At 41.7% G+C, this 288358-nt stretch overlaps 1 protein-coding gene across 1 annotated transcript; it reads right to left on the bottom strand.

Annotated features, from left to right (window-relative positions):
- Positions 1–83666: 83666 nt before the first annotated feature.
- On the bottom strand, positions 83667–87414 carry LOC147426286 (protein DETOXIFICATION 16-like). Its single transcript, XM_086498065.1, has 8 exons — positions 87030–87414; positions 86262–86806; positions 85925–86011; positions 85767–85823; positions 85414–85652; positions 85203–85321; positions 85012–85098; positions 83667–83944 (listed from the first exon to the last, which is right to left on the bottom strand). The coding sequence occupies exons 1-8, from the start codon at positions 87306–87308 to the stop codon at positions 83882–83884; spliced, it is 1476 nt and encodes a 491-aa protein (XP_086354191.1). The 5' UTR covers positions 87309–87414; the 3' UTR covers positions 83667–83881.
- Between the last annotated feature and the right edge of the window lie 200944 nt (positions 87415–288358).

The raw sequence follows: 288358 nt of genomic DNA, 5'->3' as shown, positions 1-288358 counted from the left end.
TTGTTGATAATGCTTTCTCTACTTCTACAGATCTCATAAAAGCAATGATAAAATAAAATGAATATTTTAACAAGTTCAAGGCATGTTTAGTTGCAAAAGGTTACTCCCGAGTTGCTGGTGTTGATTATCAAGAGACCTTTTCACCAGTTGTTCACATTACAAGTATTCGAGTTTTATTGGCATTTGCTATTCAATTTGATTTAGAATATCATCAAATGGATGTGAAAATTGCTTTTTTGAATGGTGTTTTGAAAGAGAAAATTTATATGGAACAACCATAAGGGTCTGTTATTTCAGGTAAAGAAGACGTCGTTGCTCAACTCCATAAGACACTATATGGTCTCAATCAAGCTTCGCAGGCCTGGTATACAAATTTTGATCTTTTTCTCACCTCAAAAGGATTCATCTCTTGCTCTTCAGACCCCAAACTATATGTAAAGAACCAAGGTAGTAGTTTTGTGATTCTTGCTCCTTATGTGGATGATACCATCCTTGTTTCCAATGATTTCGGATTTCTTCAACAAGTGAAAAAGTTTTGTCTTCTACATTTGATATGGTGGATGCTGGAGAGATTCGCTCGTGTCTTGGCATTCAGATTCAAAGGAACCGCACACAGAAGATATATTTTATTTCTTCGACAGTCAAAGTTTATTGCAGATACTATTCAAAAATTTGGTCTGAATCGGCACATTTGGCCAACACACCTTGTCTTGCAAGCTCTACGAAGAACACTTCTAATAGTGGTGGTCAACTTGTCACAATTCAACCTTATGCTAACTTAATTGGATGTCTTTAGTTTGTTTGCATGAACACTCGGCATAATGTTTTGTTTGTTGCTAATTATCTTGGACAACATCTTGCACGTCCTTCTCTTAAGCATTGGACTGCAGCAAAGCGTGTATTGAAATACTTAAAAGGCACTATAAATTTTTGTTTGGTCTATCGATGACAATTGACATCAGATTATATGAAATCTCTTTCTTTTTTGGGTTACAAAGATGTAGACTGGGCAAGCTCACATTTATCTATGCGATCTACTAGTGGCAATTTCTTCTTTATGAATAGGTGTCTTGTTTCTTGGAGCAACAACAAAAAACTCTAAGTTGCAATTTCTACGACTGCGTCTGAATATGTTGCGGCATTACTTGTAGCTCGTGAGCTGATCTAGCTTCGACAAATGATGGTTAATATTGTTCATTCTCCTCTTTCTAGCACACTCTTGTAGTGTGACAACCAGAGTGCTATTAGTCTTGCAAAAAATTATGTTCAACATGATAAGTCAAAGTACATTGCTGTACATTATCATCATGTCCAGTATGAATTATGCAAAGGTACTATAATGCTTGAACACTATCCAAGTGACCAGATAATTTCATACATTCTTACCTAAGGCCCTAACGAGTCACGCTTCATCCTCTTGTGCTTGGAGCTTAGAGTTTCTTCGGTCGTACTCTTTCTAGATTAGCTTCTCTTCTATTATGATAGTTTTGTACATATGACATTGTAATAATGTAGGTATCATGCACTATGCACACTCTACACTTGCACATTGTGATCTCTGAGTCACTTGTATATTCGCACATAGATACACAATTCACTTTCACATCATCATCGTTGGTTCATATTTTCACATTTGTATAGGGGCTTGGGTTTTTCTCTTGAACTCCCCAAGGGATTTTTCATCCAAATCTAGAGACCTTTGTTTAAGTGGGGTTGTTGGAGCTATATATGGCTCACTCTACTCATTTGGTCTCACCTATATATTTGTATATTTTCCTTACTATAAATCAGTCTTTGGGAGCATACATGGTGTGTCTCTTGTCTCGTCTCTCTCTCTCTTTCTCTCTACCTCTCGACAACAAGATGTGTTTTTTTAATGATTACAAGTCTTTCATATCGATTGTTTTAATAGTGAGATGGTTATTACTCCATGGAGTTGTTCCATGATATAATGATGTATTTCCATGATGATTAATTACAAATCATTTGTACTGATCATTTTTTATTGAAATAGTTTTTTGTTAGATAGAGTCATTTTAATACGATGATATTGTTCCATGATGATTCATTATGATCAAAGTAATTTCCATATAGTTATTTTGTAATGATTTCTTACCATTTAAATGATTCTTTTACCATGGTGATATACCAAGATGATTTGTTATGATCGAAAGAATCATTGCTTTATAGAGTTTTTTCATTATTCCATGATACTATTTCACATTGACTCACAATGATCTAGATACTCATTGCATGATGTCATGGCACAATTTTATGATGTATATTTGTTATGATTTATAGAGTGATTCCGTGGTGCTTTTCATGATAATTTGTTATGATTGAAATAGTTATTATTCTATGTCTTTGCTTTATTATTTCATGTTTATTTGTAACGATTGAAATGATCGTTCCATGAGATCATGATATTGTTCTACTATCTTGTTGATTTACAATGATTGAGATGATCGTTTCATAATTTCTTGATTATTGTTTCATAATACTTTTCTATATTTGAGATATTTATTTCTTCATAGATTTTTTCCATGAGGGCATTCCACGGTGGTTAATTTATGATCAAGAAAACTTGTATTTCATGGTGTTTTTCCATAATGCTATAGTGCTATTTATGATGATTTTTTATTTATAATGATGTCACGGATTTTGTTCTATCCAACTATTTTATGATGCCATGATATTGTTTAATGATAATTTGTTATGATTAAAAGAATTATTCCTCTATGAAGTTTCTTCATTATATCCTGATACTATTCACAATGATTTAAATGTTTGTTGCATGATATCATGTCATTGTTTCATGATATATTATGTTTGAGCTATTTATTATCTCATGACCGATTCCTTGTGTTGGAGCTATATAGAGAGCCCACATTTATTCTATATATAGCTAGGAGTCCCCACTATATATACGTACTCATTGTGATCTATCCACACACTTTGGGGCTTGCAGTGTGGACTATGCATGACTTTCGGGTCTTGGAGAGGTCTCAGGTAACCATACATGTAGCCCTAAATTATGGGTTATTGTTAACTAAGAGTTTTTACTAATTATGAATATAATGTAGTACCAAAAGGTTTGTCTACATTCGTACCTACAATGTGCCCTATTTGTGGTCCCTGTCTTGTCATAGAGCGTCCATCAAACCTCAAAAAGGTCATTTTTCCTTATAGTCATCGTTTTCTACCACCAACACATGAAAAATACAAAGAACCTTTGAATGGAAAGGCCCCATAAAGATGGACATAAGAGTTTGGAAAAGAGCATGGGATAGACATTGCTCAATGAAGCCCCCTCCCCGACAACCACCCAAGGGTATGAGATGATATGCTGTTTTTTTTAATTGCCTTACTAGACTTTACATTTTATCTTACTTGTTGCTACTCTAATGTTATTAATTTTGAAAACACTATGCATTTTATCTTACCACTGAGCATCAGTGGATGCGGAAGCAAGAAAGTATGTGATGCTATATATAAGATGGGAGAGATTGTCATGTGGGTGAGCTCTAAGGAGATTGAAGTCGCATCCATACTAGCCGCCAACTTGTTAGCCAAATAAGCACTTGTTCTCATTGAAGAGACGTTTTCGAGGTCCATACTAGTGATCCAACTCCATTTTATATTGCATCTTGTGGATGAGATAGAGATTTGTGGAGTGGTCCATTCCCGTTGGATAGTCTTCCTTGAGTGCTTGCTTAGCCACTCAAGGACTTTGTGAGGCTGCACTCACAGCCAGAGGCTAGCATGGCCGAAGTATGGATTGTTTAAGAGTCATTTGTGTACATCTCTGAGTACCTCGCTATAGTGGATAACACAATACCACGTTTATGGATTGATAAAGAAGGTCCAAAGATGTAGTCTCATATGTCGAATGGGAAGGGAAAGATAAATCTCATGGAAAGACACATACGTGATGCAACAATTACCTTATCCTTAATGCACTAGTGAGTCAAAAGTGGGTAGATTGATATAAAGAATTAAAAAGAAAGCGTGAAGAAGATCGAGAAGTGTATAGGGAAATACGCTCTCGCAGAAGAAATCGCAATATGGTTTACCATCGTACCTTGCCATGTTTCCAAAACTCATAAGGCCCGATTGGTTGCATGAACAAATGACTAAAGCTAAAGCTGATGGTGAGCATGTTAGAGATGAGGAGTGGGAGTATGTGTGAGGTTGTCTATCAAAGGTAATTGTATTCGTATATATCTGCCTATACTCAAACTTGTTGTACTTTCAACATGCCACAATTTTCAACTCTATGTGGCATGAAGGAAGTCACTTTCAAACCGGTAATGTAGACAAAAAGACAAACAACAAATGATAGTGGAGTGATGGGCAATTTTGATGCGCAAACTCTACATGATATGGAAAATAGATATTGTGGAGCTATCCAAAGAATCTACCGAGTATACTTTTAAACTTTTCAAAAGTATATGTTCGATGGGAAGTGGTTTGCAAGTGTCTCACTTAGACATGCAAGTGGTATCTATATGGTGGACTCTACAAGATTCCATACGCGCACAAGTGATATCTATATCTCTCCATAAAGTTGTGAGCAAGTGATCTATCTTCCAACTATTTATGAACAAAGGTATTGGGTTGTCATACAAGTCACGCCAAGAGCAAGATGTTTTCTAGATGATGCAGTGAACATAGGAACCACTATGGACGAACACAACGATGATGATGATGCAAAAATTAAAGGTGAAGAACTTCCAGCATGGCCGCATGATGAAGCAAATTAGAATGATTTCGATGATGAAGAAGAGCAAACCTACATGGAAGATGAAGAAGAGGATGAAGAGCTACAGAGAAGAGAATGATGATGAGGATGATCGTTTTGATCCCTATGCTGATTTTGATGAGTTGGGATCCCACATACACCACGTCATGGCTATGGAACTAGCAGATGATGATGTAGTGGACGATTAATTGAGGCCATGTTTTAATGCATTGTAATGAGGATGTTGTAACTAATGTCAATCACTTGCTTTTGTGAATGCTTTTTTAATGATCTTCTGCTAGAATACATTGTAACACATTTGTTTGATCTCTCTCTCTCTCTCTCTCTCTCTCTCTCTCTCTCTCTCTCTCTCTCTCTCTCTCTCTCTCTCTCTCTCTCTCTCTCTCTCTCTCTCTCTCTCGTGACAAGATCTCATACCAATCTTTTGAATTCCCTCTGACCACTAGATTGATCCCTGCAAGATTTTGTGCCTCACTTGGAACTGCACGGCATAAACATGTCAAATCAAACTCATAAGAAGCAAGCCAATCCTCTGTGAAAGTTGATGGTTGGAATGGCACCATCATTATGAAACTCCCTTCAACCTCCAAATTTTGCATACATCACTACTCAAAATCCAAATTCTGGGTGCACAATTCCCCAGCAGGATTGTCAAAGAATGATGGAGCAAGAGATGCCGTGCGCACACTCACACACCCAGAAAACTGAACACCACACCAGGAATTTACTTAAACTCCAGCCCACACACACCACCACTCAAGATCTCCCTAAAAATTCTACCCACAAGCTCATTTCAAACTCTAAACACCTCGACCTAAAAGCCCTTGCCTACCCGCATACACTACAAGGTGAGTCAGTTGATGAACACTTGAAATCACACTCGATGGTGACCAAAATATACAAGAAAAACCATCAAAACCTCAAAAATTCCAGCCACAAAAGGCTTCTCTCAAAACATTTCAAAGCCTTCACCAAACTCCACTTTGTTGGACTCTTTCGAGTAGCGCCAACCCTAATGGCACCGATACAGGGATCACATAGTCTTGCAGAAAGCCAAACCTTCTTCCCTCAATTCCTTGCACACACATCCATGGAAACCTCAAAACTTCCATAGACTCTCCCAAGTGAAAAATTGAGGAGAGAAAGCTCTCATTCACTCCTCCTCCACACACTCGAAAATAGGAGGCGAACACGACGGACTACACTAGACCACCTGCTTCCTCCCACACATAGAGGGGTGAAAGTGATGATATTATAGTTCAAAAGTTATCCCTTGGCCTCAGCACTCATGACACTGTGAGTGATGTGTCAATTTCCAGCCTTTCACATAGTTTTGACCATTTTTTGACTTTTTTGGGCCTAGTTTTGGCCAATTTTGACCCCGGGTGGGCATCTTTTGTAGGAAAAACTCCAAAATTCACCAAATTTTGTACGATTAATCCTTGATACCCAAATAAATTTTCCACATCCCCACATTCCATTTTTGACCACTTCTAGGACAGTGCACACATCACCGCAGATCAAGCACTAAAAATAGATAGTTACCACATGTGCGAAACTTCTCACACTGGATGAGGGTACTCACACCTCTCACTTGCATTATTCACATTATAAAAATCTCAACCACATTCCCTAGAGCCAAAAGAAGCCACCAAGAACCATATCCAAGGATTGGATACTCTATCCAAGCATGTACGTATGCTCGACTGCCGACACACAAGCACGAATATTTACAATGTGCACACGTTGCACCACATGTACGTATGCTCGATTGCCGACACACAAGCACGAATATTTACAATGTGCAGACTTTGCACCACATTTGAAACTAAAAACCACTTTCCAAATCTCTCAAATGCATGTATTTACATCATTTGTACATATGACCATGCATATACGCACTACTTTGTACAGAGAAAAAATGGTTTATCAACATGAAGCACGAAGCGGACGACGTCATTGCCCATGACAATGTGACAGGGCTGATCGTGGTTGGGTGCATTGATGGGGCAGACTACATCAAGGGAGGACAACCAAGGGGTTATCCATGAAAGTCTTCGATGACAGGATGGATCGGGCCGACAAGGGTGGATAGATGAACAGGTGCTTAAAGCACGGAGCGGATGACACCACCGTCAACTGCACCATGATGTAGTCAATCAAGGCCGGTAGGATTGATAGAGCCGATGATCCATGCACGTCATGGGTGATGGGGCCGTGTGGGTCTACGTGTGAGCCGGGGATCAATGAGTAAATAAAGGACGAAGCAAATGATGCCACCACCAACTTCATTGTGATGGGGCCAATAGCATAGACGAGGCCGATGGGCCACGCGTAGATTCGACAATTGGATGGGTGAGCCAACACAAGGGTTTGTTGATGAGGGATGATGGGTGCACAAAGAACAAAGCGGACAACACCATGGCCGATGACACCATGATGGGGTGGGTAGCATCGACGGGGCCAACTGTGTTATAACTAGAAGGATCACCACGAGAATTTTCAAGGATGGAGAAATGGAGTTGAAACCCACCTGTGTAAAGTCACGTGGCCGTCCAATATGGTTTGGTTGGTTCTGAACCATACTATACGCTAAAATGGACCATACAAGCCATACGATCCATTTTATCGCATAGTATGCGTATTGACTACCCATACTAGTTTGGATGGCTATGGAACTTTGCACGAGTTGGAAAATAGTGCTCACTACATCTGAAAAGTTTTGTGGCCATCCAATATCGTTTGGGAGGTCCTCATACATAATATACTTTAAAATTGGCCATATGAGCCATACAAAGCATTTTAGCACATAGTATGGGTCTTCATCGCCCAAACCATACTTGATCCATGTGAAACTTTGCAAGGATGGAAAAAATATTCTCACCGCCACACGTGAAATTCTCACAGCCATCCGATATGGTTTTGGTGGTCTCGACTCATACTATGCCCTAAAATGGGTCGTATGAGCCATACACCCCATTTTAATGCATAGTTTGGGCCTTGACGGCCTATACCATACTGGATGGATGTGCCACTTTTCACGAATTTATAAGTACTCAATCCCACCCATGAAAAATTTTAGGGCCATCCAATATGGTTTGGACAATCTCGACCCATACTATGCACTAAAATGGGCCATATGTCTCATACAGCCCATTTTAGCGCATAGTAAGGGCCTTGACCGCGTACACCATATGAGATGACTGTGAGATTGTATGAGTAGATTAATGTCACTCATCCCCACCCGTAAAAATTATTTTATTCATCTGATATAGTTTGTGTGGTCCAGAACCATACTATGTGCTAAAATTAGCCACATGCCTCATACAACCCATTTTAGCACATAGTATGAGTCTTGACCACTCATACCATGTCGGATGGTTGTGAAACCTTGTAGAGGTTATATAATGGTTCTCACCTCCACCTGTGAAAATTCTTGTGGCCATCCAATATGGTTTGGCAGTCTCGAGCCATACTATGCGCTAAAACAGACCGTATGGCTCATACGACCCATTTTAGCACATAGTATGGGCCTTGAACACCAGTACCAATTTGAATGGTTGTGCAAATTTGCAAGGGTGGGATAATGGTGCTCATCCCCAACCATGCAAACTCTCATGGCCATCCAATTTAGTTTGGGTGATCAAAACCCATACTATGCGCTAAAATAGGTCGTATGAGCCAAGTGGCTAATTTTAGCACATAGTATGGACCTTCATCACCCAAACCATATCAAATGACTCTAAAACTTTGCACGGGTGTGTAAATGGTGCTCATCCTCACTAGTGCAAAGTCTCGTACTCATCCAATATGGTTTGAGCCGTCTCGATCCATACTATGCATTGTAAACTCGAGGGTGCACTATGTAATCATGTCAATCTATAACGTGAGTTCAAAAGGAGGGATTTTAAAATGAAAAACAATGAGGCAATTTAATAGAGATACATTAAACTAAGGGGTTTTTATATTCAAATTTGGAGAAAATTCCTAAAATAAGGGGTCATTTTATTCATTCAAACATGTTAAAAGAGGGGTTTTTTTAACACCCCACGAACGCAAGTTATATAGGCAGGTACTGAACGGTGAACTGCCGGAGGTTGTAAACCCTAAACCTTGAACCCAAAACCGTAATTCCTAAACCATAAACGGGACATGTTTAAGTGATGCTTTTTGAATCGATTCAAGAAGGTGATTCCTCACCAAGATGCATGGAAGCAGGTCACTAGTTTGTTTATGCAAGAGCACGAGTTTGCTGCAAAATTTTGGTTAAGATTTGATAATGCTTGGAGAGTTTGGAAAGATGCTCTTTTGCATGTGGAAGCCATGTCTAAAGAGGAGTTCTATTCTGGTTTAATAAATAGCCAAAGAATATAGGTATTCATGAGTTTGTTGCAGCCAATTCTTAAAATGAAAGTGCAAGAGAAAGAGCCCAATTCCATATGTGAAGCATTGAAGATAGCACTACAAAAGGAGAGAAAGTTTTGTGTTATTGCAAGCATTAAGTTCCCTTTGTCTATACCCGACATTGATAGTGTGGATGACCTTTATGTGCATAAAGTCATAGTCGAAGGTGCTCACGTTAGCAAGGATAATAGCTTGGATACAGGTGTGGATGCCCATATGTGAAAAGTCGATGCAAATGCAGTATGTGAAGAAATTTTGGAGAGCATAAACATGCCTATGGTGAAAAATGGCAAGGACATAGTGGATGAATGTAGAATTTTGAGCATTAGTAGCATAGAAAGTGGAGTTGAGGAGAGTGAAATTGATGAAAATGAGGTAGCCTATGATGGTGACACATCTGATGCTAGTGGGAGTTGGTGCGGTGATGTATGCGATGATGACATAGAGTCACTAGATCCATTGAAGGATATGGTAGCATTGCACAAAGAGAAACTTATGTTTTGGGAAGGGGGTTTGCAACCACAGGGCATGTATACTTGCATTGATGATGAAATGATGGGCTATTGTCGTGGAGTTTCTACATTAAGTGAGGATGGCATAGAAGAGAGTGATGCTATGCTGGCTAATTTGAAGTTGGGTCCATGTGCTTTACCAGAGCTGGGGGTTGGAAAAATCTATACTGGTGTCCGATGCAAAGGTATTGGGTCATGAGGGTGATAGAAATGAGTGTTATGTGTGCAAGGAGCAAATGCTAGTGCCATCTCCAAGGGATTTTTGTGATGATACGTGCCCTATGCTTGCTCAATATAGACATATTGAGGATGAAATAGACAAGGAGGTTAGAGTGATATTTTGCTTGCACGATGATCTGATGGATGCCTTTTATATGCTTCAATGTCTGTTTGGGCCATATCCCTTTATCTGTGAAGGGCCTGATTGGCAGTTGGTGAGTCTTGGTGCGGCTTGGCATGATGAAGAATTGATTATGATGTCGTATGTGGCTTTGTATGCATGTTACCAGCTTTTCAAGTGGAAGATGCCTTCTGTGGAAGAAGAGGATGCTAGTGATAGTGTTTTTGAAGAGCATTTTCAGTTTGGAGTGGAGTTTTTAATGCTTGGAGTGATGGTCTCTTGGGCATGGGGAATGAAGAGAAGTCAATGCATTAGGAAGATAATGTGGGTTTTATGGTTGTCAATCAAATGGGATCTAGTTATGATATGCATTTTGACGTATTGTTTGGTTTGGCTGATCGAAACAAAGTATGGTACGACATGGCATGTGCCAACCTTGGAGAAGATTCAAATTAATTTTGGGATCCAGGTGGGTGGTGGCATTTTGGCAAGAGAGTATATGCTTTCCCTTTTGATGTGAGCAGTATATTTGGGAATGTACGTGGTTCTATGCAATTTGATGAGTTTCCATATGATCCAGGAGGAAGTATGAAACCCATTTCGTAGGTTTATGTCATCGTTTGATGCGAGTGTTGAGCATAAATGCTGAACTTGGGCTGGGGCAATGATGATAAACCACTTTTTGTATCTACAAAGTAGTGCATATATGCATGTTCATATGTACAAATGATGTAAATACATGCATTTGGGAGATTTGAAAAGTGGTTTTGAGTTTCAAAGGTGGTGCAACGTGTTCACATTGTAAATTTTTGTGCTTTCGTGCCGACAGTCGAGCATACGTACATGCCTAGATAGGATATCCAAACCTTGTATATGGTTCTTGGTGGCTTCTTTTGCCTCTAGTAAATGTGTTTGAGCTTTCTACAATGTGAAGAATGCAAGTGGGAGGTGTGAGCACCCTCGTCCCACCCGAGAAGTTTGGCACATGCGGTAATATTTGTAGTGCCTGATCTGCGATGATGTGTGCATTGCCCTAGAAGTGGTCAAAAATGGAATGTGGGGATGTGGAAACGTTCTTTGAGTACAAGAATCAGGAGTACAAAGTTTGGTGAATTTTGGAGTCTGTTGGGGTTTTTCCCGCGAAAAATGCCCGCCTGGGGTCAAAATTGGCCAAAACTAGGCCCAAAAAAGAAAAAAAATGGTCAAAACTGGTGTGAATAGGTTGAAAATTCACACATCACTCACAGTTTTGTGAGTGTTCTGAGGGAGAACTTTTGAAGTACAATATCAGCACTTTCACCCCTCTCTGAGTGGGAGGAAGCAAGGTTCCTATAGGTGGTCTAGTGCAATCCCGTCGCGTTCATGTCTTGTTTTCGAGTGTGTGGAGGAGTGAATGAGAGCTTTCTCTCTTCAATTTTTCACTTGGGAGAGTCTATGAAAGTTTTGAGGTTTCCATGGATGCGTGTGTGCAAGGAATTGAGGGAAGAAGGTGCGGCTTTCTACAAGACTTTGTGACCCTGTATCGGTGCCATTAGGGTTGGTGCTACTCCGAAGATCCAATAGAGTGGAGTTTGGTGAAGGCTTTGCAATGGTTTGAAAGAAGACTTTTGTGGCTGGAATTTTTGAGTTTTTGATGGTTTTTCTTGTTTATTTTGGTCACCATCGAGTGTGATTTCAAGTATTGATCAACTCGACTCACCTTGTTGTCTCTGCGAGCAAGGGCTTGTAGGTCGAGGTGTTTGGAGTTTGAATTGAGCTTGAGGGTAGAATTTTCAGGGATCTCTTGAGTGGTGGTGGTGTGTGGGTTGTAATTTAAGTAAATTCCTTGTGTGGCGTTTAGTTTTTTGGATGTGTGAGTGTGCGCACGACGTCTTTTGCTCCATCAATGTACCTATCATCCCTCACAAACATACTCGGAGAGTCAGCCCAACCATTGGCCCATGCCATCCCATCAACGCATCCATGCCCTCAGTTATCCTCCATCCACGTAGTCGGCCACATCATGATGGAGTCACCGGTGGCTTTGTCAAGCACATGTCATCTCTTGTCCATGCGCTTGGCCCCTCGCCGCACCACGAGCCATCCCATCAACGGATCTGGTGTCGTTGATCAATGCCTCATTCACGCATTTGGCCATCGCATCCTCTTACAAAAACCTTCTCTTGAAGCCTTCCCCAAACAAGGTGGTTTCACCCGTTTGCGGGCACGTGGGTCATGGTTCTTGGGAGGTTTGTCAGCCCACACCGTATTGTGTACAACTCTAAGATAGTGGTGCTCGGTTGAGAAGGGAACGGGGCGGACCTTGGAGCAAAGGATGGGTGAGGTGAGGCGACTAGTTCCACACACCCCTCTTGTGACATCAGGATGCAATCCCCCCTTGGGCAAGTGCCAAGGCTACCTTCCACTAACGGGCTTGTTTCGGGTTGTTTAAAGGTCTCATGGGGCTCAACGTGATTGGGGTGGCCTACGGGGCTGGATAGGCAATGAGTGATGGTGGAGTGTGTCCAGGACCGAGGCACCGACTACGGTGAGCTCCCGCCCAAGCCTCTGTGTGATCAAGGAACTCAACGGATGTTTTTTCCGCTCCAAGCTACATGCGGCTTGTATTGATATGGAAGGTCCCGAACCTGGGTGCATAAGTAAACCTATTAAAAAGAAATCTTTTTTTTATGATCCAATGATATTTCAAATAAATAGAATTTTAATTTTAATTTATACTTTTAAAAAATAAGAAACTACATAAAAATATTAATTTTTGGCCAAGAATTACCACGTAACTAATTAGGTTGAGATATCTTGATTTTTAATTTATTTATACTATTTTTAAAAAATAAAAAATGACATGGCTATTGAGGTGGCCATGCATGAATGACATGGTCATCCATGTAGCAAGCTGATGTAAATGATTGATGACATGGAAAGCAAACGTGGAAAGATAAAATGGCGGATGGGATCCCCTCATTTGCCATGTCATATAATGATGTGTCAAAATGGTAACATGTAATGATTAGGTGGCAAAAAAGGAGGTGATGAATTGGCAAGGTGGCGATGTGGCATGCTTGGTGGCTCATGAGCTGGGGAGTGATGTGGAAATCTATGCAAGCAATACCTACACGTGGCATGTGACGTGATGGATGACATGGCACTTAAGGTGAAGTGGCATGCAAGGTGGTAGTGGAGGGTGGTGGATGAGTTGGCAATTAGAGTGACATGGCAAGCCATGTGTTACGGTCAAATGACATATATGAAAATCAAAATGAGTGGCAATTTACATTATTTATTAGATTTAAAAGAAATACTATTTAAAGGTTCTCAAAGCAATCTTTCTTATATTTTTTTAAAGAAAAAAATCCTTCTATTAGTTTATGAAACTGCCGATAGGGCTACAACCACCTCTACAAGAGAGGACTACAACAATCATGGTGGGGAGATTCTCCCAATGAAAAAATTGCATATGTACAATGAGGCTAAATCAAGAGATGGGAGGAGGGAAGAGCCACACAAGTGGGTGGTAGTGCCATCTGAGCACACCCATGGTGAAGAAAGGCCCAGGGTGCCAGATTCAAAGGTAAGCCTCTTTGCGCTCCCGCATGCGGTCCGAGATACCTTGGAGTCTCTTGAATTGTCCACTGAGAGTATGGATCAGCTCTAGCCAAAGATCCCAAATAGTCTCTGCGGGTGGTACAGGGGGAGTCTCAAAGATGCGGAAGCAGTGGGCCCACCAGATGAGCCAGAGTGTTAGGACACTGTGAGCTCCCAGCACTCCTCTCTCACTGCACCACTCCTGTGGAGTAAGCTCTGTGGCAGGCTGGAGTGTAGGTGGCCCCCCCTTCATCACTATCACCCTGTTGGTGGAATATAGCTCAAACTGAAGTGTCAGGCCCGTGAGAGTGGACCAAGTAGCTGTCCCCCAAGTGTACTGCCGAGCTGTGGAAAGAGCTGGCATTAGCCGAAGGACACGAAGCCACACCTGCTGTGCCAAAGGACAGTCCCAAAGACAGTGAGACGGTGTCTCTCCACAAGATGGTCACAAGTTGTACATACAGTGAAGAGACGACTATGTACAAGCTAGCTTCCAACTGCTGTAGCTCTATGTGCGACCAGCCACTCGAACAAAGTGACTCCCCTTGGCTTTCGGGAATCCCACAACCTCTCCCAAAAAGCTGCCAAGAACTCAGCTGTGAGACCCTCCTCCTGCCAATGAGGTGTTGCAGTAGGGCGAGCCTCTCTCTGTGCTACTAGTATGTGACATCCCAATCGAATAGTGTACTAAAATAAAGGGACACCTGGGTGGTCTGTAGAGGAGAAAGGGTCCCTCCAAAGCCACTCTCTAGGATCCCACTATACTCATGCTAGTGGCTAGCTCTCCCAAGCCCACAGTCGCCAATGTCCGCTCTCAAGAGCTGTTGGACCGAGATCGATGACACAAGTCCTCCCACAGATGCCCACCACTCAGATCCTATTAAAAGCACTCTGCCACCTGCGGGGCCTCTACTGCAACTTGATGTAAGCATCCCTCACCCTGTATCTCAAGAAACAGGGAGGATACAGTCTCTGAGCAAGCCGGAACTTAGATGAGAACCTCCAGTTGTGTGAAGGCTCCCATCCATCTAGGTGTTGCTGACTCGAGAAGTGTGAGCCACTTGGCTAGTACTACCTCTGAGATGTCCTGACACATGCTCTACACCCCTCTCATGCCCTGGAGCTGAGAGCCCTGAAGCTTCTGAGACAAGCTAGAAACTGTAACCAATCACCTAAAGAGTGTGCTGGACCCTTTGCCATGGGACCCCAGGAAACATGAGGCCGACTACCAACCAAGTGGCCTCTCTGAGTGCTAACCATGGGGTTCCAAACAAGGGGCTGTCTCAGGCGCTCCTTCGTGCAAGTAGGCTGACGCTGCTCCAGGCCTCACTGCAAATGCTCCCAAGATCGGAGCAAACTCACAGTGAAGTGGTCCTCTAGTCTCCTGCTCAAGCCAACTCTATGCATATCTGTGAAAATCCATCTAGTCAAAGGTCGCTAGGGTCCTCCAGCCTGAGGCACCCTGGCACGAAGCCGCTTCAACAAGAACTCATTCCAGGGCTCCTCACCTAGAGGAAGTCCTTTGACGATGAACTTCCCAATAATTTCTCCGCGCTGCTGTGATGTGTCTATGAGCCCAAGCCCTCCCTGAGAACAAGGAAGAGTGATGACCTACCAAGCCACTTTGGCCCGGGCTATCTGAGTGTCACGCCCTGACCAAAGGAAGTTCTTGATCAGCCTCTCTACCTAGCTCATACAAGAACTTGAGAAGATCCAGCAAGAAGTGATGTACCACATAGTATCCAACAACACCTAGTTGGCCAGTATAACTCTATTTGCCAAAGAAAGTCGTGCCGACCTCCAATGTTACAACCTCCTCCTGATAGACAGGAGAAGGGGAGCAATCTGCTGCTCGGGAGAAAAGTCCAAACCAACCTGACAGCCCAAGTACCGATCTGCAGTCCCTGGGGGAATCCACCTAAAACCTTCACCTGGTATCCAATCGGGTATAGGAGCACTACCAAGAAAGCCACAGTCTTTCTCCATTTGATCAATGTGCCAGATGCACAACTGAAGGTCTCAAGAGCCTGCTCACACGTGTGAAGGTTGGCCTCCTAGCCATCCAAGTACAAGGTTAAGTCGTTTGCAAACTCAGCATCGAGTAGCTCATCTCCCTAAATAGGAAGTGCTAAGCCACGTAAACCAACCTGCTGCGACACCAAAAACTTGCCCATCACCCCAGCATAGAACAAAAAGAGGAAGGGGGCAAGAGGGCAGCCATGTTTGACCAAACATGTGAGCATGAAGCGATCACCTCTACCTCCTGACACAATTACTTGAGTGTGTGTCGTTCTGTACAAAGTTGACACCCCTCTGATCCAAGCATCTGTGAAGCCCATCGCGCGTAGAGTGCCCTCCAGAAAGTTCGAGTCAACTCTGTCGTAGGCCTTCTCAAAATCAAGAAGAAGAATCACCAGATCCTCACCACGGAGCCGCGCAAGGGTAGAAGCCTCCTAAATAGTAAAGATATTGTCAATGATACTATGCTCCTTGACAAAACCTGTCTGAGTCCCATGTATAATGCTCTCTAGAAGTGGCTAAATCTTCAAACTCGGAGCTTTGGCAATAATTTTGTAGGCTGAGTTGAAGATGGTGATGGGGCACCACTATCGAATCTCATCCAAGGAGCCACCCTCCTTGGGAATGAGGTAAATCAGGCCCTCACTTATGCTATCAGACATCTCTCTTGTGTGCAGGATGTACTCAAAAGCACTACACGGATCTGGGCCAATCAAGTCCCAGTACTCCAACAAAAAGTTGGGAGTCAAGCCATCCTTACGTGGACAGCTACCACAGGGGAGTGCACCTAAGAGCCGTGTGCATCTCCTCTAGCTGAAGAGGCAGCTCAAGCCTCTGACACATCTCCTCAGTCACAAGACAAGGCATTTGTGTCCGCACCTGCTCACTGCATGCATCCTGACACTGCGACTGAGGCTGTGTAGACATTAAATTTTGGTAGAAGTCAGTAGCAATTGCACGCATGTCCTCTAGCTGTGAAGCAACTGACCCGTCAGGCCTCCTCAATTGATTGACCATGGCATGAAAATGCCGAGGTCCCACTATCTCAAAGAAAGCACTTGTCACTCTGTCACCCACCTGGGTCCATTGAGATGCCTGGTGATGGAAAGCAAACTCATGGCGCCTCTCCTCTATGCTAACAAGCTCCTGGCGAGCTTGTTGTGACTGCTCCTCCAACCAAGGACTTTCTGGATGCTGCGCTCTTGCATCCTCTCCAAGGAAGCAACACCACGTCAGAGACGCTCCTCCTCTCTCACTACAGCTAGGCAAGCCAAAGACTCCTGAAGAAATAATCGACTAAGTTGAGCTAGTCTTGAGACCACTCTGTTAGCAAGAGAATCATGCATGTCTAAGCTCTCTGTCCAAAGAGCCTCCACTCACTCTCTGAGCGTAGAGTCCAGCAAGACCCTCTCAAGGATGCAAAGTATCATGCTCCCCCTCCTCTGCCTATCTGTCACTGTAAGGATCATTGGTGCATGGTCCAAAAAGGAAGTCCTTGCCAGAATGCCAACTATCCCACCCAAGTCACAGAAGTGGTCACTAGAAGTTGTCGCAATAGATTCACTCTACCCACTCTGTGGTACGAAGAAGAGAAGGCTAGGCTGTCTCGGGGTCTCACAAAGCTAGAATGCTGCTACACATCCAAAACCTTGAGAGTAATACAAAACCTCTCCTAAGCTGCCAGCTCAACTCCGTGCATAGTAGCATGGCTACCACAATCCTATCAGAGGGGTCCTCCAGCATGTTCAAGTCACCCCCTATGCACCATTGCTCTGCCTGCGGCAGAGACTCAACAAATTTGTGACCAAAACTCTGCTCATGCACTCACCACATTGGGTGCACAGATGTTGAGGAAGCCCACAAGACAGCCCTGAACCTGCATAGTGCCTGGCACAATAATCCCTCTGCCCACAATGGCCTATTACAAAGAATCCGCAATAGTCATACATACCCTACCCTTGATGCCTCCAGGTCCAAAATCAGCTGACCAAAAAGTATCATATCGTCCATGCAGAAGCTAACCACAACTTCTAATGGGGCTCTCACCTAGATGATGCTCCTGTAGCATCAGAATGTCAATTTCTCCTCCCACAAGGAATCGTTGAGGCTCCTGATGCAGTCGGCCCCTCTGACGATGAAACTGGGACCCACCTAGTCCCTGTATGTTCCATGAGACTATCCTCATGGGGAGTGAGAGAGACCAGCTGCTACCACAGCAGCTATATCTTCGAGGCTGAATGGATGGGGAGTGTTTTGAATCCGAGTGTCCTTGAGATAAGCGTGACTGCAAAGAGTGCCTAGCCCAAGCCCAAGTAGACCGATCCGTGCGAAAAGCAACCTCCTCTATCCAGGACTCCTCATGCATGTGTACATATAGCAAGGTGGGCACTGCATATTAGCAAAAAATTGAACCACAATGTGTCTACATCCTACTGCGTCTGGAGCTGTCACAACAGACTTGGCCAATGGACAAAGAGTCTGAAGCATGTCTATAACCCCTAGGTCTCCCATGTGATGAGAGAACTCTAGGTCTTGTGTCTGTAGCCACTCCAACACTGAGACAAAATTCCACTCAGTCTGGTCCCTCCGTAAAGGGTAAAAGAGAAGCCATCCGCTGAGTCCAAGTCCTCTATCCCCCTAGCTGCAAGGAACAGAACATGAACCCTGAAGCAGGCTACCTCAAGGTCAGATACGGAGTTGCCGAGAAACCGTGTAAAGTCGTAGGCAATGAAGTCCCACCGACGCCGAACTTTGGAGCTCATCAAACCATGAGGGACTACTGCAAAGGGAGACGTCTATAGTAGCAGGAGAGGGGGTTGCAAGAAAGGCTGTCCCTCTCTTGCCAAGCGACTCGTGGCAAAGGCACTGCCAAGAGACCTCCTAGCAGCCAAGGATGGCCCTGCCCCCTGGTTGATTGAGGGACTAGAGCGGGATGGGGGGGGGGGGGGGGGGGAGGAGGGGAGCAGGTGGAGAGGGAGGGCGAGGGGGATCGGCAGAGGTAGGAGAGTGAGGTGGAGAGGCGAAGGGAGCAGGAGGCGGGGGGGAGAGTGAATAGGGTGGGGGGAACTTAGGGGGAGGGGATGATGTCGAGGGTGAGGTTGAACTGGAGGTTGGAATGGGGACCTCGTCCTGTTGAAGAGGGCCAAATCAGTTCCCTGTGGGAACCCACTACTGCTAGGTAGGTGCCTGAGGACCACTCTGAGTGCCAGGCTGGCAGTGAGTCCCCTGCCATCGTGACCACAAACCTGCTACAACCCTCCTCTACTTGAGCCCCAGGCTCGGAGGGTGGCTCTATTTGTGTGCTCTGTGTCTCTGTATACTGTTGACTGCTAGCCCTTGAAGGGTGGGCCTGGGCCTATGGTGTAGGTCGAGGCCTCCTCCGTGGACAAGCCTTTGAAAGATGGCCCATCTGTCGACAAATGAATCACTAATTTGGGAGTCCCGAATACTCCACACTCTAGCTAAACCAACCCACACTCACCCGAGGAAGTAGGATGACCTTCAGAAGAGTGTGGGTATCCCTAACCAGAACACGTACCGAGGGAATGCCGGCCACCTAGCAGCTACAGATGATGCCGTGCGAGGTGTCTCTAGGACGGTCCCAATTGCTGAGTTGATCCTAGACAAAAGAGGTAGGTACTCTCTCCTCAAACCAGGAAAGCAGACCGAGATGGCGAGATCTATCTCCTCTACTAGAACATCTGAAGCTGGGTCAAAACCATGTCTCCACTTTCGAAAGTGAGCTCGAACTTCTTAGATGGTCAAAGGACTGATGGCAATGACCTTGGATGCCATCTCGGAGGTCTCAAACTCGATATGGTAGTAGCCTCGTCCAAGGAACTGCACGTCCAAGATGTTGTCCACCTCTGCAAGAAGCCGGGCTTGGAGCAGGTCACACAACTCTCCTCTGCTACGTGTGGTGCCGAGAATCTTGCAGATCGATGACGAAAGTCGCCTGCAGATAGGCGGTCCACCTCTACGGCTAGGCTCGCTTGCTCTGTCGGTGAGAGAGCAAGTCGAATGGTGGGGTCAGCGGGGTCCGGCGAGGAGACTTCATCAGAGTCCCTCTGTGGCGGAGCTTGAGCCTCCATTTTTGTCTGCTCTTGTGGCGGAAAAAGAGTGGGTAATGAAATTTCTTTGCAAACGGACCCCGACAAGCACTGTCAAAGAACCAACACTACGAGAGCCAAGTGACAGAAAAACCTTGGGGAGAGAACGATAGAATGAAATGAGCTGGGGGAGGGGGGAGGGGGGGGGGGGGGGGGGAACGTAGTGGACTGTGGGTGAGGACAGCGGGTGAGGGTAGCGAAATGGGGGCAGCGGGTGAAGTGTCAGCGAGCAGCGAGTAGTGAGGGCAATGCAATGAAGGGCAGCGGGCAGGGACAGCGCAATGGCGGCAGGTGACACAGCGGGCCGCGGGGGTTGAGGGTGAGTGCAAGAGGTGAGCAGGCAACATGGGAGTTAGCGCAAGGGGAGGGTGAGGGGCAGCACATGCAGCTAGGGACACTGGCAGCGCTAGCAAAGGGGGGGGGGGGGGGGGGCGGGGGGGGTAGCAAGCGATGGCGACAGGTGCAGGTGTGAGGGGGGAGCGGCAGCAACATCGCAGTCTTTGTTATTTTCTAAGATAGATCTCTAAAAAATGAACTATTGAAGTTTAAATTCTTTCGCATGGTCACATTCCTTGGGTCATAATCTATCAATGACGATTGGACCTTGCAAAATAAGTTCTACATCATTAGATATTTGGTGTAAAACATTTAGATTTTTGTAAACAAAAATTCTAACAAAGAAAGATGAACATTGATTATGCAAAAAATTATCAATAAATCAAGTTAAATTGCTTTCCAAGTGAACATTTCATGTGCAAGAGGGTAAGTAAAGAAGAAAATCCCATAAAAAGCTATAAGTATTTCTTCATCAAGGTCACAATGTTGTGACAAGGTGTGATAGGCTGAACCAGATTAGTCCTTGCACAATAAAATTACCATCTAGATGTGAAAAATTGAAGATTAGAGCTTTCCATTGTGTTGGCAACTATGTGCTTTGTGTGACTATCAAATCTTGCCTCTTCAAAGTAAGTGCAAGCAAGTCAAGTGTACGTAGGAATGGAAAAAAAGAGCCTGTTTCTTAGCTGTCTTGATGGGGCCAACTACTGAAAGTGGGTACACCTTATCATGCATACACCCCCCTACATTGTGGGAATTCAAATGGAAATAAAGATAATGGACAATGGTTCATCATATGCCAGGACATGAAGCAAAGATGGTAAACATGTTGTTCAATTTCTCACAGTTTGTGTAAACCATGAAAGAGATCATGACAACCTCAGAGACCATCCTCTACCAAAGAAGATCAAAGAGTTTCATGACCATAGGAAAATGATGGGTTTTGGCCAAGTACCATTGTAAAGTGGGATTGCTTTGATAGGGAAAGAAAAAGGGTCTCGCCTGATTAAAAAAATAGGTGAAACTTTCTCAACGGGCTCCTTGGTAACAAGGAATGGATCAATATCTTTTACAAAACTTGAAGATTTGAAGATATGTGAGAGGCAATATGTACATAATGCACAAATATGCATGAAAGAGAGTGGGTTGTTAGAGCCTACTAAAAATGTTTTAGGTTTGTGTGAGCAATTTTAGTTTGTAGATACTATGGGTGAGCTTGATGCTATAATGGAATCTAGTTTGCATCTCAAAACTGAAGTTGTGGAAGTAAGATCTGTTGAAATGTATCAGGTCATATAATCCTTCAAAGAAAACCAGTGTTTCAAGCAAACACTTGGCTTAGAAGTCCATGTTGAAACTAAGTACAAGAGTGTAGCAAAGAAGGTGCAACCAATAGCTTCACCTTACCACCCAACAACAAGGAAATATGGAGCATTCTCTTTGCAAGAAATTTGGAGGAATCCTAAAAATACTGGGCACAACTTTACAAAGGAGTCTTTTCAAGAGTTGCAGATTGGTTGCAAGGAGGTTGTAGCACATGAGGGAACAAAGCGCTTTAAAGAAATTCTTTCAAAGCATGGTAAGGCTTTTGCATTTGAGTCACATGAGATAGGATGTGTTGATCCTTCTATTGTAGCTCCTATGGTAATTTTTACAATACCTCGTGTGCCTTGGAATCTGCGGCATATTCCGGTTCCAAAGGCTATTTGCCTTATATGATAAAACATGTTCTTGTGTCAAAGGGTGTCTAGAACATTGTGCAGGGCATTGATGTACATCCTGGTTCTGAGGATGTAGGGGATGTTGAGGATGTTGCAGGTCTTGCTGCAAGGATTGCAGCTGTTAGAGTTGTTTTGCCTGACAGAAATGGCAGGATGTATGGTGAAAAGTCAAGCTTTACCGCATTCTTTTTGGCTTGAGGACATCATGTGTGCCACTTATGTACTTAACAGGTGTCCTACGAAAGCTTTGCAGTCTATTACTCCATATGAAGCATGGCATGATAGAAAGCCTTCTATTGAGCACATGCGTGTTTTTGGATGTTTGGCATATGCTTTGGTGCCACAAGTGCAGCGCAGAAAATTGGATGATAAGGCTGTCAAATGTATTTTTGTTGGTTATAGTGCTGAAAGCAAAGGTTACAGGTTGTATCATCCGCAAACAAAACGTATTCTGGTTTCTCGGGATGTAGTGTTTGTGGAAGATTCTATTTAGCCCTTGCTGTCATGTACTAGAGACAATAATGTAAGCTCACAGGACATTTATGACACTTTGTTGCCTCTTTTTAGTGGTGGAAATACCTATGTAAGTTCCAATGAGGCAAATGTACATCCTATGGGGGTTTCTGAAAATATTCTAGATCAGCCTATTACTGATGCAGATGTACATGATGTACTTGATGAGGAAAGGGCTGAAAATGAGCAGGCTAGAGGTATGCCAAAATGGCTGGTGCACACTTTGTGTGACAGTAAATTGGATGCACCTTTGTCTAGTCGTACTCGTTCAGGCTTTCGCCATGCATCTTATGCATCAGATTGTTATGCTTTGGTTGTGTCTAGCTTACATGATGTTGAGGAGCCTCTGACTTTTGATGAAGCACAAAATTCAGAAACTTGGATGGCTGCCATGCAATCAGAATATGATGCACTTATAGAAAATGACACATGGACTTTATGTGATTTGCCTCCTGGCAAAAAGGCCATTGGTACGAAGTGGGTTTACAAGTTGAAACGCAAGCCGGATGGCGAGATCGATCGCCATAAGGCTTGACTTGTTGCAAAGGGTTATGCACAGCAAAAAGGCATAGATTATGAAGAGACTTTTGCTCCCACTTGTCGTATGACTACTGTGAGTTTTCTATGTGCATTGGCAGCTTATTTTGGTTGGGATGTACATCAATCAAACATTGTTACTGCTTTCTTGAATGGTGACATATTTGAGGAAGTTTATGTAACGCAGCCTCGCGGTTTTGTCATAAAAGGACAAGAGGACAAAGTGTGCAGATGTAAGAAGGCTTTGTATGGGTTGAAGCAATCTCCTCGTGCTTGGTATGAGAAAGCTGACACTCATTTGGTCAAACAAGGCTTTCGTAATAGTCCAACAGAAAGCACATTGTATGTAAAGCGTGAGGGTGATGTACTTCTCATTGTGGTTCTTTATGTTGATAATTTGTTGATCACTGGACCAAATGAGAGACATATTGCTGAATTTAAGGCTGATTTGAATGCTACTTTCAAGATGAAAGATTTGGGGCTGTTGCATCATTACTTGGGTATACAGTTTAAGCAGTGTGATGGTGGTATTGCCTTGTGTCAGAAAAGTTACATAGAGACATTGCTATGTAAGTTTGGATTTGAGGATTGCAAACCTATTGCCACTCCCATGGAAACAGGTTTGAAGTTGAGTCTACACGATGCTGGTGATCGTGGTGATGTCACTCCATTAGGAAAAATATGAACCCTCTAGGGGCCCTTTGGGATTAAGGTTAATTAGAGGCCAGCCAATAGGAAGAGGGTGGTGGACACACTCTATACCCTCAAAAAAGTAGGGGGACAAGGTAGCCTTACACCTCTTAATGGCCTCTTACCTAGTGAGAAGGTAAGGGAGGTGGCTAGGGGAAAGGCAGGGGGGGGGGGACCACTTTGACCTTTTTTCCCCCACTTTCTGGCCCGGATTTAAAAATACACTAAAAATTTCAAAATTTCAAAAAATTTCAAATTTCAAGTTTTCCCTCCTTAAAAGGTCCCCTAACCTATTTCATGGTCAAAAAAGTATTTTTGACCTCCAAAAGTCAAAAACGTGCACTAAAAAATTTCAAAAAATTAAATTTTTTCAAAAAATTTCAAAACATCATTTTCTACCCTCCAAAGTCTTTCCAAACCTATTCTATAGCTAAAAGTGATTTTCTCTCTCTACAAACCCTTTTTCAAGCTCTCCATGGTTGCAACAACCACATGCACCCCCTATAGTCCAACATTATCTCTCTACTAGCTTTCTCCCATCTCCATTGTAGCACCAAGCAAGCTTCTTCCCCATCTCTTCCCCTTGCCCACCACATAGTTCCACACCAAGCTAGCTCCTCTCCCTTCTCTCACCTCCATTACAAGAATGAAAGAAGATTCTCCTCCTTCTACTTTCATTCACTCGCACTACATGGAAACCTCTACTCCCGAAGGTGGAAAAAGCATCAACTCACATGACTTGCATACCACAAGAACAGGAGGTGTGAATAGTGCATGGGCATTGCAAGGATTCATCTCCAACATAAAGATAGAATGGTGAGAAAACTACCCTTGTAGCTTACATTCAGAGCTTAAGATCATCTCCATCTTTAAGTTTATCATGCTGGAGGGAATTGACCTCTTTATGGCTTTCAATGTTTAGGCTTCACACCTCATAACATTGGGTGGTGCTATTTTGTTGATGGCTTTGGTGCGCCATCTATAGTTTTGTAGCATGTGATTGAGTCTCACAATGTAAGTAAGTTGTGTTATCTATGGAGAGTCATCAAAGATTTTTCTTATAATTTATTCTTTGTATAGTTGTCATTAGATTATTAGAATGATATCATTTTGTACTTTATAACTTTGTGCTCACATAATCTATTGTTTACTTACAGAGTCAACTTGTTTTGAGAGGACACGAGCAAGCAACCATGTGTAGAGATGAAAATCACCCTATTTTTGTTCCGTTAGGAACCTTTCACTACCATGTTAAAAGATTTTGATAAGAATAGTAGGATTTTTGTAGAATCTTGAACCAATAGGTACTCTCTAGGAGCTCTTAGAAAAGCCATCCCTTTAGTACTACTATCTTCCCTAGTGTCATAGACACACAAATACTCGTGTATATGAATCTCTAGATGAGAAAGACAAATACTTGTAAGAGAAGCCTAACAGCAACAACATTGTCTCCATTTGTAATTATTTTTATGAGGCTGGATTCCTCTATAAATGCAATATAAATATTTCTTTTTGTTAAATGGTGTCGCACTGAGTGAGAGTATTTTATTTAGATTACTGGAGTTTCATACAGATTTGAGAAATATTGTTGATTTTTTTGGATATTCTGATTTGCCTGTAAGATGTTTGAAGTTTCAAGTCTTAATCATTCCACCATGAAGAAATTCATACAATATTTTGATTTCAGTTTAATCACTAATGGTTATTCTTATTAAGTGGATCATAACCTTTGTCAAGATGTCCTCATTTGGGGATGTTGAATATATATCAATAGCAACATTTCAAAAGTTGAGAAAGCTAAATTCTTGCTTTCCAAAATGTTATTGTTTCCATACTATGCCTATGCCAAGCTTGACTTAGAGAAATGACAACTTGAGATGGAGGTGTAGATATATAGGGGTGAATTAATATTGATTCTTGTTTCATCATATATATTATAAAGCCTTTGAGTTTCCACCTTTTTGAGTAGTGTTGACAAGTTTTTGGTATCAAACCTTCTTAAATATCCCTATTCATTAGCTATTGGTAGCTATTTATTTGGTATTGTTAAAGATCAGACCAATAGCTATCACCTTGTGAACTTAATTGTTGAATTGCGGATTTGATTTTTACTATGTAGCTCATTTGGATAGAGAAAGTGTAAACATAAATTATAGATACATACATTGTTAACATAGAAGATATGTATCACTCGAACCTATATAACTGCTAATCAAGAAACCTTTGGTCGGATACTATAACAATAGGGGTCACATGTGGTTTTAAATACCAAAGAAATGGCTTAACCAAAACATTTCCAAGAACACGAGGTGAACACAAGGAAGTAAAAATCGGCTCCTTGTTTGGTTGATTTCTAGTGCTAAATGTTCTGAGTGTACAAAATTTGTGAGGCCTTTGACCTTGCGAGTTCACTAAAGTATATGTAACATAGCACATGTGTTCAACAGAAGGGAATTTATATTCTTGTAAAGTTACAGAAACATGTGTAGGTAAGGCCTATAAGGGCTACTTTCAATCCATTGTGGTGAACGCACATGATATAGGAAAATTTGACATAGTGAATACTCTGGACATCAAACACTACAACTCTATCTCATGGCCATACATTAAAACAAAGCCCCTATTTGTCATTTTGAAGCCCCAGAGACCCTCAACAAGAGGGACCACAACGGCGCGTAGAATGCCCATCCAGGCACAAATAGGGACCAAGATATTTCCAAGGACAGGGGATGGACACAAGGAAGTAAAAAATGGTTGATAAGCATGACACAAAGTTTAGGTATCTGCCATTTGGGGGGGGGGGGTTGCTATGAACACATTAAACTTCCTAGTTCTATCTCATGGCCATGCATTAAAAAAAGCTTGTACTTGTGGCCCCTCTTGTTGAGGGTCCCTGGGCCCCTAAAATGACAAGTACAAGCTTTTTTTAATGCATGGCATGATACAATGTTTAGCTATTTGCCATTGTGGGGGGGGGGGAGGGGGGAGTTTGCTATGAATGCATCAATTTTCCCAATTCTATCTCATGGCTATGCATCAAAAAAAGCTTGTACTTGTCATTTTAGGGCCCCAGGGACCCTCAACATGAGGGGCCACAAGGGCGCGCAAATCAGCCATCCAAAAATTTTGGATGGCTGATTTGCGCGCCCTTGTGGCCCCTCATGTTGAGGGTCCCTGGGGCCCTAAAATGACAAGTACAAGATTTATTTTTATGCATGGTGATAATTCAAGTGGTAAGTTTTTTTTTTTTTTTAAAGTGATGGACTTTTAGGCTGTTTTCAAGAGCTTCTAGTGTTCAATTGGCTCTGAATCTGTCTGGGCTTGTCTCACATAAATTTGTTCATCTCGTCGCGCTCTTTGACTATCGTGTGATGCAAAAAAATCATATCCTACTCGGATTTTCCAAAAATCAACGTGCAAGTTGGCAATTTCTTAAAAAATGATGTAAAACAGACATTTCTTACTTTTTCCTTAATCTACGGGCTCGAACGGGCATTAAAACCATGGAATTTGAAAATACTCAGAGAACCAATGTTTTTTATTGTGTTAAGGACTGCATTTCCTACATACAAAACTTTCTCAAAATCTCACCCTAACACCTTCAAAAGTGGCTTCCAAGGAGTGCCCTTGATAAAAAATTGAAACTGAAGGAAAACAATCAGAATGAACTCCTAGACTGTGTACAAACTTTAAAATAACCAAAATTTCCTTTTTTTAAAAGTTATTGCTAAAATTTTGAAAATAGACCACCCTTAGACTTCCCACAATGATAGAAATCAAAAGGTTCAAGGAGAGGTCTGGTGTCACAAGTGCATGGTAGGAATCTAATCGAGGCTTATTCCGTCAAGATCTCTTATACTTTATTATGTCTTCTCATGTACAATCTTACCAAACAGAAACAAACTTACACTTTAAATGACTACAAATTTTATTTAACTTATCAACAATCTAAAATATGGTAGACCTAGAGTGCTCTTACACATCAACAAACAAAAAAGTCCAAATTTCTTCTCATTAACTTTGATAAACATACATCTGTGAACACTTTACAAGGAGTAGTGTGGTCATAGTTCTTACATCCATTCCATGACATGGTATGCTCCTGGGGTGACCTATCACATAAAAATATCTTTGGTAGGAGTGCCCTCATGTTAGGAAAGAGTGTGTTGCTGCTGATGAAAAGTTTTTGCATTGTCCTACTAGGGATCTCTTCATGTCAGCATAATGATTTTTGGTGTAGTGGGAGTCACATTGCCGCTGAGGAGAGCTTTGTGCCACCGTAAAAGCTTCATGTTATGCCAGTTCCTTGAGCCGTTCTTGCAAACAACGCCACTCAACTAGCATAGCAAGAGGTCACCTTGTAACAAAAACATGTATGAATTCAACATTTGCAAGCTATATAATGAAGACACTTGTTAAGTATATGTTGTACAAATTTGCAAGTATTTCTATCTAGCTGGGAATAAACAATATAAAAATATACATTAGGATGAGACTACCACCCCTAATAAGCATGGATTTGAAGCACCTACCTGCAAGATGTAACAAAGAAGACTATTTTAGAGGAAAAGTGGTGACACTTGGCCTCTCTAACCTGCAGCCTTTCACTATTTGTGCATAAAAGCAACCTTTGTGCCAAGCACTACAAAACAAGTAGAGGCAACACCTTAGACTTCAAAGTTTATGATAAGAAGAACACAATCAAAAGTAAGAAGTATATTGTTACCTTGCATAAAGGGGTGTTTTATTCAAATATGTGATGGTATTGGCAAGATATTGAAGAATCGTCAACATTCATCTCACCGATGTTACGACGTTCCTGGGATGACCTCTGCTCACCCTCACGTACGGCCTTCGATGCAAACGTTGCGAACAAGCAAATATGTATGCATACGATTTGTGATCTCCTTGAGCACCATGGTAGCTGTTGCATGAGGAAGCAAAGGATGAAAAGAGAGAGGGGGGAGGGAGAGAGAGGAACATGGGAGAAGACAAGGGGGTAGTGGGGGAGAGAGAGAGAGAGTGGAGAAGGAGGAGAGAAGGGGGCAGGGAGGGAGAGGGAGGAACATGGGAGGAGAGAAGGGGACAGTGGGAGAGAGGGAGAGAGGGGAGGAGGAGGAGAGAAGGGGCAGGGAGGGAGAGGAGAGGGAGAAAGGAGGGAGGAGGAAGAGAGAAGAAAGGTTTTTTTTTTGGGGGGGAGTTTTTTCTTAAAAATTGGACTTTTAGTGCTTGTAAGTTTTAAAAAATGTCAAAAAATACTTTTTTGATATGGATATATGTTGGGGGGGAGTTTTAAGTCAAAAATAAGTAAAAATAACTTTTTTTTTTAAAAGTCAAATTTTGGCTCTTAGTGATCCACGTTTTTGATGATGTGGCCACACCTCTTTACTCCCTAAACTTTCAAAAAGCTAGAGAGAGAAGATGACCTCTTAGGTCCACATCCTACATGTGTCTAAAAAAAAGGCTAGAAAAGCCTACTCAAAACTAGCTTCTTGAATGCCCTTGTCCCCTTAACCCTACACACCATTAGCCTTAATCCCTAAAAATTAGGATTCCTTACAAGGCCCATGCAAAGTTCATATTTCTCCTAATGCTTTACCAAACTGCTATTGGCTGCCTCATTTATGTATGCAACACGAGGCCGGATATTCAGTTTGCAGTCTCACAGGTCAGCAGATTTATGCATAGCCCAGGGTCTAAGCATTGGCAGGCTGTCAAGAGGATTTTCCGCTACCTTAGTGGCACTTTACATCTTGGCTTGTTTTATCCCAAGGGGGGATCATTGCCGCCAGACTTACATGCTTTTTTGGACTCAGATTGGGCTGGTTGTTTTGACACGCGAGTGTCCACAAGTGGTTTTTGTTTCATGCTTGGCAGTTCATGTATATCATGGTTGAGCAAGAAGAAACCTACTGTGGCCACTTCGAGTTGTGAGGCTGAGTACAGGGTAGTCTTCACAGCTATGGTTGAGTGTGTATGGCTCAGACGCCTTATGGCTAATTTGGGTGTTGGACAGGACACTGCCAACACTATCTACACTGACAGTCAGAGCGCATTGGCAGTTACGAGGAACCCAGTTTTTCATGCTCCCACAAAGCACATTGAGGTGCATTACCACTATGTCAGGGAGAGGCTCTCAACAGGAGAGATCAGCTTGGCTCATGTGCCAACACAGGACAACCTTGCATATCTTTTCACAAAGGCATTGTATCGTGAGAAGCTTGAAGCTTTCCCCAAAGCTTTGGGCTTACTCCGCTTTGTGGACTGATCCTGTCCTCAGGGCATGGCACTTCCCTTTACTCATGTGCCAGCTCTCGTTCACCGCATCACTCCAGGGGGGATTTGTTACCATATACATGTGGTAGTGATGTGTGTGAACACACTAGGACCGCCGGGGCATTTTTTCCCTCTTTAGGAGGTTTTTTCCCCCGTGCATTGTATATACGCCCATCACTCTAGGGCTATCTATCTTTCCATTGCACACCAAGTAACACACTCTCTATTGTGTGCCTTGAGCTTCCTTCATCTTCTCCAAGCTGTGTGTGTTTCTCTGCAACCCTAATTCCAACATCTACTTAGGGTATGATCAATTTCATCTTGCAATAGAAAATAGAGACTTAACAACCATGAAGGTACCTTTAGGTTTGGTAAGCATTTTCACCTTGCCGCAGGGAGTAACCAACTTGGTTGCACATACGATGAATGGGATAAATAAGGTCTTACGTGACTTTATTCCTCAAATCACAATACCTTTCATTGATGATTTTCCTATCAAAGGATGTTAAGAAAGTGAGATAGATAAAGCTTTGGATGTTAGGGGATGTCGCAGGTTTGTGGCAAATCACATAAATGATTGTGATAAAATTTTGTCTAGGCTGGAAGAAGTGAATCTTACTTTGTCAGGAAAAAAGTCTATATTTGGTGTCAATGAAGTTCTCATTGTGGGGCACATGTGCATGCCATATGGTAGGGAACCTTGTCCAACAAAGGTAGATGCCATCCAAACAATGAAAGAAACATGCACTAGCATCACTAAGGTTAGAAGAATTTTGGGAGGCATTATGCACATGTAGCTGATCCTCTTTATCCATTTCTTAGAAAGAATCAAAATTTTAAATGGATAGAAGCACATGTAAAAGCCATGAAAAAGCTAAAGGAGTTTCTCCAATATTCAGCACCAACTTTGAGGAAGGTAGACTATGAGTGTAACAGGCTAGTAACTCTGACAGTAGACACAATCCTACAGGAATTGGATGGGCAATAGGGCAAGATGACAAAGGACACAGGTATGTGGTGAGATTTTAAGCAAAGGTACCAAGTGCTCGCCAAAGAAACTATCCACAGATAAAGAGAGAGTTATGTGTATGGTTATAGCCTTGAAAAATGGAAAAGAGTACCTAATTGGTGCATGTGTGGTTGTAGAAACAGTTTGTCTACCATTATTGGGATGATTACAAGTTTCCGAACGCCAAACATTGCTATGTTGCAATGGACTACCTACATTAAGTCCTTCGATTCCAAGTTTAAGCACATTGCAGGTAAAGAAAATATAGTGGTAGATATGCTATCAAGGGCAAGGTATGAAGATGAGTCACAAATGATTGACAAGGGAGATGATGCGGCCACAAAGTTCTATTCTATCTCTCATGTCAAAGGTAACAATATCTGCATGACTAATCCACTTGAATTGTTCTTGGAAGAGCTTTATGAAGGTGATTGTATTCTTATTGGAAGCTACTTGAGTACTCTAACAAAATAGGATGATTGTTTTGAACATTGAGAATTCAAGAGGATACGTAGGAAAGAGTATGGATACTTTTTGAGGGATAGTTACTTGTGAAAGAATCCTAAAGAAAAGGGTGTTACACCACAAAGGGTTATATGTAAAAAAGAGAATGAAGTAAGGCTCATGCAAGAGTTTCATGAGAGTCTATGGGTTGGACATAGGGGTGTGTGGGCAACCTTCTCCAAATTGAAAGAAAAATACTGGTGGAATGGTATGTATAAAGATGTATCTCAATTTGTAGAGTCATGTGTAGCTTGTCAAATGTATTCAAATGTCCAACATCGTGATGGATTGCACCCTACATAAGGGGTTGTGGATCTAGTCACAATGCCTTTAGGACTCTCGAAGATGAGATACTTAGTTCTTGCAGGAGAGTACCTAACTAACCAGGTTGAAGGGCGAGCATTAAGAGATAAAACCATAGAAGTTGTGTGCAAATTCCTTCTTGATGAGGTGATTTGCTGTTATGGTTATGTGGGAAAGATCACTGCAGACAGAGGTGAACTGGATGCCGAGGAAGCAAGGGAGTTCTTTCCAAATTAGGAATCAAACTTTCTCTTACAACATCTTACAACCTTGAAGGAAATGGAAAGAGTGAAAGAGGGCATCTAACTATCATCAAAGCTTTGACCAAGGCTTACGAAGGAAGAGTTGGTAAGTGGCCAAAACTGTTGCCATATGCTTATGGGTTGATGGTACAACACATAGCTCAGTAACTAGCTATATGCCTACGGAGCTGATGTATGGTCAAAAGTCAGTGATGCTGATTGAAGATACAATTCCCACATGGAATATACTACCTTGGCAAGAGGGGCTTAAAAGGGAATATCTCCTTGCATTGCACATAAGGCAATTAGTAGAGAGAAGACCTCAAGACATTGAGGATGCAAAAGAACAACTAAAAAATGCAAGGCTTAAAAACAAGGAATACTTTGATAAGAGACATCGGCTTAGGAGTAAATAAATTGAGAAATCCGATTGGGTTTTAGTGTATGATAATAGCCTTGATAACCAGCACACATTCATGCGTAAGTTCTCAAAAAGATGGTTTTGACCGTATGTTGTAAATCATGTGCATGAAAATGCTACTTACAACTTATTTGAAGTAGATGGTATAGAAGTAATGGTTTCCATTGTAGGAAAAAAGGATCAAAATGTTTCAGAGAAGAGAAGACAGTGATCCAAAAGATATTGAGTAAGGGGAAGAGCAAGACACAAGTGAAGATGAATCATTGGAAGCTATCAGTGAAGATGAAATCATGGAAGATCTACAAGGGAATTGGAACTGCAAAAAATCATGTGGCATATGCTAGAGGATGTGCAAGTTTAGAGGGGGTGGATATCATGTTGTGACACGTACATAGTTGGAACAACTGCTACAAGACTTATCTTGCAACTTTTTAGATACATAAGTATATCCTATAATATACATATACATATCTAAGTATAATAATAAGCTTCCTTCCTCATCCTATTATTTATATCAAAGGTAACATATTCTTACTTTAACGTCAAAAAGTACTATGGGAAAAGCGTCAATAGCTCCGCCTCTTTAACTTGGGGCAAAAAGCATTGGTTTGTTATTTTTACTATCTCATTATCATCTCACACTCTAGTAGATCCTATACCTAGGGTAGCTTCCAATATATATATATATATATTCTATGTATTTTTCATATATTTCATATATTTCTTTTTAACTACTAGCAAGGAATCAAATCCTAGTGGGACACTAGCTTGCATGATTTACTTTATAAAATCATACATAGACACGGATAAAAATAAGAACATTATATGAAAATGAAATGCTATTCAGTTTCTCCTATTAAGCTAGCTCGTGCTTTTTGTCATAATAATCAATATCTAATTCTCCTAAATGATTTTCTCATATTAAACTGATCATTTAATGTGGGGAAGGCCAGGGGAGAAAAAGCTAGAATATTGGTTAAGCTAGCAGACCGGCCATAGTAGGGATCCAAAGGAGGGAAAATAGGGATCTAAAGGGGGGGCCATCTGCAAAAGAGCCATGTGCAACAATGGGCTAAAAAGACCCTAAGGTTCAGCCCATTAAGACTTCCAAAATGCTAAGGTTCCAAAATTCAAAGGTTGTGTCCAAAAGGTCAACCCTAGGGAAAATTGGATGCTTAGTGTGTGTACAAAAGTCTTCTTCAATGCCTACAAAGGAGGGGGCGAGCCCATTTAGTAGGGGATGAGAGAGAAAGCCACACACACACACACAGGCTCCCTTTACACAAAGGGAATTAGGGACACATGTCAGCTCCCTAGGCCAGATGCCCACAAGCTGTGCCCAATTCCTATTGGAAGACCCTTGAAGTGGACCAATGAGAATTAAGCTAGAGTAAATCTAGTTTAATTAATTTAAAAACATTTAATAAAAGAAACCAATGAGAATTAAGTCTCCTAGAAGACTATTGGGCAGTCTCCCAAGGGGTCCAATGAGCATTCAGGAGTCCAATGGCTTGCCTGATTCCTATTGGCCAGGAGGCAAAGGGGTCCAATGAGAGTTTAGTTTAATTATTTAATTACCTAAAGCTCTCACAAAAGGGGAAAGGGGGACACATGTCAGAAGGCTATCACTTATGCTGCTTAACACCCATTGGCTTGACTTGGGGAGGTCCAATGAGGCAAAAGCCAGACCAATTTAGCAGGAAGGGCTCGCCCAAGAGAGAGGGGGGGCTGATTTTTGCTTGGTATTGACACACACACACTCACACTTGACCATGTGTGAAGAAAGAATACTCTATCTTCTCCCAAGCTTTAATGGAGAGCTCATCACCTGCTCCAAGCTTATGATATAGAAGCCTACATCAACACTCTCTTGGATGTGGATGCAAATCCAACCAAGAGCCAAGCTTCAATGCATGCTCATCTTCTCTACCAAGCTATTTACTAAGCTAAGCTATGCTAATATGAGTGATTATGTGAGGAGATGTACATCTTTCTCGTAAGATACTCCTTCTTCCTCTCAATCTACTCTCATACCCTGCTAGCTCTCACCATCTTCGAAGGTGTGTGAGGTCTTGGGTTTGAGAACGGGGATAATTCAAGTTGTCTTTGATTAAGTGTTTTGCTTAGTGCATGAAGCTTCCATCTTCATTGCACTAGCTAGTCTTGAAGGAACACAAAGAATTGTATTGTACAATGTCTCTCTTGATGGGAGAAACCATAATACAAAGCCTTTTGGAGGGGGGACCGGCTCCATGCAAATCCGATCCTCAACTGTTGTCAATAGCTTAATTTATCTCTCCTTTGAAAGTATTGTTGATGCTATCTAACTAGGTGTTATGCTTTTTGTTGCTCTCTCCACCCAAGCACTCTTGTAATTCTCATTAGGTATCTATTCTAATGAAATTCCCACTATGTTCATGCTAATTTCCGCTACACATAAGTTATTAGGCCATTAAATGTTACATTGGTATCAGAGCTCAAGGTTTCTCTTTTCTTGCTCAAGAAGGGAGGTCCTCAAGCTAGCTACAAATGGTTGGTATTATTAATTGCCTGTGAGTAAGTAGAATAGGGATTTTTCAGCCTTGCAGTGCGCCTGCCTTCGTGCAGTTAACGGGGCATCACCGTCGAGAGCTATGGTCTTAATAGTGGAGTCCTACGGGGCTTGCCTACGGCTTAACCACTATTGAGCTATTAGAAGCTTGACAGGAGCCGGTGCTGTTTTGGTGTCGAAAGACCCTCTCTTCTATTCTTTGCAATTAATGGTATTCGAGCCGCGGGTACAGTAGCTTGAGTGCTTTTTCTAAAGGGGTAAAGAGGAGTAGCAACTAGGGCTTGAAGTGCCAAAGTACACCTAAAACGTTTCCACCTAAAAGTTGTTAGAATGGCTGACAATAGTAAAGAGAGTGAAATTAATGTTGATAACTTTGATTTTGCTCATGAGCAAGCTACTAATGATGCTTCAATGCTTGTTAACTATCTTGTTTCTAGGCTTCAACAAGCCATGGGCAATCCATCTCTCCAAAGTGAAGTGCAACGGCAGCTCCGTGCTCATGGGATTCTCCAAGCTAATCACCATGATGAGAGAACACCTAGGAAGCCTCCTTGTGAGACTACCAAAAGAGGTCTCTCTCCGATTCGGGAAGAAGAAGAGAATCCTTATGAAGGGCTCAAGAATTTACTTCTTGATGATGTATCTCCTTCCCAAAGGAGAACTCAAGAGCCTCCACTGAAGGAACGAGAAAGAAGCGAATCTCCCGCCACCTCGGCGGAGATGGATCCACGAAGACGGCGGGCTAAACGCTCTCCATCACCACCAAAGCGGAGAAGACCATCATATTCTTCTCTCCACCACAATTCAAAGAGGGATGATAAAAAGCAAGAGAAGAAAAAGGCGAGAAAGAGGACACCCTCTTCTCCATCTTCTTCATCCTCTTCCTCTTATGAAAACTATGGTGAACATGACAAAGATCAAGACAAGAAAAAGGCGAGAAAGAGGTCACCCTCTTCTCCACCTTCTTCAAATTCTTCACCCTCTGAAGAAAGTGATGGTGCAACCTTTGAACCATCAAAAAGAAGAGGCCATAGGAAATCCTATGCCGCATGGAAGAGGTCGTCCAAGTTGAAGAAATTCAAAGAGGGAGGGAAGAGCATCTCTTTCCTTACCTATGATGGTACCTTTGGTGCTACGGACAAAGTCTTGGCCTTTATCCAGCAATTCGATGCGGCGTTTGGAGATGAGGGCTTCACGGAGTCCTCTAAGCTACGCCATGTAGCTATGCACTTTCAAAAGTCCGCCAGACAATGGTGGTCTAGCCTACGAGCCAATGGTGACGCTCCACGAACATGGAAGGCTTTAAGAGCTTCCATTATGAAGCAATTTTTGGCCACCGATGCCAAAGACAAAGTACTCACCGAATGGCGAAGCTTAAAGCTCTCTCCCAATGAATCCATCCACAAATATGTAGACAAGTTTTGGGACCTACAACTCAAAGCCACTGTCTTCAAAAGGTTGGATTTTGGAGAGCAAAAGCAACAATTTTGTGCGGGCTTAACCGAAGAAATGGCGGAGTATGTCAACTCCCAAAGACCACGTACCATATCGGCAGTAATACACCACACTATGGTCGCCTCTCGAATCAATTTCCAAACGGGGGCAAAAAGAAATAATAAGCCCCCGGAAAACAAGGGTTCCAATGAGCCTAAGGGGAAGGACAATGTCCAAAAGTCTCCTAAGGGCAACTCCAACAAAGCTAAAGAGAAGGGAGTTTACAAAGGTAAGAATAAACTCTCTCCTGAAGAGCTTGAGCGTTATCGTAAGGATAACCGGTGTTTCAAGTGTGGCAAACAAGGGCATGCGTATCGCGCTTGTCCCCAAAAGAACAACCGCCAAGATCCTCCTAGAGCTTCCTTGGTTGAAATCCAAGAGGAGGAGACTCACCAAACTCACCACAAAGGATCTCCTCTATGCCATGCTTGGGGAAAGGTAAGAGAACATGATGCTTTTATTCTCTTTGACCCTGGTTCTACTCACAATTTTATATCTATGGAGTTAGCCACCAAGCTAGGCATACAATCCTACGAGATGGGAGATGTCCTACCCGCAGACAGTGCCTTCAAGGGGCAAGAAGCTTCAGTCACTCCCTTAATTGGGAAATTGAGGCTTCATGTCCAAGGCTATGTGGACAAAGAGGACTTCTTTATCTCTCCTCTCAAGCATGAGGATGTAATCCTAGGGGCACCATGGTTTGACCGCCTGGCTGCCGACGTTAAATTTCTTGAAAGGAGAATCTCCTTTAAGTTCAGGGAAAAAGACATGTATATAGATGCTAAGGAAATGGGTAACACCATCCCCATTGTACATTTAACAAACGAAAATAAAAGCAACCAAAAGGAATTAGAGTTATCCAATTTTCTCAAGGGGTTTCAAGATGTTTTTATTGACGACATCCCTTGTGAGCTACCTCCTAAACGAGGTAATGATGACCATGCAATTGAACTTCTTCCAGGAAGTTCACCGCCTAATAAAACTCCTTATAGAGTTTCTCAAGCTCAACAAGAGGAGATTATGCGGCAAGTGCATGAGTTAGTTGAGAAGGGCATGGTTAGGCCTAGCTCATCTCCATTTTGCTCACCTGTGCTATTAGTGCAAAAGAAAGACGGCACATATCGTATGTGTGTCGGCTATAGAGCACTAAATAGGATCACTATCAAGAATAGGTTTCCCGTTCCACGGGTAGAAGACCTATTTGATAAGCTACAAGGATCGACCTACTTCAGTAGGGTTGACCTAAAGAGTGGCTATCATCAAATAAGGATAGTTGATCAAGACATTGTAAAGACCGCGTTTCGCACTACATTTGGTCTTTACAAATACATTGTCATGCCTTTTGTCTTGACCAATGCACCAGCCACATTCAACCGCTTGATGGAGAAGCTGTTCAGGCCTCATCGAACCTTCACTGGAGTGTTCTTTGATGATATTATCATCTACACTAATTCATTGGAGGAACACAAGCAACACCTCCAGGTAATATTTCAAGTTTTAAGAGAGAATAAACTTTATGTTAATCGAAAGAAAAGTGAATTTTTCTTGCAAGAGATTCAGTATTTAGGTCACATTATCTCTCAAGATGGCATCCAAATGGATCCATCCAAGTTAGAGGTAATAAAAGGATGGCCTAAACCAAGGAATCTTCATGAACTAAGAAGCTTTATAGGTATGTGTGCATACTATAGACGCTTCATAGAAAAGTTCTCACAAATTGCGGGACCATTACATGACCTAACAAAGAAAAGCGTTAGGTATACATGGTCTGCTAAGGAGAACAATGCTTTTGAAAAGCTTAAAGAAAAGCTTATCTCTCAACCTGTGCTTACACTACCTGATCTCTCAAAACCATTTGAGGTCCAATGTGATGCTTGTGGTGATTGCCTTGGAGTTGTTTTGCTCCAAGAAGGGCACGCCATAGGCTATGAGAGCCGAAGCCTCGACCCTGTTGAGCAAGATCTAGGCATATACGAAAAGGAACTCCTTGCAGTTCTACATGCCTTAGACTCATGGAAGCACTATTTATTGGGGACTCCTTTCATTCTGCGAACGGATCACCAAAGTCTTAAGTACTTCATGACGCAGACCAAGCTCTCCGACAAACAAATGAGGTGGGCAAATTTCCTTTCGCAATTTCATTTTCATATTGCCCACATTGCTAGCAAGCATAATCAAGTAGCCGATGCACTCTCAAGACGGCCGAGAGTGAATGCGGTTTCTAGCAACTCACAATGATCTATCTTCAATGATAGATGAGTATGCTATTGATCCCGATTTTAGAGATGTGATTTCAGCCCTTACATTAGAGAAGAAAAAAGAACCATTTACTTTACAAGATGGTTATCTTCTCTATGGCAATAGACTATGCGTTACTAACTCCTACGTGAGAAAGTAATGTATGAATCTCATGCTCCCCCGTATGCGGGGCATAGAGGGATTCAGTCTACCTTAAAGGGAATTGAAACATATTTCTATTGGCCTACCATGAAAGTGAACATACAAGAGTATGTTTCCAAATGTGTGGTATGTCAAAAGACAAAATTTGATAGAGGGAAGCAACCTGGATTGCTTCAACCCTTGCCAATCCCTAATTCACCATGGGAGAGCATATCCATGGATTTTATCTTTGGATTGCCTAAGTCTATCCATGGGAATACGGGAATATGGACGATAGTAGACAGTTTCAGTAAACAAGCTCATTTTATACCTGTCAAAAAGACTATCAAAGCCCATCAAATGGCAACCCTCTTCATTTCACAAATTTTCAAATACCATGGCTTGCCAATGTCCATAGTGTCGGATAGAGATCCTAGAATGACCAGTAATTTCTGGAAGGGTCTCTTTGAGAATTTAGGGACAAGGCTAAATTTCTCTTCGGCCTATCATCCACAAACGGATGGCCAAAGTGAAATAGCTAACCTAACAATTCTCGATCTACTAAAAGCCTATGTAACGGAAGTAGATCAAAGATCCCAATGGGAGAAGTACTTACCATTAGTGGAGTATGCTTACAATAACACTGTACATACTTCCACGGGAAAAGCACCTTTCGAGGTAGTTGAGGGAAGATCAAAAAGTCCCTTGCTACTTAAGGTATGGGAAGATCTTCGCTGCAGATGAGTATAGCCGAGACCTACAAGAATCTTTTCAAAAGATTAAAGATGCTATCTCTATCTCACAGCAAAGGAAAAAGGCTGCTGCTGACAAGCACAGAAGAGCCCAAGCCTTTAAAGAAAACGATTGGTTCTTGTTAAAGTTTCCCAAGGCTCGATTAAGGCACACGATGGCAAGAATCCTACGGGCCACCAAAAGTACTATGCTAAACTAGCAAAAAGGTACTATGGTCCCTTCCATATTCTTAGGCCAATCAATGACATGGCCTATCAACTTAAGTTGCCCAATCATTGGCTCATAAACAATGCTTTTCATGTGAGCCTATTAAAGCCTTACAAAGGAGAGCCACCTCAAGAACCAACTATTGAAGACCCACTGGAGATCGAGGACCAAGAGGAGGTGTTGCAGCCCGAGTCCATTCTCCGACATGAAGACAAGGTATTAAGAGGCGGTAAGACTATCTGACGATATCTTATTAAATTTAAGAATTATCCTTTTGAAGATGCTAGATGGATGCAAGGCATACAATTAAAGGATAACCTAAACCTTGTCAATGCTTACAATGCTTCCCAAGAGTAAGCAAATGTACAAAATGTTAAAAATGAACAAAATTTTTGTCTTATAAGACTCTCTTTTTCTTTATTTGTGCACAAAAATGAAGTAGTATGCATGCTTAGATCAAGTTTGTGGAGACGACATCTCCCAAACACCAACTAGAGCTTGTCACTCTACTATGGAAGACTGATAGGACTGATGTGCAGACATGCTTGCGGCAGCCTTAGGCTCTCAAGCGCCAAATGGACTAGTCGTAGGGTAACATAGGGATCCTCTACCCGCTAAGAAAAGCACTCATGAACATGCTTTATCTTCTCTACACCATAGTCGAGGACGACTATGATTTCAAGAGAGAGGTAATGTCATAATAATCAATATCTAATTCTCCTAAATGATTTTCTCATATTAAACTGATCATTTAATGTGGGGAAGGCCAGGGGAGAAAAAGCTAGAATATTGGTTAAGCTAGCAGACCGGCCACAGTAGGGATCCAAAGGGGGGGCCATCTGCAAAAGAGCCATGTGCAACAATGGGCTAAAAAGACCCTAAGGTTCAGCCCATTAAGACTTCCAAAATGCTAAGGTTCCAAAATTCAAAGGTTGTGTCCAAAAGGTCAACCCTAGGGAAAATTGGATGCTTAGTGTGTGTACAAAAGTCTTCTTCAAAGCCTACAAAGGAGGGGGCGAGGCCATTTAGTAGGGGCTGAGAGAGAAAGCCACACACACACACACGGGCTCCCTTTACACAAAGGGAATTAGGGACACATGTCAGCTCCCTAGGCCAGATGCCCACAAGGTGTGCCCAATTCCTATTGGAATACCCTTGAAGTGGACCAATGAGAATTAAGCTAGAGTAAATCTAGTTTAATTAATTTAAAAACATTTAATAAAAGAAACCAATGAGAATTAAGTCTCCTAGCTAGAAGACTATTGGGCAGTCTCCCAAGGGGTCCAATGAGCATTCAGGAGCCCAATGGCTTGCCTGATTCCTATTGGCCAGGAGGCAAAGGGGTCCAATGAGAGTTTAGTTTAATTATTTAATTACCTAAAGCTCTCACAAAAGGGGAAAGGGGGACACATATCAGAAGGCTATCACTTATGCTGCTTAACACCCATTGGCTTGACTTGGGCAGGTCCAATGAGGCAAAAGCCAGACCAATTTAGCAGGAAGGGATCGCCCAAGAGAGAGGGGGGGCTGATTTTTGCTTGGTATTGACACACACACACTCACACTTGACCATGTGTGAAGAAAGAATACTCTATCTCCTCCCAAGCTTTAATGGAGAGCTCATCACCTACTCCAAGCTTGTGAGATAGAAGCCTACATCAACACTCTCTTGGCATGTGGATGCAAATCCAACCAAGAGCCAAGCTTCAATGCATGCTCATCTTCTATACCAAGCTAATTACTAAGCTATGCTATGCTAATATGAGTGATTATGTGAGGAGATGTACATCTTTCTCGTAAGATACTCCTTCTTCCTCTCAATCTACTCTCATACCCTGCTAGCTCTCACCATCTTCGAAGGTGTGTGAGGTCTTGGGTCTGAGAACGGGGATAATTCAAGTTGTGTTTGATTAAGTGTTTTGCTTAGTGCATGAAGCTTCCATCTTCATTGCACTAGCTAGTCTTGAAGGAACACAAAGAATTGTATTGTACAATGTCTCTCTTGATGGGAGAAACCATAATACAAAGCCTTTTGGAGGGGGGACCGCCTCCATGCAAATCCGGTCCTCAACTGTTGTCAATAGCTTAATTTATCTCTCTTTTGAAAGTATTGTTGATGCTATCTAACTAGGTGTTATGCTTTTTGTTGCTCTCTCCACCCAAGCACTCTTGTAATTCTCATTAGGAATCTATTCTAATGAAATGTCCACTATGTTCATGCTAATTTCCGCTACACATAAGTTATTAGGCCATTAAATGTTACACTTTCTCCACATCATTGGATGGGGTTTTAATTCCTTTTGCAACTCTTCCACCCCTGGAGTCCATGACTACACAATTACATCAACCACTCCCAACACAGTCCATAACTTACATGCTAATATAGATAAATCATAGCATGTAAGCTCCCTCGTCGTACTAAATCTCGGGCAAAATTTGAAAATATAAGTGAGCGCATGAGGAGTATGGGTCTTAAGCATGCACATCTTTGGGGTGATGGACACCTCTAACCTTTAGATCCTAGGAGACTCTCTCATCCCCCATTCAGTACACATACAAGCTTATTAAGATTTGTTCCTAATGGTATAAATAACACTCTTTTAGACGAAATGAAAAAATCCCACTGATTTCAATGCCTATGGTTTCCTATTTCCCATTTGATTTAGAAAAATTTCATTTAATTCCATTTAATTTTAGTGCTTGTGTTACGTTAGACAAAGAGATAGATTCTCAGGAAAATGGTGGTGTCACGAACTTGCATCACTAGAAATGGTGCTAGAGTTGAGCTTTCACATTTTTGAAAATGTTCCATCAAATGTGGAGAGCTGAATGTCATTCCAGTTCACAATCTCTCTTAGAACCTGCTAAAAATTATATCTATGTCCTCATGTGTATGACCCACCATTAAGAATCCCAAATGTACGGTTTTGAAAACACATTTTTCTACTAGCAAGGACAAGTATGCATACAAATATTGTGTGTGTGTGTGTGTGTGTGAGAGAGAGAGAGGGGGGGGGGGGGGGGGGGGGGGGCTCCTCCACCCACACTAGGATAGTAGTCCTCCTCTTTTCGGGGCGTTAGGCCCCTCAAAAAGGGATAGTACCCTACTTAACAACGCTCTCCCATATCTCTCTTTTAAGGTGGACATCATGGCACGGCCAACAAAATTTAACAAACTACTAAAGTCCCTTGAGAAATGACACTTCAAAAATTACCAATAGATCTTCTACACCATGCACAAGGATCTATATCAACTAGGAAGGGGGGGTGTTTGGCCACCCTCCTAATCAGACACGGATGTTTGAGCCACAATATGTTTTATACATTTTATTTTATTTTCCCAAGAATCCATGTTCATGAGCACATGTAATTTGATTCTAGAGTTATAGGTTTGTGAGTTGTGAAAGTTTTTCATCATGTACCCAAGTCCCAAAGTAGCCGGCCAATGGCCATTTTTTAAAGCTCTAGGTATATAAGACAATAGCTCTAGTTTGAAAGGGATAGTTTATCGATAAAGAAAGACCTCTCGTTGTATGTGTTGTCAACTCTAATTTATAATCAACATATCTTTTGATTGGTTAATCTATTTAAAATCTCCAAAACTTGCATCATATTCCTCAAGTTCTCTTGCTCTTTCATTCAAGTGTGAGCATTTCAAGTTCTAACATGGTTTGTGAGTTTCTAGTCTTTGAGTTGTTGATCTGCTTATAGAGACTGACTCCTTGATTGTTAGGTTCCATTCTTGAGGTTGGCATGCTCAAAGAGTCTCTATACCCCATCCGAGTCACTTCCTTGACTATTGACAAGAGTATGTTAGTGCCAAAAGGCTATGCTATGGACGTCCGACGCGGTGACCTGCTAGCATCATCAAAGTGGTAGAACACAAAGGAACTATTAGGACCGCAAAAATGAGTGCAAAACAAACTATTTTAGCAGGTCAAATAGATCTACAAAAAAGAAAACCTACGTATCGTTGACCTAGAGGCAATGATGGTGATATAACTAAAAATTGGTGAAGAATTTGGAGAAAGTGTCTTCTACAAATTTGTAGAGAACAAAAAGATGATCACATACATGGAAATTGGCATGAAATAATTTTTTACATCAGCTCAAAATAGATCTCAAAAAACAATTTGGAAATCCGTTCTACAATCTCAAGTGTATCTCTGTGAACCAAATGCAAGCTCACACCTACTCTTGTACTCACAAAAGTGAGCTGAAGTGAAGCTCACCTTGTGCCCCTACTCCAAAATCTTCTTGATCTAGACAATTCACATGCAGCACGTAGATTTAATGATAATCTCTATATTGACTCATTGCACACCTCTTTATTACTCCGATACCACTTAAAAGTACACGATGCGAAGCGTGAGATTTCTCACTGTGTCTGGTGTTCTACCTCCTCTCCTACATGCAAAGGCACATGACCGACCTCACTCATGTTGCATCGCACATACAAGTGTAATGGCACTCCTCACCAATGCCGGCGGATGTCCCCTCATGCTTTTCGATATGCATCAATCTTCCACAATTTCCTGAGTGGATATCTTGTGTAAACCTTTCCAACCCTCCATCCCACTTGCCACATGGATGATCCCAATACACTTGCAATTTACGACACACTTTTATGCCATTGATCTTATGGCATGGCTTTATTTAATTCCAATGCCATATAGTCCATGGGCTTGCTTCTTTGAATGCGAGGTCAAGCACAAGTTGATAACAAAGGATGAGGAGAAACGTGTGAGAATGTTTCTAAAAACAATGAGCAAATGTAGCTAGGTAACAAAGGGATTGTGAAGGGCCATAATCCTACATATTGAATGTCAATTGCATGACTAAAACTGAATGGTGCACTACAATTTAATTTGAACAGCTATCTTTAATTTGAACACAAGAGAGTGACATGTTAGTAATGAAGGTGAGATGGTTCGTGGATATTGTTGTGTTGCAAAGCTCCATTGCCAACCTACTTGCATGCTCCAATATCTTTATGGCCTCCTCCTATTCTCATGCTCCACTCCTTTGCACTTAATAGTCTACTCCTTCTATGCAACCTTGATTTCAAAGTATTTGAGCTATATAGAGAGCCCCCACCTATGCTAGATACAGCTAGGGATTCCCACTCTATATATGGACTCAGTGTGCACTCTCTACACACTTTTGGGGTCGTCACTTTTGGTGTCTTGTCTGCTCCCTATCATCTATGCTCATCTCTTTGTCATCTCGGTCTCGGGCTCAACATGGTATCAGAGCACTTGTGAGGATTGCTTCCATCTACAAGTTGCGAACATGGATATAGAGTTGTCAACTCCTTGATGATAAGTACATACTATTATTTAACATACACTAAGTATTATTTGGTTCTATTATGTTCTCTTTAACATTTGATTGTTGCATGCATAGAAAATCTTGCTATCATGATTGTTGCATAAGCTTTTTTCTTTTTAAGAACTGATTCTCTTGCACTTGAAAAGAAAATTCAGCATGTAGATCCCTGATTACAGTGAGAAGTTGCAAATGGAAAGGATCAAACTTTGTTTTCATTAAAGAAATGACTGGATGAAGGGAGCCTAAGTAGGCTATTAAACTCTCTCTCTTCCATGGGTGAGAGCAGGCTATAGAAGAGAGAGAGAGAGAGAGAGAGAGAGAGAGAGAGAGAGAGAGAGAGAGAGAGAACAATGACACTTCATTAAAGACTATCCTGATCTAAAGCTTATTCTCCCTCAAGAGGGAAATGCTTATGAAAACATGGAAGGGTTTCAGCATGTCCCTAAGCTAGAGAAATTGAATTAAACCCACCAAATCTAATAAATCCCCAAATTCCAAAAACAAAAATAGTTTACACCCCTTATTGGTTGATGTTTTTGACCCTCTTGACTATGATTGTGACACCCCTAACCAAAATAGCCCTAAAGAAGCCAGTGAACTTTCAAAACCTAACAAGGAATGGAAGGATATGCAAGATCAACCACCACCTCAAAGTGGAGGTGACTTTAATCAGAAGGACCATTCCCCCCATCTAAATCACGAGACAACCCTAATGATCATAGCAGTGGAATTTCCTCCGTATGCTTCTCATATTTTGAAGAGGATACCATTCCTAACTCTGAAAATCCTTCTCTTAAGAAGGTTCAGAACAATGAGTCAAAAGATCACATCAAGAGTTTTGAAGAAGAGCTAGAGGAGCAGCTAAAACCAAACCTCAGCTGGACTCCTCCTCATTACCCTCTATTGATATAGTCACGACACAGGCATAAAAAGAGACCCTACCCCAACCCTCTCTTGCTAAATCCAAGAGTAAGAATGTCAGGACACCGGCAAGGTTAGACTAGACAAGGGCAATGCCGGGCTAGGCAGTGTGGAAAGGGAGTCCAACTAGGGCAAAGGGCCAGGGGCCATGCTATATAGTGGGTGGTTGGGTGGTGGACTCCTAGGTTCTAGTTCCCCATGTCTTACGCTGGTATCAGAGCTAGGGGAGAAGGAGCCATGGAGGAGGGAGGAAGGTTGCATGAAGCATGCATGGTTTCTCTTTCTCTTCCCAACTCTCTCTCTCTCTCTCTCTCTCTCTCTCTCTCTCTCTCTCTCTCTCTCTCTCTCTCTCTCTCTCTCTCTCTCTCTCTCTCTCTCTCTCTCTCTCTCTCTCTCTCTCTCTCTCTCTCTCTCTCTCTCTCTCTCTGGGCTTGGAGCTCGTGGAGGCTGTGTGAAGACACAGGCCGTGGGCATGGCCCTTGAAGACACAAGCCGACGAGAATGGAGGTCCACCAGAGAAGGGGTCCGTGGGAAGCAGGGCTTCTCCATAAGCCGGGAGGAGGAGGCCGAAATATCGTGTGCAGCAGGGCTAGGTAAGCGGCATCTTGCGCAGGCCTCGTTCACCAATTGGAGCGCAACCGGGTTCTGCTTGTTCACCTTAGGCTAAGGATGCAAACTCGACACAGCACCGGAGTTAATTGGTCCGAAGTTGTTCGGCATGGTCGGATTGATGATTGGCAAGGCCGATCCTAAAGACAATTCTCAGAAGCCGGCAAAATCAGCAATCACACATTCTAAGGATTGGAGAAAGATAGTACCCAAGGAGATTGCTTTTAAGGCTTCAGTATTCGAGCAAGGCTTTGACTCAAGATTGGACATGGTTCGAGGTTCAAGGATGCTCGAAAATGCGAGCACTGTGGCCGATACGACAAATTATCAAAGGCATTTAGCAGGTAAACACTAGGAGGTAAATAAAAGCTTTCAATACCGCTTTGTTTTCCTCAAGAACATGTTGCATCAAGACACGAGAAAGGCTTGTGCAAACCGTGTTGTTATCAAATTTGCTTACACGTATGGCTTATGCAAGGCATAAAAACCCCGCACCGTTGGATCATGTCAAGGATTGTGTTTAGCACACTTTGGTTGCCCGAAGACCAATGACTGGTTTGACGACCAAAATCAAGCAAGGCTTGAGTAATAAATGCTCTCGTTTCACATTAAGGCTTCTGTCCATGCCTACCTAAGGTTAGGGCATGGTGGTGCTGGAGAATCTCATGGAGATCGGCATGGTCTGTTGCTAATCTTGATGAAGGAGGCGGCAGGTGCTCAACAAGACCAACCATTAACGACCATTTCCAGAAGCTGTCAAGAAAATTGTTAGGGCTTGTTTTCTAGACATCACTGGAGCACGGCTTCGTCTCTGTCATCAAGCCAATCCGGTACGAGGTACATATTTTGCAAGGAATTTTTATTTTTTGCTTTTCAATACATTGTACAATTCGACAAGGTCGATTATTTGTGACTGCTCGACAAGGTCGCCTTTCTTTTACTAGGACAATTGTCTATGAGCAAGAGTATCTGTAGCTCTGAGGCATGGTAGCATCCAAAGTGGGTCTACTGAAAAGTATCATGCCAAGACAAGACTTCCATGTTTGGCCTATGCGATGAGCATACAAACTTGGGACGGATTTGACAATATGCCAGTAGGTTATTTCATGAGAAACAGACGAGTGTATATGATACAAGGGACGTACCTGTACATACGACAGACCCCACTCGTGCAGCGAGTTTTCTTCCACGGAATATCGGGCCAATTGGTTACAGCAACGACCAGGTTTGCCAAGTTTAAGTTTTTCTTGTTTTTCCCTGTTTACACCTTACTTCGCAATTACTGTCATTGTGCAAAGCAAAGTGCTGTGGCAATTTTATAGGAAGCAAGGCTTCGGGTACCTGACAAAATAGGGAATATCAGCTCACAGGATCCCTCCCAGTCTAAATTGTGCATGTCACTTATGGTTTTGGTTCTCACGGTTGAGCCCATCACTCTCTGCAAGGGCTTACAATTCTGCATGCAAGGCATGCTAGTGAGGTGGATTCAATTCTACCACTTCATGCATTACGCTTCCGCTATCACACTCGCAACTCTGTCAAGGACAAACTAAGTAATGGATTGTTTAATATGATTGTTGGTTGTTATCAACACACAACAACACTAAAAGGAACCTAAATCTAGCACTTATTTTACGGGAAAAGTGCCAAGGCTAAGTTGTCCTCATACAATCATGACCCCTACACAGTAGGGGGGTCGGAATGAGTTTCTATTTTTCTGTTACCTCTCTCGATGAGAGCGTCATACCGGCAAACAGTGGAATGCTTATACAATAAGCTATAATTTAGGCATAAGATGCGTAAGAGCACATACCTTGGGTACACACTCTAAAACCTTAAGGAAAGTTCCTTAGCCCAGCATGCTCTTCTTCTCTTTCTCTCTCGCTCTTTAAGGGAATAATGAAAATCTTCTAAGAAGCTTTGTACACATGTTTTTCTCATGAGTCAGCCTGAGCCAAGGTGCTCTACCTCTCAGCTAACACGTGACTAAGATTCTACTCAAATTAGTCTTCATCGGTTCGTCCATTGAACACTAATTTGCATCATGGCTATGAGCCACATTGGCTAAGAGCCATTGTCAGGCCAAGGGTAAGACCTAACTATTGACATTCTTTGGGTGGTTGTTTTCAAGATCGAACAGCTCTACCCAGGGAAGTACACATTGATGTTACTGGACAAGCAAGAGTCTTGTCAGTACGGCTGTTTAGGGTGTCATTTTACCACAACATGTTTTCAGTCCGACACTCGAGTTGAGTTTTCATAAACTCACATCAGCTGATATCTACCACGGATTTAGATACAACAAACCATTGTGATAGCATGAATGTCCATAAGAGCTAAGCATTTCACTTTTTGTTGATTTCCTGCTCCTTCTATAGTACTACGGAGTGTCTATGGACATAATGTTTTGGGGTAAGACCCGGCGGGTGATTACTAAATCTCCCCATAGACATTGAGGATCATAGTTTGATCTATCCCAGTTCTACTTTCACAAAAAGAAGCCGTCATCTACCACGGGGTAGCAAACATATTCAACTTTACGTTAATTCCAATCACTTGTAGACGATTGACTATGTTGGTTACCGTTACCTGCTAGTCGAGCAGTTTCTACAAAGGATCTTACCAAGGGGTTTGACTACGTAGATTCTAATCGAAGGGTTTGGATTGCAAAGGCAACACCCAGGGTTTCCAGTGCAATGTTGCTTGGTTTTTTCTCAGGTGGGCGACGTGCTCCTCTGCATTTGAATACCGGTAAGTGACCATTAAGTTCAAATCTCCAAGTACGCATCTATTGATTTGGTGTTGTTCCAATCTTCTGGCATGCTTTCCTTGGTTTCTTCAAGTCGTATAAATCTTCTTGAATACTTCTGCGCCATGCCAAGGGCATGTCGGAACAAAGTATTTTGGGTCGTAGTGTCCAATATACATTATGCTGTTATGAACCCACTTGTCGGGTTCAATTTGGCACATGTTGTCACATACAACATGGTCTAGGAACTCAAAGAGTTCAGTTTAGCCAATGTGGAGCAACATGTCGGGTTCGATTTGGCACATGTTGTCACATACAACATGGTCTAGGAACTCAAACAGTTCAGTTTAGCCAATGTGGAGCAATGATAATGAGGGTCCCTCTCACTCTTTCGCGGATGTTTTGCAGTTACACATCCTCACATGAGACATATTCCACATGTGGCAAGTATGATTCTCTGGACTGACACTTGTGCCATATATTATTTCAATTATGTGTCACGACAAAGTCCCTAGGTGCTGGTCACATCTGTTTTCTAAACCATTTTCAGCACGACGTATCAGGAGCAATTTTAGTGGCCGAAAATTGTCGGATACTTAGAATGACTTGTTCAGGTACAAGTACTACTAAACAACATTACAGATGGTTGTTTATACATCTAGCAAGGCTCTAAGTTTTGTTAATATAAAAAGTTTCATTGTTTGTACCTAGAAGTGATCAATGTTTCACCTTCTATTCTGGTTCAAACGTTTCAACAAGGCTTGCATAAGATTGCAACTGAAAGTATTTATTTTCTTTTCAGAACTATTTACATTCCTTTTTAATGTGTGCTAGGCGCATCACATTTGCCATAAGTATTGGCAAGGATCACCATGGATATACAGGTTCGGATCTGTTTTTTGCTAAATGCATGCACACTAGGTGTTACGGGCCCTAGTGTTTAGCAAAGGCTGATTTGGAACGGCATGCATATTCCTCAAGTTGTTTCTTATGAAGCATTTTTTGCACTCTATGTGCAGTATCTCAATGAGTTTACTTTTCAATCTACCAATCACCAATAGAGGTCATGGATCGGTTTGGATGCTTCTAGATCTTTCAAGTTAACCACGATGGTTATTCATCCAATTGTTGATTCCTTCAGCAATGTGGTACGATATTGTGATCCCCGTTTACCAGCCATCTGGAAAGATTGGCTATAAACCATGGGGGAAACAACCTCAGTACTGTCACTTATCCAAGGGGATATGCAGATTACAAAGTGTAATCTTGTGCTAAAGGATATACAAGTGCATACGTTAGCACCACGCAATCCAATTAGTCAGTATTTATTGCTCTACGTACTTGGAGTTTGCTTTAAAGATTAAAAGCATGTTTGCGACTAGGTGTAGTCTCTTCATGTATAAATCAAGTTCTCAACCTTGAACACTAGTGAGGGTGGGGTTGTTTACTGCTGAAATTGGAAAACAAGTCAAGGACTTAAACTTGGTTGATGAGTATGTTAGCAAGTTACTTTCATGGAAAGTGTACTCTTTAGGGTACATCCTTGTGTGATAACCCGTTTTGAATACTCATGTGTGTTCTAAATGGAGTCTACACACAATGACATGATAGGAATCGATAACACAAGCGGGTTGCAAACGGACAACAATGTGGAAAATCAAGATGTTACTCTTGGTTTCATTGAACCTCCTACGGAACCGTGTTCCGGTCAACCAAACAGCTGGATCCATGAAGGATGCCACTTGGGAAAACATTAGTGTTCTTAAGAAGAAGTTTCCCACTTTTGTTTTCGAGGACGAAAACTCTTCTTAAGGGGGGAGTAATGTCAGGACACCGGCAAGGCCGGGTTAGGCAGTGTGGAAAGGGAGTCCAACTAGGACAAAGGGCCAGGGACCATGCTATATAGTGGTTTGTTAGGTGGTGGACTCCTAGGTTCTAGTTCCCCATGTCTTACAAAGAAAGAAGTTGCAAGGGATCCAAATAAGGCCTCCATCTCACTAGCCAAACCTTTAAACAAAAGTAAAAAATGAAAGTTCCCTCTGTCAAAAGCTTCACTCTGAACTGCAAAGGATTCAATGACCCTGTGAGGGCTCATTGTATCAAGCAATGGATAAAGGATGCTAATGTCAACCCCATGTTTATCTGTTTAGGAATTGAAGGTTTCAGGTCAAGCTCTTCATACCAATCTTCTTAGAATTGGAACAGGGTACTCCTGGTATTATACTTAGCATGGAAATGGAAAAGGAGGAGCTTCTATTGCTATTGAAAAAGGCAGGCTACAAGGTTGGTGTAGCTCACCAAAAAGAGATCAACCTTGTAGCTTGCCTTTACAAGGCATTTCACGTGTACCTGTAATAAAAAACTCCGAATACTGGCAATTATAAAATTATGACCATTGTAGTTTTTATGCAGATACAATAAGAACTCCTGTAGCAATCTCAACATTCTCTTTGAACATCGTAAAGAGGTATCCAACTTCCATCATGAGAAGCACATCCTTGTGATTTGCCTTCAATTCCGCTACTTGTTGTCCCAAAGGCATGTAATCAGCTCTATAAGAACCCTTATTGGGCTTTGATGTTTACCTCAAAGTCCATATTTGTTAAAATTTTCTCAATAAGTTTATTATGCCCAACAGGGTTAGAAGCTGGAATATAAGCAATCTCATTAGGCTTGAGAGATGAAGATCCCTCGATACCATTACTTACGACCATATATACTGGATTTACTTTCTTTGAAAAGAATGACTATGAATCCCCTTCTCTTGTAAGGAATTCCTGCTTGTTACCACCTTACAAACCACCGTAAAATGATTTAAAGAATACATTTGTGTTGGCAGATCACCCGATCGGACGATGTAGCCTTACATGAACTCAAACCAACATAAATATGTCAATCCGAGGAGTAGCCGACCTGACTACTAGTGCATGGAAACGTCGAATGCAATGTTTAAATGGAAAAGCATTGAGGAGAGAGGTGTCACTCTCAAGCAAGGAAGCAACTAATTCTACATCATGACTTTACTAATACTTTTCTTGATGATGTGATAGATTACCTCCCATAACTAACAAACTTTATGCGTACTTGGGAGCCTGGTGTCGAGCTTTGTGTTATGCTTGTTATCATCATATTGTACCTTTGTCGGTATTAGTGCCTCGATATTTCATGGCACTATGGTTGTTATCATTATATTGTACCCTTGTAATCAATATTTCATGGTGCTATGTTTTTTATCGTCTTATTACACCCTCGTCATCATTAGTGTTGTGGTTCTTATCGTCTCAGTACACCCTCATCGTTAGTGGTGCTATAGTTGTTATCATGTCATTGCACCCTCGTCATCTTCTTGTTATTTGTACCTGTGGCATCATTATTTGTTTCTTTGTTGTCTCTAGAGTGGCGTCGTGAACCGTCTCTAAGGACAATGTGATGTGGTTATTTCTAACCTTCTCGTCTCGATATGTTTCTTGAAATGATATTGTTTAAAAGATAAAAGTCACGTCAAGTAGCATGTACAGGGGCTCAAAGATATTGAAGCTGCTATGCAAAGATATTGAAGAATTTGCATCAATTCCATTGTATATATAGGGTTATTAAACTTCCAAAGATGCTTGAAAGCACACATTGTATATTATGGAGTGATGTAGCTCCTGGAAAATGAATTTTGTAAACTTTGATAATTATTAATATAGCAGTGTATGTATATGGTGTTGTGGGTTTTTCCCTTGTATATATACCAACCCCTATGCTATATATAGCTAGGAGTCCCCACTATATATGTACACTCAGTGTGTAGAGTCTATACACTCTGGGGCTTGCAAATGATGGTGTTGTCTCTCTCTCTTTTCGTCTGCCTATGCTTCTCTCCCTCCAATTCAACACTGGTAAATTGTCTCTGACAATATAGCTTGCACTCTCTAAGTACAGCGAGCTGCATCCATTTGATAAATCCCATACTCTATATGTATGGTAGCCACATGTTTACTTTTATGATTATGAAAAAGGTCCTGCCAAGTTCTAATTCCATCTTTGAAACTCTTGTGATCTCTCTTTGTATAAGGGATCCCTGCTTTGTTTGTAAAGTAACCAAACCATGGTGAATCCATCGACAAAATTAAAGAAATTTGTTTTGATTTTCTTTGAAGGGGTCCATTTCTCCTTCATCTCTTGCCAGACAGTTCAGAACCTACACACTAATTTGGAACCATATGGTAAGATACTAAAAATTCTCTAAGGGCTAGGATCAATTCTTTGAGGTTTAAATCCTTCCAGGTTCAGTTCTATAGTCTCTAAGAGCTACGTCCCATGGAGGACTAACCACGTATGGAGTGCATGTATGCTCTGTAGACTACCCAGTCCCACGGTAAGAGGGACACACATGCAGCGGTTAGCTCTTGCATTGCAAGCACTGCAAAATTTTGCTAATTTGCCTGCTTTTGCAGTGCATGGAAGGGAAAATAATCTGCAGCCGGTGCAATCACCGCCAGCCATTAGTTTTCTTCTTTCATGACTTTCAATTGGGTATTATTGGTGCTTTCCTTTATTCGACTCACATGCAGCCGTCGGTTTTCGGAGACCCTTGAGCTAAATGTGCCTGATTGTTTACTATGATGACTCGTGAGGCTGGTTAGGCAATAGTCACGCAAGGCATATTTATCAGTTCTTTTTGTTGATAATTGTCCCTCCGTAGTGGTCACGTGTCGATTAGAGAGCCTTCACACAATAGGGTTTAAATTTTTCAGTTAAGCTCAATTGCGAGCTTCAACGAATCCTTTGTTTTTAAGCTTTGTTAAAATCGACAAAATTGCTTCAACAAAGCTACTCTCTCTCTTCTCGCTACTGCTACATGACAAGCTCTCTCTCCTTGAATTGCAACTCTTCGTGAGCATTGAGGTAGAGACGACGAGTTTGTTGATGCTCACTTCAACCTTGCCTTCCTCCCATGCAAAGCCTACCTTAGTTCATGGCATAGGCGGTGCTCACACGAGGCTTAGTTTTTTGTAATTGGAGTAGACCATTGCTAACAGCCACAACTTTTCACCAGCTTTCATCGGCTTAGTTTTGTGACTATGCCTTTTTAGACATAGTTTGAAAACTATGCAGTTTACTTGCCGGTTATCCCCCACCTCTCTCTCTCTCTCTCTCTCTCTCTCTCTCTCTCTCTCTCTCTCTCCTGTCTGTGAGGTACTCTTTCTCTCACTACTTGTTGCTCCCTGTCCCTCTTTGAATTGCCATACTGCCTTGCATCAGATATGTCGAGGCTTACAGATAACTAAGCCTCTCGTGAGCATAACTAAGCCTCTTGTGAGCATGCTCTTAGGCCATGGTCACACGAGGCTTAGTTTCCCATCAGAAAGGCCGACAAACTCCGACGCTCGTCAACTTTCCACCTATAGTGAGCAGCTTGGTAGTTGCAACTATGCCTAAAACTAAGCGAATGCCGGTCAATTCTCTTTTTCTCTCTCCTTGTGCTCCCTCTCACTACAGGTTGCTACTCGTGATGCTCTCAGCTGCTGTACCTGCCATCGTTAGAGCATGTAGAGGCTTAGTGATAACTAAGCCTCACGTGACCATTGCCTTAGTAGAACTATGCATACACTTTTGTAACTATGCTAGACTCTAGTAACGGGCTCAGGACTCAAGAGCCTTTTTTTTTTTTAATACCAAGTAAGCATTTGGATTGATTAGTTAGCCAAAAAACTACGTCGAACCACCCAAGGAAGGGGTAAAAAGACTGAACGATATATAGGGGTCAAAATACTATCCGGGGATTTACAAAAAGTGATCAAGGCTCCAAGCCTTGAGAGGCTACTCATACTTAGAACATTCACAAGTTAAGCTATGGTCATGCGAGGCTTAGTTTTCAGTAAGCTGAGCCGACAACCACTGAGTACGCGAAACAGCTTTTTGCAGGAGTCCACCGGCTTCGTAGGCTAACTATGCCTTTTTTAGCATACTTAGAAAACTAAGCCCGTCGCTTGCCGGTCAGCCCCTTGTTTCTCTCTCCTCACTGCGCCTCACCCTCTCTCTCTCACTACATGCGCTTGCCCGTCACCTTCTGACCTACCGTGCCTGCCATCGTCAGGCCTGTTGAGGCTAACAGATAACTAAGCCTCGCGTGACCATTCCCTTATCTATTTCATTTTGGAGTCTGAAGGCGAACTCTTGCTTCTTCGAATTTCCTAGCCAGCTGATGAATGTCATCATTCAACTCTAGTAGCCAGTCTTGGATGACATCGACTCAGGAGCCTTTATTTACTCCGGAGTCCGCATCAATATAAATGAATAATTTAGTTTCTGCAAAAGTCTCGACGTCCCTCCAGGCCGTGGTAGTTCATCGAACCTACAAGTGCCAGTTGAATGCAGTACACGTAACAATTTCCAGAACCTTCACCATTTCTTTATTGCCATACTCAAAGCAAACATGACTGCTTCCATATTATGGCGTGTCACTTCAATGCGCAAGACGACATCATTAACAGACATTGATTGGCGGCTGGCCCTCTTCCTGTGTATGTAACAGATTAATACTGCTTACAGAAATCAGAAATTTGGCCCACTGCATTAATGAAAGCCATGAATCCTTACCAGCTGTAGCTGTAGCTACTAGCTAGTAGCTACTGCCATGCAGAAGCTGCCACCAACGATCTATTTTTGGCCTGCTACAGAAAGGCCATAGTGTTAGACTAGCTAGGGCGTCCTTTCACGGATGGCGTCCACGTGGACGGCCAACAATTTGGAAGACTTGCACGTGACCGTTAGGGGCATATGCCTGGCGCATGTAACGAGTTTTCAAGAGTGTGGCTGAAGTCGTACTACGGCAACAGCAGGCAGCAAATGGCGCGCCGCGCGACATGAAATTCATGCATGCAGCACCACCATTACCAGTACATAGGCTTGCTATAATCCAAATTATCCAATGGATATCCGATAGATCGATCAACTGGCTACACGGACCCCAATGCACGTCACATGCTGCCATTCCACGGCCCGGCCACGCCAAATCAAATCAACCGTGTTTGCTATCCCCAATGCCCCATAGCCAAACAGTGTTCGCAACTTTGCACTGCAGGTCCAGTGCAGGATGACTCGTGCATCAGACCTCCATTCATTCCGAGGAATTACGCTCGCTGCAACCTGGCGAAGATGTGGAGTTCTTTGTGGAGAAGGGCGACAATGGACGGGAGATAGCTACGGCTATGGAGGCGGAGGTGGAGGCGGAGGCGGAGGAGGCAGAGGGAGGGGTCGAGGTGGTGCAAGAAGCAGCAACTATGGTGGAGGAGGTGTTGGATCTTGCTAAAACTCTGGAGAGTCTGGTCATCTTGCCCGTGATTGTACTGATGGTAGCAGCAGACGAGGCGGTGGAGGCAGCGGTGGAAGCCGCAGCTGCTACAACTGTGGCGAGCAAGGGCATCTTGCACGGGACTGCATTGTTGCAGCAGCTTGATCTCCATCTCTAGTATGAGTCATTACCTCTCTTTGGAAAGCTTGCTGTGACTACGATCTCTGGCAGCCTTTGCAAAGCTTTCCTTGAACTGGTTCTTGCGTTAAGAGTTTTTTTATAGCTATGTATCATTTTTGGCTTGTCTGGTTTATCAAGAGGAAATAGATGTTTTGGGAATGGTCAGTTTTTGTCTTTTTAAGGTTGGTATGGTTCTTCATTTTATGAATCAAAGAGTTCTGTGAAATTGAAGGATATGCTTTCTTTGATTTGACGAAAGAACGAGCTGAGAAAATCTGATTTTGCTTGAAACGGTCTCAACCGGTAAACATTTTGCAATTATGATATGACCATGGTGCCAATGTGTTTGGCAATTTGTGTTGTGTCATGTTCAGGTGTATTGTGTCCTCCACAGTCATTGCTCATACTTTGTCAAACTACTGACTGTTGTGTCGTTGCTCTAGCTAATATTGGTGAACTCTAGTACCGATTCAATTGGGGTGCTCCAGAATAAAAATCATCTCCCTCTATCGCAGGCGAAACTAGGTAGGTAGAGCACGATGAGCTAATACATTTACAAATTTCTGTTTCATTCACAAATAGTGCCAAGGAGTGCAGAGGTCACAGAGGGTGGAGATAGAGACAAAGTCGTGAAAAGCAAGGCAATGCACTGCAAGTTCTCTCTCTCTCTCTCTCTCTCTCTCTCTCATGCAACACAGGGCTCCTAGAACATGGTGTTGCACAGGGGAGGGGAGGCAGTGTCGGCCAAGGGCCAATACCACTTTACTTGGAATAGTCAAGAAGAGTTTTAGATTCCCATTAATAAAACTGAATAGACCAAGTAACCTGCAGAAAAACAAAATGTTAGTCTACTTTTGCATTGTTCTAGTGGCAGGCCACCGTGATCCTTCACCTTGTTCCACCCAAGTAGTAGGTCCAGCCCATCTTCCTTGAGCTTCTAACACTCATTGTAAGACTCTAGCAAAGATTTGACCTTCAATCCATTATTCACATACCTGCCATCACATACGTGATCTCCATTCACCTGCAACCTCATAGCGTTCAACCCTTTGCGCCCCTTCAAAAGCAATAACATTGACGATTTCAAGCGCAAGGCATAGTAGCCTACGTCAAGGAATAGTTGGGCATAGTTACTGATAATTAAAAAGCCTCGCGTGACCATACCCGTACATGCAATTTAATGCACTGTAAGCTCCCTATGCATTGTGCAGGACTCAATCTGATAGTTTTTTAGCATGTTGCATGACCCGCCACTCAATAAATTGTTGCTTTAATTTGCAAAAGGAGGGCAGGCATGATGCAGCTCGTGGACCGCACAATCTACTAACTGATGCAGTGCCAAACGGAGTCAAGTACTAATAATAGCGCTAGTCTGCTAGATGGTGGACCGTGGACGGTGGGCGCTCATTGCTGCAATGCTACCAATCCGACAGAGAGAATATTAGAGAGAGCTGAGTACCTTAAAAATAGCGCTAGCTGGTGGATGCTACCAATCCCGCTAGCTAGTAGATAGTGGATATTGCCGAAGTCCCAATCCTGCGGGGAGAGAGAGAGAGAGAGAGAGAGAGAGAGAGAGAGGGTCAGAGAGACGAGTTCAATTGACCATTGATTGAGGAGGACAGAGAGAGTTCAATTGACCATTGATTGAGGAGGACAGAGAGAGGAATGAGTTTGGGAGCAATTTGTCAGAACATGACATAGGGTGCATTCGCACGCTACTGAAGGCAATGTTTTGTTAGGCCCCTGTCACACACATCCGCCTAGACGTGTGTGTAGATTAGATGGCGAAAAGACTTTTGTTGGATGAGCAGTCAGCTGAGGGCGAAGAGGAGCCAGTCCTACCTCCTCGCCCATTTGGAGCAGCCTGCGGACATGGAAAAAGAGCAAGGCATGAAGCCGTTTTACAGTTAAGAGCTGATCTGCTTCTTTTGCCGACACAGACGACGCAATACTAGATGGGCTACATTGATTGGTTGTTGAGAGTTTCAACAAGTACAAAGTCTACCGCTCGTGTGACAAACCACGCACCCAAGGAGGTTATTTTATAGCTCGTCAGGTGCCCGTGTCTGACACTGGCCTTAGCGTAGGCAACTTCTTTTGGTTAACAAAAATGCTGCCCTGGAGTGTTCAACTTGGCCAATTTTGAAAGGATTGGCAAAATGCTGCCCTCCTCTCTCTACCTTCTCTCATCATGTGCGTTGCAACGAAGGAGACGATAACAAAGCTTGTAGAGCATTTGAGGGAAATCTGCCAAAACCTCTCGCGTCAGCAAAACAATGCTTTCTCAGTGTGCGAATATGACCATAGCCTAGAACGACACACACACACACACACACACACAGGTAGGTAATCTACTAATCATCTTTTGATTTGATTTTCTTTTTAATAGAAAACCATTTAAATTAATTAGAAAAAAAGGAAAGTACAAAACCCCGTAAGGTAGGATATGGGGGATCCTGGTGAAAAGAGAGAGCGCCTACCCCAAAAGTTTCTTTGTTTAAAGATAAAGACAAATTAATAAAAAATAATAAATATACAAGACCTCAAAGATGGGGAAAGAGGACCTTAATAGTACAAAGTATGAAAGTTTTGCAGAACTGTTCAGATGGCAAAGATGGAGGGCTCTATTTAACCTGTATTACGATAAAATACAGTCAAAGGAAATGAGGGCAATAAGGCCTCTAACATATTCAAAAACTCTTTCAACCCTTTGCTGAAGAAGGTGTTTGATGCTTTCAGCTATGACATCCCTGAAGACAACCAGTCAAGTCCAGTCCTAGATAGAGCAAAGTAGAGGATGGAGAAGAACTTGAATCCCCCTAGGCACATCCCAAATAAGCAGAGAGAGAGGTTCATAATTATGATGGGTGACATTAGTATGGTTGAGGATTTATGAGACATGTGGAATCATAAAGGGAAAGCTAGTGTCAATGGTATAGAGAAGGTTAACTAATCCAATTTGGTCCTACCTCGGATGTCTTTCTTGATATAAGCACTACCTGGTTAAATAGACAAGTTGAAGAATGTTTTAGAGCAGGTAGACTACATAGGGTTTATATGTCTTCTGATCTGGTACAAGATCATTGGCAGGTAAGATGCTTTAAGAACCCTTCTCTCCAATTACTAGACCATGTCCTAGTGCTATTTGAGTTTCAAAGAGATGAATGTAAATTCAAGGCGGGATGGCCTCACATAAATCAAACTTTGTTTGGTATTAAATCTGTTAAAGATAAAGTGAAAAGCATTTTTTACAGGGCCTTCAGTCAGTTCTCTTCTATATTTAAGGCTTGGGATATGGCAATCAAGTAAACCCAGAGGATTATGGTAGACTTTAAGCAAAGAGCTAGGGAAATAAGGGCAAAGAGAAGTATGATCATAACGGCCCAAATAGAGGAGCTAGAATCCTCTACTCCCCCCAAATGCCCTCCTCCTCCCCACTTAGAGCTTCTAGGTCTTCCATCCATTAGACAAGGGACTTTTGGGCCAGGAAGGTACACAAACCTAACAACAATATGATTGCACTCTTTAAACCTTCTCTTACCATTGTTATCGACGATTTCTTCAAAACCCACTTTGGCATGTCCGGAGTTATTGTCTATGGAGCACATAGAGTGGGTAAGTAAGGAGCTCCTCGCTCGGGAGAATGGCCACTTGTATGCTCCATGCCGGATGAGAAAAAACAAGAGATTCTCCTTGATAATAGTTAGATTTATTTGAGGGATACAAAATGTTTTGCATGTGAAGATTTCACTATTAAGCAACAAAATATGCGTCACAAGGAATACGAGGAAAAGAATAAGAACAACAAGGAGATCTCTCACGAAGAAAATGTTCCCAAGGAGGAGGCAAGTCCCTCGACCAAATAGGGATGCGTGACCTATGAGGCCGAGTTACATTTGAAAATATGATTTTGGAATTTCAATGAATACCCATGGAATGCGGGGGTTGGCATTGATGAACTAACAAGCAAAGCCGATGTTGTACTTCTTGTTAAAACTTCTTCATGATACACAAAGGATTAAAGGCTCGGAGGATTACAATGTACATTTATTGATGTGTTTAAATAATATCAAGCAACAAAGAGGGCAAGGAGCGATAACATGTTTGGTTAAGAAAGGATTGGAAGATTTTGTATCCAATTGTGAAAGATGATAAGTACAAACGTTATGTATGGCTGAAAATTATGACACCAAAAAGAGCACGTATTTTTGTAGCCAGTAGCTACATTCCTCATCATGATTCTTTCTTTTATGCTTGCATGGATACATATCAGCCATTTTTTGATTTAGAAGAGGACCATTGCTTATTTCAAAGACGAAGGTGATGTTATTGTATTTGGGGATATGAATGCTCGCACAAAGAAATTTGCAACATGATACTCAACAATTTGGTATGCCATACATTTCAAGGGAGTTGGAAGAAGTTCACTTGTATGATTGTATTTCAATGGATGAGAAAGAGCCGGATCACTATGGAAAGTTACTTTTACACATGTGTAATAGCACGGGTATGCTCATTTCCAATGGTGTATTTTTGTCGAGTGGAACCACTGGATTTATGCGTAGAAAACATAAAGTGGATAGTGTGATTGACTATATGCTACTCTCCAAAGCCACCATCTATTGCATAAAGAGTTTTATGTTTGGCCATTGGACCCCGGAATCAGACCATCGAGCCTTATGTATTGACCTTGAATGTGGAGAATCAACTAAGCATGATAAACTCAGCCAAAGGGAAGAGAAGTTATCACTATGTATGGATTTCAAACGGGTACCAATGTACATTGAAATGGTTGAGAAAAAGTTATGGAGATGAGAAAGATTCAATACAACACACCATTGGAAACTAAATGGAAATCTTTCAAGAAAGTTACTAGTTCTTGCGAGATGACGAAGAATCCTTTGCCATAAAGCATCTCCATGGTATCACCAAAGATAGATCTCGCAAAAGGTGGTTTGATAAAGAATGTCAAGATGCTCAAAAGTCCTTGATAAAGCTTGATGCAATTATGGACATAGACAACTATCAAAGTCATTTGCATACGTACAAGGCATTGATTCAAAAGAAGAGAAGAAGATGGGAAGTAAAGCAACAACTTTCTCAAGTCCAAGAAAAGGCATGTACATGTGGAAGATTTTGGAGAAACTTGAGGGTCCAAATGCTTAAAAGATACCATTCTATGGTTCAACCCATGTATGCCCTCTTTTTTTACTATTGAGAATGTATGTGGTGGGCTTGAAAAGTTGGCCACTCGCAAAGCGGAAGATCTTCAAGGTATCAATCCGGAAATGGACAGGAGAATTTACCCATGAGTGGATGTGTGATATATTCAACCTTGCACTTCAACATGGTATGCCTTATGATTGGAGTACTAATTGGGTTAAGCCTTTGCAAAAAGGAGGGGATGTAAAGAATGTAAACAACTACTACTGGACTATAATGATTGGGTCTCTTATGGTAAAGTTGTATAGGTGCATAATGGAGATGAAATTGAGTGATAGCGTTCAAGACAATGATAAGCGTGCAAAAGGACAAGCGGGTTTTTATCGATGACATACCACCATTGATCATTTTGTCACTCTTCGTTTTCTTATGGGGGAAAGTCGGTTGAAAGGCGAGCGATTGTATTGTTGTTTTCTGGACTTTAAGAAAGCCTTTGATATGATTCCACATAGCAATTTGTGGAGAAGGATGAAAGAACTCCAAGTATCAAGTAGGTTTATGCTTGCGGTTTCTCGAATCTATGAGAAAGTGATGTGTCAACTGCGCATGGGAAGAGGAATTTCAGAAATTTTTGTAACCACTATTGGCGTTAAACAAGGATGTCCATTTTCACCAACTCTCTTTGATCTGTGCATTGATCAATTGGAACAAATGGTACTTGACTTTATGCAAGAAGAAGGCATTGAAGAGGTCACTATTCGCAATGTGGTAATCATGCTTTTGTTGTATTTGGATGATATAGTGCTTCTAGCACACACTTTAGAAGATGCACAAAAGCTTATGGTTGTCCTTGAGAACCTTTTGCTGCATAGTGGGATGACTGTGAATGAATCCACAAAAAGGTTATGCTTGTGAAAACCAACCATAAGGAGAAGCCATGCATTGTGTACAACAATGAGACACTTGAAGTTGTTGAGATTTAAGTACCTTGGCCTTGCGGTTCCATCCAATCACAAGTGACATGAATGTGCTATGTGTTGTTTGGAAGCGGGAAAGAGAGCATATTATGCATTTGAGAACATGTGTAATGTAGAAAACATCAAGTGTTGGGTTCTCAAGAAGTACCTTTTTGATGCATTGGTGACACGAGTTCTTCTTTATGGAGTTGAAGTGTGGGGCGGGAACATCTCAAAGTCTACTTGGAAAGAGTTTGAGAATGTCCAAAAGCGTTTTCTTACAAACTTGCTCCAAGTTAAGACACAAACACCATATATGCTCCTACTTCTTGAGTCGGGATCTCTTCCAATTGAGGTTATGGGCATGAAAAGGGTCGTGGAGTACATGATAAAAATGCGTCAAAACCCCTCACATTGACTTCCTACAATTGCATGGGAAGCAAGCAAAAAGGTTCAAAAGACGCATAAAAGTAAGAAATTGAGCACAGATGGATGCAAGACATAAAGAAGTAGTTTGGGAGATGGAAAACATTACACTTCTACATGATGCTTCAATTGACTTCCAAGTGAATAAAGCTTTTCTACAATTCCAATGTATTACGAACTTGGGAGAAATCTTGTGGGTCACTCTTTATACATTACACCACGCGTATTGTCCCAAATACAAAACTATGTTTTTCATTGAAAAAGGAAACCGTACTCACATTTACATGCTTGATCCTATCCCCTTGTCGGTGATACGCACTATCGCAGTCATTCGGCTTAGCTCCCATTTCCTTCGATGCAAGATAGGGTGTTGGGGCAATGGGGAAGAGTCAAATCGACTGTGCACACTATGCTCACTGCAAGTTTGAGGGTCTGAGTACCATACACTACTAGAGTGCTCAGCTGTTGGTCACATCCAAACTTGCTTCTCTCACATTTTCAGCCATGACTTAGATCTACACACTTTCCTCTCCCAGCCATAGTGTGGGCTCTCCATTACGACTCTCATCACCACAATTTTGTGTTGAATCGAAGGAAGAGAGCGCAGGTACACGAGAGAGAGAGAGAGAGAGAGAGAGAGAAAAAGAGAGAGAAAGAGAGAGAGAGAGAGAGAGAGAGAGAGAGAGAGAGAGACAACACCGTCATATGCAATCCCCAAAGTGTATGTAGAGCACACACTGAGTACACATATATAGTGTGGATCCTAGCTATATATAGCATAGGGGTTAGTATATATAGCTCCAACACCCCCACTCAAATAGGAGTCCCTAAGTGTGGATGAAAAAACCCTTGGGCGTACAAGGGAAAAACCCACAGAACCATATACATGCACTGTTATATTAACAATTATCAAAGTTAACAAAATTAATTTTTCAAGAGCTACATCACTCCATAATATACAATGTGCACTTTCACGCATGTTTGGAAGTTTAATAACCCTAATTGATGCAAATTCTTCAATATCTTTGAGCAACATCAATGCCTTTGTGTCCCTGTACACATGCTGCTTGACGTGACTTTTGTGATGTAAACATCGACTCAAGAAACATATCAAAATGTGAAAGTTAGAAACAATCACATCACATTATCCTTAGAGACGGTTCTCAATGCCGCTCTAGAGATGACAGAGAAACAAATAATGATGCCATGAGTACATATAGCAAGAATGCAATACATGTGTGCACATAAACACAAGCCGGCACACAAATACTATGAAACAATAGTGATGCATAGTCACAACTGCTAAATTCTGATGACAACCATAGCACCAATGATGACAAGGGTGCAATAAAACGATAATAGCCATAACACCACCATGACAAGGGTGCAATAAGATGATAACAACCATAGCACCATGCCGAGGGTACAATAAGACGATAACAACCTGAGCACAAACCAAGAGGACGATAACATGCTCCCAAATATGCATAAACTTTGTCACATCCCTTTTCCGTGATGCCGAATATATCTTTACTTGCAATATGACAAAATAAACATAACACCAATTGTGAGTACGAGGCACCGAGATCTCAAGTACACATACAAGGTCTCTGCCATAAAACAAGACACCAGGCTCCCAAGTGCGCACAAATTTTGTCACATCCCTCATCTATCACATCATCAAGAAAAGAATTAGTAAAGTAATGATATAAAATCATCGATTGACCAAACACAAGCGACAAACTCCACCAATGATAAGGCAAAAATCATGTAATCAAGATTTTATGCCAATAGCACAAGGCCTTGATGATGATGATGCTACTTGAAATATGATCACACGTGTTAGTATAACTTCATAAAATTAACGTAAAATTACATGAATATTTTATTAAAATTTGTGACGAGATCAGAAGCATGCATGCTTGTAAATTGCATCTAATGGTCCGACTCTACTAGATCATTAATGTAGAAACAAATTACAAGAACTGATTTAATTTCTAGGCCTAGATACAACTTCAAGGGTCAACGGATGTATGTTCTCATGGGAACAATCACTTTGTATTGAGTAGTGCATAGTGTGACCACGAAGGCCTCAATCCGAGTTTGCAACCAGGTCCCAGACTATCACTGCACAACTCCGACCAAGTCTACCTATCATTGTGCTATCTTCGGTTACTCATGAAAAAGTTGCCTTTATCTAAAATACTGATGCCAGCATACTCGAGCATCAGGAGAATGCTAAAAAATCTTGCAGGTCTTGTAAACGATCAATAATAATACCCTTGTATACAACCGGACGAACATGCTAATAACGGGTATGGCCACACAAGTATATTTAGCGCAAGATCAAGCTTAAAGCTGCACGATAACAACTATGATCATAAGTAATGAGCAAAATTGATATATATAGCGATAATGTTTTAACGCTCACAAAAAATATGGCAGACAAACTACAAACCAGGGTTGGTGCTTTTAATATATATAGCAAGTAGATAGTGTGATAATGTTTTATTGCTCACAGCAGGTGGATTATGGTGCTAAATAAAACATGCCACAGACTGGCTTGGCCATAGGAGGTAGGAGTTGTAAGATGTTAAATAAAGCATGGTGTTGCAAACTCTTAGTTGCTGCGACCAACTTCTCTATATATTTCGGGAGACGATGCAAACTCTTAGTTGCTACGGCGAGCTTCTCTACAGATTTTGGCAGCTGATGTAGCCAGCAAGGAACTTAATTAGCATTACAAAAAATCCTTTGCCTAAAATACAGGGCTTTCACATAGTGAGGCTTGGGTACACACTAGCCGAACAACATGCATTCTTTGCAGAATCTTGTTGGAGCCTAGCATTAATTAGGCTTTCTGAAACTGATGCCTAAAGATGCACCTGTGTGAGGTCTCCCAAGGTAGCATGGCAAAGAGATCTAATGCAATCATGGAGAAAGATAGCAAGCACCACAGTGGAGCTATGCAAACATTCCATGATACAAGTGTAAGAACTAGGGAAAGCTAGACATAGGATCCTCCTCCCAACCCCCCATAATATAGGCGGGCTCCAAGCCCCTTGCCCTAGACGGATCCCCTATCCACACTGTCTAGCCCGGCCCCTGGCCGAAGTCCATGACCACCCTAGTCCTTAGGTTTGACCCTTGTCCTGACATTACTCCCCCCTTAAGGAAGAGTTTTCGTCCTCGAAATCACCAGTAGTAATATCTTCTTAAGAATACGGATGTTTTCCTTATTGACGTCCCATACGTGGGCTAGTTGTCTGTATGTCCGATAATTGGTGCAGTGAGGAGGTTCAATGAAACCAAGAGCAATATCTTGATTTTCAACATTGTTGTCCTTTTGCAACCACTTGTATCGAATTGGTAACTCAATTTGTAACTTACTTGAGTACTTGAAAGGAGTAACCACAACTAAGAGTTATCCAAAGGCATGCATAACCAGTTTTCAGATCTTCTAAAGGTACTGGAATAATGCAAGAAAACCTTGGCGTAACTTTCCATGCAGTTGTGAGCCAGATTTCCTACTCGCGTGAGTATCTTGAAAAGTTCATAGCTACTGAAGGATAGAATAGGGAGTTTCCTCTTGTCAAACTTCTGAATAGTTTGGAACACAAAGAACTACATGTTCATCCCTAATGAAGGTCACTTGCCAACATACTTTGTCAACACACCTGGTAAGTCCTTGACTTATGAAACTATTGAAACAATATCCAACCCCACCACAACAGGTGTTCAAAGTTGGAAAACCTTACTTAAGAAATGCGTTGTGCTAACGTATGCTCTTAGCAGATCCTTTAGCAAAAGAAATACTTGTAAGCTGCCCATCTAACCCGAGATGAATATCAGCAGTAAGAGTGAGGTGCTTTTCCCCAACCACTTACAGACAGTCTTCCATGACTGTCAATAAACTAGGACTCAATCATTGAGTATCCATCCATATGTTTGATATGGAGTGGAGACAACCAACTAGGTTGAAAGCGGGTTGTACTGGAGAATCTTATAGGGTTTAGACCATCCAACCACAGACACCCATCCTAAGCCAGTACCTTGTATGGTAGGGTGTAAACTCATAATAAAGTTGCAATAGAGATTTCACTTGGAATGCAAACAAGGTGCAGAAAGAATAAAGTCCATGAATTTGCATGCCGCTCCAAATAAATCAGTATTAAACACTAGGGCCCATAACACCTAGTGTGCATGCATTTAACACAAATATATCCGAACCGCAATTTCATGATGAGACTTTCCACGATACGTACGTGAAAGTCTTGCAACAAAAGTTGGACCATAATAGAATGTGACAACCCGGTCACACCTAGGTACCAACCATCAGACATTCTCATGAACATAGCATACTTTGCTATATGTAGAAACGACCCTCCTTTAAAGTGGTTTCATAGCACTTGTAATCACAACAAGTCTGTACTTAGTACCCGACAATTTTTGGCCACTGAAATTATTTCTGATACGGTGCGCCAAATGGTCTAATAAATAGATGCGACCAGTACGTAGGGACTTCGTCGCGACACATCATTAAAAATCGGGCGCCAGTGTCAGTCCTAGAGAATCATATTCTCCACATGTGGAATATGTCTCAAATAAGGATGGCCGAAAAAGCGACATCCATCAAGTACAAGATGTACTTGTGTGTGGAGGAAACTATGAACACTCCGCGACGCGAGTGAGAGGGACCCTCATTATCATTGCTCCACACTGGCTAAACCGAACTCCTTGAGTTCCTAGACCATGTTGTATCCCATGTGACAACATGTGCCAAATTGAACCCTACAAGTAGGTTCGTAACAGCATAAGGCAGAAAGATAGATTGGACACTTGGACCAAAATACTGTGTGCCGACATGCCCTTGGCATGGCTCTGTAACATTCAAGCGTACTTATACGTCTTGAAAACCAAGCGAAGCATACTAAAAATGGAATAACACCAAATCAATAGATGCGTACCTGGAGATTTGAATGTAATGTTCACTTATCCGTATTCAAGTGGAGAGGAGCACGTCCCCTACTTGAAAAAAAAAAACAACATTGCACTAGGAACCCTGGGTGTTGCCTTTGCAATCCACGCCTGTGGATTAGAATCTACGTAGTCAAACCCCTTGGTAAGACTCTTTGTAGAAACTGCTCAACTAGTAGGTAACAGTCACCAACGTAGTCAACCGTGTACAGAATGATTGTAATAAACTGGAGAAGTTGAATTCTTCCTCTACCGCATGCTATATTGCGGGCTTCTTTCCTTGAAATTGTAATGAGAGTAGATCAAACTGCGATCCTCAATGCCTATGGGGAGATGTAGCAATCATTGGCCGGGTCTTACCCCAAAATAGTATGTCCATAGGCAATCTGTAGTGCTATAGAGGGAGCCGGATATCCACACAAGTGAAATGTCTAGCTCTTATGGACAGCCATGCTGTGTCAATCTATTGCTGCGTCTATACTCCGTGGTAGAGATCAGTTGATGTGAGTTTAAGATTATCAAAAACTCACTTGAGCGTCGCACTAAAAACATGTAGTGCAAAAATGACACCTTAAACATCCGTAATGACAAGACGCTTGCTTGTCAATTAACGTCAATGTGTACTCCACTGGGTAGAGTTGTTGAATCTTGAGGACAATCATCCAAGGAATACCAACAAGTGGGTCTTACCCTAGATTTAACAATCGCTCTTAGCCAACATGTGTGGCTCATAGCCCTCATGGAAATTAGTGTTCAATCATCGAACCGATGAAGACTAATGTGGATGGCATCTTGCCCAATTTCTAGCTGAGAGTTAGAGCATCTTGGCTCAGGAGGACTCACTAGTGAAACATGTAGCAAAAGCTTCTTAGAAAGTATGCAGTATTCTTCGAGAGAAATAAGAAAGAGAGAGAAAGAGAGCATGCTGGGCTGAGGAACTTTCCTTAAGTTACTGCCTTGTATGTTTTGCGCCCATGCTTGTGTGCATGTTATGCGTAGCGTGCAGCTTATCCTATAAGCGTGCAGTAATCTGGCTTTGAGAGATGTAACAGAAAACACAAGTCACACCTTGTTGCCCTTATCGTGTAGGGAATCATGACTGTACGAAAATGACTTAAATATGGCTTATCATTGGCCCTTGGTCCTAGCCCTTGGCCCTGGCCCTTTTACTGACTTATCTGGTATGTGGTTGTGACGACACCATTTGACTTAATGATAGCACCTTGCCTTTGAATTAAGTCCAAGTTTTAGGTTCTTTTTAGTGGTGTTGTGTTTGGAGAGCAACCTAAACAATCCAAAATGAAATGATTCATAAGTAATATTGTCCTTGACAGAGTGACTGTGTGAGAGCGTACTGTATACCACCTGGGTAACATGCCTGGCATACAAAAGTGGAAGCTCGTGGCTACCGTAAAAGTTAATACCAGAAATTCCTTGCAGGGTGAAAGCGTGGTTTGGTGGTACAAAAAAAGTACCTATTTTACTTCTACCAATAAAAAAGTGGGGATTGGTAAAATTTTTGTAGTTTAAGTCAAAACTTTTCAGACCTTGTGTTTTTAAATTCTCCTTTTGAACATCTATCCACTGATATATAGTATGATAGGTAGTTTTTCATGTGACATGTAGAAATTGTAGCTCAAAAATTGGTCAAAGTTGCTGTCAAGGATAGTCCCTTTTGTACCACCAAACCACGCTTTCACCCTGCACCAAATGCACTGGTAGTGATTCGATGAAATAAATTTAGAAACCGTGTTGCACGTGAAATTGGTTAAGCATTTGGTGGTTCACAACAAATCATATTGTGCCACGTATACCCTATTGCATAGATATTGTATGCATCTTATAATGTTGTCGACGGATCGTATACGCCGAGATGATGAAACGGGTCGTACCAAAAATGATTATTTCAAAAAAGAAATTGGTGCATAACACTACCCAATGCCAAAAATGGACAATACTCTGAAAAGCCACATGCACGTATGAAGACATATAACTATTGTGCCCTGCACAAAAACTGGAGTTTATGTTTATAACTACTGTGCCTTGCACCAAAACTGGAGTTTATGTCGAATCGCCGACTACTGCATCATGTTGACATTGTCGGGCATGTGGACACTGCCTTTTTTGATGCGCTCCTAAGCAAATAAAGCATAAATTTTTACTTTTTGCACGTTGAAAGTCAAAGTGAGATAGTCGCTTCCTGACCACATTGGTCGTGACCAGATTTGTTCCTACAACCGAATTATTTTGGACATGTTGGACCTCTTTGGTCATAACTGGTGGATTGACAACCCTTTGGGTTGCTGGCAAGTGGGAGATGTTACCATATACATGTGGTAGTGATGTGTGTGAACACACTAGGACCGCCATGGCATTTTTTCCCTCTTTAGGAGGTTTTCCCCCCCTGCATTGTATATACGCCCATCACTCTAGGGCTATCTATCTTTCCATTGCACACTAAGTAGCACACTCTCTATTGTGTGCCTTGAGCTTCCTTCGTCTTCTCCAAGCTGTGTGTGTTTCTCTGCAACCCTAATTCCAACAATTGGTATCAGAGCAGGTCACGTTCTCCCGGGCTTAGTCGCCAGCTACTCTTGCACACGCCTGCTCACTTTCTCCGATTTCAGTGAGCTTTGGCAAGCGTTCGCAGGTCGACAAATACTTTGGGATAGCTCGTAGAGCTTGGTCTGCTCAGAATTTTGATTTGGGCTCATTTCGGCCTCCGTTTCCACTACAGGCAGTACTGCACAAGCTATTTCGTCATTTTGTGCAGAATTTTTGTCAGTGCCGCTTTTTGCATAACAGGTGCCTTATAGTCTTCTACGGTTTGTGCTATATAGCACAGGTTGTTCCTGCTCCGTTTCTCCTATTTTCGGGTAGTTTTCACATCAGGTGCAGCATTTACCATGGCTGACAACAACAACACAGATGTGTTCAAGATGTTTGCTGCTGAGGACAGGTTGGATGGGGACAACTACTCTATGTGGGCTTATATGATGCAACATGTTCTTGTGTCAAAGGGTGTCTGGAACATTATGCAGGGCATTGATATACGTCCTGGTTCTGAGGATGTAGGCGATGTTGAGGATGTTGCAGGTCTTGCTGCAAGGATTGCAGTTGTTAGAGTTGTTTTGCCTATGGCAGAACAAGCTCGTTGGGATGTTAAGGATGCGCAGGTTCATGCATTGATTGCGTTGTCTGTGAAGCGCACTATTGTTCCTCACATCCGTTCAGCAAAATCTGCAAAACAGGCTTGGGATATTCTTGCAGGTCTTTATGCAAGCCGCAATGAGGCTAAAATTGCTTTGCTGCGTAAAGAGCTGGAGTCGAAGATTATGCATGAGGAAGATGATATGGACACTTTCCTTGCTAGTGTCAAGGATATCAATGAGCAACTTATTTTTGTAGGTGAAGTTATTTCAGACAGTTCCCTTGTGCAGACTATTCTTGATGCCTTACCAGATTCCAACCAGACTTTTGCTAGTACTTGGAGACTTATGACCCAAGGAAATCCAAAAGTTGTCAAGTTTGATGCATTATGCACATTGCTGTTGCAAGAGTCACTTTCCAGAAAAAACAGGACTAGACAGCGGGCAGTTGAACAGGCTTTTATTGCTTCTCAAAGAAAGGGTGGTAACAGCAATGCAGCCACTTCTTATGGTTCTGCTGCGAGTGGCAAAAATTATGTTCCTAATGCTTCTACTGGCAGCAATTCGTTTGGAAATTCTGGTGATAAGGGCAAAAAGAAAATGCGTTGCCAGTATTGTAAAGCTAATGATCACTTGATCAAGTCGTGTCCTAAGTTGAAGGCCAAAGAGGCTAAGAAGAAAGAGGGTTGTTCCACTGCAAATACTGGTTCCACTACAAATGAAGCCATTGTTGAGTCTTCTGTGAAAGGAGACTGTGTTGCTGATGTTGATGCAGAATGGGCTTTTAGCGCAGAGTGCACTTACAATCCTGCTATCCATGATGCATGCTTGTCAGTTGTTGCTGCAGATTCACATGTGTGGTATTTCGACAGTGGTGCTACAAAGCACATTACCTCACATCGTGAATTGTTTACCTCTCTCGAGTCTGTCCCTCATGGGAATTCAGTCACTTGTGCCAACAACGCCTCTTATCCAGTTTAGGGAGTTGGAAAGATTGTGCTCACTACTACTAATGGCAGTTCCTTCACACTTGTTGATGCACTTTATGTACCTGGGATCAAGAAGAATCTCTTATCTATATCCGCACTTGCTAGACTTGGACTTGTAGTCAAATTTGTGGATGACAGATGTAGAGTTCATGATCTCAGTTTTGGTGATGAAATTGTTGCATCTGGCCTTTTGTGACGTGGGTTGTATAAGCTCACTTTGTATGACAAGTGTGGGCAAAATTTTGCAAATGCTGTTGCAGATTCAAGGGCTATTTCAAATGCAAAACTTTGGCATGCACGTTTTGGTCATCTGAATTTTGCTAGTTTGCTGCGTTTGCAGAAATCTGATATGGTTGCTTCTTTGCCTCCTATTGAAGCACCTGTTGAACATGTTTGTGAAGGCTGTATTCTGGGTAAGATGCAGCGTTCTAAATTTCCAAAGGATGGTTCACTTCGGGCCACATGCAGATTGCATCTTGTGCATAGTGATGTTTGTGGGCCCATGCAAACTCCGTTCTTGGGCAATTACCTGTACTTCGTGGCTTTCATTGATGATTACTCCACGCATGCATGGGTATTTCCGCTTAAAGCGAAGTCCGAAGTTTTTATGTGCTTCAAACAATTTCTGGCTATGGCTGAAAATGTCTCGAAATGTACTATGGGCACCCTCCGTTCCGATCGAGGGGGGGAGTATATGTCTCATGAATTTAATGCATTTCTGGCTAGTGGTGGGATAAAACACCAATGTACAGTGCCTTATACACCTCAGCAAAATGGTGTTGCTGAGAGGAAAAACAGGTCATTGACGGAAATGGTACGATGTATGGTCAAAAGTCAAGCTTTGCCGTATTCTTTTTGGCTTGAGGCCATCATGTGTGCCACTTATGTACTTAACAGGTGTCCTATGAAAGCTTTGCAGTCTATTACTCCATATGAAGCATGGCATGATAGAAAGCCTTCTATTGAGCACATGCGTGTTTTTGGCTATTCGGCATATGCTTTGGTTCCACAAGTGCAGCGCAGAAAATTGGATGATAAGGCTGTCAAATGTATTTTTGTTGGTTATAGTGCTGAAAGCAAAGGTTACAGGTTGTATCATCCGCAAACAAAACGTATTCTGGTTTCTCGGGATGTAGTGTTTGTGGAAGATTCTGTTCAGCCCTTGCTGTCATGTACTAGAGACAGTAATGTAAGCTCACATGACATATATGACACTTTGTTGCCTCTTTTCAGTGGTGGAAATACGAATGTAAGTTCCAATGAGGCAAATGTACAGCCTATGGGGGTTTCTAAAAATATTTTAGATTAGCCTATTACTGATGCAGATGTACATGATGTACTTGATGAGGAAAGGGCTGAAAATGAGCAGGCTAGAGGTATGCCAAAATGGTTGGTGCACACTTTGCGTGGCAGTAAATTGGATGCACCTTTGTCTAGTCGTGCTCGTTCAGGCTCTCGCCATGCATCTTATGCATCAGATTGTTATGCTTTGGCTGTGTCTAGCTTACATGATGTTGAGGAGCCTATGTCTTTTGATGAAGCACAGAATTCAGAAAATTGGATGGCTGCCATGCAATCAGAATATGATGCACTTATAGAAAATGACACATGGACTTTATGTGATTTGCCTCCTGGCAAAAAGGCCATTGGTACGAAGTGGGTTTACAAGTTGAAACGCAAGCCAGATGGTGAGATCGATCGCCATAAGGCTCGACTTGTTGCAAAAGGTTATTCACAACAAAAAGGCATAGATTATGAAGAGACTTTTGCTCCCACTTGTTGTATGACTACTGTACGTTTTCTATGTGCATTGGCAGCTCATTTTGGTTGCGATGTACATCAATCAGATATTGTTACTGCTTTCTTGAATGGTGACATATTTGAGGAAGTTTATGTAACGCAGCCTCGCGGTTTTGTCATAAAAGGACAAGAGGACAAAGTGTGCAGATGTAAGAAGGCTTTGTATGGGTTGAAGCAATCTCCTCGTGCTTGGTATGAGAAAGCTGACACTCATTTGGTTAAACGAGGCTTTCGTAATAACAGTCCAACAGAAAGCACATTGTATGTAAAGCATGAGGGTGATGTACTTCTCATTGTGGTTCTTTATGTTGATGATTTGTTGATCACTGGACCAAATGAGAGACATATTGCTGAATTTAAGGCTGATTTGAATGCTACTTTCAAGATGAAAGATCTGGGGCTGTTGCATCATTACTTGGGTATACAGTTTAAGCAGTGTGATGGTGGTATTGCCTTGTGTCAGAAAAGTTACATAGAGACATTGCTATGTAAGTTTGGACTTGAGGATTGCAAACCTATTGCCACTCCCATGGAAACAGGTTTGAAGTTGAGGCTCTCAGTAGGAGAGATCAGCTTGGCTTATGTGCCAACACAGGATAACCTTGCAGATCTTTTCACAAAGGCATTGTATCGTGAGAAGCTTGAACCTTTCTGCAAAGCTTTGGGCTTACTCCCCTTTGTGGACTGATCCTGTCCTCAGGGCATGGCACTTCCCTTTACTCATGTGCCAGCTCTCGTTCACCACATCACTCCAGGGGGGATTTGTTACCATATACATGTGGTAGTGATGTGTGTGAACACACTAGGACCGCCGGGGCATTTTTTCCCTCTTTAGGAGGTTTTTTCCCCCGTGCATTGTATATACGCCCATCACTCTAGGGCTATCTATCTTTCCATTGCACACTAAGTAACACACTCTCTATTGTGTGCCTTGAGCTTCCTTCGTCTTCTCCAAGCTGTGTGTGTTTCTCTGCAACCCTAATTCCAACAGGAGATTGATTCTGGTAGCATTCTGTAAAATTAATTGTGTGAGAATTTCCACTTGCATAACCAATATTTGGACCCGTACAACTAACTTGCAAAATCGGGCATCAAAAGTCTGCCAGTCCTGTCGAGTGACAAACTCCCGGGCATCGGGCAAGTTACTGTCATCTTCTAGAATATCAAACACGCTCTGAGGGGGAGGGGACAGGGATAGATCTCCTGGGTTTGCATCATCCATCCCTATTGCCACGAAGGTACCCTCCGTGAGAGTATCCGGCCCCACGACATCCACAGGTGGAGCCAATTCCAGGTATTCAAAATCAAATATATTTTGATCATCAACTTCCGCATTCATGGCAAAAACTTGTTGTGCGAACAAAAGAGAAAACAATACCTCGGATTGCAGACAGGCTCGTAGCTTTAGTATGCACTGCAAACGATAATTAGCCGTGCTGATTACGTTGGTCGTCAAAACTTTAGTCAACCCGTTCACTTACACTGCTTGAATGCGTCGCAGTCGACTTGACCTTCCGAAGAAACAAGTGGTGACGGTTTTGAAAATCTCAAAACTGTCGTAAACTAACCTTGACGCACTTCTGCAATTTCTGCACTTTTGGAGAATCTCCAGTAAATTGATGGCCTATCGAAGAATGTCCCGGCCCTTTGTGGACGAGGTTAGGTCACACCTTGGTCGACAACCGGGAAAGAACTGTGTACGTGTGTGTGTTGGGTGGGCATGCACCCTTGCTCGAAAACTTTGAGGAGAATGCCCAAGGCCAAAGTCTTTCGGGTTGTTTGGTGTGAAAAACCAACGCTGGTGGCAGTCGGCTATGGCGCCCGATAGTGCCGCGAGGACTTGGCAAGGAGATGATGGCGCGTATGGTATTCTGCGGGGTACCTCTAGTGACGGTTGTTGCAGCAAATTGCAGCACGCATCCGCCGAGCCCGATAGTGTAGCTTATGGTGCACGTCGATAGTCCGTCCCTCCTTGCCTCAAGAGGCCCTGCCCACAGTGCTCTCCTAAGTCGGGATCTTCCCCACGCCTCCACGCCTCATGCACATGCAAAAGCTAAAAAAGACTGGCTCTCCACGCCTGTGTCCCAAAAAAGAGTGGCTCTGATACGAGTGTAAGAACTAGGGAAATCTAGACATAGGATCCTCCTCCCAACCCCCCATAATATAGGCGGGCTCCTAGCCCCTTTCCCTAGACGGATCCCATCTCCACATTGTCTAGCCCGGCCCCTGGCTGAAGTCCATGACCACCCTAGTCCTTAGGTTTGACCCTTGTCCTGACAACAAGGCATCTAACCATTCGTTGGTTTTGCTTTTCTTGAAGCCCCCTCACAATATTTTGTTGGTTTTGCTTTTCTTGAAGCTCGCTCACAATAGAGCCCTAAAAAACTTCTTTGTTTTTGCATAACACTTACGGGCTTGGGGTGTTATTGCTTGCAAGTGCAAGCTGCGAATTGTGTATCTGAGTTTATGCAGCAAGTTGCATCGCGGCTTCTCATGCGACGTACGTAAATAAATAACTTATCACCAATAACTAGCAAAAATGGAAAACTAAGAGCAAAAAATATTAAAACACTTGATGAACCCTCCTTTAAACGAAGACTTCTGTACATGATCCTATTGCATTGGCATCACTCTGATACCATGTTGAACCAGAGTGAGAGAGTGCAGGTAGACGAGACAAGAGAGAGACGACACCGTCATATGCAATCTCCAAAGTGCATGTCGAGCACACATTGAGTACACATATATAGTAGTGGGGACTCCTAGCTATATATAGCATAGGGTTTGGTATATATAGCTCCAATATGTAGGAGCATTGAGAGTCACTCATTAGCCATACACATACTACATCACATGTAACTTTGGTCCCATAGGTCATATTGGACCTCTAAGGACGATAATGAAATCTATCTATCTCTTGGGGGGAGATTCTCTCTCTCTCTCTCTCTCTCTCTCTCTCTCTCTCTCTCTCTCTCTCTCTCTCTCTCTCTCTCTCTCTCTCTCTCTCTCTCTCTCTCTCTCTCCATATGAACATGGTATCAAAGTGGGAATGATCACGCGACGATTTAACTCATGGTGAAGAAACAAACTATGTGTATGCGGTTTTCTTGTAAGATTCATAATTACTGTAAATTTTATTTCTAAGGATCGTTCCTTGTTCATCGTGATTGTTTTGTGTTAAGAGAAATATAATTAGTTTTTTATGTAGCGTTTATTACTTAACGATGTGGGTAATTGTTGATTACAATTACTTGTTGGTTTGTATTTGACACCCTCAACTTCATCTCAATTTTTGTCAGTCTTCTGTTCAACGAGGTTTGTAGAAATTTATGAGGGTTTTTGAGGGTTGTAGAAAATGGAGTTTGTAGCAGAAATTTATGTTGTTTTCTATACAATCAAGCTCAACGTAGGTTCATCTTCAACAAGCATCCATGATAGTTTTGCAAGTTCTAGTGTCAATTTTTATGGACAAATTTAGCATTTAACTATTCATGTTGTGGTCTCCAATCTTGAGTCTCACATCGCTCTATTAGAGGGATCTTTTATTATTGGTGTCACCTTTCTCTCATCATCTTTCAACATTCATCGAGAAAAATCCTTCTTTCATTTATTATTGACAAAGTATGACCGCTATATTTCTCTCTTGTCCTCGGTTGCGGACTTCATTGTATATGGTGCGCAGATTTTGCAATCTTATCTTATACGTCTTCTTACAAGCAGATATGGTCATGACTATTCTTATCAATGATTTTCCTTTTGGCCACCGTTCTGTTCCTCCATTTCAAAGCCAAGGATGTCTTGGTTGGAAAGCAAAGAAGTTGTTAATTCTTGAAGGCAATGAACTCTCTAATTTTGTTATTGGAAATCATGTATGCTCGTCTTAGCATGTTGATTCGGATCATGATAATTTTTTTGTCACTGAAGGACCTATATTTGAAGACTAAATACTTGCTTATACGGATTGGCAATGGCATGATAAAGCAGTTCCTCATCGATACATTCATTCTGCTCTTATTGATTCTCTTTTGCTTGATGTGCATGAACTTCTTACTTCCCATGACGTATATTGAAAACTTTCAGAAGAAATCTATTACATAAATACTTTATTTGAGAGGTTGTCTTTCCAAGTTACAATATGAAGTTGATACTGCTATAATGTGATATACTAACTCTTTCAAATCTATTATTAATCAACTTTCTACTTTAGGGGATCTTGTTCCACAAAAAAAGATGATTACATTTCACCTTGATACGGTTACTGTCGGGGATCATGTTCCACAAAAACAGATGATTACACTTCTCCTTGATACCGTGAAGGACTCTTTCTATGATAACATTGTTATTATTCTTTTTGATAAGGATAGTCTAGATTTCAACCAAACCTGCATATCTTTAATTGTATACTCTCAACATCATGAACGACGTAGTAGTGATCATGACGCAGCGAGCAGCAGAGGTGGTCATCGTGTTAATAGTTTTGCTCGTCTCAAATTTCCTAGCAAGCATTGTGTAGGGTTAAGGTGGATGTGTTAGTGTGCCATTCATGGCATAATCATGCTTGGAGAGGTTAGTGTAGATCTTGACGAAAAAACTATTGCACAATAAAATATAGAGTATAATTGCAAATGATAAAGCTTACAATTATTCAGCAGAATGTGCCTCTATATAAGCTTATATAAATGGACAACTTTCAAACTCATGAGCACAAGAGGTGGTTGTCTATGCACAAATACAAGTGGTTTCTCTTTACACAAAGGTTGTAACAGGTTCTTCACATGGCTTGACACATGAGGTGGAAGGGGTTGTTCACACAAGAGATGCAACAAAACTTTGCATCCCAACAATCCTCCCCTATGTGGGTTTTGGTTGCATACCACTCACACAATCCTCCCCTCAAAACACACTAGGGTGAGACACACAATTCACAATCCTCCCCTTGAACACAAAGTTGCCTCCCCTAGACACAAAGGGTGTAGGCATACAAGACATCAAGGTGTAAGCACACACAAGCCTCCCCTGGCACAAACAGAGGGTAAGGTATAATTGAGAGAATGCTCACCACATATATTGTTTGTTGGAGGATTTTCTCCCCCGCACAAATTTGCAAAAGTTGTTGTACTTTGTTTTGGTTGCCAGTTGTTGTAGAAGCCAATATGTCGTTGTTGTTTTGCCACACTGTGATGCTATTGTTGTCGATATTTTGATCCAATGCAGAATGCAAAGGAAGATAAATGCTTATATATGTACAATGAAGGAAAAAACCGCGCGGAAAAAAGCCCTCGAATTATTGTATGCTATGCAAAAGGACTTTGAAATTATATTGAATGTGTTGGATAATGTCTTCCAATTGCGATCCCTTCATCTTGATGGTGTGAGGTTCGTCGTGTACCGATGCTTTCTTCATCATTTTCATGTTGTTGGTCTTCGTTCATCATATTGTTGGTTTGTTTTGACAAAGATGTAATCTCCATGGAGACTGGAGTGAAATACATATACATTGCAATTGTAGGCAGGTAGCACAGGAGGAGGGAGGTGCAACCTCGAATGACTGAGTCGAGTGCAGGCCGTTGAGAATAGAGCCGACTAGGCAGCTCAACGTGTGTGCACCCAAGGTGGGGATGACCGAGCAGGAGCACGGGTGACGGGGCTGAGCTTTAAGAGGTGGCGCCCACAAAAGGCTTTGTCTTTATAGCCACACACACACACACACACACACACACACACACGAGACTAGTGGTCAATTAAGGGCTTATTTTCTTGATTTTCAAAGCTTAAACATGCAGCTGAAAGCTTTTGAAGAGAAGAATTAAGGCATACACACTATATTCAAAATGTTTACTAACACATTGTTCTTATTGCAACAGAAATGGCCATATTAAAGATGATTGTTGGACACGTCAATATGATGAAGGATACAATATTACTACTAATGACCACGTTTATCTAGAGATTCTTCTTCGTCTTGTGATAATTATGATGATCTGATCATCTCACAAGTTTACATGTACTTTAAGCACTAATTTGACACAGATCGTTATAGAGAATATACTGATGAACATCATAATATATTGTACCAAAAACAAGCTTTGTGTTATGTTCAGTTCCTCCAGACAGAATACTTCATGTACATGATGGTTCACTTTTTATTATCGAATCTGGTTCTAGAGAAAATATGGCATATTAGTCAAAGTGGTTACATAACTATCATCCTCAACATGTTGTTTATCTTGTTGACAATACGACTTGTTATCTTGGTAACTTATCTTCTTTCACTTGAGTTTTACGAGGAGTGCTACATGTTATAAATCTTTAACGTAATCTTCTTTAATTACCAAACTTATTGATCTTGGTCTGTTTGTTGGATTTGATCATACCAAATATAGTGTTGAGAAACATGGATAGACTATTGTGATTCCTTCTCAAAACTGTAATCATTGTACATGAAGTATTATATCTAGAGTAATTGAACATAGGATGTAGCTTGTTTCTAGTACAATATTTTTTCGATGTTCAGTAGAATATGCTCTATTAGGATCTGTGTCAAATCGACGCTTATGACACATATGAGTGGAATGAAAAGATCGTCCACAATATTCACAAGAAGAAGAAGAATCTCTATATAAACGTGGTTGTTTAGTGGTAATATTGTGTTCTTCATCATATTGATGTGTCCAACAATCATCTTGAGTGTGGCCATTTTTGTCACAATAAGAATCTTATTAGGAAATTTGAGACGAGAAAAATTATTACCGCGACGACCATCTCTATGGTTTCCTCATTGAAATGGACGCCTTCGAGCATAAAAAGCATGTTCCATCTGTTGTGAACTAGTCTCCTCTTGTGAAATCATAGCTCTATCATGACCATCATTACGTCATTCTTGAAGTTGAGAGTATTCATAAAGACATGCAGGCTTGGTCAAAATCGAGACCATCTTTATTAGAAAGAATGGTAACAATGTTATCATAGGAAGAGTTCTTCACCGTGTCAAGGAGAAGTGCAATGAGTTATTTTCATGGAATAGGATCACCGACAGCAGCAAGTTGATTAATAATAGATTTGGAAGACTCAATATGTCTGGTCATGGCAGTACGAACTTCATATTCTAACTTGTTAAGCAAACCTCTCAAATAAAGTATTTTTGTAATAGTTTTTTTTTAAAGTTTGTAATAAGGTACTTCCATACGTCATGGAAAGTAGGCAGTTCATACACATCAAGTAAAAGGGAATCAGTAAAAGCAAAAATAATATACCGACGAACTACTTTATCACGTCGTTGCCAATGCGTATATGCAACATGTCAGTCTTCAAATACAGGTCCTTCAGTGATAAGCATGTTGTCATGATCCATATCAACAGGTTGAGACAGACATACATGATTTCCAGGGACAACATCAGCGAGTTCATTGCCTTCAAGAATGAGCAATATCTTTGTTTTCCAACAAGAAAATCTTTGGCCTTAGAAAGGAGGAACAGAATGATGGCTAGAAGGAAAAACACATTCGATGAGAATAGTCATAGCCATAGCAAAATCTATACACCATATGTAGTAAAGGCTGTAATTGAGGATGAGAGAAATATCACGACTATGTTTTGCCGATGATAAACGCAAGAAAGATGCTCAACAAATGTCCAAAGATGTGAGGGACCACCCAAAAAAGCAAGAAAAAAGAGACATTAATAATAAAAGAGTCCTCAAAATAGAGTGACACAAGCCTCAAGATTGACGGCCGCAATATAGAGATTAACCTCACCGACTTGGTCTACCCTCCATAGTGATGGCATACCTATCTGCAAGCTCACTCACTAGCAGTTCATACTAGACCGGTTTAGTAATTTTCCTTTTATGTTGTATTTACTCTCTTATGGTTGGTAGACTCCTCATCTTATAATGGTGAAGAAGAAGAAGGTTCAACCTCCATCTCTGTGTGTTCTCTCTCGGGTGTGTGCAAGAGCTCAAGCTCTATCTTTCTATATCCCTTGACAAAAAAAATCTTTTCTAATATATTTTGGTTGATTGGTGACATGTCACTGACAAAAGAGAGACGCTCGTCATTGACAACATCCACTATGTGCAAATTATACCCCTCTTTTAAAACTACATATGTTGTTTATCTCCAGTTGCTTTGTTTCTTTTCCATCTATTTAAAATGTTTGTAGGTATCTAAGTTTGGATAACCTCATGTTTAGTGATGTCATTGCCTACACTTAAAGACAAAAAAAAAAAGCATTAAGGTCCACAATAGAAAATAAGGAGAAGACGCCTGGTTATGCCAACATGCAAGATTGGAGGTAGGCCCAAGATAAGTTTAAGGTGAACCTCGCCATGTTCACAGAATAGAAAGATGTGTAAACTATGCAATTAGAAGCTTGAGTCATATCCAAGATTGGCGACGAGGACAAGGAAATGTTCAAGCTCTTCTCATTAGTTTTGACTACTTTGGACTCTCTTGCAATCTTTTCTTTGAAAAGAAGTGGTCAGGTATATGCCAACCCTGAGCTTGTTGAATTATGAAAGAGATGTCCGCTTAGGATTTCATGCACAAACATAAGTGCTCCAATTTCAAGGCACTCAAGTAAGCATTGTAAATCGGCAACATGTGGTGGGCAATCTAACATAGCTATAATTTTTTTTTATTAGGTCATCCAACACTACATGTGTAACTCACGCCATGTAGGAGGATGCAGGAGCCATTATTGAGTTAAAGAAAGCCAACATGAAATAATTCAACATTGTACGTGTGACTAGCACCGCGAGGAGGGTGCAAGAGCCATCATTGAGTTAGAGAAAGCCAACATGAGGTATCAAGTATTAAAGGGTGTTGTTCTCCCTAAACTTTGGCTTACTTTTTTTCAACAAGTATAGATTGCAATGATGTAGCAATAAGAGTTTCTATGCTTTTGTCAGCTTCTAATCGAGTAGAATTCATTGTATTTGTAGGGTTCAATGTTGTATACTCAAAACACTATGCATCCAAATTATCAAAGTCTTTAAAGACAATAAGCAAGGTTATTCTTCGAACAAAGATTTAGAGAACAAAGAGAGAGATTGGGTGCCAATGGCAAGGATGTTGTACTTTAGGAACTATCGATTGCTTAAGTCTTTGGTTGTGTAAACCTGTTTAAAATTCCGATGGTATGCCTAACACAAACGATGACAATTTACTACTAACCCAATTACTCACCGCTGGTAGTATGGATGCCAAAAGTTGTACTCCAAATAAATCCTTATGCACATGTGCGCTCCAATCATCTCCATATGTTGTAGTGATCTTACATACTTTAAAAGAGAATCTACAAGTGAATCTACAAGTAAACTCTTGAGGGATATCATACTTTAGGATACTAAAAGGTCTATGGATAGATACAAAGACTAGTGGCATAACATGACAGGTTTGGAGATGGCATAGGACTGCATTAAATCAAAATTTTCAAATAACAATCATGGATTTATACAAAGACTTGTTGCAAAACATAAGAGGCTCGGAGAAGGTCCGAGTAGACATCATTAAATTTTTTATAACAATCATGGAATTGCACAATGACTAGAGAGGTTGTAATTTGTTAAGCAAGCCTAATTGCCCCTACAATTTAGGACCAAAATTGTTGTGCTTCTCTCTCTCTCTCTCTCTCTCTCTCTCTCTCTCTCTCTCTCTCTCATGTGGAAGCTAGTTGACCATCGCTTTCAAACAAGAAGCGGTTCGCGTAAGGAAGTAGCCATACCAAGACGTTTTGCAGCCTCTTTGACCTGCATTCACAATCAAATTGGTCAACACATGATGAAAACGATATACTCCAATCCACTAGGAAACTATAGTTCTTCGATATATTCCCACCCAGTAGTCTGATCACTAGACGATAATAGAAATCTCAAATGGATCACAAGATGTGACGTAAAATAATGAGGTGAAAGGCCAAGCCACAGGTCTCAATGAAATCCCAAACCCCCTCGTCATTGTCTCGCAAGGGGTCAGCCAATGGGGAATCTATGGTCCACATTTGGGGGTGTGGAGCGGCTTTGATCTCAATTGTCCGATCTGGTGGTGAACTATGGGGTGAACTCGGGATAAAAGTGAGGTGAACTAGGGGGTGAACAGTGGCGCCCCGAGTCACCCGCCTTGAGGGGGTGTGGATCGAACCGAAGACCTTTCGCTTGCCACACGAATGCCCTACCCTCACGCTAGTGCACGTCGTTGTCTATGTTGGCATGGCACACGATCACACCCTAGTTTACCTGCCTCTCTAGTTCACCATCAGGACACGTTCGTACGCTGGGGGCACCCCCACCGACTGCACTCCAACGCAAATATGGGAATCCACGCTACTTGTGAAAAGCAAAGCATTCGCACGGATTTCCAAAACCAGCAGGTGGCACTTACCGTCTGCAGCCAGTGTGCACAATGCAAGCTTTGTTCATAGCCGCTGAATACCAACGCTGGGTGATTCCTGGTTCAACACTGTCAATGAACTCTGCCCTGCGCGAAACCAACCCACGCCCCTTGACCCCAGCCCATGCGAATCTGCTCTTAGTGCGAGCGCCAAGACCGAGCGACGAAATCTAACGCCCGCGGACAGACAAAGTCAGCCGACTGTCCCACTTGTCTTTTGTCCATTTCCTGAAACGTGCAAGGCACGCCTAAGTTGAGGAAGCTTTTGCCAAATTCATGCCGACTCCTCCAGAAGGAGGCGGGTCTGTCCCGACGGGCCAACTCTAGGTGGCCAACTCTAGAAGAGGAGAGGAGACAAATTATGGCAGGGTGTTAGTCTTTGTAAACCAGCTCGATGTTAATTAGATGCTGGAGTAGAAGGTATCACCTCTTTGTCCCAGTCCATAAGCCAAGTGAACACAGCATAGGTCACAAACTGTACGAAAGTGCCGACAATCAACCCTGTCCATAGCCCCTGCCACATGCATAGATAATCACTTGATTACCAAAAACTCTTTATAACTCGCACTGCAGCTAATCAGCAAGGAAGGCCAAAATTGGACTAATCGCTGAACAAACCTTGCCTCCGAGATGAGCTACAAATGCGAGGAGGCAACCAATAGGTAGTCCCGCAATGTAGAACGAGGATAGATTCATGAAAGCTCCAGCCCTTTGCCACCCGGCACCCCTGACAACCCCTGGCAATCAAGCATAACATTGTAACATAGACGCCGCACTAAGTCAAATATTTAGCCAAACCAACCTTCACATATATGAACTCTTCACCAACCTGAGAGCACTGCTTGCAAAGCGTCAAATGCAGATGAGGCTGCAAAAAACGGGATATATCCGGCTATCAAGGTGACCACCTCCTCGTCATTGCTGTACACCCAACCCCACACGTTTTGAACAGCCAACAAGAAAACTACTACAACCAACGCTTCAACCAGCGCAAGAACCTTTGCGACATTTACAGCAATTCCAGCAGCTTTCGCATTACCAGCACCTAGCTCGTTCGAGAGTCTTGTGCTGAAAGGTGCAATACGTCGTCAGTAAACTTGCGACCGACCTCATGCATGGCAGAACGCATGCATGCATGATGCATGAAAGCTGTACAATACCTCACAGCAGCTGATTAATTACCTCACAGCAGATGCCATACCCATGGGGATATTGTAGAGCAATGTCTCTGAGTTTACACTAGTCCAGGATAAGATGAAGTTAGTCCAACAGCAGATAATTAACGCCGCTGTCTCTCTCACAATCAAATGTTGCAGATTGTAACATTACTAACAGCTTACCAGATAGCAATGATTCCAGTTGTCAGCTCCGGGTTGGCAAGAAACGCCGAAATGATGACCAGGACCTCATACGACCACCATTCCAAACTGACATAAACCATATTCCAAGTAGAGTGTTCTGTTGAGATCAAAAGCACAAGTAGAGAATGCATGTAGAGACCAGCACATGGGAACTATAATAAGTGAGGCAATTCTCTCTCTCTCTCTCTCTCTCTCTCTCTCTCTCTCTACACAGACACTACCACACACGCATACACTTATAACGATTATCCACATGCACCCACTGCTGCACTCATCTATTTGCCACTAGGGAAGTTCATGAAAGCTCGATGCTTACCACACCATCATGGCGGATGGAACTGCCAGTGCAAGAAATCCTCTCATATCTCGCACTGCGGCAAAGGATAGCGGAGCGATACAGCGTGCGCATCTCTTGGAGCACCTGATGTAAACTTCGAGCGCAAACACCGTAATCCAAAGAGAGATAGAGTTGGCAATAGCAGCTCCCTTGTAGCCCAAGCCAGAATGGAAGACCAGAGCCCAGCATATAGGAACATGACAGACCACAGTGATGGAGAAGCACACAAACAGCGGCTTTACAAGACTCTGCGCTTGCAAAAATCGGACTTGGCAGGCGTAGAAAGAGTAGGCAAACAAGGTGGGGATGAGCCACACTCCATAAGCCCCTGCCTTGCTTGCAAGCTCTGCTTCTTGCCCCAGTGCTTCAAAGATTTGGTCCATGTACACCCATAAAATTGCGATGGGCACCGCCAGAACATTCAAGACCACCATCGACCTCTGCATATATACTCCCAGCTTTTGATACTCTCGAGCTCCGAACGCTTGTCCACATAAAGTCTCCATTGCTCCGCTCAAACCGACCTGCTCCGGGCAAAAGACACCGAAAACGAAGGCACATCAACCCTCTGTCTGGCAGGCAGAAAGAATGTGGTAACATATCTTGTAGCTTCCAAACAGAAGTTTCCACACGTTTTCAAGTGGTGAGATAATTAAGCTCTAATATTGTTTAAGGTGTGCAACACTGCAGTAGAGGAGTAATTAAGACTATCTGAGGGGATCAGTAAGGAGGACAATAACAATATACCAAGACGGAGTAACCTGTAACCACGGAGAACGAGTAGGCCAGGGAGGCTGCCGACAGCTCGAGCGACCCGGTATGCCCCACAAACGTGGTGGATACGAGCTGAAGCAGGAAACTTAGCAGGTTGCCGAGGATGAGTGGCCATGCCAGGCTGATCTGCATTCTTGTCTCCATCCATGTTACAGACTTAAGATACCCGGCCAGTACTGCCTCGTCCTCAATTCTACCACTCGGAATGGGAAGTTTAGTCGCTGCTTCAGTCGTGGTAGAGACCGACGCCATCACCGACCCTCGGCCACGCTATATTTCTGAAGGTTGCTTGGAGTCGCTAGGAAAGAAGTTCGTATTTTACTTGGCTAGCAACCACCCCCAAGACAGAAAAGGGTCCTTGTTAGAAATGACATGCTATTGCAGGTGAGACGACCTTTTGACCTCCTACACGAGGTTTATCATTTGTCCTTTTCCCAAATTGGACCCTTCAAAACGTGACGTGCTTCCTGCTTCCTATGGGGCTATGGGGATGTGTTACTTGCCTCTAAAGGCCTTAGTATCCATATGGATGAAGGTAGTCCAATTCTGGGTGTTTGACAAGTGTCCCTCAAAAGTGCATTAAAAGTCTTCAAAGCATTGAAGAGAAAGCCTTTCAAGTTTCACATGATCTTTCTCAATGATTTGACATAATAATTTTTTTAAAACTTTTCATTTACAACAATGCGAACATAAGAAGCAATGGACCTACAAGTTTAAATGTCTTTGGGCATTTCCTTTGGAGATTAAACATTCCACCATCATGTGGCTAATCATCCATACTGGCATCTGGACTCGAAGCAGAGCACTCAAAACAGAAGTTCGTGATGGTATTTGCAACTGATGCCATAAAGCAGTGGAAGACAATCTACATCTTTGGTTTAATTGTAAAGCTAATGGGGGGATACTAAGAGTCATCCAGAATGTAATCAGCCAAATAAATCTTAATGCTTTGGACTTCAAAGACTTGTTACTGGGTTGCTGCAGGGGTCTTGACATCCCACTATGGTCCATCTGGAGAGGGTACTTACTTTGGTTTATTTGGAACCATAGGAATGTTGTTTTGTTCAATAGCCCATCAGCCTATCCCGTATGTCTCCTTAAGTCTGATCTCAAAGAGTCTGCCCTCAAGCTGTGTAATAAAGTTAAAGAAGCTTTACCACAAGGCTTATCTTTATCCTTGGTCTTAAAGTCTACCCGATGGCAAAAATGGAGTAACGGTTGCCCCTATGTTTTACCACCCTGCCAAATTCCGAATGCTCTACCTCTTGCAATTGTCTCTGAGTAGTTGGGGCTGACCCTCCCTCTACCTATGGGTCTTCTTCTCCCCATTGTATCTCTTTTTTTTAAAATACAATTCCACTTTACTCGAAAAAAAAAACACAATGCGAACATAAAGAAGCAACAGGAGATCCTGCTAGACGGCTTTTTTGGCGTTGTATTTATTAGCCACCTTGGTCTAACGACTTATGTTTTGTGATTTTTCTCTCTCTTTAATATAATACAGCTCGTGCCTTGTTATGGTTTTTTTTTAAAAAGAGGTCCTGCTAGACGGCTCATACACGCACCTACATTGAATGATTGATGATTGCAGGTCTGAAGAAGAAAAGCTAAGAAGGCAACACTTCAATGGTCTGCGGCTCATAGCGCACCTCCAGGACGTCCTTAGCTCACTGCCCAATAGAATTAGTTGGTGACTGCGAGTTATGGTTTGTATAAAGAATCATCTAGGATGAATATGACAAACAAAGCCTTTGTAATTTTGAGCAACTGCGGTAAAGTAAAAAGCAGTACCTCCTCCATGTAACTCTCTGTTTTTGTCATCTTCCCCTGGTTCACCAGAAGAATGTAACCTTGTTTCTTTTCTAATATACACTCCCAACGCCTTTTATGAAAAAAGAAAACTTTTAATTTTTTATATCACAAATCATTTTAATCTTAAGAAAAGGACTTGCCAAAAGCATTTTTCCTAACCAATTAAGGACACACTTGAAAGTTTGCTAGTTTTTGCCTCAAAATATTAAAGATTTGTCAGTTTTAACATTAAAACTTGTAAATATTTACAGGTGTTTGTCAAGCCATATCATAATCTAGCCAAGATTTTGCAAATCTAGCCGGTTAAAAATACACTAAGCCCCGGGTTTTTTTAACACTGCTTAAGAAGTAAACTAAATTCCACAACTTTATGTCAAGAACTAAATAAAAGGTTTCTTTTAAACAATTTTCATCTCTCTCTCTCTCTCTCTCTCTCTCTCTCTCTCTTTGGTGGAATTCACTATGAGCTTTTACCTTTTTAAAATGGATTTTTAACTCTCATGACCCCTCAATAGTCACATTTTTGCCTTTTGAAGGCCTCTGTGAATACTCCACCTTGTTTTTTTAATACAACTATTAAAATTTTTGAGGGCCTTCCAATATAGAGAAGCCCTCTAACCTGCAGCTACTCCCAACTTTTGGAGGCAAAAACGCACCTCATTGGGCACTAGTCGCCTAGGGTCGCTCACTCCCTCTACAGAGAAGAGCGCTGTCGTGCTGTGACACGTACATAGTGGGAACGCATGCTACAAGATCTATCTTGTAATTTTTTAGATACATAATTATATTTCCTATAGTGTACACATGCATATTTAAGTATAATAATAAGCTTTCTATCTCATCCTATTATTTTTCTCAAGGGTAACATATCCTTACTTTACCATCAGAAAATACTATGGGAAAAGCATCAATAGCTCCGCCTCTTTAACTTGGGGCAAAAAGCATTGATTCTTTATTTCTACTATTTCATTATCATCTCACACCCTAGCTAGATCCTATATCTAGGGTAAACTCCAATATATATATATTCTATGTATTTTTTATACTTTTCTTATATTTCTTTTTAAATAGCTACTAGGAGAGAATCAAATCCTAGTGGGACACTAGGTGGCATGATTTCAAAGATACACTTATTTTAATGCATTATTGCAAGCATGATTACAAAACTTTGTCAAGGAGCAATGTCATGCTTTCATATGGCATGAGGTGTCCTTTGGAATTAAATGAAAGTCTAGGCTAAGGAGACCACATGAAGACTTTTGCTGCCATAAATGGACCCTATTTTGATTATTTTTTTACACAAGGTTCCAATCCGAATTGGAAAACGATTTTAAAATGAAATCGTAGCTAATGAGCTGAAGTTTTTGCCCATATTTTTACTTTTTTATTTGGAGCCACGGTTGAGGAGATATGATCAAAATACTGGACCCCAGTCTGCCCACATCATGCAGGGGCAGCTCATTTCCAACTTTTCCAATTCCTGTTCACACTGGCTCCTCTCTTCTTGTGTAAACCCTTCGGGGTTCCCTTCACCTATAAAAGGGGACCTCTTCTTCCTTGGAAGAAAAAAAAGCATTCAAGCCATTGATGAGAGGAATTCTCGAGGGAGTGAGTAGTAATGCCTAATTGTACTTAGCCATTAACATAAGCCCAAGCCTACACTTTCTCCTAGAGGGAGACTAGCCATTCTTGCAACAAGCTAACCCTGGAAGATCAAGTCTAATCAAAGAAGGTCTTGCACTTGGTGTATCAATCAAAGTGGAATTATCCACTCTTCTTCTCTCTCCCATCAATAATGGTGCCGAAGGGTTTCAAGTAAGATGTGTTCTACATTGATGTTTTCTTGATTTCTTGTTGTTTTCATTTTCATCTCTAATCCAACATATATATATATATGTATCTAATCTCATCTCCTTAACCAAACCTATCTCTCTCATTCTTAGTAATTCATCCTCTCTAGGTTCTCTTTGCTACAGGTACCCTCATTGCCTACGGGCAAGAATAGGGCTTGGGAGGGAAACTTCTCATCTCTTCACTTCTCTCATATCTACATTTCTCACATACTATCCTAGATGAATAACCCACATGATGATCATTTTTATCGCTTTCACTCTGTACGATCTATTAGAATTAACGTATGGATTAGCCGTAAAATACACTTTCAACAACGTATGGATTAGCCGTACGATCTATTAGAATTAACGTATGGATTAGCCGTAAAATACACTTTCAACAACGTATAGTGTTTCTCTTCGGCCCTGAAAGGCTCAATGAAATACTTCTATCACCGGATCCCATCATACTACCTCTCATAGACTATAATTTTTCTTTTGATGTAAGCGTAGTTATCTTGCTATGAACCAAGAGGATTTGTACACACAATTAATCCCAATCACTAGACAAAATATATATATTATGGTAAGCACAAAACTACAATTCCAAAGAACAATTCGTAGCCTATTTGGTCAGCCAAGATTGAATGCCATTAACTCATCCATTAACCCTTTCATATTACCCATGATACGATATGACCATAGCCTTGATGTTTTCATCTTCGTATTGTTTTGACATTCTCTTTTGCGTTCTTTCTTTGTGTGTGTGAGTGCAAGAGAGAAAGAGTGAGTCTTCTTTGATTGCACTTCTTTCCAAACCCTAGTCTTGATGGCATCTATGGTTTAACTCCTTCATATAGTTTTTGTTGAGTTCTCTCACAAACTCTCACAGCCATAAGCCCGGTGCTTTCCTGGCAAGACCGCAAATTTCTCGACATATTTTTGGTGAGCCCGACGCGAAACTGCTAGGGTGAGAGTTTGTGGGTAACCATGGGTGATCATGTTGAGCAACAGGGTATGCATTTTGACCCAGCAACAATGCAAATGTTTCAAGCAATTGCAATGTTCATGCAACAACAACATGCTACTGAAAGAAGGGAGATTTCAGCAACGAAGGCCATACAAGCGGTCGTCAACAGAATGGATCAGTTCAATGGCAAAGATGTAACCAAGTACTTACGCGAGTATGTGAAGGAGATGGAGCTGCATCGCGTGTCAGAAGGTGAGATGATTCAAAGCTTTGAGCTAGTTGTTGCTCCAGAAATTAGGGAGCATGTTAGGGCAATTAAAGATGGGCATGGGAGAAATTGGGAAGAACTCAAAGTAGCTTTAAAGGAGGAATATTTCATGGAGGACTCGGAGAGAGTGACCAAAAGGACATTCTTAGAATGGGTAGTCAAGCCAAAGCAAGGACTATCAATAACAGAGCTACTTAGGGAATTTGAGCGGCGCTATGCACAACTCACTAGGACAGAAAGGGCCACACTAGATGCAGAGAAGACAGATCTTTTCTTACAAGCTGCAGGTAAAGAGTTTCAAGAAAATTTGGAGCTTCTTCTTGAAGATAAAGATGCTGAGCAAGGACTAAAGACCGACTGGAATGAGGTTGAAGGTGCTATCTCACTGCTTGCCAAACGACAAAGAAGAAGGGACAAGATGGTAGTAAACACTACAAGTCCTTCCACCTCAACTTCTGACAAAATGGTAAAGCCTACTTTTATCGCTCCTAAGTTTGATGAGTCCATGCTAGATGAGCTTGTGAAGGGAATGCGTGACTTGAAGGTGAAGTTTGCAAAGCTTGAAGAAAAAGGCCAACCATCAGGGCCACTTCCTAGGCAAAGACAACAGCCCAAAGAAGGGTTTGTTAATAGATGTATTTGGTGTGATAGTACAGACCATGTAAGAAGGGATTGTGATGATTTTAGTGATGCTTTGTCAAAAGATGTTGTCTTTTTTAAGGATGGTAAAATCCACTTAAGAGAGACAGGTCTACCCTTGAGAACTAACTTTGGGAAGGGGGGAATGCAAACCTTAGTTGAAGATATGGCAACCAAGCATGCCACCTCTTCAGTTGAGGCAGCTACTTATGGAGTAAAAATTGAACATTTTTGTGATGAAGAGGTGAGTGACCATCATGGTCAAATTTGGCCAAATGTCATGCAATTAGCTAAAAAATGAAAGCTTACAAAATAGATTCTACATGAAGTAGGTGATTGCATACGTCTAGAAACAGGATGGAATGATCTAGTGGACTCATTGTCAGTGCATGCCTACATTACAAAATGCCAACAAAATGAGGCAATTGTAGAAGAGAAGCGCAGACGTGAGAATGCTGATGAAGGACCATCAAAAAGAGCTTCTAGAAGTGGGAGAAGAAGCGACTCAATGCCTTCTCAAACACCCTCAACACAAGGAGCATCTCCACCTGAAGTACTCATGGAGGAGTCTACAACAGGAAAGAAGAAAGAGCCAACGAAAGGTAAGACAAAAGGCCCAACTTATAAACTACAATCTGATATTGAGGTTGCTACAGATTTAAAGAAAGTCTTGGAGGAAAGGATCTTGAATAGCAAGATTGAGTTTACTCTGGGAGAAGTTCTTGGCATTGCAAAGCATGAATTCCATGAGGAGATCATTGACATAATCAAGAGAAAGAGGCAAACCCTTGCTGAAGTTTCTCGTCCACAGGTTGAAGGGGAAACCTCAAAGACACAAGGGATGCAACTGCAAAATAAGGAGAATGATGGAGCTGTGGTAGGATGCTACCAATCTAGTGGGAGAGTGAAGCAAGTGTATTTCTCAAATGATGATGAAGAAGTTGAAGATATTCCTAGGAGTTACTATTCACGAAGTCATTGGGCAAGGGCTACTACAGAAACTTTGGTCAAGGTAGGTGATCTTGAAGAGCCATTTGTTGCCTTGATTGACCATGGTTCAGAAATAAACATAATGTCAAAGAGTCTCTACAACAAGTGCAAATGGCCGATGGACACAGATCATGGCTGGATGGTAAAAGTGGCAAACAATTCATCCGGTGAATTGTATGCAGCATGTCCAGGTGTGAAGGTAACAATAGGTGATGTAAAGATTGACCAAAACTTCTTTGTACAGGATACATCTTCATATCATCTCATCCTTGGACAACCCTACATTGTGGGAGTTCGAATGGAAACAAAGGTAATGGACGGTGGTTCAGCATATGCTAGAATACGTAGCAAAGATGGTAAACGAGCTGTCCAATTTCTCACAGTCTGTGTAAACCATGAAAGAAATCGTGACAACCTCAGAGAACATCCTCTACCAAAAGTAAGCAAAGAGTTTCATGATCATAGAGAAATGATGGGTTTTGGGCAAGTACCATTGTAAAGCGGGATTGCAGTGGTACAGAAAGAAAAAGGGTCTCGCTTGATCCAAAAATAGGTGAAACTTTCTCGATGGGCTCCTTGGTAACAAGGAATGGATCAGTATGTTTTACAAAACTTGAAGATTTGAAGAGATATGAAAGGCAATATGTGCATAATGTACAAATAGGCATGAAAAAGAGTGGGTTGCTAAAGCCTACTGAAAATGTTTTGGGTTTGTGTGAACAAGTTTCTTTTGTAGATACTATGGGTGAGCTTGATTCTATAATGAGGTCTAGTTTGCATCTTGAAAATGAAGTTGTGGAAGTTTGCTCTATGGAAATGTATCAAGTAATAGAAGCCTCTAAAGAAAGCCAAACAGTTGGCCCAGAAGTCCATGTTGAAACTAAATACAAGAGTGTAGCAAAGAAGGTGAAACCAGTAGCTTCACCCTTACCACCCAACAACAGGGAAAAGATTGAACAGGCTTCTTTACACCAAGTTTGCGGAATCCTAAAAAGATCGGGCATACCTTCACAAAGGAGTCTTTTCAAGAGTTGCAGATTGGTTGCGAGGAGTTTCTAACACAGGAGGAGACAAAGTGCTTCAAAGAAATGCTTTCAAAGCATGGTAAGGCTTTTGCATTTGAGCCACATGAGATAGGATGTGTTGATCCTTATATTGTAGCTCCTATGGTAATTTTCACAATACCTCATGTGCCTTGGAATCTGCGGCCTATTCCGGTTCCAAAGGCTCATTTGCCAAAGTTAGTAGAGCTACTGAATGAGAAAATCAAAATGGGAATCTTGGAGCCTTCTTGTGCTCCATACTCAAACAGGTGGTTCACAGTTCCAAAGAAGAATGGTTCTCTACGCTTCATCCAAGATATGCAACCAGTGAACAAGGTGACAATTAGAAATGTAGGTACAGGTCCAATTGTGGATGAATTTGCAGAGGCGTTTGCAGGGAGGGCAATCTACTCAATGGGGGATCTCTACTCAGGGTATGATCAATTTCAGCTTGCAATCGAAAGCAGAGACTTGACAACCATGAGGACACCTTTGGGTTTGGTAAGGATGTGTACCTTGCCACAGGGAGCAACCAACTCAGTTGCACATATGATGAATGGGATGAATAAGGTCTTACGTGACTTTATTCCTCAAATCACAATGCCTTTCATTGATGATTTGCCTATCAAAGGATGTGAAGAAAATGACAAAGATGAAGCTTTGGATCTCAAGGGATGTCGCAGGTTTGTGGTAAATCACATAAATGATTGTGATAAAATTTTGTCTAGGTTGGAAGAAGTGAATCTTACATTGTCAGGGAAAAAGTCTATGTTTGGTGTCAAAGAAGTGCTCATTGTGGGGCACATGTGCGGGCCATATGTAGGAAACCTTGTCCATCAAAGGTAGATGCCATCCAAAGAATGAAAGAAACATGCACTAGCATCACTGAGGTTAGAAGGTTTCTGGGAGCATGTGTCTTCTATGTTATTTGGATTCCACATTATGCACATGTAGCTGATCCTCTTTATCAGCTGCTTAGAAAGAATCAAAAGTTTAAATGGACAGAAGCACATGTAAAATCCATGAAAAAGCTAAAGGAGTTACTCCAGTCAGCAATGACTTTGAGAAAGGTAGACTATGAGTGTCAAAGGCCAGTGATTGTGACAGTAGATACCAGTCCTACAGGGATTGGATGGGCAATAGGGCAAGATGACAAAGAAAGACACAGGTATGTGGTAAGATTTGGAGCAAAGGTATTAAGTGCTCGCCAAAGAAACTATCCACAGATAAAGAGAGAGTTATGGGGTATGGTTACAGCCTTGAAAAGTGAGAAAGAGTACCTAATTGGTGCATGTGTGGTTGTAGAAACAGATTGTCTACCACTTCTTGGGATGATTACAAGCTGCTCAACACCAGACATTGCTATGTTGCGGTGGATTGCCTACATTAAGTCCTTAAATCCCGAGTTTAAGCACATTGCAGGTAAAGACAATACAATGGCAGATATGCTATCAAGGGCAAGGTATGAAGATGAGTCACAAATGATTGATGAGGGAGATGATGTAGGCACAAAATTCTATTCTATCTCTCATGTCAAAGGTAACAATGTCTGCATGACTAATTCACTTGAATTGTTCTTGAAAGATCTTTATGAAGGTGATTGGCTTTCTATTGGAAGGTACTTGAGTACTCTAACAAAACAGGATGATTGGTCTGAACAAGAATTCAAGAGGATACGCAGGAAAGCATATGGGTACTTTTTAAGGGATGGTTACTTGTGGAAGCATCCTAAACAAAAGGGTGCTACACCACAACGGGTTATATGTAAAAAAGAGACTCAGGTAAAGCTCATGCAAGAGTTTCATGAGAGTCTATGGGCTGGACACAGGGGTGTGTGGGCAACCTTCTCCAAGTTGAAAGAAAAATACTGGTGGAAGGGTATGTATAAAGATGTATCTCAGTTTGTAGAGTCATGTGTAACTTGTCAAATGTATTCAAATGTTCGACATCGTGATGGATTGCACCCTACATATCCACTAGCCATGCACTATAAATGGGTTGTGGATCTAGTCACGATGCCTTTAGGACTCTGGCAGATAAGATACTTGGTTCTTGCACGAGAGGACCTAACTAACCAGGTTGAAGGAAGAGCATTAAGAGCTAAGACCACTGAAGCTGTGTGCAAATTCCTTCTTGATGAGGTGATTTGCCATTATGGTTGTGTGGGAAAAATCACTGCAGATCGAGGTGAACTCGATGCCGAAGAAGCAAGGGAGTTCTTTTCTAGATTAGGGATCAAGCTTTCTCTTACTACAGCTTACAACCCTGAAGGCAATGGAAAGAGTGAAAGAGGGCATCCTCCTATCATCAAAGCTTTGGCCAAGGCTTGCGAAGGAAGAGTTGGTGAGTGGCCAAAATTGTTACCATATGCTTTATGGGCTGATCGTACAACACATAGCTCAGTAACTGGCTACATGCCTGCGGAGCTAATGCATGGTCAAAAGCCAGTGATGCCGATTGAGGATACAATTCCCACATGGAATGTACTACCTTGGCAAGAGGGGCTTAGTAGGGAAGATCTCCTTGCACTGCGAATAAGGCAGCTAGAGAGAAGACCTGGAGACATTGAAGCTGCAAAAGAACGACTCAAAAATGCAAGGTTGAAAAACAAGGACTATTTTGATAAGCGACATCGACTCAGGAGCAAAGAAATTGACAAAGGTGACTGGGTTTTAGTGTATGATAGTAGCCTTGATAACCAGCACACAGTCATGCGTAAGTTCTCAAAAAGATGGTTTGGACCGTATGTTGTAAAGCATGTGCATGAAAATGCTACTTACAGCTTGTCTGAACTAGATGGTACAGAAGTAAAGATTCCCATTGCAGGAAAAAGGATTAAAATGTTTAAGAGAAGAGGAGATAATGATCTAGAAGATATTCATGAGGAAGAAGAGAAAAACACAGGTGAAGATCAAAGTGAACATGAAGCTCTGGAATCATCCAGTGAAGAAGAAGACAAGGAAGATGTACAAGAGGTCTAATCTTACAAAGAGACAATGTGGCACATACCGGAGGATGTGCAGGTTTAGAGGGGGTGGATGTCGTGCTGTGACACGTACATAGTGGGAATGCATGCTACAAGATCTATCTTGTAATTTTTTAGATACATAATTATATTTTCTATAGTGTACATATGCATATTTAAGTATAATAATAAGCCTTCTATCTCATCCTATTATTTTTCTCAAGGGTAACATATCCTTACTTTACCATCAGAAAATACTATGGGAAAAGCATCAATAGCTCCGCCTCTTTAACTTGGGGCAAAAAGCATTGATTCTTTATTTCTACTATTTCATTATCATCTCACACCCTAGCTAGATCCTATATCTAGGGTAAACTCCAACATATATATATATTCTATGTATTTTTTATACTTTTCTTATATTTCTTTTTAAATAGCTACTAGGAGAGAATCAAATCCTAGTGGGACACTAGGTGGCATGATTTCAAAGATACACTTATTTTAATGCATTATTGCAAGCATGATTACAAAACTTTGTCAAGGAGCAATGTCATGCTTTCATATGGCATGAGGTGTCCTTTGGAATTAAATGAAAGTCTAGGCTAAGGAGACCACATGAAGACTTTTGCTGCCATAAATGGACCCTATTTTGATGAATTTTTTACACAAGGTTCCAATCCGAATTGGAAAACGATTTTAAAATGAAACTCGTAGCTAATGAGCTGAAGTTTTTGCCCATATTTTTACTTTTTTATTTGGAGCCATGGTTGAGGAGATATGATCAAAATACTGGACTCCAGTCTGCCCACATCATTCAGGGGCAACTCATTTCCAACTTTTCCAATTCCTGTTCACACTGGCTCCTCTCTTCTTGTGTAAACCCTTGGGTGTTCCCTTCACCTATAAAAGGGGACCTCTTCTTCCTTGGAAGAAAAAAAAGCATTCAAGCCATTGATGAGAGGAATTCTCGAGGGAGTGAGTAGTAATGCCTAATTGTACTTAACCATTAACATAAGCCCAAGCCTACACTTTCTCCTAGAGCGAGACTAGCCATTCTTGCAACAAGCTATCCTTGGAAGATCAACTCTAATCAAAGAAGGTCTTGCACTTGGTGTATCAATCAAAGTGGAATTATCCACTCTTCTTCTCTCTCCCATCAATAATGGTGCCGAAGGGTTTCAAGTAAGATGTGTTCTACATTGATGTTTTCTTGATTTCTTGTTGTTTTCATTTTCATCTCTAATCCAACATATATATATATATATGTATCTAATCTCATCTCCTTAACCAAACCTATCTCTCTCATTCTTAGTAATTCATCCTCTCTAGGTTCTCTTTGCTACAGGTACATCTCTCCCCGCAGTATCCTTATTGCCTACGGGCAAGAATAGGGCTTGGGAGGGAAACTTCTCATCTCTTCACTTCTCTCATATCTACATTTCTCACATACTATCCTAGATGAATAACCCACATGATGATCATTTCTATCGCTTTCACTCTGTATGATCTATTAGAATTAACGTATGGATTAGCCGTAAAATACACTTTCAACAACGTATAGTGTTTCTCTTCGGCCCTGAAAGGCTCAATGAAATACTTCTATCACCGGATTCCATCATACTACCTCTCATAGACTATAATTTTTCTTTTGATGTAAGCGTAGTTATCTTGCTATGAACCAAGAGGATTTGTACACACAATTAATCCCAATCACTAGACAAAATATATATATTATGGTAAGCACAAAACTACAATTCCAAAGAACAATTCGTAGCCTATTTGGTTAGCCAAGATTGAATGCCATTAACTCATCCATTAACCCTTTCATATTACCCATGATACGATATGACCATAGCCTTGATGTTTTCATCTTCGTATTGTTTTGACATTCTCTTTTGCGTTCTTTCTTTGTGTGTGTGAGTGCAAGAGAGAAAGAGTGAGTCTTCTTTAATTGCATTTCTTTCCAAACCCTAGTCTTCATGGCATCTATGGTTTAACTCCTTCATATAGTTTTTGTTGAGTTCTCTCACAAACTCTCACAGCCATAAGCCCGGTGCTTTCCTGGCAAGACCGCAAATTTCTCGACAGCGCGTCCCAGACTCCAAAGTCCAGACTCAAGAGAAAGGATCACTGAGCGCAAGGACGTGGACTTTGGGTGCATTCGTACGCCTCGAGGACAGTGTTTTGGTGATGCAACATGTCTTGGCAGATACCCCTCAAATGCTTGTCGTCTTCTCCTTCGTTGGCAGTGCACATGATGAGAGAAGGTAGAGAGAGGAGGGCAGTGTTTTGGCAACTCTGCCAAAATTGGCCGAGTTGGAGACTCTAGGGCAACGTTTTTGCTAACTAAGAGAAGTTACCTACACCATCGAAATGTTGCTCAAGGTAGCGTGCCAATGGGCCCTTCGTGACTCGTAGTATTGAGTGGCACCTGACACAACCAGTTGTTGTGGCTGTGAGAAATTCATCCCCATTCAGAAGTTGACGCAAATAAGGGCCAATTCCCGCAAGATACATTATCATACCAATGTCGGTGCATGTAGTGCCAGCTGCTTTTTTGGCACCCGTATTTATTACCCAATAGCGAGCCCTCCCCTTTAACTGCCATGGGGTCTGAAACATACCATGGGATCAATGGTCCCAAGTGAAAGGCAAAACGATGATCAATCTGGACCATCGATCTGCTAAAAATAAAGTCGGGATCCCAAGTAGATTTTCCAAAACTAATCTCGCAATCTTGATCTTAATTTTTACCAGTCCTCACAGGGACGCTAATGTCGAGATGCCCTCGCTTCTCGAGATGGGATTTGAACCCTGACCATTAGCTTGAGGGATAGGAACTTTAACCATCACCCCTGTGTGTGCTTGCTTGAAATAAATTTGTTTCTCCATACACTTATAGTTAAAACAATAGATCTCGACATAAAAACTAAAATCGGGATCTCGAGTTTAATTTTTACCATCAAAGACCAAGATGTGTGAGCACCCTTGATTTTGCACAAGAGCCATTGATCTTATGGTTGGGACCTTATGGTAGACCCCACCACCATAAAAACTAAACTCAGGATCTCAAGTTTAATTTTTATCCATCAAAGACCAAGATTTGCGAATGCCCTTGATTTTGCACAAGAGCCCTTGATCCCATGGTTGGGACCTTCTGGCACTTAAAGTCCTCCCCTTTCAGTGCCACGGAGTCTTAACCATGGGATTAATGGTGCCAAGTGAAAGGCGAAACGAAGATCGATCTGGACGATCAATCCGTTGAAACTAAACTCAGGATCCCAAGTGTAAATTTTTCAAAAGTAATCTCGGGATCTCGGAAGTTGAGGATAGCGAGCCCAATTAAAAGCTTAGCCCCCCCACGAAAGGCTGCTAATACGTTGTAAGCATCTTATGAGCTAGAAGTCGCATGCATGCAATGAGCATACGTGGACTGGTGAGGGTACGTATTGGATTTTTTGGGTGTAGCCATCCAATAGCTAACATACACATAAACTAAACCATATTGAGAATGTCTATTATGTGTTGCACAGTTTTCCACAACGTAGCCATTGTTGACACATTCATGGTATGTTGAGCAGACATGTATAAAGCATAATGGTATGGAAGTGAGCATGGCAACCATAATATACCATAGAGTTCTTCGATTAGGGTTCCCCACAATCGGTATAGACTGATATGACAACCTAAAATGGCTTGTGGTTGACTTTGTGTGGCATGTCATTACAGACCAAGGCATGCCATTATGCTACAGAGCCAATGCACCATGCTTTCCATGAGGTTTATAACGTAGGTTTTAGTGTTTTTTATCTAGTTTAAAGTGTAAATATATGTTTTAAATCATTACATTACAAGCCAAATCATGCCATTATGCTACAAAGTATATGCACCATGCTTTCTACAAGGATACATGTAGGTTTTGTTGGAGCTATATATGCCTCACTCTACTCAACTTGGTCTCACCTATATATTAGTATCTTGTCCTCAATATGAATCACTCTTTGGGAGCGTACATGGTGTGTCTCTTGTCTTGTCTCTCTCTTTCTCTATACATCTCAACATGGTATCAGAGCGTTAACGATCACACGACGATTCAATTCATGGTGATGAAACAAAGTATGTGTATGCGATTTGCATATAAGATTCAGAATTGCTACAAATTTTATTTTTTAGGATTGATTCTTGTTAAGTGTGGTTATTTTGTGTTAAGAAGAATATGATTAGTGTTTTCTGTGGTGTATTTTTCTAATCTATATAATGAATCATTGATAACATTTTCTTGTTGATTTGTCTTTTGACACCCTGAACTTCGTCTCAATTTTTGGAAGTCTTCTGCTCAAAGTTTGGAGAAACGGGAAAGCGCAATGGAGCTCTTCGGTTTGAGTTCTAATTTTGCATCAATCAGAGTTCATAGCAGAAAGTTATGTTGTTTTTACTACAATCGAGCTTGCCCCGCAGGTTTCATTCTCGTGCATCTTTGTGAAGCGTCCGCGATCATTTTTCTAATTCTGGCGTCAACTTTTTCGAGCAATTTTAGCTTTTTGCTATTCATATTGCAGCCGTCAATCTTGAGTCTCACGTCGCATCTCACGTCACTCTATTTTGAGGACTCTTTTATTATTAACGTCTCCCTTTTTTTGCTTTTTTGGGTGACGTTGCTCACATATTTTGACGTTTATTGAGCATACTTCTTGCGTTTATCATTGATAGAACATAGTCGTCATATTTCTCTCGTCCTCAATTGTAGTTGTCACCATATATGGTGTGCAGATTCTGTGATCTTATCTTACACGTCTTCTCACAACCAGATATGGCTATGACTATTCTCGTCAATGGGTTTCCTTTTGGTCAGCGTTTTGTTCCTTCTTTCCAAGGCCAAGGATTTCTAGGTTAGAAAGCAAAGATGTTGTTAATTCTTGAAGGTGATGAACTCTCTCATATTGTCCTTGGAAATCGTGTATGTCCACCTCAACCTGTTGATATGGATCATGACAACGTGCTTATCACTTAAGGACCTGTATTTGAAGATTGGCATGTTGCATATATGGATTGGCAACGACGTGATAAAACAGCTCGTCGGCATCTTCTTTTTGCTCTTACTGATTTCCCTTTTTTCTGATGTATATGAACTGCCTACTTTCCACGACGTATGGAAGTACCTTATTGCAAACTTTCAGAAGAAATCTATTACAAAACTACTTTATTTGAGAGGTTTTCTTAACAAGTTACAATATGAAGTTGGTACTTCCATGATGGGACATATCGAGTATTTCAAATCCATTACTAATCAGCTTGCTACTGTCGGTGATCCTGTTCCACAAAAAAATGATTACACTTCTCCTTGACACGGTGAAGGACTCTTCTTATGATAACATTGTTACCATTCTTTCTAACAAAGATGGTCCCAATTTCAACCAAGCCTACATGTAATATTTGAATACTCTCAACGTCAAGAACTACGTAATTCTGGTCATGATACAACTATGATTTCACAAGAGGAGAATGAGTCACAAAAAATGGAACGTGCTTTTTATGCTCAAAGGCGTCCATTTCAACGAGGAAACCGCAGAGGTGGTCATTGCGGTAATATTTTCTCTCGTCTCAAATTCGCTAATAAGCATTTTTCTTACTGCAATATAAATGGTCATACTGAAGATGATTGTTGGGGAACGTCAGTATGATGAAGAACATAATATTACCACTTAATAATCACGTTTATCTAGCGATTCTTCTTCTTGTTGTGAATATTGTGGATGATCTGATCATCCCACTCATATGTGTTATAAGCGTCAATTGGACACAGATCGTAATAGAGCATATGCTACTGAACATTGAAACAATATTGTACTAGAAATAAGCTGCGTCATATATTCAATTTCTCCAAACAGAATACTACATGTACGTGATAGATCTCTTTTTATTGTCGATTGTGGTGCTACAAAAAATATGACATATCAGTCTAAGTGGCTCCATAACTACCATCCACTACCAGTTTATGGTGTTGTTTATCTTGCTGATGATACGACTTGTCAAATAAAGGATATTGGAGATTTATATCTGGGTACCTTATCTTCTTCTACTCGAAATTTGCGAGGAGTATTACATGTACCAGATCTTCAACATAATCTTTCTTCAGTTGTTAGACTTGGTGATCTTGGTCTCTTTGTTGGATTTGATCATACCAAATACTGAATTGAGAAAGATGGACAAACTATAGCCACTACTCCTCTAAACAGTAATTTGTTTGAACTCTATCTCAATGATGCTGTAGAAAATGTTGTCCTGCTCTTAGTGACCATGATTGCAAAGTATGGCATCATCGATTTGTTCATGATGATTTCTCAAAACTCCTTGATCTCGAGTGTCGTGACCTTGTTCATGGCATGGATCTTAAAGCTCATCCCTAGCTGGAAATTTGTGAGTTTTGTGTTCTTGGAAAACATAATCGAAAACCCTTTCCTCTCTCAAATACAGCTCATTCTCATGACATATTGGATCTTGTTCATATTGATATATATGGACCTCTACCTTCCTCGAGATCACAATATTGCTACTTCATTACCTTCATTGATGATCTCTCACAAAACACGACTGTATTTCTACTTAGAAAAAAATATGAGGCCTTATCAGTTTTCAAACAATTCCACAAGGCTGCGAAACTTCAAACTGGTCGTTGCCTCAAGAAGCTTCGTAGTGACAATGGAGGAGAATATGTTTCTTGAGAGTTTGTGAGTTACTGTGCTGACAGTGGAGTTCATCATGAACACACTATTCCATATTCACCTCAACAGAGCGGCGTTGCCAAGTGCACTATTCTCAATGTTGTAAGATGTATGCTTATTTATTCTGGGTTATCTCGTGTTTTCTAGAATGAAGCTACTTTGACATCAGTATTTATTCAGAATCATCTTCCTACTACTGTACCCTGGTAAGGGAAGGAAAACTATGAAATATGTGAGAAAATAGTTCAAAGATCCTGCAAATTTTAAATTTATCCGGTTCGCTTCTTTGTGGGAAGGAAACTCAATCAACGACCGCTTCATAAAAGAGACTTTCCTTAATATTGACTAGAATTAAGTTATAGAATGTAAGAAAAGTCAAGCCATGTAAGGATTGAAATGAAATGAAAAATTGAAAAAACTTATTAATATATATGTGTGTGTGTATCCATAAAACTTACTAGAATTATACAAGTGAAGTTTCACTTTAACATTCTAAAACGATAGAATGCAAAAAAAGTAAAGACATGTCAGGATATAAAATGTTCAAGTGAAATAAACATTTAAAGTAAGTCTCCATCATGCACTAAAAACAATGAAAGACTCTCTAACCCAGCACAACACTAAGGTTTCTTTTAGAAAGCAAAAAATTCAATACTTCTCAGGATCTCTAGATGAAAAATAAAAAAAATATGCCCTGCACATAGTTTGAGTTGATGAGAATAGTTTGAGTTGATGAGAAGTCGTAGTATATTTCAAGGGTCAATGGTGTCTTTCCATGGCACAAAATGTTACACTAAGTTCTCTCACAGGTAGATCAATTTCTTTTGAGCAAGCTCAAAATTCTTTGAATAGGTAGTGCAAACGTTTGTATTAGATGGAATCACAATATATGCCAAGCTGAGGATTGAGGAAAAAAAATAGAAAAGTGAAGGGGTTGTTTTCAAATCAAAGTCTCTTTCTCTCTCCCCAAGGCGTGGATTCACTCGAGGTGGAGACATAGCAAGGAAGCTCGTCTGTTGTGCGCGAGGCTGGAACGGTGAGGCCATTTTTTGTATATGGAGCGTGTTGCGCAATGAGCACGGAGCCCGTGACGATCAACTAGTTCAAGGCAATGATCATCACTTGTTGTCAGGTCTTCAGTTCAAACTGTGGGACTTGCATGGGAAATTCCCTTCGACTTCATAAGAGATGGAAGCCCTTCAAGGGATCTACTGAGATTCCATGTAAACAATTGAAAGTAGAGCAAATAGACATGGGTGGATGTAATTTTGATGCGGGATTTGACGACTTCTAGATTTGAATGCTTTTATATGCCTTGGGATAGGTGCGAGAAAGAAGCGATGAATATTGTTCATCACAAGAAAAATATTGTTATGATAGTGGACTATGGTGACCAATGGGCACGTGGACCTATCTCGAGCTATCACATTGATATGGATGGCTAGAGGAAGGTCGTGTGTGAGCCTTCCTCAATTTGAATCAATGGCCGCTATTTATTCGCTTTAAATGGGGTGGAGGTAGGCAACAAAAAGTGAAGAACTGCCACATGAAAGCAGCTAAGGATTTGCTCAGAAAACTATCACCCTCTTCACTTTCATTGCACCCCCCTCAAAAGTTAAAAAGTTGTCTCTCTTAAATCTAACAAGCTCTCGCCACATAAGATTGGGATCTTACATGCAACAAGTAGAACATCAACACATTTGTCTCATAGCACGATTGAAGCAACCAAGTTGTTGCTACTTTTTGATCGTCTAAACATGGCAACGTATGAGAAATGAGTGTGTTTCAACTCCTTCGCATGGTCAAAACTTTGACCTTATGCACAAGTATGGTCAAGAATACCTACCCCTAGCCATCCACGCCAGCGTGGATGGCTAGGGGCAAGTGATTTCAATAATCAAACACCTACCTTGGCCTCTATCTCTAGTCATCCTTTCTTGGTTTGAAAGCAATCCAATGCATTGAAAAGGGCACACGTACCTACCCCTAGCTATCCACGCCAGCGTGGATGGCTAGAGGTAAGTGCCTCTGCCTCGATCTCTAGCATGGATGGCTCCCGCATGTGGCGTGGATGGCTTGCGGAAAATTTATGTTTGGATTATTGAGGTATAGTGTACCGATTCTTGCTATCATCCACGGCATCCAGAGAGACGCCATCCAAGAGAGATCAAGGAGAGCTCGCTGCATCATGCTTCAATATCACAGCCCATTCAGAGAGGTGGAGCTGGCATACAACAAAAGGGGTTCCATGTTTTAGCACGATGGTAGGAGGAGAACCCTGATCACTCATTCTTGTTAATGTAGCTGAGAAATCCTACCTAGTTTGCACGCACAAGAAGAGAGAGAGAGAGAGAGAGAGAGAGAGAGAGAGAGAGAGAGAGAGAGAGAGAGAGAGAGAGAGAGAGAGAGAGAGAGAGAGAGAGAGAGAGTATTTCCTACCTCTCAAGTGCGACCGATAAGCGTTATCTCTTCCTCATCAAGTTGTAATGCCCACATGAAACCATCACTCATATTTGCAACATCATTACCACACATACAATCAAGGAAGCACACATAGACTTGCTCTCTCGGGGCTCTCTCTCTGGTCTACGCCTTGCTATTTTCTTTCATTGTTTACTCAGTTGTACCACAATCTAGATGAGCAATTGCAGCTTGCATGCGTTTCTTTGTCACTTGTCGCTTTGACCGTCGTGTGGAATCACTGCAGAATCACGCATTTTCAAGCTGCGCATGGTTTGTCTATACTTAAACTGGTAAAGTTAACGTCCATACTTCACAAACCACACAGGATTCTAGACTTCAACTTCAAATGTTACCAGCTCACCAAAAAAACCAGCTATTAAAAAAACAAGCGAGGCTTTTCAACTTTGGCTCAAGTTTTGAATCAAAGTAGCATCGATACTAGGGCGTGCGTTTTTCTGTTATTAGTAAAGTTTTCAAGACGGCCATTCTTTTGTGATTTGTAAAGATGACCATGGCACTTGGGATTTTGATTTAAGTAAAGATAAGGTTGGTTTTTTGGTGGAATGCATATCAAGGAAAGTAATGTTGTGAGGGTTGCACCATAGTTATCCCAAAGTATTAAAGGAATTGCTATTGACAACAGGATTAGACGGGAATATCTCTTCCACTAACTTGCATGATCTTATTATTGAGTAGGTGTGCCATGCTCTCCTTGAGGTGGGAACCTTAAGCAAGGTAGGATTGTGCTTGAGGTGGGAACCCGACCTAAACTTAAGCAAGCTAGGGATGTGCTTGAGGTGGGAACCTGACCTAAACTTAAACAAGCTAGGGTTGTGCTTGAGGTGGGAACTCCACCTAAGGTGCTTGTCATGCTTGATGACTAAGGTACTTGAGGTACTTGTCACATTTAATGAGGAAGTTGCTTGAGAAGCTTCCTATGCATAGGGGGTAAGATGCTTGAGTCAAAAAGAGAACCTACACACTTAATGAGGAAGTTGCTTGAGAAACTTCCTATGCATAAAAATCTCAAAGTTAGGGGAATTCTAAAAGAGCACATGGGACACATGTCAGACTCTCACTAAGCTTAACCACATGGTGTGCTTGAATGCTATTGGTTGGGCTAAAGAGGGGTCCAATGACTTCCATCTAACAAATATCTAGATATTTTCAAGCTCTCTCTCTCTCTAAGGGGTAAGGAGGACACTTGTCAAAAGACTACCCATGTGCTTGACTGCATGCTGCATGTGATTGGCTAAGGGGAGAGGGGTCCAATGAGCTTGCAACATGTAGAAATTTCACCCAAAGCAAGGAAGGGGGGTGCTAGGGGGATATACTCCACACACACACACTCATTTGCAAGGCCATTCTCGCTTGGTGAAATTTGAGGAACACCACCTCCTTCTCCAAGCTTGTGAGAGTGAAAGCCTACACCAACACTCTTGGCTATGGAATGCAAATCCAACCAAGATTCATGCTTCAATGGTTAAGCTTTCCATCTTCTCCATCTTCATTACTATGCTATTATGTATACTAGCAAGAAGAGTAATGATAAGTGAGGAACTATTTCTTTCTCCTATGGAATGTTTCTTGTTCCTCTTCCCTATCCTCATTCCCCGCTAGCTCTCTCCACCTTCGAAGGTGTTTGAGGCTTTGGGACAGTTAATGCTTTCTACAAAGTTTATGTTATGCTTGTGATGCATGAAGCTTTACATCTTCATTGCATCACAAAGGTCACAAGGAGCACAAAGATTGTATTATACCAGAGTCTCTCTTGATGGGAGAAACTATAATACAAATGCCTATTGAAGGGGGGACCGGCTCCGTATGAATCCGGTCCTCAACTATTTTCATGTTCTCTAAACTCTCTCTTTTGTAAAAGTATTGTTCATGCCAAGTTAACTAAGTACCATGTTTATGTTGGTACCATTAATTAAGTTCACCCGCTATGCTCACAAAGTAATCTCACAAAAGTGCTTCATCTAATTTCCTAATTCCGCTACTCTCAAAGTTCATAGGTCATTTCCATTACAGAAACTTCTTTAAGGTGGTACTCTTAAAATACCCAACACAATGAATAATTTGAAAACAAGGAGAGAAAACCTCTTTTTAAAGAGCAGAGTCAAAGGCCCAATTTCTTCATTGGGACTCTTTGTAGCATTTGTTGTTGATGTTAATGAAATGTCTTAGCATGCAAATATCCATTTTAACTTCATTACTAAAGCATATGAGTCATGATTGTTTAAGTATTTTCTTGGTTTTTATTTTGCTAAAAAAGTCTCGCTCGGCTTATGGTAATACTCGACTCATACATCATGAGTTACATGCATTGGAAGTGGGCGGTTCCACACTTAGAAAGTGGGTGCGGATGCATGCGAGAAAAGGAAAGGGAGCTGATTTGATGGATTTAATTAGAAAAGGTGTGGCAGAGGATTTCTGGAAATAGACGAAGTGATAAGCTCCTAGCCAGGCTTTACAGTGTCGCATTTGGTGCTTGGAGTCACCCGCCATGCCTTCGCCAAGATTGCTCGGTGTAAGGAGCAAAACAAAAAATTTATTGGCTCAAGTGGGGAGGTGGGAGGATGATGCCAAGTGGCAATGGAGTAATCCCACATGGGGGGGAGCAAGTGGAAATTAGAGGGTATAAGGGGGGGAGTGGGTAACCCCTAAGGGTGTATCAAAGGAGCAAATGAAGCCTCCTTGCCTTGCTTATGGGGGCTCGTGGTGTTGGGGGAGAGAGAGGGCACCATTTCAGTTCATACATGCTACCCAGGCGCCTGGGGTCCTTTTTGGTCCACTGGACACCTCCCTTCCCCACTTGCCTTGGTCAAAAAGTGTCCGACATGCCTTTTTATACCCAAATTAAGCCCAAAATGGACCAATTAAAAGGTGACCAAAGGGAGAACCATGTTGGCTAAGAGGGGAGAAGAAATTCCTTCGGGTAAGAGCCAAAAACACCCCTTTTAAATAGCTGCAATTCCTTCCACACCCTTTTTCCTAACAGAGACTATCGTTTTTGGAGCTTTTGAGAGATACCCCAACTTCAAAAGCTTGTAACTCTCTTGGTTGTTGTTGGAAGCAAGCATATGGATACTCTATGAAGGTCTACACAACACAAGATTCATCTTTATGGTCTTGGTTTTCATTGATTTTAATCATGGTTTGGGTTAGGGTTGTTTCCCGCCCGACTTTACAGGTGTTCGACATAGGTGTTTTCCGCAGCTTTAGGGTGTCTCCTTCCAACGGTGTGGTGTGTGCAAGGCTATAGAGGTTTTTGTTTTCCTTCTTGTTTGCACGCTAACATTGTTTTGGTGCCCCCATGGAGGAGCAAGTGCTCCTATGCTGTCTATTCTGCAAGGCAATGAATGTAAAAGGGATGTGGGTCCTTATAGACAACCGCCTATGTATGTGCAAATTGTGGACGTCACTTGAGGCGGATGTATAATTGGATTGCAGTCTTTGGAGGGTCATGAGGTTTTGTGAAGCCAAGCACTGGGAGCCAGGTTACCCACTGTGAGGTGGATTAGGTACTTGAGCGATCAAATCGACATCCCTTGAGTTTTCGACGTACATGTAAGTGTTTTTGTGGAAATCAAACATGGCAGATGAGTTCCCAGAGTTTCATGGATTGCCTAATGAAAATTCACATACATTTATTGAAAAGTTGGAAGTCAATTGCTTACTCCTCTATATACTAGACCAAGCTATATTGTTGCGATTGCTGCAATATAGTTTACTGGATGAGGCAAAAGTTTGGTTACACAATTTTGAGGAGTTGATGAAGGCACAAAATGCAGGGGTGGTTTTGGACTACAACCGTGTGAAGCAAGTTTTCCTGGCACAATACCAATCCATCGAAGTACTTGATAAAGTTAGGCATGAAATTTTGGGATACACTCGGAGGGCTAATCAGAGTGTTGATGATTTTGTCATGCAGCTCACCCGATTATGGGATAAATGGGACCGGGCTTTGGGAAACGAGATCCCTCTATCCATGTTAAAGAAGGCCCGTTTTGTGAAAAACCTAAAAGAAAGTCTGAAGTTCAAAGTTGAGCTGAAAAGACCCGTCACCTTCGAGGAGGCAGTTGCCATTGCCAGAGAGAAAGAATGGAAAGCTCAAAGGCTTAATGAATACAGGAAAGCGATCATTGAGCAAAGTACTGGTAGCCAGAAGGAGGAGAATACTAGGCAGAAGCTAGAGGTCAACCAGTTCAAAGGGCTGCTAGTACCGAACAATTACAACAAAACATGCAAGATATGATGACCATGATGCAAGAATCGCGACTTAGTGTCTTGGGTGGTGGAGGTGGTCGTGGTTGTGGGCGTGGTAGAGGAATGGCTCAGGCATGTGAAGCTCAGCCTAATGCAAATACTAGTCGTGGACAAGGCGGTTTTGAGCCACAGAGAAGGTTCATCCCCACTTGCTATAATTGTGGTGAAAGTGATCATTGAGCAAAGTACTGGTAGCCAAAAGGAGGAGAATACCAGGCAGAAGCTAGAGGTCAACCTGTTCAAAGGGCTGCTAGTACCGAACAGTTACAACAAAACATGCAAGATATGATGACCATGATGCAAGAATCGTGACTTAGTGTCTTGGGTGGTGGAGGTGGTCGTGGTTGTGGGCGTGGTAGAGGAATGGTTCAGGCATGTGAAGCTCAGCCTAATGCAAATACTGGTCGTGGACAAGGTGGTTTTGAGCCACAGAGAAGGTTCATCCCCACTTGCTATAATTGTGGTGAACTTGGTCATATTAGCACTTATTACTCAAAGCGAGCAAGGATGGGAGGGGATATGTTCCCACTTCCTCATCAAATTCCTAACAGAGCTAATGATTATGCATTGGATATATGGGGAGATCAAGTGACTGGACAGGAAAATTAAGCCTCAACCTCGGGTGGTCATGTGGGTATTGTGTAAGTTGAAAAGAAATATGCAGATATGTTGCTAGTAGGCAAAAGAGAGAGGGAAGGCTATGCAGCACCAGGGCCTAGAAGAAAGAAAGGGAAGGATAAGGAGGGTGAAGATGCAAAAGTCAAGAGAAAGAGGAAGCCTCGTAGACGATTTGAAGTGGCAGATTTGCCTTTGGGAGAAGGCCAAACAGCCTACAGTTTAAAAGAAGACGTGATTCGGAGGAAAAGATTGTACTTTTGGACATTCGATGAATATGGTGCCCAAACTTAAAAGGCAGTGGAAGTCATTAGTGAATCCAAAAAAAGAGCCAAAGCATGGACAAGTCAGAGTGTTGTCTGTGGGAGAGTTACCTGACATCTATCCTGTGGTGAATGCTTAGCACAATGGTGTGGGCATGGGAGAAGCCTACATTGATGGAGGTGTTGAAGTTTGTGTGATCACACAGTCATGTGTCGAGACACTGGGTCTCATTACATGCGGAAGCTCTGGGTTTTGGATTCGACTAGCAAACCATGCCAAAGTGAAATGATTGGGAATGATCAAGAATTTGGAAGTCAAAGTCTTTAACATGAAGGTTATGGTGAACTTTCATGTTATGTCAGCTGGTGTGGGAGCCTTTCCTCTCATTTTGGGATGACCTTGGTTGAGAGTTGTTGGGGCCGTGCAAGATTGGGGCAAGGGCACAATCGGTGTGCATGGCAAGAAGGGTGAAAAGAAAGTGTTTGATATGACTACCAACAACCTATGGCACTTGAAGATGTGAGTGAGAATGATGAGTCCGAAACTACCAATGATGATAGTTCTAAAGACTCATAAAGTAGCACTACTTCGAGTTCCATTGATGAGGGTGAAGTGTCATTCTTGTTGCTAGACGAAGAACAAAAAGAAATTAGTGAAGTGTTGCAAATATCCGGGAATATAAATGCTTCAAGCCGTTTAGAGCAACTTGAAGAGTTGATGCAACCTAAACAGGAATTGCCAGTGAAGAAAGAGTTAATCCAAAATATGCTGAGTATTTATTTGACACAAGGAGAAAGAAGGGAGTACTTAGCAATGCTGGACAAGTTTCCAAATCTTTTCATTACCTCGTCAGGAAATAAGGGGTTTTGTTGGGGATCCTTTGAAGATCGAGCTAGTTGAAGGGGCAAAGCCAATACGGCAATAATTAAGAAGGATGGGTAAGGAACAGATGAATGCTTTAAAGGAAGAAGTGGATAAGCTTTTGGATGCAGGGTTCATTGTGCCAGTGGATAATGCAGAATGGGTGAGCCCTGTAGTAGTTACCCCAAAGAAATACGGGTATTGGAGAGTTTGTGTTGATTACAAACCACTAAATGCGGTGATCAAGAAAGATCCTTACCCTTTGCCTTTTATTGATCAATTATTAGATGTAGTGTGGCTGGTTTTGAGAGATACAGTGTCTGTGATGGGTATTTAGGATACTTTCAGCTTATCCTTGCTCTTGAAGACAGGAAAAGGACTACTTTTATTATGCCATGGGGTTGTTTCTACTTTTGCCTTCCTTTTGGGTTGACAAATGGGCTAGGAGCCTTTGAAAGAAAAGTAGATTGGGTCCTTACCCCGTTCCTTGGGAAGCTTGTCAAAGGATTCATAGATGACTTCTGTGTATACAGTTCAAGGAAAGAGCGTGTTCAAAAGCTTGAATGACTTTTGCTAGGTATGATGAATGCGGGGGTCAACTCAATCCTAAAAAATGTCTTTTGGAGCTTCTTGGACATGTTATTTCAAAAAATGGGATTGAAGCAGATCCAGAGAAAGTGGAGGCTTTGTTGTTACTATCATCCCCTAAAGATACGAGACAGTTGGCCACTTTCATACAAAAAGTTAAATATCTGTCTCGTTTCATACCTTTGGCATCAAGGCTATTGTATCCATCGCAGCAAACAGTTAAGAATGATCCCTTGGAGTGGTCTCATGAGTGTGACGATGTGTTTGACAAAGTTAAAGAAGTTTTGAGTACGTTACCTATTATGCAAGCTCTTGACTGAAAAAAGGAGTTTTATGTCAACCCATCAGTGGGAGATGATGCCAAAAGTCACCATGAAGCAGAATACATGGCTCTTGAAGGTGGTTTGCATATTTGCTTACAATTGGGAATTAGACGCTTGTAAATTAAAGGAGATGCTTTGTTGCTTGTGAAGCAAGTGTTGGGAGTATGGAAGAATAAGAACCCTAAACTAAAGAATTTATGCTTCAAAGTGAAAATGTTGCTCAAAAAGCTTGAAGCATGGAGTTTGCAGCATATTGAGAGGTCTCAAAATGAAGAAGCTCATGATGTTACCCAAGAGATGATCAGTGGTGTGTTTGTGGTAAAGGCAGATGCCCCTTTATATCATGGGAGGGAAATCTTATTAAAGGAAGTGGATTTTCTATTGACAGATGTTCTACCTGAAGGTTTGTCGTCTTCTAAAAAGCATGCGCTCATAAGGAAATCCAGGAAATACAAAATGCTTGATGATGTGCTTTACATGAAAGGAGGTGATTTAGTTTTGCGTCGTGCGCATTAGAAAGGGGAAATTTACAAAATCTTAGAAAAAAATCATGAGGGATCTTGTGGAGGCCATTTTGCCATGAAGATCATGTTGCATAAAATTTTGCAAGAGGGCTATGTATGGCCAAGCATTTAGCGGTATGTTAATCATTTGGTGCAAGTCGTGTTCGCCTTAGATGGGAAAGAGAATCTTAAAGCCCAAATTGCGACAAACAATTCTAGCTTTTGATGTGTTTGAAAAATGGGGTCTTGATGCTATTGGACCCTTACCTATGACTAGCAAGAGAAATGCTTACATTTTGATAGCAGTGGATTATTTGTCACGATGGGCAGAAGCTAAAGATGTCAAACAGATTACTAGTAAGGAGATGGGAAAGTTTGTTTTTGAGTACATATGTTGCAAATTTGGTGTGCCACTATTGCTACTTTCGGATAGAGGACCAGGATTTAGAGGAGGGCTGTTTGATTTCTTATGGGAAAAGCTCAATATAAAGCATAGGTACAGTTCTCCCTATTAATTACAATGCAATAGTCTTAATGAAAGGTTCAATGTAGAGTTGGTAAAGATCTTGACAAAGATGACTCAGACATATGGGAAGACTTGGGATTCAGAGTTTCCTTGTGCGTTATGGGCCTATAGAACTGGTATCAAAACGAGCATAGGATTTTTCCCTTACCACTTGGTTTATGACAAGGAAGCTTTATTGCCAATTGAAGTGGAAATTCCTGCTCTCAAGTTGTTATCATTTGGAAGATGAAGAGCAAACAAATGCATGGCAGAAAAGGTTATTGGATTTACAATGCTTGCAATTGGATAGAGTTTTAGCTTTTAGTTACTATGAGGAAGTGTCAAGGAAGGCTCAACTAAAAGCCAATGAGTGCGTGGAGGATAAAAAAATGGAAAAGGGTGATTTGGTGTTACGATACAATAGTAAGTTGGAAAATACCTTTCAAAAGAAGTTTCAAATCAAATGGGAAGGTCGTTTTACTGTTGTAAACAAATTTGAAAATGACACAGATCAGTTGGCAGACTTAGATGGTGCACAAATTGAAGAAATATCTGGCACGTTTGATGACAATTGTGACTGAAGCAATGCTGTCAATAGAAGGAGACAATATGGAAACATCTCAAAATATGGATGAGGTTTCTGGGGATGAGATGCAGCAGTTGTTCACACTAGACACCTCTTCTTGTCATGAATGATCAAGCAGGCTAGGGGGGGGGGTTGTCAAGCTATGTCATGCATTTTTTGGATGAAGATAAAGTCACTAATCCAAGCCAAAAATCTTGCTCACTAGCCTCGAGTACATAGATGTACATAATGCTTTGAGTTTTCAGAGTGCTCTTGTAAAAAGTGGGCGGTTCCACACTTAGAAAGTGGGTGCGGATGCATGCGAGAAAAGGCAAGTGATCTGGTTTGATTGATTTAATTAGAAAAGGTGTGGCTGAAGATTTTTGAAAATAGCCGAAGTGATAAGCTCCGAGCCGGGCTTTACAACGTCGCATTCGGTGCTCGGAGTCACCCGCCACGCCTCCGCCAAGATTGCTCTGTGTGGGGAGCAAAACAGAAAATTTATTGGCTCAAGTGGGGAGGTGAGAGAATGATGCCAAGTGGCAATGGAGTAATCCCACATGGGTGAGCAAGTGGAAATTGGAGGGTATAAAGGGGGGAGTGGGTACCTCCTAAGGGTGTTTCAAAGGAGCAAATGAAGCCTCCTTGCCTTGCTAATGGGGGCTCGTGGGTGTTGGGGAAGAGAGAGGGTGCCATTTTCAGTTCATACCTGCTATCCAAGCGCTTGGGGTCCTTTTTGGTCCACTGGACACCTCGCTTCCCCACTTGCCTTGGTAAAAAAGTGGCCGACATGCCTTTTTCTACCCAAATTAAGCCCAAAATGGACCAATTAAAAGGTGACCAAAGAGAGAACCATTTCAGCTAAGAGGGGAGAAAAATTTCGTTGGGATAAGAGCCAAAAAACCCCCTTTTTTAATAGCTTCAATTCCCTGCACACCCTTTTTCCTAAGAGAGACTATCTTTTTTGGAGCTTTCGAGAGATACCCCAACTTTAAAAGCTTGTAACTCTCTCGTTTGTTGTCAGAATCAAGCATATGGATACTCTACGGAGATCTACACAGCACGAGCTTCATTTTATGGTCTTGGTTTTCATCGATTTTAATCATGGTTTGGGTTAGGGTTGTTTTCCGCACGACTTTACAGGTGTTCGGCTATGTGTTTTTCGTAGCTTTATGGTGTTTCCTTCCGATGGTGTGGTGTGTGCAAGGCTATAGACGTTTTTGTTTTCCTTCTTGTTTGCATGCTAACATCATTTTGGTGCCCCCATGGAGGAGAAAGTGCTCCTATGCTCCATTTCCTATGAAATATGTCTATTCTGCAAGGCAGTGAATGTAAAAGGAATGTGGGTTCTTATGGACAACCGCCTATGTATGTGCAAATTGTGGACAACACTTGAGACGGTTGTATAACTGGATTGGAGCCTTTGGAGGGTCGTGAGGTTTTGTGAAGCCAAGCACTGGGGGTAGGGTTACCTAGTGTGAGGTGTATTAGGTACTGGAGTGATCCATCGACATCCCTTGAGTTTTTGAAGTCACATGTAAGTGTTTTTGTGGCAATCAAACATGGCAGACGATTTCCCACAGTTTCATGGATTGCCTAATGAAAATGCACACACATTTATTGAAAAGTTGTAAGTCAATTGCTTACTCCGCAACATACTAGACCAAGCTATATTGTTGCGGTTGCTGCAATATAGTTTACAGGATGAGGAAAAAGTTTGGTTACAAAATTTTGAGGAGTTGATGCAGGCACAAAATCCAGGGGTGGTTTTGGACTACAACCGTGTGAAGCAAGCTTTCCAGGCACAATATCAATCCATTGAAGTACCTGATGAAGTTTGGCATTAAATTTTGGGGCTAATCAAAGTGTTGATGATTTTTTCATGCAGTTCACCCGGTTATGGGATAAATGGGCCCGGGCTTTGGGAAACGAGATCCCTCCATCCATGTTAAAGAAGGACCATTTTGTGAAAAACCTAAAAGAAAGTCTGAAGTTCAAAGTTGAGCTGAAAAGAACCGTCACCTTCGAGGAGGCAGTCACCATTGCCAGAGAGAAAGAATGGAAAGCTCAAAGGATTATTGAATATGGGAAAGTGATCCCTGAGCAAAATAATGGTAGCCAAAAGGAGGAGAATAAGGGAGAAGCGGGAGGTCAACCTTTTGAAAGGGCTGCTAGTACCGAGCAGTTACAACAAAATATGCAAGATATGATGACCATGATGCAAGAATTGCGACTTAGTGTCCTAGGTGGTGGAGGTGGTCGTGGTCGTGGGCGTGGTAGAGGAATGGCTCAAGCGTTGTCGGAGGATAAATGTGCGAAAGGTGAGCCGGGAAGGCATAGGGCCCCTGGCTGTGAGAGGTGCGGGGAAAGAGGTGCAACAGGTACAATTAATGAAAACAAAGCTCAAAACAAACGGTTCGCTTAATACCAGTAACAATACTAGTTAATCAACAGAATCCATGATTAATCACTCGTTAATGGAGGCTTTATGCTCCTTACAAGGTGGAACCTGGCTTAATCTAGGTGCTAATCAAGAAAGTGAATAATGACCTGCTTTGTACTGCCTTCTGCTTCTTCCCGCTAAGGCATAGGAGTTTCTTCTTCCAATGGCCGTCTGATTTGGCTTAAGATTGAAATGAATTGGCTTAGGATTCGGATGAATCGGTTTAGGTTTATGGGCTTCAATGAGATTCGAATCACTAGGAAGGTTTTGCTTAGGATTATCACGGGTTATAGATGGTTTGCTTCCCGATTCGAATGGCTAATGAGGCTTAGAATAGGTTTATGATGAATTGTGGAGGTTTAGTTTGGGGATTTGAATGGCTAATGAGGCTTAGAATCTTTGGCTTGGCTTAAGGATATTAAGATTAGCTCGGCTTAAGAGATTTGGCTTAGCTTGCTAATCACCTCCTGAGAGAAGATGTTTTTCTAAGATGATAGAGGAGAAGCCCAAAAAATCACATGATTCCCCTCAAGTAGAGCCCCTCCTTTTCTTTTATACTTTGCATGAAAATTTTCTTGCTAAAAGAGGGTTCTACCCATTAGTGATGTCGCTAATGGGTACCCTCCCTTGGTGACGTGGCAAGCGGTCCTGGAGCTTCATGAAAAACAGCGACGCTTGTGCCGAAAATGAGCATGAGGGTACCTCCTACACTTTCCGCTTCTGTGGCAAGCTCATCCGAGCAGCCGATTGGTCGGCGCGAGTGAAAATGTTGCTGTCTCGCTGCCGCCATGCCTGCTCGCGCTGTTTCTTCATCTCTTTTATTTGGCTTCACACCCTTAGCAAATTAGGGTGGCTCTTTTTGGCATGCCCAAAGGGCTAAGGCCATAGTGGTGGTTTCCCTTTTTTCTTAAGGAAAAAGGGAAGATTATTTAAAAAAAATATTAATTTGATTTTTTAATGCACTTTTTTTTCATTGGTGCTAAGTTAGTGGGCACTCATTGTGAAGCAGCAACCCTATCTAGAAAATGATGAAACACTGAGGCAAGATCAGGGTGATCTCAAGAAACAAGAAAAGAGATAAGAGTGAAATTTGAATTCATTCTCTCTCTCTCTCTCTCTCTATCTCTCTCCGCTTAGGCCATTGCACTGAGAATTGAGAGCGCTATGAGCAGGGTAGAGATTGGGTGACCCTTGGGCCAAGGTGTAGGACCTCCACCCACATCTCTAGAGTCTAGGCTCTCACCTTTCTCTTCTTACTCTATTATCGAGGGCCTGTTTCATGTGGCATGGGACGATGTGGCGAGCTAGGAGCTGTGAGCTCGTTTCTCTTATGTGATGGGTGCAGTGGCAAGTCTCCGATGGTTGCAAGCAAGGAGTGCTCGAGGTACATCTGTGCCCCCACTGCCCCGTATCGAGGAAGAACCAAATCTCGGTCGCTCTCTCTCTCTCTCTCTCACACACACACACACACACAAACACACACACACACACAGCTCGCCATATCGGTTCTGGTTCCCCTCAGCAAAAGTCCCTCATGCGAGAATGCTTGCCAGGAATGTGCGTAAACTGCATGAAGCTTATGTCATATGTGTGTGTGTGTGTGTGTGTGCGTGAGAGAGAGAGAGAGAGAGAGAGAGAGAGAGAGAGAGAGAGAGAGAGAGAGAGAGAGAGAGAGAGAGAGAGAGAGAGAGAGATTCCTGATTCAAGACCTCTGAGGAGCTAACGTGCTTGCTCGTGTGTGTGTGTGTGTGTGTGCTCCTGTCTTGCAGGGTTTCTTCAGGCAAGAAATGAAAGCTCTATGTGGAAAAGCAGACCATGTCGCTTATGGATGACATGTGGGAGATAGCAAGCAAGTTCTGTGTATTGGAGCTATGGATGCCAAAGCTTCTAGTGTGCAGTGTGTGGATGGGAACGAAAGCGAGCCAGGGTGCATACGCTTCTGTGCAGGCACCAATCTCGCCATACCCATCACCAGCGGTGCAGCAAAGCAAGTTGTTGGCTTGCCTTTTTCATCTCTTCTACCACCACCACCTCCTGCAAGTAGTAGTATTTCCAAGGCTTCACCCATTCCTTACGTTTCGATTCTACTCTTTCGCATTCAGCCAAAAGCTGGCTGCTTAAGCTCGCCATTTCCATTCTTTGGTTCTCTCTTTCTCTCTCTCACACACACACTCACTCACTCACTCACGCACGGGGTTACTAACACGAACATGCCCTCGTCTTCTTGCATTTGTGCTTGCCTTTGTCATACGGCTATGCTTGCAGTTCTACTCTGTGGTTCAACCGTCCTACGCGCACACACTCACGCACTTTACACGTGTCACAGGTATGGACATGCTTGCGCCAGTAGTGGCCTCAAACTTCTGTGATGTTCTCAATCTCGTACACTAGGGTTCGTGTCTTGGCACTATAGCCCCTCCTCTGCAAGATCCTAAGGATACAGTTGCAGACGCACATGCATATGCAGACTTTGAAGGGCTCAAAAATAGTGGCCTTGGCATCAAGATTCTCAGTTCAGGGCTATGGGAGGTGATGCATGGCATCTTGGTGGGGAGAAAAGGTCCACTTTGTCTTCTCTAGATTGGAGTAAAGCTGTTGATACAATTTAGATGAAGGGTTCTACGCCACTAGATGTATGTATACTGGGTTGCATCATCTAATACATCAAATCTGCACTAGATGCCCTCGGACTGTCGCATTTTAATTAAAATAACCCGCCCCACGCCGAGCCCCCCTCCTCGCTGCATGTGCATGATGTTGCACCTACTGCTCCAATAGCTTCTAGAGATGGTGTGTAGCCGCAGGAGCAACCATGGGAAGCAGCTTGAGCGAGAGAGAGGCGTGCTTCTCTATTGAGAGAGAGAGAGAGAGAGAGGACAGCTATGCAGCAGAGGAGAGTCACCCTACTCATCCAATGCCGATAGGTCTCCACAGCAGAGGCATAAGCCTGCGCAACGCTAACACTAGTAGATTACACCCCCTTCCTACACATCTGCTGACGTTTGCTCGTTCTGCGGCTCATCGTGATCTCGAACAGCCGCCTGGCTCCTTGAGCACTTCCATGGATCGCAGAGATAGAGAGAGAAGGACAGGGCACATAAGCCCGCAAGGAGCACGTACGAAATAATGGGGAGGGGGGCGTGTAGCCTCTGGCCACATGTGTGGAAACCCCCCACTACCCCCCCTTTACTTTTTCATTCCCAATTCCCAATGCGGGTATCCAGTGTTAGAAAATAACCGAGGTCCAGTGTATTTTAACCGGTTGAAATCCTAAAATCCCGGTTAGATTTGGAGCTTGCCTTGAAGAAAATCGGGCAATTTTCATAAGTTTTAGTGTAATTACCGGCAAAAGCTTCAAATTTTGACCTGAAAACCGGGAGTATTTCAAGTTCGCCCTTATTTTCTTCGGTTAGGAAAAATGTTTTTTTCTAGCCCTGCGGGTATCTCCCCTGATTCTGATGCAAAAAAAAATGGGGGAGACATACTTACACAATCAGGGCTTGAATATAGATTTCTATGACAAATGAGATGGTGTGGAGTTTCAATATTTATACTGCAGGCCTTGTGATTTTATCACTTGTTTCTTTAGTTGCGGGCGGCCTTTGGCCCTTGGGCGGCCTTAGGTTAAATAGGCCCTTGGCCATGGTTAGAAGGGCATCACATTTGGCTCTCATATTGGCAAAGCATTGCCAAGCACAGCATCTTTCTCGAGCAGCCAGCGTATAACATTATCATATCCCCGCAATCAATTCACTCCATAAAATGTTATTTAGGACTATGAGCTTCATCAGTGCTTTTGTAATGGCACCACTTTTAGGCATACACGCCGACCAGAGCATTGCCAAGCACGACAACGTCCTTCAGTAGTCCTTGACTAACAATATTGTCGAGAATTTTAATTCCCTTACCAGTTTCTTAGTGCAATTATGCCTCCAAGATGCAAGCATAGGCGATTGCTTTGGCCTGAGAGCACTCCCTTCGCACTCGCTGAAAATAGCCCGAAGCTTCTTACTGCATCCGTGTTGGGCACTTCCCGCAATCATTGCATTCCAAAACCTGGATAAAGCTCAAAAAATTCCCAGATAGCACTCCGACCGAGCCGACCAGACTGGTACGGAACTGGCCCCCGGTGCATCTTAAACGGTCAACAGTTTCTTAGTGCAATTATGCCTCCAAGATGCAAGCATAGGCGATTGCTTTGGCCTGAGAGCACTCCCTTCGCACTCGCTGAAAATAGCCCGAAGCTTCTTACCGCATCCTTGTTGGGCACTTCCCGCAATCATTGCATTCCAAAACCTGGATAAAGCTCAAAAAATTCCCAGATAGCACTCCGATCGAGCCGACCAGATTGGTACGGAACTGGCCCCCGGTGCATCTTAAACGGTCAATAACTTGACAATCGTAAATCTGATCACTGATCCAAAAATACCCACGTGCTCCTCAGAGTGAGCACTTCAGGCCCGTATATTCATTTTAATTTTGTCGCCTTAGCTATAGTTGTCCAATCTGGTACGGATCTGCAATCGACTTGAACTTTAAACTGCCATAACTTCTCCACCGTAGCTCCAATCGGCGAGCCGTAAAGACAAGCATGTAGAGCCATTCAAGTACTTCATATTTAAGCAATAAAGTCCCAGTTATGAGCACTTCAAGCATACTCACTGTTTAGCATTACCAAGACATCTTTTGGCCCTTAGAGCCGCATCTGGCACACTTTCAACTTAAAATTGGCTTGTTAGCAAGCCCTTATAACTGCTGATTAATCATGTAGGATTCAAATAATCTTGATTGGAATTCCTTTGCTCATTTTCTTGTCATGGAAGTGGAGCGGCATGACATCCACCCCCTCTGAACCTGCACAGCCTTCGGTCTTGCCAACCGGTCTTTAAGCTGCATCTGCTATAAACACCTTAAGCTACTTATCATCAAGCTCACGTAGTTGGTAAAGGCATGTAAAACAAAAGAAGGTTTAAATCATAGCATCAATAATCTAGTTCAATTATCTGGTAGCTGTCCCATCACAATTCTGTGAACGGTAGTGGTCGTATCTCCAAAGCATTCAATTATGAAAAATTTGTTTAGTGAACCCCGCTAGACTCAAGTGCTCTAGTTAATTATGCACAGGGAATGGTCGTCAAGTCCTTTACTTCAAGTTCTGGTAGCAAAACCATCTCAAAAGATGTGAAGATACTATAACAGTTGTCCAAAGATGTCCCAACTGAAAGCTAGCCATGTAAGCTTATTGATCATAGAACCAAAAACACTCCTATCTTAACATACATCCAAAAACAAATCTACCGCCAAGTAACCTGCTATACAGGAAAATAAATGATATCTTTGAATCTGCAAGTTGCTCTTCAATAGCTCCCAGGATCAAATGGGATAATAATAAATTGCCCCAATAGTGGTGCAGCATAATATCCACATGAGCATACATATTCTGAATCAATCAACTTCAAGAATTCCTGCTCCAAATATGCTATTCCAGGATCTAGCAGAAAGAAACCACAATGTAGACCCAAAAATACCCATCCATAGTGAACCTGCTTTTGAAGATCTTTCGAATCACCTGGATCAAATACCATTAAGATCACATAGCATTGATGGCCTCCGCAATATACTAGAGCTTCACCTGAAGCATAGTGCAGCAGCCACATCTCATAAACTTTTGGTAACTTAAGGTCGTTACCAGAAAAAATTAAAGAATTCTGACTCCCTTTTACTGGTAGCAAGGACATCATTGACATATGAATTAGGAATAATATCCAAACCCAGCCACATTTGGCACATTGTCCGAGAAAATGAAAAACCTTGTGCACCTTATGCAGTATCAAGGATGATTTAGCATTATCACCCCCTTTAGCTTCATAGCCATTACAAAAAATCTTAGGACTTTTTGGACCTGTATCATCAGAGAGATTTTTACCTGGCTTTTGAGGTTGATGATAAATAATAGCTTTATCCTGAAGATCTTCATCCATAACATCCTTGGAAAAATCACCTTTGGAAGTCTCATCATTCATCAAAGCTATAGGAGTTGGCTCCTCTTGCAGCCTACATATAAGCATTAGATGTAAAATCCATGTCAATATCGTGTCCACAATCAGCATGATGTAGGCAATCTTCAATATCATCCTCTGCTTCCTCATCTGCATCCATGCTACTTAGCAAGCCATTATTACTTTGAAAAGGTTCATCAGGCACCCCTTCTGAAGGGGTACATGCATCACAAAGCTCTTCTATACTGCTATAACCTTCTCCTTTAGATTGGGCCAAAAACCCATCAATTATGGAATCTGCTTCTGTGATAATAAAATCGGCAAACGTATTGCTAGAAGCAATCATAGGCTCATTGGCATTATCAGGTAGGTACATCCTGTGTTAGATTCACAGTCTCGGCCACTTCATCAGCTGTTGTATATATAATAGATTTGTTTATGCAATCATCTGTAATAAACCTGGATCCTTGCTCAACTATAGTGCCGATAGAACTATTAGAAGCCTGTAGTGGCTCACCTTCTTGATAGACTTGTTGAGAGCATCCCATGCCAAGGTTAGTAGCCTGAAATTTTTTTGTTGTACAGTCTAGCTCTTTACTAAACCATTATTCGAGGTAACTTCCATGCGAGAAATCTTCGAAAAAAGTTCATACATTTGTGTTTCAGCAGTAAATTCATTATGTACCTTTGCTCGGTTGCTCAAAATATGGTCCTTTGAAGTTGAATCTGCTTCTTCCAAAGTTGTATTTGCCTTGGCTTTGCTTCTTGCAGAAATATGATCCCAAAATTGATCATAATTAAGGAACTGCATATGATCCCCTTCTTTATAGAAAACAATCTGGCTCCGTTCATTAATCTCTTTCATTGCCAACTCGATAATCTTTGAGCTTTCGTAAACAAACCCATCTGCAAAATAGTCCCACTATGTGGGGTATGTCTTTGCGAGTTCTCGGACCTTATCTTTAAACTCAGAGGCTACTACTTATTCAAAGGTTGAAATCATCCGATCTTCTGCAATTCCTTGGCTCTTCATCTCCACTTGATAGTATGCAAGGACTCCATCTGGATCATGTCCTTGAAAAATTCCATATTGTTCATGTACGACATCAAGGGCCATCTCCACTGCATCATCAATCTGCTCTTTCATCTTCATAGCTTTTACTTCTTGCAAACATCTCTGAACTAAGCCCAACATTTTTGGCAGATCTTTATCAAACCTATTGAAATTGTAGTCTTCAATAAACTGCATCAACTCTGCTGGAATTTCCATCCTGACCTCCCACCCCGGCTCATTTCACGTCGGGTTCACCAACAATGTCAGGGGATAAATGTGCGAAAGGTGAGCTGGGAAGGCACTGGGCCCCTGGTTGTGAGCGGTGCGGAGAAAGAGGTGTAGCAGGCACAATTAATGAAAACAGAGCTCAAAACAAACGGTTCTCTTAATACCAGTAATAATACCAGTTAATCAACAGAATCCATGATTAATCACTCGTTAATGGAGGCTTTATGCTCCTTACAAGGTGGAACCTGGCTTAATCTAGGTGCTAATCAAGAAAGTGAATAATGACCTGCTTTGTACTACCTTCTGCTTCTTCCTGCTAAGGCATAGGAGTTTCTTCTTCCAATGGCCGTCTGATTTGGCTTAAGATTCAAATGAATTGGCTTAGGATTCGGATGAATCGGTTTAGGTTTATGGGCTTCAATGAGATTCGAATCACTAGGGAGGTTTTGCTTAGGATTATCACCGGTTATGGATGGTTTGCTTCCCGATTCGAATGGCTAATGAGGCTTAGAATAGGTTTATGATGAATTATGGAGGTTTAGTTTGGGGATTTGAATGGCTAATGAGGCTTCAAAGATTTGGCTTGGCTTAAGGATATTAAGATTAGCTCGGCTTAGCTTGCTAATCACCTCCTGAGAGAAGATGTTTTTCTAAGATGATAGAGGAGAAGCCCAAAAAATCACATGATTCCCCTCAAGTAGAGCCCCTCCTTTTCTTTTATACTTTGCATGAAAATTTTCTTGCTAAAAGAGGGTTCTACCCATTAGCGATGTTGCTAATGGGTACCCTCCCCTGGTGATGTGGCAAGCGGTCCTGGAGCTTCATGAAAAACAGCGGCGCTGGTGCCGAAAATGAGCGCGAGGGTACCTCTTGCACTTTCTGCTTTTGTGGCGAGCTCATCCGAGCAGCCGATTGGCCGGCGCGAGTGAAAACGCTGCTGTCTCGCTGCCACCATTCCTGCTCACACTGTTTCTTCATCTCTTTTATTTGGCTTCACACCCTTACCAAATTAGGGTGGCTCTTTTTTCTTTAGTTGCGGGCGGCCTTTGGCCCTTGGGCGGCGGCCTTAGTTAAATAGGCCCTTGGCCATGGTTAGAAGGGCATCACATTTGGCTCTCATATTGGCAAAGCATTGCCAAGCACAACATCTTTCTTGAGCAGCCACTGTCTAACATTATCATATCCCCACAATCAATTTTCTCCATAAAATGTTATTTAGGACTATGAGCTTCATCAGTGCTTTTGTAATGGCACCACTCTTAGGCATACACGCCGGCCACAACATTGCCAAGCACGACAACTTCCTTCAGTAGTCCTTGACTAACAATATTGTCGAGAATTTTAATGCCCTTACCAGTTTCTTAGTGCAATTACTCCTCCAAGATGGAAGCATAGGTGATTGCTTTGGCCTGAGAGCACTCCCTTCGCACTCGTTGAAAATAGCCCGAAGCTTCTTACCACATCCGTGTTGGCCACTTCTTGCAATCATTGCATTACAAAACCTGGATAAAGCTCAAAAATTCCCAGATAGCACTCCGATCGAGCCAACCAGACTGGTATGGAACCGGCCCCCGGTGCATCTTAAACGGTCAATAACTTGACAACCGTAAATCCGATCACTGATCTGAAAAGACCGACGCACTCCTTAGAGTGAGCAGTTCAGGCCCGTACATTCATTTCAATTCTGTCACCTCAGATGCAGTTGTCCAATTCGGAACGGATCCATCAAATTGAACTTTAAACTGCCATAGCTTCTTCTTCGTAGCTCCAATCAACGAGCCGTAAAGACAGGCATGTAGAGCCCTTCAAGTACTTCATCTTTAATCAATAAAATCCCAGTTATGACCACTTCAAGCACACTCACTGTTTAGCATTACCAAGATATCTTTTGTCCCTTAGAGCCGCATCTGGCACACTTTCAGCTTAAAATTGGCTTGTTAGCAAGCCCTTATAATTGGTGATTAATCATGTAGGATTCAAATACTCTTGATTGGCATTCCTTTGCTCAGTTTCTTGTCATGGGAGCGGAGAGGCATGACAGCGTGTGAAGCTCAGCCTAATGTGAATGCCTATCGTGGACAAGGCGGTTTTGAGCCACAGAGAAGGTTCATCCCCACTTGCTATAATTGCAGTGAACTTGGTCATATTAGTACTTATTGTTCAAATCCAACAAGGATGGAAGGGGATATGTTCCCACTTCCTCAGCAAAGTCCTAACAAAGCTAATGATTATGCATTGGATATACGGGGAGATCAAGGCACTGGACAGGAAGATTAATACTCAACCTCGGGTGGTCATGTGGGTATTGTGCGGGTTGAAAAGAAAGACGCTGTCGGAATTTGTGCGGTCTAGCTGGGAAGGTGCAAAACCTCTGGCTGTGAGAGTTCGTGATGAGAGTCACAAACACTTTGTGAAAAAGCATTTGTGGAGAATCAACAACCCTTTTTCTAAGGGTGACAAAGAATCTAAGAGCGTTCGCGACAGCAAAGTCACAAACCCACTTTCCTATCTTGCTTGGAAATTGCTTGTTTTCGTAGTTGAGATTATGATAAGAGGATCACCAAATCACATTCAATTTCACTTTAAAAGACCATATGAAAACACTAAAGTTTTAGCCATGAAACCTCAATGCTCATACAAGCACAATTCTCAATCAAAAGCCAAACCTCTTTCATGGTATCATGTAGCCTCGCCCCCAATTACATAGTCGTAACATCAAACAATTGAAAGGAATGCTCGCGCTTCCACCTTCAGGACGAAAATTTTCTGATTTTGCAAAGATTTATGAGCTTCTACAGTGAATCCCACACACCATTTTGATAAGGGGAAACCCTAATTCACTCCCTCACAAGCTCAGATACAAGACTGCGAAGAGGCAGGACTGCCCTACACATAGATTGAGCAACCATGGAAGCCATTACACAATAGTGATAAATTCCAGATTTTTTCTGTGAAAATCCCCTCTCTCTCTCTCTTCCCCACGGAAATATGAGCTGATGTGTCAATTTTTGGGCCATTTTGCCACTTTGGACCAAAACTAGGCCATTTTCAGCTCATTTTTTACCCAAAAAATGTCATTTTTTATGCGAAAAATTCCAAACGGAGTCAGGAAAATCCCTAAATTTGTGGGATCACTCGCATAAGCATAAAAATCATAGATAAGCATCATTTTTCATTAATATACCATTTTGGGTCACTTTCCATGCAATTCTGCAACGGTGCCTGCTAGCTGCTATTTTTGGTAGTTTTTGCCCGCATCAGTCTTTGTAGGCGAGATGAGTGTGCCACCATGAAACACTTGGACTATGTACATTGTCAAACTAAATTAGGCATCTTATCAAGTGAAAAAGCACGCAAATGAGCCACATCCAGGGCCACGACTCCCCGGATAGGTATGTACATGATAGCGACCGCAGTAGCCGCTTTAGCATATATCACGATATGTACATTATTGCTTTTCTTTCCATGCATTGAGAAGTGTCAAAAGTGAGGTGAATGTTTTTATTTCACACTATGTACATGCCACGTCACGACATCCACCCCCTCTGAACCTGCACATCCTCCGGTATATGCCAACATTTTCCCTATATAGGTTTAATCTTCATTAAGATCCACAAATATTTGGATGTCATTTTCATTTTCTGCAAAGTCTGGAAAATTATTCTCTGCTTCTTCATCCTCATCTGTAGCAATGTCATTAGGTTCTTCATCATCATCTTGTTGTGAATCAAAAGGACCATTATCATGTCTCCTCTTGAACATCTTGATTCTTTTGCCCGCTATGGGAATTTTAAGCTTTGTTCCATCGAGCTCCCTCAAAGTATATGTAGCATTTCCATGCACATGTTTGACAACATGGGGACCAAACCACCTTTTTGCAAGTTTTCTTTGTGTGGTGTGTTGATTGTGAAGGCTACTGTCGTACATTAGGACCCAATCACCCTCTTCAATAGGCTTTGGTCGAAGCCTATGTCTTTGATCAAACCTATCTTTAGTATTTAGTCTTGCATCCTTCAATCGAGCTTTCAGAATGTCTTCCTGTCTTCTTTCCAATTGCCTTATGCTCAAAGCAAGTAGATTGTCCCTACTTACACCATCTTCCCAAGGTAACATGTTCCAAGTAGGAACTACATCCTCAATTGGCATGACTGGCTTCTGACCCTACATCTATTCAGTAGGCATGTAACCAGTCACTGAGCTATGAGTTGTACGATCAGCCCATAAAGCATATGGTAGCAACCTTGGCCATTCACGCTGAATGCCTTAGCCAAAGCTTTGACAATAGGAGGATGTCCTCTTTCACTTTTCCCATTTCCCTCTAGATTATAAGCACAAGTCAGGGATAGCTTGATACCAATTCTCGTAAAGAAATCCCTTGCTTCATCTACATCTAACTCACCTCTATCGGCAACTATCTTTCCCACACAACCATAACGGCAAATTACATCTTCAAGCAAAAATTTACAAACAGCTTCTGTAGTTTTTGTCCTCAATGCACGCCCTTCCACTTGGTTTGTCAAGTCTTCTCGTGCAAGTACCAAGTATCTCATTTGCCAAAGTCCTAAAGGCATTGTGTCTAGTAGGATGCAATCCATCATGGTGGCGTACATTAAAATACATTTGGCATGTGACACAAGACTCCACAAAATCCGCTACATCCTTATACATGCCTTTCCACCAATATCTCTCTTTAACTTTGAAAAAAGTAGCCCATAAACTTTGATGTCCAGCATATAGGCTTTCATGAAGCTCTTTGATAACTTTGAGCTGAATAGGCTTATCACATACTACTCATAATGGAGTCCCATCTCTTCTTTTAGGATGTTTCCATAAGTAGCCATCCCATAAGAAGAATCCATATGCTTTCTTTCTGATCCTTTTGAATTCTGATTCAGTCCAATTATCTTGCTTTTGTAAAGTACTCATGTAGCGACCTATGAGCAACCATTCATCCTCATAGAACTCCTCTGAAAAGGACTCAAGTGAAGATACAATGCATATATCATCACACTTTGCATGAGAAATTGTGTAGAATTTTGTGCCTAGATCTTCTTCCTCATCAATCATATCATCCTCATCTTCATACCTTGCCCTGGAAAGCATATCTGCCATTGCATTATCTTTTTCTGCAATGTGATTCAATTCTGGGTTCAGGGACTTTATATAAGTAATCCACCTAAGCATAGCAATATCAAGAGTAGAGCAGCTTGCAATCATCCCTAGAAGTGGTAAGCAATCAGTCTCCACAACTACAGATGCTCCAATGAAGTACTCTTTGTCACACTTTAATGCTATAACCACCCCCCATAACTCCCTTTTTACCTGTGGATATGCTCTTTGGTGAGAGCTTAGAACCTTGGCCCCAAACCTCACCACATACCTGTGTTTCTCTTCATCGTCTTGTTCTATTGCCCATCCAATTCCCATTAGACTAGTGTCCACTGTCACAATCACCGGTCTTCCACACTCATAGTCAATCTTCCTCAAAGTTGGTGAAGACAACAACAATTGCTTCAACTTTCTCATAGCTTTTACATGTACATCATTCCATTAAAACCTTTGGTTCTTCCTTAGCAATTGATAAAAAGGATCTGTGACCTGTGCATAATGTGGAATCCATATAAGATAGAAGACACATGCACCTAGAAACCTTCTGACCTCGGTGATATTTACGCATAATTCCTTCATCGTCTGTATTACATCCACTTTAGTTGGACAAGGTTGGCGGCCATGAGGATTACAAAGATGTCCCACTATCAATATTTCTTCAACCCCAAACACTGACTTTTGCCCAGATAATGTAAGGTTCACTTCTTCCAACCTTGTTAAAATTCTATCACAGTCATTGATGTGGTTTCCTACATATTTACGGCACCCCCTCAAACCCAGAGCCTCATCTTTTTTAGCTAAGTCGCATCCTTTGATTGTAATGTCATCAAGAAAAGGAATTGTAATTTGAGGTATGAAGTCACGAAGGACTTTGTTCATACCGTTCATCATGTGCACAACCAAGTTGGTTGCTCCCTGCGGTAAGGTGCATATCCTTCCCAAACCCAAGGGTGTTCTCATGGTAGTCAAGTCCCTGCTTTCCATTGCTAGTTGGAACTAATCATACGCTGAGTACAGATCCCCCATAGAATATATTTCCCTTCTTGCAAATGCTTCTGCAAACTCACCTACAATTGGCCCTGTACCCATATTCCTGATTGTGACTTTGTTGAAAGGCTGCATGTCTTCGATGAAGCGTAGAGCTCCATTTTTCTTTGGTACTGTGAACCATCTGCTTGAGTAGGGGGCACACAAAGGTTCCAAAATCCCCATCTTTATCTTTTCATTGAGTAAATCTATAAGCTTTGGCAAGAGTGCTTTTGGCACTGGAATTGGTCGTAGATTCCAAGGCACATGAGATACAGTGAATATTACCATTGGTTCGACTATAGATGGATCCACACACCCTATCTCATGCGGCTCAAATGCAAAAGCTTTTCCATGTTTGGAGAGTGTCTGTTGAAAGCATTTTCTTTCAATCTCTATCAAGGAGTCATTGCCTCCAGCTTTTAACATCTTCAATGGCTCTTGCGTAAACTTTTGTCCAATTATTTTTGGATTTTGGAGGCTAGGTTGCAAAGAAGTCTGATCCATCATTCCCTTGCAATCTATAGGCAAAGGCAATGCCACTAGTTTCACCTTCTGTGCTATAGTTTTGTACTTCGTCTCCACTCGCACTTCTAGATCTTTTTGCACATTGAAGAACTTCTCATCTTTGAAAGACTCAATGATTCTATACATGTCCATAGAAGCTAATTTTACCAGGTCACATCCTTGTTGGAAACTAGAACTTGTTATAGCATTGAGATCACCCATAGTATCTACAAAACAAACCTCCTCAAAAACCCTGAAATGTACTCGTCTTCATCTAGCAAATTATGGTTTTTGTATTTTCTCTGTACACTATTTACATATTGTTTTTGTCCTTTCTTTAAATCTCCAAGCTTTGTGAAAGATAGTGATCCATCCTTTGCTACTAGGGCACCTGTAGAAAAAGCTTTGTCTCCTTTTGTCGGTTCAACTCCATTTCCTTCATATAATATCGTAGATACTTTGTGATGTCCTTGCCATCAAACTGGTCAATTCTCATCACAATGGACTACAGTGCCTTTGTGGTTGACATCTGGCTTCTTTCCGCTGCTTGTTGTTGCTGCATGTACATGGCAAATTCTTGAAACATCTGCATGACTGCAGGATCAAAGTGCATCCCATGTGTCTCTTGATTTTCATCCATGGCTAACAAAGTGTCTAGATCAATTCACAAACTCCCACCCCAACAACTTCACGTCGGGTTCACTAGGAATGTCGGAATGTGTGCGGTCTAGCTAGGAAGGTGCAAACCTCTGGCTGTGAGAGTTCGTGATGAGAGTCACAAAACTTTGTGAAAAAGCGTTTGTGGAGAATCACCAACCCTCTTTCAAAGGGTGACGGAGAATCTAAGAGCGTTCGCGACAACAAAGTCACAAACCCTCTTTCCTATCGTGCTTGGAAATTGCTTGTTTTCGTCGTTGAGATTATGATAAGAGGATCACCAAATCACATTCAATTTCACTTTAAAAGACCATTTGAAAACACTTAAATTTCAGTCATGAAACCTCAATGCTCATACAAGCACAATTCTCAATCAAAAGCCAAACCTCTTTCATGGTATCATGTAGCCTCGCCCCCAATTACATAGTCGTAACATCAAACAATTGAAAGGAATGCTCGAGCTTCCACCTTCACGACGAAAATTTTCTGATTTTGCAAAGATTTATGAGCTTCTAAAGTGAATCCCACACACCATTTTGATAAGGGGAAACCCTAATTCACTCCCTCACAAGCTCAGATACAAGACTGCGAAGAGGCAGGACTGCCCTACACATAGATTGAGCAACCATGGAAGCCATTACACAGTAGTGGTAAATTGCATATTTTTTCTGTAAAAAGCCCCTCTCTCTCTCTCTTCCCCACGGAAATATGAGCTGATGTGTCAATTTTTGGGCCATTTTGCCACTTTGCACCAAAACTAGGCCATTTTCAGCTCATTTTTGACCCAAAAAATGTCATTTTTTATGCGAAAAATCCCAAACGGAGTCAGGAAAATCCCTAAATTTGTGGGATCACTCGCATAAGCATAAAAAGCATAGATAAGCATCATTTTTCATTAATATACCATTTTGGGTCACTTTCCATGCAATTCTGCAACGGTGCTTGCTAGCTGCTATTTTTTGTAGTTTTTGCCCGCATCAGTCTTTGTAGGCGAGATGAGTATGCCACCATGAAACACTTGGACTATGTACATTTTCAAACCAAATTACGCATCTTATCAAGTGAAAAAGAATGCAAATGAGCCACATCCAGGGCCACGACTCCCCGGATAGGTATGTACATGATAGTGACCGCAGTAGCCGCTTTAGCATATATCACGATATGTACATTATTTCTTTTCTTTCCATGCATTGAGAAGTGTCAAAAGTGAGGTGAATGTTTTTATTTCACACTATGTACGTGCCACGTCACGACAACGCAGATGTGTTGCTAGTAGGCAAAAGAGAGAGGGAAGGCTATGCAGCACAGGGCCTAGAAGAAAGAAAGGGAAGGAGAAGGAGGGTGAAGATGCGAAATTCAAGAGAAAGAGGAAGCCTCGTAGACGATTTGAAATGGAAGATTTGCCTTTGGGAGAAGGCCAAACAGCTTACAGTTTAAAGGAAGACCTGATTGGGAGGAAAGTAGATTGTACGTTTGGACAGTTGATGAATATGATGACCAAACTTAAAAGTCAGTACAAGTCATTAGTGAATCCAAAAAAAAGAGCCAAAGCATGGACAAGTCAAAGTGTTGTCTGTGGGAGAGTTACCCGACATCTATCCTGTGGTGAGCGCTTGGCACAAAGGTGTGGGCATGGGAGAAGCCTACATTGATGGAGGTTCTCATGTTTGTGTGATCACACACTCATGTGTTGAGAGACTGGGTCTCATTACATGCGCAAGCTCTGGGTTTCGGGTTTTACTAGCTAACCATGCCAAAGTGAAATGTTTGGGAATGATCAAGAGTTTGGAAGTCAAAGTTAAGGTTGTTCGCAGAGATAACAAACAGGAGAGGGGCAAGGGGGCAACCTTGTCTTACTGACCGATGTAGAGGGAAGGGGTCGGATAGTGAGTTACTGAGGGCAACTCTAGCGTGTGCATTCCCAAGGAGGGTGAGGACAAACCTTACCAACATGGGGCCAAACCCCATCATAACTAGACTCTGGATGATAAACGACCATTCCAACCTGTCACCATAGGCTTTATTGAAGTCTACTTTGACGAATACAAAATCCTGTCCAGAAGCTTTAGCGTGTTCGATTCCCTCCCATATGGAGATAACTACTTCCATGATCCTTCTTTCCTTGATAAACCCTTACTGCGCAGCGCACAACCACTCTGTCAAGGCCGGGGTAATTCTGCTAGCAATGGCTTTTACAAACACTTTTTTATAAGAGGACGTTAACATGGTGAGGGGCCTTCAATTGGCCAGCTATTCCTTGGGGCCTTTTTTATGAAGAAGTTTGATAATACCAGTGTTGATGATGATTTTGAGAGCTGAGAATTTGACTGCCTCCTACCAAACCAACTTTAGGATTGGTGCTATCATGTCTTTCAAGGCTTTATAGAATTCTACCGACAGCCCGTCTATCCCTGGGGTTTTCTTTATGTTTAGAGCATCGATAGCCCTCTTGATTTCCTGTGAGGTGAGATCAAAATCCAGTTGTCTGGCTATGTGGGGAGGGATCACCTGCTTCCAATTCTTTTGAATCTGCTCTCTTGCTCCAATTTTGGTCTGGTTAGAGCTCTCTACCAGACTAAAAAGATTAGAGAAATGGGTGTTGACTAGCAGTATGTTCTCCTCCTGGGTGGTGGCCCAACATGTTTCCATAGTTAGTAACGGTATCATGTCTTTTTGATGTTTCTTTCTGAGGGTTTTGAACATGGCTTTGGTGGGCTTGTCCACCTGGCCTACCCACCATTCCCTAAAGAAAGCCGTTGTGTGGAGAAGGGTGAGGTCCTCCTCCATTTTTAACTAGTGGTGAAGAGTGCTGATTTTGTCTTGAACCTCAGGCTCCTTGATGGAGGAGGCTTCCAAGACTATGAGTTCACTGTATACCTGGTCTTTCCTACATTGCCTTATTTTAGTGACCCTCTTTCTGAATGAGATTAGTATTTTTTGAGTGGTGTTCCAGTGATTGGGTGTTCCAAGAGTTGTTCCTCCAGAACCTTGAGCATGACCAGAAACGTGCCACCGGTGGTCCTTAGAGACTGCTGTGATTCTCTGAGAGAGTTCATCTCCGTTGGTCTTGATTTCTTGTAGAGAAATGACATCTACTGGGTAGTTGAGCACCCAGGCTTTAATCTTCCATAGTGTCGTGTTCCTCCTCTGAATTGGGACCAGTCAATTCTGCTACCTCGGAGTCCTTCCATTCAGGCAATGAGGCTAACAATGCAAATCGGTTGGGGGTTCTTTCCTTGTTCTTGTCCATGGTGCTTCTTTACTAGGTAGTCCTGTCCGACATTGAGAAATGGGGAGAAGAGCTAGTGGGAGGGGCCTTGGGTTTAGGGGTCTACGGGTCCTTTTGTTCTCTCACTGGTTCTGGCTTAGGGTTTTTAATAGGACAGTCTCTAACAAAATGTCCTTTAGCCCCATAGTGGAAGTAGACGTTAGGGAGATACTTGTAGACGAGGGGTTGCTCAAAAATTTCCCCATCATCTAGGGCGATGATCATGGCTTGAGGGAGGTCTATAGAGATATTCATTTCAATCAAGGCCTAAGGATGCCACGCGTGGATGTAATCTCCCCTAGGTCTTCCTCCTAGCACCTTGCATAGCTGAGACCCAATAATTCTCAAATGGTTATGGAAATGCAGTGGCACATTTGGGAAGTCTACCCATACAGGAAAGTGTCTCAGTGCGTCCCTCTCAACGTGTAGTTCTGAAAATCCATTGCCCTGAACTTAGTATGAGAAACACCATTTCTGCCGTGCGAAAGACAAAGACATACTGGTTCTTAGTGTTAAGTATGGAGCCTGATGTACGCCTTGTAATATTTTATGGTAAAAATGCACATTTCTAAGGCCCCCATTATGAGAAGTCATCGTGCATGAAAAAAAATCACTTGCTGAAAACCTAAATTTTCACGGCGGGCTTTGTCGGAATATTCCTTTTCGTCTGAATATTATGGCCGACCGGCGACCGGAAAGTGGTCAGAAAACGACCAGTCGGTTGCCCAACGGCCAGTGGTCGAAATTCAATGGCCGGTGGCCGGTGGCCGGTGGCTGAATTCAAGAGCAGACTTGTCTTCTCAAGGGCGGCCACACGTGGATGGATTGGAGGGTTCGATTTGGACTTATCTACACAAGGGCGGCTACACATGGCTGTGTCTCATGAGAGAAGGCAACCCTTTTGGCCTATTAAAGGAGGCCATTTCTACACACTTTTCATAGTGTGAAGTTGATGCAACAAGGTGGGTGTGAGGTGGTGAGAGTGAAACAAGGTGGGAGCTCTATTAAGGATATAATCCCTTTGTAACCTACTTCTTGTTTGAAGTACTAAAGCCATTAAGTGGTTGCTTTCCCGTGGATGTAGCCCACATTGGGTGAACCACGTATATCATGTGTAGTCTCTCTCTCTCTCTCTCTCTCTCTCTACTCTATAATCTGTTGTGTGTGAAACTTATCTCTCTCCATTAAGTAATCTACTCAATTATCTACTTAGCTACGTCATATTTCCTAACAACTGGTATCAGAGCAAGGTTTGCTCGTAGCTAAAGTATCTCAAGGAAAGGATTCCTTGAATTGAGTGGGAGTAATGGCGGAGGAAGGGAATCTCAAGATCAAGAAGTTCAACGGTAAAAACTACCAACATTGGAAGATGCAGATTGAAGACTATCTCTACCAGAAGAACCTTTATTTGCCACTAGGCGGTCTTGCAAAGAAGCCCACAACGATGGAAGATGAAGCATGGATTGTCCTTGCCCAAAAGGCACTAGGAACAATCCGGTTAAGCTTGGTGTCAACGGTGGCCTTCAATGTTTTGGAGATGATGACCACGAAGGACTTGATGAAGTCACTTGATGACTTCTACGAGAAACCATCGGCATCCAGTAAGGTATTTCTCATGAAGCGCTTATTCAATCTAAAGATGGCAGAGAATGGTTCAGTTGCAGAACACCTAAATGGCTTTAACACAAAGGTAAGTCAGCTTCGATCGGTGAAAATCAATTTTGATGACGAAGTGCAAGCTCTCCTTATACTATCATCTCTACCGGATAGTTGGGACAGCCTTGTGATGGTTGTAAGTAATTCTATCTCTGGCACAAATATTGTTAAGTTTGAGGATGTTGTGGGTGTTCTCCTAAGTGAGGAAATGTGAAGGAGAAGCACAAAAGAATCATCAAGTGTTGCACTCTCAGCGGAAACAAGAGGAAGGCCTAAGGAGAGGTTCAAAAACCAAAAGGGTCGTGATCGCTCAAGACGGAGCAAGTCATGCACAAAGTCAGTTCTTGAATGTTGGAACCGCGGCAAGAAGGGCCACGTCAAGAAGGATTGCTAGTCCAAGAAGAAGAAGAAGTCGGAGTCTCAAGACAACAAGCCATATCAGAGGCCAATGTGGCAGGTAAAGTAGAGCAAGATGCTCTAATTCTCTCATTAGACAATGTGTCGAATTCTTGGATAGTAGATTCCGGGGCTTCATTCCATGCGACACCACACAAGCAACATTTCCAAAATTACACCAAAGGTAATTTTGGGTATATATACTTGGGAGATGATGAAGCTTGTGAGATTGTCAGCAAAGGTACAGTCTGTGTCAAAACTGCTAACAAAAATGAATAGAAGCATAAAGATGTTAAGCATGTCCCTTCTCTTTGCAAAAATCTGATCTCTACAGGACAATTGGACGATGAAGGTCACAACATTGCATTTGGAAGCAAACGTGGAATATCTCAAAGGGATCTTTGGTGGTTGCCAAGGGAGAAAAGGTCGGTACACTTTACTAGTGTATTGTTAGCACGCAATCTTCAACTTGTGCAATAGCTACGGAAGTTGACAGTGCGGTCTGGCACTATCGGCTTGGGCATATGAGTGCCAAAGGAATGCAAATCCTTCAAACAAAGAAGCTTCTACCAGGTTTGAAAGAAGTGGACTTAGAGTTCTGTGAAGATTGTGTTTATGGTAAACAAAAGAGGGTAAAATTTCAAAAATCTGGAAATGAAAGGAAAAAAAAAAACTTGAGTTGGTTCATTCTGATGTTTGGGGTCCTGCAAGTACACCATCACTTGGTGGCTCATTGTACTATGTAACATTCATAGCCATTGCGACTAGAAAAACATGGTTTTATGTCATAAAGAATAAGTCTGATGTGTTTTTCATATTTCAAAGATGGAAAGCCTTTGTGGAGAATGAAACAGGTACCGAGGTTAAATGCCTCAGATTCGACAATGGAGGCGAATATTGCAGCCAAGCTTTTGAAATATTTTGTGATAGCAATGGCATTCGGAGGAAAAGAAAAACCCCAAGGACATCTCAACAAAATGTCATTTCCAAAAGGATGAACAAAACAATCATGGAGCGAGCACGAAGCATGCGGATACATGCATGCCTATCACTTGAGCTTTGGGCGGAAGCTGTAAGTACGTCTGTGTACTTAATAAACTTGTCACCCTCAACGACATTGGATGGAGGATTTCCAAAAGAGGCATGGACAGGTAAACTGGTGAATTGTGCATTTCTGAAAGTGCTTGGGTGTGAGGATTTCATGCACATAGATAGAAGCCTAAGATCAAAGCTAGATGCATAGTCCAAAAAGTGTTTCTTCATTGGCTATGGAGAAGTTGAATTTGGGTATCTCCTATGAAATTATGAAGATGGTAAAATCTTAAGGAGTAGGGATGTAATTTTTAACGAACAAAATATGTACAAAGATTACTTGGAAAGAAAACAAACAAAAGAAACAGCTAATGAGTACATGGAGCTTGAGGACGGTGAAGACTCAAGGACTGCAAACGGTGACAATGTGCGGTCAACCAAATGAGGAGCCTCAACTTATTCCCCAAAGATCTACAAGAGCAAGTAGACCTCCAGAAAGGTTCGTTCCTTCCTTCAACAATCTCTTGATCTCAGATTCTGGAGAGCCGGAATCATACGAAGAAGCTATGCAACACGAATCAAAGAAGAATCGATAAAGAGCATGCAAGTGGAGATGGACTCATTACATCGCAACCAAACATGGGAGTTGGTTGAGTTGCATAAAGGTAAGTGGGCGCTTCAGAAAAAATGGGTGTATAAACTGAAGGAAGAAGAAGGTGGGAAGAAAAGGTACAAGTCTAGGCTTGTGGTAAAAGGGTTTTCTCAAAAGAAAGGTATTGACTTCAATGCTATCTAGCTATGGCTAAAGTGACGTCGTCTAATCAGTCGTCTCATCGCGTCGAAGCGCCGTATCTGTCGGATTCTGCAAAAAAAAACAATAAGATAGCTTTTTGTAAGTATAAACATATAGCGACGTTTATAAAACAATACAATAAATAGAAAAGAATAAACCCTAATACTAACCATGCCGCCGCGAGAAGTCAGGATGTCTATAAGGGCGTTTAAGCCCTTCCTACCTATGTACTCACGCTCGTACGGTGTGGGATCACGTTCTGTAAACGACCACTGTCAAGACATACAAAGAATCCATTATGTTAGAATTTCAAATCCCATAAACCCTAAACTATCAAACATAGATGTGAAAACACTTACAAAATCGGCCTCAAATGATGCCCACCCGCCACTCCCCAAGTGGTGCGAGCTTCCTGCCTCTACTCGCGCTCTGGTTGCCTCCTTTTGTCGGGATTTTCGCGCGCTTCTTTCTTCGCATGCTTCCAATCTTCTTTGGCCAGCCAATCTAGTATGCTACACCCATGCTTGATTGCTTTTTGCATTTCGGAACGCTTATGCTTGCAGTATTCGCGCATTCGAACCTTCATCACATCTTCATTGAAGCGGTCATCCCGTGTTGGAACGGGAAACTCATCATGAAGCATGCTGATGACTCTGTCTTTTAATTCAGTCGGTACTTCACTCCAGGTGTTTAGTATGTAGTGTCTAAACACCTGAGAGCAAAGACCGCGCATGCGGAAAATCACCTTCTTGCCTTTATCATCCAAGATGATGCCGCCGCTGAAGTCGACGGAGTAAGGCAATCCCTCTCGCCGTGCTGACGCGTGAACCTGGGTGTCTCGGTAGGGGTCTCTAGCGGCGTGTCAACGGGGGTACGGACGCCAGGTGTCTCCACTAGAGTCTGAGCCCCGAAGCGAGGAGTGTCACTGGAGTGACTCCTGGAGGATTAGCTAGTGGTGTGTAGCTGCGGGGAACGGCAGTCAGCGGTGCAAAACCTGGTGTCGATGGCGATGCCGTGGCTGGTGTCGGGACGGGCGAAGAAGGGGAGGGTAAATAGCCTCGTCGAAAACGAGGCGGTGTCGAAGCATCGGTGGCGCCACCCCCACAACAACCGCCACCTCCACCACTAGAGCGTCGGTGCCTAGATGAGTGTGAAGATCGTCTCGTCGACACCGAAGCTTCGGAGCGCACTGAGGACTCCGAAACAGAGGGAGATGCGGATGGAGTAGGAACGCGCGATGGTGCGCCAGAGCGATGACGCTCCACGTACCACTGTCTCTGCTGGGGTGACAAAGAAGAAAGAAACTCCTCATCATCCATACCTGCATTAAACACATGAACATTTAAACTTAATATTGAATGAATGGAGTAGAAAACATGGACAAGTAGATAGATAGATAGATAGATAGAGAGAGAGAGAGAGAGAGAGAGAGAGAGAGAGAGAGAGAGAGAGAGAGAGAGAGAGAGAGAGAGAGAGAGATATATATATATATATATATATATAGAGAGAGAGAGAGAGAGAGAGAGGAGGAGGAGGTGTTCGTCGTCTTTGCTTATGAGAACATACCTAGAGCATACGTACCTGGAGTGGACGCGAAGACCATTAAATACAATGACGCAAATAAATACAATGACACAATGACGCAAATACTTAAAGAGCCAGAGAATCGTACAAGAACTTGAATGTGCTTGTAGCTTTGGAATGTTTAAAGGCTAGCAGCAACAGAAAGCGTTCTTCTTCTATTCAACATGAGTGATGGAAGAGACAAGTGCATAACTCTGAATTTACAAAACGGAGCAAAATTTTTCAAATACAATATTTATGGCTTTAAGAGATCTCTCTCTCATCCTCTCATAGCTCAACATAACTTCCTATATCTATATAGAGCTCTCTGTTTAAGCAGATGTCCTCTGTTTCATTTTGTAGATCCTCTACATGCACCCCATAGAGAGTAGCAGCTTGATGTTCGTCTGGCACCACCTCCACAGCTTCTGACTGAGCATCTTCTCCGATCTCCTCCATTGATGCCACTGTGATTGGCACATGGTAGCCTTCATACATCCGTGCACTACGAGGGGCTACCTCTATGACGTACCACCAGTTTATGGAGATATACATCCATATTCTTCACTTTATATCGCCCCGGAACAATCAAGATTAGCCATAGGTGCCCCTTCTTCGTAGTCAACCACGGGGGAATGTTATAGTTGACGATGACAACAGGCCATTCACTGTAAGATGTTGATCTTTGACCAAATGGATTTACGCCATCCATCGTCAGGCCTAAGTGCAAATTTCGAGCTTCCCTGGCAAAATCCGACCATGTTCCATCTATATGTTTCCAGGCTGCACAATCTGTAGGAATCCGTAGCACACCATCCGAAGATTTATTCTCCTCATGCCATGATGCTAGGGCGGCCATGGACTTACATTCGAAGAAATGCTTAATGCGAGGAAGAAGAGGAAAATGTCGCAAAACCTTTTGTGGAATTTTTGTTCTGTGGAGAGCTACTTGATATCTTTCGGAATCACATTTCGGACACTTTTCCATGTCTATGTATTCCCCTCTGAAAAGAATGCAGACATTAGGACAAGCGTGGATCGAATTGTAATCCATCCCCAAGTTTCGCAAAATCTTTCTTGCTTCTTCTCGGGAATCTGGCATCACATTATCAACTGGTAGTATGTGCTCTTTGAGCAATCTACACAATTTTAAAATACGGTACAATTGTGTAAAAATCTATCAGATCATTATACATTTAGAGTTTTATTAAAGTAAACTAATTGTAATAGATCACCTGAAAAGCGCTGTGACGCTAGTGTCACTCCATCCAAACTTTGTCTGCATGTTGAGAAGAACCAGGAGCGCTTTCAATCTAAACACACGTGCTCCATTATACAATGGTGTATCGGCTTCACTTTTCATATCATCATGGACAAGCCTGTCTGAATCCATGATCGTCTCGATCATTTCATCCATCTCAGGCTCAAACATTGCCTCGTTGGGAATGTGGTCTGCATGATCATCCCCCGAGCTGTCAGAGGCTACATCTTGTGGCCTCACATATGCTGCTTGAACAAAGCGCCTGCGAACACGTCTATTGGGTTGCAAGATTGCTGCCTGTTGGCCAGCGTCAGAGTTCGATGAGTTATAATTGGCAACAACTCGATCTATAATAGATGGATCGAACTCGCCAAATTCGCGAACATGCTGCAAAGAAACGCGTCTTGTCCGTCGCACAGCATGCTTGCAATGGTTACAAGGACATAAGGTCCTCGTTGAGAGATAGGTGTTTCGGTTGGACGGTCCCACATCCTCGTCACTACTCATAATGAGGGTAAAAGTCTTATAACCTGGACAACAGATTTAATCTTCTATTGGCATACTTCGTCTTTTATCTCTCTCTCTCTCTCTCTCTCTCTCTCTCTCTCTCTCTCTTTGTTCACACTGTAAACTACCTCACATTCTCTAGTCATGTCCAATCCTTGCACACCTCGGTCTAGAGGTGCACGGAGATCAGAACCACCCGGTTATAATCTCGTCTTTATTGGTCAATGCCTATATTTGTGGGTACAAGAAATCTACACACCCACGTCTACATGATACTGCATGTAGTGGACAAAACCCCTTTGCCTCTTCTCTAGCTGTAGCATTTCACAGCATCTTAACATCTTTTTACAATAGATCTTTGTTTGTAGCATGCAGGTACGCCATTCTTGCAGTGTAGCTGATGTCTGCTCAACGCACTTAATTCTTAATCTAGATTTGACGAGATGTGGTGTGTGTGTGACCCTTGGAATCATCATCTTGCATCACTAATTTCTTTGTAGGCTCAATTTTCTCTTCCATTAGCTGAACATGACGGCTTATTGTATGGTAGTAGCAGTCGAACATGCAGGTGTAATTGCTCGTCCGCATGGATTGTCGAGGCTGTGAGCGCAGGAAATTTTCTCGCCATTTATCTTAAACGATAAAAAGAAGAAAATGGTATAACCTTTCTATCACCCAAGTGTGGTAGATTGGTTATACCAATTCCCTCTTCAATAACAGGAAATAACCTAAATCTAATCTAATATAACGTAAATAAACCTAAATTAATAAACCTAAATCTAATCTAGTATAACGTAAATAAACCTACATCTAATCAAACGTAAATCTAACTAAAAATAAACCTAAATCTAATCTAATTTGACTTAAATAAACCTGAATCTAATTTAACGTTGTCAGTAGTTTTTTGGAGCAAGGGATTGCGCATATGTACATATACATGCATGGTGCATCAAATAAAGGATTGCCCATTTTCCTTAGCCAGGTGGTTACGTGGGGCCCACATGTGTACAGGTAGGACAACATGTACATAGTGCAACGATTTTCACTATTATCAGTACTAGTGTGTTTTTTTCTACAATAAAGTGAAGTTGGTAGCGCGTAAAACTTCTCGAGGAAGCTATCCGCGGGCTGACGACGTGAGGTCAGCAGGTGCGTCAGATGGCATCTAGTGGCGTCAGGAGGGCGAACGAGGTCAATATTTGCACGCGGATGAGGACCGACACAACGTGGGTGTTTTCTGGTGAGAGTTATGCAGAAAGGTCATCATTAGGACCACTTTTTGGGGCCACTTCACGTGGTGGCGAGATGCATTATTGGAAAAAAGCTGAGTGCCAGGTGTGCGAATGATGCAAAAAGGTGACAACTATGCACTGCGAGGTCAGTTTTTGGCCTGTTCGGGGTCCGTTTGAGGTCATCTAAAAGGCCAAGGGTGCCCAACTAAAAAAGCTAAGTGTGGGAACTAAAAAAACTGAGAGAAGACCAGAAAAAAACGTGGAGAAGAGAGGAGGAACAGCCGCAGGTGTGTTTTTGCCCATTTTGGAGCCTGTTTTGGCCCTGAACTGCTCATCTGAGGTCGGATTTGAGCACTTTGACATTGTAGACTGGGGTTTTGGGCCGTTCCAGACGCGATGGCACTGTCCATTTTGCCAAATTCCTCACTCTTTTTCTGCTATTTTTCTGTGTAATCTTCTCTGGTGAGTGAAGCTTCTTCTCCAATTTGTGATTGTATCTGGTATCTTTTACCCATATTGTGTGAGCTGTTTGCCCCATTGGTGTTGGCCCAAGCTCAATTGTATCTAAACATCAGAAATTATCCTCTTTTGAGCTGAGTTTTTTGGGTGTGTGTGTGTGTGTGTGTCTGTGTGGAGTGGGCAACTGGATAGTCTCTCTCCTCTCACTCCAGAGGTGTGTTCCCTGTCTCGGCCAGGTGTGTTGTGTAAGCCGAGTGGTGCCCCATAGTGTGTGTGTGTATCTTCCCAAGAGTGTGTGTCAGGGCGTTATAGAGGCGCTGTGTGTGTTTTCATCCCGCTCACATTCTTTTGGCGCCCCCACGGAGGATCTTCTTCGAGTACCTTCTGCTTCGAGCTTTAAGCTTCAAGATTCGGGGCTACAGGTTACAGGTTACAGGTTACAGGTTACAGGTTACAGGGACAGGTACAGGTACAGGTGATTCACACAGGTACAGGTAGCTGGAGTACAGTGATATACTAGCAGTGATGTCACTTGCAGTTGTTGTGGGAATGCATCACTTGGCGCCTATTTGAGCGTATTGTCTGCTGGATTGTACGTTACTTGTGGAAACTGCCATTGTACGCATTTGTGGAGCCATACTTGGTTGTATTTGGCAGTCCCAGCCATTTCTGAGACTTGGTCTGGAAGATAGTCATTTCTGAGACTTGACTATATGCGATTTGCATTAGTCTTCGTGTGAGGGTCGATAGCGCGAGGTTTTTATTGAGCTGGGGGATTCTCAAATGTAGAGATCCTTTCGGTGATACAGGTAGCTGGAGGACCCTTTTCGTGACCTCGCCATAGGCTATGTACTAGTGAGTCCTACTTAATGCTCGGGTTCTATTGTTGAAAGTTTATGCATACATAGACAGTCTATATTTTGGGTTCCTACTGCTCTACTTCTGGGGAAACTCTGTCGAAATTTTCCCAAGTTATGATGGCTGGTTTTTTGGTATTTTGAGCCATTTATGCTGTTATGCTGCTGAAATTTTGGCAAAATCAGAGGTTGAGTCAGGTGTGCCTTCTTGGGAGCTTCATGGTTGGCTTTAATGGATGATCAAAATGGCCCTCAGTTCACTCCTTTTCATTTAACTCAAAGAATTCAGATTAATGTTCATGTGTCCAGGAAGATCTTTTCCCAGCAGCACATAGTCTTTATGTTTGGGCCAAGAAGATTGAGAGAGATCCTGGAATGTCCTTTGCCTGTGGTAATTCCAATGATCAACTATGAAAACTCATTTGATGTGCATGTGTTTGTTCTCATCTAAAGCTGAGCTCCATTGAAGTTTCTGGGGATTGGGTAGTGAAAAGTTTTGGGTTCTTGCACGTGTGTTTGAAGGGGTTCTCTAGCCATGGCTTTCTCTTATCCGGAGTTTCATGGAAGAAGTGATGAAGTTGTGGAGGACTTTCTGGAAAAGATGGAGGTTGCCTGCATTAGCAACCAGATTCATGAACCGGCACAAATGTTACGTCTTCTCCAAATTTGTTTGAAGAGTGATGCACGAGTTTGGTCCAAAGCATTTGAAGAGGAGTTGCGTATGGCTGATCCACCTACAAGATTGAGTTGGGACAATCTAAGGCATGGATTGGAAGTGGAGTTTGTGAAGATAGAAGACCCTGACAAAGTGTGGCAAGAAGTACAGGCTTTAGTGCAAAAGGAAGGTGAGCCAGTAGATGCGTATATACGAAAGTTTTCATTGGCATGGGAGCGGATGTGCAAGGCTTTAGCACCACAGGTACCCCCGCCTGACATTATGAAGAAGGACAGGTTCTTAGCTGGTCTTTGGGAGAATATACGTTGGAGAGTGGAGCTAAAGAAGCCTAGGACATATGAAGATGCACTAGAGGTAGCAAGGAACAAAGAGTGGAAGCTGAGGAAAATGAGCCAGTTAGGGGTGGAGTCTTTGCCCATGAGGTCTGAATTTCAGCCTATGGACTCTTTACAAGGTCGTATGTCAGGGGTTCATCATGAACCAGTGGTTCCTGTTACTACTCAGGTTATGCCAGCAGTGGTCACTACAGCAGTGCAAGATGATGGCCTAAGGCAAGACATGAGGCAAGTGGTTGATTTGATGAAGAATCTCAGCCTAAACATGCTAGGTCAAGTGGGAAATAATCGAGGTCGAGGGCGGTTTGCAAATCAGCCAGGAGGTGAAGAAAGACCTAGGAATGGTGCTGGACAAAGTAATAGTAGGTTTTGGAGGCAGACGCCCACATGTTATAATTGTGGAGAGTTGGGTCACATCAGCCCGCAATGTGATAAGCCACCAAGGATGGGGGGAGACATGTATCCATTGCCAAGACAGGTGCTAGCTAGGTCAAATGATTATGGCATCGAAATTAAGGGAGACGAAGGAACCAGTGGACTGACCCAGGAGGAAAAGGGAAAGACAAAAGTGCTAAGTGTAGTCACCTTGGAGAAGGCATCAAAGCTAGAGGATACATTAGTGATGCCTATTGGGAAGAGGACCACAGAGGATAAGGAAGGAAGAAGTACCCCAGGTCCTAGTAAGAAGAAAGGAAAGAGCCATGAAGGCGAGGATGTCAAGGCCAAGAGGAAAAGGAGAGCTTGTCGAAAGTTTCATGTTTCAGATTTTCCACTAGGGGATGGGCAATTAAGCTATGACTTGAAGGAGGATCTGATGAGCAGGAAGGCAGATGTTACTTTTGGGCAGCTCATAGAAATGGTTCCTAAACTAAAGCGACAGTGGAAGAGGATGGTTAACCCAATGGAGAAAGAGCCAGAGAGAGGTTCAGTAAAGGTGTTGGCAATGGACGAGCTACCAGACATTTGTCCAATAGTAGATGTGTGGCATAAAAGGAAAAATTTGGGACAAGGTTATGTGGATGGCGGAGCCCAAATATGCATCATAACACACTCATGCGTTGAGAAGATGGGTCTCACAGTGGCTGGGGTGTCAGGTTTTCGGATCAGATTGGCAAACCATCAAAAAGTAAAATGCTTAGGTGTTGTAAAGAGCTTAGAAGTGGAGGCATATGATGCAAAGGCAGTGGTTGATTTTCATGTGATGCCAGCAGGGTTGGGAGCATATCCTATTATACTGGGCAGACCATGGTTACGTGCAGTGGGAGCTATTCAAGATTGGCGACATGGTACGATTAGCCTCTATGGGAAGACAGGTACCAAGAAGCTTTATAATATGGACACAAGGAAACGATTAGAGGAGATTTATGAAGATGAGGATGAGTCTAGTGATGAAGACTCTTCCACGGTGACAGATGAGGACAGTGATAGCACTACCGGCAGTGATGAGGATGCTGATGTTGCATTTCTTTTGATGGACAAAGAAATCCAGGAGATTGGTTTAGTTGCATTTGCGAATGAGGTTGAAGATGAAAGTGAAGGGCCTTATGAAGTGATTGAAGGGCTGATGCAAACCAAGGTTGAGTTGTCAAAGAAGCAGGAATTAATGACGCAAATGATTAGTGGAGACCTCTCAGCTATGGAGAAGGATATATTTTTGCATATGGTGGCTAGTTTTCCTGATTTGTTCATTACTTCATATGAAGAGATCAGAGGGTTCAAGGGTGAAGAGATGCATATAGAGCTGAAAGAAGGTGCTAAGCCAGTGCGGCAAAGGCTAAGAAGGATGGGTCAAGAGAAAATGGAAGCCTTGCGAGAAGAGGTGGACAAGTTGTTGAAAGCAGGGTTCATAGTCCCTGTGGAGACTACAGAATGGGTGAGTCCAGTAGTAGTCAGTCCAAAGAAGGATGGGAAGTGGAGAATTTGTGTGGATTTTAAACCCTTAAACGCAGCCACTAAGAAGAACCCATATCCTCTTCCATTCATCGATCAGATCTTGGATTCAGTGGCAGGTTATGAGAGGTACAGTGTGTGTGATGGTTTTTCAGGCTATTTTCAATTGAAGATTGCTCTTAAAGACCGCACAAAGACAACTTTTATTACGCCATGGGGCTGCTACTGCTACACAGTGTTGCCGTTTGGGTTGTCAAATGGACCATCTTTCTATCAAGAAAGAGCAAATTGGGTGCTGGAACCATTCATTGGTAGTTGTGTTAAGGCTTTTATGGAGGACTTCTGTGTCTATAGCAGTAGGGCTGAGCATCATGAGAAGTTGCAGATGGTATTGGCTCGATATGATGAATGTGGAGGACAACTAAATCCAAAGAAATGTCATCTAGCACAGCCAAGGGTGAAGTTATTGGGCCATATGGTGTCAGAAAATGGCATTGAGGCTGATCCAGACAAGGTTAAGTCTATTATTCTTCTTCCATCACCTACGAGTACGAAGCAATTGGCAACCTTTATACACAAAGTGAAGTACATGGCAAGGTTTATTCCATTGTCTTCGCAACTTCTTTATCCATTACAGCAAGTGGTAAAGCATGATCCATTGCAATGGGATGACAAGTGTGAAGAAGTGTTTCAAGAGGTGAAAGAGGTGTTAGGGGGGTTGTCAGCCATGCAGGCTCCTGATTGGGAGAAAGTTTTTTATGTAAATCCATCAGTAGGGGATGATGCCATTGGAGCCATGCTATTGCAAAAGGGGAAGGGCAGCCATTATATGAGGCCAGTGTATTGTGCAAGCCGAGTGAAGTTGGTAGCTGAGAGAAAGTTATCAGAAGTAGAGCTAGTGATGGCCAGTGTAATATTTGCTTGTCGACGATTTCGTCATTACTTGCTACCACGGCCTTTTGTTTTCTTGACGAGTTATGCCTTTTTTCCACAGTTAATTAATGGTATTAACATGTCAAATGTGGTGAAGAAATGGGTAATTGAGCTGCAAGAGTTTGAGTTCTCTTTTCTAGTGGAAGATAGTACAAGGGCTACCCTAGCTGATTTGTTGACCTACAAGGAGAATCCCCTTATTGTTAAGGAAGAGGTGGTGAGAAAGGTAGCTGAAGAAGTGCCACAGATCAGCAATGCACATGTGTTGTTCTTTGATGGTTCATACAGAAAGAGCCACGATGCAGCTTCAGGGGGTATAGCACTTTATGATCCAGAGGGGAAGCTAGTATGCAAGAGAGGGTTCAAATTGGATGCGCATAGTAACAATGAGGCTGAATATGCTACGTTGGAAGCCGGATTACACATTTGTTTGAAGCATGGGCTTCGAAGGTTGAGCATAAAAGGTGATGCCTTGTTAGTGGTGAAGCAAGTGCTGGGTGTGTGGAAGAGCAAGAACACCTCATTGAAGGAAATGTGCTTTAGAATTAAAGGCCTGTTAAAAAAGTTTGAAGCATGGAGCATCAGACACATTGAACGTGCTCTAAATGGAGAGGCACATGAAGCAGCTCAAGGCATGATTGGGGAGCTATTTGTGTTGAGGACCACTTTACCTCTTTATCATGGCCGGGAAAGTTTGGCTAAAGAAGAGGAGTTTTTGCTAACAGGAATCATTCCAAAGGAGATTCAGAAGTCTAAGAAGTATGGCTTTGTGAGTAGAGCATACAGGTACAAATTGATTGGTGATGTCTTATACATGAAAGGGGCTGATCTCGTGTTGAGACGTGTACCTTGGCGGGAGGAGCTTTACAGAGTGTTGGAAGAGAATCATGAAGGCGCATGTGGTGGCCATTTTGCTCTAAAGATCACCTTGCATAAGATTTTGCAAGAGGGGTATGTATGGCCTAGTTTGCACAAGGATGTTCACCATTGGTGTAGGTCTTGCAATAGGTGTCAAGCATTTGGGAAGAGAGTGTTGAAGCCAGAGCTACGAAAAACCATTATGGCGTTTGATGTGTTTGAAAAGTGGGGGATTGATGCAATAGACCCGTTACCTATCACAAGCAGGGGCAAAAGCTATATCTTGACGGCAGTGGACTATCTCTCTAGATGGGCAGAGGCTATAGCAGTAAAACAGATCACTGCAAAGGATGTGGCAAAATTTGTGTATGATGAAATATGTTGCAAGTTTGGGGTGCCATTAGAGCTACTTTCAGATAAGGGGCCAGGATTTAGAGCTAAACTGCTAGACTTCTTATGCACAAAGATGAAGATTAGGCACCAGCATACCACTCCTTATTACCCGCAGTGTAATGGCTTAAATGAAAGATTCAATGGTGAGTTGGTACAAATTCTTTCTAAAGTGACAGAGCACCAAGGAAAGAATTGGGATTTGGAATTTCCTAGTGCATTATGGGCTTACCGTACTTCGGTGAAGACAGGTACAGGGTTTACTCCATTTCATTTGGTGTATGGAAAGGAAGCACTATTGCCTGTGGAGGTAGAGTTGCCTGCGGTCAAGATGTTAGAGAAGTTGCTTGGGTCGCCTAGTGATGCATTCAAAGAGAGGCTCTTGCAGTTACAAGAGGTCCAGTTGGATAGGATGAGCGCATTGGAGCATTATGGGCAGATGCAGGATAAGGCTTTGGCAAAGATAAATGAAAAGGTCAAAAGTAAGGGTATCAAGAAGCATGACTTGGTTTTGTGCTACAATAGTAAGCTGGACAACACCTTCCAAAAGAAGTTTCAAATTAAGTGGGAAGGCCCTTTCAAGGTAGTGGAGTGTTTTCCAAATGGCACATATCAGCTGGCTAACCTGGATGGTGTTTTACATAAGTCAAGGGTAAATGGATTGCGTCTTAAATTGTATCATGCCAGGTTGATGATGGTCGAGCAGGATGAGCTATATGTGGATCAAGGACTGTTGGTGAGGGATGAGGAGACCTGTGATGCAGCGAGTCTCATATCTCTGTTTGCTGCTGCTGATCATGAATGATCTAGCAGGCTAGGGGATGGGCAAATTATGTCAGGAGTTTTTTGGAGCAAGGGATTGCGCATATGTACATATACATGCATGGTGCATCAAATAAAGGATTGCCCATTTTCCTTAGCCAGGTGGTTACGTGGGGCCCACATGTGTACAGGTAGGACAGCATGTACATAGTGCAACGATTTTCACTATTATCAGTACTAGTGTGTTTTTTTCTACAATAAAGTGAAGTTGGTAGCGCGTAAAACTTCTCGAGGAAGCTATCCGCGGGCCGACGACGTGAGGTCAGCAGGTGCGTCAGATGGCATCTAGTGGCGTCAGGAGGGCGAACGAGGTCAATATTTGCACGCGGATGAGGACCGACACAACGTGGGTGTTTTCTGGTGAGAGTTATGCAGAAAGGTCATCATTAGGACCACTTTTTGGGGCCACTTCACGTGGTGGCGAGATGCATTATTGGAAAAAAGCTGAGTGCCAGGTGTGCGAATGATGCAAAAAGGTGACAACTATGCACTGCGAGGTCAGTTTTTGGCCTGTTCGGGGTCCGTTTGAGGTCATCTAAAAGGCCAAGGGTGCCCAACTAAAAAAGCTAAGTGTGGGAACTGAAAAAACTGAGAGACGACCAGAAAAAACCGTGGAGAAGAGAGGAGGAACAGTCGCAGGTGTGTTTTTGCCCATTTTGGAGCCTGTTTTGGCCCTAAACTGCTCATCCGAGGTCAGATTTGAGCACTTTGACATTGTAGACTGGGGTTTTGGGCCGTTCCGGACGCGATGGCGCTGTCCATTTTGCCAAATTCCTCACTCTTTTTCTGCTGTTTGTCTGTGTAATCTTCTCCGGTGAGTGAAGCTTCTTCTCCAATTTGTGATTGTATCTGGTATCTTTTACCCATATTGTGTGAGCTGTTTGCCCCATTGGTGTTGGCCCAAGCTCAATTGTATCTAAACATCAGAAATTCTCCTCTTTTGAGCTGAGTTTTTTGGGTGTGTGTGTGTGTGTGTGTCTGTGTGGAGTGGGCAACTGGATAGTCTCTCTCCTCTCACTCCAGAGGTGTGTTCCCTGTCTCGGCCAGGTGTGTTGTGTAAGCTGAGTGGTGCCCCATAGTGTGTGTGTATATCTTCCCAAGAGTGTGTGTCGGGTCGTTATAGAGGCGCTGTGTGTGTTTTCATCCCGCTCACAACGTAAGTCTATATCTAACCTAATCTTTAACGTCTTTTGGGATAGTTTCCTACGACGTTAAAACTCTCTTCTTGTATGTGTGTGTGTGTGTGTGTGTGTGTGTGTGTGTGCCAATAAAAAGAGAAAAATGGTATAACCTTTCTATCACCCAAGTGTGGTAGATTGGTTATGTCATTTTTCCTCTTCAATAACAGGTAAATAACCTAAATCTAATTTAATATAACGTAAATCTAAATCTAACGAAAATAAACCTAAATCTAAGCAAACGTAAATCTAATTAAAAATAAACCTAAATCTAAACTAATTTAATTTAAATAAACCTAAATCTAATTTAACGTAAGTCTACATCTAACCTAATCTTTAACGTCTTTTGGGATAGTTTCCTACGACGTTAAAACTCTCTTCTTCTTGTGTGTGTGGGTATGTGTGTGCCAATAAAAAGAGAGAAATGGTATAACCTTTCTATCACCCAAGTGTGGTAGATTGGTTATGCCATTTTCCTCTTGAATAACAAGTCTTGAGTTCAACTCCTCGTCGGCTAGATTTTTAGGTCTCTTTAATTTGTTTCCTACGACGTTAAATTAAACTCTCTTCTTCTCGGGTGTGTGTGTGGGTGTGTGTGCACGCCAATAAAAAAAGGAGAAAAATGGTATAGCTTTTCTATCACCGAAGTGTGATAAATTGGTTATGCCATTTTCCTTATGAATAACATGTCTTGAGTTCAACTCCTGTTGACTAGATCTTTAAGGTCTCTTGGGATAGTTTCCTACGATGTTAAGACTCCCTTCTTCTTCTTCTTTTCTCTCTCTCTCTCTCTCTCTCTCTCTCTCTCTTCCTCTCTCAATGTGTGTGTGCTTTCTTTGTTTATGCATGTGTGTGTGCGTTTTTTTTGTTTATGCTTGTGGTCTCTCTCTCTCTCTCTCGTTCTATCTCTCTCTCTCTCTCTAAAACACAATGTGTGTGTGTGTGTGTGTGAGAGAGAGAGAGAGAGAGAGAGAGAGAGAGAGAGAGAGAGAGAGAGAGGGAGAGAGAAAGAGGGGAAGGGACCATGAGAGTGAGGAGAGGGAAGGAGCATACCTGGCTCTCCTTCCTCTCCTCGTGTGTGTGTGTGTGTATGTGTGTGAGAGAGAGGGAGAGAGAAAGAGTGGAAGGGAACATGAGAGTGAGGAGAGGGAAGGATCATACCTGGCTCTCCTTCCTCTCCTCGTGTGTGTGTGTGTGTGTGTGTGTGGAGAAGAAAGAGAGAGAGAGAGGGAGAGCGTTACCTTGCTTGCTTGAGCGCGCGTCAAAAACTCAGATCTGAGATCTGAGTTTTCGGAGGCTCTCGGTTATTTTTTTTAGCCCTGGCGGCGTCGCTATATGCGTCACTATGAGCGTCGCTATGTTACTTGTAACATAGCGATGCTCATAGCGACGCCGTGCTTTTTCATTTTTGAGCGTCGCACTACGAGCGTCGCTACTATTAAGCACGTCTTGTAGTGTATAGCCCACATTGGGTGAACCATGTATATCATGTGTACTCTCTCTCTCTCTCTCTCTCTCTCTCTCTCTACTCTATAATCTCTTGTGTGTGAAGATTATCTCTCCATTAAGTAATCTACTCAATTATCTACTTAGCTACGTCATATTTCCTAACACTTAGGGAGAGCCTGAATGGTCTTGACTACTACCCTTAAGGTTCCCCAGTGGTTTTTTATCTAGCCTCTCAAGATATCAGCAAGAGGTCGTGGGCCAGCCAGAAGCCCTATCAGAGCCCTATTCGCCAGATCATTTTGTGTTTTACAGATTTGAATAGCAGGTAGGATGATGACAGGCTTACCTCCTACAGTCTGTTGATGGCCTGCTGGAGCACGGCTTCCTCCTCGAGACTATTGCTCGTCGTTGGTAGGTTGAGGGGAGGTTGCAGCGGTGGCAGGGCCTTCAACACCCGCAGCAGATACCCTTGTTGGTGTGAAGTCCGGGAAGGACTGCGTGAAGAACCCAGATCCATGGCAAATGGGTCTTGTAGATTCAAGGCGCTCTATGATGTCAGGTGGTAGTGCTTCAGCTTGGGACTGGTGGAGGCAGTGTAGATGCTGCAGAGTACTTGGGCCGACTGCATGGAGAAAGGGGGGGGGGGGGGGGGGGGGAGTTATTGTGTACAAGGGACCCGAGCCCAGATGTTTGGCGCCCTATTATCGTGGCCTAGAGTAGGTGAGGTGGCCTGGGAGGTCATCTCATCAGCTAGCCACAGGTAGGAGGTTAATGAGGCGAGGTGATCTTTGAGAGGGCACTGCTAAAGCCTACGCCATAGCTAGGGTTTAGGAGCTCTGAGCTACGCTTCTCTACCTACTTGCTTGAGCCTCTATTTGGTTTGGAATCTACGTATTTGGTCATTACTCTGTGTCTTGCAAGTACTACAAAAAACACTTCTAAAAGTGGCGGCGGTCAACTTGTCACAAATCAACCTTATGATAACTTGATTGGATGTCTCCAATTTGTTGGCATAAACTACCGCCCTAATATTTTGTTTTTTGCTAATTATCTTGGACAACATCTTGCAAGTAATTCTCTAAGAAGAATTGGTCTGCAACAAAACACGTGTTGAAAAACTTTAAAGGCACTACAAATTTTGGTTTACTCTATCAATCAAAATTGGCACTCTATGCAATCTCTCTCTCTCTCTCTCTCTTTTGGGTTACATAGATGGAGATTGGGTGAGCTCGCACTATCTAAGCGATTTACTAGTGGAAATTGCTTTTGCACTTATATTGGCATGCACACACTCCAGATTTTACTTCACAAGTGGTATCAAATCTTTGGTTTTGCATGGGTGTAGTGTGATGGTTGAGTCAACGGCTCCGCAACGACAAGGGCATTGATGATAACAGTACAAGAGAAGCCTAGATTATAGATCTAAGCTTAAGCATGTATATTCAGCTTGTATAGAGCTTGTGTAGCAAGACATTGAATAATTTTGTAGCAAAATGATAGGAACAAGAAGTGTTGTAGCTCGTTTATGTTGTTTTAGGCTCCCAAAAAATTGCAATTTGTGCCGCTATATCCAGCATACTGAGCAAGATACATATAATCCGGGAGTTTATTCTATGGTTTTGGCACGTTTTGAATGCATTGTTCATATCAAAATTATAAAATTTTGAGTGTTGAATTTTTTGTAGCAGTCTGCAACAATCTTGACATATCGAAGCTCGACAGTTTGATCCCTTCATTGCAGATTATGATGCGGTTTCCATCTATGGCCATGTATGTCACACTATGGTGCTATTTGAGAGAGATTTTCAGGCATATGTGTGCACAGAGAGAGAGAGAGAGAGAGAGAGAGAGAGAGAGAGAGAGAGAGAGAGAGAGAGAGAGAGAGAGAGAGAGAGAGAGAGAGAGAGAGAGAGAGAGAGAGAGAGAGAGAGAGAGAGAGAGCTAGTTCTATTATCATCCTCGGAAGTCAAATATGACCTATGGGACCAAATGAGCATGTCACATGGTGTGAGTGAAGGTCATAAGTGGCTCTCAATGCACAAAAATGGCTGAAATGACCGTCGCAATAGAGAGTCTGCATCGTGCTTAGGAGAGGAAGGTATGTAGGGAGAGCTCATGGCTGAATATATGGGGAAAAGAGGACCTAATGTGGTCAAAAGCTGAGCACTCAAGTAGTGTGTGGTACTCACTCTCTCGCACTTGACAAGGGCATAGGGTGCAAAGTCGATTAGACTCCTTGCCAATAACCCAATGTCATGTCTTGTAGCGTAGAGAATGGGAGCTAAGATGAATGGAGGCAATGGTGCAGATTGCACTCAACGGGATGGGCTCAAGGATGTAGGGATGGGTTCGGCTACCTCGTTCGGAGAAGAAGAGAGATTTGTAGTCTGGAGAAATGTGTGGTGTAATGGCTGAAGCGAGAACCTCCAGATTTCTCCCAAGCCGTGAAACATTGGCGTTGTAAGAAGGCCTCATTAACTTGGGAGTCGATCGACGCATTCTTGACCAAGTGGCATGCATCCCATCTTCCAAACCATTTCTTGATGTCAAGCATCCCCCCCGGACTTAGTATTTTGCTCTTGCATGTCTTTTGGACCTTTTGACTTGCTTCATATGCAATTCTAGGAAGTCGATACAAAGGGCTACGTTGTGTCTTAAGCATGTACTCCACAACCCTTTGCATGCCCAAGACCTCAATGGGAAGTGATCCGAACTCATGAAGTAAGAGCATGTAGGGTGTTTGTGTCTTGACTTGGAGAAAGTTGGTGAGAAAACGCTTTTGGACATTCTCAAACTCTTTCCAAGTAGACTTCCCGATGCTACCACCCAAACGTCCACTCCATAAAGAAGCACTGGTGTGACCAATGTGTCAAAGAGGTACTTTTTGAGAGCCCAACACTTGATCTCTCCAGCATTGCACATGTTTAGGGTTGCATAATAAGCCCTCTTTTTGGCTTCCAAGAGACACATTGCACAATCCTTCCATTTATGATTGGATAGAACCTCAAGGCCAACGTACTTGAAGCTATCTACCACTTCAAGTTTCTCATTGTTGTATACAATGCATGTATTTTTGTCATTGAGGGTCTTAACAAGCATAACCTTGGTTTTGGATCCATTCATGACCAACCCGCTATGTAGGCAAAAGCGTTCCAAGACACTCATAAGCTTTTGTACATCTTCTAAGGTATGTGCCAAGAGCAGTACATCATCGGCATAAAGCAAAAGAATGATCACCGCATTTTCAATCTTAACCTCTTCTATGCCTTCTTGTTGCATAAAATCAAGAACCATGCATTCCAATTCATCAATGAGTAGCCCAAAGAGGGTTGGTTTGACACCAATGGTGCTTGCAAAAAATTTTGAAATTCCATCTCCCATACATAGTCGACATATCACTTTTTGGTAGATGGGAAAGACTGCAGGCATAAGTTCTCTCGGCACTTGAAGGCTTTGCATATGTCTCCAAAGATTTCCGCGCAGTACCATGTCAAAAGCTTTCTTGAAATCCACAAAGCAACAATACAATTTTTTTCCTTTCAATTGAGAGAGAGAGAGAGAGAGAGAGAGAGAGAGAGAGAGAGAGAGAGAGAGAGAGAGCTTTCTAGTCATGTGTGTGCGTAGAGAGAGAAATTTTGAGTGGTGAGTGAGCTTAGAGAGAGAGAGAGAGAGAGAGAGAGAGAGAGAGAGAGAGAGAGAGAGAGGGATTTGTCAACACACATAGACTGTGTCCATCTTCGGCTTCTTCTTCGACATCGTCTCTAATTTCTCCTATATCTCCTCTAGCTTCTCCGATTTTGACATCGACATGCACTCTGTGTGTGTATGCATCCAAATTTTTGACATTTTCGACATTGCTTTTTTGGCATCAATTGTTGAGGTGGAGGGAGAGCCCACGCGGAGACGAGAAGAGAGAGAGAGTGACTACACCAGCATATGCAATTCTCAAAGTGTGTGGAGAGCACACACTGAGTACACATATATAGTGGGGACTCCTATCTATATATAGCATAAGTGTGGGCTCTCTATATAGCTTCAACACCCCCGCTCAATAGTCCCTAACTGTGGATGAAAAATGTAGACATGTAGTAGTGTTAGTGTGTATACGTGCTTCACCAGGGGAACTTTTCTCCCACTGGGTTTTTTCCCCTGGACATCTGGTGTGAAAGGACACCTTATCTCTTAGGGTCTCATATAAACTTTGTAGCTCTGAGTTTGTATATACTCTATTATTCAAATATAGAGAGATAGACTACAGAGATCTCGTATGCAAGCTCTGTGTCTTCTCCTTCTCCATCTTCTTCCTACTCTGAATTGCTATCTTCCTTCTGTTTCCTGTTTCATCATCTTCAACAATTGGTATCAGAGCAAGGTGATTTCCAAAGCCTCTACTTGCATTTTCGCGTCCGCGCGCGCAATCGCAGTTTTCAGGCAGTTTTCGGAAAATTTGCTCGTGGGAGCATCCTCGACGTTCCGGGAGTATTCTCATCAGGCGACTTGCGGTTTTACCCCCCTTTTGAAGCCGTTCGAGCCCTCAGAATTTTGTTCTGAGCAGCGTAGCAGAAGTTACTTTTCGGAGGCGTTTAGATCAAGAGGGTGTGCTTTTTGACAGATTTTCTTCAGGTAAACAGTTCTTTTGGGAAGCAGCTTGTCTTAGCTTTGTGCTGAGATTTTGTGTAGAGTTTTGCTTGCATTGGAGAGGAGATTTGTGAATCTCTTGGAGGTTCTTTTGCTCTCTTGTGTGTATCCACAGTATGGCTCAATCTACGGAGAAAGAGATTTTTGGTGCGTTTACATCCGAAGACAAATTGGATGGTACCAACTATTCTCTTTGGTCTTTTATGGCCAAAAATGTTTTGGTTGGTAAAGGATTGTGGGATTATGTATCTGGAGATGAAGTTCGTCCAGGTAGCATTGCACCTGCCATGCCTGGTCGTGGTGCAGCTGTTGGTGCAGGACCCTCACAAGTCACTCCAGAGCAAAAGAAATGGGATACTAAAGATGCACAAGCTATGGCTGTGATTTCCTTAACCATAAAGAGGACAATCACACCACATATCAGATCTTGCAGAACTTCTGAGGATGCTTGGAACACTCTGCAAGCTATGTTTGGAGGAAGAAACGCAGCCAGAATAGAGTTTTTGAAGAAACAACTTGACAAAATACAGATGGACGTAGGTGACGATATCGTCGAGCATCTTACAAAAATCAGGGATCTTAAAGAGCAATTGCTTAGTATTGATGAAGTGATTCCTGAGAAGGACTTGGTTTCCAAAACACTCAATTCACTACCACCATCCTATTTGACTTTTCAGACTTCTTTGACTCTATCTTTGCGAGCTAATCCTGAGCCTCTTCGTTTTGAAGAGTTAGTGGCTTTGCTATTGCAGGAGGATCAATCACGTAAGAACAAGTCTTTACAGGTGGATGGTATGGATCATGCTCTTGTTGTACAGAACAAAAACAAGGGTAAAGAGAGTGCTCATCACTCCAAGTCTGGTGCAGGACAGTCTTCAGAGAAGTCTAAAGGTGATTCCGACAAGTCCAAGAAGAAAGGTAAATGTCACTACTGCAAGAAACCTGGTCACTACATTAGTGAGTGTAAAAAGCGAATTGCTAAAGAAAAGAAGAAAGAGTCAAGTTTGGTTGTTTCAGCTTCTGGTGATTCTTCTACAGCTAAAGAAGAGTCAGCAAACTTTGTGCAGGATTCTTATGCTTTCTTAGCATGTTCAGATTTTTCTGCATACAGTGTTGACGAGACACAAATGATTTGGTACTTTGATAGTGGTGCATCCGGGCATATTACTTCAAGGAAGGATTTGTTTTGTTCATTGGATGCAGCTCCAGCAGGATAGAAGGTGACATGTGCAAATAATGCTTCTTATCCAATCAAAGGCGTTGGTAAGATTTTGATTACCATTTAGATGGTTCAGATTTATGCTTGCCAGATGTCTTATATGTTCCAGGGATCAAGAAGAATTTGTTGTCTGTATCCTCTCTTGCAAAAAATGGTCTTTGGGTCATTTTTGAGGATGACAGATGTGTTGTACGAGATCGAGAGAATGGTTATTCTCTTTTCACTACAGGTGCGCTGGAAAATGGACTATTTGTGCTAGATCGTTATGAAAAGCAGATTCAGGTATGTATTGCAGAAACAAAGACTCAGGCTATGCAGGATGCTGAGTTGTGGCATGCTAGATTTGGGCATGTTGGTTATGGCAGTTTGATGACTTTACAACGTCATAATATGGTGCATGATTTGTCTTTATTGGAGATGCCACCAAGACATGTATGTGAAGGTTGCGTTCTTGGAAAGATACACAGATTTGCATTTTCGCAGGATGGTTCAGTTAGAGGGACACGAAAGTTGCAGCTTGTACACAGTGATGTATGTGGTCCTATGAGGACGCCATCTATGGGAAACAGCCTTTATTTTGTGACCTTCATTGATGACTTTTCTAGGTTTTGTTGGGTGTATCCACTCAAAGCAAAGTCAGATGTGTTTGCAAATTTTCAACATTATGTCGCCATGGTTGAAAATGAAACAGGTTGCAAAGTACAGACTCTTCGTACCGATCGAGGAGGTGAATACACGTTAGGTGCATTTAAGGATTTTTTGGGAAAGAAAGGCATTAAACACCAATGCACTATGCCATACACACCACAACAGAATGGTGTTGCAGAAAGGAAGAACAGGTCTTTAATGGAGACGGCTAGATGTATACTCAAGGCTAAGACTTTGCCTCATAAGCTATGGATAGAGGCAGTTGCTTGTGCAGCACATGTTTTGAACAGGTGTCCTACTCGTGCCTTGAAGACCATTACTCCTTATGAAGCTTGGTATGACAGAAAACCTTCAGTCAGTTATCTTCGTGTTTTTGGTTGTCTTGCTTATGCTCACCTCCCTCAGCAGTTAGGTGGGAAGCTTGATGATAAGGCAATCAAATGTATATTTGTGGGGTACAGTAGTGGAAGTAAAGGTTATAGACTTTACAATCCTACTACAAACAAGATTTTTGAAAGTCGTGATGTAATTTTTGCAAAAACTATTGCTCAACCTATGGTTGCTTTTGATGTACCTCATATGCAGACACATGATGTATTTGAAGGTTTGCTTCCTTCTGTGGAGAATCAAGAATCACAACAGGTTGATAATCTTGATCAATATTTTGATCAGCATGTGGCACCTCATGATGTAGAGGAAATTGTGCGTGAAGAGCAAGAAGTTCTCAGGGAAGAAAGGAAAGAACCTTGCCTAAATGGGTTCAAAAAACTTTGCAGGATAGCAAGTTGGATGCACCGTTGCCACGAAAAACACGTGCTGGTACTACCTTTGGCAGAGAGTAAGTAGATTTGGCTTGCTTTAGCACTCTTTGTGATGCAGATGAGCCTGATTCATTTGAACAAGCTTTAGAGTGTGTTCAGTGGAAAGATGCTATGCAGCAAGAAATTGATTCTATTCATAAGAATCATACATGGGATCTAGTGGACTTGCCTACAGGTAAAAAGCCTATTGGTACAAAGTGGGTTTTTAAGGTAAAAAGGAAACAAGATGGTACTGTTGACATGTACAAAGCAAGGCTTGTGGCAAAAGTCTATGCGCAATAGAAAGGCATAGATTATGATGAAACCTTTGCTCCTACTTCTCGTGCGTCCACAGTTAGATCACTAGTTGCAATTGCTACTCATCATGGTTGGAAAGTGCATCAGTTGGATATCAAAACTACTTTTTTGAATGGTGATTTGCAGGAAGAAGTTTATGTAAATCAACCAAGTGGTTTTGTTGTAAAAGGTCAAGAGCAAAAGGTATGTAGATTGCATAAAGATTTGTATGGTCTCAAACAGGCTCCAAGAGCATGGTATGAGAAGATACATACTTATTTAATTGGCCAGGAATTTCAGAGTAGTCCAACAGAAAGTACTTTGTATGTCAAAAAGAGAGATAGAGTTCTCATTATGCTAACACTTTATGTGGATGATATGCTTCTTACAGGCAATACTGCAGATGAAATTGAAGCGGTTAAAGATGCTTTGAGAAAAACCTTTGAGATGTCTGATCTTGGTTTGCTACATTATTACTTGGGTATTCAGTTTGTGCAATCAGAGGATGGCATATACATGTTGCAGGCAAAATATTTGCATAAAATTTTGGACAAGTTTGGTATGCAAAATTGTAAACCAATCTCTACACCCGTAGAAACTGGATCAAAGTTGAGCATGCACGATGCTGGAGAACCTTTTGATGTACATACTTATGCAACAGCGGTTGGTTGCTTGATATATTTGGCAGGTAACACTCGTCCAGACATTCAATTTGGGGTTTCACAAGCTAGCAGATTTATGCACAGCCCAGGTATGCATCATTGGCAGGCTGTGAAGCGCATACTTCGTTACCTTTCAGGTACCCCTAATCTTTCCATGTTCTTTCCAAGGGGGGATATGTATGGAAAGCACAGTTCTATGCAGCTTCTTGGTTACAGCGATTCAGATTGGGCTGGTGATTTTGACACACGCCATTCCACAAGTGGGAATTGTTTTTTCTTGGGAAATGCATGTATATCTTGGCTAAGAAAGAAGCAACCCACAGTGGCTACATCAACTTGTGAAGCTGAGTATAGGGCAGCTTTCACAGCAACAGTTGATTGTGTATGGATACGCAGGTTATTGGCAGATCTTTGTGAGTGTCAACAGGCACCCACTACCATTTTCACTGACAGTCAGAGTGCTATGGCAGTTGCAAGGAATCCAGTATTTCATGCAAGAACAAAGCACATAGAGGTTCACTACCACTATGTCAGGGAAAGGCTACATGCAGGGGAGATCACACTAACTTACTGTCCTACACAGGATAACATTGCAGATCTATTTACGAAGGCGTTATCACGAGAAAAGTTTGAAGCTTCCCGAAAAGCTTTGGGCTCACTCTCATACACATGATGATCTGCTACCTTGTACGGATTCACACTATCACTACAGGGGGGATTTGTAGACATGTAGTAGTGTTACTGTGTATACGCGCTTCACCAGGGGCACTTTTCTCCCACTGGGTTTTTCCCCGTAGACATCTGGTGTGAAAGGACACCTTATCTCTTAGGGTCTCATATAAGCTTTGTAGCTCTGAGTTTGTATATACTCTATTATTCAAATATAGAGAGATAGACTATAGAGATCTCGTACGCAAGCTCTATGTCTTCTCCTTCTCCATCTTCTTCCTACTCTGAGTTGCTATCTTCCTTCTGTTTCATGTTTCATCATCTTCAACAAAAAAACCCTTGGGGGTATAAGGAAAAAACCCATAGCACAATGTAGATGCACTGTTGTATTAATAAATTTTCAATCTTACAAAGTATGTTGTAGAGGAGCTACATCACTCCATAATATACAACAATGGCCATAAAGGCTCATAAGAATTATAATCAACACAAAGTGAATAATTACATTGCACGAGATTTAGCATCTTTGACCCTTCGTATATGCTTCTTGATGTGATTTTTATCTTGTTAACAACAGTAACTCAAGAAACATATTGAGATGTTAGGTTAGAAAAATCACATCACATTGTCCTTGAGACGGTTCTCGATGCCGCTGTAAAGATGACAAAGAAACAAATAATGATGCAATAGGTACATATAACAGGAAGATGACAAGGGTGCAATGAGACGATAACAACCATAGCACCGCTAACGAGACGAGGGTGCAATGAGACGATAACAACCATAGGACTAATGAGGAAAAAGGTGCAATAAGATGATAACAACCATAGCACCACTAAGGACAAGGTGAAATGAGACAATAAAAACCATAGTGCCATGAAGTATTAAGGCAGGAATACTGATTAGAAGGGTGCAATATGACAATAATAAGCATAGCATCGAGCTCGACACCAGGCTCTCGAGTATGCATAAACAAATATATCACATCATCAAGAAAAGTATTAGTAAATTCATGATGTAAAATTATGAAAAGCATTAGTAACGTCACATTCTAGAACACTCAAGTGTACTTGAACTTGATCAGACAAGACGACATAAAAACATCAAGAGCAATTTTAACAAAATTGAGCACCAAGCTCTCATGAAATTTGTTGGAGCAGCAAGCTTTTCAAGCATACTTAACCATTTGGATTGATCGCGCGCACTATGGAACATGGAGTTGCCTTGTATTATTAGGAACCATGGCCATAGATGATAATAAATAAAGACTTGTAACCACTGATAAGCAAGAATATTTGAGATTCATAAGATGACAAAATAACGCTGAGAGCGAGCTTTTTGAAATGGGACCTCTAAACCCAAACCAATGGGCCAACCCTCACAAAATGTTTGTAGAGAAGTATGCACACTACTTGAAGCACCACCTTCTTTTGGGAGTGGAGAAGGAAACCCATCAAATAATTCTTTCACCCACCCACTCAAACAACGCACTTTGAGAACCCCCTACTCCATATACACTTTGGATGCTTGAACACCATCAACAATTATGCAACCCAATGCCATGCATCAAATGTAAATATGCAATTCATGGAATTACTTTCACCTTCTCCCCATAATAATACCCATGATATATCCAAACTCCTCCTCTCTCAAGCACTCATCAAAAATCATGCGCACAAGACTTGCCTCTCAAAAAAACGCAAGGGAATCACCTACACCAAACTAACACACTTTGCATAGAGAGCTCATCTCCATCTATGCAGTGCCGTGACAAATAAAATCAGCATGAGAGGTAGCCACATGCATATGTAATGAAGCAAAAGAGAGTTGGAGTGAGAAATTCCTTTAGACTAATTGAATAAGTGTGGAGAAACAAACCAATGGTAACTGGAGAGTAGAACACTTACTTGATTTCTCACACACTTTAAGGGGAAGAAAGACGCTGGCTAACCATCACGAATTGCGACACTTGATTGTTCAAAGATGATTTAATGATCATTAACATAACCATGAGAGAAATCATGGTGTATTTACAACTATTGAGGTGCTACAATGATTTATTGGATTGATGGACTAAGAGATTGTAGAATAGAAAGAGTGGAGGATAGAGGTGCACTTCCTCCAAAGAGGAGGGTGAGGAGGGAGGATGTGAAAGAGGGAGAATTGGGGCTTTCTCTACTATTGATTGAGAACAACATGGAGTTGAAAATATAGGTGTATCTCCTTGAGTATCTCCAAGGGGGGCTATTTATAGTTGTGCAGGAGTAGGATTATGCTACACTTAATTAGGGTGAGTGATTAGCCCTAATTAACTGTCCTTTGACCACTCATTGAATATTGGACAAAAAATGGACTATATACTCACAAAAAATAGCATTTTAGACCATGAAGGCTCCATAGGGGTGCATAATGTATGTGGGCCCCACCATGAGGCCCTATGGGTGGCTCCTGTGGGGTATCTCAACTTGTCTGTCTTGGCATTAAAAGAATCTTTAGGTCGGTCCCATCACATGCAAGTGAACTTGAACACTCATTGCTCTTCTAGAATATGAGTAAGGGCAAGATACGATCCCCTTTACAATTTACAATCCCCTTTTGCTGCGACTCTGACAGATTTTACACTGTTTTGACCATAACGTTTTACTTGTAGCTCAGAATGACATGCTTCAAAAGGAAAATTTGACTTTCTCAACATGTTTGATATGAATTTGGACTATTCTTCATGCCCATGCACCAAGGAATTCGGTTTGGAAGGTCCACACTAGGATAGGGAACCTTTTTCTTCCAAGTCTTCTCGTATGGGCCCTTTGCTTCTATGCATCCAAGGAAAATCATGCTTTTTCAAAAGGGTATGATGCTTAAACAAAGAGAGGAGGGCCCAATATTATTTTCTTGTGAAAAGAATATACAATTTGAGTCTTTTTGAAAGGAGAAAAAATATATGTATATTCTTAAGAGATATTGGGCCACGTATGTAGGGGGCATAGAAGACTTATAGAGCTAGACCATAATCTTTGGTAAAGACAAGTGGAAAGTTGATTTCCATGATAATTTATCTATATGGGATGGAATATGGATATATTATTTTTCTACTACTAATTTACAAGAGGTAAGAAAGTTTGGAGGTAGATAGTTGGTTATTGTACGCTTAATTTTATTTAGAAAGCAAAAAAGAAAAGGATGGTAATATAAATATATGACTAAGGTGACTTTTTGGGGAAGAGTATGATGTATGTGTCTCCACAAAGGTTAAACGAAGATAGGGAATTTACTCTAGATAACTTAATAGCGTAGAAAAATATATACACATATGAGGAAGAGGACGTGAGTAGGCTGAAAAATGTTGCAAAAAGATGGTTGCCATTTTATGCCACTCATATTAGCCCTCTGCCAAGCCTAGAGATATTCATATCTTTAGGAGGACGGTGTTGTTTCTTCTTCTTCTTCTCTCTTTTTTTTTTTCCTTTTCTTTTTCTTTTTCCTTTTTTTAAATTAATAATAATAGGAGGAGTGACATGCACTCTTTTACTCCATTAGACCTGCTTTTCATTACCTCAATCCCATGAATGGGAAATGGGAGGGTTGCCTTGGGTATGTTCAGATTCCAAGGCTGGGTCTTCTTTGCACATCAAAGCTTTAAAAATAGGTGGAGCATTTTCCAAGCCGAAGGGAGCCATGCCAATTGGAGCTTAGACGATGTAAGCAAATGACTTCCTACCAACAGATTGATACGTCAAAAGTAGGGATTTAATCTCCATCCATTGACTCTGGTCTTGTGGAGTTTTCCTAATAGATCTGCTAATCTGTAACTACCATTCCCAAAATTTGTTTTTATCATGAAAGGTCCCTCCCATCTTTGCAAAAACATTTTGTCAAGTCGAGTATCAAGTCGGTTATCATAGCGAAGAACCAACATACCTTCTTTCAATCCTTTCCCCTTGATCTTCTTGTTCATTTTGTCCCTTTGGCTTGTAGCTTGGGCGATGTAGTGATCAATGGACTCTTCTCTATCTAGCTCAAGTTGTTGGAGATCTAAGATCCTTTCATGTAGAGACTCTTTTGGTTTTTTTGCCACTCTTGCAAGAACACGCAAGGTTGAGAGCTCTACGTCAATGGGGAGAAGTGCCTCCTATCCATAAACTAGATGAAAAGGGGTGAATTGGGTAGATACCTTGAAAGATGTCCTATATGCCTAAAGAGCAGTAGTCAAATGGCGATCCCAATCATTAGGCCGGTCCGCAAAATTCTTAGAAATGATCTTACATATCATTCCATTCACTTTTTCCACCAATCCGTTGCATTGAGGATAGTAGGGTGTGGAATGCAAGTGTTTCACTTTTAACCTCCTCAAGAGATCATTCAGAAGGTCAACCCTAAAACCCGGGCCTCGATCTGATAAGGTTTCTAGGGGTGTTCCAAACCTACTACAAATATGATCAAAAATAAACTTTGATACCTCTTCAGCAGTGATTCGGGGTTGTGCTTGTTGCTTCCACCCATCATGTCATGTAGTCAACACCCATGATGATAAAAACTTTTCTGTAGAAGTACGATGTAGGGGACCTATTGCATCCAGACCCCACTTTTCAAAAGGGACATAAGATATTATTGGGACTCGAGGCTCATATGTTAGTCGTCTATCCCCAGCAATTTGGCATTGCTTACATGCCTTACACCAATGTTGGACATCACGATGTAAGCTCGGCCAAATAAACCCTGCTTGTAAAATCTTCCTACTTGTAATATCTTGAGAAAAGTGACCACCACAGACATCATCATGACATGAAAGAAGAATTTTCTCTATCTCCTACACGCCTGGTACTCTCCTCAAGATCAAGTCTTTCCCTTTGTGATATAAGTCATCCCCGATCAACTGGTAAGGTGTGGCCTTCTTAACTAGTCTATGTCTTTGCACCTTGTCTAAGTGTTTGGGACACTCACCTTCTTGTAGGTGTTGGAGCTATATATACCAACCCCTACGCTATATATAGCTAGGAGTCCCCACTATATATGTGTGCTCAGTGTGCACTCTCTACACACTTTGGGGCTTGTACATGTTGGTGTGATCTCTCTCTCCTCTCGTCTACATGCTCTCTCTCCCTCTGGTTCAACATGGTATCAGATCCATCCTTCCAAGGCAAGGTTCGGCGTGCAAGACATCTAAGGCAAGGCTCAATGTCCGGTGATGTGGTGCGCAACACAGGGCCTTTGGCCTTTCAAGGTAGAGTTTTGACCAAGGAAAGGGTCGATGGCTATGACGAACCTTTGCGACACAACAATCATCGGAACACAGAATCAAAGATAAGTCATGTTTTTTTTATTCGTTCTAAAATTTCTTTCTTTGTCGGTAACTATGACGAAGCTCGCAACAAAACAAAGGTAGTTCTAACTTTTACGTCAATCTGCCCTGCTTTTGTACGCTTGTAATAGCTAGCTGGTGGTCATGCTTGCTTGTTTTTCTTAAAATAAGTCGATGTTTTTCTTAAATATGGGGTTTCCTGCTCGAAGCACTACTACGTCAATCTGCGCTGCTTCTAGATGCTCATAATAGCTAGCAGGTGGTTTTAGTAGACCTGCTGCAGAGGTTGACGTGGATTACAAGTAGCATAGGTTTAGATGTAGCATAAGCCGTTGAAGGCTTGCTGGGCAGGAGAAAGACTAGAAGGAAAACGGAGCAGCGCGCTAGCAGGTGGTTTTTGGTAGACCTGCTGCAGAGGTTGACGTGGATTACAAGTAGCATAGGTTTAGATGCAGCATAAGCCGTTGAAGGCTTGCTGGGCAGGAGAAAGACTAGAAGGAAAATGGAGCAGCGCGCGCATAAGCGACCGCAGCTGCAAACTCACGCGTAGGCCACGGGTTGCCATGAATTGAAGCGTGGATTTTGCTCAAGTGCTCTTGACCTGCAGAAACAGATATTAGAACGATTACAGCTTGGCCCTTGACCTGCAGCGACCTTGAGCATCATGGTGTTTTTGTGCATCAAAGTTTTGCGCAGAATCTCAAGTAGGTGTATATTCACAGCAACCTCTGCAGTAGCGCCTTTAGGGACAGGGATGTTTTCAGGCTTCTTGGATTTGAAAAGTCTCGTCGCCCCTCAAGGCTACAGACTCGCCGATAAAGCGGCCCTTCATATACACTTGCATTGCTCATCTGCATGCAATTGGCGATGGCGCGCGTATGCATGCATTGGCTGCTTTTGACTTGCTTACTTATCTGGTTACGTCCCTGCTTTTGACTTGCTTTATTTAACTGGTTACGCCTCAATTTAGCACCGCTCTTCAAATAACGCGATGTTTTTCTTTTTCTTAAATATGGGTGGCCTACTTGAGGCAGATGCTCATGATAGCTAGCTGGTGGCTAGATGATTTTATACATCATTTTATGGAAGTATGGGATGCACAGTCAGGGATTTGATTTTATACATCGTTTTATGGAAGTATGGGATGCACAGTCAGGGATTTCCACCAGATGCAAATTAGCCCTTTTTTAGGAGAACAGAGTCTTGAAACTATTTATCTCCTGCTGCCTTACAAAATCAAATATCTAGAGAATCTATTTCTTTTAACAGGCAATCATGAGTGTCTTCCATCAATCTCATAGCTTGGATACACAGCGACTCTATCCAGGCTTAGTTTGCATCCAAAAGCAGGGCCATTTTCACCGTACTGTTCAGCGTGCCAATGGCAAGCTTATATCGTCAACGTGTTGCTCTATGGTCCTCCTTATACTAGCCGCAAGCCTACACTCTTTCTCTACCGCAAGCCTACGCTCTTTCTCTGGTTCCGCTCTGCAATTCAATGAGTGTCCTCCATCCTTCTATTTTTTATTTTTTATATAAGTTAGTGTAGTTGCCGAGCATGTGTTGAGCTATATATATATATATATATATATATATATATATATATATATATATATATATATATATGCCTTTTTCAACTTGTTCACCTCTTACGTCATAAAACGCTGTCATGAATGATGTCTATGCCTCGTACATACCATTCATATCATGTTTATTTCGTCATATTTCAAGTGCAGATACTCTCGGCATTAAGGATGAGAAATGTGACAAAGTTTAGCGTACTTGGGAGGCTGTTATCGTTGTCTTGATTGGTGCTATTGTTGTTATCGTCTTGTTGCACCATCATCATCATTGGTGCTATGGTTGTTATCGTCTTATTGCACCCTCGTCCTCATCAGGGATTTGGCAGATGTGATTATACAGCACTAGTGTTTCATGTCATTTGTGTGCCGGCTTGTGTTCATGTGTGCACATGTATTGAATTCTTGTTCTGTGTACCCGTGGCATCAGTATTTTTTTCTCCGTCATCTCTAGAGCGGCGTCGCGAACCGTCTCTAAGGAGAATGTGATGTAATTATTTCTAACCTTCATATTTAGACATGTTTCTTGAGTTGATGTTGTTTACAGGATAAAAGTCACATCAAACAGCATGTACAGGGCTCAGAGATATTGAAGTTACTCAAAGTTATTGAAGATTTTCCATCAATTCAATTGTATATGTAGGTTCATTAAAAGACGCTTGAAAGCGCACATTGTATATTATGGAGTGATGTAGCTCCTCAAAAATGAATTTTGTAAACTTTGATAATTGTTAATATAACAGTGCATGTGTATGGTGCTGTGGGTTTTTCCCTTGTACCCTGAAGGGTTTTTTCATCCACAGTTAGGGACTCCTATTTGAGTGGGGGTGTTGGAGCTATATATACCAACCCCTACGCTATATATAGCTAGGAGTCCCCACTATATATGTGTGCTCAGTGTGCACTCTCTACACACTTTGGGGCTTGTACATGTTGGTGTGATCTCTCTCTCCTCTCGTCTACATGCTCTCTCTCCCTCCGGTTCAACAGTAGGAAGAAAATAATGTCTTTTAGCTCCTCTTGACCTTGATATTTGGGTTCATAAAGTTTCACACCTCCCATCGCCATTTGAAGCTTTTCATTTGTGAGTAAGTCTGCTTCCTTGTTATGAGTTCTCACAATGTGATGTACCTATGTTGCTTTAAAAACCTTCATCAAAGCTCTTACACTACTAAGCCACTCAAACAATGTACAATTCTTGAACCTCCAAGTCCCTTGGATTTGCCTAACCACTAGCAAAGAATCACCTTTTATAATAAGTCTTTGTATGACTAATTCTTTGCATTCTTCTAACCCAAGGGTTAGAGCAGCATACTTAGCCTCATTGTTAGAGTGGACATTGTGTAGAGTGATACCTTTTTTAACCATTACCTCCTTTTGTGGGTTCAAAATGATGACCCCCCCCTTGCTGCTTTGTCATGTTGGCATTGATAAGCTCCGTCGAAGCACAAAGTATGGGCATTATCAATATCCTTCTCTTTGAACTATTTTGAGCCTTCCTTTCTTTGTAGTCGTGATCCTTCCCTTTCTCTCACTTTGTAGGTGAGAATGTCTGCAAGTCCTGCTCTTGTGCTATCTTCTACAAGGAAAGTGTATTCAAATTCTTGGAGTTCAAGCACCCACTTTGCTATTCTATATGAGAGGCTCATGTGTTGTACTACAATATGGTAGATTGTGCTCCAAGGTGAGAAAAACAAATGGCACGGGAAGAAGATACGATCAAAACTTCCTTACCACAAACAAGATTGCAAAGACCACTTTCTCCATTTCAGTGTATCCCTTCTCTACAGGAGTCATCACCTTGCTTGCAAAATAGATCGGCCTCATGTATGATGTTTTAGGATCTTTTTGCATCAAAACAACACCAATTGCTTCCAAACCTACACTTGGAGTGATATAGTAGGTCTCCTTTGGATCTGGTGGCATTAGGGTCGGCAGAGAGATAAGAATTCCCTTCACTTACTCAAAACATTTTGCATGTTCCCTCCCCCATTCAAATGTAGATTGGTTTGCCAACCTATGCAAAGGGGCGATGGCTTCTGCTAGAAGATGGATGAAGCGAGACATGTACCTCACTTTGTGGTTGAAGGTCATTAGTTCCTTAGTTGTTGTTGGTGGAGATAATGACAAAAGGGCATCTACTTTAGAGGGATCCACTTGAATACCTTGTGAAGAAACCACATGGCCTAGTAAAACCACTTGAGATTCACCAATATGACACTTCTCTGCGTTGAGTTGTCCCCCAAATTGATGGAGCCTCTTAAGCCCCTCTTCAACCTTTTGGCAGTGAAGTGATCTACAACTATAAATACATAAATCATCCATAAAGACTCTTATAGATTTTCCAAAGAATGGCTGAAATACAAATATTGTGAATCTCATGAAGGTGCTAGGAGCATTGGTGAGCCCAAAAGGCATTACTCTAAATGCAAAACATCCCCAAGGTGTGATGAAAGTGGTTTTTAGTTGGTCTTCTTCTGCTATTCTAATTTGAAAATATACTGAATACCCATCACACACAGTGTAGCATTCATGACCTACTACTTGATTCAAAATTTCATCTTGGAAAGGGAGAGGGAAGTGGTCCCTCTTTGTTGCAGCATTGAGGGGTTTGTAATCCACGCAGACCCATTCTTCTTGGGAGTGACTACAATAGGTGATACCCATTCGGAGTTGGATACTGGATAGATGAAGCCAACCTTCAAGAGTTGATTCACTTCTTGTAGGAGAGCCTTTTTTTGCACAGATCCTAGTCGCCTTAACTTTTGAGCCACAGGTTTGGTCCCTGGTTTCAATTCAATTTGATGCTCTATTAAATCTACACCTTTTGTTTGTGAGTAGTCAGTGATAAACAAATTGGGATACCTCCTTAACATATTGATGTAGGACCTCTTCTCCTTACAAGTAAGATCTTTTGCAAGCATCTTCTCAAATCCTTCTTCGAGGTGGTGTTATCTTTCATCCCCTCTTGTGTGATTGTCTGTTGGCTTTTCTTCTACGAAAACATCTTGGGTGTTGGCATTAAATACAATTCCAATTACCTCCAAAGAAGACTCCTCTTCATTGGTTGATGCACTGGTTGATGCTTCCTCATCACTTGAGTAAGGACTCTCCTCCTCGCTCTCTTCATCTACCATGGTTTCATAGTTGATATCTAGTTGCTTTCCTTCTTGCCAATCATACACCACCGGTTGACCCTTCTTAAGAATCAATCGACCACTTCCCCATTTTTTATCTGCATTCACAGCAATGAGCCAAGGCCTCCTTAGGATGATGGGATAGACCTCCCCCTTAGTTGGCATGACATACACATCCACTCGTGCATCTATGTAACATACAAAGACTTTTACATTTTCAATGATCCCCAAGCACTTCACACTTGAGTTGTTGGCTAGCCTAGCTTGACAATTAGAGGACTTTGTAATTTCAAGCCCTAACCTATTCATTGATTTTTTCGTGATCACACACATTTGAGCTCCACCATCAACATATACATTAGACACCTTTTTACCCCTTAGTTCATGATGATTAATATGTATTCGTCTAGTGCCAAGAAGCCACGTCGGCTGTTTTGAAAAAGTTTTAGCACATCTTTTTGTAGATTTGAGGCCACAACCTTAATGGAAAGATTTGCTTTCTTCTTTGGAATTCTTGTACTTACCAACTTTATCCATTGCCTTCTTACTTTGGCTGATATGTGTAGAAGTTGAGGCCACAAAATGTTTGGCTTTTGGGCTTGTAAATCCTCCAGGATGTTGTAGGGCTCTAGCTCCTTTCTAAATGGGAGGTTGTTGAGACCAATTTCCCTTCGCCTTGATATTTTCTTCATGCTCCTTTCAGCTTCTTCCATTTTTGACTTCTTCTTCGTGTCCCTTCTGGATGAATTTGTTCCTTCACTTCTCATGTCTTCATCCTTATCATGTGCTCTTGTGCGTTTTTCTGTTGGCATAACATCAAAGTTTAGAGTATGCTCATCCATTACCTCTTCTAGCTTGATGACGTTGATTCCTCTTTCTTCCTCCTCGTGTGGGACAGGAGGTATATTTGCTGGTGGTGCTGGTCGACGAAGGATTTGTGGGCCTTGAGCAAGTTCTTGCTGCACAGTGAGAGGAGGCAGTCTAGGGGGGTATACGTCTCCCGGGAGTCTCCTTGGATGTGGACAATTGTACATGCCATGGCCCATTTCATTGCAATTCCAACGTCGCAACTCTTGAGCTTGTCTTCATTGATTGCGATTCCGTTATCTTGGTTGTCGTTGTTGAGGTAGGCCATGTACTAGATTCAGAGTGAGATTCTCAAGCTGTTGAGTTAGCCTTTGTAAAACCTCTTGCTGAGAGTTATCTCCTATTTGTGAAGATTGTGCAAGAGGGGCCCTAATTGGTGCTTCCATGGTTTGTGAAGACTCCCTCTCACTCACTTCATTCAAACCCCTTGCTTTATGTGCTTGGAAGTGTAGTTTTCTAAACTTGCCAAAATTGCTACCTCACGTGCTTCTTTGAAGGTGGATGGGAATTTTAACTCTACTTTAGCCTTTAAAAGTGGATACAAGCCAACCATGAATCTCTCTTTTTTTAGAAAGCTAGGTGCACCACCATGACAAAGGTTGCTTCATAAGAGGGATAGTCTTCAAGTGATACCTGCTTATGTCCAATAAGACATTTCCATAGTCCTTCAGAAGTATCACCTTGCCCGAACTTGGAGAGGAAGCTTGCTTGCAGTATCTCCCAGCTGGACTTGATTTGAGGTTGCAAGTTCTCATACCATGATTTAGCTTCTAGTTTGAGAACAAGCGGGAAGGCTCGTAGCTTTACTTCCTCTTCAGCTCTCCCAAATATGAGATGTGCCATCTCCAAGTTGTCAAGAAACTCTTGCGCATCTTCCCCACTTCTTGCATAAAATATGGGAAAAGAACTTGGCATTTTGTTTAGAATTTTTGATAAAATTTTTTCAAGAAACTTTTCTCTTATGGGCCGCACAAGATTGTTGACACTATAAATCTGATTACATTAAAATGAAGATGTACACATCCATTGTTAATTCGTACTTTATCAAAGGTAGAATAAATGGATTAATTGAAGCATTGATTTCATTGAGGCGAGTGGATCCAAATATCCTCCTTATGATAGATTGAAACATAAACCTAGTTGCAATGATTATGTGAATGGATTGCCAAGCAATAGGCCTAAAAGGTTTATTGTTTTGATCGTGATTCATGTGTCTCCTCATTGTTGGTTTAAAGACCTCGTTCCTTCATATGGCCCTTGAGAACCCCTTCACCACTCCTTGTTCCTGCCTTTAAAACAAAATGAACCATGAACATCAAAAGAAGTTTCATAATTGATGATTGGATTGCCAGTATTTCTCTAAGTCTTTTTGCACCAAACATAAAAACAATGCGTTGCAGGAAAAAGACTTTTCTATCTATGTGAACATTTACTCTAATGTGTTGTGCAAAATGAAATGGATATATGGGAACTCCATTATTCATCACTAAAAAATTGAAGGTAACTTGGAAATATGTTCCTCCATGGGGGCACCACTTTTATGAGAGCGAGCTTTTTGAAATGGGGCCTCTAAACCCAAACCAATGGGCCAACCCTCACAAAATGTTTGTAGAGAAGTATGCACACTACTTGGGGCACCACCTTCTTTTGGGAGTGGAGAAGGAAACCAATCAAATAACACTTTCACCCACCCATTCAAGCAACACACTTTGAGAACCCCCTACTCCATATACACTTTGGACGCTTGAACACCATCAACAATTATGCAACCCAATGCCATGCATCAAATGTAAATATGCAATTCGTGGAATTACTTTCGCCTTCTCCCCATAATAATACCCATGATATATCCAAACTCCTCCTCTCTCAAGCACTCATAAAAAATCATGCGCACAAGACTTGCCTCTTAAAAAAAAACAAGGGAATCACCTACACCAAACTAACACACTTTGCATAGAGAGCTCATCTCCATCTATGCAATGCCGTGACAAATAAAATCAGCATGAGAGGTAGCCACATGCATATGTAATGAAGCAAAAGAGAGTTGGAGTGAGAAATTCCTTTAGACTAATTGAATAAGTGTGGAGAAACAAACCAATGGTAACTTGAGAGTAGAACACTTACTTGATTTCTTGCACACTTTAAGGGGAAGAAAGACGCTGGCTAACCATCATGAATTGCGACACTTGATTGTTCGAAGATGACTTAATGATCATTAACATAACCATGAGAGAGATCGTGATGTATTTACAATTATTGAGGTGCTACAATGATTTATTGGGTTGATGGAGTAAGAGATTGTAGAATAGAAAGAGTGCAGGATAGAGTTGCACTTCCTCCAAAGAGAAGGGTGAGGAGGGAGGATGTGAAAGAGGGAGAATTGGGGGTTTCTTACTATTGATCAAGAACAACATGGAGTTGAAAATATAGGTGTATCTCCTTGAGTCTCTCCAAGGGGGGCTATTTATAGTTGTGCAGGAGTGGGATTATGCTACACTTAATTAGCGTGAGTGATTAGCCCTAATTAAGTGTCATTTGACCACTCATTGAATATTGGACATAAAATGGACTATTTACTCACAAAAAATAGAATTTTAGACCGTGAAGGCTCCATAGGGGTGCATAATCTATGTGGGCCCCACCATGAGGCCCTATGGGTGGCTCCTGTGGGGTATCTCAACTTGTCTGTCTTGGCATTAGAAGCATCTTTAGGTCGGTCCCATCACATGAAAGTGACCTTGAATACTCATTGCTCTTCTAGAAGTTGAGTAAGGGCAAGATAAGATCTCACCCTCTTGATTTACTTGATTTACAGTCCCCTTTTGCTGCGACTCTGACAGATTTTACACTGTTTTGACCATAACGTTTTACTTGTAGCTCGGAATGACATGCTTCAAAAGGAAAATTTGACTTTCTCAACATGTTTGATATGAATTTGGACTATTCTTCATGCCCATGCACCAAGGAATTCGGTTTGGAAGGTCCACACTAGGATAGGGAACCTTTTTCTTCCAAGTCTTCTCGTATGGGCCCTTTGCTTCTATGCATCCAAGGGAAATCATGCTTTTTCAAAAGGGTATGATGCTTAAACAAAGAGAGGAGGGCCCAATCTTATTTTCTTGTGAAAAGAATATACAATTTGAGTCTTTTTGAAAGGAGAAAAAATATATGTATATTCTTAAGAGATATTGGGCCACCTATGTAGGGGGCATAGAAGACTTGTAGAGGTAGATCATAATCTTTGGTAAAGACAAGTGGAGAGTTGATTTCCATGATAATTTATCTATATGGGATGGAATATGGATATATTATTTTTCTTCTACTAATTTACAAGAGGTAAAAAAGTTTGGAGGTAGATAGTTGGTTATTATACGCTTAATTTTATTTAGAAAGCAAAAAAGAAAAGGATGGTAATATAAATATATGACTAAGGTGACTTTTTTGGGAAGAGTATGATGTATGTGTCGCCACAAAGGTTAAACAAAGAGAGGGAATTTACTCTAGATAACTTAATAGCGTAGAAAAATATATACACATATGAGGAAGAGGATGTTGAGTAGGCTGAAAAATGTTGCAAAAAGATGGTTGCTATTTTATGCCACTCAATGCAAACATCGATTTGAAATTTCTTTTGATGTAGAAGTGATGGAGAATGAATCAAGATCGAGTCTTTAACAATTGGTTTCATCGGCCATAGATGAACCATTCAATCTGACAACATGTGGGCCTTATCTTTTGAGAAATTGTGGACAACATCTCACGCTATACTAGTCTATATGATTCAAGACAAAAGAAACCCACGCTACTAGGCAGAAGCTTGCTACACATAGCATGACAAAATTTTCTCTATATAGATCCTTGGCAGTTCCACGTCAATTTTCCCTACTTTTATACGCTATAAAAAAACATGAGTAAATAGACACTAGAGTCTCTTTTAGTACGCAAATACGCAGAAGCGCAGCGATGAAAATCCACTCGATCATCAACATTGGTTACAGTAACGTGGCATTTTATTTTTAAAAACATGCAAGTTAAAACATATCATGATAAAAATAGCACTCCTCGACCCATTCTTGATTGGGGCCGGTGGTCGTAGCCCTTGCAAGGCACTACTAAAGCGAGACCGGTAGATCTCAACGAAGTGATCATAGCCATTGTGAGACACCGCCAAAGCTGGGACTAGTCGACAATGCAAAAACTACCTGGTCAACAATGCTCTTTCTTGAGAAGAGTTTGCATGACAGAAACTAGTATGCAACAAGCCAATCACGGCAAGACAAACGTTCTTTGCAAATGTTTGTGTGTGTAAAATCTCTACTAAAAGCCAGATCTCCATGGCCGTACGTCTGTCATGGGCAAGGTTCTATGTTTAAAGTAATTGCATCACGATCAGAATGAGGTGGTGCTGGTTTCACAAGTCCTTCTTAATCAGAGAAGCAACAGGACTAGGGCAGTGCAAAAAATAAATAGGCTGAGACATCGCCAAATAAGGCTAGCCCTTGGGTTGCTTCAAGTAGTGCTAGTGCTAAGTAGCTAAATAAATCATGCCAAAAATAGCTATCATGCTTCTCGTTAGCACCAAATATAGCCATAATATGGACTATTGCTTTTTGTTAGTGCCAAATATAGGCCATAATATGGACAAAGAGCGACGTTTGGCCTGCTGCAGAGACTACGATGAAAATTTTTGTTGCACTCGGGCTTCATCTTCTCATGAGCCTCACAATTTGGCTCCTACACAAGTATATGCCTGTAAAATTATAAATCATGCAAGGCACTACAGTAATTGCCTAGTATATACACAAGGCTATGAGTGCAAACAAAATTGCAACAGTCATCTGTGATGTAGTCACAACCATTTCAACAAGGGAGCGAGCGTATAGGAATTAGCGCTACGCCTTTGGTCCTCAAAACCTTGCTTGGAGATCTTTTCTTTCTTTCTCTGTGAGACGGAGGGCCTCAGAAAGCTAAAGTTGTGCACCTATAATAAGATGGTGGAAGTAAATATTGGACTGCGTGTGTTGATAATTACTGAATGCATGAAGCTTGAGAGTTTGAAAGGCTTCGAAAACTCAGAAAGGCTCCAAAAACTTAGTTTTGTTTCAACCTAGCCGTCATTGCAGTTGCTTTAGAAAATAGAATAGTCGTTTTAGAAGTACATAGCCATCTATAAATCAATAACTACCTTGAAAATACAAACATCTACGAGCCCTCATACCTTACGAATAGAAAAGCATACGCTTTTGCAAATATATACATAAATAAATAAATAGCTCATCTTCTTTCTGTTAAAGATCTTTGAGATTTTGGAGTGTGCCCATACGACCACCACTCTGATACCATGTTGAATTGGAGGGAGAGAGTGCACGCAGAGACGAGAAGAGAGAGAGACTACACCATCATATGCAACCCCCAAAGAGTGTGGAGAGCACACACTGAGTACACATATATAGTGGAGACTCCTAGCTATATATAGCATACGTGTGGGTTCTCCATAGAGCACACATTGAGTACACATATATATTGGGGAATCCTAGATATACATATCATACTCCAGCCTGCTGCACTTACCTATAACTTGCCGGTTAGTGCTTAGTTTTCAGGGCCGTCTGTTGTGTCTACTACCACAAGGCTATACGTATCTATTATACGGAGTGGTGCAAGCTCTGCATGTCATAATACAGGATGAGAGAGAACCACACACACACTCTTGCAAGATCCCTTTACACAAAGGGCATAGTGGACACATGTTAGCTCGCTAGCCTAGTTGCCCCCAAGGTGCATTCAAATCCTATTGGATGGCCATAGAGGTGAACCAATGAGAATTATGCTAGAATAAATTTAGCTTAATTCATTTAAAAACACTTGATAATAGAACCAATAGAAATTAAACTCGACAGTCTCCCAAGGGTTCCAATGAGCATTCAATAGCCCAATGGCTTGCCTGATTCCTATAGGCCAGACGGCTAAGGGGTCCAATGAGAGATTAATTGAATTATTTTAATACCTAAAGCTCTCACAAAAGGGGAAAGGGAGACACATGTCACAAGGCTATCACTTATGCCTCTTAATTATCATTGGCTAAGCTTTGCAGGGGCCGGTAGGATGCCAGCATGTGCAAATAGCAAGAGGGGCTGACCAAGAGAGAGAGAGGGGGCTGATTTTTGCAAGGCATTATCACACACACACTCACTCAAGCTCATGTGTGAAGTAAACAAGACTATTTCTCCTTCTCAAGCTTTAATGGAAAGCTCATCATCTACTCCAAGCTTGTGAGAAGGGAGACCTACACCAACAACTCTTGGCTTTGTGATGCAAATCCAACCAAGAGCAAAGCTCCAATGCATGCTCATCTCCTCTATCATGCTAATTACTAAGCTATGCTAAGCTATTATGAGTGATTATGTGAGGAGACATATTTCTTTCTCGTAAGAATACTCCTTCCTCTTGATCTACTCTCATACCCCGCTAGCTCTCACCATCTTCAAAGGTGTGTGAGGTCTTGGGTCTGAGAGCGTGAGGGAATTGATGTTGTGTTTTCAAGTGTAAAGCTTGGTGCTTGAAGCTTCCATCATCATTGCACCAGCAAGTTATTGAAGGAACACAAAGTATTGTATTGTAAAATGTCTCTCTTGATGGGGAAACCTATAATACAAAGCCTTTTGGAGCGGGGACCGGCTCCATGTAAATCCGGTCCTCAAGTGTTGTCAATAGCCTAATTCCTCTCTCTTTTTTAAGTATGCCTATCTAACTAGGTGTTATGTTTTTGTTGCTCTTTGTCCATCCAAGCACTCTTGCTATGCTCATTAGGAATCTATTCTAATGAAATTCACTATGTCTACAATATTTTCCACTACACACAAGTTACTAGACCATTAAATGTTACACTTCATCACCATCTCCCTAAGATCTTCTCTCTCTCTCTCTCTCTCTCTAAGAAGAATGACACTCTTTCTCTACTTGCTTATTATCTTCTCTCTCGTTTCACGGCGTATGCTCTCTGGAAGCTTTCGTGGCGGATACCTCTATGTAGATCTCATCACTACTCTCTTGCAGGGCAAAGCAAGAAGCCTTTCGACAGTCCCTAATTGATTCTAAAGCACGGTGAGAAGCTCTAAACTCCATAGCGATCATCTCTCTCTCTCTCTCTATGTTGTTTTTTTTGAGTAGTCACCCTCTTGGTGATTGTTTTTTCGCAAAGGAGTGTATGTATGGATCAACCAAGTATGTACAAAGCTGTCCCATGATATTTCATCATGTTTAACACGATGATTTACGCACATGATGCATTTATGGTCACGTGCGTGCATAAAAAGTGATTTTTGTTTAATGTCAGAGGCGGTAGGAACACAGTTTTGATCATAAATCACAAACCGCTATGAATCAACCCAAACCCTTTGTACTAGAGATAATCACATTATTTAGAACATTTTATCTCTTTGGTGTCATGTGAAAAACACGCACGAGCTAAGAGGTATGGTCAAAACACAGCTTGTTGCCCACTACACATCTAATTTTTTTTTACTCCAGGCTCCTTTGAGAACCACTATATAGATTTACCGGATGGGGAACCCTAATTAACCAATTGAAAATCTTGATGAAACTTGATGATAAATGAATTTAGGTCTCCGTTATCACCTCGAGAAGCGAGTTATTGATCGCTCTATAACCGGTTTTACCTACACGTGTAGGGGTGCTACCTAGGGGGGGTACCATATGACGTCGTGAGTTAACCGAGTTGTTTTTATATGTTTTATGGTTTGTTTTGGTGAGCTAATTTACACTATTAGATGGTCATAATCTTATGCAAGAGTATATGGTTAAACATCCCGAACTGCATAGGCATACATGATTAAAGTGGCTTTCTTTTGGGATTACCGTTTGTTGTGTGAGTACCATATGGGTGAAGTGATGTGATAGACTGATAGTCTATTTTTATGAAGCTGATCTTGATTCATTGGATTGAGGTAAAATAATTTTAATTTCAAGTTTTGCATGCTCCCAAAAATGCCAAAAAGTTGTTTTTTGCATATGTGTGAAGTTATGATTTATGGTTGACCTAAAGGTCAGAGCTGTTTTGGATCATGTTTATGGCAATGAAATGTTATCATATGATATATGGGAACTCATGGATTGATGATGATGCCTCATATGCATGGTTATGATTGCTTTCCACCTTCCTAGGTCAAAACTAGCTCTATGTGCTAGGGAGGTGAAGTGCAAATGTGATGCATCAACTCTGCATGGTTGGATGTGGTCAAAATTGGATTTTTATAGCATGATTAGTTGTTGGTTGGGATCTTTTTATCCATAAAATAATTATGTCTTAAGAGTCACATGTGTGTGGACTTCGATTGATTGGAGGAGATGTGTCAAGCTCCAAGTGTGGGAGTCGGTTCAGTGTGATTATGATTCAGGGTTAAGGGCTAAGATTCCCTTATGGATTATGGTTGATATTCTATGGTGCAAGCTGGTGTGGCTCATGGGTTTTTTTTTGGATATGGTTATGCTATCTAAATTTTTGCAGCCATGCTTGGTCGTGCCTCACCCAAGTTGGGTGGAGTGCTCGCCCGTGTGATGTGATTGGATTATGGTTTATGGTTTTCGGATTGGATCATGAAGTGATTTGGATGGTTTATGGCAGATGTGAAGGTTAGAGACCTTGTACAGTCTAACTGCTTGGAAAAAATTGTTTGCGCATATGAGAAGTGTTATTGTGATTGTACTCATGTGCTATGTTTGTCATCGTAGCATCGCTACAAGGCTAGGATCACCTACACCGCTTAATCTTAGACTAAAGGGTTATTGACCTAGGGCTTTGCTGGATCGGGGGTGTTGCCTAGGTATTCTTCTTCTTTTTGCTAGTCTCATCTACACGGTTAGTGCTCGGGGGTTGAATGACCTACACGGCTAACGCGTCGGGGATTTTTCCTTGGATTTGCCTAAACACCCGATGTTGGGCATCGAACAAATGTGGCATCTAAACTAGCATGGCTGGTGTTGATACTCTACCACCTACTGGTACTTGGGATCCTTTTAGAGCTCGGGTTCATGGAGGGAGGAGAAGCGGCCTCAACTTATGTTTAGCTTAGGTAGGTTGGAGGTGTTCTGGCTCGCTCCCGACGAAGTGAAGTTTTCTATGTCCGTAGTAGAGCGGAAGTGGATGGGTGGACCGCTCAATCCCTACACAGGGTCTGGTGCTCTACTAGTTATTTTGTCATAAATACTTTTTTTGATGTTATGGTATACCCAAATTTTGTCATTGCATTAATACATGGTTGCATGTTCCATATAGATCGGCATTTGAAGATTATCTGTTGTCATCTTCTCATGTCTCTGTGCACTCTATTTCACCCTCTACTATACTCTCTCTCTCTCTCTCTCTCTCTCTCTCTCTCTCTCTCTCCCCCCCCCCGCAACGATGTGTACACATATATTCACCCTCCACAATATTGTTATATTTTTCTTGAGTACGCTTTCATTCATAACACCCATTCAGGGGTAGCACTAGCCGCTAGGTACCTCTAGATACAGTTCTGCTCATGAACTAAACTCCATGCTTGGGTCGAGCGATGAGAACTCCTTCCCTAAGCAAAATATTTTGCAAATATGATGTATAATTAAAACTTGTAAAAAAGTGTAAATTGTATATTTTGTGCATAGACCCCCGGGGAGGGGTATCTCTCACCTGGTATCAGAGCCAATGCTTAAAAATATGGGGATAGCCTAAAGCGTGATACTAGTTGGGTTAGTTATGCATCATATACACATTCATGCATGCTATTTGAGAAAAGATATTGTTTTCATGATGCATTTATAAGTGACATTGGTTGGTGATACTTGTTTGACTTGTCTTCTTGAGTGGAAGTGTTTGGTTTGAGTTATGGTTGGAGTGTTGAAACAACATCGTTTTAATTTCTTTGATTTTTTGTTTTGTAGTAACAAATGGCTCCTAGAGTGACGTTTGAATGCTTTGGCCATGGGAATGAGGTTCTGGCCATATTGTTCAACAATATGGTGATACGGTTGTCAAGGGATGAATGATAACTCTTTTACTTAGAAATCGGGACGAAAGTCTTTGGCATGCAAGGAAGCACAACTTGTTCGAAGAGTGTTGACCGTAGTTACCTTACCCATCACCAAGAACCCTTCCGTCAATTCTTCATCTATATTGACGACAATCCAAGAGACTGGTTTGCCAACCTGAGGATACTTCAACTCAAAATATGGTTAGGTCTAAAAGACATGTTCTACTACTTAGTGATGCATTCTTAAATGTTAAGAATTGTTGAAGTCGCTAAGAAGTTTTAAGGTCTTGTAGCCGTCATAGAAAAAGAAAAGCTGGAAGATAACTACAGACCACGTTGTCGCATGGGAGGTCTGAGAGAATACCCTATTATGAGAGTTAAAAGAATATTTAGAGAATTAGCTCCAAGGCACCCATAATATTATAATGAAATTATAAAAAACAAATTATAATGAATAAAAGAAGCATAGACTCAGTTTTGGTTCACATGTGTACTAGGTTTTCTCTCTCTCATCATCTTGTTTTAGATGGATCTCCTTAATCGTCTAGATGAACTCTCGAGTGACTTTGCACAAAGAGTCTTTTTCAGTTATGTGGTTGGATTCAGTCTCCATTGGGAAATTGAAGTGATTCGAGTTTCAAAGGGGACTAGAGATTACCTTCTACCCAACACTTACATAGCATGGGAGTTATATGTTGAAGCTAAGCCCTGAACATCAAACACAAGTGCCTGATAGGTTTATGACCAACCCACAACTTTGGGTGAAGGAAAAGATCCAATAAGGCGATGTTAAAGTGAAAGGAAAACAAATTATAATGAATAAAAGAAGCATAGACTCAGTTTTGGTTCACATGTGTACTAGGTTTTCTCTCTCTCATCATCTTGTTTTAGATGGATCTCCTTAATCGTCTAGATGAACTCTCGAGTGACTTTGCACAAAGAGTCTTTTTCAGTTATGTGGTTGGATTCAATATCCATTGGGAAATTGAAGTGATTCGAGTTTCAAAGGGGACTAGAGATTACCTTCTACCCAACACTTACATAGCATGGGAGTTATATGTTGAAGCTAAGCCCTGAACATCAAACACAAGTGCCTGATAGGTTTATGACCAACCCACAACTTTGGGTGAAGGAAAAGATCCAATAAGGCGATGTTAAAGTGAAAGGATATGTTCTTTACCTTAACTTATGCTCTCTTTTGGACATACCGAGTCGTAAACTCATACTTAGGAAGAAGGCCCTTATGTTAAACCAAAGATACAGCATTTTTAAAAAGGCCACAATCAGAGTGTGAAAAAAGTATAATGGTGGAAATCAATTCTATTATGTACCCCATGATTGGTTCAATAGGGTCTATGGACCTCTCCTCAAATACAACCCTCACAATGTCACCATTACCTTTGATGAATATGAGAAACCAAGGTGCATTGGTGACTTTGCCCAAGCACAACAAATGGCAATGAACTTGAGTAGATACTTCTACAAAAATGATGTAAACAAATGATATGCTCATGTAAACTGCTTTACTGGATTATTACCACCTAAGGATGTATCACAGGGGGAGGAATGGTACAAAAAGAAAGATGTGACATTTAGTGCACAAGTTGAAGTGCTAAACTTTGACACCCATGATGTGAACAAATATAGGGGTAGGATCTCAGTTGTAGGAACCAAGAATTGGTTCATAGGATCCTTTCGTATTTATGTATCTCCCTAGAAACACTATGTACCTTTTTTGGTCTTCTGTGGTTAAAAAAATATGATTTTGATCCAACACATATTTTTAAAAGGATATAATATTTGAGTTTGAATCTTGGTTTTATCCTTCTAACTAACTTGAGTGATGGGGTGTGTGTATAGATGGCTGACATCTTACCTCGAGGGATATGGGCGGATATACTCCCTTGCCTTATGGTGGAGGAGCATTTCCAAACTGGAGTGGAAGTGCAAAGGCTTGTCACTACCACGCATAATGGGGAAGAGAAGAAAAGGTTGATGTCTACAGATTTTATTGTACCAAATGCCTTTCGAGCTTGGTATCATTATGTTGCAGGGAACCCCAAGTTTAGTCCACCTTAGCATAAACCCTGACCTACTTGGAGTATCGAGTGGATACAATCTAAGTTGGGGACGGAGATTGTAGCCACTAGTCAAATATTGTACATAAATGCTTGTGAAATTACCCTAAGACCGACAAAGGAAACGTGGATGGCTAGAAACATACTTCCTTTAGTAATGGTTATGGGATGCTTTGACATTGTTATGTTTACTGTATGGGGCACGCAGTGCAAAAACAATGACCGACATTCCTTTAGCCCAATACCTTGGAAGTTATCCTTTGACTTATTTGGGAAGTCACTGATCTACAATCCTTGCAATGTGAAAAATTTATATAATGCCTACAACAGACCTCAGTGCCTTGTAGATTGTGCAAATATACACAGTTCAGTGGAATGGGACACACCGCATGTGTTTCCAAAAGAGTTTGCTTTATTTGATGACTACTTCGGGTACAGGAAGGCGATTATCCATACCAAAATGGGAGTAACTGTAACCAACAAATCTCTTACTCAGGAATGGTATGACTCATACGCCAATGAAGAGATGTTCCAGCCAAGGATCATAAAGGATTATTGGAATCAACCATAAGACATACTCATGGATGGCCGGACAACTATACTCCATTGGTGGAAGGATGTCACAATGGGTATTATCGAGTGCAATATGTTAGAGCCATTAGGATATATTTTAAACTTTCAAGACACTTTGTAGACTTTTTGAAAACCCAAAGTTTTGTGATAAAGAAATTGGATTAATTTATTCATTATCATATCTTCAAATGTCTATTCTATTTTATTTAAGGAATTTGAACAAAATAGAATATTTTACTAAGTGTGACCTTGGTTGATATGGTGCAGTAAGTTACCATGCCTCCTAGAGAAAATGCCGCTATGCTGCTACTACAAATGCGCCTTTTGTTCCTCAACACAACATCATTACTTGGAATGAACATGCTCAAGATAGTTTTGAGAAACTCAAAGAAGCCTTGGTGAATGCTCCCATACTACAGCTCATAGACTTCTCAAAGACATTCACTATGCTCACTGACGGAAGTGGACAATTGGTGGCGTTCTGTCTCAAGAAGGAAAAACCAGTAGCTTATGAATCTCGTAAGTTACATATACATGAGTTAAATTATCCTACACATGACTTGGAATTATTGACCGTTGTGAATGCTCTTAAAGTATGGCGACATTATTTTCTTGAAAGGAGATTTGAACTACATACTGACCATAAAAGCCTAAAGTGGATCTAGATCCAACCTGACCTTAGTATGCGGCAACGAAGATGGATGGAGTTGTTATGCAAATACGATTTTGGAATTGAACATAAACCTAGGAAGGAAAATCTTGTGGACGATGTTTTAAGCCGGAAGAGTACTGTTGCTACAACGGGCTGCGTGGCTGCCCTGCAAATCATCCAAGATAACACCATACAACACATAAATTGGCAAATCCCCATACCTGACGAACCTCATAGCACAGAATCGAAGCCGTACGCGAACAAAGAGAGAGATTGAGAGCGCGAGAGGATAAAAGAGCGCGTGCAGGCGCACCTCCTAGACCGGAGTGCTACGCCGGCATGGCGAGAGAGAAGAGGGAAGGGGAGAGAAGAACAACGCAAACACTGGGTGCAATCTCCCCCCGTGCAAGAGTGACCATTTCCCTCTTGCACGTATTTGTTATATAGATTTCTTGAATGGTCAAATTCGTTACAAACTGGCCGGCCGGTCATAATTGGCCAAAGCTCATAAAAGAGCACTTGAATAATAAAATGTACATGATATACAAGTACATTTGCATAGGCCAAGCTGGGTCTAGTATTTTCCACCTGCCAGCTGTAATAAAATCATAAAATATCATTTCTATAACAACTGTAACGGCTGTGACAACCTCTACTACTTCTTTAATTGACTTATTCAAGAAGGTATGACTCATGACCCGCATTACTTAAAAATCCTGTACTTGATGAAACTTAAATAATCGCACAGGGAAGCAAGAAAGGCAAATCAAAGGATTTCAAATTGAAGGAGATGACCTTTACTTCGGTAATCGTCTTTATATTCCAAATCAAGGTGGAATCAAAATTTAGATGTTACAAGAAGCTCATGATATACCTATAGCAGGACATCCAGGATACATTAAGACTTATTGTACTATAAGAAAGAGTTTCTTTTGGCTAGGACTAAAGCATGATGTGTTGAACTATGTTACAAGATGTTTAACATGCTACCATATTAAAGATGAATGAATTCGATACCTTGGTAAGCTTCAACCTATTGATGCTCCAGAAATAAAATGGAAATGCATATCCATGGATTTTACTACAGGACTTCCTACATCTTTGGGATATGACTCTTTTTGTGGTTGTTGATATGGTTACTAAAATGACCCATTTATTTTCAGTCAAGAAAACATTTATGGTTAAGGATATAGCTCGAGTCTTAATGAAAGGTGTTTTTATGTATCACGCTTTACCTCGACAGATAATTTCTGACCGTGATGCAAAGCTCACCTCAAATTTTTGGAAAGCCTTATTCTTAGCTCCAGGAACTCAGTTAGCCTTTAGTATCACTTATCACTCTCAAACTGATGGGCAGACAGAAACAACAATTCAAATCATTAAAGACATGTTAAGATCTTATTGTATGCATGAACATAGTAAATGGACTAGATATTTATACTTGGTTGAATTTGCATATAATTAATCATTTCAACGCTCAATTAGAATGTCTCCTTTTCAAGCATTGTATGGGCAAGAGTGTCTTACTCCACTCAAATGGACAGACCCTCTCATACAAGTTCAGATATTTAAAAAAATGTTGAATGAAATGCAACTACAAATCGATCTTATACGATAGGATATTAAGACTGCTCTCAAGATAGATAGAAAAGTTATGCTGATCCAAAACGATCTGCTAGACTTTTTTAAGAGGGCGATATGGTATTTTTGAGAGTGAAACCCAAACGTTGTTATTTATCAATGGGTAAGTGTAAGAAGCTAAGTGCCAGATATGTGGACCTTTTGTAATCACAGAGTAGATTATTGACTAAGCATACAGACTCTTGTTACCACCACACATAAAGGTACATGGTGTTTTTCACGTCAGCTTGCTCAAGAAGTATGTACCTGATTCGCAACATATTCTTGATGATTCTCTATTATCTACATCTACTGACGGAAATTTTGAAGTATATCCCGAAGTAATACTTCAGAGTAGAACCAAGCCTCTCCATAATCGGACCATTATTGAACACCTTGTTAAATGGTCAAGAAGATGCCACTTGGGAACGTTGTCGTGCTGTGACACGTACATAGTGGGAACGCATGCTACAAGATCTATCTTGTATTTTTTTTAGATACATAATTATATTTCCTATAGTGTACATATGCATATTTAAGTATAATAATAAGCCTTCTATCTCATCCTATTATTTTTCTCAAGGGTAACATATCCTTACTTTACCATCAGAAAATACTATGGGAAAAGCATCAATAGCTCCGCCTCTTTAACTTGGGGCAAAAAGCATTGATTCTTTATTTCTACTATTTCATTATCATCTTACACCCTAGCTAGATCCTATATCTATGGTAAACTCCAATATATATATATTCTATGTATTTTTTATACTTTTCTTATATTTCTTTTTAAATAGCTACTAGGAGAGAATCAAATCCTAGTGGGACACTAGGTGGCATGATTTCAAAGATACACTTATTTTAATGCATTATTACAAGCATGATTACAAAACTTTATCAAGGAGAAATGTCATGCTTTCATATGGCATGAGGTGTTCTTGGGAATTAAATGAAAGTCAAGGCTAAGGAGACCACATGAAGACTTTTGCTGCCATAAATGGACCCTATTTTGATGAATTTTTTGCACAAGGTTCCAATCCAAATTGGAGAATGATTTTAAAATGAAAATCGTAGCTAATGAGCTGAAGTTTTTGCCCACATTTTTATTTTTTTATTTGGAGCTACGGTTGAGGAGATATGATCAAAATACTGGACCCCAGTCTGCCCACATCATGCAGGGACAACTCATTTCCAACTTTTCCAATTCCTGTTCACACTGGCTCCTCTCTTCTTGTGTAAACCCTTGTGGGTTCCCTTCACCTATAAAAGGGGACCTCTTCTTCCTTGGAAGGAACTCAAGCATTCAAGCCATTGATGAGAGGAATTCTCGAGGGAGTGAGTAGTAATGCCTAATTGTACTTAGCCATTAACATAAACCCAAGCCTACACTTTCTCCTAGAGGGAGACTAGCCATTCTTGCAACAAGCTAACCTTGGAAGATCAACTCTAATCAAAGAAGTTCTTGCACTTGGTGTATCAATCAAAGTGGAATTATCCACTCTTCTTCTCTCTCCATCAATAATGGTGCCGAAGGGTTTGTCAAGTAAGATGTGTTCTACATTGATGTTTTCTTGATTTCTTGTTGTTTTATTTTCATCTCTAATCCAAAATATATATATATGTATCTAATCTCATCTCCTTAACCAAACCTATCTCTCTCACTCTTAGTAATTCATCCTCTCTACAAATTTTAGGTTCTCCTTGCTACAGGTACATCTCTCCCCGCAGTATCCTTATTGCCTACGGGCAAGAATAGGGCTTGGGAGGGAAACTTCTCATCTCTTCACTTCTCTCATATCTACATTTCTCACATATTATCCTAAATGAATAACCCACATGATGATCATTTCTATCGCTTTCACTCTGTACGATCTATTAGAATTAACGTATGGATTAGCCGTAAAATACACTTTCAACAACGTATAGTGTTTCTCTTCGGCCCTGAAAGGCTCAATGAAATACTTCTATCACCGGATCCCATCATACTACCTCTCATAGACTATAATTTTTCTTTTGATGTAAGCGTAGTTATCTTGCTATGAACCAAGAGGATTTGTACACACAATTAATCCCAATCACTAGACAAAATATATATATTATGGTAAGCACAAAACTACAATTCCAAAGAACAATTCGTAGCCTATTTGGTCAGCCAAGATTGAATGCCATTAACTCATCCATTAACCCTTTCATATTACCCATGATACGATATGACCATAGCCTTGATGTTTTCATCTTCGTATTGTTTTGACATTCTCTTTTGCGTTCTTCCTTTGTGTGTGTGAATGCAAGAGAGAAAGAGTGAGTCTTCTTTGGTTGCACTTCTTTCCAAACCCTAGTCTTCATGGCATCTATGGTTTAACTCCTATAGTTTTTGTTGAGTTCTCTCACAAACTCTCACAACCATAAGCCCGGTGCTTTCCTGGCAAGACCGCAAATTTCTCGACATATTTTTGGTGAACCCGACGCGAATCTGCTAGGGTGAGAGTTTGTCGGTAACCATGGGTGATCATGTTGAGCAACAGGGTATGCATTTTGACCCAGCAACAATGCAAATGTTTCAAGCATTTGCAATGTTCATGCAACAACAACATGCTACTGAAAGAAGGGAGATTTCAGCAACGAAGGCCATACAAGCGGTCGTCAACAGAATGGATCAGTTCAATGGCAAAGATGTAACCAAGTACTTACGCGAGTATGTGAAGGAGATGGAGCTGCATCGCATGTCAGAAGGTGAGATGATTCAAAGCTTTGAGCTAGTTGTTGCTCCAGAAATTAGGGAGCATGTTAGGGCAATTAAAGATGGGCATGGGAGAAATTGGGAAGAACTCAAAGTAGCTTTAAAGGAGGAATATTTCATGGAGGACTCTGAGAGAGTGACCAAAAGGACATTCTTAAAATGGGTAGTCAAGCCAAAGCAAGGACTATCAATAACAGAGCTACTTAGGGAATTTGAGCGGCGCTATGCACAACTTACTAGTACAGAAAGGGCCACACTAGAAGCAGAGAAGACAGATATTTTCTTACAAGCTGCAGGTAAAGAGTTTCAAGAAAATTTGGAGCTTCTTCTTGAAGATAAAGATGCTGAGCAAGGACTAAAGACCGACTGGAATGAGGTTGAAGGTGTTGTCTCACTGCTTGCCAAACGACAAAGAAGAAGGGACAAGATGGTAGTAAACACTACAAGTCCTTCCACCTCAACTTCTGACAAAATGGTAAAGCCTACTTTTATCGCTCCTAAGTTTGATGAGTCCATGCTAGATGAGCTTGTGAAGGGAATGCATGACTTGAAGGTGAAGTTTGCAAAGCTTGAAGAAAAAGGCCAACCATCAGGGCCACTTCCTAGGCAAAGACAACAGCCCAAAGAAGGGTTTGTTAATAGATGTATTTGGTGTGATAGTACAAACCATGTAAAAAGGGATTGTGATGATTTTAGTGATGCTTTGTCAAAAGATGTTGTCTTTTTTAAGGATGGTAAAATCCACTTAAGAGAGACAGGTCTACCCTTGAGAACTAACTTTGGGAAGGGGGGAATGCAAACCTTAGTTGAAGATATGGCAACCAAGCATGCCACCTCTTCAGTTGAGGCAGCTACTTATGGAGTAAAAATTGAACATTTTTGTGATGAAGAAGCAAGTGACCATCATGGTCAAATTTGGTCAAATGTCATGCAATTAGCTAAAAAGGGAAAGCTTACAAAAGAGATTCTACATGAGCAGGTGATTGCATACGTCTAGAAACAGGATGGAATGATCCAGTGGACTCATTGTCAGTGCATGCCTACATTACAAAATGCCAACAAAATGAGGCAATTGTAGAAGAGAAGCGCAGACGTGAGAATGCTGATGAAGGACCATCAAAAAGAGCTTCTAGAAGTGGGGGAAGAAGCGACTCAATGCCTTCTCAAACACCCTCAACACAAGGAGCATCTCCACCTGAAGTACTCATGGAGGAGTCTACAACAGGAAAGAAGAAAGAGCCAACGAAAGGTAAGACAAAAGGCCTAACTTATAAACTACAATCTGATATTGAGGTTGCTACAGATTTAAAGAAAGTCTTGGAGGAAAGGATCTTGAATAGCAAGATTGAGTTTACTCTGGGAGAAGTTCTTGGCATTGCAAAGCGTGAATTCCATGAGGAGATCATTGACATCATCAAGAGAAAGAGGCAAACCCTTGCTGAAGTTTCTCGTCCACAGGTTGAAGGGGAAACCTCAAAGACACAAGGGATGCAACTGCAAAATAAGGAGAATGATGGAGCTGTGGTAGGATGCTACCAATCTAGTGGGAGAGTGAAGCAAGTGCATTTCTCAAATGATGATGAAGAAGTTGAAGATATTCCTAGGAGTTACTATTCACGAAGTCATTGGGCAAGGGCTACTACAGAAACTTTGGTCAAGGTAGGTGATCTTGAAGAGCCATTTGTTGCCTTGATTGACCATGGTTCAGAAATAAACATAATGTCAAAGAGTCTCTACAACAAGAGCAAATGGCCGATGGACACAGATCATGGCTGGATGGTAAAAGTGGCAAACAATTCATCCGGTGAATTGTATGCAGCATGTCCAGGTGTGAAGGTAACAATAGGTGATGTAAAGATTGACCAAAACTTCTTTGTACAGGATACATCTTCATATCATCTCATCCTTGGACAACCCTACATTGTGGGAGTTCGAATGGAAACAATGGTTATGGACGATGGTTCAGCATATGCTAGAATACGTAGCAAAGATGGTAAACGTGCTGTCCAATTTCTCACAGTTTGTGTAAACCATGAAAGAAATCGTGACAACCTCAGAGAACATCCTCTACCAAAGGTGAGCAAAGAGTTTCATGATCATAAAGAAATGATGGGTTTTGGCCAAGTACCATTGTAAAGCGGGATTGTAGTGGTACAGAAAGAAAAAGGGTCTCGCCTGATCCAAAAATAGGTGAAGCATTTTCAACGAGCTCCTTGGTAACAAAGAATGGATCAGTATGTTTTACAAAACTTGAAGATTTGAAGAGATGTGAGAAGCAATATGTGCATAATGTACAAATAGGCATGAAAAAGAGTGGGTTGCTAGAGCCTACTGAAAATGTTTTGGGTTTGTGTGAACAAGTTTCTTTTGTAGATACTATGGGTGAGCTTGATGCTATAATGAGGTCTAGTTTGCATCTTGAAAATGAAGTTGTGGAAGTTTGCTCTATGGAAATGTATCAAGTAATAGAAGCCTTTAAAGAAAGCCAAACAGTAGGCCCAGAAGTCCATGTTGAAACTAAATACAAGAGTGTAGCAAAGAAGGTGAAACCAGTAGCTTCACCCTTACCACCCAACAATAGGGAAAAGATTGAACAGGCTTCTTTACAACCAAGTTTGCGGAATCCTAAAAAGATCGGGCATACCTTCACAAAGGAGTCTTTTCAAGAGTTGCAGATTGGTTGCAAGGAGTTTCTAACACAGGAGGAGACAAAGTGCTTCAAAGAAATGCTTTCAAAGCATGGTAAGGCTTTTGCATTTGAGCCACATGAGATAGGATGTGTTGATCCTTATATTGTAGCTCCTATGGTAATTTTCACAATACCTCATGTGCCTTGGAATCTGCGGCCTATTCCGGTTCCAAAGGCTCATTTGCCAAAGTTAGTAGAGCTCCTAAATGAGAAAATCAAAATGGGAATCTTGGAGCCTTCTTGTGCTCCATACTCAAACAGGTGGTTCACAGTTCCAAAGAAGAATGGTTCTCTACGCTTCATCCAAGATATGCAACCAGTGAACAAGGTGACAATTAGAAATGTAGGTACAGGTCCAATTGTGGATGAATTTGCAGAGGCGTTTGCAGGGAGGGCAATCTACTCAATGGGGGATCTCTACTCAGGGTATGATCAATTTCAGCTTGCAATCGAAAGCAGAGACTTGACAACCATGAGGACACCTTTGGGTTTGGTAAGGATGTGTACCTTGCCACAGGGAGCAACCAACTTGGTTGCACATATGATGAATGGGATGAATAAGGTCTTACGTGACTTTATTCCTCAAATCACAATGCCTTTCATTGATGATTTGCCTATCAAAGGATGTGAAGAAAATGACAAAGATGAAGCTTTGGATCTCAAGGGATGTCGCAGGTTTGTGGTAAATCACATAAATGATTGTGATAAAATTTTGTCTAGGTTGGAAGAAGTGAATCTTACATTGTCAGGGAAAAAGTCTATGTTTGGTGTCAAAGAAGTGCTCATTGTGGGGCACATGTGCGGGCCATATGGTAGGAAACCTTGTCCATCAAAGGTAGATTCCATCCAAAGAATGAAAGAAACATGCACTAGCATCACTGAGGTTAGAAGGTTTCTGGGAGCATGTGTCTTCTATGTTATTTGGATTCCACATTATGCACATGTAGCTGATCCTCTTTATCAACTACTTAGAAAGAATCAAAAGTTTAAATGGACAGAAGCACATGTAAAATCCATGAAAAAGCTAAAGGAGTTACTCCAGTCAGCAACGACTTTAAGAAAGGTAGACTATGAGTGTCAAAGGCCAGTGATTGTGACAGTAGATACCAGTCCTACAGGGATTGGATGGGCAATAGGGCAAGATGACAAAGAAGGACACAGGTATGTGGTAAGATTTGGAGCAAAGGTACTAAGTGCTCGCCAAAGAAACTATCCACAGATAAAGAGAGAGTTATGGGGTATGGTTACAGCCTTGAAAAGTGGGAAAGAGTACCTAATTGGTGCATGTGTGGTTGTAGAAACAGATTGTCTACCACTTCTTGGGATGATTACAAGCTGCTCAACACCAGACATTGCTATGTTGCGGTGGATTGACTACATTAAGTCCTTAAATCCAGAGTTTAAGCACATTGCAGGTAAAGACAATACAGTGGCAGATATGCTATCAAGGGCAAGGTATGAAGATGAGTCACAAATGATTGATGAGGGAGATGATGTAGGCACAAAATTCTATTCTATCTCTCATGTCAAAGGTAACAATGTCTGCATGACTAATTCACTTGAATTGTTCTTGAAAGATCTTTATGAAGGTGATTGGCTTTCTATTGGAAGGTACTTGAGTACTCTAACAAAACAGGATGATTGGTCTGAACAAGAATTCAAGAGGATACGCAGGAAAGCATATGGGTACTTTTTAAGGGATGGTTACTTGTGGAAACATCCTAAACAAAAGGGTGCTACACCACAACGGGTTATATGTAAAAAAGAGACTCAAGTAAAGCTCATGCAAGAGTTTCATGAGAGTCTATGGACTGGACACAGGGGTGTGTGGGCAACCTTCTCCAAGTTGAAAGAAAAATACTGGTGGAAGGGTATGTATAAAGATGTATCTCAGTTTGTAGAGTCATGTGTAACTTGTCAAATGTATTCAAATGTTCGACATCGTGATGGATTGCACCCTACATATCCACTAGCCATGCACTATAAATGGGTTGTGGATCTAGTCACGATGCCTTTAGGACTCTGGCAGATGAGATACTTGGTTCTTGCACGAGAGGACCTAACTAACCAGGTTGAAGGAAGAGCATTAAGAGCTAAGACCACAGAAGCTGTGTGCAAATTCCTTCTTGATGAGGTGATTTGCCGTTATGGTTGTGTGGGAAAAATCACTGCAGATCGAGGTGAACTGGATGCCGAAGAAGCAAGGGAGTTCTTTTCTAGATTAGGGATCAAGCTTTCTCTTACTACAGCTTACAACCCTGAAGGCAATGGAAAGAGTGAAAGAGGGCATCCTCCTATCATCAAAGCTTTGGCCAAGGCTTGCGAAGGAAGAGTTGGTGAGTGGCCAAAACTGTTACCATATGCTTTATGGGCTGATCGTACAACACATAGCTCAGTAACTGGCTACATGCCTGCGGAGCTAATGTATGGTCAAAAGCCAGTGATGCCGATTGAAGATACAATTCCTACATGGAATGTACTACCTTGGCAAGAGGGGCTTAGTAGGGAAGATCTCCTTGCACTGCGTATAAGGCAGCTAGAGAGAAGACCTGGAGACATTGAAGCTGCAAAAGAACGACTCAAAAATGCAAGGTTGAAAAACAAGGACTATTTTGATAAGCGACATCGACTCAGGAGCAAAGCAATTGACAAAGGTGACTGGGTTTTAGTGTATGATAGTAGCCTTGATAACCAGCATACAGTCGTGCGTAAGTTCTCAAAAAGATGGTTTGGACCGTATGTTGTAAAGCATGTGCATGAAAATGCTACTTACAGCTTGTCTGAACTAGATGGTACAGAAGTAAAGATTCCCATTGCAGGAAAAAGGATTAAAATGTTTAAGAGAAGAGGAGACAATGATCTAGAAGATATGGATGAGGAAGAAGAGAAAAACACAGGTGAAGATCAAAGTGAACATGAAGCTCTGGAATCATCCAGTGAAGAAGAAGACAAGGAAGATGTACAAGAGGTCTAATTTTACAAAGAGACAATGTGGCACATACCGGAGGATGTGCAGGTTTAGAGGGGGTGGATGTCGTGCTGTGACATGTACATAGTGGGAACGCATGCTACAAGATCTATCTTGTATTTTTTTAGATACATAATTATATTTCCTATAGTGTACATATGCATATTTAAGTATAATAATAAGCCTTCTATCTCATCCTATTATTTTTCTCAAGGGTAACATATCCTTACTTTACCATCAGAAAATACTATGGGAAAAGCATCAATAGCTCCGCCTCTTTAACTTGGGGCAAAAAGCATTGATTCTTTATTTCTACTATTTCATTATCATCTCACACCCTAGCTAGATCCTATATCTAGGGTAAACTCCAATATATATATATTCTATGTATTTTTTATACTTTTCTTATATTTCTTTTTAAATAGCTACTAGGAGAGAATCAAATCCTAGTGGGACACTAGGTGGCATGATTTCAAAGATACACTTATTTTAATGCATTATTACAAGCATGATTACAAAACTTTATCAAGGAGAAATGTCATGCTTTCATATGGCATGAGGTGTCCTTGGGAATTAAATGAAAGTCAAGGATAAGGAGACCACATGAAGACTTTTGCTGCCATAAATGGACCCTATTTTGATGAATTTTTTACACAAGGTTCCAATCCGAATTGGAGAATGATTTTAAAATGAAAATCGTAGCTAATGAGCTAAAGTTTCTGCCCATATTTTTATTTTTTTATTTGGAGCTACGGTTGAGGAGATATGATCAAAATACTGGACCCCAGTCTGCCCACATCATGCAGGGACAACTCATTTCCAACTTTTCCAATTCCTGTTCACACTGGCTCCTCTCTTCTTGTGTAAACCCTTGTGGGTTCCCTTCACCTATAAAAGGGGACCTCTTCTTCCTTGGAAGGAACTCAAGCATTCAAGCCATTGATGAGAGGAATTCTTGAGGGAGTGAGTAGTAATGCCTAATTGTACTTAGCCATTTACATAAACCCAAGCCTACACTTTCTCCTAGAGGGAGACTAGCCATTCTTGCAACAAGCTAACCTTGGAAGATCAACTCTAATCAAAGAAGTTCTTGCACTTGGTGTATCAATTAAAGTGGAATTATCCACTCTTCTTCTCTCTCCATCAATAATGGTGCCGAAGGGTTTGTCAAGTAAGATGTGTTCTACATTGATGTTTTCTTGATTTCTTGTTGTTTTTATTTTCATCTCTAATCCAAAATATATATATATGTATCTAATCTCATCTCCTTAACCAAACCTATCTCTCTCACTCTTAGTAATTCATCCTCTCTACAAATTTTAGGTTCTCCTTGCTACAGGTACATCTCTCCCCGCAGTATCCTTATTGCCTACGGGCAAGAATAGGGCTTGGGAGGGAAACTTTTCATCTCTTCACTTCTCTCATATCTACATTTCTCACATATTATCCTAGATGAATAACCCACATGATGATCATTTCTATCGCTTTCACTCTGTATGATCTATTAGAATTAACGTATGGATTAGCCGTAAAATACACTTTCAACAACGTATAGTGTTTCTCTTCGGCCCTGAAAGGCTCAATGAAATACTTCTATCACCGGATCCCATCATACTACCTCTCATAGACTATAATTTTTCTTTTGATGTAAGCGTAGTTATCTTGCTATGAACCAAGAGGATTTGTACACACAATTAATCCCAATCACTAGACAAAATATATATATTATGGTAAGCACAAAACTACAATTCCAAAGAACAATTTGTAGCCTATTTGGTCAGCCAAGATTGAATGCCATTAACTCATCCATTAACCCTTTCATATTACCCATGATACGATATGACCATAGCCTTGATGTTTTCATCTTCGTATTGTTTTGACATTCTCTTTTGCGTTCTTCCTTTGTGTGTGTGAATGCAAGAGAGAAAGAGTGAGTCTTCTTTGGTTGCACTTCTTTCCAAACCCTAGTCTTCATGGCATCTATGGTTTAACTCCTATAGTTTTTGTTGAGTTCTCTCACAAACTCTCACAGCCATAAGCCCGGTGCTTTCCTGGCAAAACCGCAAATTTCTCGACAACGTGATGATGTAATGAGACTAAATTATCTAGATTTCATGTCGAGATGAGGACACCTCGAATTTTTCAAGTGTGGTGTCTCTTTTAAAAATAAGAAAAATTAGCTTTTGATATCTATTTTGTCAAATTTTGACTTAAGATGCTCGATTGACAGAATTGGAAGGTCTAAAGTAAAAAGCAAGGTCGTTTCCATGTTCCAGTAGGTTAGATGGACGTTTGGTTTAGTTTTGGAAAAATCCGCTATTTTTAGCTTTTTCATGCTTTTTATGCTTTTTCGCAAAAAGCAAGGTCAGATCCTTAATCTTCATGTTCCAGAGAAGCTATGGATTAATTTTATAAAAATCCGGTTTTTTGAGTGCTTTTCACTCTATTTTTAGCTTTTCATAAATTTTAGTGCTTTTTAGTGGAAAAGAGAATCCACGTTCTTATTTTAGTATACGAGTAAAACCCGTGGTTCAATTTTAGATTTTTTTTTGTTTTTTACGCAATTTTTAGCTTTTCGTGTTTTTTGACGTTTTTGAAAAGCAATGTGCTTTTTATGATGACCTAAACATAAAAACATTAATTTTAGTCTCCGTCGGATTTAAAAATGATCACCCAGAGCAAAACCGGGACCATACAGGATTTTTACGGGAAATATTTTTATCAAAAGCAGTACCATAAATACGTCAGGGCAGTATGAGAAGGTCATATTTATGTTCGAATATTACGATGTAGTATAGTCTAGCTACGATTTCCATTAGTTGGCCAGATACTGCTCAGATGGCCCATTTTACTGGAAAAATTGAATGGTAAGTGGGAGAGTTGACCATTGCAAAAGCCACTTGTTTTTAGAAAAGTCCCAAAAGTTGTGCAGCTATTCCAAGAAGAAGAGGTAGCTCTACCTTCTGGCTTGGGGGTTACTCCAGCCTGCTGCACTTGCCGATAACTTGCCGGTTAGTGCTCAGTTTTCAGGGCCGTCTATTGCGTCCACTACCGTAAGGCTATATGTATCTATTATACGGAGTGGTGCAAGCTCTTCATGTAATAATATGGGATGAGGGAGAAACACATACACTCTTACAAGCTCCCTTTAGTACAATAAATAGACACTAGAGTCTCTTTTACTACGGAAATATTGTTGGAATTAGGGTTGCAGAGAAACACACACAGCTTGGAGAAGACGAAGGAAGCTCAAGGCACACAATAGAGAGTATATTACTTAGTGTGCAATGGAAAGATAGATAGCCCTAGAGTGATGGGCGTATATACAATGCACGGGGGAAAAAACCTCCTAAAGAGGGAAAAAATGCCCCGGCGGTCCTAGTGTGTTCACACACATCACTACCACATGTATATGGTAACAAATCCCCCCTGGAGTGATGCGGTGAACGAGAGCTAGCACATGAGTAAAGGGAAGTGCCATGCCCTGAGGACAGGATCAGTCCACAAAGGGGAGTAAGCCCAAAACTTTGCGGAAAGCTTCAAGCTTCTCACGAGACAATGCCTTTGTGAAAAGATCTGCAAGGTTGTCCTGTGTTGGCACATAAGCCAAGCTGATCTCTCCTGCTGAGAGCCTCTCCCTGACATAGTGGTAATGCACCTCAATGTGCTTTGTGCGAGCATGAAAAACTGGGTTCCTCGCAACTGCTAATGCGCTCTGACTGTCAGTGTAGATAGTGTTGGCAGTGTCCTGTCCAACACCCAAGTCAGCCATAAGGCGTCTGAGCCATACACACTCAACCGTAGCTGTGAAGACTGCCCTGTACTCAGCCTCACAACTCGAAGTGGCCACAGTAGGTTGCTTCTTGCTCAACCATGATATACATGAACTGCCAAGCATGAAACAAAAACCACTTGTGGACACTCGCGTGTCAAAACAACCAGCCCAATCTGAGTCCGAAAAAGCATGTAAGTCTGGCGGCAATGATCCCCCCTTGGGATAAAACAAGCCAAGATGTAAAGTGCCACTAAGGTAGCGGAAAATCCTCTTGACAGCCTGCCAATGCTTAGACCCTGGGCTATGCATAAATCTGCTGACCTGCGAGACTGCAAACTGAATATCTGGCCTCGTGTTGCATACATAAATGAGGCAGCCAACAGCAGTTTGGTAAAGAGTGACATCAGCAGGATCGCCAGCATCATGTAGACTCAACTTCAAACCTGTTTCCATGGGAGTGGCAATAGGTTTGCAATCCTCAAGTCCAAACTTACATAGCAATGTCTCTATGTAACTTTTCTGACACAAGGCAATACCACCATCACACTGCTTAAACTGTATACCCAAGTAATGATGCAACAGCCCCAAATCTTTCATCTTGAAAGTAGCATTCAAATCAGCCTTAAATTCAGCAATATGTCTCTCATTTGGTCCAGTGATCAGCAAATCATCAACATAAAGAACCACAATGAGAAATACATCATCCTCACGCTTTACATACAATGTGCTTTCTGTTGGACTGTTACGAAAGCCTCGTTTAACCAAATGAGTGTCAGCTTTCTCATACCAAGCACGAGGAGATTGCTTCAACCCATACAAAGCCTTCTTACATTTGCACACTTTGTCCTCTTGTCCTTTTATGACAAAACCGCGAGGCTGCGTTACATAAACTTCCTCAAATATGTCACCATTCAAGAAAGCAGTAACAATGTCTGATTGATGTACATCCCAACCAAAATGAGCTGCCAATGCACATAGAAAACGCACAGTAGTCATACGACAAGTGGGAGAAAAAGTCTCTTCATAATCTATGCCTTTTTGTTGTGCATAACCCTTTGCAACAAGTCGAGCCTTATGGCGATCGATCTCACCATCCGGCTTGCGTTTCAACTTGTAAACCCACTTCGTACCAATGGCCTTTTTGCCAGGAGGAAAATCACATAAAGTCCATGTGTCATTCTCTATAAGTGCATCATATTCTGATTTCATGGCAGCAATCCAATTTTCTGAATTCTGTGCTTCATCAAAAGACAGAGGCTCCTCAACATCATGTAAACTAGACACAGCCAAAGCATAACAATCTGATGCATAAGATGCATGGCGAGAGCCTGAACGAGTACGACTAGATAAAGGTGCATCCAATTTACTGTCACGCAAAGTGTGCACCAGCCATTTTGGCATACCTCTAGCCTGCTCATTTTCAGCCCTTTCCTCATCAAGTACATCATGTACATCTGCATCAGTAATAGGCTGTTCTAAAACATTTTCAGAAACCCCCATAGGCTGTACATTTGCCTCATTGGAACTTACATTCGTATTTCCACCACTGAAAAGAGGCAACAAAGTGTCATAAATGTCCTGTGAGCTTACATTACTGTCTCTAGTACATGACAGCAAGGGTTGAACAGAATCTTCCACAAACACTACATCCCGTGAAACCAAAATACGTTTTGTTTGCGGATGATACAACCTGTAACCTTTGCTTTCAGCACTATAACCAACAAAAATACATTTGACAGCCTTATCATCCAATTTTCTGCGCTGCACTTGTGGCACCAAAGCATATGCCAAACAGCCAAAAACACGCATGTGCTCAATAGAAGGTTTTCTATCATGCCATGCTTCATATGGAGTAATAGACTGCAAAGCTTTCGTAGGACACCTGTTAAGTACATAAGTGGCACACATGATGGCCTCAAGCCAAAAAGAATGCGGCAAAGCTTGACTTTTGACCATACATCGTGCCATTTCCGTTAGTGACCTGTTTTTCCTCTCAGCAACACCATTTTGCTGAGGTGTATAAGGCACTGTACATTGGTGTTTTATCCCACGACTAGCCAGAAATGCATTAAATTCATGAGACATATAATCCCCCCCTCGATCGGAACGGAGGGTGCCCATAGTACATTTTGAGACATTTTCAGCCATAGCCAAAAATTGTTTGAAGCACATAAAAACTTCGGACTTCGCTTTAAGCGGAAATACCCACGCATGCCTGGAGTAATCATCAATGAAAGTCACGAAGTATAGGTAATTGCCCAAGGACGGAGTTTGCGTGGGCCCACAAACGTCACTATGCACAAGCTGCAACCTGCATGTGGCCCTAACTGAACCATCCTTTGGAAACTTAGAACGCTGCATTTTACCCAGAATACAGCCTTCACAAACATGTTTGATAGGTGCTTCAAGAGGCGGCAAAGAAGCAACCATATCAGATTTCTGCAAACGCAGCAAACTGGCAAAATTCAGATGACCAAAACGTGCATGCCAAAGTTTTGCATCTGAAATAGCCCTTGAATCTGCAACAACATTTGCAAAATTTTTTCCACACTTGTCATACAAAGTGAGCTTATACAGCCCACGGCACAAAAGCCCAGATGCAACAATTTCATCACCAAAACTGAGATCATGAACTGTACATCTGTCATCCACAAATTTGACTACAAGTCCAAGTCTAGCAAGTGCGGATACAGACAAGAGATTCTTCTTGATCCCAGGTACATAAAGTGCATCAACAAGTGTGAAGGAACTGCCATTAGCAGCAGTGAGCACAATCTTTCCAACTCCCTGAACTGGATAAGAGGCGTTGTTGGCACAAGTGACTGAATTCCCATGAGGGACAGACTCAAGAGAGGTAAACAATTCACGATGTGAGGTAATGTGCTTTGTAGCACCACTGTCGAAATACCACACATGTGAATCTGCAGCAACTGACAAGCATGCATCATGGACAGCAGGATTGTAAGTGCACTCTGCGCTAAAAGCCCATTCTGCATCAACATCAGCATCACAATCTCCTTTCACAGAAGACTCAACAATGGCTGCATTTGTAGTGGAACCAGCATTTGCAGTGGAACCACCCTCTTTCTTCTTAGCCTCTTTGGCCTTCAACTTAGGACACGACTTGATCAAGTGATCATTGGCTTTACAATAATGGCAACGCATCTTCTTTTTGCCCTTATCACCAGAATTGCCAGACGAAGTGCTGCCAGCAGAAGCATTAGGAACAGAAATTTTGCCACTCGCAGCAGAACCATAAGAAGTGGCTGCATTACTGTTACCACCCTTTCTTTGAGAAGCAATAAAAGCCTGTTCAACTGCACGCTGCCTAGTCCTGTTTTTTCTAGAAAGTGACTCTTGCAACAGCAATGTGCATAATGCATCAAACTTGACAACTTCAGGATTTCCTTGGGTCATCAGTCTCCAAGTACTAGCAAAAGTCTGGTAGGAATCTGGTAAGGCATCAAGAACAGTCTGCACAAGGGAACTGTCAGAAATGACTTCACCTGCAGAAATGAGTTGCTCATTGATATCCTTGACACTAGCAAGGAAAGTGTCCATATCATCTTCCTCATGCATAATCTTCGACTCTAGCTCTTTACGCAGCAAAGCAATTTTAGCCTCATTGCGGCTTGCATAAAGACCTGCTAGAATATCCCAAGCCTGTTTTGCAGATTTTGCTGAACGGATGTGAGGAATAATGGTGCGCTTCACAGACAACGCAATCAATGCATGAGCCTGCGCATCCTTAACATCCCAACGAGCTTGTTCTGCTGTAGGCAAAACAACTCTAACAGCTGCAATCCTTGCAGCAAGACCTGCAACATCCTCAACATCGCCTACATCTTCAGAACCAGGACGTACATCAATGCCCTGCACAATGTTCCAGACACCTTTTGACACAAGAACATGTTGCATCATATAAGCCCACATAGGGTAGTTGTCCCCATCCAACCTGTCCTCAGCAGCAAACATCTTGAACACATCTGTGTTGTTGTTGTCAGCCATGGTAAATGCTGCACCTGATGTGAAAACTGCCCGAAAATAGGAGAAATGGAGCGGGAACAACTTGTGCTATATAGCACAAACCGTAGAAGACTATAAGGCACCTGTTATGCAGAAAACGGCACTGACAGAGAATTTGCACAAAATGACGAAATAGCCTGTGCAGTACTGCCCGTAGTGGAAACGGAGGCCGAAATGAGCCTAAATCAAAATTCTGAGCAGACCAAGCTCTTCGAGCTTTCCCAAAATATTTGTCGACTTGCGAACGCTTGCCAAAGCTCACTGAAATCAGAGAAAGTGAGCAGGCGTGTGCTGGAGCAGCTGGCGACTAAGCCCGGGAGGACGTGACCTGCTCTGATACCAATTGTTGGAATTAGGGTTGCAGAGAAACACACACAGCTTGGAGAAGACGAAGGAAGCTCAAGGCACACAATAGAGAGTATATTACTTAGTGTGCAATGGAAAGATAGATAGCCCTAGAGTGATGGGCGTATATACAATGCACGGGGGAAAAAACCTCCTAAAGAGGGAAAAAATGCCCCGGCGGTCCTAGTGTGTTCACACACATCACTACCACATGTATATGGTAACAAATATGCACAAGCACAGCCATCCATGAAAATCCACTTGATCATCAACATTGGTAACAATAACGCTGGAGAGAAGGAATGGGGGAACACGCCTGGCACAAACACAAGGGCCTCTCTATAGCTCAGGGTATCCACAACACCCCTATCCTCTCGGAAAACACCTTAAAAAAACACTCTTCTCACTAACAGGACGATCGCGTGCTCTCTTCCCAAGGCTCACACACTCCCCAAATCCACCACACAACGCACACCTACTTCCACGATCTGTCTCCACCCTTACACACGCACACAGCCGCTCAATCTCATTCTATCACACAAAACACCGTCGGTCCGGGGGGGGCACACTCATCCACACTACCGGCACAGCGAGGGGAAACACGAGAGCGGGAGAAAGAGAAGGGGGGAAGGGCAAACGACAGCAAGAGAAACACAATGGAGGCTTCACCACTACTCAAACACTCTTTACAACTCATTTACATGATACGGTGCAGCCACATGGTCTTCGGGCAAGAAAAACACGCACTTAGGGCTTTGCAGGCACACACCTCTGCACAAAAAATCCAACCCAAGAACCCACATACACTCTCTATCTTGGCTCTTTGTAGGCCCACTAGGTCAAGGAGATGGGGAGCTCCCTCTCCTCTCTTAGACACCCCTAATGGAGATGCTCCTTGGCTGATATAGTCCACCCCACGGCTCACACACTCCACATATGGGACTAAGCCGCCAACACGTGGCATCACCTGGGCCTCCAAGCCTTCAAAAGGTTCCAAAACACTTTTTTATAAAATCCCCTTTGCAACCCAACTCTTTGCCCTGTTCACCTTGCCTGCCACATTCTGGATCAGGGTGGAATTTCCAAGCCGTAAGGCTCGGCCAAAGCCTTACTATACGGACTTCAAACCACAGGTATCTGGCCACGTTCCAAGATTCTTGGGGTTGCAAACCCGGGCCGTCAAAACCAAGAAAAAATATATGCAAGCTCACCACTGCCAAATGCTCCCAACTTCATCTTGTTGTATCTGGCTGACCGAGCTCCAATTGACGAGTTGTTGATTTGTGCTAACTCCACATGATGCACACTATCACCGAGAATCTTGGCAAGGCCAAAAAGATGGCAGATGGCACATGCCCTAGCTAGGTCGACTTGGCCCATAACTAGCCCCCGAAAAAATTTCAATTCACCATAACTTGCTATCCAGAGAATCGCAATCCAAAAAGACAAGCATGCTCCATAATTCAAGTTCTATGCATCTCTCTGCTGACATCTGCCTAGGCCACCTATCCCTAGCTGCCCTACTCATCGGGGATCTGCTAGACCTTCTATCTTTAAACTTATGTATCTTGCACACAGGGGCCTCTGTTTGATGAGCCGTCTCGACCATCATGGAAAGCACAATGGAGACCACATTCCAGCACCAAACATCAACATCTCGAACATAGAAGGCCATCACCCTGCTTAAGCTTTGCAACACACCTTTGACCTAAAAAACCTCATTAGGCATACATTTTCTCTACCTTTTGGCTACCCAAGACCGTGGTACCTGCCCTAGCCTTCGGCACTGCACCTGCCTGCAACCCTTTGCATGGCATAGACCACTTTCCAGCTTGGACCAACTTTGGCTGCACCATCATTGCCCACCCCCTCGTTGAAAATTTATGTTCAATGACACATAGGCTTATTAAACTGCACACCCAAAACAAATCCTCTGCACACCACAAAACCACCTAGCATATGTACAAAACTGGCACTTATGACCCGCCGATGTTGCTCAAGCGGGTTGCCCAACCCCCTGCTTTACCTGTAATCATCTGCCAGGGTCAAACACCTTGAATTGGTCTCTTTTGTCCACCTGTAACACCCTTGCATAGTGCCACACGAAGGCACCTAACCAACTACATATCCAAATGGCCAGCAAGATACTTCTACCACTCCAAGCACTCATTGGCAAACTGCCCATTTGCAACAAAGCACCTCCAAGAACACCAAATAGAGCAGCATCGTGCTCACCAGCCAAACACATACCTACACCATTGCTCGCATCAAACAGACCTAACATACTTGACCCACCCTCCCATCCATGTAAAGCTAGATCCTCATCTAGCAGATCCTGTACCTCTTCAATTACCCACTGCACACTGCTGCCTTTATTAGCATCCCCTTCAACCACCACTCACATACCTCCTTAGAAAGCTTGGACACCACCTTGGAATCCATATTACCTGTCATAGAGTGCACTGATTGCGTAGGAAGCACCTCTATCTTTGACTCCGCACTATCCTTCTCACCTGCCATGCACTCAATTCTAGTAAGTTGAGCTCTTCCTCTTCATCTAGCCCTTCAAGGTCAATAATCACCACCTACTTGTTGGCTTCAACCACCTACCCTTCTACCGCTGCATCACGCTCCACCAAGGAAGAGAGAAACTCGTCCTCTATCGCATCATCCTTGTCTTCTTTCGTAGGCACGACTCTCTATCCCTCTTGGAAAAACTTTGCACCTGTTGCACCACCATGGCATATTCCATCGCTACCTTCATCAACATAGCCATTAGCATGGCACCACACATCACCTTTACCTACTCACTATCCCTTGTGGGCCTTGACTGCTCCACTTGGTCTTCACTAGGCACCTCGGCTTGTACTTCTGCTCCTTGCACACATTCACTGGCTCTCTAGTCACATGTAAGAGGTCAAACTCATCATACCTGGACTGAAATGACTCGGTCTCCCAACTAGTGTCTGCATCCATAGAGCTACTGTCACTCAAATCAATTTCCTCTTCTATCTGGAGCTTGGGAATCTCCTCTAGCTTCACCACTTTGACCTCGTCTGCAAATCGCACTCTTTGACCTTCATCGCACTTCAATGGAGCTTCTATAACCACATTTGAACTTAGCAGTACCTCTTTTGTCCCCTCTGGAACCACCTGCACTTCCTCTATAGCTAGAATGGTTCTAGCCAGCATCTTTGGCATAGAACCCACTCTCTCTCTCTATAGCCAAAGAACCCTAGGTTCTTCCCACACTTGCACTTCTCTTTGCACCACATGTGGCTCGACTACCACCGCATTGGACTTCTTTGGCATCACCGTATCTTGCAAACACCGACCAACCTTGCGCTTCTTCAAAAAAAAATTGGTATTCCCTTTTGCTAGAGCTGCCGCCTCTTCGTATGACACCGGGCCATCTATCTCCACCTTACCATGCAGTTCCTCATGCAGGCAATCCATGAATTTACTCAACTTTAAAAAACTCGCATTTTTTGCAGCAGTTACCTTAATCAATTTTCCCCAAAGGGCTTCAAATCCCACTCAAAACGCTTGAAAATCACCCTCCAAGCTTTGCTTCAACCCGTTGAGCTTCCGCTTTACTTCGTCAAGCTGCGCATCCACTACGAATCTTCTTTGAAAAGCCTCCTTGTCAGGACACGGGTCCTGTACCCTAAGAACTAGGCTAGGCAAGGACTACGGCCAAGGGCCGGGCTAGGCAGTGTGGACAGGGGATCCGTCTAGGGAAAGGGGCTAGGAGCCCACCTATAAAGGGAGGATGGGAGGAGGATCCAGAAGAGCCTAGTTGCCTAGTTTCTTATATTGGTATCAGAGCTTAGGGCAGGGAGGGGCTATGGAGGAAGGGGAAACCTTTCATGCTTTGGCACGACATTGCATGATATCTCTCTCTCCTTCCTACTCTTTGTCTCATTTCCAAGAGGGGCGTGCATGGAAGGGCCAGCCAAAGGCGGCGCATAGGAATAACCCCTTCTATGGGGAGGTTCATGGCGGGATCAAGAAACCAAACAGAAGGCAACCGTGGGAAGGCGAGCTTAGTCGGGAAGTGGAGCAAGGTTCGACCTACATGGAACTGCTCGCCGGTGGTTTCGCTGAGTTTGCAAGGGCAATCTGCGCAGGGTTCGTCATAGTGGCAAGGGGAGAAGTGGCCTGTAGCGGATGCGGCATCTCCATGCTCGTCGATTGCGCCTGAACCTGTCTGCTTTGAAGCCATGGAATTTTTTGGCTCACCCACATTCGGCCGCCCTTTGGGGCTTGGGTAAATTGGCCATCCCTTTTCAAGGGGGCCTTTCCCACCCGCTGCAGTAGGCCAGTCCGCTCACATGCCCCACAATTACAAACATGTATTCGTGCGGGGATTGCGTGACCATGGGAGGGTGGACGACCCAGCGGGTTGCAGGAATTTACCATGAACAGTCGATTTGGGAAAAGCTACGGATGTCAAAACCTTCAAGTTTTGATGGCATAAACTTTCAATATTTAGCAACAGTTTCACCGGATTTTAAATTGACATAGCAAGCAAAGGGCAAGGCTTACCAAGCATACCATGCACGACAAGGTCGTAGTTTCAAGGATTTTTGACGGAATTCAGTACATGTTACGGGTTGTTTGGTATATGGAGAGGCCTCATGGTGCATCCAATAGCATTTCAAGAGATCAAACACCATTACAAAGCCATGCACAGTGTTGTCACAATAAGGGCACCTCATGCACGACCTTTGGGAAATATTCCAGCACGGATGGACATAATTCCCCTACGGTTTCCGCCGTTCGACCTAGACTTCTAAGAGTTGGTAAGCAAGTTGACTTTAATATTTTCAATGATAACCTCTTTGAATCTCACAGATCTCTCTGCATTATACGCACAACAAGCAAAGCATGGAGCAATTTGAGCATGTTCAGGTCTACAGTTATAGCTGTCACATTCCCAGTTTTGGCTTGGAAATTTTTGATCCTCGGCAATGTTTGCTCCTCCGGGTCAGTCAGACATGGGTTGCAAGGATCATGAAAAAGCTACCACATAGGCCATGAGGCTAGCAAGGCTCGTCAAAGATGCTCATGGGTATGGTCTGTGTAACACCACAAGAGCATGGGGCAAGGCCCTTGGCAGTACGAGGTCAAACAGCTGTGAACCTTGATTCCAACTCGTTCGACTCTTACAACGGCCATTTCATCGGTAGGCGTACTTCATGAGGTACGCAAATGGTATTTATTTATTGCACATATACTTCAATTTTTCTAGCAGATCTACAAGTAGACAAGGTCGATTTTTTTTGCATGCACGACAAGGTCCTCTCCCTTTGCTATGACATCTGTCGTCAATAGCATTTGTTGGCAATGAGGCCAGACAGAGTTCTACGTAGCAAGGCTTCAATTTCTACATCTTGCATTAAAGCTGGTCACGTCTGGCATATGCTATGAGCATACATAATATGGAAAGAATAGGCAAGGTGTTTGCAGGTGAATTCAAGTTTGCAAGTTATGGCCTTATGTACCAGATGAGTGTATACAACATATGAGGGCGTCTGTGCAGATATGGCTATGGGCCGTTCTGGAATGAGTTTCTCTCCCACCTATCATGACAACTGGTTGCAGCAATAATGACCAGGTTAGCCAAGTTGAATTTTTTCTTATTTCTTCCTGTTTACACTTGGCAATTACTGTCCTTGTGCAAAGAAAAGTGCTTTGGCAATTTTATAGAAAGCACGGCTTCAGGGCACTGGCAAAATAGGGGATCTCAGCTCACAGAATCCATACCAGTTTCAATTGTGCAAGATACTTAGAGTTTTGGATCTCACGGTTGAGGCCATCACTCTGCGCAAGGGCTTACCATTCTTTATGCAAGGCATGCTAGTGACGTGAATTCAATTCTGCCGCTTCATGCATTACGCTTCCGCTAACACACTCGCAACTCTGTCCAGGACAGAGTACGGATGGATTGTTGGTTGCTATCAACACTCAACAATACTAAAACGAACCTACAATTTCGTCTAGATTCACCGGCAAGGTGCCCCTTTTAAGTCATCCTCATACAGTCATGACCCTACACAGTAGATGGTCAAGATTCAGCTTGTGTTTTCTGTTGCCTCTCTCGATGAGAGCGTCATACAGACAGATTGTGGAATGCTTATAGGATAAGCTGCAATTCAGGCATAAGATTTCTAAGAGCACACATTTTGGGCACACACTCTACAAATTTAAGGAAAGTTCCTCAGCCCAGCATGCTCTTCTTTTCTCTCTTTTTCTTATTTCTTTCAAGAATAACGAAACTCTTCTAAGAAGCTTTTGATACATATTCTGCTCGTGAGTCAGCTTGAGCCAAGGTGCTCTAACTCATAGCTAGCACGTGGCTAAGATGCTACTCAAATTAGTCTTCATCGGTTCGTCGATTGAACACTATTTTGCATAAGGGCTATAAGCTTGTTTCCGGACATGGGTTAGACCCAACTGTTGGTATTCTTTGGGTGATTGTTTTCAAGATATACCCAAGCAAGTACACATCGACGTTAATGGACAAGCAAGAGTCTTGTCATTACGGATGTTTAGGGTTTCATTTTTGCACTACATGTTTTCAGTGCGACACTCAAGTTGAGTTTTTGATAATCTTCAACTCACAGCAGTTGATCTCTACAAGAAAGTCTAGACTGTCCATAAGCGCTCGGCAGTTCACTTGCAATGTGGATCTCCTGCTCTCTCTATAGCACTACAGAGTGTCTATGGACATACTGTTTTGGAGTAAGACCCGGCGGGTGATTGCTACATCACCCCATAGGCATTAAGGCGTACCAGACACACTTTTCAAGTTGATTCCAATCAATCTGTACATGGTTGACTATGTTGGTTACAGTTATCTGCTCATTGAGCAGTTTCTACAAAGAGTCTTATCAAGGGGTTTGACTAGGTAGATTCTAATCCAAGAGCTTGGATTGCAAAGGCAACACCCAGGCTTCCTAGTGCAATGCTGTTTGTTTTTTCCGGTAAGGGGACGTGCTCCTCTCCATTTGAATACGGGTAAGTGAACATTACGTTCAAATCTCCAGGTATGCATCTATTGATTTGGTGTTCTTCCATTTTTAGTATGCTTTGCTTGGTTTTTCAAGACGTATAAGTACGCTTGAATGTTACAGAGTCATGCCAAGGGCATGTTAGCACAAAGTATTTTGGGCCAAGTATCCAATCTATCTTTCTGGCTTATGCTGTTACGAACCTACTTGTAGGGTTCAATTTGGCACATGTTGTCACATGGGATACAACATGGTCTAGGAACTCAAGGAGTTCGGTTTAGCCAGTGTGGAGAAATGAATGAGGATCCCTCTCACTCTTGTTCGCAGAGTGGTTAGAGTTACCTCCACACACAATTACATCTTGTACTTGTAGGATGTTCTTTTTCAGACATCCTTACTTGAGACATATTCCACATGTGGCAAATATGAGTCTCTAGGACTGACACTGGCGCCCCCTATTTCAATTACGTGTCACGACAAAGTCCCTAGGTGCTGGTCACATCTGTTTCCTCGACCATTTTTTAGCACGACATATCAGGAGCAATTTCTGGCCAGAAATTGTCAGATACTTAGAATGACTTGATAAGGTATAGGTACTGCTAAACAACATTACATATGGTTTTTTATACATATAGCAAGGCTATAAGTTGTTAATGAAAAAGTTTCATTGTCTGTACCTAGAAGTGATCAATGTTTCACCTTCTATTGTGATTCAGACGTTTCAACAAGGCTTGCAAAAGATTGCAACTAAAAGTATTTAGTTTCTTTTCAGAACTATTTACATTCCTTTTAATGCGTGCTAGGCGCATCACAATTGCCATAAGTATTGGCAAAGATCATTATGGATATAGAGGTTCGGGTTAGTTTTTGCTAAATGCATGCACACTAGGTGTTATGGGCACTAGTGTTTAGCAAAGGCTGCTTTGGAACATCATGCATATTCCTAAGATTGCTGCTTATGAAGCATTTTGCACTCTATGTGCACTATCTGTATGAGATAACTTTTTGGTCTACTAATCACCAATAGAGGTCATGGCTCGGTTTGGGCGTTTGTAGATTTTCTCAAGTTAACCACGATGTTTGTACACTACTACGATTCTCCGTTTACCAGTCATCTGGGACGACTGTCTGTAAACCGTGAGGAAAACACACCTCAGTACTGTCAGTTATCCAAGGGGATAGGCAGATTACAAAGAGTAATCTTGTGCTAAAGTATCCGCTAAGAGAATACATTAACACAACGCATTTCTAAATAGATGATTTTCTCCCTATTCTAGAATTTGCTTAAGTACAATTTTTGACTTTGAACACCTCTTGTGGTGGGGTTGGAGATTGTGTCAATACTTTCATACGTCAAGGACTTACCAGGTGTGCTGACAAAGCATGTTGGCAAGTAACCTTTATTAGGGATGAAAATGTAACAGACTGTTCAAGATACTCAGGCGAGTAGGAAATCTGGCTCACAACTGCATGGAAAGTTACGCCAAGGTTTCCTTGCATTATTCCAATACCTTCAGAAGATCTTAAAACTGGTTATGCCTTTGGACAACTCTTAGTTGTGGTTCCTCGTTTACAGTACTCAAGAGAGTTATAAATGGAGTTACCATTTAAACCCAAGTGACTCTTAGTTGTGGTTACTCCTTTACAGCACTCAAGTGAGTTATAAATGGAGTTACCATTTAGACCCAAGTGGTTGCAAACGGACAACAATGTTGAAAATTAGGATATTCATCTTGGTTTCATTGAACCTCCTCACTGCACTAATTATCGGTCATACAGACAACTGGCTCACTTATGGGACGTCAATAAAGAGAACACCAGTATTCTTAAGAAGATGTTACTACTTGTGTTTTCGAGGATGAAAACTCTTCCTTAAGGGGGAAGTAATGTCAGGACATGGGTCCTGTACCCTAAGAACTAGGCTAGGCAAGGACTACGGCCAAGGGCCGGGCTAGGCAGTGTGGACAGGGGATCTGTCTAGGGCAAGGGGCTAGGAGCCCACCTATAAAGGGAGGTTGGGAGGAGGATCCAAAAGAGCCTAGTTGCCTAGTTTCTTATACTCCTGTAGGGCTTCGCAATCTGCCTTTTCTTCTTCACCAAGTCTATCGAACCATAGCCTCGCTTACCATGAACCAGGAGCGGGAACACCTATACCGTACCGTCTTCTCTCGACAAACCACTTTCGAGCACGAACAATCCATAGTCTTGAGGCCAGGTTTTGGCATCTTCAACCTTAGTGAAAATGGGCAATCCCGTCCAAGCCATCACTAGCAGCACCTGCTCTTCAAAAGTTGCACCTTTGGCATCACCAAAATCACCGCTTCGACATCAACTAGGAGCATCAGTACGCTCCTCAGTGGGGGCAACAGAATATGGACAGATGGAATCGGGGAACATGCCCGGCACAAACACAAGGGCCTCTCTATAGCTCAGGGTATCCACCACATCACACCTATCCTCTTGGAAAACACCTTCAAAAAATACTCTTCTCACTAGCAGACCACCGGTTGCTCTCTTCCCAAGGCTCACACACTCCCCAAATCCACCACACAAGGCACACCTACTACCATGGTCTATCTCCACCCTTACACACATACACAGCCGCTCAATCTCATTCTGTCACACAAAACACCATCGGTCCGGGGGGGCACACACATCCACACTGCCGGAACAAAGGGGAAAAACGAGAGCAGGAGAAAGAGAAGGGGGGAAGGGGAAACGACAACAAGAGAAACACAATGGAGGCTTCACCACTTCTCAAATACTCTTTACAACTCATTTACATGAAATGGTGCACCCACATGGTCATCGGGAAAGAAAAACACGCACTTGGGGCGTTGCAGGGACACACCTCTGCACAAAAAAGCCAACCCAAGAACTCACACACACTCTCTATCTTGGCTCTCTACAGGCCCACCGGCTCAAGGCCCTCCTCAAGAAGCCTACTCTGGCAAAAAGCATGGAAAATGGCTCAGAAATGGTTTATATAGGAGTGCCCCTTTCAATTTGGGCATCTAGAGTCTGATTGGTCCACCTTGCATCCACATTTGGTACCTTTGGGAGGAGGTATCCGCCTCTGCTCTCTTTCTCTTTCTTTTGTACTTGAGGGGGGGTGCATTAACGGCATCGCTGATGCCCCTTGGTATGTTTTTATTTTTCTCCTTTTTCTCTTTATTTTTTTCATCCTTTGAAAGGCTCTCTCTTCCATTGCCTCTTTGATTTTTCTCCTTGACCACTTTTATCCGGCCCTTTCCTTGACCTATTCCCCGCCAGCCTCCCCACTCTCTATTTCTCTCTCCTCCTTCTCTCTTTTGGTCCTGGACTCCCTCCTTGCCTTTTCCTTTCCTTGGTCGACCATGAAATAGCCCCGCCCACTGCTTGTACACCTGGCTGCCCCCTAGGGATCTCTCTCTCTCTTTACTTCACATTGGACTACCCCCCTACTTATGCACAAGACCATTAGCGATATCGCTAATGGTGCCTTGCTTTTTCCTTTCAGCAAAACCCTTGCCACGTGTAAGCTGGCCCGCACTAGGTGCCTGCCACATCATCAACCAAGGCCTCCGCCTATCCTCCACAGCGAGCGCACCCCTGGTGCTGCCCCAAGCCGGCCAAAATTCTGCCACATTCCACCCCTCTGCAGGGCCGCGCGCCAATGCCACAGCGCCTTCCATTGCCAGCAAGATGGGGAGCTCCCTCTCCTCCCCTAATGGAGGGGCTCCTTGGCTCATATAGTCCACCCCATGGCTCACATGCTCCGCATATGGGACTAACCCGTGGACACGTGGCGTCACCTGGGCCTCCAAGCCTTCAAAAGATTCCAAAACACTTTTTTTTATAAAATACCGTTTGCAACCCAACTCTTTGCCTTGTTTACCTTGCCTGCCACATTCTAGATCAGGGTGGAATCCACAAGCCGTAAGGCTTCGGCCAAAGACTTACTATACGGACTTCAAACCACACGTACCCTGCCATGCTCCAAGATTCTTGGGGTTGAAAACCGAGGCCGTCAAAACCAACCAAAATCATATGAAAGCTCACCACCGCCAAATGCTCCTATTGTATTTGGCTGACCGAGCATCCAATTGACGAGCTGTCAATTTGTGCTAACTCCACATGATGCACACTATCACCAAGAATCTTGGTGAGGCCAAAAAGATGGCAGATGGGGCCTCCCCCAGTGCGGTCAACCTGGCCCATAACTGGCCCCCGAAAAAATTTCAATTGACCATAACTTGCTATCCAGAGCTCCGATTCGCAATCTAAAAAGAAACGCATGCTCCATAATTCAAGCTCTACACATCTATCTGCTGACATCTTCCTAGGCCACCTGTCCCTAGTTGCCCTGCCTATCCGGGATCTGCTTAACCTTCTACCTTTGAACTTCAGTATCTTGCACACGGGAGCTCCGTTTGACAAGCCGTCTAGGCCATCATGGAAAGCACAATGGAGACCACATTCTAGCACCAAACATCAACATCTTGGGCATAGAATTCCATCACCCTGCTTAGCTCTTTGCAGCACACATTTGACCTAAAAAACCTAATTAGCCATACATTTTCGCTACCCTTTGGCTGCCTAGGACCTTGGTACCTGCCCTAGCCTTCCGCACTGCACCTGTCTGCAACCTTTGCATGGCATAGACCACTTTCTAGCTCGGACCAACTTTGGCTGCACCAACGTGGCATTTTCTTTTAAAAAAACATGCAAGTTAAAACATATCATGATGAAAATAGCACTCCTCGACCTGTTCTTGATTGGGGCCGATGGTCGTAGCCCTCACAAGGCACTGCTAATGCCAGGATTGGTAGATCTTAGTGAAGTGATTGTAGCCATCGTGAGACACCGCCAAAGCTGGGACAGGTCGACAGTGCAAAAACTGCATGGTCAACAATTCTCTTTCTTGAGAAGAGTTTGCATGGCACAAACTAGTATGAAACAAGCCAATTGTGGCAATCCAAACGTTCTTTGCAAATGTTTGTGTGTGTAGAAGCCCTGCTAAAATCCAGGTCTCCATGGCTGTATGTCTTTCATGGGCAAGGTTCTATGTTTAAAGTAGTTGCATCACGATTAGTATGAGGTGGGGAAGGCTTCACGAGTCCCTCTTAATCAGAAAAGAAGCACGACTAGGGGAGCATAAAAAAACAAACAGGCTGAGACAATGCCAAATTAGGCTAGCCCTTGGGTTGCTTCAAGTAGTGCTAGCGCTAGCCAGCTAAATAAATCATGCCAAAAATAGCCATCAATATTCTTGTTAGTGCCAAATAGGCCATAATATGGATTGTTGCTTTTGTTAGTGGCAAATATAGGCCATAATATGGACAAAGAGCGATGTTTGGCCTGCTAGAGAGACTATGATCAAATTTTTTCTTGCACTCGGGCTTCATCTTCTCATGAGCCTCATAATTTGGCTCCTACACAAGTATATGCCTGTAAAAATATAAATCATGCAAGGCACTGCTGTATTTGCCTAGTATACACAAGGCTATGAGTGCAAACAAAATTGCAACGGTCATTTGTGCCAATCATATGCGAGCCCTCACACCTTACGAATAGAAAAGCATACGTTTCTGTAAATATATAAATAAATAAAAAAATAGCTCATCTTTTTTTTGTTAAAGATCTTTGATACTGTCGAGTGTGCCCATGCGACCACCACTCTGATACCATGTTGAATTGGAGGGAGAGAGTGCACACACAAAGACGAGAAGAGAGAGAGAGAGAGACTACACCATTATATGCAATCCCCAAAGTGTGTGGAGAGCACACACCGAGTACATAAATATAGTGGGGACTCCTAGCTATATATAGCATAAGTGTGGGTTCTCTATAGAGCACACACTGAGTACACATATATATTGGGGACTCCTCGCTATATATAGCATAAGTGTGGGCTCTCTATATAGAGCCAACATCAACGTCACTGTCAAACGTCACTGACGGCCAGTTTGTACTCATTTTTGGGCATTCAAGAAATCTATAAATAAATAAGTGCAAGAGGAAAATGCTCACTCTTGCACGGGGGGAGATTGCACCCAGTGTCTGTGTATTGTCCTCTCCTCTTCTCTCTTCCCTCTCACCGTGCTGGCGTAGCACTCCACTCTAGGAAGTGCGCCTACACGTGCTCTTTTGATCTGTCTTGCTCTCAGCCTCTCTCTGTTCGCATACATCGCGGTTTATGTGCTATGGGAATTCTCAGGTATGTAGATTTGTCACTTATGCTAGATATTGTGTTATCTTGGGTATTTTGTAGGGCAGCCATGCTCCCGTTTGTAGCAGATAAGCTTCAACAACCTATTGATGCTCCGCAAATGAAATGGGAATGCATATCCATGGATTTAATTACAGGACTTCCTACATCTCTAGGATATGACTTTATTTTTCTGGTTGTTGATATGCTTACAAAATTGACCCATTTATTTCCAGTCAAGACAACATTTACGGTTAAGGATATAGCTCAAGTCTTAATGAAAGGTGTTTTCATGTATCACGGTTTACCTCGACGGATAATTTTTAATCGTGATGCGAAGTTCACCTCAAATTTTTGGAAAGCCTTATTCTTAGCTACAGGAACTCAGTTAGCCTTTAGTACTGCTTATCACCCTAAAACTGATGGGTAGACAGAAAGAACAAATCAAATCATTGAAGACACGTTAAGATCTTATTGTATGTATGAACAGAGCGAAGGGCTTAAAAATCTGTATGCAAGGCATGCTAACTAGGTGGCATGAATTCCACCACCTCCGAGATTACGCTTCCGCTATCACACCAGACACTTTGTCACGGACAAACTAAGTTCTCGATTGTTTAAATTTTTGGTTGTTTTCAACGCACAAAACCATTAGAAAGAATTCTTCACTGTATCAAGAAGAACTATAATCAGTTGTTTTTGTGAAACGGGATCACTGATAGCAGCAAGCGTTTTAATGACAGGATTGAAAGATTTGATATCACTATAAGAGGAAAATTCCAAAATCGATAACATTACTGTTGTCATGCATTTTTTGGGTGAGAATAAAGTCACTAGGTCATGCCTAAAAGCTTGCCCACTAGCATCATGTATATATGTGTACATAGCCCTGCAAGTTTTGGAAGTGGTCCTGTAAAAATTCATGTCCAAAGGTGTGATTTTTCCAAGATTGGGTGCTAATGTTTTGGGTTGTTTGAGCTCCCAAAACATAGTCTTTAATAAATAATTTTAGCCGTGCTTTATAGCTCGTGAATCGGATTTGTACGTCATGAGCTATGGGCCTCCGAAGTGGGCGGTCTCAACTTAGAAAGTGATGGCAGGTGCATGCGACAAAATCAATCAAGACAACTTAAGGGTCTAAGATAAGAAATGCTGAAATTTTTAAAATTTTGGAGGTAGCCAAGATGATGGGCTTCGAGATGTGTGTTACAATGCATCATTCGGTGACCGGAGCAGCCAGTTATGCCTCCGAAAAAGTTGTCAAGAAGTCCTCCTACTTGGGGGAGAAGCTGAAAATTTTTGGGAGAATGGGGAAGTTGGGAAGCTTGGGGAGGAAGTTGCCATGTGGTGGGGGGGATTATCCCACATGGGAAGGAAAAAGTGGGAAATGGGGGGTATATAGCCTAAGGGGTGAGTACCCTTAGGTGTATCAAATGGAGAGAAGCTTGGCTTGATGGGCTTCATGGGCTCGTGGACTCAAGGGGAGAATGGGGTGCCTTTTTCAACCTATTCACACTGCGCGCCTAGGTGCTTGACACTAGTTTTGGTCCCGGCCCCTTGGCCCCACACAATTCCTTGGTCAAAGGGTCACCGACACCTCAAATTTTTCCCAAAAAGGGCAAAAAAGGAGCCAATTAAAAGGTGCCTACAAATGAGGAACTCTGCCTTATTAACTTGGCACTGTTGGCAGTTTAATACGTACTCTTGAACATCATGACGTAAGCCCGGCCAATAAAATTACCCTTGAACTAAGGCATACGTCTTACGAATACCTGGATGACCAGCACTTGGACTATCCTGAAACTCAAATAAAATTTGGCAGCTAGTGTCTAAGTCCTTTGGCACACATACTTTACCCTTGTGGAGTAAGTAGACATCATCAATGGAAAAATTCTCCCATCGCTTAAGCTCTTCCTGGGTAGGGGTGGAGATCTATGTGTTGGATTTTTTATCTGCGCGTGCAAAGACATGTTGATCTGGCTGTACAGAGACATGTGAGTGTAAGGGATCCCTTTTTAAAACTGCACTCCACACTTTAGCATATGATTGATCTTGTGCACACTCACCATCTAATGACTGCAAAAATCCACTTTTTATTTCCGTCAAACCAAGTTAATTAATATGAGGTATCCGACTTAGGCATCCGCTACTACATTATATCGGCCCTTGCAATATCGTGCTTACAATCATAATCTTGAAGGATATTTTCCCATCTATCTTTATGGCCCTTCAAGTCCGTTTCAATAGTAAACCATTTGATACTATCATGGTCAAAAACTACTTCAAACTCGGCACCATATAAATAGTGTCGCCACTTTCGTAAAGCGTGAATTATGGCATAGAGCTCTCTCTAATAGATAGAATAATTATGTTGAGCTCTGTCTAAATTTTTACTTTCAAAGTCTATAGGTCTTCCCTCTTGGAGAAGTACCGCACCAATTGCTTTATCACTAGCATCAGTCTCTACCACAAACATCTTAAGTGGGTCAATAATTGCTAGGATGAGAGGAGTGGTTATAGCTACCTTGAGTTGTTCAAAACTTTGTTTTTGGGCTTCTTCCCAAGAAAAGGTCTTACCTTTTTCTTTAAATTGATCCATCATAGGAACAACGATTTTGGCATAATCACGGATATACTATCAATAAAATCCAGCCATGCCTAAAAATATTTGAAGCTCCTCAACCGTGTTGGGATGTGGCCATCAAAGAATGACAGCGACCTTGTCAGTGTCCATTCTGATGCCAGAATAAGAGATCACATGATCGAGGTAATGTATCTTTGTTTTAAATAAATCTCACTTGCTTTGCTTAGCATGCAACACGTGAGCTCATAGCTATTCAAACACTAATCGTGAGTGTTATATGTGTTCATCTTCAGTCTTACTGTAAATAAGAATGTCATCAAGGAAAACCACAATAAATTTTTCAAGATAGGGACGTAAGACACTATCCATGAGTGTCATAAATGTAGCTGGAGCATTGGTTAGACCAAAAGGCATAACCAAAAATTCAAAATGCCTGAACTATGTTATACAGGCAGTTTTGGAGATATGTTGCAAAAGGATATGCACTTGGTGGTATCCTAAACGAAGATCTATTGTTGTATAGTATCTTGCCCCATGGAGTTGAACAAACAACTCATCCACTCTTGGCAGAGGATACTTGTTCTTGATGGTTATAGCGTTTAATCCGCGATAATCTACGCAGATGCGCATAGTACCATCTTTCTTTTTTAACCAATAGTGCCATGCATGCGAATAAAATCATGGGGGCCAAAGGTGGGCTGCCACATTGAAGCAGGCACACGGCACTTGTGCTTTCCTTCCATATGAAGAACCCATACAACACAATATTTAGGAGATGAATCTAACGTGAGGCGCTGCACCGTATGAATGGCCTTTTCTTGGCCTTGCAAAAGAGGACAATCTTTCTTGTTATGTTGGTCCAAAAGACATCTAAAGCACAACTTGTGTTTCTTTGCACGCTCAAAATCATATGTGCTGAGAGACCCACGTGGAGTATCTCGTGATTGCTTAGGTTTCTTAGCATGTTGTGGATGTGGAGAGGTAGATTGTCTCTTATTCCTCTTTGAACATGTGGGAGATGTACCTTGCCATTGTCTCTTATCCACATTGCTCTTAGCAAAATTATTCTTAGAGTAGGAAACATTTCCTTTCCACTCTTGGTCATCATCATATCTTTGGCCATGATTGATGGCTTCTTCCAAAGTTTTTGGATGTTGGATCTTGACATTCAAGACCATTATTTAAACCCTGTATCTTTTGGAATTCATCTAGACCTTCTAGTTTCAATATGATTTCCCGATACTTGGAAAGGTACTGTGTGAGAGAGAGGCCACACATGTGGCATGCATCCCATGCTAACCAATTCTTATCTTCTTCATTGGAGTCCAAAAACTCTTTGGAGAAAGAAGCTTGAAATGCAGCCCAAGATGGAGGACGAGCAACTATTGGAAATATCATCCACCAGTTACAGGCCTTGCCTTTAAGAGATAGACTTGTTTCCACAGCCGTCTTTATACCCAGGGTGTGTCTCTGTCTATCAATATCACTCCGTTTGTGTAAGAACGTATTGACCACATCCTTGTTGCGATCAGGCTCGTCCCCATGAAACTCAGGAATGGTGGTATTCTTAAGTAATGCATTTCTACCTTTTGCATCTTTTGAAGCACTTGTCCCTTGGACTTTGTGAGTCATGCAAGCTTGGTTTCCTTGAACCGTGCCACTTGTGGCTCCTTGAGCCGTCCGTGAATTCATAAATTTCACAAGTAGCTCCGTAAGATTTGTAACATTTGCATTGAGTGCAGAGAGGTTGTGTTCAAGTACGCTTTGGTGATTTTCCAAAGTCTTGAAAGCAGCCATACCTACAAGGCCATGATCTCCTAGATCATCATCGTTATGCATATTAGTGTCAGCGACACCCGTGGTGCCCTAATTTTGATCTACGTGCTCAAAATCAAAAGTGTGTGTAGGTGGGATATCCTCACCGGCCATGGTAAACACACAGTAATGTAAAGGGAGAGAAAAAAACGTCGACTTGTACCTTGTGTAATTGAAGTCATTGTGTTTTTTATGCTCTGCAATTTGCATTGCATATGAACCTCGTCTTGCGGAAATTGTAGCGCTTCACGTGTCGTTCATTGTAAGAACACCTTTGTTGATTCTTCACAAAAACTTGGTGTTTTTGTGAAGGCTTTTGTTCACTTTGAAGCTACCTCCTTGAGGAAAAAAGAATTTTTAGAGGAAAACTTGCCTTCCTCCAAGAAGTGAAAAGGAAGGGTGAAACTACTTCCTTGAAGTTTGAAGCTTTCCCTTTCCTTCTAGCTCTCTTTTCAACACAATTATGCTATCTTTCCTTGTTATACACAACAAGGGTCAATAGCTTGATGCTAAAGTGTTGGCCTCTTACCCTCATGGGGTGGGTTCAACCCTCCTTCACACATGGGTTAAGCGGGCCTTCCTACCCGTGCAGCCAACAGTGCCAATGAAAGCTTTCGGAGCCTCGGTGCCATAGAGTTGTGAGTCGAGTTTGCCTTGGTTACCCCCCTTAGTCATGCATTGTGGAGGGTGTAGATGGGGTGGGCGGCTATCGTCGTCTATCTTCACGTGCTACGCATAGAGAACTGCGACTACTTTTGTGCTACTCTCCACCCAACTATGCTATCTTATAGCCTCTCCATAGCGTACACACTGTCTGGCCTTGCCCGTTGTTGGGGGATTTGAATTCGAAAGGTGAGCCGGGAAGACACGGGGCCCCTGGCTGTGAGAGGTGTGAGGGAAAGAGTTGTAGCAGACGCAAATAATGGGGGATTTAACATTTGCAAGTTTTTCATTTCAAGTTTTTTTGACAATTTTAGCAATCTTTAGAGTTTTTTTAACCAAATATGTGTCATAGCATAAAGTATCTATTTAATGTAATTTTCAATCGTCATAAGACTCCATATATGTGTGGTTGACAGAGAGAGAAAGTATAAATTCTAGAGAGATAGTATTTATGCGAGTTACCATTGGAAGAAGAGATCATAAATCCTTGAGAGAGAGAGAGAGAGTGACTTCTCTTCTAGAGAGAGAAAGTAAAATCATAGAGTTGTATATCACTACGCAGAGAGAGAGAGAGAGAGAGAGAGAGGGCATAACGACGGAAAAAATGTAAACAAATAAAATCACCATTTCACAACTCATGCCATTAGAGTCAAATATGCTCGTAACGCATGTGATCAGAGTCAAATAATCCACATCATATAAACATGCGATAAAGTAAAAAATCATGCAGAATAGGGACAACACTAATTTCAGAGTTAAATATAATCCACAGCATATATAAATGTGATGAAGTCAAAAATAATGCCAGATAGAGACAATACTATTTTTCCCAAGCAATTGCTTTTTGAAACAACATAAGTTTGAGGATGTAAGTACATTCGCAAAACTATCACAGGATAAGATCAAAATTAGAGTACAAAAAAGGATAGTCGCCATAAATGTAATGGTCACTCTAAAAGGCAAGTAATTTGCTCCCAAATAGCTTGCAAGATGCTTCATATCTTTTGCTTGAAATTTGAAATCCTTTGCTGCATAAACAATGTTTTTTCAAGATAAATAATCACAAGTATAATAAACCAAAATAAATACAGAAAAACACTTTCATATCATAGATCAATATTCTAATTGAGTGAAAGAATCATACCAAACCAGTTGTAATTAAATGGAGGGAGAAATCATCCTTGGTTGTCCAAGAATAAAAGCGATGTCCATTGGTGAGAGGGTTGGCTGATGAATAATCATGTGCTCCTTAGGTTCAAGTCCGAGCACTTTTGTGTACACATAGTACATATGTTTGCATGCCAAAAAGGATTTGTTGGTATTCTCTCGCTTCTGAAAATCCGGACACGTGCATGCTGGACTCTGTTTTATATGAATCTCATAACTATTTTCAGCGAGAACTCGGAAAATTACATGCTCTTGAAACCTTTTCACTTCATCCAAAAATATAATTGTCATACTATTACATGCTTCCAATTTCTTCATGGCCTCTTTAGAGATTCCATGCCTCCACTTTTTCTTCCTCGAGCTGCCACCACCTTCTTTGCAGTCGCCAGCAAGAGGTTGTGGATTTACCATTGAATTCTCTGTCCGAAATCCACTCTGATGCAATGCGGCAAGTTCCTGTGTGGAGATATCTGTCCCTCTTGCTACTGGCCAAACATTTGGAGCAGGAGGTAAATCTTTGACATGTCTTTTGATTGATTGGGTATGCAAAATATCATGATTAAAAAACCATAACCATTGCCCGATTGTTTTACCCTTGAACATTCTTTCGGACCATATACATGGAGCAACAAGACCAATTGAGCGACTATGCAAGATATTGTCACAATTTTTTCTCCCTACTGTTCCAAAACATTTTCTTTGACTTTGAATGGGCATTCTCCTGAGGGCCCACTGAGTGCGTGGCACATCACTCTCAAACACATTGTTTGTTTTAGATGACAAAGGTGTGGTTGTTTCTTTTTGAGATCCAATATCATCATCACTGTCACTAATTTGCAGCGGAATGTTAGAAATACCTGGTCCTTGGGTATCAAACTTGATTTTTTTTGGTCGACCGCGATGGTTTCGTTGCTTAGATTCCATGACATATTTCGGCGGATGGGAGCTACTTGTTCCTATTCTGCCCCTCTTTTTGCGTTGTACTGTTTCTTTGTCTCCATGCAAAATTGGTTGCGCATACATGGGAGTCCCTGCAACAGCCTCGTGTAATAGATGGGCCACGTTGGTTGGAGTTGGAGTTTGCTGAGATTCAACTCGAGAAAGCAAGGTCTCCATTGTGGGACCCGTTCCTATATAACGCCCAGTAGTATATCCCAAACGCTTTGCACATTGAATATATGAGTTTATAACATCTGTTACACATGCATTATACAAGGATATTTTTCCCTTTCCACCTTCACCTGCTAACCAACTGGCATGTACACTTTCTGATAAATTAACATTGGGAATTTGTGCCCGCTCCCACGGACTTAGATCACCCTATGAAATGCAAAAAAACATGAATTAAAATTTATGAATTTCATGTATGAAAAGAAATTTTTCTAAAAATATAGATTGTCATAAAGGTACTTACATCTGTTCCAATTCCTCCCCAGTGTGAAATTCGTTGCTCCCACCATTTAAACCATCTGCTCACTCTTGTGATGCTCTCTGTAGATAGATGTTGTCTCCACCACTTTTGAATTGAAAGTGCCTTTTGAGATGCAAGCACAATGGTCTTACAAGCTCTCCAGTCCTCACACATATCAATGTGTTGATCTGTTAGATGTTGAGGTATCCACTTTTTAGCATATTTGTGGAGACTCTGCTCCCAATGAAATAGGCATGATCGTTCACGTCCCTCCATGATATTATCTGGCCCACCATTGAAGACTGTTCGAATAGCATTCCAATTTGCACCAGCTTCATCAGACATAAAACCTGCAAAGTCAGTTGCACCATGTCCGTACTTTTCCATTGTTGAATTAAGGCTCTCCCAAAAAATAACTTGAGTCTTTGCATCCTCCTCTTTAGTTTCACATATAGCAATTATTTGTAGTGATCGTATGCTGCAAGATATTCAACATAAACATTTTCACACATCTTCTTTTAATTAATGATAAAAAAATACGAGATATTTAAATACTTAAAGATTACCTTGGATCATAAACTGAGCATGACATTGTTTCCCATCCATCTATTCTATGGGTAAAATCAAAATGTACCCACGCGTTTCTCAAGTCACCAGTTTCATTTCTTTTCATCCGATTTACTAGATCAATCCCAGAACCTGGTCCTTTAGTGGACATTTTAAATAGGAAGCACTTGTCATCCTCTTCACCCTGTCCAAGAAATCTACTCCCATGAAAAAAAGAAAACATGCACTTTTTTTGAAGCAATAAAATATTATCATATCCATCCCCAATAACAGCACCTTGACTCTTTCTCTCCTTTGAAACAATTGAAGAAAACCTACACGATGCATCACAAGAAGGCTAAATTTATAATAGTTTAAAAAGTAACAAATTCAAGGAACCAGATTGAGTTTTCTTACCCTTTGGTTTGAACCAGTGGCATCATTTCTTCCAAAAAATCATTGAATTGTACATCGGATGTAGCTTCAGCTTCCTCACCAATCAAGGAGTGAAGAACAAGTTGTTGAGCCACCAACATTTGAATTTTTCTTGGGCCACCCTTTTCTATTTTTAGTACTGCACCTACCAGTTTCCGCACTCTTGAAATAGTAGCCCTAGAGGTTCCTGCCTTAACATTATGACAATGTTTACCAACATGTATTGCCAGTCGCGACATTGTACCATCTCTAGGCAAAACATAATAGATTTTGCAGGGACAAGCAACAACACAAGTAACAACCTTCTGACAATAATGACAAGTTATTGTTGTATTCTCTTCCATTGCAAGGTAGTCCTTTTTCACCTGTCTGTCCAAATATCCATGAAAATCTCTACTATTGAATTCTTGTTCCTTAATATAATGAGGACACGTTGAATAATTACACTGCATGAATCCCAAACAGTGGCTTAGACGAATTGTGCATGCTATTGCCATGGTTGTCACAGATGGGCGAGTCCACAAGTGACCATCAAAGCGTTGTTCCATACCTATCATTCGTTTTGTTTTATCCTCAGTCGCAGGTAACCAAAACACAAATTTCCATCATAATGTTGTGGAAGTTCGGCAACTTGCAAAGGAGCTCCACATAATGTTAACAGATCATTTAACTTTTTTGCCCCTAGATTTTGTTGAATCCAAATGACGATTGACTGAGTTTTGAGCAATCCTATATCGTCACCACTACTTTCAAGATGCACAATGCTTAAAACATCTTCAGATATCTCTTTGTCATTTCCTTTCTCATTGTCAGATACCTGTATAAATGTGTCTGAATGAAGCATCTCAAACAAGCTCGAAAAAGAACCATCTATTAAGAAATACTGATGACCTTCTATATCCCACTGTGGTTGCAGTAAGACTTTTGTTAGGCCACAATCACTTTCAATAAGAGCAGATAGTGACTGAAAATGGCAAGATGGAGGCAGCAAACTCTGCAAATAGTAAGCACTAAGCAACAATGAGTTTCCCTTCAACTGAATGTCGCGGTTGACTATCAGACCACCAACCTTCCAAGTTATTGTTACTTTCATGTTGGACATATTCTCTCAAGCAACAGATTACAGGGTGGAGATGCCAGAAAACTGTGGTGGATTAAGTGAAGGTGGTGAAGGTTAATGAAAGTTAAAGATAAAGTGAAGGTTAATGAAACTGGTGAAAGTTAATGAAAGATGTGAAGGTTAATGAAAGTGAAAGATTGGTAGGTAGACAAAAAGACAGTTGCATAAGATCTTGTGACGGCTCAAAGAATAATGAAAATCATAATTGAAGAAGTGCATTTAATATATGACGGTTCTGAATGTATGTGCAGTGGAATATGTCATCAAATTTGAGGGGCCATTTAATTTCTAAATGGTGGTTCAAGGACTGCATTTAATGCAATCTAATAGTGTCTTCATCTTTTGTGTATGTGTGTGTGTGTGTGTGTGTGTATATATATATATATATATATATATATAGATATATATATATATATATATATATATATATATATGATTGTGTGAGTGTGTGTATAAAAAACGTAACATTCTATATGACTGACTTTGTATAAAAAACGTAGCAATTTTTTTAGTTAAGTTATATATATGATTCCATCTTTCCATTTTATATATATGTGTGTGTGTTTTTGGTAGTGTGTATATATAATTATTTTAGTTAAGTTATATACATTACTGTGCGTGTGTATAAATGATTTTGTGGGTGTGTGTAAACAACGTAGCATTTTATTAAGTTAAGATATTTAAGTTAAGTGTATGTGCACATAGTTTAAGTTAAGATATTTTTAAGTTGAGTGTATGTGCATTTTTTTAATTTAAGATATTTAAGTTGAGTGTATGTGCACATAAGATATTTAACTGTGCACATAGTTTTTACATTTTGTGTGTGTGTGTGTGTGTGTGTGTGTGCATGACTTAACTTTAAGAATGCTACGTTTTTTATACACACAAACACATACAATCATTTTTTTAAATATATGGTTGTGTGTGTGTGTGTGTAAAAAACATAGTATTTTTTTAGTAAAACTATATATATGAATCCATTTTGTGTATATCTTTGTGTGTGTATATACATATATATATATATAAATAAATGTGTGTGTGTGAGTGTTTATACCACAATATCATTTTTGTAATATATGGTGTGTGTGAAAAAAGTAGTAGTTGAGATGAAAGTGGAGTGAAGTTTAAATGGAGTTTTAATTGAGATTGAAGTGGAGTGAAGTGAAAGTGAAGTTTTTCTGTGAAGAAGGAGATGAAAGTGGAGTGAAGAGAAAGTGGAGTTTTGCTGTGAAGAAGAAGGAGTAAGAGAAGACAAGGTACTGTGTGTGTGTGTGTGTATAGATTTTCTACTCACGTGTGTGTGTGTGTGTGTAGATTTTCTACTCACGTGTGTGTGTGAGTGTGTGTGTGTGCTTACCTGCGCACGCTCGCCCGATCCACCGGAGGAGGTCCAATGGAGGTCCAATGGAGCTCCTATTGGAGCTCCCCCATGCCTTGAAAGGCATGGTGAGAAGGCAGCGTGCGTGCTGCCCTCTCACCATGCCTTTCAAGGCATGGAGGAGCTCCAATGGAGCTCCTATTGGAGCTCCCCCATGCCTTGAAAGGCATGGTTAGAAGGCAGCGCGCGCGCTGCCCTCTCACCATGCCTTTCAAGGCATGGGGGAGCTCCAATGGAGCTCATTGGACCTCCTCCATGCCTTGAAAGGCATGGTGAGAGGGCAGCGCGCGTGCTGCTTTCTCACCATGCCTTTCAAGGCATGGAGGAGCTGCAATGGAGCTTCCATTGGACCTCCTCCGGTGGATCGGGCGAGCGTGTCCAGGTAAGCACACACACACACACACACACTCACACACACACAATGATACACACACATCAAAACACTTGCACACATAGCACAAACACACACACGAGTCATGTATACGCACACACATTACACTTGCATACACACACATACATACATACATACACCCACATATATAAACACTTGCATTCACAACATCAACACACTTGCATACATACACACATACACATATAAACACTTGCATTCACAACATCAACACACTTGCATACATAGCACAAACACACACACAATCATGCATACAGACACACACATATTACACTTACATTCACACACACACACACAATCATGCATACATCCACACACACACACATATAAACACTTGCATTCACACACATCAACACACTTGCATACACACATATTAAACACACTTAGAGTAACAATTACAATGATGTAAGAACAGGTCATTGTAGAGAAGAGGTATACAAATGTCAAAGTGGATTTGTATTTTTCCTTGCCATGAGCAAGTTGAGAATGGTTTTTTTTGTAATTTGCATTTTACGCCGTTATGCTGCCGAAATTTAGAATTTTATATTTGTACTGTCAAGCATATACACACATACACATATATAAACACTTTTATTCACAACATCAACACACTTGCATACACACACATATTACACTTACATTCACACACACATAACCATGCACACATCCACTTGCATACACACACATACATACATACATACACCCACATATATAAACACTTGCATTCACAACATCAACACACTTGCATACATACACACATACACATATATAAACACTTGCATTCACAACATCAACACACTTGCATACATAGCACAAACACATACACAATCATGCATAAAGACACACACATATTACACTTACATTCGCACACACAATCATGCATACATCCACACACACACACATATAAACACTTGCATTCACACACTTTAACACACTTGCATACACACTTACAGTAACAATTACAATGATGTAAGAACAAGTCGTTGTAGAGAAGAGGTATAGAAATGTCAAAGTGGATTTGTATTTTTCCTTGCCATGAGCAAGTTGAGAATGTTTTTTTTTTTTAGTTTGCATTTTACGCCGTTATGCTGCCGAAATTTAGAATTTTATATTTGTATTGTCATTGCTAAGAAGATTTTTGTTGTTTGTGGTTAATAGATTATGGCTTGTACACCATCTAAACGTGGCAGGACAGGTATCTCTCAAAGTAAGTTCAAATACATTAAGCTATTTGTTTTCTTTTCTTTTGTCTCATCATACTCACTAAACTATTTGTGTTCTTATTGTTTTTTGCTTGTAGGAGTAGGATACACATTAAGGTCTGGCACTACAGGGCATAGGGCCAATGCACGATCTTCCATTGCTTCTTCCAATGTCCATCGAAAGGAGGATATTTTGGGTGATGTGCATGAAGAAGAGGATATATTGAGTGATGTGCATGAAGAAGAGGTGTTCATAGATATTCATGCTACACAAGGTGAATTGGTGGTTCACAGCGTGTCTGAAGCAACAACAATTGTTGCTAAACCTCCCGATCATCCAACAGTATTTGGAAAGGATGTTCATGGTCGAATATTAGAGGAGATTGTAGAGGGTTTTATTGTTAAGAGAGGTGGGGAACCTCCTCGAATTCCTCTTTGTAGATTGATGGAAAATGAAGCCATTAGAGCGGTGGGTCCAGGCACTGAGGGCTTGGTGAAAAGGTTTGAGATGTCTGGATACAGTGTGCTTGGAGCTCCATTTCTTGTGTCATTTAAAAAGCCAGGCCATGATCAACATTATGTTTCCGACTTAGACAAAGATAAATGGGGGCCTATTTGGCGAGAAATAAGCAATGATTTTGATAATTCCCTTCCCCTTGAGTGGGAAGACTTAAGGGGAAAAAAATTTATCGTTTGGGATGGTAATCACCATTTGAAAACTTGGATGCGCTTAATAAAAACACGTAAGTGATTTCTTTTTTGTTTAATGTAAAGTTGACTTGTATTACTCTATGCTTTATAATTTTCTTTTTTGTTGTTGTAGAATTTTCAATGATAAAGTGGAGACATTGTTCTGTGAAATGTCAATTTGTCTTTGTTGATAGAAGTGTAGAGGGGGAGCTTATGCTAGCTTTGCGCTCTCAAAATGAGTAAGCACATTTGTTGTTTTGAACGTTATTGCTATTACTTTATCGATGTCATTCTACTGCCATTTAATTTAAGATATTGTGGTTTAGGATTGGTAGAACCACTGTGAGCACAAATTTTGGGCAGGAGATCTTCTTGTTCCAAAAACTGGCTGTGGCAAGCAAAGATTCTTTAATGAAAAACTTTCCCCAAGATTGGATTCGATGGATAGAGGTAGAGCTTGCTTGTGAGAAGAAGGCATCTAAAGGGAGTTGGTACAACGCTCCTGCTCTTTTATTAGCAATGCTCATATGGAAGGTATATTTTTTTGCCTTAAAGTACACTTTTTATGTAATTTCTAAAGCTTGACATTATTTTGTAAAATCTTACTTTTTCTTTTCATTTGCTCTACAAAAGGAAGACTTTGACTTGTCTCTTATCAAAGAGATGCAAGAGATCAATGATCCCTCGATTTCATTGCCAGAAAAGAAATGGTTGCTCGAGGAAGAGTAGAAAAAATATTCAAAGAAAGAGCTTATAAAGTAAACACTTTCTCTTCTCCCCGTTTATGTTTGAATTTCTACAAAATTGTAAGTTGACATGTCATTTGAATTTGATATATTTGATTGAAAAATTGATTTGATTTGATCTCGTGCTAATGTAACATAGATGTTGGCCATTGCCAACCCCGCCAATGGCCAAGGGTTCTTCTCTTTATTATTTAACTTCAATTGGATAAGAGAAAAGGATCAAGTGGGCCTTACAAGAGACAAAGTCCACTCTTTGGCAACTTCTAAAATATCACCAGAGAGGTAATAATTTTTGGATTAAAAATACACGTGAAATCATCAAATGAATCAATGCATTTATGGTTTGTTTATTGTTTTCTCTCATAGGAAAAAGGAAATATTGCACTCTTTGATGCATTGCCGTGTAGATGATGTTACTTCTGAGCGTTATATTAGTGCAATGAAATTTAGAATGTACTTGCGTAAAGAGTGGTATTGGGGAAGTATCTTGAAGCAATGCTTGAGGATCAAAGGGAAAATGATTGAAGAAATGCCGGAGGGCTTTGAAGCATGGTTTCATCACCAATTGAGGGACCACATTGATAAAGCTTTTGTGGAGCTTTGGAGTAAGCTCAACACAAAAGAGTCGGATGAAAAAATTCCAGAGCTTATGGAATCTTCAAGGAGAGTATTATTCAGGTAATACAATTGATATCTTTATGGTTGTTATTCTATTTTTTACTTAGAGTTTGTATAATAAATAAGTCACTTAGGAAAGGAGCTCAAATAAAGTTAACTGCATTTTATGTAGATGGCTAATTCAGCTTTACGATCAAACTTTGTTGGAGAAGTTGCCAATTGCTGTTGAAAGTTGGAGGGACCTCTCTTGTGAGGAGTGTATGTATCCACTATGGATGAGAGATTATGGTTTGATTGCTTGGGAAATTGAGTATTGCCCTTGGTGGCTAGATTACACTCGAGGCACCTACCCACGTGATGAAGGGAACTTATATAAAGGTTATTTTTGGCATTTATAAAAACTACAAAATTGTTAAAGTGCTCATACTATTTAGATTATGTTTGTGAGAAATATATTTTTGTTTGCTTTAGAGCACGTTCTTGAAAGAAATGAAAATGGTATTGAGGAGAGTGGCTCAGCTTCCAAGAAAGCCACCTCTTCGAAAAGAGTAAACAATAGTACAATCTCCTTTATAAAGAAACGATTGGATTTTGTTAGATCCAAGAAGCCCAAGAAGTCTCCCAAAAAGAACCAAAAAGGTGCTCAAGGATCCACAGGTAAACTTGCTTGTATAGATATCTAGCTGTCACTTTCTTTCTACTCAACAATTCTTGATGAAATATTTTATTTTCTGATTATGCAGTGCCTTCCATAGATTGTGATGTGAATGTTATTGGGAACATGCTAGATGTTTACAAAATTTCTCTCGATGATGAGAAATGGTAAACACATGTGAAAAGAAAGACTAACTATGTGTGGTGTGTGTTGTGAATGTTGGAAATACATTTATTTGATCGTATGCAGGATCTTGGATTTTCTTCATTCAGCCCATGTTGATGGGGAAAAGAGTAATGAAGTGGCCTCTCTTTTGTTTGCGGATTTTCCAACAAACTTTAAAGTTGAAAAATTTTCAGAGAACGAGGTATGCATCCTTCAAAACCACAATGGACAGTCTATGATAGTTTTGGAACTTTAATTAAATTAACAATGCGTATTATGCAGGTCCCTCCATGGAATCAATTCTCTCGAAAATTAAGTAAGAAAGTGGCCGTAATAGCTTCAAAGTATGTGACAGACAATGGGTGGTACATCACCCTAAGCTCCACTGATCACTTTGGCATTGTGTCTAGCCATGCCATCGAGATGGGATTCAAAATGATGCACACCATCCTTATTTTGATCCCCGATGGTTATGTGCGAAAGACCATTGAGATTGAGAGAGTAAGTAAATTTATTTGTTGGTTGAAAAGCATGCTTGTAGTTTTCTTCAATTAGATCACATTCTAGTTATAATTTGTAGGTGGAAACACTATTGCTAGGATTGTTTTATCGTAAGGGTCAACGTCCTATCTACGATCGACGAGATGGAGCGTGGACAACAACTCTTTCGATGCCAAGTCCGGAATACTGGTGGAGCGCGTCGACGGAGAGTACATTGGAGGACACGCTCTTAGAGGTGCCGCTGAGCGTAGCCTTGACTTCTTTCGGTAAGAATATATGCTTCCTACTATGCGTTATTGGACTATGTTACATAAAGTAAAAATACGCATATTTTTTGCTTGTTTTAGTTGGCTTGTGCGGACATTTACTGCGGAGCACACCTACATTGTTGATATGTTTTCTGGATTTGGTGGCTTGGGCAATGTTTGCGTTGAGTTGTCTAGACACTGTCTCTGCGTAGATAGTGATCCAGAGGTCTTCCATCAACATCTTTCACGATTCAAGGCTCCATGTGTACGTGCTATTTCAGCAGTTGATGCAGATAGCGATGAGGAGACTGATTGGCAACAATATGAGCCCGGATCACATTGCCCTTGATTTACATCAACATTGGTATTATCTATCATTTTTTCTAGTTTGTGATTTTTATGGAACGACGTGTGACCATGGTGTTTGGGTGCCACATTTTTGGTATTACTGAAGACATGTTGTTGGTGTTGATCGTCCTTATCAATTCAGCCATGATTTCATATTTATTATACTAGATAGAAGTTTGTTGAGAGCTTTGGATTTACCAAAGTAATATACCAACACATGCTTTTTTGCGTATGTAATTTCTTCTTCCCGTGAGCATTCGCTGCTGCACGAAAGCAAGTATGGAATGGGAAATTTTTTAGTTTGAATTTTCATACCGTTATGCTACCGAAATTTTGATTGCTTATCAATATCATCATGCTTTTTGTTCATGTTTGAAAACATAATCATGATTTCACGTATACAGAAAAGTTAGTCAAGCTTCACGGAAGCAAGTATGGAATGGAAAATTTTTTTGTTTGTATTTTCGCGCCGTTATGCTGTCGAAATTTTGATTGCTTGTGAATATAATCATGCTTTTTGTTCATGTCTAGAAACATAATCATGGTTTCATGTATACACAAAAGTTAGGCAAGCTTCACGGAAGCAAGTATAGAATAGGAAAGCTTAACAAAAGTTAGGCAAGCTTTCACAGAAGCAAGTATGGAATGGTTTTATTTTTATTTTTCACGTTGTTATGCTGTCAAAATTTCATTTGCTTGTCAGTATTTCTTTACACTGTCGGTCTAAGAATATATATAGTTTTATATATAATATTTATATTATATATATAATATCTATTTATTTATTTATTTATATGTGTGTGTTTATGTACGTAAGGAGATCTTCAACTCGGTAAAGTGTTTTTAAGTACTTGTTTATACAATATATATAGTTATTTATACGTGTGTGTTTATGTACGTATGCAGTTCTTCAACTCAGTAAAGTGTTCTTAATTACTATTTTATATGCAAGAGTCTATGCGTGTTTCATTACTTTGAGGTCTTCGCCCAAACAAGTACAACCATCAATATTTTTTAGATTCCTAGTTTCAAATTGGCTTATTAGGCATTCATCCTTGTTTGCAACAACACCTACATGGACAGGAAAGTATATTCTACTAAAAGTAGGGTAAATACTAAAGACATGCTCATCTTTTTCTTGCATTATATAAAAAACTCACATAGATTTTCTTTATATTTTTGGCTTTCAAACAGCTTGTAGTTACATTTGACGGTTCAGTTTAGCTACAAGATATCAACAATACCCTAAATTATGACAGATCTTGAAGATGTGTTAGTAGACCAGGCCGATTAAAAGTATCACAGCTACTTCAATAATAATAAGTTAGACAGAGACATATGAATTATTCTCGCCAAGGCACTGAAGAGTGGAACACCATCATATAGTTAAAATAAGCATCATATAATTAAAATAAGTTGTTTACATGATTACGTAGGGAATCAAACCTGCACACACACACACACACACAGTACAACTTGCATCACACTAGTACAATTTATCATGTGCTAGTGCATATTTATTTAACTATATTATTTAGTGCATAATTATTTAAATCTTGCCTCAATCTTCTACCACATTAGAGCCAGAGATGTCGACCAGGTTGATTGTGCGTTTGCAGACAAGCAAATGGTCAATCTCCGCCTGTAAAGCGGCCCTTCGAGAGCTATCTATGTACCCCCATGTCTCCCACTTGCCCAGAGCTTCTCGCATTGTCTCAAAGCCATCATTGAGTTCCTGGTCTCCGGTGTTGCGAGCGCGATTAAGGTGGTTGAACATCCGGATCGCCTTGTTTGTGTCACGCTCTCTTTGTGTAAACGTCTTCTTTTCTTCAAGGGGTGCGTTGGGGGGGAGTTTGTGAAGCTCTTCATGGATTTTTGCAACTACCTCATTACCAATACTAGCATATCCTATAGGCATTGTATAAGTACAGGGAAAATGAAAAAATCTCTCTTGATTAGCACCTCCGATTCACTTGTGCAGCATATGGTGCTTGCCTTGTAACATTTATATAGGCTAAAGCACCATGCTCTCAAAAAGCATTGATAGTGATGGAAGAGTGGCATGTGTTAGTGACATGAGGGGTCCCACGCAGCATATGCTAACTGCTAAATTGGAACGTGCAATAATATATGCATGATTTGTCAATATGAATATTATAATCGTCTCTACTACTCCACCACTAACTTTTAAAGTGGGGTGTGCAATAAAATATGCATGATTTGTCACTACGATTATTATTCCCCTATAAGATTTATAAGCATCTAAAAGTGCAATGAGTAGACAACACTAACTGCCTCTCTAAGGGCTCGGGAAACACTATGATTATTATTCTTCTATGAATACTATAGGCATATAATAGTGCAATGAGTAACCACCACAAACTGCCTCTCTAAGGGCTCGGAAAACATTATTTGTGGACCCGGCTTTGGAACCTTTTCACACGCATATGAACAGGAAAACTCTCTCTCTCTCTCTCTCTCTCTCTCTCTCTCTCTCTCACACACACACACACACACACACACACACACACACACACACACACACGTGAGTAGAAAATGTGCACACAACCTCCTTCTTCACAACAAAACTCCACTTTCATCTCAATTAAAATGTGGGATATTTATAAAATATATAAATTAAACCAACACATAAACAATTCTATACCAAGATACTAAATGAAATAATTTGAACCGGCTTGAGAACCTTCTTGCCCAAACTTGAGCCGGACTTTTTTCATTTTGAACCTATCTTTCCTCTCTCCCCCTCATCTCCCACTCTCTCTCTCTCTCTATCTCTCTCTCTCTCTCTCTCTCTCTCTCTCTCTCTCTCTCTCTCACACACACACACACACACACACACACACACACACACACACACACACATGTGAGTAGAAAACGTGCACACAATCTCCTTCTTCACAACAAAACTCCACTTTTACTTAACTCCACTTTCATCTCAATTGAAATGTAGGATATTTATAAAATATATACATTAAACCAACACATAAACAATTCTATACCAAGTTACTAAATGAAATAATTTGAACCGGCTTGAGAACCTTCTTGCCCAAACTTTAGCCGGACTTTTTTCATTTTGAACCTATCTTTCCTCTCTCCCCCTCATCTCCCACTCTCAGGATCTCTCTCTCTCTCTCTCTCTCTCTCTCTCTCTCTCTCTCTCTCTCTCTCTCTCTCTCTCTCGTTGTCGGTACTCTCACACCCCGATCCTATCTCTATTTCACAAATATGTTTTTCTCTCTCCGTCTAATCCTTCTTCTGTCTCCTTCCCTCGGTACTTATTTAACATACGACAACGCCACCTTAGAGAGCATACATATGAGTGGAATCCATGCTTCTATAAACTCGAAAAAGCATCACCTGTAGCAAAAAAACACGAATTGATTAACTCGCAAATAAAATTAACCCCAAATAATGAAGACAGAGCTTAAAACAGATAGATTGAAACTTGATAACTCAAATCCAATATTGAACAGTATCCCTGTTTTAATCAAATATTAATGGAGGAATTTATGCTCCTTACAAGGATTATCCTGCTTTGAACCAAGTGCTAATCAAGAAAATTGATAATGAACTGCCTTGTACTATCTTCTGCTTCTTCCTGCTATGCCTTAGGAACTTTGACTCAATGGCCGTCTGATTTAGCTTAAGATTTATGGCTTAATTCCGGGTTAAGGGGATTAAGGATTTGGTTTGAAGCTTAGGTTGATGACGGCTAATGAGTTTGAGAAGCTTGGATTAGAGATTACAATTAGGATTGCTCAATGATATCGGGAGGAAAATTCGCTTGGAGAGCTTATGTTTATCAAGGTTAATGATGAATTAATGAGATTGGAGCTTTGGTTTAGAGCTCGTGATAATCCAGGCTTAGGCTTGGCTAATGGATCTTATGAAAGCTTAGCTTAGAGCTTAAGATAAGATGGCTTCGATTGCTTAAGCTTCCGATGAGAGAGATTATGATTAAGATGGATTCTGATTGGAGAGCTTTAGGAAATCTTGGCTTAAGAGAGATTAGGATTGCTCAATGACATTGAGAGCAAAGTTGGCTTGGAGAGCTTAAGGTTAAGATGGCTTAGAGAGCTTTTGGTTCAGATCGCTTAGAGCTTAGGATTCTCCTGTTAAGGAATGCCCCCTAGAAGAAGTACACCAAGAGCCGCTCCTTTTTAAGTCCCCGTGGCTGCATGAAAAAAAAACTCCTATTTTTGGCCATACCATTAGTGATATCGCTAATGGGAATGGATCCCTGATGATGTGGTAGGAAAAAGGGCCGACCAACAAGAAATCCGCCGCCGACAGTCTCAACTGGAGCACCCTTGCGAGTCCCAAAAAACCTGCATCTTTGCCAAGATCATCCAATCACTATGCTGGCCAACATGAGCTGAGATCGGCACCCTGCGCTCCTCTCCTACTGCTCGCCATCTCCATGCCTTATTTATTTTGTTCACACTTTATTTTTAGTTAGGGTGGCCATTGAATAGGGCCCTTGGGAGGCCGGTCTTAATGGGCAGGCGGCCTTTGGATTTCCTTTGGATTTACAAGGGCACCATATTTGGTACACATGCCGGTCAAGGCAATGCTAAGCATGACATCTCCGAGTGGCTCGCAAAGTGCACCTCATCATCCCACAAACATTGTGTAAAATTACAAGTGTTATGATGGCCAAGTGTTGAATGCACCTAACTTAAAGACATGGTTAGAATGGCCAAGTGGTGAATCTACGGTCTACACCCACCTACCAATACTTGGTTAGAATTTCCAAGTGGTGGATCTATGGTCTATCTTTCCTATAAACACTACTTAAAATTGAAGATGGTGGACGTAGGGGAAACCAACCCTTGCATCCACCTTGCAAAACTTGCTTAGAATGGCCAAGTGGTGGATATAAATTGCAGCCACCTTCAAGCCTTGGTTTAAATGGCTAGGTGATAGGTCGAAGGTTTGCATATTGCACACACGTTGTTTAAAATAAGAAGTTGGTGGATGTAGGAGACACCAACCATTGCATCCACCTTGGTGAATGTGGTTAGAATGGCCAAGTGGTGGATCTTGGATGCACTCACCTTGAAAAATAGGAAGTTGGTGGATGTACGAGAAAGCAACCATTGCATCCACCTTGAGACATTTGGTTAGAATGGCCAACTGGTGGATCTCTGGATGCACCCACCTTCAGGAATTGGCTAGAATGGCTAAGGATCTAAGGTCTACCTTTATTACACACTTTGTTGAAAGTTGTAAATTGGAGGATTTACAAGACACCAACCATTTCACCCATTGTCCAAAACGTGGCTTGAATGGTGGCTAATCCTTGGATCTTGGATGCATTCACCTACTAGGAGTTGGTTAGGATGGCCTATCTAGTTCACACTCTTTATTTGATATTGCAAAGTGGTGGACCTAGGAGACACCAACAATTAAATCCACATTTCAAGACTTCGTTATAATGTCCAAGTGGTGGATCTTTGATGCATCTACTTCCCAATTCTTAGTCTAAATGGCCAAGTGGTGGATCTCTCAATGCCACACCTTCAGGAATTGGCTATAATGGCTAAGGATCTAAGGTCTACCTATATTACACACTTTGTTGAAAGTTGTAAATTGGTGGATTTACAAGACACCAACCATTGAATCCACCTTCCAAAACATGGCTTGATTGGTGGCCAACTACTGGAACTTGGATGCATTCACCCTATAGAAGTTGGTTAGAATGGCCCACTGGGAAATCTAAGGTCTACCTATTTCACACACTTTATTTGAGATTGCAAGGTGGTGGATCTAAGAGACACCAACAACTGGATCCACGTTTGAAGCCCTCATTATAATGGCCAAGTGGTGGATCTTTGATGCACCTACTTCCCAATTCATAGTGTAGATGGCCAAGTGGTGGATCTAGGATCTACTCATCCCACAAACATTGTGTAAACTTACAAGTGTTATGATGGCCAAGTGTTGAATGCACCTAACTTTAAGACATGGTTAGAATGGCCAAGTGGTGGATCTTGGATGCACTCACCTTGAAAAATAAGAAGTTGGTGGATGTACGAGAAAATAACCATTGCATCCACCTTGAAAAATCTGTTTAGAATGGCCAAGTGGTGGATCTCTAGATTTTTTTCAGGAATTGGCTAGAATGGCTAAGGATCAAAGGTCTACCTTTATTACACACTTTGTTGAAAGTTGTAACCTCGAGGATTTACAAGACACCAACCATTGCACCCACCTTCTAAAATGTGGCTTGAATGGCTAATCATTGGATCTTGGATGCATTTACTCTCTAGGACTTGGTTAGAATGGCCTACTGGGAATTCTATGGTCTATCTATTTCACACACTTTATTTTGAGATTGTCACGTGGTGGATCTAGGAGACACCAACAATTGGATCCACGTTTCAGGCCTTCCTTATAATGGCCAACTGGTGGATCTTTGATGCATCTACTTCCCAATTCTTAGTCTAAATGGCTAAGTGTTGGATCTCTGGATGCACCCACCTTCCGGTATTGGCTAGAATGGCTAAGGATCTAAGGTCTACCTTTATTACACAGTTTGTTGAAATTTGTAAATTGGAGGATTTACAAGACAACAACCATTGAACCCACCTTCCAAAACTTGGCTTAAATGGTGGCCAACTGTTGGATCTTGGATGCATTCACCCTTTAGGAGTTGGTTGGAATGGCCCACTGGTGAATCTAAGGTCTACCTATTTCACACACATTATTTGAGATTGCAAGGTGGTGAATCTATGTTGGACGGGAAGCGACTCACACACCCATGAAGTGCATGCAAACACTACCTAGATCAACATAATGTCAATCGAGGACACAGATGACACGATAGGCACACGGAGGAAATCTCTTAAGCTTGTCAGGCTGAGACCATCCTACACATACAACACTCAGGAAGGCCAACTAAACCACAATCAAGAACCTCACTGCTCTCAACTACACCACCTAGCCACATACACACATACTAAAGGTAACTCGCCTAATCATGCCAGATTCATATGAAACTTAAGGAACACCATCCCCTCACTAGGATACACCTGTCCCTAAGCTTCTACACTCAAAACGCTCACTCTAAACCCATCTGCGGAAAACGCGTAGGATGACAGAGCAGAATTTTGAATGTGCTCGAAACTGAAATTTATGAGTACCTATGCGTAGCTTATGTCGCCACGATTCTATAGACTACTAGCACGCAAAAAACAGACATCGTTTGATACACTTACGGCCACAGATAGCTCGTAGATGCGTCGGCGTGTGCGCTTCGTCTCGCGTGGAATGCTTGGCGTTGTCGCGTAGCTCTCCTTGAGCCTACAGCAATGGTGCAGTCGGATCTCCAATGTGTTGAGCGAGCCGGGCGTAGCGAGAGGATGAAGCTCACGCTCACTCTCTTTCTCTCTCACACATAGTAGATGGCAGCGCTAAAAGTTTGATTATGATAAAAGTCCTTTTACAAAATGACCTAGGTACCTTATATACTAAGGCTACCTTAGGTTTAACCAAAAATGGGGTTGAAAGGGTCAAATGGCTTTGTATTTACAATCTGGAAGTGCCATTGCACCCCGGCTTCTGAAACTAGAATAACTACTCATTACAAATGATGTTTATAGCCATAATCCGCAGCATTTCATAACTCGCAAAAGATAAGACTTTGGTACGAAACTTGAGTTATGTTGTGTTGTTGACCCAGCGGTCAACATTCCCCCCTTCCGCGTTCATGTCGTCCCCGACATGACCTGATTGTCGATGGCGATGTGGTCTTTGCTCTCGTTTTGTTGTTGGAAAGAAAGTATAGACTATAGCCTTTGCAGTAGCTTGTCTTGTTCGTCCAATTCTATGTACATAGTCTTCACATGATTCAGGAAAATCATAATTGATGACGAACTTTATGTCTTTCACATCCACGCTCCGAGCTGCAACATCTGTTTTTGTCATTATAGGTCTACTGCCATATCTAAATTCAAAAATAACCTAATGTCATTGAACTTGTCTCTTATCATCCTGGATAGAGGAAGCTCCATCCATCACTTGCTCCAGCAAATCTGTCAATTCGGAGTATTTGTGATTCTCAGAAACAACTTTTACAATATGTAGAATTGAGTGATTGGCTTTCTGATCTTGTGAGCCAATGACAACTTTGTAAGGATTTTGTAGAAATTGTATAGCTAAACCCTTAACTTCTTTAGGCCAAATTGCACTCCAATGCAAAGTCTGTCTGTCAGGCCGAATCCAGGACTTAATTATGCTAAGTTGAGGTTCAAAACCCTGCCGAGCATTCGATGCGCATTATCAAGGACAAGCTTTTGAGATTCTCTGATTACCCTTATGTCTGCTCTTATTCATTGGGGACTTCTTTGTTCCTGTGCAATCATGTTGTTAGTGTTGTCTGCAGCGTTGTCGTTGTAGGCCATTCTTCGACTCTCCATTGAGGAGAAGTATGCCATGATCTGAAATTGGTGCTCCAATTCATTTGTCAATTGATTTGAGTAGCATTTCCTTATTGTTGATGTCGAAGGAGTATGTACAAGAGGATGGTGATAGGTGTCTTTAGATTAGGGTCTAAAACCTGGATGACCAAAGGGAAAAAACCCGGTGGGAAAAAAATGCCTTTGGTATATGCTCTTATTGGAGTTGAGCAGTTGAACGTGAAGTCCATGTTCATGAAAGGTGAGTGTTTGGGTGAAACACGGAAAGAGTGCCTGATGCAAGTGCCAATTATGGGACACTCTATATGCATATGAGAAATTTGTCAACAAAAGCATGCAATGTGAAAGAAGGAGATGATGGGTGTTTCGAGGTATAAATGTAGCACATGTGACATCAAAAGATGTCTCAATAGCTTCCAGTTTTTGATGTAGAAGTTTCTCCACTCATATCTCACTGTGCTCAGTACGTCAGTGTCTTTTGGACCTTCTCCTTCACTTCACCAGACGTAAGTACTTAGACTTCGACTCTTTTGCTCACCTATACCAGCATGAGCGACACAATGTAAATATGCTCAACTCTTCCATCTTGAGCAGTACCTAGAATAGCTAAGACGCTTAGACCACAGAGAATATTACTTGAAGCTTTGGGACTAACACCTCACTCATTTTTGGCTAGCTACTCGACTCTGACTTATATGACTTGTCGGTTGCCTGTTGACACTGCTTTGTGACAAGTTCTTCGGCTGTTGTAGTGGCTGCTGAGACATACTTCGTGAAGTTTCATCGTTTCCCTGTACCTTCTTCTCTTTGTAGTGCTCAGGCCTCTCGTCAATCTTTTCTTCATGTGGATTATGGATTTTTTTAATTTTTTCTGAATAATAAACAAGGAAAATCTTAAAACAACTCAACAAAAGAAAAATCATTCAAATAGAAATCTAAATGCTATGTACACTATACACATGTCCCTAGGGGCTCATATATGGATTTTTTCCCCATACTCCTCTGTAACACTACTATGAGGGCATATACTCTAAATTTCGTCAAAAAATTATCACAATAAAATGCAAAAATTCAATGCATCTCACAAAACATTGCCCTCTAATAGTCATAATGTTAGGTCCGCATTCAGAATGCCTCCCCCCTTCCTATTTGGAGTCATCCTTTACGACAGAGTATCGCAAAGGGTATGTGTTGTGCATGAGCAATTAAAAGTTGTGCCTATGCAGGCCTTGTAATGTAGCCCTATTATGCATACACAGTCAATGCATGGAAAAGATTTATGTTGTGCAAGATGTGAGTATAAGCAATTTGCTTATTGGCATTTGTTGGCGAGGCTTCCTATTCTAAGCAATGTAATGGTCTTTGAAGCTCCTGTATCTTTGCTTGATTGAAGCGACTTACTCTCTTCTAACTGTACTGTAATCGTAGGAAGAATTGTAAGAATTCAAGCGGCGATGTGCTGACAGCAGTTTTGTTGTTCTTCTTTGGGACCCATTTCTTTGTGATTATTGGTTGTTTTGTTGCTGAAGCTCGTTTGGGAACCCATACTTGCCCGTGCTTCGTTTGTGTTTGAAGAGACTTCTTTGGGATCCACCTTTTTGTTGTGTGAGTCAACAGTGGTCTTTGCTTCAGTCCTTGTGCGCTTGGTTGGGGACGGGATTCAGGCTTTGAAAGTTGATACTGTGGTTGTTTTGGAATCCAACTGAATTCCTGACTTTTTTGTGCTTGAATCAACTTCTTTGGAGCCCAAACCTGAGTTGTGAAAGCTTGCGACTTTGTGATATTCTTACCCGTTCGTGCACGCTGTTGGGGTGTAGGCCAGGTGGCCGTGGGAAACCACCCTTGTACACTTGATTTTCCCTATTCAATATAGGGAGAGAAAGAGGAAGAGTTGACTCTTCTCTTTCTTCTCCACTAACCCACACAGTGGTTGGCTGCCTGTGTATCTCCCCCTTACCCAATTCTCTTCTTCCCCTCTCTTGCACACACTTCGTACACGCACACGCGCACTCATCAATTGGTATCAGAGCTACGACAGCGACAAACCACGCACGCAACCCGATTGACTCAGAAACAACGGAGCTTGGAGCTCAAGTTTGAGCTCAACGATGGTGGCAGATCTTACGAAGATCAGGGCTTGAACGGAAGAGATCAAAGACCTCGGACATCGGCGGTTCAACTCTGGTGTGTGCAGCCCCTCTTGTCTTGGAGGACTTGGAGGGGATCTTGGAGCTTTTGGGTAGGTCTGCAGAAAACCAGAAGCAAGGCCTTTGAGAAGAGCTTTGGGAAGCTCACCAAGGCAGACAGAGAGTCGGCAGCAGGTCACGAGAGGAGCAGATTACACACTCAATGGCAAGCAAATTGGAAGCATTGCAAGCTCGAAATCGAAGCAAGTAGCAAGACACAGTCGGTAGAATTGCAAGCAAGCAAGCACAATCGATTTAAGTGTGTGTGAATCAGAAATCGATTTGTAGTCAAGGCATTGCAATAGACATCGGGCTGTGAGCATTGGAATTGCTCACAGAAAGGAAGGATCAAGCAGGGCTGCAGCGCTGCAATCGACAGGAGCACACACACACACTGTGTGTGTATTACACCAAGCAAGGATTCGACCAGCGCTACAGCAATCGACCAAGAAGCAGTGAGGTCGTGTAACTGAGCATAATAGAGGCATCGAGCAGCCCTCGGCCCAAGCAGAAGAGGTGGAGGTGCAGCAGAATGCCGAGTAGGCCAATTTCGTTAATGGTCGTGAGCAATCGACTCAGTCGGGCAGTATCGAGCAGGCCGTGTCAGAGGTAGACTAAGTAGTAGCGCTACCTACAAAGACAAGTCAGAGAGAGAGAGATAGCGTCTCCGTGTGCAGGGAAATACACACACACACACACAGAGTCGTTGACTCTGAAGCTACAGGCAGTAATTGACAGTAAATTTTTTTAAAAACAAAAAATCACCTCATTGCACTATGTGTGTAAACCCCCATTCCCACCACACCCGTCGACAGCCTCACACACAACTCTCTTAAACATCCACACAGAGAGAGAGAGAGAGAGAGAGAGAGAGAGAGAGAGAGAGAGAGAGAGAGAGAGAGAGAGAGAGAGAGATTGGAAGATACCAGAGTCTCATCGTCATCATCAACGATTCTCTGATTTCGACATCGACTTCTTTGACATCGTGATCCGACTACGACGTCCACACACCGAGTCCGACAAGCTTGAGAGCGATCTTGACAGATCGAGCGAGATCTGCGATTGATACCGATCCGACTCGGTATTGACCGCTCGATATCGGCTTCAAGCATTGGCGTTTTACAGCTACTCGGCTAGCCACTTCCGCCCAGCAGCGGAAGGCGACATCGACATCGACACCGCTCATGCCCACCGGCTTGACACTCCTCATTGCGGCGGATCTCCGACATCCGAACTAGACACCGGGCGCTTCCCCACACGAGCGCGTTTCCGCGATTGACGACCGTGCTTGCGACATGCGCGGGTGAGGTACCTCTATCATAGAGGAGTGACACCCGGCATTAGCACCGAGCGCACCGATCGCCCTGTACTACACAGTTTATAGATACGACACCTTTGGCAACTATTCGACCAGCATATTTCTGCCCGGCGGCAGAAATCGGCACATAGCGACACCGACACGCAAGTTACAGGCTACAAGGGGGGTTTTTCAGCCCATTCACTCCCAGATTCTCCAGATTACCAGACACAACGCTTTCACAGGCGATTTGGCAGTCATTTCGACAGCAGATTCTCTGCGGACACATGCGTTGACAGATGCATTTTGTTGTGAATACAAATAGTGCTACTGAGCTCTTCTGAGAGCAAATAGCCCCGTAGATATCACTTTCACTGCATGCAACAGTTCTTGGCGCCTGTTTGAGCGCGATTTTACTCATGTACGTTGAGTTGCGGACACTGTCCACTGTACTCCGTGTGGAGCCATTTTTTGGCTATTTTGGCAGTTTTTCCCGGCCGTTTCTGAGACTCGGACCGGAAGAGCCCTTTCTGAGACTGTGGCTAGTCCATTTGTGTCCGCATTAGCCTTTTGGAGGGTCGATAGCGTGAGGTTTTCTTTGAGTTGGGGTGTGCTCGAATGTTGAGACACCTTCGGTGATACAGGTAGCTGGAGTTCCCCTTTACGATACCCTCGCCATAGGATATGTATCTGGACGGTTATTTATGCTTTTGACGCCAAGTTGGCACTCACATAGCAGTGGTTTTGTGCAGCAGATGCCCAGTTAGTGCAGTTGGCACATTTATATGCATTTTGAGTTGAGTTTTGACTCCTCATACAAAGGAAACTCTGCCGGATTTACTTCCCGCTAGTTGTGACTTCCATTGTTGGCACTTTCGAGTCTATTTCGGTTGAGATTTTACTCCCGATACAAAGGTTACTCTACCCAAATTTCTATAGCGTCTAGCCATAGTTTGGCACCTCTCAAACCCTCTTATCAGCGATGGCTTCTTCTTCAGAAAAGGAGGAGTATTTCATTCAGAAGTTCGATGGTAGCAACTTCACCATGTGGAAAGAGCACATGAAAGATGTTTTGATAAACAAAGGCCTCTCCGAACCGTTGAAAGAGCGCGCAGAGGATGATGATTATACACAAGCTCAATGGGAGCTTTTGGATGCAAAAGCCATGGCTACGATACGTCTACATCTAGCCGAGTCAGTCTTCTTCACTATCATCGAAAAGACAACAACCAAGGAACTTTGGGATAGCTTATGTTCAGCATGGGAGAGCAAAAGTGCATCCAACAAAGTTTTTCTCATGAAAAAGCTTATGAAGCTCAACATGAAAGAAGGTAGCATAGTTTCCAATCATTTAAATGAGTTCAACTCCTTGTTCAGTCAGCTGACATCTCAAGGCTTTAAGGAGTTTGACGATGAACTCAAGTCTATCTTCTTATTATGCTCTCTACCCAGTTCATGGGATATCTTTTGCACAGCCATTAGCAATTCAGCTCCGAATGGCAAGTTAGAGTTCAATGCTGTCACAGATGCATTGCTCACTGAAGAGATTCGTCGTAAATCTCTCGATAATGCTAGTCATGGAGATGCATATATGGCTGGCACTTCAACGAAGGCAAGAGGCCGTGACAGGAACAAATACAAAAGCAAAAGTAGAGAGCGAAATCCTCGTAGTCCTAGCAGACACAGGAACCAAAGTAGAGACCACAATGCCAAAACTGTCGAGTGTTACTATTGCCACAAGAAGGGTCATTACAAAAAGGATTGTCGCAGTTTCCTAAGAGATCAGAAAAACATACAAAAGGATAATTCTGGCAAAGGCAAAAGTACAGTAAAGATTGAGGAGCTCAATATTGTTGAGTCTCCCATGCCTACCACTGCAGTAGAGGATGCTCCTCCTCCAGTGATGCTCATTATGCCCACAGAGATTCATGCCGAGGTGACAACAGATGCCTCAGATGTTCTCATTTTCACTTCAGATCTCACTCCAGATGCTTTGGTTGCACAGGATGAGGGTTATGCACAGAATTGGATCCTTGATTCTGGTGCAAGTTTTCATGTCACACCGCATAGAGAGTGGTTTTCCTCTTATGCATCCAAGCATGGAATAGTCAAGCTTGGTGATTCCTATGAGCTTGACATTATTGGCATTGGTGATGTGAAACTTCAGATGCATAATGGAACTACTTTTGTGCTGCAGAATGTCAGACATGTGCCCAAGCTTACCAAAAGCTTGCTTTCTATAGGGCAATTGGATGAACTTGGCTACACTATAGTTTTTGGTAATCGTTCTTGGATGATCCGCAAGAACAACCTTATCATGATGAAAGTAAATAAGGATGGATCCCTGTACTCTTTGTTTGTTTCAAGTGTCGACGAACACTCTATCTATGTTGCCGAGCTGCCGTCTCTTGAGTTGTGGCATAGACGGCTAGGACATATTAGCCAAAAAGGAGTGAAAACACTTCAACGTTTTGGCTACTTACTTGTGTTAGATTACACGGACTTTCCATTGTGTGAGCATTGTCTATATGGAAAACAAACTAGATTGACATCTTCTCCATTGAATAAGAAACTAGGCGAACCTCTAGACTTGGTGCACAGTGATTTGTGTGGTCCAATGCCACATAAAACTCTAGGGGGGGCGAACTACTTTCTCACGTTCATAGATGATTCTACCAGAAAGGTGTGGGTGTATCTCCTTAAGCGTAAGGAAGAAGTTTTTTCGACATTCCAAAAATTCCTCGCCATGGTTGAGAACCAATCAGGAACAAAGCTCAAAGCTTTTCGCACAGACAATGGTGGAGAATACGTCTCCACAGAGTTCAAGGATTTTTGCAATAGAAGAGGAATTCGGCGGCAGTTTACTGCTCCATACACACCTGCACAAAATGGGATAGCTGAAAGAATGAATCGTACGATTCAAGAGCGAGTTGTCTCTATGATGTCTATGGCGAAGCTTACTCCAGAGTTTTGGGGGGAAGCTGTTCTGACAGCAATGCACATCATCAACAGGTCACCTAGTTCTCCTTTGAATTTCAAAATTCCAGAGGAATTATGGACTGGCAAAAGGCCAAGCTATGAGAATTTACGTGTATTTGGATGTGAGGCATATGCACATGTGCCCAAAGAACTTCGTCGGAAGTTAGATCCCAGATCACACAAATGCATCTTTATTGGCTATGGTGCAAACGGAGAGATGGGATATCGTCTCTGGCACCCAGAATCAAACAAAGTCATTCGTAGCTCACATGCGATTTTCAATGAATCAAAAATGCACAAGAAGCCTATCAAAGATGTTGAGTACAGACGTGTTCGTTTTGAGGATGTAGCCTCCGAACCAACTCAGTTCAGTAGTGTTGCACCCACTCCTGGAGTGCAAGATACTACTATTGCTCCGGAGAGAGCGGAGTCTAGCAGTTAGGCACTAAGACGCTCTGAGAGAGTATCACGTGCGCCCGAGCGGTTTGAGCCGGGTATACACCACATTTTGGTCACTAACAGTGGAGAGCCAACCTGCTACAAAGAAGCTATACAAATGGAGGATAGCGTTAAGTGGGAGCAGGCTATGCAATCAGAATACAATTCGATTGTGGCTAATGAGACATGGGATTCGGTTGAATTACCAAAAGGCAAAAATGCTTTATCTTGCAAGTGGGTATACAAGAAGAAGTATACAGCGGAAGATCCCAAGCCTAGATACAAGGCTCGTCTAGTTGCCAAGGGTTTCAATCAGCAAAAAGGTGTGGATTTTGATGAGATTTTCTCTCCAGTAGTCAAGATGACTACACTTAGCACCGTGCTTGGCTTGGTTGCTATCCAAGACATGGAACTTGTCCAAATGGATGTGAACACAGCATTTCTTCACGGGGATCTAGATGAAGATGTCTACATGAAACAACCAAAGGGCTTCGTATGTGAAACCCAAAAACCAACGAAGACAGAATTGGTTTGTAGACTTAAAAAGGCACTCTATGGCCTCAAGCAAGGTTCAAGGCAATGGTATCAAAAATTCGACAAATTCATGCAGTCTCAGGGTTACATTAGAAGTCAAGAGGACCACTGCTTATACACAAAAAGGTTGAACGATGGTTCTTTAATCATCTTGATCTTGTATGTAGATGATATGCTTATCGCAGGCAAATCAATTGATGAAATCAATCAGTTGAAAAAGATGCTAAGAACTCAGTTTTCCATGAAGGATTTGGGAGATGCCAATCACTTTCTTGGTATGCACATCAAGAGAGATAGGCAACGTGGAATTCTTGAATTATCTCAAGAAAAGTACATTCACAAATTCTTGCAACGTTTTAGTATGCAGGGGGGGAAGTCATTGAGTACCCCAATGCAAGCATACTCCAAACTTAGCAAGGAAGACTCTCCCAAGACAGTGGCTGAGAAAGAGGAAATGGTGAAAGTACCATATTCTTCAGCAGTTGGCAGTTTGATGTACGCTATGGTAGCCACAAGACCAGACATTTCACATGCAGTGGGAGTGGTTAGTAGGTACATGGCAAACCCTGGCAATAAACATTGGGAAGTAGTGAATAAAATCCTCAGATATTTGAAAGGTACAGCTAGCAAGTGTTTACGCTTCGGAAACAGTGATGCATCTATTGTAGGTTACACGGATGCGGATTATGTGGGTTGCATGGATCGTAGAAGATCCACATCTGGCTATGTGTTCACGCTTGCTAGAGCAGCTATCTCTTGGAGATCGTGTCTCCAAGATTGCACGTCTTCATCTACCACTGAGGTAGAATATGTTGCTGCGTCTGACGCCAGCAAAGAAGCCATATGGTTGGCTCATCTAGTGGGAGATTTGGGCATCCACGAGGTTCCAGTACTACATTGTGATAGTCAGAGTGCCATTGCTTTGGCAAAGAATCCAGTGTTTCACTCAAAGTCGAAACACATAGAGGTCAGATACCATGTCATACGAGATGCATTGGCTGGCAAGCGTATCGAGCTTGTCAAGGTTCACACTGATGACAACCCCGCAGATGCTCTCAAAAAGAGCCTAGCCTTGGAGCGATTTACACATTGTATAGAACTTATGGGTGTAGGATGAAGCTTCGGCAATGGTTCATCAATTTTGTATAGACTAACTATACTAATGCCACTATTGGCCACCATGACCTTCAAGTGGGAGGTTGTTGGGGTGTAGGCCAGGTGGCCGTGGGAAACCACCCTTGTACACTTGATTTCCCCTATTCAATATAGGGAGAGAAAGAGGAAGAGTTGACTCTTCTCTTTCTTCTTCACTAACCCACACAGTGGCTGGCTGCCTGTGTATCTCCCTCTTCCCCAATTCTCTTCTTCCTCTCTCTTGCACACACTCCGTACACGTACACGCGCACTCATCACACGCTTTCCTTGTTTTTTTTTTGGTGTTGGATCTTGTGATTTGTCATTAGAGATCTTTGTCTTCTTGATCCATATCTGTTTTTGGCCGATCTGGCTTTTTGGTATCCAGATTTGTCGAGCTTTTTGGCTTTGACTTGTTTTCCTGTTCTTTTGACCTGTCATGGTTGTTGTTGAAGGGGTTGGTGATAGTGATGGTTTGAGTTGATGATAGGGGATGTCGTAAGATTCATCACTATCGCTACTATCCTCAGCAAGGTTGATTTCTTGTACTTTCCCTTGATTTTTTGGCTGGTAGTGGAAAGTTACTGTCTGTTTGCTCGTGGGTGGTAGTTTCTTGGAGGACTTTTCTAGCCCATTGATTAGAGCATTGTTAGCTCGTTGCTCTGGTCGTATTCCTCCTAGCTGAGTCTTTGCATCCTTATTAGGAGCCACGTATGAGGATGCTTGTGGTGGCTGTGTCTTCATTGAGGACTTTGGAATCCACTTTTGATGCACTTTATTCGTGTAGCGATGACATTGATTCCCGGGTCGTTGATCTTCTTGAAGCTCGAAGTGTTCTACAGAGTCATAGAACTCGTCGTCTTCTCCATATTTTGATTCTCCACATTTCTTTGTTTGCTCCTTATTTCGAGAGATTGTTGATGTCTGGCTCTCTTCGTTTTCCTGGATTACACTTACTGCAAAATAAGGAATGACATCATAGCCATTTTCATCACAAAACTTTGTTGTGGGAGCATCCTTCATGGCGCACACGTCCAGAGTAGCCAAGATGTGTTCACATCCAAAAGGCTCTAACTCTTCTTTAGGAAATGGTTCTGGGATATAGTCCATATCCTCTATAACCCGCTCTAGGATACATTCCTCGCATTTCAAGATACCACATTGTGAAGCTCCACACATCCATACTTATTTAGGCTTACCTAACCAAGCTGGAAGTTCTGATCCTACTACTGTGGGGGAATCAAACTCCTCTACCGGTGTTCTCGTCACATCCCTATAGCTATGGTCCCTCAAGTTTATCTTTGTTATGGTTTGCATATGTCTCAGGTATATATGGTCATAACCCCAATCTTGGACCATTTTCAATTGTCACATGAATGGTCTTCCCAGAATGATGTCATAGTTGTTCTTCTTGCCAAAGTCAACAACAGCAAAAGTGTGTTCATATTCAATGCCACAAGAAGTAACAAGTACTTTTTCTAGCAGTCCTATGGGCTTTTCCTTGTGTCCGTCTGCAAGCTGCAAGGTCATTCGTGTGGATATCAAGGCAGGTTGTCCCCATTTTTTCCAAACCTCTTTGGTTGCAATGGCCACACCAGCTCCACTGTCAAGGATTTCCATGGTTTTTACACCATTTAATTCCATAGGAAGGGTGGTGTTTCCATCTTCTCCCTCGTAATACTTGCCTACCTTGTTTAATGGCACTGGCCTAGTATTTAGTTGAGGCATTTCAAGCTCTTTGATGCCTTCCTCGATTCGAGTCATTGGGGTTTTTATACCAAATTTCTCTAGACATTTACTGGGACATTAGCCCACATGTTTGGTCTTATTCTGAGCAACTCAGCTAACATTATTGTACAGGTGACTGGGGTAGATAGAATATCTACTAGCCCCTTTGAATCGATGGCCTTGTTGGGAGACAGTCTCTTTGATGGGACTGCAACCACATCTGACTTGGTCTCGTACTCTCCCATGTAGGACGGTAGTGTTCTTAGCGAATGGGGTTAACTATCCATAGATTGTACAGATCCTTTGTCGCCCCAATACGATCGCACGTCTAGATTCATTTGAGATCTAGTCTCAAATTCCTCTTTTGGTGGTAGAAACACTCCTCGTTCATCACCAGTCTTGTCTACTCGTCTTCTTGGGTTATCGGCTTCATTGGCCTCTCTGACTTGTTTCCACAATTCGTCAAGACCATCTATCTCTTTACAATCCTCAGGTATAGCTTGGTGAAATCCCTCGGAAGAGTTATCCGTGGTATTCAATACTATCCTTGGTTCTAATGCTGGGTCTTTGAGGTTTGGTATGTGCTCATGACTAGAATCTGGCTCTTTTAGTTCCTGGTTTGGTGGGATTACTTGTGTAGGCATGACACGGATCACATCCCCAGGTTTTGCAACTGGTGGTTCTAGTAAAGCTTGGGCTGTTTGAATCATTTTCTTGCACATTTCAAACCTTTGCTTTTCTAGTCCCGTATAGGGATATGTCATCCACCTGTGCTCTTGGGTTTGGTTGTTTTTGAGCCTCGCATCATAGGCTTTCAAGAGGGCATCTAATGTCTCATTAACCTTCTCTGCCAACACAGATCCTCCTGAACTAGCACTTCTCGGTTTCTCATCTGTGGATGGTTCTTCTAGAGGTTTAACCATCTGTGTAAGAGAAGGTGCCTCCTTTTCCTCATGTTGTTTTATCTTCTCCTCAGCTTTGGTAAGCTTCTCAGCTGGGGATTTTTGCTCTCGTTCCCTGCGTGCTTTCATCCTAGTCTTTCTAGCTTTCCAACTATTTCGTTTGCTCTTGGTTTTCTGACTAGGTGCGTCTGTCTTTGGTCCATCATCTGTCTTTAGACTCGTGTCACTTTCCGTGTTCTTTGTCTCTGGATTCTCATTAGCTTTATTTTGAGCTTGTGCTCTCGTAACTACTTGAACTGGTACAATATTTTCATTTTCTGAGCTACTAGGGAGTTGAACAATCCCTGATACGTTTGTCGTGATTTTCCTGATTTGGTTTGGTTTTTTCGGGCAATCGGGGATCAAGTGAGTGATGCCACACTCAAGACAATAGGCATTTACTTCAATGATCTCCGCATGAGGACATTGTTTGACCAAGTGGTTGTCACGACTTTTGTGACAATCTGTCTCTGGTTGAGGAGATTCTTTTAGCATTTCCTCTTGGCTATAAGCAAGCTTTGACCTAGATAAGCCACTATTTGCAATGAATCGCAATGTCCTTTCGTCCATTTCATACCTTCTTTCTTTCGACTGAAACCCAGGAGGTGGAGGTTGTACCGGCCTCACCACTCCATGTGTTTCTCTCACATTTTGTTGCTCCGAAGGGTAGTACCCACTTTGGTTGCTATACCACATTGTAGTTGGTACTGGCGTTGGTTTATTTGATGCTTCCATCATTGGCATGTATCTCATGTCTACCTGCATTCTAGCACCTGGCAGCGGAGGTTGTTGTCCTAAGACAAGCTGTGGCCTTAATACTCCTACTGGTCTTGGCGCATTCCCCGTAATGTATCTAGGTGGAGTAGGTGCTTCTGGAACAGGTTGTACATAGCTCTCCCTAGCATTTTCCATGCTATAATAGCACTCTTCCCCCGTATGGTTCGTCCATTTTCTCTCAATTTCACACCACTTCGGCTCTCCCGAATCAGACCTTACAAGAGGAATCAACCCCTTGACCAAGTCGTCGATAAGCTTTTCTTGATCAATAGGTGCCGTTGGCTTGGCAATGGACTCACTTATCTGTGAAACACTGTGCTGAGAGGATGTGTCATCTCCTTGACTCTTTAAGTCCTTTTCTTTGTATGCCTCACAGTTATCCGCTAGATAAAGAGCTTCTTTGATCAACTCGTTTAGCGTCATCCTTCTTATCATATGCAGATCCTTCTGAAGGCCCGCATCTCTCATTCCCTGGATAAAGATCAGCATCAGTCGTGCTTGCGTAGGTACTTTCACTCTGGGACAGAGCTTAACATATCTCTTGAGCCGTAATGATGCTTTGCGCACTGATTCATCCTCTTTCTGTTTGAATCTATGGATTTGCGAGACCGTGTTGTGAGCAATGCCTTTTGGCAAGAATTCTTTAATAAACTCCTCAAACAGCTCATCTAGGGTCTCAAGATCCCATTTTTCCACTGAGTCAAACCGTGTAGCTGCATCATCTTCTAGAGTCAATCCAAATCCTGCAAACTGTGTCGCAAAATCTGAAACTTCCTCTTCTCTAATAACTCTTCTAAAAGCTGCTACGTGATCTCTCGGATCTTTATCTCCAGAGTATTTTCTGTTTACCCATTTCTGGACTTGGGATGGTCTAACTCGTCGATTGTCTACAAGTATAACCAGAGACTCTCCCAATCCTTCTCTCGTTATCGCTCTTGAAGGGAATCCTGGTGGCTCTCTTCTTGGAACTCCTATAGGAATTCTCGTGTTTGGTGGAGGCATTTGTGGTCCTTCATTGACCAAATATCCACCTCTTTCTAGTATAGTCTGTGGATTTGTGCTTTCTACAACTCTGTATTCTCGTCCATACTTGTCGACAACTATAGATCTCCATTGACAGTCGACTCCGTATGTGTAGACATATAAGAGCTTGTAATCCGTTATCTCTTCTAGGTATGGATCTGAGCACCTATAAAGATTGACCTCATTGTCGTCATTGTATCTATATAGTCCTTCACTCTCATGACCAATCATCCAAACTCTCTCAACAAGATGGGTCTTTATCAATTGCAAGTTTGGAAGATCCATTGTGGGAGGATATTCCTCTATCGTCGGGATCTCCAAGCTTGTGTAAGCTGCGTTTGAATCTAGGGTAGACATGATTTCTGGGCTTCAGAGCTTTGGCTTGGTTCAAGTAGACTTAGTCCACTGTGTTCAAGTTCTTTGGTTAGGGAAAAGTCGAAACTATGTCCAAAACCGCAACCGTTTCGTCACAATTCTCGCAAATTGTCGCTTTCAGACACCCCTGCCTTCCGGATGAATTTTGAGGCCTTAAACGATGTTTTTTTCAAAATAGAACTAAATGTTTATTTTTGAGGCATACATTTAGTTCATGTTTTGCTCTAAGATCTGTAGAGCAGTTCTCAGGCTATGTTTTGATATAAAAAAATTTCCGGTCCGATACCGTTTGTGAAAGTTATGGCCAAAATAGTGAAATGTAGTTTAGACTGGTCAAAATGAGTCCAAATTCAATTTTGAAAAAAGATTTGGGATCTCTGTGACACTGTGAACACTTTTGTATGGTCAAAAGCACAGTTGGACCCTAAACTGGGTTGGAGACATACTACGCGTAGGATGTCTATATGCTCAAAATTTAACAAAATTTGGTCTAGAGACTCCCCTTGAGTCCAGAAACACAATGGTATGCTCAGAATTTCTTTTGGACCGAAAAATGGCCTTGAGACATCCTACGCGTAGGATGTCTTTTTGTTCAGAATGACTTGAAATTTTCACCCTAGCTTCTCCTTGATGTGTTGATCACAGTGGTGTGCTCATAAGTTGGTTTGGAGTCCTAAATCAAGCTGGAGACATCCTACGCATAGGATGTCTTTTTGCTCTGTTTCAGCTCAAACTTGCACTGTAGCTTCCTCTTGATGTGCTAAACTCATAGCTATTTTTACTTTTTGATTCTGACACCTATAGGCTGGTCAAATGATCAAGAATCTCTTTCAAAAGCCTGATGTCTGTTCTAATGAATTCCTAAGTCAAATCAACTCCAAATTGGACCAAATTTGACTAGGAGGCTTGCCTAAGGCTATACAACACCCTGCTATGTCCACACTTTGAATTTTGGTTTTAGAATTATACCTTAGACATCCTACGCGTAGGATGTCTAACTGCTCAGAAATTGCCCCAAATTTGAACCACAGACTCTCCTTAAGGTGCTGATCACTGTGGTATGCTCCGAATTTGTTTAGAGTCCAAAATCACACAGAAGACATCCTACGCGTAGGATGTCTTTTTGGCCTGTTTGACCCCAGACTTGTCCCACAGCTTCCCCTTGATGTCAGCAACCCAATGGTATGCTTAGATTTTGGTTTGGATTTCAAAAGTCCCAAATTTAGCTATTCTTGCCTTTTCCAGTCAAAAATGCTAAAGTCCACTTTGAACCCAATTTTCTTACCCAAATGAGGTGAAATTTATCACATGCACTCAAAACATCATGTATAACATGCACATGGAGTCATCCTATGGTTTGGTCTCAAAATTAGGCCTTGGACACAATTTGGGTAGGATGTCTGGCAATTCTCGTCTTTTGGCTTTGATCTGTCAAAATTTGGCACTTTCCAGGTGAAAATAGGGTAAAACCTACCTTCTAAACACACTGGTAACCTCAGATTTTCAAAATTTCTACCAGATCACCCTGTAGACATCCTACCGTAGGTTGTCTACTGCTGATTTTTTGAGACTGAAGTGTCCCTGATGCTTCCTTATGCTCTCAGCAAGTGCAAGTATGCTTCACAATTGCAAAAACATTCAAAAATCACTCAATTTAAGCCTTTTCTGAAATTTTACGTTTTCTGACTCTGCCTTTTGGCTTTTGGTCAACAAAAATAGGGAAAAACACCCAAGTCAATATGAAAATAGGGTAAAGCCTACCCTCTGAACCCACTGGTGCAGTCAGAATTTTCAAATTTGGTCTCCAGAACCCCCTTCAGACATCCTACGCGTAGGATGTCTGTGTTTACAGAATTGCAGGTTTTCTTCACAGAACCCTTGCAAATGCTCTTTTATATGCACAACATCAGTCAGTCATACAAAAATATCCACAAAAGCTTGTTTAATGCATTTTTATCCACAAAAGCACACTTTTCCGTGATTTCAAATGCAAACAAAGAACTTTAGCAAATAATTCAATGCTGAATAGCTCTAGATCAGAATTGGATCACTTACCTAAAGCTACTCCTACAAATCATATGGGGTTTTGCATCTATGAGTAGAAAAATGCTTCACTGCCACACACGGACTAGTAAACTCTTTTATCACCTCACAAATCACTCGACCACCAACAACTACTCTAATCCACAGATCCTAACTAAACCTATCTAGTCGCAGACCCTCGGCAAGACACACGCTTCCTGGCTATCCACTTGATCGCGGAATATCCTCTTCCGGATCCACTTAAGAAAAACGCTTTCTTTAGCCGAAACTAAATCGAGCAACCATCACACGAGTGTTAGTAGGAAACCTACTTAGGTCCTTGTGTCCCCGGCGGCAGTGCCAATGTTGGACGGGAAGCGACTCACACACCCATGAAGTGCATGCAAACACTACCTAGATCAACATAATGTCAATCGAGGACACAGATGACACGATAGGCACACGGAGGAAATCTCTTAAGCTTGTCAGGCTGAGACCATCCTACACATACAACACTCAGGAAGGCCAACTAAACCACAATCAAGAACCTCACTGCTCTCAACTACACCACCTAGCCACATACACACATACTAAAGGTAGCTCGCCTAATCATGCCAGATTCGTACGAAACTTAAGGAACACCATCCCCTCACTAGGATACACCTGTCCCTAAGCTTCTACACTCAAAACCCTCACTCTAAACCCATCTGCGGAAAACGCGTAGGATGACAGAGCAGAATTTTAAAAGTGCCCGAAACTGAAATTTATGAGTACCTATGCGTAGCTTATGTCGCCACGATTCTATAGACTACTAGCACGCAGAAAACAGACATCGTTTGATACACTTACGGCCACAGATAGCTCGTAGATGCATCGGCGTGTGCGCTTTGTCTCGCGTGGAATGCTTGGCGTTGTCGCGTAGCTCTCCTCGAGCCTACAGCAATGGTGCAGTCGGATCTCCAATGTGTTCAGCAAGCCGGGCGTAGCGAGAGGATGAAGCTCACGCTCACTCTCTTTCTCTCTCACACACAGTAGACGACAGCGCTAAAAGTTTGATTATGATAAAAGTCCTTTTACAAAATGACCTAGGTACCTTATATACTAAGGCTACCTTAGGTTTAACCAAAAATGGGGTTGAAAGGCTCAAATGGCTTTGTATTTACAATCTGGAAGTGCCATTGCACCCCGGCTTCTGAAACTAGAATAACTACTCATTACAAATGACGTTTATAGCCATAATCCGCAGCATTTCATAACTCGCAAAAGATAAGACTTTGGTACGAAACTTGAGTTATGTTGTGTTGTTGACCCAACGGTCAACAATCTAGGAGACACCAGCAATTGGATCCACATTTCAAGCCTTCGTTATAATGGCCAAGTGGTGGATCTTTGATGCACCTACTTCCCAATTCTTAGTCTAAATGGCCAAGTGGTGGATCTAGGATCTACTCATCCCACAAACATTGTGTAAAATTACAAGTGTTATGACGGCCAAGTATTGAATGCACCTAACTTCAAGACATGGTTAGAATGGCCAACTGGTGGATCTACGGTCTACACCCACCTACCACTACTTTGTAAGAATAGCCAAGTGGGGGATCTATACTCTATCTTTCTTATGAACACTATTTAAAATGTATAGATGGTGGACGTAGGGGAAACCAACCATTGCATCCACTTTGTAGAACTTGCTTCGAATGGCCAAGTGGTGGATCTAAATTGCAGCCACCCTTAAGCCTTAGCTAGAATGGCCAAGTGGTGGATCTAAGGTCTCCATATTGCACACACATTGTTTAGAATAGGAAGTTGGTGGATGTAGGAGATGCCAACCATTGTATCCACCTTGGAAAATCTAGTTAGAATAGCCAAGTGGTGGATCTTAGATGCACTCACCTTGAAAAATAGGAGGCTGGTGGATGTAGGAGAAACCAACCATTGCATCCACCTTGAAATATCTGGTTAGAATGGTGAAGTGGTGGATCTTTGAATGCACCCACCTTCAAGAATTGGCTAGAATGGCTAAGGATCTGAGGTCTACCTTTCTTAGACACTTTGTTGAAAGTTTTAAATTGGAGGATTAGAAGACACCAACCATTGCACCCACCTTCCAAAACTTGGCTTGGATGGTGGCCAACTGCTGGATCTTGGATACATTCACCCTCTAGGAGTTGGTTAGAATGGTACACTGGGAATCTAAGGTCTACCTATTTCACACACCTTATTTGAGATTGCAAGGTGGTAGATCTAGGAGAAACCAACCATTCAATCCACATTTCAAGACTTTGTTATTATCGCCAAGTGGTGGATCTTTGATGCTTCTTTCAAATTCATGGTCTAAATGGCCAAGTGATGGATCTAGGATCTACTCATCCCACAAACATTGTGTAAAATTACAAGTGTTATGATGGCCAAGTGTTGAATGCTCCTAACTTTAAGGCATGGTTAGAATGGCCAAGTGCTGGATCTACGGTCTACACCCACCTACCAATACTTGGTTTGAATGGCCAAGTAGTGGGGGATCTATGGTCTATCTTTTCTATAAACACTATTTAAAAATGGATGGTGGACGTAGGGTAAAAAACCATTGAATTCACCTTGAACAAAATGGCTAGAATGGCCAAGTGGTGGATCTAAATTGCAGGCACCTTCAAGCCTTGGTTAGAATGGTTAGGTAGTGGATCTAGGTCTTCATATTGCAGAGACATTGTTAAAAGTAAGAAGTTGGTAGATGTAGGAGACACCAACCATTGTATCCACCTTGAAAATCTGGTTAGAATGGCCAAGTGGTGGATCTTGGATGCACTCATTTTGAAAAATAGGAAGTCTGTGGATGTAAGAGAAGCCAATCATTGCATCCACCTTCAAAAATCTGGTTAGAATGGCCAAGTGGTGGATCTTTGGATGCACATACCTTCAAGAATTGGCTAGAATGGCTAAGGATATAAGGTGTACGTTTCTTACACACTTTGTTGAAAATTGTAAATTGGAGGATTTACAAGACACCAACCATTGCACCCACCTTCCAAATCATGGCTTGAATGGTGGCTAACTGTTGGACCTTGGATCCATTCACCCTCTAGGAGCTGGTTAGAATGGCCGAGTGGGGATTCTAAGGTCTACCTATTTCACACACTTTATTTGAGATTGCAAGATGGTGGATCTAGGAGACACCAACAATTGGATCCACATGTCAGGCCTTAATTATAATTGCCAATGACTTTGACATCGCTTGTGTGGTTTCCAACAAGGATGACGATCGCCTCACGGCTATGAATCTTTCCTCTACTGATGGAATTAGAGGCCAAGTCTTGGTACAATGCTTTGTCCCAAGCTACCAAGAATGCATGGGATGTACTACGTGCTGCCTTTGTGAAGAGGTTTGGTGGAGGCACAACCTCAGAAAAGTTATGGCAGCGATTGACAGAATTAAAGCAGGGAAGTCTGCTAGAGTATGCCACTTACGAATACATGTTTGTGGATTTTTGGGAGTGATGGGTTGCCTCACTGGAGGAAGGTAAAGGAGCGCCAAATTTCTTGAACAAGGACCCTTTCATTGTTGTCCTATGGTCGCTGCTTAAAGAGAAGGTGAATGGGAGATTCCTTACAATGTATGAGTTGGCAGTGGAAGTAGCCCACCTTAAAGACAAGAAGCTGCACATGCAAGCAAGAGTCAACGAATCAAAGGAATCAAGCTCAGTCCGTCTAACCCCAGTGACTACAAAATTCACTCAGAGAACTCAACCACAAGAGGCATCAGAAGAGCAGCAAGACCTGTTGAGTCGCATCACTACTCAACTTGAAAGTCTATCCATGCATCTGGTGCAGCAAGGGAGAAGACAACGAAGGCAGAACCAAGAATACCACTGCTACAATGGTGGGGAGGATGGCCATGGCATGTAATACTGTCCTCATTCAAGAAGATAAAAATTCAATAGAGGAGGAAGAAAGAATCAGATCTCTCCACCAAGGGCAATACCACCACCGCCCAGGAAACCAGGGCCGATTCCACCGGTCCAAATCCTTCGACCCCTCGTACAACCACCACCACCACCACAACCTCTCATTCCACCGCTACCTCCACCACCTCCTGGAAACCAAGAAGTGGGTGTCATTAGCCTGGAGGCTAAAGGGAAGGCAAAGTGAGAAGAGCCAGTCAAAGAGAAGAAAAAAGAAAAAGGAAAATTAGGAGAAGCGGATTCCATGGGAGTGAAGCGGGCTAGGCACAAAGAAGCCTCTCAAAGGGAGGAGAAGATGAAAGGAAAAGGCGAGTCTAGCAAGCAGGTATCTAAGCCTCGACGGATGATTGACATTGTGGATTTTTCAATGGGTGAGTATGTTAAACCATATGACCTAGTTCAGGATGTATTGATGCAAGGTCCAAAGATAACCTGGCCCCAATTACTCCATCTTGCACCAAGGATGAGGAGACAATGGACGAAGATGGTAAGTACTAGAAAGTCAAGACCAAGGATAGTTGGGGCTATCTGGGAAGAATCTTGACGACATCCCACCTATCATGTATGCCCACATCAAGGGGCAATGTATCTCAAATGTCTACATAGATGGTGGCACACATATATGCATCATGAGTGAGAAAATGATGCAGCATCTAGGCCTAGAGGTAAGTAGGCCGGCACCTTGCTGAGCTAAAATGGAAAATAACGTCAAAGTGAAGTGCGTACGCATTGTGAATGCTGTCAAAGTGAAGGAATTCAACACAAAAGTGGAGGTAGACATTTTTGTCATGCCGCACAAAGGGGAGGGCTACCCTATCATTGTTGGAAGACCATGGCTCATGGCTACGAAGGCTAAGCAAGACTGGAGTACCATAATGATCCAGATGAAGGATGCTAAAGGGAAATCCACATTCTACGACAAGAAGATTGGGAAGCAACGCAACATGATCTTGGAGGCATCAGAAGACGAGTTCACCAATGACTCTTTGACCACCTTAGGAGAAGAGACAACAACAATTGAAGAGAGAGATAGTAGCATCGAAGTGATGGGAGTCATCCTCAAAGACCCAAAAAGATTGAAACATTTTGAAACACCACTAGAGAACCAAGAGGGACCATCAGGTACACAAACCATGGTGGATACAAGTAAGTTATATCGGATTCTCTCCAGTGAGTTAACTAGTGAAGAGAGAGAAGAATATATCTCTATGATAGGTAACTTCACCACACTGTTCATTGATGGTTATGACAAGATCATAGGCATCACAGTGGTACAACATCGCATAAGACTTAAGGAAGGAGGTAAGCCTGTAGTGAAAAAGCTCAAAAGGCTTGGGGAACTCAGCAAGAGGCATTGCTCAAAGAGGTAAGGAATTTGCTACAGAAAGGTTTCATTTACCCCGTTGAAGACTCAGAGTGGGTCTCTCCAGTGGTAGTCACACCAAAGAAGAACGATAAGTTCTCAACACAACAAGAAAGAGGGATCATTTAATTTGCGCTCCCATTCCAAGATGAAATTCTCAATGAGGTAGTAGGACATGAGTGCTATAGGGCATGTGATGGCTACTCAAGCTACTTCCAAATTAGCATCACTAAAGAAGATCAAAAGAAGACAACCTTTATCACAGCCTTTTGGTCTCACCAATGCTCCAGCCACTTTTCAGTGCTATGTGACATTTGTCTTCTAGCCATACTTCGATAAGTCAATACGAGTTTTCATAGATGATTTTTGCATCTACAGCTCTTGCTCCCTCCATTTGAGCAAGGTCTATGATGGCATGGCTAGGATACAAAACTTGGGTAGCCAGCTTAACATAGATAAGTGTCACATTGGTGAAAGCAAGGTCACTCTTCTCAGACATGTAATTTTAGCAAAGGGAATTGATGCTGACCCTAGAAAGACTCAAGCTTTAGTATCTTTGTCATCACCCACCACATTTAAGAAATTGGTCTCTTTCCTTCAGAAGGTAAGCTATTTGAGCAGGTTCATTCACTTGCTCTCTCAGATGGTTCTCCCTCTACAACAAGTCACCCATAAACATGTCTTCCTATGGAGTGAATAAATTGAGCAGCAAGTCACCCATAAGGATGTCTTCCTATGGAGTGAATTGACATTATTTTTTCAAATTTGGAAAAAACTTATAGATTTTAAAAGAAAAGGGTACATTATATTCTTAAGAAAACTAACAGATAAGGGGTTTTACAAACATGTCTTGAATGCACGTGTTATGGTAGTTTTACACATAGTGAACCCCCCGATCCCCTCTTTCAGGGTAGCGATGCTATGCTTGATATCATCAGCTTCTTAGATACAGGAGAGTGTCCTAAAGGGTATACCAAGGGCCAAAAACAATGGCTTGTCCGCAAGGCAACAAGATACCGACTTGTAAACATTAACTTATATTGCAAGGACAAAGACTAGATTCTCCGGCGAGTACCAATCTTCAGTGAAATCACGGAGGTAATATCAAGTTGCCATGATGGTGTTTGTGGCAGCCACTTTGCTCTAGATATTACTAGCAAGAAGATTCTACAGTTAGGATTCTCTTGGCCTAGTCTGAACAAGGATGTGCATCACTGGTGTAAAACATGCATATCTTGTCAGGTATCCAGTGATCGAACACTAACCTATGAGCCACAAACTCCTATCATCTCATATGGCCCGTTTGAGAAGTGGGGAATAGATGCACTTGGTCCTTTAACAAGGGCCCAATCAGGTAAACTGTACATTCTAGTTGGTGTAGACTACATGACCCGATGGGCGGAAGCAGCAGCCACCACATGCATTACAACCCAAGAAGTGGCAAAGCTCATATTTGAGCACATTTGTTGCCACTTTGGCATATCTATGGAGATAATATCTGATATAGGGCCAAGTTTCAGAGGCGACATGGTGGGAGAACTGATGAAAAAGTTAGGCATCACACTCTGACACTCCATCCCATACTATCTACAGTGCAATGGTCTAGTGAAAAAGGTAAATGACATGATCTATAAGATCATCACAAAGCAGGTGAATAACCACACAAATGATTGAGATAAGCATCTCATGGCCACTCTTTGGGTCTACCGCAAGACATTCCGAACATCACTAGGTTTTACCCTTTTCATCTGGTATATGGAAAGGAGTCCATTCTGCCCACCAAGGTACAGATAGCCAGCTTGCGAGTCATGGCTAGCTAGTTACAGCGCCCAATTGCCCATCTCCGCAACCACATCTTGGATCTAGAAAGGCTTCAGCTAGATAGGGAAGATGCGATCAACCACTATGCAACACAAGCAGAGCGACACCGACTCACATTCAATCAAGGGCTTACGGAAAAGGGTCTGAAGAAAGGCATGTTAGTGTTGAGATACGACAATAGATTTGACACTAGGAAAGATAAGAAGTTTTAGCCGAGATGGAAAGGGCCATTCATTGTGAAAAAGCGATACGCCAATGGCAGCTATAAATTGATGGAAGCAGATGGTCAAATTCACAAGACCAGAGTGAGTGGATGGAGGCTAAAAAGATACTTCTTAAGGTTTGATTTACAGTTCATGCTAGATATTCCAAAGGAGGAAGAACCCTCCAACTCAGTTTGTTAGGGAATCAGAAGCAAAGCTAGAAGCATGAATGCCTCTAGCCAGAAGGGGAGGGCTAATGACGGCTAGTTTTTGAAACTATGGCCGCGAGAACCAACCCCTCTCGGGGGGGGGGACTTATTAATAAGCAACAAGAGAAAAAAAGTTTTTTTAAGCTATATATGCCACCACCACCCCTCCCATGCCCATGCGCACCCACAGTGAGCTGCCCCTCCCTTGGCACCACCCTCCCCCCTCCTCCATTATTCCCCCTCCTCTCCCTCCTTCATTATCACATGCATGGGACAAATCTCTCTCTCCCTCTCATCCATTATTCAGCTAGTCTCTCTCTCTCTCTCTCTCTCTCACTCACACTCCCTCTCCTTCTCTTACTCCCTCTCTCACACTCTTAGCCCAATATAGGGCACATGAAATATCTCTCTCTCTCTCTCCCCTCGTTCATCAATCTGTAGGCAAGGCCCACCATGCATAAGAAGAAATAGCTCTCTCTCTCTCTCTCTCTCTCTCTCTCTCTCTCTCTCTCTCTCTCTCTCTCTCTCTCTCTCTCTCTCTCTCTCTCCCCATCCCTCACCCTCTCCCTCACTCTCTCTCCCTTGTTCAGCCCCCCCCCCACACACACACACACTTTCTCCCTCTCTCGTTCGCAGCATGAAAATCTGCTCTCTCTCTCTCTCTCTCTCTCTCTCTCTCTCTCTCTCTCTCTCTCTCTCTCTCTCTCTCTCTCTCTCTCTCTCTCTCTCTCTCTCTCCACCTCCCATTGACTCTCCCTCGCCCTCCATTCCGGTTTTGGAAATAGCCCACAGAGCGCATAATATCTCTTTCTCTCTGTTGTTTCCTATACACACACACACACACACACCTACATCTACACACACATACACTCTCACCCACACACCTCCTCACCCCTCCCTCAGCCTCACGCTCTCTCTCACATACGCCTCTCACTCTCTCTCTCGTTCTCTGTAATCGAACAAACCACGTCGCAGGAGTAGCTCTCTCTCTCTCTCTCTTGTAGCATGCACACACACAAACACTCCCCTGCCCTCTCTCCCCATCACCTGCTCTCTTTCCTCACTCATGTTCTCTCTCCCTCGTTCTCTATAGTCAACAATTTAGCACGTAAAAATATATATAAATAAAATAATATCTCTCTCTCGATCTCTCTCTCCCTTGTTCCCATACACACCCACACTTACCCACACACACACACACACACACAACCACATATACTATAAATGCACACACCCACATGCTTTGTGCACACACAACAGCACTTACATGCATAAAAACACACATACCTACACACTCACACACACAAAACGAGCACATGCACACACACAAACAAGCATAGGCACACCATACGCACACATCATAAGGAAAAATCAAAGGAACTAGACATCAATGAAGAAGAGGACCAAAAGCACACAAAGGCAACAACGAGTCAAGAATTGACACCGAAGGCATGCCCTAGCCGCTATCGAAATCAACGAACACTACACCGACACGCCCATGCAGCTCGCACTTCACCAACATTTCATCTACGTTGCACTTTTTCCGGTAATAGCCGTAGGGTAATTCATTTTCTCTTTTTCCCAAAGCCAGAACCTTGTATAAAAACCAATTGTATATTGCCACCTCTCTCTAGGTGATCGTCACAAAGGCCCACCTAACTAAGAGATATCATTTTAAAATTCTCCTAAGACAAAGCAAGGGTCAACCATCTGAGACCCAACTCCTTGCTTTGTCTCTCCTGATTAGGGCCCTAATCTAGTCAGGTTATCCTAAACTAATGCAACCTGCATCTATAAAAGGGCACTGGGAGGTCAGTATCAGAGAGGCACTTGTGGGTCAACACTTGCGAAGCAAGCCATGCACACACCTTGACTCCACGGGTCGCCACACACAAGAGTAGAATCTTCGTGTATATGGAATTTTCTCTAGAGAATGCACTGTAGGATCTCTATCTCTCCATCTCTCTCTATCACCACAATCGCCATCTCGCCAAAACTAAGATTTCTGTAAATATCACTTTGAGTCAAGTTTTCCTCACATCCCAAGGGGTTTTCATCACCTACGTCTCTCTCTCTCTCTCTCTCTCTCTCTCTCTCTCTCTCTCTCTCTCTCTCTACGGTGTACAGTATTTGTGGTATTTTAAATCACCACTTTCCACGTCCTAGCTGTTCAAAGCTAGGTGGTTCCCCCTGTTCATTTTCCGTGACGAGCTCGGCGTGCACGATCTTGGCGTTGAGGCCATTGGGGTCCGTTTTGCGCTTTGCGCCCGTCAGCACCATGAAACCAACACTCTTATGATGCAACCAATCATATGATACATGTTTTATGTATGGTTCATGACTCAAATGAAGAAATTCTAGATTAGCAGTGGACTTTGCTTGGATGAGTTTGAATGTCATAGAATTGTATGTTGTTTTTCTCAATTTGGGTCCTAGCTTGGACAAGTGGTGGACCTTGAATAAGTTTAGGTACTCATTTTGAACTTAGCTTGAATAAGTGGTGGGCCTTGAAACTTCACCTTGAGATAAATCATAGGTAACACAATAAGGCGTACAGAATGATAATAACCGGAATGCACTAGTATCTTAATGGCTCAATTGACTAAAACCATGAAATTTCATGTTCAATTTTGTTCTCAATGTGTAATCTACGTGCATAAATTGGAATGAGACCTTAAGCAAATTGATGTCTTTGACAAAGATCTCATTACTTTATACGTGATATGTTGAAATTTGTCCAACCTAGGAATTGGGATTTTCCCTCTTTACCTAATATAGTCTTAACTCATGGTGAAGAAACAAAGTATGTGTATGCAGTTTCATTGTAAGATTCATAATTGCTGTAAATTTTATTTCTAAGGATCGGTCCTTGTTCATCGTGATTGTTTTGTGTTAAGATGAATATAATTAGTTTTTTGTGTAACGTTTATTACTTATCGATGTGGGGAATTGTTGATTATAATTACTTTTTGATTTGTATTTTTACACCCTCAACTTCATCTCAATTTTTGTGGGTCTTCTTTTCATGGTGTTTGTAAAAATTTATGAGGTTTTTGAGGGTTGCAGAAAAAGGAGTTTGTAGCAAAAATTTACGTTGTTTTTCATACAATCGATCTTGACGTAGGTTTCATCTTCAACAAACATTCATGATAGCTTTGCAAGTTTTAGCATCAATTTTTATAAACAAATTTAGCGTTTAACTATTCATGTTGCGGTCGCCAGTCTTGAGTCTCACATCACTCTATTGGAGGGCTCTTTTATTTTTTGTGTCACCTTTCTCTCATCATCTTTCAACATGCATCAAGGAGAATCCTTCTTCCATTTATTATTGACAAAGTACGACCGCTATATTTCTCTCTCGTCCTCAGTTGCGGCCTTCATTGTATATGGTGTGAAGATTTTGCAATCTTATCTTATACGTATTCTTACAATCGAATATGGCTATGACTATTCTTGTCAATGGTTTTCCTTCTGGCCATCATTCTGTTCTTGCTTTTCAAGGCCAAGGATTTTCTACTTGAAAAGCAAAGATGTTGTTAATTTTTGAAGGTGATGACTCCCTAACATTGTTCTTGAAAATCATGTATGCTTGTCTTAGCATGTTGACTAGGATCATGATAATGTTCTTATCACTAAAGGACCTATATTTGAAGACTGGCATCTTGCTGATATGAATTGGCAATGGCATGATAAAGCACCTCGTTGATACATTGATTTTGGTCTTATTGATTCTCTTTTTCCTGATGTGCATGAACTCCTTACTTCCCACGATATATGGAAGTACCTTATTGTATAATTTCAGAAGAAATCTATTACATAATTAATTTATTTGAGAGTATTGGGGGAAATTGTAGCACCTAGTCAACCCAAGACCAACAAAATTATCAATCCTAGGATCAGCAACCCAGCTAGGGCATGGAAGCATGAGCATCATTGAATGTATCCAATGATAGGATTCAAGAGAATGCTCTTCCAATGCAATAGAGAATAGCCATGAATCACTAACTCTAATCACACCATAATCATCAATCAAGAATCACCTACACACATTAAGCCCACCAAAATATGACTTGCCATAGACTAGAATCTCAAAGCACACACTAATTGCATTGGTGTTGGCCTCTCCAATCACCACATGTCAATCAAGGTACTTAATCAAAAGCTAGACACACAAGGGGAATGGTGCTTGAGTTTCATTAAACCCATGCACACAGAAGAAAACAATAGGGCACATACACTAATCACAAGACTAAGAACCACAGATTAATCAACCTAATTAGAGATGTTAAATATCTCAATTCGAGTGCTCATAAAAGGATAGGAGTGGTCAATAATTAAGAAGTCATCACACACACTCAAATCTAGAATAATGAGAAGGTGAAACTACTTCATGACATACTGGAATATCGAAGAATTAAAACTAATGAAAAACTAGAGATTAAATTAAGAAATGCTTCTGTAATTACAATGGATTGGCACTAACCTTCTAAGCATGGACATTAAGCTCAAGGCTAGACCATCCATAAAGTGAACACTCAAGAGAGAGCTCTCAAGAATGGATACTCACACGAATGAATCCTCAAGAATGAAGCCTCTTTGCATAAAGGCTCTCTCATAAAGGCTTGCACCACAATCTTTTCTACTATGGGATTAAGTTGAGCCCTTTAGCTAGTATATACAATTTGGAACTCCCAATGAGTCCAAGACCTTATACAATGGGAATAGGAAATATTGTGCACATCCATAGCACATCCCTTGCTATGTGTATAATCGGTGTAGCATGTGTTAGCCGCTACTAACATTCCCCCCTTCCTAATTTGGCACACGTCCTCGTGTTTTGGTGAAGCAAAGCATAGTGACATGGGTGAAAGGAAGTCCATGGAAGAATATTCAACTGCAAATCATGAGAACATGTAATGAGTATCAAGGCCAACCAATATGAATCAAACATGAAGTGCAATGAACAATCATGTGAAATTTTTGCTTCCAAAAGATGGGTTAATCATAGTCAAAAACTAAACAACATAAAGCAAAAAAAAACACCTAAACTATCATGAAGATTAAACCACTTGAAATTTCAGTTTTATGCATGAAACACAAGCAAACAATTATGACCCCAGGCTAATGCAAGTTCACAAACCTACTAGCCTAAAGACTATATGACTAAACTTAATAAAGCATCCAAGTCTATCATGTCTATAGGCTATAAAAAAGCTCCTAATCTATTAGTACATTGTCATAGATTTTTGAAGCTCATGGAAGATTTTTTTTTATCATTTCATAAATAAAAGTAAAGCACAATACAAGGCTGACACTCCAAGGCAAGTCTAGGTATGACTCTTGGCTCCTTGAACCCTCAAGGAAGTGTTTCAAGAATCTACTAGACTACCAAGGTGATGGCTAACCCCTATCAACCCACGACATCGGTTTTGGGCCTTGACCAAGCGAGCCAATCTTATTCCCCTCACCTGCCAAGTGCCAATAAGGAGCTAGGCCTCACAAGACACAACATAACATAAATATTTTCTTTTCATTTGTCTAGTAGAATTTTGGCTACTTTTTCTTGACACTTTTTTGCTTCATTGTTTCATTTTTTAGCACTTTATATCACTTCCAACATGAGATTGCTTATGGAAAATGGACTAAGGGACTAAAATCCTAATCATATCCCTAGGTCATGTTAAATATGGATGGAGTATTAAGACTATCACTAAGATTCTAGGACTAACAAGCAATGATGCTACATTAACCTAAGGTCAAAGCCAATTACCTATGATTATCCAACATAAAACTAAATTCCTAATGCGTTTAATATTCACAAAGCAAAGTGTTGAAACTTTAATATGTTTAGTTTTTGAAAATGGAAGAAACCATATCTTAGAAGCAAAATCACTTTATTCAAGCATGCAAAGAGTGTAAATAAAACAGAAATATCATGGAAGGAATTCACCTATTCATGCTGGTTGGGCATCCTTGAGCAAGAATCCACTTTTTTGTAGAGAAGTCTCTTGATTCCTTTTATTTACACTCCAAGCTTCTTGAAGCTAAGTGTAAACACAAGCTCCAAAGGCCATTTATTGAAATCCACACAAAAAACATTATTGAAAACCTAAAGCTAAGGTCTCAAATACCCAAATATGCCAAAGGGAAAAAACCAAGGGAAAAAAGTGCCTTTGGTTATGCACATGATGCTCTTTGTAGCAAATGTATACATACACAACAAAATTGAGAGAGAATGCTTCTACATAAGTAATTTTCAATTTTTACAACCTCTCATGCATGATTAAAAGTTTATTAATTTCTAGCTCAAATGAAAGTGAAGATTTAAAACAAGCCAAGAGGCAAAAATAATGCAACTTTTAAGTAAAATGAAGTGGCTCTTGAAAGCCAAATTTGACATTTCTAAAGCTCTCCAAAAAAGTTGGCTAACAAATAGCTCAAATGGAACTTTTAGTTTAAGAGAAATCTATGAGCTAGAGATGACTGCAACTTGATGGAATGAAAATCAATGGCGCTTAATAGCCAAATTTGTCAATTTAAAGTAATGCCAACACCTGGCCTTGGATCATTGAACGTTCATGCTTGCCCACAACCCTTCAAAATAAAGCACAATTGTTAGTGCTATGTAATCATATGGTCATTCAATACAACCTCAATTTTAGTGTTATACAATAATTTTGCATTCAAAAATCATAAAATAAAATGCATAATCAATACCAAGCCCAAAATGCACAATGTCACCCAAGCATTAAAGCATTAGAAATGGTAGCTCTCTGAGTTCATATGCTTGCTAAAAAATAGCTTTCGTTTTAGTGCAAAGAGAATTTTTCAATAAAGCCAATCACTAGATCATGCATACGCCAAATACTCACACAATGATCACCCCCACTATCCATGCCCACACCTTGCTCTATAGTACCAAATATGACATACATTGCAAAAAAGAGAGAGCATATGAAGAAGTGAGATGTCAATCCTTTCAATGCAGTCAGTAACCACTTTTGTGTAACTGGATGATATAGTTGCACAAGAGCTCAAAACTTAGCGCATGATTTAGCACCTTCAGTGTACATGTCAAATATGAAAGACAAAAGATTTTATCATGAAGTTCACAAAATTCTCTTCTCCACAATCAAGGTTAACTCTGAAGTGCAACTCAAAAACATATGTACATGCCTTGATTAAATGATGAGAGAGCTCGCAATAACCAAATTTTGCATCGCAATGGAAATTTCTCGCATGACCAATGAAAATTTTATTCGTCATCTTCAACACTTAAAGCATTAGTGCATGAAATAAACTTCCATGTGAATGAGGCACACGATAAAGAAAGCATAACTCATGAAGCATGAATATTTTTTGACAGTCATTTGAAAATCTATTACTTATCATATTTATGTCAGTGTTTTCTCCAACTCTGAATCATTCTCTATTGCTGGCCAATTGGTCACATTCAAGATGGTAATCGGTTATTTTCTTTTCCTCGAGGTGATAGGTGTGGGAATCCCCCCCCTCACTCCTCCTTGAAGTTTTGCTTAAAATGTCAATGTTATATATATATATATATATATATATATATATATATATATATATATATATTGTTCTTTGTCAGCAATGTACAGAGCGAGAAAGTTGGCTGGCTGAAGGTCGTAAGGCCGAGAGAGGGAGAGAGAGATGGTATTGATAGGCAAATGGGAGCTTGGGAGGCTTGGGTAGAGCTATTATCTACTTGTGCGGGTAGTTGAAAATATGTGTCATCAGGCGAGTGTGTGTGTGTGGAGTAGGACATTGAGCCAAAATTGAGATTGACAGCTTCTGAAGACATAGAGTGTGTGTGTGTGTGTAGGGTGCGCCAAGCTAGTGAGTGAGGGGCACACCATCATGGGTGCGGGCACTAGGGATCAGGGCCAGGATCAAAGACCTCACAGGATTGAGTCATGGATTTGATTGGTGCACAATGAACCAAGCAAAGAGATGTGAGAGGATTTGTGTGTAGTCACTGAAGTGTGTGTGTGTGGTGGTCCGACCCTCAAGGTCGGTGTGTTGCGACGATGAAGCGAGGGTAGCGATTATGTTGTGGGATGTAATTAGCTAGGCCCAAGGTAATGTGTTGAGCAGTGAGTTCTACAGGTGGTTCAGGCCTTGCAAATGTGAAATGGTCAAGACTGCAAGTGGGACAGGTCGAGTCGCATGCAATGATGATGCAAGGATAGGGGCACGATGACATGGAGAGATGCTTGTAGCACTATCAATAGCATTTATGGGAAGCCACGAGTCCACACCTTTGCGGAGTGTTTGAAAATAGTTCAATCGCTCTAGACCAAGTGGTGGTTGATCGTGTCCACAAAAGGGCACTCACTTTTGTGACTTTTACCCTCCCGCCTACTCCGTTCTCTGTGACCGATTGGCTACGACGCTCACCCGCTTTGAGGTTTCCTGCGAATTGAGCCCACGACCTTTGGGGAGTGTTTGAATATAGTTCAATCGCTCTAGACCAAGTGGTGGTTGATGGTTTCGGTGAAAGGGCAATCACTTTTGTGACTTTTACCCTTCCACCTACTCTGTTTTATGTGACCGATTGGCTACGGTGCTCGCCCGCTCGGAGATTTCCTGCGAATTTGGGAAGTGTTTGAAAATAGTTCAGTCATGAGTCCACACCTTGATAGGGTTGGAGATGTGCACCCTTCGAACATTAATTGATAACTGGCCCACTTCATCAGGCCATAGTCACCGTGTGTGTGTGATTTTTGAGTCATGCAAAAAGCCGAGTTGCATGCGTTATTGGCCGCTTTTGTGTGTGTGTGAGAGAGAGATTTGTTGCAGACTTTGCGCATCAACTTGATGATGCTAGGTATGAATGCTTCGAGAAAGAAGTAGGTGGGGAAAATTTTGGATTTTCGAGATGAGCAATGCAGTTGATTGTGTGTGTTGTTGTTGTTGTTGTTTATTTATTTATTGTTACCTCACCCTTAAGAAGCGGTTCTCATGGCTAGAACCAAGGGAGGACTGGGGGTGCTTTGAGAATGGGAGGATATGTGTTGGACTCAAGGTTTACCAAAAAGCCAAAATGGGCATACTCTCAAGAGTATGCGAGGGAAATTCAAGAATTTGTTGCTCTGCTGATGATAAAGCCTGACAAAGTGGATAAGAACTTTGGCCACGACATGATTTCTTTGCCACTTATGAAGCAAGAATCCTATTGTGAAAAAGAAAGCTCCAACCAACACTCAAGCCCAATCACAGAGGATATTACAAAGACGTTGGAAAGGGGGAAGGACAACACACCAGGAACACAATGAGCATGCCTCTCTATAGCCCAGGATATACACAACATCCCAATCCATTAGAGTTCACCAAAAAAAATTGACACAATCCACATGCACACAACCATATGCACTCACTTGATATCACACACCAAACAAGCCCAATCAGTCTGCACTATTCAATTCTCTACCTTCCACTCACACAAAATCTCTCTCTATCCCACTTTGCACAATAGATTTCAAGGGGGCATACGCACACAAGCAGGGGAGAGAACCTAGGGGAATCGACACAAGGAACATGGCAATGATGGTTTCAATATTCACAAATCAACCATGCACAAAACTAGCTCCAAGCTAGCACACGCATCGGCAAGCTCAAGAAAAAACCTAGCAGCCCTCTTGGCTCCACATACGCTCCGTTGGGCTCAATAGCCTTCAATCTGCAACACACCCTGCTCATGCACCACGACGGAGCAAAACTGGCAAAATACCAATGGTCCTCCCGCACAACCGCATAGAAAGGAACCCTTACAAAAGCGTGGGAATCTTATCTTCTATGATAAGAAAAAAGCTTAAAAGAGAAAAAATTAGGTTTACTTCTTGTCATACATCTCTCTAGGAGCTCCATTTAGCATTTCATTGCATTTCTTACACATGTCATATTTCCATTTAGCATCCCTTGCATGGTGTGAATAGCTTGTTGACTTTCTACTTCATCTCTCTCTCTCTCTCTCTCTCTCTCTCTCTCTCTCTCTCTCTCTCTCTCTCTCTCTCTCTCTCTCTCTCTCTCCAGCATTCTTCTCCTCCTTCGACTCTCAAAAGAAGACCTTTTTCCTCTCGTTTGCACCTCGAGAACCTCCCCTCTGAGTTCTCCCCTCCTAGAAAAAACGCCCTTCTCCTGTGCAAAAAACGGACCCCAAAGGCGTGTACAACCCCATTTTCTATTCTTGTCCTCCATGCCCTCTATTTTTACCATATTCTTTCTATTCCGTCATGGTTTTCTTGAGCCCAGGAAGGGTGCCGTCGGTGCTCTCTAGGCTTTGCTCTCAAAAAAAGGAGGTCCTTGAGGGCGCGTGAATACAACCCATGGGTGCCATGTCATCAACATTTTCCCACCAGCAACATCGCCCCCAGCCGCCTACGGCACTGCCAAAACATCCCAAGCCCGCCCACGTCAACGCGCAAGTAGCACTGAGAGGCTGAATATCATCAGCCACTCTCACAAGAGCACCACACTCCATTTGCTGCTTGATATAATAGGTCGCCCATGTAGCATACATACCCTGAGTCCAAGGCCTTTTTCCACACATGTGGGTTTATGTGACGGTGCCATGTGGCATCCGCTAGGATATTTGGCCCTACCATGCTTCAAAAACCCATTGAACACCCCTCTAAAGACACCTTTTTTTCCATTTTCAAAGCTCTGCTATTTGACACCTATAAATCCTGTGCTTGAGCCATAAAGCCCAATCAAATTTCCACCGTGCCGATTCCAAGGCACTTGATACTTGCGGTATGTTGATATTCCCAAGATTGCCATCCGAGACCGCAAAAACTCTAAAATTCATCTGCAGCCAACCTCGAGCAACCGCACCCAATCTTTGACTGGCCATAACTCGTAGTCCGTACCTTTGTTTGATGCACTCTAGCTTCCGGCTAGCCCCATACACCACATATGATGCATACAATCCCTGGAAAAACTACAAAATCATCAGATGGAACATTTTCTTATGCAGACAAACTGGCACCAACCTAGCCCCCGACCAAACTTCGACTGACCATATCTTGGCATCTGGGACACTGATTGCCGATCTGAAAAGACCAGCAGGCCCCATAAATTGAGCTCTACATATCCACAACTCCAAATTGGATCGTACTACCTGGCATCATTTCGCCTGTGCGTCTCGGATCTCCAACCACCTCCAACTTCAAAGCATTGTGTCTTGCACACCATCTCTCCATTGAACGAGCCATCTGGACCTGCTCCTTCAACACTCTGAGCCTTATATATCTAGACCAAAAACCATCACCTCAGACATTATTCACCTACCACCTTGTTGAGCCCTATTTGGAGCCCTTTTGGTCTATAAAACCACATAAAGCATACATCTTCGTTGCCACTTGCCTGCCCAAGATCTTCCAATCTGCTCTAGCCCTCTGCCATGCATCTGTTAGCATACATATCACCACCTGTGCCCTTTTCTATCGTTGACACACTTTGGATGCACCATCATTGTTCTACCCCCTTGTTGAACATTCATTTTCAACCAAAAAGCGTCTTATTCTTTTACCAACTGCAAAAAATGGCAAACACTACCCAAAACTGTGAGAAAACCACAAAAACCTACCATATGTACAATGTTGACAAACCTCAAGTGGGTTGTCCCACCCCCTGCATCACATAGCTTATGCTGGATCAAAAACCATGCAACGATTCCCTCCATCCATTTGTAGAACCTTTCAATAGTGTTTCCCCCATGTCCGCAACCATCCATGCACACAATATGCCCATATCACCTTAGCACTTGTCCGCACCTTTACCTGCCTCATCAACACACCTGGCCCAACAAACATATTATCAAAACCAACCAATGCATCTGACTCTGCAAACATACCATCTGCACCAATCAACACTTATGAATCTCCCTCCCAACCATGTAAAGCAGAGCTCCTCTCCAAGGAACTCCGTATCTGGTTGATAGCATACCTCATTGTTGTACTTTCAAGCATACACTTCAACCAGGTATCGCATACCTCTTTTGACAAGTTGAACTCGCCCTCGACATCTCTTTTCTTCTCCATAGAACACGTATGATGCACTAGAATCTCCACATGTACAGGGACTAACCCTCGCATCAACTACACCTTGGTCAAAGCTTTATCCACAAGCACTTGCATCTCTTCATCCATGGCATCCTCAGCATCATCAAATCCCCAATGAGCTTCACTATTGAGGCCTACCTGATCCAAAAAACCTGTGCCCATAGCATCACCTTGGCAATCCATAGGAGCCTCCATCTTCTCTTCTCTTTGATCAAAATCCATCACATCATGAGCATTACAATTATGTCCAACCCCCTTGGTTTCCGCTTCATCACCATCTCCTTGTCGATTTGGTAGGCCAGCTTGGCTACCCACAGACTCAGATTTATCCTCTTTTGCAAAGCTTTGAACCAACCACACCGCGAGAGCAATTCACATTGCTACCTTCATCAGCATGGCTGCCAATAGAGCACTGCATGTCACCTTTGACAACATATCCTCTCTCATTTTCTTTGGCACTTCAACCCGTTCTTCCTCCACATTGGCTATGACCACATCATCAGCTAAACAAGAAGGCACCTTTACCTTTACCATCACCGGCTCATCAGGCTAGGTCTCCTCGCAATAGTATGTGGGCTCATCCGGTCCATCTTCCTCGCTTGTCTCCCATGAATTAGAAATGACGTGTCTATCTTCATGAGCATCAAACAATGACTCAGTATCCGCATCTTCAACCGCTTGCTGCTCCACAAAAGCTTGACCATCGTCTAATCTTTACAAACTTTCTTCATCCCCTTCTCAACCCTTGGCTTCTTCAACTTGATTGCCAATCAGCTACCTTCTCATACAAGCTTTCCACAAGAACATGGTTTAGCTCTTCAATCTTCTCTAGAAACCCAACACCTGCTACCTCTTGGCACACTGGCTCACTTCAACAAAGGCCTTATCCTCTTTGCTCATCTGTCATGAGCACATGCACAGCATAAACTGGAAATCTGCAAGGAACATAATCAATTGTGGGTCTTACCTCAACAGGCTTTACACTTCGCACAATCGGCATGGCCTTTGACTGAACCATAGAATACTGTGCTAGCTTCGCAACAGTCGCATAATCTGCAAGCTTCAACAAACCTAGCTCCAACTTCCACTTCACCTTTCTACTCTTTATCTTGGCCAGATACACCATGTCTTCATAGATATCAACACCGTCTTCCACCTTATCTCTGATACTTGGATGCAAGCACTCAAGAAACTTTGACATCTTCAAAAATTGATTTCCTTTCACCCCAGTGGCAACATCTAACTGCTTCCAACATGCTTCAAATTGATCAAGAAAAAATGAAAAATCCTTATTACATCATGGAATACCGCCTTCAATCTTGCACCAGCCTCTCCAGGGGTGATCACTTCTCAAAACTGCCCCTAGAACTACCTCTGCAATTCCTACCATGAACTTTGACCATCATCTTTTAAATCATTGTACCAAATCTTTGCACGTCTGCACATCAACAGCGACACCATTTGCAGCTTTTTTTCATCCGTCAACATATGCATTGAAAGCATCCACAATTCAAAATCTGCTAACCAATATTTAGGGCCTTCACCACCTGTAAGTATGTGGAAAAAACATGGCTCCATCATCTCTGTTATCTTCAAACACAATTGCTAATTTTTTCAAATATCCACCAAATGCTTGTCTGCTTCCAAACACTGCTTATCTGCTTGTCCACTAAACCAACCTCAAGCAACTGCACCCAATATTTGATCGGCCATAAGTCGTAGTTCGTACGTCCATTTGATACATTGTAACTTATGACTAGTGACGTACACTGCCTAGGGTGCATACAATCCGTGGAAAAACTAAAAAATCATCAGATAGCACATTTTGCAATGTAGAATAACTGACACCAACCTGGCCTTTGGCCACACTTTGACTGACCATATCTTGCCAATCTGAAATGACCAAGAGGCCCCATAAACCAAGCTCTACATGTCCACAAATCCAAACTGGATTGAACTACGTGGAATCATTTGGCATGTGCGTCTCGGATCTGCAACCACCTCGAACTTGAAAGCATCGTATCTTGCACATCGTGACCCCATTTGATGAGCCGCTTGAACCTTCTCCCTCAGCACTTTGAGCTCTACATATCTTGACCAAAAACCAACACCTTAGACATTCTTCACGTGCCACCCTGTCAGGCCCTATATGTGGAGCTCTTTTGGTCTAGAAAACAACATAAAGCATACATCTCCATTGCCACTTGCCTGCCCAGGCTCTTCCCATCTACTCTAGCCATGTTCCATGCATCTGTTAGCATATATATCACCACTTGTGCCCTCTGCTAGGGTCGACACACTTTGGTTGCACCACCATCGTTGCTCCCCTCCTTTACCCTCAAGAAAACTTTGCCCTTTATGGACACATGAATCAAACCTTCTTACAAGCCATGTCATCATTATCTCAAGCACCATTAATGCCAACACAACCACCATGACACCAGATCCAATAAAAATTACCATAGTACTGCTCAGCAGGGGGCGGCTGGCCCGTCGCACGACATCACCAATAGCAATGCCCATATGCTCTCACCATGGCCACAGATCTCAAAGAGCTCTCTCTCTCTCTCTCTCTCTCTCTCTCTCTCTCTCTCTCTCTCTCTCCAAGTGATACACCCAAAGGACCTCATGCTTTTGGGCTTACATCATGTCCTCCTAGCCTTTGATCTTGCATGTGGGATGACATAGCATCCACGTGGAATCTCCCCATGTAACTCCCCCTTCAAGATCCTCCAAAAAACATTCAAGTTCATTAAAAAATCTTTTTAAAAAAAACCTTTTTATCCCACAGCTTTGACCCTTATCCATTTACTGCTTAGGCTTTGATCATCCAGTCGCCAAGTCCATTTGAAAAACTCATTTCCAAACTCCAGTTTGTACAAGTCCCGCCACATTCTGACTTTGACGGGTTCTCCAACCAAAGCGATCAAACTCAGAACCATCTGGTACCACTCTACTTGTATTTTCCACCAACTCCATCCTATTATAACCTTTTGATCCAGGCTCTGTTTGACTAGCTGTGACTTCATGTCAACTCCATACAATGCATATGACCTCTATAAATCCCATTGAACTCCAAAAAACATCAGATGGCACAACTTCCAAAACAATCAAAGTGACACAAAATCGGTCCACTTCAAATGGTCATAACACTCTAATCTTGGCTCTGATTGAAGATACATGAAGATTGACGTGCTCCACGACTCAATCTCTACATATGTATTAGTTCAAACTAGCTTTGACTACCTGTCCTCATCTACCCTATTCGGCTAGGACGTGCAATGCATTCGAGCTTCAAACTTTGGTATCTTGCAATCCATAGCTCCATTTGATGAGTCGTCTGGACCTGCTCTCTTAGCACTTCCAAGCTCTTCATCACCATGAAAATAAATCTTTCTTGTACCAATCTTAAGCCCAGAGAGATCATGATATCTCCTGTCTGTGTTATCCCACTAGGATCTAAGATGGTATGTAGAATGTGGAAAGCTTGGGACTCAATCAAACCAAATTGGAACCCTTCCAAAGAATTATTTTCTAATCATTTGACTTTCATGCAAGATTCTTTCTTTTTTGGGGGGGGTTTGCAAGTAAAGAAAATGCTCAGCTATGCAGTAAATATCACAAGTACTTTAAAGTCAGCATCATGGTTTGGGTCGATCTAATACACCAAGGCAGATTGAAATCATCTTTTTCTCTTCATAGAGAGTTTTCCATCCCTCTTCCACTTGCAAACCGGTGTCATGAAAGAGCTAGAAGACTGTCGGATGCAACCTAGAGTTCCAACTAGGGCAATTCAACTGATCAACAACTTACTCCATGTAGCTTCTAAAATATTCAAACAGTTCTACCCTGAATATGGTGTAAACAATCAAGTTTAAAAAATGTTAAGTAAATTATGGAAAGTATTTTGGAGCTGCAAACAATGGAATTACAGGTTCAAATTCTTCTAGGCCTTTCCCAATGAAAATAAACACTCCACTCTCATCTCGCTCATTATGCATCAAGGTGTTTGGAGTGGAGACAAAGCACTCATAGTAGGAGTCAGTAATGGAATCTGCACAAGATGCAACAAGACAATAGAGGATTGTGCCCATATCTTGTTCAATTGTAGAGAAAATAAGAGAATATTGTTGTCTTTGCACTTCTCATCAGCCAAGTTAATCTTAAAGATTTGGACATAAAAGACCTCATGCTGGGAAACCGTAAAGGATTGGACATTCCTTTGTGGAATTTATGAAGGGTATACATATTATGGTATATGGGAAATTGGTGAAACACCTTTGTCTTTAAGAAAACATCTTCTTACTCTCAATGTTTACTTCAATGCAAGATTAAACAATTAGCTCAAAATTTGTGTCGAAATACCCAAGAGGCTCTCTCTAAGGGTTGTATTGTTTCAAGCATCTTAAAACTCACCAGATGGATCAAATGGAAAGTAATCCAGTTTTACCTTCTCAAATAAAACATTAGTGAGAGAGGGGACAACAACGCATTCTAAAAAATGGGAAGGGTTTTTTATGTGTGTAAGAGCCAAGGAAATATGGGGTGGTCTATATTTGGCAACCTTTGTGCCTCACCTTTCACTATTATATGGTGGGGTACCTTGGAAGCCTTTAGTTTCCCCTTTGTTTAGTAAAGGTCCTTGAATATGTGCAATAGTGCAAGCACACAAAAATTGTTGAGATGTAGAGAGAAAGAGAGAGAGAGAGACTATAAAAGAGACACACCATGTATACTCCCAAAGAACAATTCATATTGAGGACAAGATACAAATATATAGGTGAGACCAAGTTGAGTAGAGTGAGCCATATATAGCTCCAACACCCCCACTCAAACAAATTTCTCTTGCTTTGGATGAAAAAACCCTTGGGGAGTTGAAGGGAAACCCAAGCCTCTATACACATATCAAAATATGAACCATCAATGATGATGTGAAAGTGAATTGTGTATCTATGTAAAAATATACAAGTCACTTAAAGATCACAATGTGCAAGTGTGGAGTGTGCATAGTGCATGGTACCTATATGATTACAATGTCATATGTACATACCTATCACAATAGCAGAGAAGCTAATTTAGAAAGAGTGAGGGCGAAGCAACTCCAAGCTCTGAGCGCAAGAGGATGAAACATGACTCGTTGAGGACTTTGGTAAGAATGTCTATAATCATCTGGTCACTTGGACAGTGTTCAACCATTATGGTGCCTTTGTGTACTTCATACCTGCCATAATGATAATGCACAAGAATGTGCTTTGACTTATTATGTTAAACATAGTCTTTTGCAAGACTAATAGCACTCTGGTTGTCACACCGCAAGGGTGTCCTAGAAAGAGGAGAATGACCAATATCAACCAACATTTTTTGAAGCCATATCAACTCACGTGTTGTAATTGATGCTGCAATCTATTCAGACTCAGTCGTAGAAACTGCAACACAACGTTGTTTCTTGTTGATCCAAGGAACAAGATAACCATTTATAAAGAAGTAATTGCCACTAGCATATTGCACAGCTAAATGTGAGATTGCCCAGTCTGCATCTATGTAGCCCAAAAGAGAAGAAGATTTCATAGAATCCAATGCTAGTTGTTGTCGATAGACCAAACCAAAATCTATAGTACTTTTTAAGTATTTTAATATATGCTTTACTGCAGACCAATGCTTAAGAGAAGGACGTGCAAGATGTTGTCCAAGATAATTAGCAACAAACAAAATATCAGGGCCAGTGTTCATGCACCAACAAGCTAAATACATCCAATCAAGTTAGCATAAGTTTAATTTGTGACAAGTTGACCACCACTGTCAGAAGTGTTCTTCGTAGAACTCGCAAGACAAGGTGAGTTGGCCAAATATGTAGATTTCAGACCAAATTTTTGAATAGTATCTGCAATAAACTTTGACTGTCAAAGGAATAAAATACCTTTTGCGTGGTTCCTTTGAAACTAAATGCCAAGACACGAGTGAATCTCTCCAAGATCCACCATAACGAATGCATAAGACAATAACTTTTCCACTTACTGAAGAAATCCCAAATCATTGGAAACAAGGATGGTATCATCCACATAAACAACAAGAATCACAAAATTGCTACCTTGGTGCTTTATGTATTAGTTCGGGTCTTAAGAGCAAGAGATAAATCCTTTAAAGGTGAGAAAAATGTCAAATTTTGTATACCACGCCCATGAAGCTTGTTTGAGACCATATAGTGCCTTATGGATTTGAGCAACAAGGTCTTGTTTACCTAAAATAAAAAACCCTTTTGGTTGTTTCATATAGATTTCCTCTTCCAAATCACAATGTAGAAAAGCAATTCGCACATCCATTTGGTGAGATTCTAAATCAAATTGAACAACAAATGCCAATAAAACTTGAGCACTTGTAATTCAAACAATTGGTGAAAATGTCTCTTGATAATCAACACCAGCAACTAGGATTAACCTTTCACAAACTAAACGTGCCTTGATCTTACTAAAAGATCCATTTCCTTTTACCTTTGTCTTATAGACCCACTTACACTTAATAGTTGTACGACCAGGAGGTAGTTTAGTTAGTATCTATGTACCTTTAGAGATAAGAGAATCATACTCTACTTCCATAGCCTCTTGCCATATATCCTTTTGTGGTGAAGAGATAGCTTCATTATAAGTCATGGGATCTTCAAAAGTAGAGAAATCATTATCAACAATATCGTCATCATAAACATGACGTGAACCATGTTCAAAATCAATGGGCAGATGAACAAAAATATCAATATCATCATTGGAAACATTCACAATGAATGGTTGTGAAGAGGAAAGGTGCTCTATAGGAACAAGATCATGATGTTTAAGATCAAGGAGTTTTGAGAAATCAGTAGGAATAGAAAGGTGATGCCATACTTTGCAATCATGATCACTTGGAGTAGTGACAATATTTGCTACAACATCATTGAGAGAGAGTTTAAACAAATTATCGTTTTGAGGAGTCGTGGCTATAGTCTATCCATCTTTCTCAATTCAGTATTTAGTATGATCCAATCCAACAAAGAGACCAAGATCAACAAGTCTAGCAACTGAAAGAAGATCGTTGAAGATCTGGTACATGTAATACTCCTCGTAAAATTAGAGTGGAAGTAGATAAGGTACCAAGATATAAATCTCCCAATACCCTTTACCTGACATGTCATATCATCAGCAAGATAAACAATACGATAATGGATGATAGTTATGGAGCCACTTAGACTGATATGTCATATTTCTTGTAGCACCAAAATTGATAATAAAAAGTGAACCATCACGTACATGAAGTATTCTGCCAAGAGAAACTAGACATATGACGTAGCTTGTTTTTGGTATAATATTGTTTCAATGTTCAACATCATATGATCTATTACGATCTGTGTCGAATCAACGCTTATAGCACATATGAGTGGGATGATCAGATCGTTCACAATATTCACAAGAAGAAGAAGAATCTCTAGATAAATATGGTTGTTTAGTGGTAATATTGTGTTATTCATTATATTGACATACCCAACATTCATCTTCAGTATGGCCATTTTTGTTGCAGTAAGAATATTGCTTATTAGGAAATTTGAGACGAGAGAAAATATTACAGCGACATCCACCTTTGTGGTTTAATCTTTGAAATGGACGCCTTTGAGCATTAAAAGCACGATCCATCTATTGTGACTCAGTCTCCTCTTGTGAAATCGTAGTTGTATCATGACCAGCATTATGTCGTTCTTGATGTTGAGAGTATTCAATTAAAGACATGTGGGCTTGGTTGAAATCAAGACCATCTTTATTAGAAAGAATGGTAACAATGTTAAAATTAAAAAAGTCCTTCACTGCGTCAAGGAGAAGCGTAATCACTTGTTTTGTGGAACATGGTAATCGACAGCATCAAGTTGATTAATAATGGATTTGAAAGACTTAATATGTCCCGTCATGGCAGTACCAACTTCATATTGTAACTTGTTAAGCAAACCTCTCAAATAAATTATTTCTGTAACAAATTAAAAGAATTAATACTAATGAAAAAAGTAGAGCTTAGATTAAGAAATGCTTCTCTAATTACTATGGATTAACACTAGCCTTCTAAGCATGGGCATTAAGCTCAAGGCTAGGCCATCTATAAAGTGAACACTCAAGAGAGAGCTTTCAAGAATTGATATGGCAAGAATGAATTCTCTTTGCATAAAGGCTTGCACCACAATCCTTTCTCCTATGGGATTAAGTTGAGCCCTCTAGCTAGCATATACAATTTGAAACTCCCAATGAGTCCAAGACCTTATACAATGTGAATAAGAAATATTGTGCACATCCATTGCTTGGTGCATAATCGGTGTAGCATGTGTTAGTCGCTGCTAACAGAGAGGTTCTCTTTCCAAGTTAGAATACAAAGTTGATACTGCTATAATGTGATATACTGACTCTTTCAGATCCATTATTGATCAACTTGCTATTGCTAGGGATCCTGCTCCACAAAAATAGATGATCACACTTCTCCTTTTGATAAGGTGAAGGCTCTTCCTATGATAACATTGTTACCATTTTTTTTTATAAGAATGGTCTAGATTTCAATCAAACGTGCCTATCTTTAATTGTATAATCTCAACATCATGAATGACTTAGTACTGATCATGATGCAGCGAGCAACCACAACGTCTCAAATTTCCTAGCAAGCATTGTTCTTACTACAACATATATGGACATACTAAAGATGATTGTTGGATACGCCAATATGATGAAGAATACAATATTACCACTAAATAACCACGTTTATATAGAGATTCTTCTTCTTCTTCTGATTACTATGAATGATTTGTACATTAAGTGTTGATTTGACACAGATCGCAATAGAGCATATACTAATAATAATATTATACCAAATAGAAGCTTTGTGTTATGTTCACCTCCTCCAAATAGAATATCATGTGCGTTATGATTCACTTTTTATTATCAAATCTGGTGCTACAGAAAACATGGCATATTAGTCAAAGTGGCTACATAACTATCATCCATTACCTGTTCGGCATGTTGTTTATCTTGTTGATGGTATGACTTGTTATCTTCATACCTTATACTTGAGTTTTATGAGGGGTGCTACATGTTTCAAATCTTTAACGTACTCTTCTTTCAATAACCAAACTTGTCGATCTTGGTGTGTTTGTTGGACTTGATCATACCAAATGTAGTATTGAGAAACATGGATAGACTATTGTGATTGCTTCTTGAAATTGTAATCAATTTGAACTCTCTCTCAATGATGTTGTAGCAAATATTGTAACTGGTCTAGATGATCATGATTACAAGGTACATCATCACGGTTTTCTTCATGTTGATCTCTCAAAACTCCTTCATCTTCATCGTTGTGATCTTTTTCACGGCATTGATCTTAAAGCTCATCCTCAGATGGAAATCTGTTAGTTTTGTTCTCTCGAAAAACACAATTGCAAACCCTTTCCTCTCTCAAATATAGCTCGTTGCTATATTGGATATTGTTCATATTGATATATGTGGATCTCTACCTTCATCAAGATCACAACATCATTACTTCATTACATTTATTGACGATTACTCATGATATACCACTGTTTTTTTACCTAGATAAAAAACTGATGCCTGATCTATTTTCAAACAATTTCACAAGGATGCAGAACATCAAATTGGTCATTGCTTCAAGAAACTTCGTAGTGAAAATAGAGGAAAATATGTTTCTTGAGAGTTGTTTGAGTTACTGTATTGACAGTGGTATTCATCACAAATATACTATTCCATATTCACCTCAGTAGAACGATGTTTCTTAACCAAAGAATCACT

The sequence above is a fragment of the Adiantum capillus-veneris genome, chromosome 24 (genome assembly GCF_014529385.1).
Source record: "Adiantum capillus-veneris isolate H3 chromosome 24, ASM1452938v2, whole genome shotgun sequence".
In the NCBI taxonomy this organism is placed as follows: Eukaryota; Viridiplantae; Streptophyta; class Polypodiopsida; order Polypodiales; family Pteridaceae; genus Adiantum; species Adiantum capillus-veneris.
This window is presented reverse-complemented; position numbering and strand designations above follow the sequence as displayed.

Coding starts and splice junctions, on each gene's coding strand:
- LOC147426286 (XM_086498065.1), bottom strand. CDS start 87,308: ATGGCGTCGGTCTCTACCACGACTGAAGCAGCGACTAAACTTCCCATT. Junction 85,824..85,924: donor ACTGGAATCATTGCTATCTG/GTAAGCTGTTAG, acceptor ATCCTGGACTAG/TGTAAACTCAGAGACATTGC. Junction 85,322..85,413: donor TTTGCAAGCAGTGCTCTCAG/GTTGGTGAAGAG, acceptor CTTGATTGCCAG/GGGTTGTCAGGGGTGCCGGG.